This window comes from Perognathus longimembris, chromosome 11 (genome assembly GCF_023159225.1).
Source record: "Perognathus longimembris pacificus isolate PPM17 chromosome 11, ASM2315922v1, whole genome shotgun sequence".
NCBI classification, from domain to species: domain Eukaryota; kingdom Metazoa; phylum Chordata; class Mammalia; order Rodentia; family Heteromyidae; genus Perognathus; species Perognathus longimembris.
In genome coordinates this window covers 35,516,404-35,802,002 of record NC_063171.1, presented here as the reverse complement: position 1 = coordinate 35,802,002, position 285,599 = coordinate 35,516,404, and the positions used below count along the sequence as shown (strand labels likewise).

General features: G+C 41.1%; 7 protein-coding genes and 16 non-coding genes across 32 annotated transcripts; 15 read left to right on the top strand and 8 right to left on the bottom strand.

The window, feature by feature from the left end:
* Positions 1-3,078: 3,078 nt before the first annotated feature.
* On the bottom strand, positions 3,079-3,149 carry Trnag-gcc. Its single transcript has one exon. It is a non-coding gene; the product is annotated as a tRNA-Gly (tRNA).
* A 1,655-nt stretch (positions 3,150-4,804) lies between these two features.
* On the bottom strand, positions 4,805-4,875 carry Trnag-gcc. The gene has a single exon. It is a non-coding gene; the product is annotated as a tRNA-Gly (tRNA).
* Positions 4,876-6,346: 1,471 nt separating this feature from the next.
* Positions 6,347-6,429, bottom strand: Trnal-cag. The gene has a single exon. It is a non-coding gene; the product is annotated as a tRNA-Leu (tRNA).
* A 554-nt stretch (positions 6,430-6,983) lies between these two features.
* On the top strand, positions 6,984-7,055 carry Trnad-guc. The gene has a single exon. It is a non-coding gene; the product is annotated as a tRNA-Asp (tRNA).
* Positions 7,056-7,657: 602 nt separating this feature from the next.
* Trnag-ucc lies at positions 7,658-7,729 on the top strand. The gene has a single exon. It is a non-coding gene; the product is annotated as a tRNA-Gly (tRNA).
* Positions 7,730-8,065: 336 nt separating this feature from the next.
* Trnae-cuc lies at positions 8,066-8,137 on the top strand. Its single transcript has one exon. It is a non-coding gene; the product is annotated as a tRNA-Glu (tRNA).
* Positions 8,138-11,582: 3,445 nt separating this feature from the next.
* Positions 11,583-11,653, bottom strand: Trnag-gcc. Its single transcript has one exon. It is a non-coding gene; the product is annotated as a tRNA-Gly (tRNA).
* A 1,617-nt stretch (positions 11,654-13,270) lies between these two features.
* On the bottom strand, positions 13,271-13,341 carry Trnag-gcc. The gene has a single exon. It is a non-coding gene; the product is annotated as a tRNA-Gly (tRNA).
* A 1,449-nt stretch (positions 13,342-14,790) lies between these two features.
* Trnal-cag lies at positions 14,791-14,873 on the bottom strand. Its single transcript has one exon. It is a non-coding gene; the product is annotated as a tRNA-Leu (tRNA).
* A 554-nt stretch (positions 14,874-15,427) lies between these two features.
* On the top strand, positions 15,428-15,499 carry Trnad-guc. Its single transcript has one exon. It is a non-coding gene; the product is annotated as a tRNA-Asp (tRNA).
* A 588-nt stretch (positions 15,500-16,087) lies between these two features.
* On the top strand, positions 16,088-16,159 carry Trnag-ucc. Its single transcript has one exon. It is a non-coding gene; the product is annotated as a tRNA-Gly (tRNA).
* A 333-nt stretch (positions 16,160-16,492) lies between these two features.
* Positions 16,493-16,564, top strand: Trnae-cuc. Its single transcript has one exon. It is a non-coding gene; the product is annotated as a tRNA-Glu (tRNA).
* A 4,388-nt stretch (positions 16,565-20,952) lies between these two features.
* Positions 20,953-26,461, top strand: LOC125359222 (low affinity immunoglobulin gamma Fc region receptor III-like). The gene is made up of 5 exons (XM_048356834.1): positions 20,953-21,045; positions 21,466-21,486; positions 22,374-22,631; positions 24,316-24,570; positions 26,123-26,461. Exons 1-5 carry the CDS (start codon positions 20,970-20,972, stop codon positions 26,233-26,235), a joined length of 723 nt encoding a protein of 240 aa, XP_048212791.1. The 5' UTR covers positions 20,953-20,969; the 3' UTR covers positions 26,236-26,461.
* A 5,565-nt stretch (positions 26,462-32,026) lies between these two features.
* Trnal-cag lies at positions 32,027-32,109 on the bottom strand. The gene has a single exon. It is a non-coding gene; the product is annotated as a tRNA-Leu (tRNA).
* A 401-nt stretch (positions 32,110-32,510) lies between these two features.
* On the top strand, positions 32,511-32,582 carry Trnag-ucc. Its single transcript has one exon. It is a non-coding gene; the product is annotated as a tRNA-Gly (tRNA).
* Positions 32,583-33,475: 893 nt separating this feature from the next.
* On the top strand, positions 33,476-33,547 carry Trnad-guc. Its single transcript has one exon. It is a non-coding gene; the product is annotated as a tRNA-Asp (tRNA).
* A 1,224-nt stretch (positions 33,548-34,771) lies between these two features.
* On the top strand, positions 34,772-34,845 carry Trnan-guu. Its single transcript has one exon. It is a non-coding gene; the product is annotated as a tRNA-Asn (tRNA).
* Positions 34,846-37,044: 2,199 nt separating this feature from the next.
* On the bottom strand, positions 37,045-42,173 carry LOC125359220 (low affinity immunoglobulin gamma Fc region receptor III-A-like). Of its 4 annotated transcripts, none has more exons than XM_048356830.1 (5): positions 42,088-42,173; positions 41,185-41,205; positions 40,619-40,876; positions 39,465-39,719; positions 37,045-37,754 (listed from the first exon to the last, which is right to left on the bottom strand). In XM_048356830.1, exons 1-5 carry the CDS (start codon positions 42,146-42,148, stop codon positions 37,570-37,572), a joined length of 780 nt encoding a protein of 259 aa, XP_048212787.1. In that variant the 5' UTR covers positions 42,149-42,173; the 3' UTR covers positions 37,045-37,569. The 4 variants fall into 4 exon arrangements, with proteins under 4 accessions (XP_048212787.1, XP_048212788.1, XP_048212790.1 ...); XM_048356831.1 differs by having other exon boundaries at positions 40,619-40,873; XM_048356833.1 differs by lacking the exon at positions 41,185-41,205 and having other exon boundaries at positions 40,619-40,873; positions 42,088-42,169.
* Positions 42,174-57,442: 15,269 nt separating this feature from the next.
* On the top strand, positions 57,443-75,479 carry Fcgr2b (Fc gamma receptor IIb). 2 transcript variants are annotated; one of them, XM_048356828.1, is made up of 8 exons: positions 57,443-57,627; positions 66,213-66,233; positions 67,333-67,587; positions 69,240-69,494; positions 69,961-70,083; positions 72,390-72,446; positions 74,855-74,892; positions 74,998-75,479. In XM_048356828.1, the coding sequence occupies exons 1-8, from the start codon at positions 57,597-57,599 to the stop codon at positions 75,082-75,084; spliced, it is 867 nt and encodes a 288-aa protein (XP_048212785.1). In that variant the 5' UTR covers positions 57,443-57,596; the 3' UTR covers positions 75,085-75,479. The 2 variants fall into 2 exon arrangements, with proteins under 2 accessions (XP_048212785.1, XP_048212786.1); XM_048356829.1 differs by lacking the exon at positions 72,390-72,446.
* Positions 75,480-81,892: 6,413 nt separating this feature from the next.
* On the top strand, positions 81,893-87,429 carry Fcrla (Fc receptor like A). Its single transcript, XM_048356827.1, has 5 exons — positions 81,893-82,013; positions 84,403-84,543; positions 85,403-85,669; positions 86,024-86,311; positions 87,144-87,429. The coding sequence occupies exons 1-5, from the start codon at positions 81,935-81,937 to the stop codon at positions 87,425-87,427; spliced, it is 1,059 nt and encodes a 352-aa protein (XP_048212784.1). The 5' UTR covers positions 81,893-81,934; the 3' UTR covers positions 87,428-87,429.
* Positions 87,430-92,273: 4,844 nt separating this feature from the next.
* Positions 92,274-97,399, top strand: Fcrlb (Fc receptor like B). Of its 2 annotated transcripts, XM_048356953.1 has the most exons (7): positions 92,274-92,353; positions 92,629-92,649; positions 92,999-93,253; positions 95,245-95,511; positions 96,143-96,433; positions 96,685-97,126; positions 97,182-97,399. In XM_048356953.1, the coding sequence occupies exons 1-6, from the start codon at positions 92,275-92,277 to the stop codon at positions 97,089-97,091; spliced, it is 1,320 nt and encodes a 439-aa protein (XP_048212910.1). In that variant the 5' UTR covers position 92,274; the 3' UTR covers positions 97,092-97,126; positions 97,182-97,399. The 2 variants fall into 2 exon arrangements, with proteins under 2 accessions (XP_048212910.1, XP_048212911.1); XM_048356954.1 differs by lacking the exon at positions 97,182-97,399 and having other exon boundaries at positions 96,288-96,433; positions 96,685-97,046.
* A 12,965-nt stretch (positions 97,400-110,364) lies between these two features.
* Dusp12 (dual specificity phosphatase 12) lies at positions 110,365-117,522 on the top strand. 4 transcript variants are annotated; one of them, XM_048357732.1, is made up of 6 exons: positions 110,365-110,729; positions 112,000-112,113; positions 112,443-112,561; positions 113,331-113,427; positions 114,173-114,359; positions 117,123-117,522. In XM_048357732.1, the coding sequence occupies exons 1-6, from the start codon at positions 110,389-110,391 to the stop codon at positions 117,282-117,284; spliced, it is 1,020 nt and encodes a 339-aa protein (XP_048213689.1). In that variant the 5' UTR covers positions 110,365-110,388; the 3' UTR covers positions 117,285-117,522. The 4 variants fall into 4 exon arrangements, with proteins under 4 accessions (XP_048213689.1, XP_048213692.1, XP_048213691.1 ...); XM_048357734.1 differs by having other exon boundaries at positions 110,439-110,475; positions 111,987-112,113; XM_048357733.1 differs by having other exon boundaries at positions 110,602-110,729; positions 111,987-112,113.
* A 3,057-nt stretch (positions 117,523-120,579) lies between these two features.
* Positions 120,580-285,245, top strand: Atf6 (activating transcription factor 6). 2 transcript variants are annotated; one of them, XM_048357850.1, is made up of 16 exons: positions 120,580-120,732; positions 136,076-136,152; positions 137,853-137,940; positions 140,247-140,353; positions 146,081-146,207; positions 147,315-147,518; positions 156,317-156,537; positions 170,541-170,726; positions 172,203-172,294; positions 188,094-188,225; positions 194,197-194,310; positions 195,402-195,501; positions 200,322-200,389; positions 203,608-203,722; positions 254,521-254,605; positions 284,469-285,245. In XM_048357850.1, the coding sequence occupies exons 1-16, from the start codon at positions 120,681-120,683 to the stop codon at positions 284,675-284,677; spliced, it is 1,977 nt and encodes a 658-aa protein (XP_048213807.1). In that variant the 5' UTR covers positions 120,580-120,680; the 3' UTR covers positions 284,678-285,245. The 2 variants fall into 2 exon arrangements, with proteins under 2 accessions (XP_048213807.1, XP_048213806.1); XM_048357849.1 differs by having other exon boundaries at positions 146,078-146,207.
* The last annotated feature ends 354 nt before the right edge of the window (positions 285,246-285,599 follow it).

Here is a 285,599-nt window from a genome sequence, read left to right as displayed (position 1 = left end):
CTTAACTCCCTCATGCCCTATAAAGTCCCCCATCTGCCCACTCATTTCTTCCATCACCTGCTCTCTCCGTGTTCCTTTACTCACCCAAATATCTACTCCCTTGTTCTCCACTTTGCACACACACTTACCCAGCCAGCGACACACTCACCCCCTCACTCAGCGAGTCACTCTGCACACACATTCCTTCACCAAGCCACCCAGTCACAACCCCCTTCACCCTCCTCTTCACCCAAACACTCTCTAGGTCAGCTTCATCTACCCAGCCCCTCGCCCACTCAAAATCTGCTTCACTCCCACAGCCACCCACCGACCCTTCCACGACATCTCTCTGTCACTACCCACGCATCTTGTTTACTCACTACCAGCCTTCCTACTCTCTCACTGTCTCTCTGGGCCTTTCTCACTCTCTCTCTCTCTCTCTCTCTCTCTCTCTCTCTGTCTGTCTCTCTCACACACACACACACATATACACACACACCTACTCCCACAAAGTTTCACCCAGCACTTGCACAGGGGCTCACATGCCCCATCCCAATCAATCACCTGTTCACTGACTCACCAACCCATCTCCCACATCCAAACTCAACCCGTTGTGTACTCACCAGCTCCCTCCCTCAGAAATTCGTGGGTCCTCCCTTTCCTCCTTCCCACCCTCCCTCCCTCCCTCCCTCTCTCCCTCCCTTTCTCCCTTCCTCCCTCTCCTCCCTCCTTCCCTCCATCTCCTCCGTCCATCGCTCCCTCCCTCTCATCCCTCTTCTCCTTAGGCCTCCCCTTCACTCCTGGGAGGGCTCCAGGACTCTTTCACAGAGCTGCTCTGGGCACACTTCCCATGGCTGCAGACAAATCCTACTTCTTTTTTTTTTCTTCAAATTTTTATTATCAAACTTATGTACAGAGAGGTTAAAGTTTCATACGTTAGGCATGGGATACATTTCTTGTACTGTTTGTTACCTTGTCCCTCATAGCCCCCTCCCTCCTCCCCCTTTCCCTTTCCCCCCATGGGGTGTTGAGCTCACTTGACACATCCTACTTCTATCACCAAGGCCGAGAGGGGCCTATGCCCTCCAGTTCGACCCCTGCCGTGTCTAGTAGGGTAGCTGGCACCAGTCACCAAACTGGTGCCTCCTCCGGCCAGGCATGGAATCCTGAACTGGGGTTTGAATCCACCGTGGCAGTGGGTTTGATGGTCACCGAAGCTGAGCCAGTGTGGATGGAGATCTCTCCCTCCATGCAGGACAACTTCCCCCAAAGAGAGAGGCAGAAGTGTGAAGAGGCAGCAGCAGGCGCTAGGTGACTGCCAAGTAGACAAGGGGCGGCTAGCTGGAGGCAAAGGCAGGGAGCTCAGCTTGTGTGTCAGTGGGAGGAATAAGCACCTGCCCAGCTGATGCCTACAGGTGTGGTGAGTGGAGCGTGGGCTGCAGGACACTGGATGGTAATCGCCCAACCCTCGCTCCTGCCTTCAAATTGCCAGATGGGAACAGAGGAGGTTGTGTTGTGTTGGATGGACCTGGACTGGTTTCCCACCTGCTTCCCTCTTTCATCCCCACCCCCTTTGACTCCCTCATTCCCTATATACCAGCCCCTGCCCACTCACTCATTCAGTCACCCGCTCGTTCCCTGTTCCTTTACTGACCCAAACATCTACTCCACCTCACGTCCCGGATCCATCTTGTGCGGCCGCCTTCCAATCAAGTGCAGAGCCCAAGCGGCTTGCCACCCAACTCCCTTTAGCGGGAAGCTGAGGCACAGCCAGGCTAGTGGGGAACCAACTGTGGTTGGGCGTGGACACCGTGCTTCTTGCCACCCGTGCCGAGGAGCCCCTGTGCGGTAGACGTGACTGCTCTGAGCCAGGGTGGTTCTCTTGGAGGGAGGTGTGTCATGAGGATGAGCTCTGGATGGGGGAAAGTCTCTGTTCTCCTGGGTGACGGGCCTCCCACAAAGGCCAGGGCAAAGGCGAGGCAGCTTAAAGGGCTGGATGGACAGGAAGGGTCTGAGGTGTGGGAGGTGGGAGAATGCATGTGGGAAGTTGGGCGAGAGGACTGGGGGTGGCTTCACATACAGCTGGGGATCTGCACAAGCTCAGAGCATTTGAGCATGGGACCCATGGCCCCGAGTGCCTGTGCTGGGTGGCTTGAGTGTGGCGAGTAAGCTGGCAGGGCTCGAAGGAGGTGGGAGGAGGCCTGGGCGAGGAGACCGAGCCATCGTGAGTGGGCAGCAAAGCAAGGGAGAGAAAGCCAGTGGCGGGGGGGTTGGGGTTGGAGGTGGGGGAGTGGTGTGTAGGGCTGGCCCTATGGTGGCCACTGGGTGTGCCAAGGGCTGAGAGGGCCTGTCAGGGAGAAAGGAGAGGAGTAGCAACCGGGAGGAACTGGCTGTGGTTCCAGCAAGATCAAGCCCCTCTGAGCACAGAGGTCCAATGAGAGAGTGACATGCGAGGTGAGGGAGGGGGAGGAGGGAGGGAGGGAGGTGACACACATCCACACTAGTGAGTGTGTGCAGCCTTAGACTAGCGTTGTCAAGGCTGGTGGACTGGAGAGTGGAATGTCCTCTCTATTGGAGACCCAACCTGCAAGGGGTGAGTATAGAGGTCTGAGAAGGTGATGCCAGAGGAGGTCCGTGGTGAGCCTTGAGCCAAGTTGTGGGTTGTGGGAGATGAGGGTTTGGGGTGGAGCGAGGGTGGAGACAGTCGGTGTCAGCTGAGCTGTGGTGCTGTGGGTGGCATAGGGGAAGAGCCGCCGTGTGCACGGGGCAGGAGAGTGATGGAAGTCCTGGGAGGCCCGTGGTAAGCACAGTGGAGTTGTGGGGCTTGTTAGAGATCTGGAGGAGGAAGGGTGTTTGTAATCAGCCATAGGAGATGGAAGGAGGTGGGTGGCTTGGGTGGCAAGCCAGCATGCGCGTGGAGTGTGGTGTGCTCCGCTGTGTGGAATGGTAACAGGTGAAGGAGTGGCGAGCAGGGATGAGGGAAGCAAGAGTCCTCTCTCTTTCGCTCTCTCTCTTTCTCCCCAAGGGTGCTTGTGCGAGTGTTTGTGGTTGTGTGTGTAGGTAGGTAGGGTGAGGACCAAAATGTGAATGGCAATGTGCTGCATGGGCCGGGAATCGAACCCGGGCCTCCCGCGTGGCAGGCGAGAATTCTACCACTGAACCACCCATGCACAGACAACCGTCAGGTCCTGACGATGGATGGCACAGATGTGCTCCCAGGCCGACCAAGGACAGCGGTTGGTTCCCTGCCATTTGCCAGCAGCTCAGGGCTTCAAGTGTGGGCAGGATCCCAGGTGGCTCCAGATCCACCATGGCACAGGGAGCCAGGCGATGGGCAAGTAGGAGGAAAGGCTGGCTCCCACATGGTGGTTTTGTGGCGAGCCTTGGGGCGCCTGGTGCTGCAAGGAGGGAGTGGGGTGAGTGAGAAGTGGACCCGCCTCCACCCTGACTGTCCCTCTTGTGCCGCCGATTGGGTCCAGCATCGCCCTCTAGTCGGTCGGCCGTGCCCTGCCGTGCCCTGCCGTGCCCTGCGGAGAGCCATAGGTTCCCTCGGCCATCGCATGGTCCAAAGTGCAGATGCGCTCCCTTGACGAAGCCCACTTGGCAGGAGCTGTCCGACGGGCAGGTCAGGGGCATCCCTTCTGGCGATGAGGGCCTGCCCTGATAGGCTCCCATGGCCCAGGCCAGGCGCTTTCGCCCTGCCTTGCCCCCAACCTCACTCTTCATCCCGTGGCGGGGGTCTGGCTATCACTGGGGAGCTAGCGCCTGCTCCTGCCTTGTTGTGAGATGTGTTGGCTGGTCTGCGAAGAGAAAGACCCCCTGCTGTCCTAATTCCAAGCTAATCAGTGTCCAGGGGAAGAGGAGCACAGCTTTCTAGCAAGACACAGTTAGCATCATCCTCGTCAGGGCGCTGAGAAAACGGGAGAAAGAGAGAGAGAGAGAGGGAGAGAGGAGAGAGAGAGAGAGAGAAGAGAGAGAGAGAGGAGAGAGAGACAGAGACAGAGACAGAGACAGAGACAGAGAGAGACAGCAGAGAGAACAGAGAGGGTATGGGAGGATTGGGACAATGAAGAACACGGAGACCCCTGCCCCCACGCCTCACACCCTGCATGGTGTGTGCAGTGGTTGAGTAGTGGTAGGCAAGGCTAGTGCACAAGACAGTGTTGGCATCACTTCTCCATTGAGACTGAACCTGCAAGGAGTGAGCATGTGTCATTCCGTATCGGGAGGGGCAATTAAGCATGGGTATAGGTAATTCAGGGATGCCAAAGGAGCGGACCCAAAGCCAGTGTTGAGCCTTGAGCCAAGTTGTGGGAGATGAGGAGTTGTGGGTGAGGTGAGGGTGGAGATGGGTGATGTCGGCTGTGGTGCTGTGGGGATTGGATGACGTGCTGTGGCTGTGGGCGGCATAGGGGAGGCAGCAGGGTGCACGTGGGTGATTCTATTGGAAGTCCTGGGAGTCCATGGATGACGGCGGGGCATTGTAGGAGAAGAGGGAGCCGGTGTGGTGGCCATTGGGAAAGTGTATTTTGTGAGCTAGATAGATGTTTGGAGAGAGGCTGGTAATGTCCAGGGGTTGGAGATGTCAGAGGCTGGGTAGATTGGATGCCAGGCCAGGAAGCAGGTGCAGTGTGTTGGGCTGTTTGTGTGAAAAGGGCCGGAGTGAAGGAGTGGTGGGCAAGGAGGGAAAAGGCATTGCCGTATGTGTGTGTGCGCGTATAGGTGTGCGTGCATGTGTGTGAGTGTGAGCATGCGTGCCCACTCAGCAAACGAGGAAGGTAGGGAGCAGAGACCTACAGGAGCAAAATGCAGCGTAGCAGTGGAGTGCATGGGCCGGGAATCGAACCCAGGCCTCCCGCGTGGCAGGCGAGAATTCTACCACTGAACCACCCATGCATAAGTGCCGCCCGGGTCCCGCTCTCGTCTCAGATGTCCTCGCGGGTCGGCCAGCGACAGGGGTGGCCTCCCTGCTCTCCATGAGCACCCGCTGGCTTCAAGTGTGTGTGTCGGGATCCCGGAGGCACCGGAAGCCAGCCCCTGGGCAGGTAGAAAGTCAGGCTGGCTGCCACGAGGGGGAGGTTGGGCCGCCTGAGGAGTGGACTCGCTGCGATGGGGCCCGGCGTTGCCATCGGGGTCGGGACGGGTCCTGCCCTGCCTCCCTGCCGCACGCCACGGGTGACTGAGCGTGGCCACGGGAATCATAGCCAGCGGTCCTCTCCAAAGCGCCGATGCCCTCTCTGGACGAAGCTTGAGCGGCCCTGCCTGGCCCGTCTGGTCGAGGGCCCGCGGTGGTCAGGAGCGTGGCTCTAGGGGCCGAGGGGCCACCCCGAGTTGGGCTCAGGCCAGGCGCTTGGTGCTTGGCGCTTGGCGCTTGGCGGTGGGGGCGGGGTGGAGTCCACGGGATCGACGGGATCGACGCCGGGCCGGGGTCTGCCCTCCGCGGGCAGCCCTTGTTCCGCCCTGCCCTCCTCTGCTCCACTCGGCTCCGCTCTGCTCTACCGCGTCCCTTGCAGGGGTCTGGCCATCACCGGCGAGCCGTCGCTGGGTGCGCCACGTCGTGAGAGGTGTGGGCCCTGTGTGGGCAGAGAAAGCAATCCCCCGCCCCGTGCCCACCCAGGCCGAGCAGGGCCGAGAGGGGGAGGACGTGGAGACCGTGCCGCCATCCTCGGCTGGACGCTGGCCCGGGACACGTGAGCGCGACCGCAAGACGCCCGCGGTGGGCCTCCAGAGTCCGTGGGTGCGGAAACGCGAGGCTCTGGGGCGCGCGGATGCCCTGACCCGCTCGGTTGGTCGTCGGGCGTCTGTGTGGGGTGGGTGGAGCGCTTTCGCAGTCACACAGGTGTGTGCGGGGCGCGGGGCTCCGGGCAGGCGGGAGTTCCTGGGTGTCTGTGTGTGGCTGCGTGGGCTTGTTGGTCAGGGGTGTGCGTTGGAGGGAAAGCCCGGGCTTGAGAGTATGGGTGTTGGGGGTGGGGGGCATAGGACGATGAGGGTAAGGGGTGATGGAAGGTCGAGGGGCAGCAAAGAACGGAGAGGGATGGGGTGAAGTGTCCACCTGAGCTGGTGGGTAGTGGGTGGGTCGGGCGTGTGTGCGTGTGTGCGTGTGTGGGATTGGACTTCGGCAGTGGGCTGCAGGCCCCGTGGGGATGGGGGCGAGGGCGAGCCCCAAGATGGAAGGGTCGGGTGGCAGCATGTGGGTTGCAGGGTGTGGGAAGCGGGCAAGACAGAGAGCGCAAGGCAAGGCAAGGCAAGGCAAGGCAAAGCAGGTAGCTAGAAGGCTAGGTGGGTAGCAATGAGTCCCGGGAGTGTTGGTTTGGGTGGGCGGGCCGCGGGCAGGTTTCCTGGAATGTTTGTGTCCAAAAGAGGAGGTTGTCAGGAGTGGGATTCGAACCCACGCCTCCAGGGGAGACTGCGACCTGAACGCAGCGCCTTAGACCGCTCGGCCATCCTGACGGCGCGGCGCGCCTGGCAGCTTGGCGGCTCGCCTGGCTGGGCTCGGGCCGTGCGCCCTGGCCCGGTGCCGCGCTCCCTCGGGGTGCGCTGGGCGCGGCGTGCGGCCGGCCCGACGGGCGGATGGCAAGCAGGGTCAGCGTCGAGTCTCGGGGACTCCGGCCCGCGCGGTCCACCCCCCGAACGGCCCCGCGATCGAGCGGCGTCGCCGCGGCCATGGTTGCGCCTGGTGTGCGAGCTGGAGGCGAGCTCAAGCACCTGCTCCTGCCCGCGTCGGTGCCAGCCGTCCGTCGCGCGGGGAAGCGAGGCGACAGCGACGGCGGGCAGCTGGGCCCGTGCGGTTCCCCGGCAGGCGGGTGGGGCCGGGCTTGTGGGGAGAGTGCGGCGAGTGCTGCGGCTCCGGGTCAGAGGACGGACAGGGCAGGTGCGGGCTCCAGGCCCAGGCTGGCGTGGGGGTCGGAGGAGGGGACCAGGAAAGGCGGGCAGCGGGGCAGCGGGGCAGCGGGGCCGGGCGTGTCGGGGAGAGGGTGGTGTGTCCCAGACGGCCGGCCGCGTCGTCCTCGTTAGTATAGTGGTGAGTATCCCCGCCTGTCACGCGGGAGACCGGGGTTCGATTCCCCGACGGGGAGACTGCTTTCCTTTTGGGCCCACCGCGGCCGTCGGCTCCTGGCGGACCGCGCGCATGCACGCACGCACGCACGCACGCACGCACGTGTGCCCGCCTCGGCCCCAAACCCTCTTGAGCGCCCGAGCCCTCGCCTTCCACGTCTCCCTCCTCCTGGCCGTCGGCCTGGGCGTGGGCAGCCGTGTCTCCCGCGCAGTCTCGGGACAGGACTCACCGACGAGTGGGGGAGCCGTCCCCAGGAGTGGGTGTCTGGCCTGGATCGGGACGAAGCCACACGCTGTGGCTGCCGCCGTGGCGTGGCTGCGCCCTCTCCCAGGCCTGGAGGCGTGGAGCCCCGGGCTCGGGAGCGGGCAGGCGAGGGAAGCTCGGAGGGCGCCCCGGGGGACCCGGGAGGGAGGCGAGGCTGGGCCCAGCCCGTCCCATTCTGCGTGTGCAGCCGTCAGCAGCTTCGGGCAGCGCGCAGGACGGGCCGGGAGCGGCTCTGGCTGGCGGGGCAGCGCCGCGTCCCCGCCCACAGCGCAGCGAGGCCCGGGCACGTCGCGGGAGCTGTGGCGCGCGCCCCCGCGCCAGTCCCTGGCGGCCAGTGTGCGCTGACCGAGCCGTGAGGCGTTGGTGGTATAGTGGTGAGCATAGCTGCCTTCCAAGCAGTTGACCCGGGTTCGATTCCCGGCCAACGCAACGGCTTTGTGCCCATCTTTTAGCCAGCTCCAGCTGTTGCTCGGCCTTTGGGGGGAGGAGGGGGGTGAAGGCGAATGTTGGAGACCCACGCGGGCGCCCAGGATTCCGAGGTTGCGAGCCGGAGGAGAGCTGTGGCGCGGCTCAGGCGCAAGGGGAGCTCAGCCAGGCCGGCGTTCTTTCTTTCTGCCTTCCTTCCCCTTCTTTCTTCCTAATTCTTTGGCCAGCCATGCCCCAAACCCAAGGTGCCGGTTGGTGCCCCGAGTGTTGGGCTGCAGTGAGCGCCCAGCAGCGCTGCTGGGCTGCAGGAGGCGCGTGCCTGTAGCGGGCCCGACATGCTCCCTGGTGGTCTAGTGGTTAGGATTCGGCGCTCTCACCGCCGCGGCCCGGGTTCGATTCCCGGTCAGGGAAGCTTCTCTTTCTTCCTTTCCCACTGCACTTCTCCCCTTGGCTGCCCTTTAGCTTTGCTGCAACCTTCCCCCACCCTCTTTTGGAACACTTCTTGCCTTGCTAGCTCATTTCTCAAGGACCCCAACCCACACTCCCTGTCTACCATCACTCACCCTTCTTCCTGCACCACTGCTTGACTGCTTTGTCCCCCTGTCAGGCGCTCCACCCCGCCACCTTCGCTGCAATGTCTACCAGGACTGTCTCCCCGGATATCTTCCTTCCTGCATCACCCTCCTGCCCTCACTCAGCCTGTCACTGAGGCAACCACTCCTTCCCTCCTTCCCTTCCTGCTTCCCTCATTCATTCCCCCCCCCCACCCCCTGCCCCTTAACTCCCTCATGCCCTATAAAGTCCCCCCTCTGCCCACTCATTTCTTCCATCACCTGCTCTCTCCGTGTTCCTTTACTCACCCAAATATCTACTCCCTTGTTCTCCACTTTGCACACACACTTACCCAGCCAGCGACACACTCACCCCCTCACTCAGCGAGTCACTCTGCACACACATTCCTTCACCAAGCCACCCAGTCACAACCCCCTTCACCCTCCTCTTCACCCAAACACTCTCTAGGTCAGCTTCATCTACCCAGCCCCTCGCCCACTCAAAATCTGCTTCACTCCCACAGCCACCCACCGACCCTTCCACGACATCTCTCTGTCACTACCCACGCATCTTGTTTACTCACTACCAGCCTTCCTACTCTCTCACTGTCTCTCTGGGCCTTTCTCACTCTCTCTCTCTCTCTCTCTCTCTCTCTCTCTCTCTGTCTGTCTCACACACACACACACACATATACACACACACCTACTCCCACAAAGTTTCACCCAGCACTTGCACAGGGGCTCACATGCCCCATCCCAATCAATCACCTGTTCACTGACTCACCAACCCATCTCCCACATCCAAACTCAACCCCTTGTGTACTCACCTGCTCCCTCCCTCAGAAATTCGTGGGTCCTCCCTTTCCTCCTTCCCACCCTCCCTCCCTCCCTCCCTCTCTCCCTCCCTTTCTCCCTTCCTCCCTCTCCTCCCTCCTTCCCTCCATCTCCTCCGTCCATCGCTCCCTCCCTCTCATCCCTCTTCTCCTTAGGCCTCCCCTTCACTCCTGGGAGGGCTCCAGGACTCTTTCACAGAGCTGCTCTGGGCACACTTCCCATGGCTGCAGACAAATCCTACTTCTTTTTTTTTTCTTCAAATTTTTATTATCAAACTTATGTACAGAGAGGTTAAAGTTTCATACGTTAGGCATGGGATACATTTCTTGTACTGTTTGTTACCTTGTCCCTCATAGCCCCCTCCCTCCTCCCCCTTTCCCTTTCCCCCCATGGGGTGTTGAGCTCACTTGACACATCCTACTTCTATCACCAAGGCCGAGAGGGGCCTATGCCCTCCAGTTCGACCCCTGCCGTGTCTAGTAGGGTAGCTGGCACCAGTCACCAAACTGGTGCCTCCTCCGGCCAGGCATGGAATCCTGAACTGGGGTTTGAATCCACCGTGGCAGTGGGTTTGATGGTCACCGAAGCTGAGCCAGTGTGGATGGAGATCTCTCCCTCCATGCAGGACAACTTCCCCCAAAGAGAGAGGCAGAAGTGTGAAGAGGCAGCAGCAGGAGCTAGGTGACTGCCAAGTAGACAAGGGGCGGCTAGCTGGAGGCAAAGGCAGGGAGCTCAGCTTGTGTGTCAGTGGGAGGAATAAGCACCTGCCCAGCTGATGCCTACAGGTGTGGTGAGTGGAGCGTGGGCTGCAGGACACTGGATGGTAATCGCCCAACCCTCGCTCCTGCCTTCAAATTGCCAGATGGGAACAGAGGAGGTTGTGTTGTGTTGGATGGACCTGGACTGGTTTCCCACCTGCTTCCCTCTTTCATCCCCACCCCCTTTGACTCCCTCATTCCCTATATACCAGCCCCTGCCCACTCACTCATTCAGTCACCCGCTCGTTCCCTGTTCCTTTACTGACCCAAACATCTACTCCACCTCACGTCCCGGATCCATCTTGTGCGGCCGCCTTCCAATCAAGTGCAGAGCCCAAGCGGCTTGCCACGCCAACTCCCTTTAGCGGGAAGCTGAGGCACAGCCAGGCTAGTGGGGAACCAACCGTGGTTGGGCGTGGACACCGTGCTTCTTGCCACCCGTGCCGAGGAGCCCCTGTGCGGTAGACGTGACTGCTCTGAGCCAGGGTGGTTCTCTTGGAGGGAGGTGTGTCATGAGGATGAGCTCTGGATGGGGGAAAGTCTCTGTTCTCCTGGGTGACGGGCCTCCCACAAAGGCCAGGGCAAAGGCGAGGCAGCTTAAAGGGCTGGATGGACAGGAAGGGTCTGAGGTGTGGGAGGTGGGAGAATGCATGTGGGAAGTTGGGCGAGAGGACTGGGGGTGGCTTCACATACAGCTGGGGATCTGCACAAGCTCAGAGCATTTGAGCATGGGACCCATGGCCCCGAGTGCCTGTGCTGGGTGGCTTGAGTGTGGCGAGTAAGCTGGCAGGGCTCGAAGGAGGTCGGAGGAGGCCTGGGCGAGGAGACCGAGCCATCGTGACTGGGCAGCAAAGCAAGGGAGAGAAAGCCAGTGGCGGGGGGGTTTGGGGTTGGAGGTGGGGGAGTGGTGTGTAGGGCTGGCCCTATGGTGGCCACTGGGTGTGCCAAGGGCTGAGAGGGCCTGTCAGGGAGAAAGGAGAGGAGTAGCAACCGGGAGGAACTGGCTGTGGTTCCAGCAAGATCAAGCCCCTCTGAGCACAGAGGTCCAATGAGAGAGTGACATGCGAGGTGAGGGAGGGGGAGGAGGGAGGGAGGGAGGTGACACACATCCACACTAGTAAGTGTGTGCAGCCTTAGACTAGCGTTGTCAAGGCTGGTGGACTGGAGAGTGGAATGTCCTCTCTATTGGAGACCCAACCTGCAAGGGGTGAGTATAGAGGTCTGAGAAGGTGATGCCAGAGGAGGTCCGTGGTGAGCCTTGAGCCAAGTTGTGGGTTGTGGGAGATGAGGGTTTGGGGTGGAGCGAGGGTGGAGACAGTGGGTGTCAGCTGAGCTGTGGTGCTGTGGGTGGCATAGGGGAAGAGCCGCCGTGTGCACGGGGCAGGAGAGTGATGGAAGTCCTGGGAGGCCCGTGGTAAGCACAGTGGAGTTGTGGGGCTTGTTAGAGATCTGGAGGAGGAAGGGTGTTTGTAATCAGCCATAGGAGATGGAAGGAGGTGGGTGGCTTGGGTGGCAAGCCAGCATGCGCGTGGAGTGTGGTGTGCTCCGCTGTGTGGAATGGTAACAGGTGAAGGAGTGGCGAGCAGGGATGAGGGAAGCAAGAGTCCTCTCTCTTTCGCTCTCTCTCTTTCTCCCCAAGGGTGCTTGTGCGAGTGTTTGTGGTTGTGTGTGTAGGTAGGTAGGGTGAGGACCAAAATATGAATGGTAATGTGCTGCATGGGCCGGGAATCGAACCCGGGCCTCCCGCGTGGCAGGCGAGAATTCTACCACTGAACCACCCATGCACAGACAACCGGCAAGTCCTGACGATGGATGTCACAGATGTGCTCCCAGGCCGACCAAGGACAGCGGTTGGTTCCTTGCCATTTGCCAGCAGCTCAGGGCTTCAAGTGTGGGCAGGATCCCAGGTGGCTCCAGATCCACCATGGCACAGGGAGCCAGGCGATGGGCAAGTAGGAGGAAAGGCTGGCTCCCACATGGTGGTTTCGTGGCGAGCCTTGGGGCGCCTGGTGCTGCAAGGAGGGAGTGGGGTGAGTGAGAAGTGGACCCACCTCCACCCTGACTGTCCCTCTTGTGCCGCCGATTGGGTCCAGCATCGCCCTCTAGTCGGTCGGCCGTGCCCTGCCGTGCCCTGCGGAGAGCCATAGGTTCCCTCGGCCATCGCATGGTCCAAAGTGCAGATGCGCTCCCTTGACGAAGCCCGCTTGGCAGGAGCTGTCCAACGGGCAGGTCAAGGGCATCCCTTCTGGCGATGAGGGCCCGCCCTGATAGGCTCCCATGGCCCAGGCCAGGCGCTTTCGCCCTGCCTTGCCCCCAACTCCACTCTTAGTCCCGTGGCGGGGGTCTGGCTATCACTGGGGAGCTAGCGCCTGCTCCTGCCTTGTTGTGAGATGTGTTGGCTGGTCTGCGAAGAGAAAGACCCCCTGCTGTCCTAATTTCAAGCTAATCAGTGTCCAGGGGAAGAGGAGCACAGCTTTCTAGCAAGACACAGTTAGCATCATCCTCGTCAGGGCGCTGAGAAAATGGGAGAAAGAGAGAGAGAGAGAGAGAGAGAGAGAGAGAGAGAGAGAGAGACAGAGACAGAAACAGAGACAGAGACAGAGACAGAGACAGAGAGAGACAGCAGAGAGAACAGAGAGGGTATGGGAGGATTGGGAAAATGAAGAACACGGAGACCCCTGCCCCCACGCCTCACACCCTGCATGGTGTGTGCAGTGGTTGAGTAGTGGTAGGCAAGGCTAGTGCACAAGACAGTGTTGGCATCACTTCTCCATTGAGACTGAACCTGCAAGGAGTGAGCATGTGTCATTCCGTATCGGGAGGGGCAATTAAGCATGGGTATAGGTAATACAGTGATGCCAAAGGAGCGGACCCAAAGCCAGTGGTGAGCCTTGAGCCAAGTCGTGGGAGATGAGGAGTTGTGGGTGAGGTGAGGGTGGAGATGGGTGATGTCGGCTGTGGTGCTGTGGGGATTGGATGACGTGCTGTGGCTGTGGGCGGCATAGGGGAGGCAGCAGGGTGCACGTGGGTGATTCTATTGGATGGGAGTCCATGGATATGTAGGAGAAGAGGGAGCCGGTGTGGTGGCCATTGGGAAAGTGTATTTTGTGAGCTAGATAGATGTTTGGAGAGAGGCTGGTAATGTCCAGGGGTTGGAGATGTCAGAGGCTGGGTAGATTGGATGCCAGGCCAGGAAGCAGGTGCAGTGTGTTGGGCTGTTTGTGTGAAAAGGGCCGGAGTGAAGGAATGGTGGGCAAGGAGGGAAAAGGCATTGCCGTATGTGTGTGTGCGCGTATACGTGTGCGTGCATGTGTGTGAGTGTGAGCATGCGTGCCCACTCAGCAAATGAGGAAGGTAGGGAGCAGAGACCTACAGGAGCAAAATGTAGTGTAGCAGTGGAGTGCATGGGCCGGGAATCGAACCCGGGCCTCCCGCGTGGCAGGCGAGAATTCTACCACTGAACCACCCATGCATAAGTGCCGCCCGGGTCCCGCTCTCGTCTCAGATGTCCTCGCGGGTCGGCCAGCGACAGGGGTGGCCTCCCTGCTCTCCATGAGCACCCGCTGGCTTCAAGTGTGTGTGTCGGGATCCCGGAGGCACCGGAAGCCAGCCCCTGGGCAGGTAGAAAGTCAGGCTGGCTGCCACGAGGGGGAGGTTGGGCCGCCTGAGGAGTGGACTCGCTGCGATGGGGCCCGGCGTTGCCATCGGGGTCGGGACGGGTCCTGCCCTGCCTCCCTGCCGCACGCCACGGGTGACTGAGCGTGGCCACGGGAATCACAGCCAGCGGTCCTCTCCAAAGCGCCGATGCCCTCTCTGGACGAAGCTTGAGCGGCCCTGCCTGGCCCGTCTGGTCGAGGGCCCGCGGTGGTCAGGAGCGTGGCTCTAGGGGCCGAGGGGCTCAGGCCAGGCACTTGGTGCTTGGCGCTTGGCGGTGGGGGCGGTGTGGAGTCCACGGGATCGACGGGATCGACGCCGGGCCGGGGTCTGCCCTCCGCGGGCAGCCCTTGTTCCGCCCTGCCCTCCTCTGCTCCGCTCGGCTCCGCTCTGCTCTACCGCGTCCCTTGCAGGGGTCTGGCCATCACCGGCGAGCCGTCGCTGGGTGCGCCACGTCGTGAGAGGTGTGGGCCCTGTGTGGGCAGAGAAAGCAATCCCCCGCCCCGTGCCCACCCAGGCCGAGCAGGGCCGAGAGGGGGAGGACGTGGAGGCCGTGCCGCCATCCTCGGCTGGACGCTGGCCCGGGACACGTGAGCGCGACCGCAAGACGCCCGCGGTGGGCCTCCAGAGTCCGTGGGTGCGGAAACGCGAGGCTCTGGGGCGCGCGGATGCCCTGACCCGCTCGGTCGGTCGTCGGGCGTCGGTGTGGGGTGGGTGGAGCGCTTTCCCAGTCGCACAGGTGTGTGCGGGGCGCGGGGCTCGGGGCAGGCGGGAGTTCCTGGGTGTCTGTGTGTGGCTGCGTGGGCTTGTTGGTCAGGGGTGTGCGTTGGAGGGAAAGCCCGGGCTTGAGAGTATGGGTGTTGGGGGTGGGGGGCATAGGACGATGAGGGTAAGGGGTGATGGAAGGTCGAGGGGCAGCAAAGAACGGAGAGGGATGGGGTGAAGTGTCCACCTGAGCTGGTGGGTAGTGGGTGGGTCGGGCGTGTGTGCGTGTGTGCGTGTGTGGGATTGGACTTCGGCAGTGGGCTGCAGGCCCCGTGGGGATGGGGGCGAGGGCGAGCCCCAAGATGGAAGGGTCGGGTGGCAGCATGTGGGTTGCAGGGTGTGGGAAGCGGGCAAGACAGAGAGCGCAAGGCAAGGCAAGGCAAGGCAAGGCAAAGCAGGTAGCTAGAAGGCTAGGTGGGTAGCAATGAGTCCCGGGAGTGTTGGTTTGGGTGGGCGGGCCGCGGGCAGGTTTCCTGGAATGTTTGTGTCCAAAAGAGGAGGTTGTCAGGAGTGGGATTCGAACCCACGCCTCCAGGGGAGACTGCGACCTGAACGCAGCGCCTTAGACCGCTCGGCCATCCTGACGGCGCGGCGCGCCTGGCAGCTTGGCGGCTCGCCTGGCTGGGCTCGGGCCGTGCGCCCTGGCCCGGTGCCGCGCTCCCTCGGGGTGCGCTGGGCGCGGCGTGCGGCCGGCCCGACGGGCGGATGGCAAGCAGGGTCAGCGTCGAGTCTCGGGGACTCCGGCCCGCGCGGTCCACCCCCCGAACGGCCCCGCGATCGAGCGGCGTCGCCGCGGCCATGGTTGCGCCTGGTGTGCGAGCTGGAGGCGAGCTCAAGCACCTGCTCCTGCCCGCGTCGGTGCCAGCCGCCCGTCGCGCGGGGAAGCGAGGCGACAGCGACGGCGGGCAGCTGGGCCCGTGCGGTTCCCCGGCAGGCGGGTGGGGCCGGGCTTGTGGGGAGAGTGCGGCGAGTGCTGCGGCTCCGGGTCAGAGGACGGACAGGGCAGGTGCGGGCTCCAGGCCCAGGCTGGCGCGGGGGTCGGAGGAGGGGACCAGGAAAGGCGGGCAGCGGGGCAGTGGGGCAGCGGGGCCGGGCGTGTCGGGGAGAGGGTGGTGTGTCCCAGACGGCCGGCCGCGTCGTCCTCGTTAGTATAGTGGTGAGTATCCCCGCCTGTCACGCGGGAGACCGGGGTTCGATTCCCCGACGGGGAGACTGCTTTCCTTTTTGGCCCACCGCGGCCGTCTGCTCCTGGCGGACCGCGCGCATGCACGCACGCACGCACGCACGCACGTGTGCCCGCCTCGGCCCCAAACCCTCTTGAGCGCCCGAGCCCTCGCCTTCCACGTCTCCCTCCTCCTGGCCGTCGGCCTGGGCAGCCGTGTCTCCCGCGCAGTCTCGGGACAGGACTCACCGACGAGTGGGGGAGCCGTCCCCAGGAGTGGGTGTCTGGCCTGGATCGGGACGAAGCCACACGCTGTGGCTGCCGCCGTGGCGTGGCTGCGCCCTCTCCCAGCCCTGGAGGCGTGGAGCCCCGGGATCGGGAGCGGGCAGGCGAGGGAAGCTCGGAGGGCGCCCCGGGAGACCCGGGAGGGAGGCGAGGCTGGGCCCAGCCCGTCCCATTCTGCGTGTGCAGCCGTCAGCAGCTTCGGGCAGCGCGCAGGACGGGCCGGGAGCAGCTCTGGCTGGCGGGGCAGCGCCGCGTCCCCGCCCACAGCGCAGCGAGGCCCGGGCACGTCGCGGGAGCTGTGGCGCGCGCGCGCCAGTCCCTGGCGGCCAGTGTGCGCTGACCGAGCCGCGAGGCGTTGGTGGTATAGTGGTGAGCATAGCTGCCTTCCAAGCAGTTGACCCGGGTTCGATTCCCGGCCAACGCAACGGCTTTGTGCCCATCTTTTAGCCAGCTCCAGCTGTTGCTCGGCCTTTGGGGGGAGGAGGGGGGTGAAGGCGAATGTTGGAGACCCACGCGGGCGCCCAGGATTCCGAGGTTGCGAGCCGGAGAGCTGTGGCGCGGCTCAAGCGCAAGGGGAGCTCAGCCAGGCCGGCGTTCTTTCTTTCTGCCTTCCTTCCCCTTCTTTCTTCCTAATTCTTTGGCCAGCCATGCCCCAAACCCAAGGTGCCGGTTGGTGCCCCGAGTGTTGGGCTGCAGTGAGCGCCCAGCAGCGCTGCTGGGCTGCAGGAGGCGCGTGCCTGTAGCGGGCCCGACATGCTCCCTGGTGGTCTAGTGGTTAGGATTCGGCGCTCTCACCGCCGCGGCTCGGGTTCGATTCCCGGTCAGGGAAGCTTCTCTTTCTTCCTTTCCCACTGCACTTCTCCCCTTGGCTGCCCTTTAGCTTTGCTGCAACCTTCCCCCACCCTCTTTTGGAACACTTCTTGCCTTGCTAGCTCATTTCTCAAGGACCCCAACCCACACTCCCTCTCCCTGTCTTCATTCAAAGTTATTCCTGCACCTTTGCTTCTCCGCATTGTAACTCTGTGTGGCATAATATCTTGCTAAAATTATCTTCTGCCCCCTGTTTATTTTATTTAGCCAACAATCCCCTTTTTTCATCCTATTCCCCCTGTGCATGACTTGTGAATGGAGAGCGGAATGCTCACACTGCACCAATACCACCAATGTATTGAGATATATACAAAGCAGGCAATCTCAACCTTGTGTGCACATGTGCACACTCAAACGATATCCACATCTGAATCAACCACCTCCCTACCTTCTTCAATCTTACTGAGTCTCTCCTCACTTTTCTGCAGCCTCAGCCCTTCCCAATCTCCAAACCCAACTCTCCAATCCATCACTGAATCTCCTGCTTAATCCCCCACATACAATCACGCACTGATCTGCTGTCTTTCTTCCTCTTTCCCTCCCTTCCTCCTTCCCTCCTCACTTCCTCTGTTCTATCATTTTCTCAGTCCTCCATTCCCTCACTAGCTTCCTTCCTGTGCCTCTCTGTCCCTGTCTCTCCCCTTCCCCACCATCGTCACTCTCTTGCTCACCTCCCTTACCCACTTGTTCATTTTCACCTTTCCTACCCCCCATTTTACCCCTCCATGACTAAATTCACTCATTTTTACCTCTCACCCATTTGGTCACCTGCTCACTTCATCAGATTCCATGACTCACTGTCTGATTCCCTTACTCCTCTGTCTTGCTTCCTGCACATCCACCTTACGCTGTCTCATGTCGTCACATGTCCAACCACTGGCTGGCCTGCTCACTCACTCACTCAAGTCAGTCACTGCCTGCTTCTCTCATTCCTTCCCCATCTTCTCCCTCAGGCTTCATCCACTCACCTCTTCTAAGCCTCCACTCTTCTTTCACCAGCATTGGCCCACCACCATCTCCAAACTTAACCCCCCAATCCACCACTCACTCACCTGCTTCCTCACCCCTCTACTCCTTATCCTCTACTCCTCCACTCACTCCTACTTCCATTGGTTCACTCACCTGCCCCCTCCCTGTCATACTCTCCTGCACAGCAGTCTTTCACTGAATTGATCACTCTTTCAGTTATAACCCTGCACACCCACTCAGTCACTTCCTCCATCCTCTCTCACCCTCTCCAAGAATCTCAGCCCCATCCATGGAGCCTCTCACCCACCCACTCACTCTCCCGTTAACTCCTTCATATCCCATTCCCTCTCCCAACCTCAACTTTACCTGATTGCCCACATACCCATGAGTAAATCTTATGTGTTTTTTTTTTTTTACCAATAAAGTGTGGGTCATTAATAGAAGAATCTGTGTCATCATGTTTGAGTAGTCTTTCAGGCCATATATGTATTCACCAATCCTCATTTTCCCAAATTCTACCTAGTAGTTTCTATAGTCTCCATCCTCTAACATGGCTCCATCATGGGTTGTGACTGGTTAGTAATTCTTCTGGCCTTTTCTTTTCCCACTAATGGGAGATGATGCTGCCATTGCTAAGCTAAGTGCAGTGAGATCTTTTTGGTGAGTTCTTTCCATCCTTAAGCATTCCTGGAGTTTATCAACAGTCACTTCATTAGCACCTAATATACAAACACCCAAAAGATTCCAAAGGATGTAGCAACTGGAGCAAAAAATCAATTATTAGAGAAAAAGACTTTAGTTAATCAAGCTGATATAGCCCATTGTAGAGTAATGTCATTCATTAAAATGAGTTTTGCAGAAGATAAAGCCTATTCAGGTAGCAGCCTTGTGTAGAGGCATGAAACTCAAGTCTTAACTCTGCCTGAGGATAGGGTTCAGGGATATTGTCCAAATCTGCATGGCAAAGCATAAGGCTCTGTACTCTGCTTCCATGTAGAAGTGGGCATTTCCTTTCACTTACATAATGCCTTAGTGTTCTCTGGGGGTCACAGAGTTAAAACATCTTCAGGATATTAACTTTCCCTAGGCCATCTACTTTGCCTCATCTTCTCAAAAGTCAGTCATATCTGTTCATGTCCTTTCATTAACAAGGTCTGTCCTTAAGATGAGTGGAGCAGGAGTATTGCCAGTCACATAGAATTGATAATGCCAAGCCATCCCAAGAATGAGTTGTGCTTTTCATTAGTTGCAATTCCTTCCTCAGTGAAGTTTAGGATTTTGTTAAATAACTTCATATTGATTCAGTGATAGGAGGAAAGATTGATGTGTTAGGAAGATTTACCACTGAACCAGAGCTAAGGAGAAGATGTAGGATTGTAAAAAAGGGAATGTGATCTATATAATTAACCTAAATTGAAAATTGTGGAATTGACAAGAAATGTATTCACTGCCTTATTATGTAACTGTGCCCCCTTTACACAATACCTTGTCAATAAAATTTAATTTAAAAATTGTAGATTTGGATACTCTGCCCTCTACTACCAATGGTGGTTGTATTAAGAGATTGGGAGCCAGGTGTTAATGGCTCTCCCTGGTAATCTTAGCTATTCAGGAGGCTGAGATCTGAGGAGAAATTCTGGGAGACTTTTTTTTTTTTGGTCAATCTTGGGGCCTTCAAGTTCCTAAAAGGCAACCTAGGCAATTGTTGCCATATGACCCACACATATGTACAGTGAAACTGGTGGCAATCAAGTATATATTGCTTAGATTTATGATCTCAAAATTAGTGATTTTTAAAGTCAACTAAAAGTAACCCAAAGCAAATAGAGCTATAGAATGTATTTAGGTTTTCCCTTCCAGACCTTGCCCTACATACCTTTTTATTTGGCTGTTTATCTGTTTTCTTTATTATTAATTGGGAAACGTTAACTGTTTCCTTGAGTTCTGTGAAACATTCCAGCAATTAGTAGAACCTAAGGAGGATTTCAGGAATTCCTGGTTTATAACTATTAGAAGTTCAGGAGGCCCTTATTTGCCATTAGTAACTGAGGTGGGGGCAAGTTGTGGGCTGAGAGCTCAATCTGTGGGATATTGATAACTCCAGATAGATAGTGTTGGCATTGAATTGGGTTGTATGACCCACTTCTGGTGTTGAATGGTTGCTTGGCTTAGGGAATCCCCTGCACTTCCATATATTTTCTGTCCAAAGTATGTAGACTATATAGACAATCTTCTCTTTCCCTCTTTTCCTCCCTCTCTCGCTCTCTCCCTCATCCCTCCTTCCCACTCCAGGTCTGGACAATGTCCCTGAGCTCTTCAGCTCAAGGATAGCACTCTACCACTTGAGCCACAGTGCCCAGTGCCACTTCCAGTTTTCTGGTGGTTAATTGGAGATAAGAGTCTGATGGACTTTCCTGCCTGAGCTGGCTTTGAACCACAATCCTCAGATCTCAACCTCCTGAGTTGGCTAGGACTATCGGAGTGAGCCGCAATTGCCCAACTCAGTCTGGAGTTTGAACTCAGGGCTTTCTTTGCTTGTACCAACGAGGCACACTCTACCTCTTGACCTAGTCACCCGACCTTTTAGATTTTGTTATTTTTCTAATAGTGTTTCACTTTGTGTCTGGCTGGCCTGAACTATAATTCTGTTTATACTGCTTCCTGAGTGTCTAGGAATGACACGGGCACACATCCCTGCATCCAGCTTTCTATTGGTTGAGACTGAATTTCATGAACTTTATTTTGGCCTGTGCTTGTCTACATACTTTGGTCTTGAACTGTGATTCTTTAGATCTCAGCCTCTGGAATAGCTAGAATTACAAGCATAACACCTGGCTCAAAATTTGTTTCTTGGACTTAAAAACTTTGTTGTGCATGTAGAGGGCAGAAGTAGAAAAAAATTATCTTGTTTGTAGTATATTTAGAGACTTTCTTGGGTAGATTCTCTTCCGCAGCTAACTACTCATTGTTTAATATTGTTTCTTTTGGTAGCATATTTAGAAGGGTATTTTTATTTTCCTGGCTGGGTTAAAGCTCCTTGGGGACTTTCTGAACTAGCTCGTGACATAGCACTGAGGGTGTTGTGGAAGCCACAGTGACATGAGATCTGAGATATGGACTTCCTCTCAGCCATCCTCCTGTTGATGGCTCCCCACCCATCAGTTTCTTCACCAGCAAACAATAACTCAGGGTTTTCACGAGAGGCACAGCAAGGGAAGACAGATTCATCTGTAAAGCGGACTCTATAGAGAGCTTGGTTTGTTAGAGATTAGTTAGCAGAAATAGAGTCTCCTGACTGATGACTGTTTCATAGAAAATGAAATAATTTCCTTCCTCTTTTCGAAGTTCATCGACTATACCCCACTGGACTTGGGTACAGTCTTAGGACAACTTTGATGTCCCAAATGTTTCAGAATGTACAACCTTGGAGTCAATGGCTGCTTCAACCACTGACAATTTTACTGGTGTTTGGTAAGTGAGGGTCATTCTGGAATAGGGTAATTTCAACCAACTTTTTTGCTCAGGCTCCAGGGTATAGTACTGTGAAGCGCAGAACTAGCCCTAAAATCTGGGGAAGGATCCAGAGGGAAAGGGGACTCTGAATTTTTACTGTTCAGGTCAGAATTCAGAGATATGTTCACAGTCCCTGGGAACTCCATTCTGCACCACACAGTCAAGCTTATTTTGCAGCCATGCTAAGGGGGCAGGGATAAGAAAGGAAGATATAAGGGATGAATATTCTGATGAAAGATGATCAGAAAGAAGCTCTTGGGGAAAACAGTTCTGGGTGGGAGAGGATAAAAGAACCCCAAATCACTTCTCTTTATATGTACAACTAATTTGTATCCTTTTCTGCTGCTCTACATTGACCTATTCTATTCTTCCTTACAGCTTCTGTAGATAGGCAAACTGGTAAGTTTATTTCTTGTTTTGTTTGTTTGTGTGTGAGTGTGTGTGTGCTGGTCCTGGGGCTTGAACTCAGAGTCTGGGTGTTGTTCCTGAGATTTTGTGCTCAAAGCTAGTGGCTAGCTCTCTACCACTTTGAGCCACAGCTCCATTTTCAGCTTTTTTGGTAGTTTAGTCTTTACAGACTAAAGTCTTACAGACTTCCTTGCTGGGGCTGGCTTTGAACTGTGATCCTCACATCAGTCTCTGGAGTAGCTAGGATTACAGGCCTGAGCCACTGGTACCTGGTTTGTTTTGCTTCCTTTTGTGTGTGTGTGTGTGTGTGTGTGTGTGTGTGTGTGTGTGTGTGTGTGTGTGTGTGTGCTTGAACTCAGGGCCTCCCTACTCTGCTCATGGCTGGAGCACTCTACCACATCCTTCAACTTCTGGTTCTCTGTTGATAAATTGGAGACAAGAATCTCCAGATTTGCCTGTCCAGGCTGCCTAGGAACCTAATCTTAGATCTCAGTCTCCTAAGTAGCTAGGAGTAGCTCTTTGGAGTAGCTAGGATTATAGGTGTAAGCTACTAGAATCCAGATTCTTGTTTGTTCTGATGATGTTATTTCCTCAGAATGAGATGCTGTATTTGTAGGGACATGTCTGTTCTACCAAGAATCAGACTTGGGTTCATCCTGGGCAGGTCATTCATTTCAGTAGGGGTTAGGATATGATTCTTGGTAAGATTTTATTGGGATTCATCAAAGACCCAAGGGAAAGAGACTGCCATGTGTGCACAGATCTTTAGCTGGGTCTACACGAGGACTTTGTGGTCTCTGTCCTCTGAGCTCTTCTTGTGAATCCACAGTTCCTCCCCAGTTATTTATTCATTACCTCTCCTGCTTTCTGGTCCTCAGCAAATCTCCCCAAGGCTGTGGTGAAACTTGAGCCCCCATGGATCCAGGTGCTCCAGGAAGACAACGTGACACTCACCTGCCAGGGGCCCCACAGCCCTGGGAACCACTCCACACAGTGGCTCCACAACGGGCAAGCCATCTCAGGCCAGGTCCAGCCCAGCTACAACTTTCAGGCCAAGAAAAATGACAGCGGGGAGTACAGGTGCCAGATGAGCCAGACCAGCCCAAGTGACCCTGTGCATCTGGATGTGATAGCCGGTCAGCGGAGGAAGGCCCCGGGCAGGGGCTGGGAGGCCAGCTGGGGGCAAATGCGCTTACAGGGCACAAGTTTGCCTGCTCTTGGAAAGCCTGTCCTGAGCTGCTGGAAGTGCTTGTCCTCGCACATTTCCCCTTTTCACTCATCCCTTTGCTTAGTATGTGTGTTGGTGATGGGGTGGGTGTGTCTGTGCAAATTCCTAGGAAATTTCTCAGTACATGTGAATGCTTATTCTTGCCTCAGCCCTGATTGAGCAAGAGGTTCTAAGGCAACAGACAGGCAGCTGAGTGTGAGAGAAAAGGAAGTCCCCGCTTCACAGGAACCATTCCACAGAAACCATTCCATGCTCATATAGAGCCAAAATACAGCTCAGCCCCATAAGCAGCCAGCCATCTAAATAGGATGAATTCATTTACTCCTTCACTTTTGGTTACCCCCTCTGCTTCAGGGATATTAATGCCTTCCCTGTTGAGTTCTGGGAAGAACTGACGCTTCTCTAACCTTTATACCCCTTTTATGCTGGGTGTCCTGCTCTGTCTTTCTCTTCCATGACCCTGTAGGCAATTTGAGTTGAAAATTGTGTCTCTTCCATTTCTGAATTGGCAGCACCTGAGATAAGGCAGCGCTTTATAAATGTTTGATGAATACATCAATGGTTTTACAAAGTTCCTGGCATAAAGAAGAGCCATGGCATGCCTGTAAGGTTTTAGGTGTGAAGAGAGCATGCAGAGAGAAGTAGAGGTGATTAAAAGAGTGTTTATTGGGGTACGGTCCCGGGCGGGCCCTCCGGTTGGGATCAGAGAGGTCTTGCGTGGACCTGGCTCAGGCAGGGTTTACATGGCCTGGGCAAAAAACGGTAGAGTTAGTTAGTGGGTACTTTCAGTCAGTGGTGGTAGTTAGCACATAGCTTGTTCTGCAAGTCTGGGTGGTTTCAGTTAGTTTCAGGCTAGTGCTTCTGAGGAATGACTGATGCAGATGGTGTCTCGCTATAGGGAGGTGGTTTATTCTCGGCGCCTGTGAGCCCTCCAGTGGCCTGACAGTGCCTATGATGACTACTGTTGTAGCAGCTTACTTACTCCCCTCAGAGGTATTCAGCAAGCTCATGGCTTACTTCTGACTACCACTTGTCATTAAGATTTATCTCCTCAGACAGATTGAGTTTCTCCCTCCCCACCTCCAGGAAGGGACTGTATCTCAGGATCTCATGTATCCTTCCTGACAGGACAGGGCTGCAGTACCTTCTCCCAGGAGAGGAAAGAGAAGATGAGCATATCTTGAACACCTCCCATGTGCCGGGGACTATTGCAGATGCACGGTCTTATCCTGCTTTGAATCTACAAGAGGACTCTGTGGTGGTCCCTGACCTCCTCTGAGATCTTGTAATTCTAGTTCTTCCCAGCTATTTATTCACATTCACATTCTTTCTTGCTCTTAGGCCTTCAAGGGTGAAGGCTGTAATAAAATTGGGGCACCCTCACAGATGAAGCAGTTGAGGCCTAGACAGAATTAACTTACTCTCCCAAGGTTTCAGAGCTTCTAAATGAGTAGAGTCAGAATTAGAGATCAAAACTGTTTGATTCCAAACTTAAGTTCATCTCTCTGCACATTAAGTTCCACCAATAAGGATAGTCGGGGTCTCAGAGTTGAGCCAAGACTTGGGTTCTGGGATCCTTTCTTGTCTTTCAGATTGGCTGCTGCTTCAGACCCCTCAACTGGTGTTCCAGGAGGGGGATACCATTGTGCTGAGGTGCCACAGCTGGAGGAACAAATTGCTGAGCAGGATCACATTCTACCAGAATGGAATATCCAAGAAATTTTCCCATTCCGTTAGCAACTTCTCCCTCCCCAATGCCAATCTTAATCACAGTGGTGATTACTACTGCACAGGAAATATAGGAAGGGCATCCCACTCATCCAAGTCTGTGGCCATCACTGTCCAAAGTAAGAACCAGGACCACTGAAAGAGCTTCAGCCCTTGGAAGGCTGGGTGATGAGGGCATTATGGATCTTTTTCACACTTTAGTACTTGAATTCTCATAAGCGGTCCTCTCAGTGTCAATGGGACACTAAAAGTTTTGGTTGGCCTGACAGCTGTGTGGATGTATGCTGTCTTCTGATTTGCATCTCAGGAATTATGGGGATGGGCATCATTCACTTGGGATTTTAATGAAATCATCTTTTTTTCATAAATACATCTACCAGCCATAATCACCCTCCTTCATTCCTACCTCAGCTAAACCCTCCATTTTGTCTCCCTCTATCTCAAGGATTGTGAGGTTAGTGGTTCTTACTGCCTCTCAGCTTAGGTTTATGCTGGGTAATTCTCTCCATATACTGCTCTGTTCATTCATTCATTCATTTATTTTCCCTTGTTAGTTTTGGGGCTTCAAATCAGGGCCCAGGTGTTGTCTGGGAGCCTCTTTGTGCTCAAGCTAACACTCTACCACTTGAGCCACAGCACCATTTCTGGTTCTGGTTTATGAGTAGTTAACTGGAGAGAAGAGTCTCACTGGGACTTTTCTGCCCAGGCTGGCTTCGAACTGCTATCCTCAGATCTCAGCCTCCTGATTAGCTAGGATTACAGGCGTGAGTCACTGGCACCTGGCTACAGCTCTGTCCTTAGGGAGTGTTGCATTGTGGAGTCCTCAGCATGCTTTTTTAGAAAGGAGGTATTATATGCTCCTGTGACAGATTAGCACTTGTCAATGAACACCTCCCTGTTGATGTAGTTTGTAGATTTTCTAATTCAAGGTGCCCCAAAGATCATTCTCTAGTCATGTAACTCCTTAAGAAGCTCTTTAGAATGAAGCGTTCTGTGATTAAATTGATGTAGAACATGCTACATACTCTGTTCTTTTATATTAATAATGCACATTAAACAGATGGCTGGGCACTGGTGGCTCACACCTATAATCCTAGTTATTCAGGAGGCTGAGATCTGAGGACTACATTTCAAAGCTAGCCCAGGCAGGGAAGTCTGTGAGACTCTTATCTTCAATTAACCACCAGAAAACAGGAAGTGGCAAAGTGGTATAGCACTAGCCTTGAGCAAAAGAGCTCAGGGACAGTGTCCAGGCATGTCAGTATAAACCCAGTGTGGTGGCACACTACAGTGTTTGGGAGGCTGAAGCAGGAGAATATCAAGTTGGAAGCTAGTCTGAGCTGCAAAGCAAAATCCTGTCTTAAAACCTGTTAGAAAGACATTTGCCAAATCTAGATGACCACAAAATCTTTGTCCTTTATAACTTCAGACAGTTGTACTCAGGGCACCTTTTGGGACAATAAAGGCTAAAGTCTTTATTGAGGAAGGTAGAAAGATGAAGGCATCTTTTGAAGACTTCCTGACCTACCTATCTACTCCTGGCCTTGTGGTGTTAAGTTCCTGGTTTGGGGGACATTTACAAAGGCTAATCTGCTGGGGACTTCACAGTTTGTTCCAAATTTCTGCCTTAATAACTCTCAGTTCCCCCCATTTCTCCACCTCTCCCACCAGGTCCAGCAAGTCCATCCATCTCTCTATGGTACCAGGTTCCTTTCTTCCTGATGATGGTAATCATATTCGCAGTGGACACTGGGATATACTTCTCTGTGCACAGAGACCTTTGAAGCTCAATGGGGCTAGAGGACTCACAAAGGCAGATGGTACCAGGGCCCTCAGGACAAATGGCAGCTAATCTTATGGCTAAAAAGCAGTAGCAGCAACATCTGTCCATACTATACCTTTCCTTCTCCCATAGTCCCTCCTTGAAAGCAATCTGGACTCCACAGCTTGTTTTGTCACCTGTTGGGTCAAAACGATGTCCTAACATACCTGGAAAATGCTAAAGCTTAAATAAGTAATTATTATTTAAAAAAAGAAGAAAAATGCTAAAGCTTTACAAGACATTACCCAATCTTGTTCTTCTTTGTGTCTCTGATCTCATTTCCTTCTGTTCTTTCTTATTTACTCTTAATCATTTTTGCTTTTCCTTGAACTCACCCAGTCAATTAAACTTCTTCACACAGCCTATGTTAATTCACAAATGTTCTTTCTGGTCTGGTAGTGTGGCTCAGTAGTACAGTGCCTACCTAGCAAGCTGCCCCACCCTCCAAAAAAGCTTTTTCTTGTAGCCATACAAGGCCCTCATCAGAAGCTAAGAAAATGTTTTTTAACTTTCAGTGTCCACAACTGTGAACTAAATAAATCTCTTTTATTTATAAATTACCCTGTCTCAGATATTTTGTTACAGCAATAGAAAGCAGACAAAGACCATGTCCTTTAGGTCTTCATTCAAATGTTGCCTTTTCAAGAAGGGGCCCTTGGTCATTTGGCACAACCTCACTTACCATACTCTGAACTCCCCTCCTGCTTTTTTCTCCATCGTGCTTATGGTCAACTAATGTGTTATATGTTTACTTGTTTATTGTCTAACTCTCCCATTAGAATATTGTCTGTTTTCACACAGTGTATGCGCTCCAGGAGAAGTCTATTAGTCTGTTTACTATTACGTTCTCAGAGGCTAGTTCAATGTCTGGCACATGATAAAGCAGCAGTTCCGTGTCTGGCAATGATAAAGCACTCAATACGTATTTGTGGAATGAGTACATTCTTTAACAGTTGAAATCAGAGACCTTGAAACCTGGAAAATTCCTACAAACAGTCCAATATCATTCAATTTAAAAATGAGGAAGCTGCAGCTCAGATAGGTGAAATAACTCAATTAAGAACATAGAAGTAGGAAGTAGAGATGTGGTTCAAGTGGTAAAGCTCCAGCCTTGAGGGCTGGGGATATGGCCTAGTGGCAAGAGTACTTGCCTCGTATACATGAGGCCCTGGGTTCAATTCCCCAGCACCACATAGAAGTAGCACTGTGGCTCAAGTGACAGAGTGCTAGCCTTGAGTGAAAAGAGTCCAAGCCCCAGGACTGGCCCAAAACAAACAAACAAACAAACAAAACCCAAAGCTCCAGCCTTGAGCAAACAAGAGTGTGAGTCCCTGAATTCAAATCCCAGTACACACACACACACACACACACACACACACACACACACACACACACACAACCATGCAGGTAGTTGTTGCTGATAGACCTTTGTATATACTTCAGATCATCCATAAATTTGATTATATAGTGTTGGTTTTATTTTGTACTGGGCTATGAGGGTCCCTTTATTATGTCTAAGGTATTACTTATGTCTGTTCTACTCTAAATGATACCCAAATTTAGCATTAATGAATATGTTTAAATATATTTATAAATTTTAGTGCGTATCATAAATTACCCATGCCTGGTCAAATAATAATAATAATCAATTAATAATAGAGAATTGGCTGGATGTCAGTGACTCAGGCCTGTAATCCTAGCTACTCATGAGGCTGAGATCTGAGGATCACAGTTCAAAGCCAGACTGGGAAGGAAAAATCAGTAAGACTCTTATCTCCAATAAACTACCAAAAAGCCAGGAGTGGTACTGTAGTTCAAGTGGTAGAGTGCTAGCCTTGAGGAAGAAAAACTTAGGGATATTGCTCAGGCCCTGGGTTTGAGCCCCAGTTTGGCACAAAAACAAACAAACAAAAACCCAAACAAAAAGAGAGTTGATAGATGGGAATGGGGATATGGCTCTGTGGTGGAATACTTGTGTAGCATTTGTGAGACCCTGGGTTTGATGTGTAGTATGCAATGTGCATAGCATGGGAACCAATGTCCATGTCCATAGCCTGTTTTAGTGCTACATTTGCAGCTCTTTAAATTTAGCTAGTTTTTTAGTGTGTGTGTGTGTGTGTGTGTGTGTGTGTGTGTGTGTGTTGTTAGAACCAAACCCAGGTCCTTGCCCATGCTAGCCATGAATTTCACTCCCAAGTATTATTTCTAGTGGAGTAGGTATGGTTTTAAGACTGCTCTGCTCTAGGAAGGATGTTTCAGAGCAGCCCATATAAGGTAGTGCTTCTATAGGCCAGGGTATAGTCCCCCAAGCCAGGAAAGTAAAGTCCCTTCCCTTTTAGGATCTCTTTCTTGGTTAAAATATCTTGACACTGGCTCTCAAGTTTAATCTATTTGGACTTTTCTCTCCCTTCTGGAGTCACCTCTGTTTGAGGATAGTGTGGGTTTTCATTTCAAAGCATTCCTTTCTTTCCTATAGTGATCACCTTTCCAGAGCAGCTGATTTCTATAGTAGCAAACTCTGCCAGCTCTTTCTGGGAGGATTGCCCAAGAAACAAGTGGATTGACCTCTGTGGGTTGCTTTCCTCCTCCCCTTCAAAGGCTCCACCAACTTCCCAGTAGGTTCTAATCGATCCCAGAAGAAAACAGCCTCCTAGTGGAACAGGAGTTTTCATATTACTCTTTAATAATTAAAGATTTCCTTTGAATCAGATAACAACACCAATAATATAGCCATACAAATGGGTTTTAATTCCATACGCTAGGTTATGAATATAGTGCATCTTAATTCATGTCACCCCTTCTATCCTCTTACCCCATCTTTCCCCTCAACAACGTATTTTAAAATCAACTTAAAAAAATACGATAGGTTGACTAGCTGTGTTCTGAGTCACTGTCCCTGTTATTACAGTGATGAGTACCTTGGCTTTGTGACATGGGAGGCCTGTGTTTGGTTCTCAGAGGGGCCTTGTGGGCTTGTTTTATTGTTCCCCCTTCTTTTAAAAAGTATTTTCACATGTCTATTTGAAAGATAGCGTCTTTTATTTCTTTCAGTGTAAGTCCAGCACCAGAAAGTCCAAACACAATGTTAGTAAAGGCATTGGAATATGATAAAGGCCCGATTCATAAGTCCTCAGACTTGTGGGAACGAGTGTGACTTTACTGCCTGGTGAGCTCACCTGGTTACTGTACTATGGGTATGGATGGACCAGACTGCAGCAATTTCTGGGCACTGGTTCTGATCCTGCCTAGGTCACACAGGAAAAAAAAAAAAAGCATAGTGTCTTTCTAACAGGTTTGAAAGCCAGTCCCGAGAGTAGAATCGACCTTTCAGCTACTTTGCACTCCAACCTTGTGTGCTGGGTTCTTGTGTGGGCACTCCGAGCCTCAGCACCAGTGCAAGGTGCAAGGGGCAGGTCTTTGTGAGTGAAGCCGGTGGAAAAGCAAGAACTAAACTGAAAGATCACACAGGACTTGGCCAACTGGCTTATTTTAGTGAAGTGTTAAAAAACAAACAAACCCTAGATTAGGAAAAGATGGGATCAAATTTAGGGTCTGGAAAGCGAAGTTTCAGTCTTGCATCAACTGGAATTGAAATCAAACTGGGGTCTCCTGCATGGCAGGCAAAAAAAGCTGCTATTAAGCCACCAATGCTAACCAGTGAGTAGGGAGGCTACTTTGCAGTAAAACATATTCACCCAGTCTCTTATCTCTGCTTTGAGCCACAGAATAATATTGCCTTCATGGCTCCAGAGGAAATTTTTGGTAATACTTAGAAAGTGGCCATTTCAATACCTGGCTCTGAGGCTGCGCTTCTGTATATGCCTTTGGATTCAACATCAGGGAGAACTAACCACAACTGGGAACCTTTAGAATGATCCAGGAAGACTTGGAACTTTCTCTGTGTTTCCTTTCAGGCCCCACCACCCCCCATCACCTATAAAATTCCTTTTCTCTAATCCTACCCTGTAACTTTAGGGATTAGGTGAGTAATCTTGCCGCCAAAGGTAGGGACTTGCTTCTCAGTATGTTATATAACTAAAGTATTTTTCATGGATTAAAATAAGTAATAACCTCTCCTATTTAAAAAAAAGTAGTACTCATTCATTTATTGTTAACATATGCATAGCACTTTAACAGTGGGTTTTCACCTACATTTTGTTTGTATGTATGGGTTCTGTTATGCACATATAGATCCAAATAAACTTTAAAAGAAGAAATCTTGATTTTCAGATTTTCATTTCAACTAATAAGATATACAATGGGACTTGGCTTTCGGAAGTTGAAAATGTTGGAGTGGGTTCTGGAGGAGAGACGTGAAGAAAATTCACAAGGCCTTGTATTTGATTTCTATGTGGGAAAATAGAATAAAAGGAAGAGGTAAGGCAGAAACATACAGAGTACTGAAGTAGGAGGACTGATGGAACATTTCCTTATGGTGCAGGTAAAGGGAGGGGAGAAGTGGAGATAAGCAAAGAATGGAGAGTTTAACACTGATCCACCAACCTAAAATAAAAATGACTGGGAATGGCAGCTCTAGGGTGGTTCACACCTGTAATCCTAGCTCCTCAGGAAGCTGAGACCTGAGGATCTCCTGCGCTTCACAGGCAACTATTTTCAAGTTTTAAAAAAGGGTAATAATTTTAGATACCAGATATACTACTTAAAATTACTGTGTATCTGTTATAATGTTAAAATCCTATATAACCACAACATACTTATCAAACCTAAGAAGTTGACAATGGAAAAATACTACTTACTAAACTCTAGATTTATTCAGATTTCAGATTTTTTCACTAATGTCCTCCTGTTTGAGAAGTCCTTCCAAAAATGCCACGTTGATTTTGGTTATTGTATCTCATAAATTCCCTACATACCAGGGGTACATGATATCAAATGACCAGTCACTATCCTTATGCTATCCTTAAATACTTGTTTAAGATTCAGTTTCATTTAAGAACTATTTTTTCTTATTTCTCTTATGAATGCACTATCATTTTCCTTAGACAAAGCATTTAACTTCATATTTTCTGTTCTAAGTACTTCCTCTAAAACATTGTGAATGTGTTCCTGAGAAAGGGTAGCCTTGTGTAAAGCAAGGGGAAGGACATTCCAGATTAAAGATCAACCTGTAGATTAATTAGATAGACTAGATCTTCAGAAACTTTAATACACATTTGCATCACCTGGGAATCTCCAAAAGGCAGATGCAGTAGATTTGAGGTGGGACCAGAAATTAGAAATATTTTCCAGTATTTATAATGGTTATAATGAAGCACAAATAATCTTCATATAGGTAGATCCATGAGATTTTAAAAATTGGGAGGGAGGAGGGAGAGTGATATATAGGAATACACTGTAAACAAATATAAACAAACAACAACAAAAAAAAGGGAGTGGGGAGAAACCATGATGTATTTGCTTGTATATCTTGGGGAGGGGAAGGGTAGAAACTGGAGGGATAAAAGGCGAAAAAGGACAGCAGTGGAACTCACTGGACACTGATGAAAGTGAACTATGTAACTGGTGGGGGGAGATGGGAAGAATGAAGAAAGGGAAGACATTGTATGAAAAGAAATGTACTCATCACCTAACTCATGTTAATTGTAATTTCTAACACATTTTTAAAAATGTGTGTTAGTAGTTCTTTTTCTAAGAATTTTAACCATGTTTATTAGGTGCTGTAGTCTAGAGGATGGTACAATCCAGAAGGGGAAAAAAAAAAAAAGACCGAAAATGGAGAAAATAAAGCACCTTGTCAGAAGTGGGATTCGAACCCACGCCTCCAGGGGAGACTGCGACCTGAACGCAGCGCCTTAGACCGCTCGGCCATCCTGACATGCCTACAGAGGCGCCTTTTTTTTAGTATACTTTTAAGTTCTCACATTGGCGCTTTCTGCCGCGAGGTGGAGGCAAACCTCGGAGAACTAGCGCCAGCCATTTTCCCTCGCACCTTTAACCCAAACCGCAGTTACCCGAAACCGTCACTCGGCAGATCCAGTTCAGCGTTTGGTGGAGCTGAGAGCTGTGAGAATTGGGCTGCGAAGCGCGCTGTAGTGAGAAGAGGGGGAGGGAAGCTCCGATTTCCTCACCAAACTCCTCGCGGTTTGTGATCCGCGACTCAAGTGCAGGGTGGCTTTTGAGTTCCTGGTCATAAACATCCAACACACTTGCACGCTAACGACAAACGAATGACCGCTCTTTTCTTAAATAAGGAATCCGAACCGCCCCAGCAGGCGAGCGTTGGTGGTATAGTGGTGAGCATAGCTGCCTTCCAAGCAGTTGACCCGGGTTCGATTCCCGGCCAACGCATCCGCTTCTTTTCTTCACCTTTGGAGGGAGCTATAATGTAAACTTTGTACAACCCCTTCTCCCCCTTTTTAAAAAATTCCTGAACTGAACTACAAACCGCACCTCCACCGTCCTGACACTCCTGCACACTTTCAGTTTCGCCGCCCACAGTCATCCGCTCCCCTGGCATGTTTTCTTGGGATTAGATTCTCCCCCTTTTCCTTTTTGAACTTCGAACTGCTGAGGAACCTTCGGGATCGTCGGCATCCTGGCTTAATCTCGTTCGAACGTCAGTCTTGGAAAAAAGGTCTTTGCGTCTTTTTCTGCGAGGTTCAGATGGGAGCCATGACGGGAGCCTCCCACATTGCACTTTCTAGTTTGAATTTCGGAGTGAACTGAGATAAGGACATGAAGTGAAATGATTAAGCAAGTGGAGGATATTAGATTGGATTCTCAATTCAGTTATTACAGAACATTTCAGTACGCCTGGGGAAGCTTGGCTATGAGCTTTGTTCAACTGCGTATTTTGTACATTCTAGGTTCTGTGAAAATTTGACGTCCCAGTTGAATTATATTGTAGGAATAAAAACACATCTCATATTGTGAAGACATTAAAGAAAAAAAAAAACAACTATGGCTTATCAATCATATGCTCATACTTGATTACATGTTGAAAGACTATTTTAATGTATTAGGTACATAAATATTAAGATTGTAAAAATAATGTTTGTGTTAAATTGGGCTATTATAAAATTAAAACTTATTTGTGGCTTCGCATTCGATTTCGACGGCGTTGTACAACAAAAGTGCGATGTTGCCAGCCTCTAGCCACTTCCATTTCTCCGGTTTAGGAATAACTTTCCTACGGAGACGTTTTCTAGGTATCAACTTGGAGGAGCCACTGACCCAAGTTGTCCTCGTTAGTATAGTGGTGAGTATCCCCGCCTGTCACGCGGGAGACCGGGGTTCGATTCCCCGACGGGGAGGCTGCACTTCTTTTGCCACTATCTCTTCGATTTTTATTTTTATTTTTTTAAACTAATGTAAGTAACTAAAAGTACCAAGATAATTGGCAAGGGAACGATTGAGTGCATTACCTTAACCCTGGTTGCATCTTTAAACATTTTTATTGTTATTATAAAGGCTACAGCTACCTAAGCCAGGCAAAGAGTACAGTTCTTTCTGGACAGACAAAGTCACCCCTTCGCTAGCTAGCTAGCTCTCCCCTAGTTTTTCCCTCCCTCCCTGGTCTGGTTGTTTCTTAACCGTGATGATTAATCCAGCAAGGGAGTTTCTACCCGATGTTGCATTGAATGGGTCTGAGGCTGGTTTAGCGCCTTCCACAAGCAGGACCCCTTGCTCACAGGAGTGCAGAAAGGAGATTCTGTATGGAGGGTCCAGAGGGCCCTGGGGACTTGAACAATATGGAAAATGGCACGTTAGGCCCAGGACTGATGAGGACCTCCTAATGTGAAAACGATAGAGTTGGTAATATCTCCGCCTGGAGGTATTTGGGTCCAGATATGTGTGAAAGTCTTTAAATTTTACAGCATTTAAGATTGAACTCCATGTTCTGGAAGGGTGAACAAATGCGCTCGTGCTACTCAGTACACCCTATGTGGAAAATGACCTATGTATCTATCTCCTGGGCAGGGATGGGAGGGGGACACTAGGGGGAAAGCAAAAGAAGGGGTGTGACTTGTCAAAAAAAAAAAAAAGAGAGAGAGAAAATGAAGTCATTATTTGGCTTATGAAATGGTAACCTCTCTGTACAACACCTTACTGATATCAATACAATTATATTAAAAATTGTTCTGTCTGGGTACCTAAAATGCTAGTAGAAACTCAGAACAGCTCGAATGGCAGGTTCATTGGGCTATATGAAGAGCCCTTACTTAGATATTCCATTTGGCGGGGCACGATGGGCCATTTTTAGTTTTCCAGGGGCCCTGGTCTCTCTCTTTGATCTTCTGCTGTCCTTCTCTCCGTTTCCAAATCCTAGCCAGCGCCCGGGCGGGAGGGGGTGGGGTGGGGGTGGGGTGGGGGAGTGGGGGTGGGGGGAAACGCTCGCCGGGGCGGCGCCCGGCTGTTGGGAAAGTTGAGACTTTCGCGGGTTTCCACTGCAGTTTCCGCCGCAGAGTTGAGACACGGCAAATGTCACGAATTTGTTCTCCAGTGAACTGACTCGTGAGCGAGCAGCCTCACTGTCCGTCTCTGTGGCGCAATCGGTTAGCGCGTTCGGCTGTTAACCGAAAGGTTGGTGGTTCGAGCCCACCCAGGGACGGAGGGCGTACATTTTGTGAACTTTCGTGCATCGCTCAACCGGCCGCAGGAAGCTTGGTTGGTGTCCCCGAGCCTTCTCAGGTTAGGCGTTTTGCTCGCAGGTGTGTAGCCGTTGGTCTGACGGTTGCTGCGTCTGGTTTAGCTGCTTAAGCCCGGTAATTGCGTCACGAAACCCACACCTCACGAAGATGTAGACACTGAAGGAAGTTACAGTTCGCATGTCCCAAGGCTGAAGTCTATCCTTTCCCCTGTCTGGTCTGTCTGGTACAAAAAGGGACTATCTTTTTTTTTTTTTTTTAAATTAAATTTTATTGACAAGATGATGTGCAGAGGGGGTGCAGTTACATAATAAGGTAGTGAGTACATTTCTTGTCATGTTTGTTATACCCTTCCTCATTTTTCTTTCCCTTCCCTAGTTCAGGTAAGCATATATACAATATCCAAGGTACCAAAATCATATATAGTAACCACATGGGGTACGCCAAAGGAAATTCACCTAGAACATTAAACATAACGACAACAATAAAGTCCTCCTGTGTCCTTCTCTTGGAGTTCCTTTTGCTTATCCTCATCTTATATAATCATGTGTACATAGCTGTTGAGCTATTGCGATCCTCTGATAGGTCTATCCTAGACCAAAAAGGGACCATCTTGAACCTGGGTCCTGAGTCACCGACTGCCAACTCTTGTTGCCTCCTGCTTGTTTAGACTAGGCACCTGCTCTCAGCCACTGATTTCCTCTTCTTTCCTGTTGGATTACTGCAATGCCCATCAGCACTGCCTAGAGGGTCTCTTCCAACTCTCTTCCAGACTGCTGAGGTCCCTCAGAACAACAAACCTGATGGGCCTACATTTTCCCAGCGGCTTTCATTAGCTGATTCAATCTCCTTAATTTGAGCAGCAGTGCCCGTCAGAATCTGGCCCCAGAACTCCCTGTCTCCCTCTTCGGGTGTTTTAACTCTGACAGAACCAAATTTAACTTTTAAATCTTTGCTCCCCGACCTTCGCCCCTTCTCTTCTTCTTCGGCAAAATCCTGCACATCCCAAACGAAGCCTCTTTTTGGCTTTTCCTAAGATGAAAGTTTCTGGGAAGAATGCCTCTTGAGTTGTCCATTTGATCTCAGCATCTACATTTAATTTGGGCACACTAAATGAATGGGAGCCAAATGGCTAAGGCTTCCAAGTGTTCATTCCTCATCTCCAAATCTCCTCTCCTAGCCATACATGTTTGAATGTCCTTGGCTCTATGGGCTTGGAATTCACACCAGCTGAGTCTACCCGCAGGCTTCTGCCTCCTGCCCAGCTGTGACTTCTCCTACCAGCAATAGTGCATCTAATGCACCATCCTATTCCATGCCACCCACAAAGCCCCATCCCCCTCACCGACTCACTTGCTAGTGACTTGTAACGCAAGCTCCACAACTCATGTGAGCTTGGGTAAGAGGTTACTGCCAAGAGGGGCATCTCACGAATACAAACAAATCTCAGACAGAATTTTGACAAAAGGAGGGGAAAAAAAGAGACTTTGTCATTCATATTTTATTGCTACATCTTTTCCATCTTCTGAGAGTAGCATCCAAGATCTTATGCTTTACTGAAAGCAAGGCATGTTCTGTTAAAAATATCCAAAGAAGAAAAGAATGAAAGCTTTCTTTAAGAAAGCACCAGTTACCTTGTCCATACCCAGTATTCCATTGCTACTGACATGCTGAAAGGATTTCAGAGTTTCCTAATTCAACTCAGTGCAATTCAGAACATTTCTCCCCCAGCTTTGGTTTAATGAATGATATGAACAGAGTTCTACCTGAGTTTGACACTGAAGTAGAAAAGCTGGTTTTTATAGTGTCTGCCCTGTGCTCTCTAATTTTTACTACTTTGGGGAACAAAACTTCCTCCCCCCACTCCCAGGCCCTTCCTTCCTGTGAACTTGTGGGTGACTTTTTCATGACATGCATTCTCAGTTCAGATGCTGAGCTATCTCTGTGTACACAGCACAATGCAGGATTTCTTCTGTGCTTTCTTTTAAACACTTGCAGTCCTTCCTACATTTATTTTCTACTCATAGCATTACAACAATTCATCATTCACAAATCATCCCACTTTCCCATAGGGAAAAATACTCTCATCTCTCCCAGTTAACAGTGTTACTTCTGGCAATTGGGCCATAGCCCTTGCTGTGGGAAGGCGGCCTTATCTCTGGGCCCAGATGGGGGAGCCTCGCTTCCTGTCATGGGTCTTCAGTTCATCCTCAGGCACCACCTTCATCCGTTCTACTGCACTGCCTAGATCCCCAGCAGTTCTCACTCTCAAGTCTGGAAGGAATTCCAGGGTCCCCTGAAGGCAGTCAGTCCTGAGGCACACAGAGGCAGAGCCTACTTCAACTTTTAACTCATTCATCTTCTTGTCCATTTATTTATGGACAGTTATTTTACTTTTAAAGGGTCAACATCCAGAGCCTGTATTGTTGCTTTGCTGTGAGGAACTGGAGGGGATTTCAACTCTTGGAGTGGAGGTACAGCCCAGGGATTCTTTGTGGGTTCTTGAGGGTTGTAGGCCTGTCCTTTTTATTGGAGACCAAGAGAAAATAGAGAATTGGAGGAGGGCCCCCAAGCCCAGGTTCTCAGTTGCATTCCCCCTGCTGCCCCAAATGTCTAATGTATCAGATGATCAGAGAAAGGCACATAGATTCCGCGGCCACTGCTCCTTTGCCCTGTGAGATAAGGGGTCATTGCTCCTGAACATCTAGGCTCCACTGAAATTTGTATTTCCTCCTGTCTTCCATGGAGTTTCGAAGGTTTTTCCACACAGAGAAATACAGTCCCGTGTTTATTGCAAACAAGACTCCCATCACCAGGCAGAAAGTGATTTGGTGCCACAGCAGCATTCGTGAGACCGTTGCAGATGCTGGACCTGGGAGGAGGAGGCAGGATTTGGACTGAACAGTGAGGTCACTTGTGGACATGCTTCCCAACACCTGTTAGGATCCAGCTTCTAGGGAATGAATGGTGGGGGAGCCTGAAAGGATATTTGCTGCATCCCATTTCCTCCCAATCTCAGCTGCTCAAGCTGAGCCCAGCTCATCAAATTCTCAGCCCCAACTTCTGCTTATTGGTGGAGATAAGCAGCAGAGAGTGCTCAGTAAGTTAGATTGTTAATAGGTGTTGTGTGATCAGTAAGTAATCCTGGCTATTCAAGAGGCTGAGATCTGAGGATTGTGGATCAAAGCCAGCCTAGGTAAACAAATCTGAGACTTGTCTTCTTCAATTAACCACCGAAAACCCAGGCATGGAGCTGTGGCTCAAGTAGGAGAGCCTCAGCCTTGAGAAAAAAAGCTAAGGGGCGGCTGGGTGTCAATGGCTCACACCTGTAATCCTAGCGAGGTTGAGATCTGAAGATTGTGGTTCAAGCCAACCCAGGCAGGACAGTCCATGAGACTCTTATCTCCAAGTAAGTACCAAAAAACTAGAAGTTCAAGTAGTAGAAAGCTAGCCTTGAGTAAAATAGTTCAAGGACAGCATTCAAGCCCTGATTTCAAGACCCAGGATTGGTAAAATAAAATAAAATAAAAAATTAAAAGGTGTATTGCTGTCTTTAAATTTCAACAATTTACAACACCAAATAGCTTGTTATTTAGATTTTGGCCCAGTTATAGACAGAAGGCCTGTGAAATCACAAAGTCTAGGGACATTGTATTGGTACTGGGGCTTGAACTTAGGGCATGGGTGCTATTCCTTAGCTTTTTCACTCAAGACTGGTATTCTATTCCTTAAGACACAACTTCACCTCCAGTTTTTTTGTTTTGTTTGTTTTTTTGTTTTTTTGCTGGTTAATTGGAGATGAGTTTCACAGACTTTCTACCCAGGCTGGCTTTGAACTGTGATCCTTAGATCTCAGCCTCCTGAGTAGCTAGGGTTATAGGCATGTGTCACCAGCAACCAGCTTGGTTCATTTTACTACTGGTTACATATTCAGGTTTTGAAATCTTTGATGTACTCTTGTAACAATAATTGATTTATTGTACCTTATTTTGTCCATAAAATGGAGTCAATGTAAGCTCTCTCATTATGTCATGAAGGTTCATTACTATGGTAAAGCCAGGCGTGTGTAAAGACCCTAGCAATGTGAAAGTGCTGGGTCAGCAGCAGCTTGTCTTTGTTACACAGAAGAAACTGAGGGCCAGAGAGATGGAACGACTCACCCATAGCCACTGTTAAATTAGCCAAGGAGACAGAACCTGGTTCTGAGCCTTTTCTGTGAGAAACTGAGGGGCACCTGTCAGTTTGGTTCTTGGCTGAGAATTGTTGCTTATATGGGAATGAGTGCAGGAAAAAGTGGGCCAGCATATGTGGGCACGTGGCATTGCAGGTGCCTGGGGGTAAAGACAGCAGTATTTATGGGGCAGCAATGCAACTTCTGCTGCTGCTCTCCTGCTACTGAATGTTACTCTTGGCTACTCTTTGGGAGCAGACTGGAACAGAACTGTAAACCTCTCAGCAACCAGAGATGTTCAGGATCTCTGCTAGTCACCAGGAGGGAACCCCATTTAAAGAACTTGGTGCTGCTGGGAATGTCCTTCCACATAAATGGGCCATGGGTCACCTAGGGCTAGGTAGCTCTCACCTTGAACGATGATGTTCACAGCCTCTGAAGACGTGTTTCTGTGTCCGATAAGACCCCTGCAGAAGTAGGAGCCGCTGTGATTGTGTGTGGCGTCTGGGATGTAGAAGTCAGAATTCCAGTGGAAATACTTCATGCCTTTACCATTCCGTAAATATGTGACCTTTTGCACAGGCTTATTTTTCCAGCTGTGACATTTAAGCCAAATGGTCTCTCCTTCCTGGAACACCTGCTGAGTGGTCTGGAGCAGCAGCCAACCTGAAAGACAGGAAGAGACCTCGGGGCAAGAGGTTGTCAGTGCCGAGCTCCCAGACCCTGGAGTGCAATGGAGAGTCAGCCACAATGGGAGCTAGCCTACAGAACTGACTAGGTCCTGTAAGATGGATGACTCAGGTGTTAGGTCACATTAAGTGTGTGTGTGTGTGTGTGTGTGTGTGTGTGTGTGTGTGTGTGTGTGCTGGTATTGGGCCTTCAACCCAGGGCCTAGGTACTATCCATTAACTGATTTTTGCTCAAAGCTAGCACTCTACCACTTGAGCCATAGTTCCACTTCTGGCTTTTTGCTAGTTTAACTGGAGATAATAGTGTCATAGACCTTCCTACCCAGGCTAGCTTTGAACAGCTATTCCCAAGATATCAGCCTCCTGAGTAGCTAGGATTAGAGGCATGTGACACCAGCACCCAGCACATTAAGACTTTTAGTCTCATGGAGTATACAGAATGATCAAAATACCAAGTTAGGCCTCGGAGACTTGAGTGGTAGAGTATCTGCCTGGCCTTCTCAAGGTCCTCATTTCAAATCCCAGTACTGCCAACACAAAACAACAAAACCCGTAAGACATAGTACTGAGCAGTAGTGTTGTACTCTGACTCTTAGAGGACACAATCACCTTGTATGTGTTCTCTACTAGAGGAAATGGCTGGGTTTGTTAAGGGCAGCAGTTCTGTATCTAATAGTATAGGACAGGCTTTAATGTTTTTCCCTCACTTACAAATAGCTAGAACTACAACTCTGATATCATTTAGTGGAACTGCATGTTATCTCATTTTAGTTTCAGTTCCCAAATATGTCATATTCCCAAGTACATCAGCATTGTAGGCCTAGCACTTTAGGGCTGTTTAACTGGTGATTTCCCTCCATCCCAAGACCCACTCACCAATGTGGACTTCCAGCTGCACAGGATCACTGAGTGTGGAGAGGCCTGTTTGGCACCTGTACTCTCCACTGTCCTCAACCCTGGCAGACTCAATGAAGTAGCTGAAGGTCTGCTCTGAGATGCGGCTTCCATTGTGTAGCCACTGGGTAGCATTGTCCCCAGGAGGGTAGGTGCCCTGGCACTTTAGAGTCACACTGTCTTCCTGGAGTACTCTATCCCATGGAGGATCGAGGAGCACCACAGCCTTTGGGAGATCTGCTAAGGAGTCAAGAGAATGTGGGCAGGACAGTCGGGTGAGCATTACACTGGTATTTTCAGGGAGTTGGGCCCATTGCAAACGCTGCGTGGTGTGGGTGACACAGCCTGACTCTGTGACTCATCTTAACTGTGCATCTTAACTGGGAGGCACTTGGTTCCATTTTGAGCTTGTCCTACAGCTTGAGAGAAAGTGGTCAGAGAAGCCTAGGGTTGAATCCCACTGTGTTCCTGTCCATTCCACACCAGCTGTTTCCCAACATCATTTGACCTTGACAATCCATGAATCCAAGACCATGAAGCAAACTCACCAACTGTCATGCCAGCTGAAACTGAAAACAAAACAAAACAAAACAAAACAGTGTGGGTCAGATACTGAGTATAGAGTGATCTAACACTCCTCACCCCTGCCCTCAAAGCCCAATGTACCCCAGAATCAAGATATTTAGAGTGAATACTTTTATTGTTGCTTGCCTTATATGTAGTATCTATGCCTTTTTCTCTACGGAACACCCCAATTCCTGTTTTTAACAGGGTTCTTTTACTCCTTCTTCCCTGTTCAACGTCACAGGGTAAAGATTGAACTTCCCCCTGGCCTCTCCTGGATCAAACCTGTAATCCTAGCTACTCAGGTAGCTGAGGTCTGAGGATGGAGGATGTGAAGCCAGCTTGGGCAGAAAAGTCTGTGAGACTCTTGTCTCCAATTAACCAGCAAAGAGCTGGAAGTGGAGCTGTGGCTCAAGTGACAGAGTACGAACCTTTACCTAAAAAGCTAAGCAAAAGGGTGAAGTCCTGAGTACATGCTCCCATGTGTACACACACACACACACACACACACACACACACACACACACGCACAGATTGACTTTTCCTGAACCAAGCCACAGTCACAATCTTAATCCAAGACCCCCAGAAAGAGTAGAAATGAAAAGGTTTAGACAAGAGAGCTGGCATGTCAGACTAGAAGAAACAAAACCTTTGTGACCAACTAGCTCACAGTCTTCAATTTACATATAAGAAAACAGAGGCAGAGGAGTGAATTGACAGACTGCCCACATCCCTTTTACTTCCCAGTGAAGCCCACCCACATCAGAACCACTCTCTCTCTCCCGGACTCTGGTGGGGAAGTTGAACCATCTTTGCCCTGAAAAGCTGTCTCTGATGAACTCAGAGCCATCTGGAGCTTCTCCTTCAGCTAGGAGACTCCGACTTACCTAGAAGTAGCAGAACTGTTAGTGGCAGTAGCTGCTTCATGCTGCTGCATCCAGTAAACATTCACCACAGCAATCTGGGCCATCAAAGGAACCTGGCTAGTCAGAAGAGAGGAAGTAAACGGCTTTTCCCCACACCCACCCACCCTACACAGTCCATCCTTCACCAGGTTCCTTTTCCGGAAACTAGGAACATGGTGTGTGTGTGTGTGTGTGTGTGTGTGTGTGTGTGTGTGTGTGTGTGTGTGTGTGTGTGGCTTTAAACTCAGGGCTTGGGCACTGTTCTTAAGCTTTTGGGCTCAAGGCTAACGCTCTACCATTTGAGCTAGAGCTCCACTTCTGGCTTTTTGGTGATTAATTAGAAATAGAATCTCATGGAGTTTCCTGCCCAGGCTGACTTTACAGCACAGTCCTCAGATCTTAGCCTCTAGAGTAGCTAGGATTATAGGTATGAACCATTGCTTCCAGGCCTAGCCAACATGATCTGGTTCCCAAATGGAAACTCCATTAAGTGAGGAGAGAAAGATATTCATCTAACACCATGGTGATCACAAAATGGAATTCATTCACTTTTATCTCCTTCAGCCACAGGTCAAAATTGTGGATCTTAGTACTAGGAATGCCTTTGGGTACAGCTGGTTCTGACAAAACCTGTAACTCCAGCAGGGAATGGTCTCTGCTGACAATGGGATCATTGGTGGCACTCCAAAAGAATTAATTTTATTTTTTAACAGATGCCTGAAAACAGAAACATTATGCATTTATGAGGTTTCCATACCTGTACATTGTGATGTTAGATCAAGTAGAATTCAACCATCTCCTGATTCATCATTTCTTCTAAGAGAAGAATTTTAAAGAAGTGTGGTGGTTGTGTGTTATAGGAAGGATATGGTCTAAGAGGAAGGAAATCTGGATTTTAGTTTCAGTCTGACAGGGGCTGGTCATCAAACCACATCTCTTTCCTAATCCTATTTATTCATCTGTGAAGGGCAGTCATTGGGTTAGGTTGAATCCAGCTCTTTCCATTTTGAATAGTATATGGTTCTGACTTTCAATAATTTGTAGATATTGCAGAACAGTCTGCTTTATAAAAATCCTAAGGAATTTAGAATAACTTCAGAGACTCAAAAGGATTTCTTTCAAAGCATATCTAGGAAATTTTACATATATATATTTATTTATTTTTGCCAGTCCTGGGCCTTGGACTCGGGCCTGAGCACTGTCTCTGGCTTCTTTTTTTTTGCTCAAGGCTAGCACTCTGCCACTTGAGCCACAGTGCCACTTATGGCCATTTTCTATATATGTGGTGCTGGGAAATCAAACCCAGGGCTTCATGTATACGAAGCAAGCACTCTTGCCACTAGGCCATATTCCCAGCCCTACATGTATAATTTAAAAATTAGTTATAAACAGTGAACTAATGTTTTGACTTATGTTTGGACATTTTGTAAAATATTCAGAATCTATTAGGACAAAAAGAAATGTACGGGCTGAGAATGTGGCTTAGCGGTAGAGTGCTTGCCTGGCATGCATGAGCCTTGGGTTTGATTCCTCAACACCACATAAACAGAAAAAGCCCAAAGTGGCCCTGTGGCCCAAGAGGTGAGCAAAAGGAAAACAGAGACAGTGCTCAGGCCCTGAGTTCAAGACCCAGGACTGGCATAAAAAAAGGCTGGAGGCCTGGCTTAAGTTGGTAGAACACTAGTTGCCTAGCAAGCAGTACAAAAAAAAAAAGTAGGGCTGGGGTATGGCTCAGGTGGTAGTGAGCCTGCCTAACAAACATAAGGCCTCTGAATTCAAATCTCAGTATTGAAAAAGAAATGAAAATACTGTTTGTTTTGTTTATCAGTGCCTTTCTTTTAGATTAGAAGGAAAGGTTGGGTAGATTATTAGAATGTATGAACATAGACTAATGAAACCTGTTGATATTATTTAGGAAGCAAGAAGAGGATAAGGAAGAGTCATGGAGAGAGGGTTGATTAGAATACATGCATGGAAGTGTCAGAAGGAAATCCTCTCTTGGATAGCTAATGTGTGCCAATGCGGGGTGGTGGGGGGGGCGGAGAGGGAGAGAAAGAGAGGAGGGAGGGAGAAGGAGAGGGAGATGGTGAAGGAGATAAAAAGGGAATAGAGAAGAGGGGGAGGAGGGGGATAGGAGGAGGAAGAAAGGGGGAAAGGAAAGGTGGGAAAGAGGGGAGAGGAGGTGTTAGGGACTCGTCAATGCAGAGTATAGCCAGTCTCAGAACTATCCCAAGAGATTCAGTCCTTGTTCCTGTCATCATTATTTTCTTTTGTTGCCTTAAACAGCTTTTGTTTGAAAACACACAAAATAACCTATGGTATATTCCTGTTTTTAAAAAAGTAAAGTAATTCAGATGTAAATAAAGTGAAAGGGTCAATTACATTTCTCAACCAATTTCATATCCTTCTCCAGGGGGTAACATCTGGAAAATTTGTGTATCTCACTCCAGAACTTTCTGAATTCAATCATATTCATGCAAATATATGTCTACCCCTACATATTTATCATGCTTATTTTCTCATGTAATATTTTTGTTATTCTTTATGTATTACATAATATAATTATCAATATATTTACAACTTTCTTTTCATAATAACTCTACATAGGCATATACCACTCAACATTTTCCTTTAAAAATTTTTTTAATTAAGTGGGGTGCTGGTGGCTCATGCCTGTAGTCCTAGCTACTCAGGAGGATAAGATCTGAGGATCACGGTTCAAAGTCTGCCTGAGCATGAAAGTTCTTGAGACCCTTATTTCCAATAAACCACCAGAAAACTGGAAGTGACGCTGTGGCTCAAAGTGGTAGAGTACTAGCCTTGAGCAAAAAAGCTCAGGGGACAGTGCCCAGGCCCTTGTTAAATTGACTTTGGTTCTTACCTTTGATGAGAGAATTCAGGCAAAACACAAGCCTAGGTAAATGCAATAGGAAAATTTATTAGGAAAATGAAATGATGGAGAAAGAGAGTATGTTACAAACAACACTTTGGCCTCTCTTGGCCATCTTGCCGTCTTGCTCCTTACACAGCTTGGCCTTGAGTTAAACAGGGAGAATAGGAGACCTTGAAGATACCTTTCTGATTACTGGGTTGATGTTTTGCTTAATGTAAGGTTGTGATGCCAAAGATAAAAGATTTAGCATCTCCACTTTATTTCCTCATTCTAGTGTTCTTACTTTCCGCTTGTTTTGTAGCCCCTTACCTTTATTTCATTGTCAGGCAGAGTTTTTTGGTTTAGTTTTTTTTTTTTTTCTGCCAGTCCTGGGGCTTGAACTCAGGGCCTAAGCACTGTCCCTGGCTTCTTTTTGCTCAAGGCTAGCACTCTACCACTTGAGCCACAGCACCACTTTTGGCTTTTCTGTATATGTGGCACTGAGGAACCAAACCCAAGGCTCCATGCATGCTAGGCAAGCAGTCTACCACTAGGCCACATTCTCAGCCTCAGAGTTTGGTTTATCAGCTTATCCTGCCATCTCAGGTTATGTAGGTGGACAGTCCCTGCCTGCTTTTCTAACCTGTATCATCATTAGTCTTGCAAAATCACTCTTCTCAGCATTCATTTGACCCCATGACATCTTTGAAAACCATATATGAGGACAAAAAAAGGGGGGGGTAGTAAATGCTTTTCAAGGAAAATAGTGATCCATTCATTGGAATTCCCTCCCTGGTTTAACTTGTGAAAAATTTTCCTACATTATAGATTGCCCATGAGATTCTATCCAAACTTTGGGGGATGAGACTCCACTCAAATCCCATATTCACCCCCTAAGGGTGTGCTGTAATATAACCTTCCTTCCAGTTCCTTACTTCATCTGTCTTTCCAGTCCCTGTATCTGTGAGACGCCCTACAGCCACTGATAACAACATTATTATAGATTAACCAACCCTGGGACTACCTTGAACTATCTTCAAGAAAATTGGTAGATAAAATAATAAAATCTTTCTTATTATTTAAGCCATTTGAGTAGAATTTCTGGTACATGAAGCCGAAAAACCACCTGACTGATAGGTTCATCTCTCTTTCAGGACTTGAGGACATGCCCACTGATGTAGTGACAGAGTAAATTTCCCTTCCCTTCCCTTCCCATCCCTTCCCTTTTCCTTTCCCTTTCTTCTTTCCTTCTTTCTTCTTCTTTCCTTATTTCTTATATTTGTACTGGGGCTTGAATCTCAGAGCCTCTTGCTTGACCAGATGTTTCTTTAGTGTTTTTGAAAACTTGGTTCCCTTTTCTTAAAGAATAGACTCACACTACCCCTTTGTTTCAGCAGAGGGCAGTAGACAGCAGTAAACAGCCTACATTTCTAAACCCAGAATGAAGTCCATATCCATCCTCTATTATGCTCCAGAGTACAAAATATACTGCATCATGTGTTGTATGTTCATCAATGTAGGTACAGGATGGGTCTCAGAGATCATCAACTCTTAGATGACCTTTCCTCTTACAAGTGACAGTTTAGATGTATGTGACACGGGGAGTAGTTTGATCTAGAAAAATAAGTTTGAGTTAGCAGGACAGCTTTGCAGAGCATATATTGCCACAGTATTGCAAGCTTGAGGAACAGCAAGAAGTCTAAGTTTGATATAAGATGCTATGTATCATCTTGAAGGACATAAATGTTACCTTTAAAGGTTGAATATCAGCTAGGCATTGGTGGCTCATGCCTGTAATCCTAGCAACTGAGAAGGCTGAGTTCTGAGTTCTGCGGAACTCAGAACTCATGGTTTGAAGTCAGCCTTGGCAGGAAAGTTTATCTTCAATAAACTACTAAAGAGCTGGAAGTGGAGCTGCGGCTCAAGTGGTAGAGCACTAATTTTGAGCAAAAAAAGCCCAAGGACAGTGCCTAAGGCCTGAGTTTAAGCTCCAGGACTGGCACATTGTATGTGTGCACAGGTACGCACACAGACACACACAGACACACACAGATACACAGGTTGAATATGATTCTGAAAACAATGGGGACTCTTAGAAGGAATTTGCCCAGGGTAGTCATCTGCTCTGTCAGGCTTTTTTTGTTTTGTTTTATTGGTCATGGAGCCTGAACTTGGGGCCTAGGTACTGTCCCTGAGCTCTTTTGTTCAAGGCGAGCACTCTAGTACTTTGAGCCACAGCACCACTTCCAGTTTTCTGGTGGTTAATTGGAGACAAGAGTCTCACCGGGACATTCCTGCCCCACTGGCTTCAAATTATGATCCTCAAATCACAGTCTCCTGAGTGCTAGGATTGTAGGCCTGGGCCACCAGTGCCAGCGTGTGTGTGTGTGTGTGTGTGTGTGTGTGTGTGTGTGTGTGTGTGCTAGCGCATGTATTACTATGTAGCCCAGGCTAGCCTTGAACTCATCATTCTCTTGCCTCTATCTCCTGAGTTCTGGGATTACAGATATATACCACCACACCTGGCACTGTTATTGTTTTAATATGGAGTATATCTTGATTAGGTCAATCTCCTTAGCCAGTTGAAGTGTGCAGTGGTTTTATGCTTTTAGTGTATCATTTCTTGATAAGTAATTACTTATTGAGTATCTTTTTATGTGCTTATTTGACTATTGAATATCTTTTTTGGGGTGAAGAATCTAAGTCTTTTGCATACTTATTAGTTGAGTTACTTGTGTTTGTATTGATTTTAAATAGTTATATATTTCAGATATGAGTCCCTTGTAAATATACCTGTTACAAATATGTTGTTAGTCTTTAGCTTGCCTTCTTACTTTTAAAATGATGTCTTCTTTTATATAAAAGCTTACTATGTCTTTTGAAAACAATATGGAATATGAAACATAATGAAATGGAACAAAACCAAGTCAGAAAGTCTAGTTAAGAGTTTGAGCCAGGGATGGTGATACACAGCTATAATCATAGCAGAGACAAGAGGATCTGGAACGCAAGAGTAGCCTGGGCTACCTACCAAGACATTCTTTTTTTGTTAAAGAAGTTTTTTTTGTTTCTTCTTTCTTTTCTCTTTCCTCCTCCTCCTCCTCCTCCTCCTCCTCCTCCTCCTCCTCCTCCTCCTCCTCCTCCTCCTCCTCCTCCTCCCCCCCTCCTCCCCTCCTCCCCCTCCTCCCCCTCCTCCCCCTCCTCCCCCTCCTCCCCCTCCTCCCCCTCCTCCTCCTTCTCCCCCTCCTCCTCCTCCTTCTTTTACCATTTTTGTATATGAGAATACGTAGAAGGTATCATCTAAGAAATATTTTTCTGTTGTTTATAAGAAAAAAAGAAACAAAAGCAAAGCTTTTTCAGTAATTTAACCAGGAATGACTAGGCCATGAAATAATAATGATATTAGTGCTTGTTAGGACTTACACAGTACTCACTATGCATAGGCCCCAATCTAGCACATTCATTCATCTTCTTCTAACATTATTTTTATTTTATTATTTTATTATTTTTTATTATTTATTATACTTTTATTATTTTTATTTTACAAACAAGGAAACCAATACATGGAGAGACTGACTTACTCCACATTTTATACTGCTACTCTTTGGCAGGAGAAGGAATTTGAAAGAACTTGAGCACTGATTGATGAAGGGCCCAGGAGAAGTTGAAGCATTCAGACTTAGTAGGTCATACAGAATACAAGTTTGGCAGGAATAAGTTGATTTATTTTTCTTTCTTTTTAAAAAAAATTTTTGGTGCCAATCCTGGGGCTTGAACTCAAGGACTAAGAGCTATCTTTTAACTTTTTCACTCAAGGCTAGTGGTCTGCCACAGTTCCATGTCCAGCTTTTTGCTAGCTAATTGGAGAGACTCACCAACTTTTTTTCCCAGGTTGGGTTTAGACCCCAATCCTTAGATCTCCACCTCTTGAGTAGTTAGCATTATAGGTATGAGCCACAGTCACCTGGCTAAGTTGGTTTAACTTTAGAGGATTTTTTGAAAAGTGGAAATGCTAGAATGCCTTTGTAGAATTCAGGAGTTACCAGCATCTGGGAAATGGAGCAGGTTTCTCATCAAAGTGCAGCTGACATTGAAGGCCAGATCAGTCTTTGTGGAGGGACCCCTCTGTCCACTCTGAACATAGCTACATGTTGGCCTCTACCCAATTGATGCCAGGGGCAGCCTTCTCCCTCTCCCTCTGTAGCAATCTCAAATGCTTCCAGGCACGGGTAAAACCACACCTAATGAGAACCACCATGTTGGTCATTTAGAAGGATAGAGAAAGGGTCAGGTCTCTCAACCTTCTGAAGTGCATTCAAACATAAGCTGTCTTTATCTTTCTTCTTTCACTTTAAATTTATCTTAAAATTTTAATCTTTAAATTTATCTTAAATTTCAAAACTGATTTGTCAAGTTTGTAAGTCTAAAACTGTAATATAGTGGGCTGGGAATATGGCCTAGTGGTAGAGTGCTTGCTTACATACATGAAGCCCTGGGTTTGATTCCTCAGCACCATATAAACAGAAAAAGCTGGAAGTGACACTGTGGCTTAAATGGTAAAGTGCTAGCCTTGAGCAACAAGAAGCCAGAGACAGTGCTCAGGCCCTGACTTCAAGCCCAGGACTGGCCAAAAAAATTTGTAATATAGTGATTTATTCAACCCATAGCACCTTTTCTCTCTCTTCCTGGGCTGATACACTCCACATATAAACAATCATTGCTAGCGAGGGAGGTACACAGAAAACAGGAAGCTGAGAAAACATCAGTATTTGGTGGGTGAAGAAGACAGAGAAGGGAGTAACAGTCTCAGAGTGGCAGCAAGAGGGAACCCTGAAAGGTCTTGATGAGACAGATGATAGAAAACATGTGCTATTTGTCTCTTCCCGCTTGGCTTATCTCATTTAGGATGATTCATTCTAGGTCCATCTATTTCCCTGAAAATTACACAATATTATTCTTTCTAATGGATGAGTAAAATTCCACTGTATAAAGTACCACATTTTATTAATCCATTCACCCATTGTAGGCCATATGGACTTGGCTATTGTGAACAGTGCAGCAATGAACATGGATGTGCAAGTGTTTTTACTGTTTCCTGAGTTGTAATGTACTGGGTAGATGCCCTGGAGTGGTATGGCTGGGTCACAGGAAAGTTTCAGTTTTTTAAAGAAACCTCCAGACTGCTATCTAGAGTGGTTGCAGTAGTTTACATTCCTACCAACAGTGCAATAGAGTTCATTTCCCTCCACATTTCTACCAGCATTTGTTGTTGTTCCATTTCTCACTGTTGGCCAATCAAACTGGGGTGAGATAGAATCTCAGAGTTGCTTTGATTTGCATTTCCTTATGACTAGGGATGTAGAACATTTCCTCAAGTGTTTATTTGCCATTCTGACTTATGAGAAGTCTTTCTTTAAGCTTCTTTGCCCATTTATTGATTAGTTTATTAATTTTAGAGGGGGATTAATTTCTTGATCTCCTTGCACATTTTGGATATTAGACCTTTGTCAGATGTATTACTGGTGAAGATCTTCTCCTAGTCCATTGACTGTCTTTCTAGTTTAGTAATTATGTTCTTTGCTGTGCAGAAACTTTTAATTTTGATGTAACCCATTTGTCAAATACCTCTACTATTTGCTGTGTCCCTGTGACTCTTTTCAAAAAGTTCCTGCCTATGTCTATAATTTATAATGTTTCTCCTACTCCCTCTTGCAGTTGTTTCAGGCCTGATGTTGAGATCTTTCATCTACTTTGAGTTGATATTCATGCATGGCAACAAACAGGGATCCACTTTTAATTTTCTACATGTGGATACCCAGTTTTCTCGACACCAATTATTGAAGAGGTTATCTTTTCCCATCACCTATTTTTGGCTCCCTTGTCAAATATCAGATAACTGTAAGTATATGGCTTCATTTCTTGGTCTTCTAGTCTGTTCCATTGATCTTCAGGCCTGTATTTGTGCCAATACTAAGCTGTTTTTGTTATTTCAGCTCTGTAGTAGAGTTTGAGCTCTGGGATTGTGATATCACCAGCACTCCTTTCTATTTTCCTTGGAATTAAAAAAAATCTCCAAAATTCTTTTCAAGTTAATTATCTGGGCTATTTTGTTACAGTAATGGAAAGCTGACTGGCATGCATCCCTCCAGTGATCCAGAGGACCTAGCTTTACTTCTGTAATGGTGGCCCACAAATTCATTCTAGTATGCCCTCCTATGCTGGATCTTTGTCAATAAACTCTTTCCCCGGGGCCTCTACTGAGAGATGGGGGAAGGGGAAGGAATGGATGCTGACCAGGGAGGGAGTCCTTCTGTTCTCTTGCATAAAATAACTTTTTTCAGTGTCTAGACTGTTAATCTGAGGCCCCCATAGAGGAACTTTTCATACGGTGAACCACCAGCAACATTAACTTCATATGTTCAACTTACTCAGCTGCTGTGGTCAGAGGAGAGTCCCTTACTTATATCCTAGTCACTTTTAGGATCTGTCGTACCCTAAGAATCTGCCAATCAATGCGCAAGGAGAAATGAGTGGGAACTTAAAAATGAACGAATGGCAAATTGTTGACAAGATTTATTTCATACAGACCCTAGATTTTTCCATATGTTTTAGGATCCTTGCTGTCAGCCCTTCTGCTCTGAAGATATGGTTAATGAATCTCTGGCTCTTGATCCTTTTTTTCCTCCCATTGATGGCACGCCTTTCCCTTCCTGCTCAGCTCAGCATCTGTTTATGGTGGCACTCATGGCTAGGATTCTCCATGGCCCCACCTTTCTGTGTGTCCTCTAAAGAGCAATTTGCCCAGGTATGGCCCAAGATCTTAGCTCCCTGTATTTCAATGAGATCTCAGCTCCCTCTGTTCCCAACAGATTGTGAAAGACTGGGCACTCTCATTTTAGGAATTGTCACAGAAGAGAAAGTAGAATCTTCAGTCATTCCCTGAGTAAACTGGAAATGAGATAAATCTTTAGACATGTAACAACTTGGTGGTTAGAGACAGGAAGAATCCTTTTATGGGGGTTGTTGTCTTTTTGAGTCATGCATGTGCCACCACACCCAGCTCTCTCTCTAGTATTGTGGTGCTGAGGACATAACCTAGGGCCTTTCATATTGTTAGGCAAATGTTCTACCACTGAGCTATCTCCTCGGCCTTCCAGGAAGAATTCTTAAATATTACACAATTGTTGGCAGAACAAAAAATATATATCTAGTGAAGAGAAGAGAGAGTCCAGAAATAACTCACGTAGCTATTGTCAACTGATTTTTGACAGAGAATAAAATAATACAATGGAGAGAAGATAGAAAACATTAGAAATAACAAAAGAAGAGCCAGCACCAGTGTTTTAGGCTTGTAATCCCAGCTATCTACCTAGGGGGCTGAGATACAAGGTTCATGGTTGGAAGCCAGCCCAGGCAGGGAAGTGTGAGACTTTTATCTCCAATTAAACACCAAAAAACTAGAAGTGGAGCTGTGGTTCAAGTGGTAGAGCTCTAGCCTTGAACATTAAAGCTCAGGAGAGTACCCAGGCCCCTAGTTCAAGCCCCAGAATTAGCACCAAAGGAAATAAAAAACAGAAAACAAAAGCATAAAAAAAAGCATCCCTAGTAGGGCAACTGGACATCCATATGTAGAAAAATGAATCAGGCACTTTGGTTATATCCTTTACAAAATTTATCAAATTATATCATAGATTAGATATCAAAATGCAAAGCTATACGACTCCTAGGAGATAACATAGGAAAACAGGCATAATGATACCTTTTCAGACGTAACACTAGAGGTATAATCTAGGAAAGAAATAATTGATAAGCTACAGTTCATTAAAACTAAAACCTTTTTACTTTTGTGTTCCAGTCCTGGGGCTTGAACTCAGGACCTGGGTACTTAGTCTCTGAGCCTTTGTGATCTAGGCTAGCATTCTACCACTTGAGTCTCAACTCCAGTTCCAGCTTTTTAGTGGTTCATTGGAGATACGATTATCATGGGTATCCAGGCTGGCTTCCAAAACCATGATCCTCAGATTTCAGCCTCCTGAAGTAGCTAAGGTTGCAGGCAGAAGCCACTGGCATCAGGCCCATCATTCCTTTTATAACTTGAATCTTTAGGGGTAAATGTCCCTTTGTTGTCTCTCACTCATGTGAAGGGTCTTGGCTTCCTCAGGCCATCCCTCCCTCCTTCACTATGCTGCTGTTCTGAAGAAAAACGACTAACAAATTTACATTCTGAGGCTAATGATCCATAAAGCATGAGGCATTTGCATTTCTAAAAGGTAGAGATGACAACTCTAACCCAAACAATTGAGTTCCTTGAAGAACTTTCCAGGCTAGCCTGGTGAAGGCTGTAGCTTCCTAAACCCAAACTACATGAATGCAACCATTTTTCCTCCTTTCTTCCCTGTGGGTAGTTACCTTCCTTCCTAGACTTCTTCTTCCCCGGGAATCAGCAGCTGCTTGTAATGTCTGCTGTGGTTCAGGTCACAGGGAAGTGGCTACCTCAGGAAATTCTGGAGAGGACAGAGAAAGTGATCACAATGATCTACCAAAAGGGTAGCCAGAATATTAAGAGGAAGAGAAACAAATCCAGCCAAGCAAAGTATAGGGGAAAAAACTGTACCCCCAAATCAAGTGGGTGCAATCTGAGAGTGTCCATAGTTTGAATCATGTAAGTTTATTTGCCATTGCCCTAAAGTGTCTATAAACACCAGTCCCTCTAGAAGCCTCAAAGTAGACTTTTCTAGTCAATCACCACCACCACCACCACCATCATCATCATCTGGGTGTTGGTGGCCAGCCCAGTCAGGAAAGTCTGTGAGACTCTTATTTCCAATTAACTACCAGAAAACCAGAAGTGGCACTATGGCTCAAAGTGGTAGCCTTGAGCTGAAGAGGTCAGGGACAGGCCCTAGGTCCAGAGTTCAAGCCCCATGACTGACAAAAACAAAACAACAAAAACAAAAACAATTTAGCAGGTTCTGAATAAAATTTTATTTAAGGATTTTTACATTTAATCTTTACAACAACTTTATAAAGGTAACTACCAATGCAATCTGCATTTGATAGCCAAGGTAACAGCTTAGAAAGGGACTCATATTTGTAATCCTAGCTACTCAGAAGGCTGAGATCTAAGGATTATGGTTTGAAGCCAGCAAGATGATATTGTCTTAGGCCCTTCATTTTTCTTTACCAAATAAAGTATTATGATGCAGGAAAAGTAGGCACAGAGTCAAAATTTATTGGAAAGTAAGAGTAAGGTGCCAGAGATACTGAGGAAAGATTCTTAGCTATTGGCACGTTGGTACAAGGGCACATCCAGGACTCCTGACTGGGAGGGATGGATGCCTTATGCCATCAGAGGTTTGGTTCCCTCTTTTCCCAGGCAAGGAAAAGAGGAGAAAGAAGAGAAGGAGAGTACAGACTTCTTGGTGTAAGACAACAAGAAGTGGGACCCAGAAATTGATAGCCCAATGTAGGCTTGTTGGGATTCTCTTTTATTGCCCATTTGGTGAGTCTCAGCTGCTCTGGTATCTGGTTGGGTTACTATCCACCTCACCCCAAAGGACAGGGTGCCTGTCCCCTGAGCTGTGATAACTAAATGAAAGCAGAGCTTTGTCCATTTTTTTTTCCAGAGCTGGGGACTGAACTCAGGGCCTTGCGCTCACCAGGCAGGCGCTCTTCCACTGAGCCAGATCCCCAGTCCCGCCCTGTCCATTTTTCATATACAAATCTCTCACTACTGCAAATAGTTCCATTCCTGAAGTACCCACAATTTCAAGCCTACCCTGTTGTGCATCTACTTCAACTTACTTTCTAGAAGAGTCTTCTATTGTACAACCTGTATTTTCAACAGAGATTCCTTGAACAAACTGTACAGTTAGAGCAGACTTTCCAACACCTCCTGAATGGAGAACAATCAGCTTATACTCATGTGTGATACAAATGTCAAAACCTAGTATCTCTCATGCTGTCACTAGAGTCTTGCAGACAGCATTGCTCTGTGCTTCTCCAGGTCTCTGCTCTCATTCATTATTATTGTTGTTGTTGTTGTTATTTGTAATCAAGCTGTTCCTTTCAAAGAATCTTCCTTCCTGGTTAGCATAGTTCAATTTTCAATCATATATCTCCATATTGGTAATCATTTTGTTTCAGAAACATCTCCTTGTGTTTTGTGCCCTCCCAGCTGTGAGGAGATATTGTCTGGTTCTTTCACCTCAGTGCAATGATTAATAATGGTGTCTGAGCCTGAGATGATTCAGGAAAGTAACAAGTGCAGTGTGCACTGCTTCCTGACCATTTTCCCACTGGGGCCGTCAGAGAAAACCACGGGTGATACTGTAAACAAATGAGACTGCCCACAGCTGGCACAACTGGCACCATCAAGCCATTCCCAGGCCTGAAGACCACTCAATGGTTCAGTGCATTTGTAACTTGAACAGGTGCACAGCTGGTTCCCACACAGCTTGGGTAGCCACACTAATATAGAAAACATGAAATCTAACATCAGACAGAGATGGTTTCATATTCTGACTCAATCACTTACTAACCATCTAGCTTTGGACAAAACATTTTAACCTCTCAGAAGCTTAATTTTTTATATGTAAATAAGGCTGATGATATTTATCTGCTGGGATTGTGACAAATATTAAAAGATCAGTCCAGGGCATCCTCCATTCATGTACTGACACTTTTACTAGTAATTTGACTTCTTAGTGTATTAAATATATTGTCCTTATGCTTTCATTTCTAATGATACTGTGTGTGTGTGTGTGTGTGTGTGTGTGTGTGTGTGTGTGTGTGTGTGCTGGCACTTGGGCTTGAACTCAGGACCCGGGCGTTGTCCTTGATTACTTTTTACCACTCAAGGCTGGCTAGTATTCTACCACTAGAGCCATAGCTCCACCTGCAGACCACAGAATGTAAAAAGGTTTCACAGTGTCATTTCCTTGAGTATTATAGCTTGCTTCCTGAAAGGGCACTTGGGAAAGGATGTAAGACAGATTCCAGAGTATCTTCTGCTCTGGGAATGTTGAGGTTGAACAGAAGTTGACGAGGATGATGACAGAGGGTAAGCAAAAAAAAAAAAAAAATGTAACCCTAGCATTTATTGGATGTCTGTGTTATAGCAAGCACTTTGTTAGCACTCACAGTCTTTTTTTTTTTTTTTCCTTTTTAACTCAGGGCTTCTAGCTCTCTCATTTGACTGGTGCTTTACCACTTGAACCACACCTCTACTTTCATCTATTTTATTTTGGAAAAAATCCCCAACTTTTGTGTACCATGGTTCTCAACTTGGGTCAATCCTTCCTTCCCCTTTGGGGTAACATTTGCCAATACCTGCAGATATTTTGTGTTTTCTGCAATGAAGGACATCACTGACATTTAAAGGATCAAGGCAAAGGATGCCCTAGAGCCCAGGCTTTTCAGCATGCTATGGTGGTAAGAACAGTAATGCGAAAATAAAGAAGCAGGATACAATAAACACTTATTGAGATACTCATTAAATTAATGAATAAATAATAACAATAAATAGAGGGAACTAATGAGGATGAATGTGTTTACTTTATTGCTGTCCTGACACATAGGTCCTTGCTTTTGCTCCACATGTGTGTTGGAGATTGTGATAATAGGAAATCACATGACAGTGGGTAGTTTCAAACTCCTTTGCTCAATTTCAGGAGGAGTTAGATTCCACTGACTATGTCTCCAAATGAAAGAAGTAGTAGCCAGGCACTTGTGGCTCACACTTGTAATCCTGGCAACTCCTGGCTAGGATCCGAGAATCTGTGAGACTATTATTTCCAATTAACCACCAAGAAAAAAACAGAAGTAGAGCTGTGGGTCAGGTGGTGGCCCACCAGCCTTGAGTGAAAAAGTTAAGGGATCGTGCCCAAGCCCTGAGTTCAGGCTCTAGCACCTACATGAGAGAGAGACAGAGAAAAAGACAGGGAGAGGGAGAGAATAAGAGAGGCCTGAGTTCAAGCCCTAGTTTCTGCATGTGGGAGAGGCAGAGGGAGGGACAGAAGGAGGACACACACACACACACACACACACACACACACACACACAGAGTGAGCAAGAGAGCGAGAGCGAGAGAGCGAGAGGGAGACAGCGAGAGAGGGAGAGAGGGAGGGAGGTACCAAAAGATTGCTTGTCTGTCTACCTTCCTCCATCATCTTTTGTTTCCCCCAGGGGGATGGAGATGGTAATCAGAATTACTGAGCTGAGTTTAGCTGACCATCCCCTCTTTCTCCCATAAGTTTGGGCCAGCTATGATGCCAAAAGAAGAAGAAGGTTGCTTCCCAGTGTCTAAAATTTTTATGACTTGAGCTGACCCTGATAGATTCTGGGAAGCCCTGAATTTTCTAGGTAAGAATGCAATGAAAGGAAAAAGGGTAGAAAGGGAGGAGCCTATGATTAAACAGACCTTTTCTTTTCACTTCCTCATTTGGACTCCAGAATTTGTTTGTCCTCTGGGTAGTAGAATCTGCCAAATCTGGACAGAAGCCTGCGCCTGCGAGCATCCGGAGCCAGCTCACTTCAAGGGTGAATCCCAGCATTTCTATCTCAACTTGCCATCAAGAGTGACTGGGCTGTTTGCAAGCCCTTGCAGATTTGGGGCCACATGCTACTGTGGACAGCTGTGTTATTCCTGGGTGAGTTAGGGCCCCCAGGAGGGAAGTAACCCAACCTGGGTTGGGGCTCAACTTGGGTGGGGGGTCATTTGGGAAGCCTGTTAGGAATGTTGAGGCAGGCTGATGGTTAGACTGACAGCTCTGCTGGCTTTCAAAACTCAAGGTTGGTAGAATGTGTTGGTTTTACTTTCTTTGGCTGGGTATTCTGGCACTCAATACTCTGCCACTCTGCATCTCTATTCTTTGCTCAGAGAAATGCTAGTGATCTAGATTAGAGTGACAAACAAGTGGCTAGAATGTTTCCCTTGGACTTTATGATTCATGTGGGCATAATTTTAGGCAAGATAGCTACTTCTCCCTCAGACAAAGATGCACTTAAGGGGGTGGCATTTGCCATTCTCTGCACCCCTCAAGCCACCCTCTGCGGCAGAAGCCTGTTCTCTTCATAAAGAGATTTGTCTGGGTAGAAGCACAGAAAGGTCTGGATCATCTAGGGACCTGAGGCTAAGAGAACTCACATACTTAGACAAATCTGTAGCTGTCAATTATGGGACTATAGAAATCACTCCTTACTCCTAAACCCATTCATTGCAGAGTCAATGGGGGTTGGGTCACGGGTCTGACTAGTGACAAAGACAGGATCTTTAGACCAAGATGGAGAATAATTTTCTAGTTAGGTTCCCAGCTGAATGGTTTGAAGAGGCTGGGGTAACTCAATAGGAGATCCCTACTGCTAGGATTGTCTCCTCAAGCTCAATTCCTGGGACTTTCAGCTTGCCTCTCAGAGCAAGGGATACAAGCTCTTGGTGATATCTTTCCTTAATGCTGGATTGACATGGTGCTACTAGAGGCAGAGATACGGAGCAGGAGGATTTCCCTATGCGTGGGTGGAAGCAGACTCAATTGTAAGGTGGATTGGACTGCCTCAGTTTTCATGTGGAGACACTCAGCCCTAGAGAGGTGATGTGCTTTTCTGTGGATGCCACATTACCAATCCTGTGGGCAAGGCTCTAACACATTGCCAATCATCTGGGCAAGGCTCTGGAGTAAGACTTTGCTTTTTGCTAAATCTCCAGGAATCTCCCCCATCTCTCCCCCAGGGTCCTGCCCTGCTTCTATGTATTTAGGTTTTCACCGCCTTACCAATTGACTTAATTTTACCACACCTGTTATGGGGTTTTGTTTTTTTTGCTGATGCTGCTGTTGTTTAGTTGGAGATGGAGTCTCATGGACTTTTCTGGTGGGTAGGCTTTGAACTAAGAGCTTCAGATCTTTGCTTCCTGAGTAGCTAGGATTACAAGCATGAGCCACCAGTGCCTGCTCTGAATGTCTTGATTGCTCCTCACTCCCATCCTCTGTGTTCTCTAAGTACATCAAAGCCAGGGTGTTTTCAAGTAGAGCTATGACTGCACTTCATAAATGCTTCTGGGATGAGTCCACTGCCTACTGAAGAAACTTCAGTTCTATCCTTCTAACCACATTCTCATCACATCTCCAATGGATGTTTCTCTATAATCAGGCAGGGCATATACCATGCTTCATTTTCAGCATCTTTGCTTCTGTTTATCCTAAAGACGTTTTAGCAGAGCGTCTTTACTTCTGTATATTCTGCCATGTCTTGAACCTTATATAAGATCTATATGCTAGGCACTGTTTTAGAACTTGAGGATTTATCAGTGAACACAATAGACAGTTTCTTCAACTGAAAACACAAGATCTTTGTTTCCTTCACAGTGAGAACACTGGGTGTGAAATAATTAGTTCTTACTACTATTTGTTAAATGTGATAAGAGTACATGATTGGCAATGTCTCTCCTTTCCTCATCTCTTTCTTGTTTTTTTCTTTGTCTTCCTCTCTATTCTCTTCTTTTTCACCCACTTTCCCACTGAGCTGTCCCCCTTACCATTCATATATACTCATGTCATTTGCTATTATTATGTCTATGCCAATAACCCCAAACCATTTACTTGCTCACTCTATATACTTACATCTTTCAGCCTGCTGGTTGGACAGCTCAGGTTGCCAGCTCTGAAGCAAAGTACATTAAAAATCCAACTTATTACCTTTCTCTTACAAATGTTCTTTTCCTTATAATATTTATATTTTCATGGATGCAGCTACCATTTTCCTATTAATATAGATAACTGAGAAAAGGCATGGAGAAAACAGATGCATTTGGTATATAGAGAGAAGGGCAAAGAAGTTAAGGGGATTTGTGATGAGGTGGTTTTAATGGATCATTTAATCTAAGCTAGATGGGGAGATTAAGGAGAATAAATGTGAGTTTAGGGATATACAGTGCCAAGAGTGTCCAAAGATGGCAAGCCGATGAAATGGACGAAGTAGAAGCTGTGATTGAAGAATGAGATGTTTGATTTTTGTGACTTTAGTAAATATGGTTTTGGTGATGACAAACATGAAAATGTGTGACTTAAGTTGTATAAAAGAAAATTCATTGAAACTGGGCTCATGGGGCTCACATCTATAATCTTTACTCAGAAGGCCAAGGTCTGAGGATCATGGTTTGAAGCCAACCCTGGCAGGAAAATTGATGAGATTCTCATATCCAATTAACCACCAAAAAGCTGGAAATAGAGCTGTGGCTCAAGTGTTAGAGTTTTAGTCTTGAGCACAAAAAGCTCAGGGACAGCACCCAAGCCCTGAGTTTAAGCCCCAGGACTAGCACAGAAAACAAGAATGCAAGAAGGAAGGAAGGAAGGAAGGGAGGGAGGGAGGGAGGGAGGGAGGGAGGGAGGGAAAGAAAAGAGGGAGAGATGAGGGAGGGAGGAAGGAAGGAAGGAGGGAAGGAAGGAAGGAAGGAAGGAAGGAGGGAAGGAAGGAGGAAGGAAGAAAGGAGGAAAGGAAGAGAAATAAAGGAAGAAAGGGAAGAAGAAAGAGAGAAAGGAAGGAAGGAAAGAAAGAAGGAAGGAAGAGGGAAAGAAAGAAAGAAGAAAAGAAGGGAGAAAGGAAGGGAGGGAGGGAGGGAGGGAGGGAAAGAAAGGAGGGAGAGACGAGGGAGGGAGGGAGGAAGGAAGGAAGGAAGGAAGGAGGGAAGGAAGGAAGGAAGGAAGGAGGGAAGGAAGGAGGAAGGAAGAAAGGAGGAAAGGAAGAGAAATAAAGGAAGAAAGAGAAGAAGAAAGAGAGAAAGGAAGGAAGGAAAGAAAGAAGGAAGGAAGAGGGAAAGAAAGAAAGAAGAAAAGAAGGGAGAAAGGAAGGAAGGAAGGAAGGAAGGAAGGAAGGAAGGAAGGAAGGAAAGAAGCAAGGTCACTGGAGATGAGCAGGTAAATGAAGGAAGCAGCTTGATACTGGACAGATCATTCACATATATTCCAGATCACTGTAGTCATCTTTTTCCTAACTAATCTACGACACTTCCCCTGCTCCAAATTATTCTGATGCAGCATTTTGAGTCCAATTTGAACATCCTAAGTGACTTCCCACTATTCTTGAAAAAAAATTTTTTTTTTGTCCATTGTGGGGCTTGAACTCAGGGCTTGGGCACTGTCCCTGAAGCTCTTTTGTTTAAGGCTAGTGTCCTAACACATTGAGCCACAGTTCCACCTCTAGTTTTGGAGTGGTTAATTGGAGATGAGGATCTCAGGGGGACTTTCTTGTCCTGGGCTGGCTTTGAACTGCGATCCTCAGATCTCAGACTCCTGAGTAGCTAGGATTACAAGCATGAGCCACTGGCTCCCAGCTCATATCCCCATATTCACTGGACAAAAGAGCAAACATAAAATTTACATTTATTTAAAATTTGTCATGTGTCATGTAGAACAAAAGTGCCTGTGTAGAGTATTTATTTCACTTATTCCTTCCTCCAACCACATGGAATGGGCATTGCTGTCATCTTATTTACAAGCAAGGAAACTGAAGCAGAGAAGTTAAGCAGCTTCTGCGAGATTTCTTAACAATGGAGAATCAACATTTAATTAAATTCTGTTCTCTTACCCACATTCCCATTATTTGGCCTTAGGAACCTTTCCATTTTCTGCTTTGTCCTTAATTATCGGAGATACTTTAGCAAAAGTCAGCAATCAGCAGAAAGAAGTTGGGCTGTCGTTTGCTGGAAATATTGAGTACCTGCCAGCCCTTCCCTTGGACTATCTCTTGCAACTCTGTCAAAGTCTCACCAGACCTTGAAATGCTATGATGAGCACTTTCTCCATGGGGTTTTCCTCTTTACCACCCTAAGTCTTGCCAGACACAAAACCCTAGGATCTTTTTCTCCTCTGAACTTCCAAGATTGTCTCTTTTATGTAAGATGGTGTGTTTATCTATATTGTTAAACTGTTGGCTTCAATGCAGGGACTTACGGCTTTTGCTTTAGGGCTGCCAATAGGAAGTTGATGCCGTTTTTGATTAAAGTTGGATTGCAAAAGGACGGAGTGATTTGCCTAAGTGTACTATTGAGATGTGGTGGTATCAGGACTACAGTCTTGCTGTCTAAACTTCCAGACCTACATTCTTCACAACAGTGTGTCCTTAGCGTGCTTTGTTCCTGTTCAGATTTTAGTTCTGTTTTTTTTTTTTTGTTTTGTTTTTTAGTTAGTCCTGGGGCTTGAACTCAGAGCCTATCCCTGAGCTTTTTTGATCAATGCTAGTGCTCTACTATGTGAGGTACAGCTCCTCTTCTGGTTTTGTTTTTGTTTTTCCCCTGGTGGCTATTTAGAGATAAGAGTTTCACAGTCTTTCCTGCCTGGGCCTCATGAATAGCTAAGATTACAGGCATGAGCCACCAGCATCTGGCCCTGCCATACTTTTTTTTTTTTTTTTGGCCAGTCCTGGGCCTTGGACTCAGGGCCTGAGCACTGTCCCTGGCTTCTTCCCGCTCAAGGCTAGCACTCTGCCACTTGAGCCACAGCGCCGCTTCTGGCCGTTTTCTGTATATGTGGTGCTGGGGAATCGAACCTAGGGCCTCGTGTATCCGAGGCAGGCACTCTTGCCACTAGGCTATATCCCCAGCCCCCTGCCATACTTTTGTCCCAGAAAATATACACAGATTTGAGAGACTTTTGACACTTTCTCTGCCCTAATATAAGAGAAAATCCACCAATAGATAGACACAACATCTATTGTGAACACACACATTGGACTCTAATTCATCTAAGGAGCTGCTGTGATTCTTTGTCCAAAGGTATCCATACACCTTTGCCCTTCCAATTAGCTTCCCTGGGTCTTCCTGCCCTCACTTTGCCTCTGCGTGGGCAGCCCTTTTTCTTACTCATTATTTTTCTGCCCACCCCTACAGAGAATCTCAGATTTGGTGTCCTTTTGCAGTCCCCTGTTCCTATCAGATCTGCCTTTATAACAAAAATCTGGGAGACCTAAATGTTAAGAAATAGAGATGTGAAGTAAACCACAAGAGAACCAAATAGTAGGATAGAATGTAGGTGTTAAACTGACAATATAGGCTGGAGGTGTGGCTCAAGTTGTAGAGCTCCTGCCTAGTAAGTATGAGGCCCTGAGTTCAATCCTGAGTACTACCCCCCCCCAAAAGACATAGAAAAACAAATTAATATGCTGAAAAATGTTTATATTGCTCAAAAAATTCTTCATCCTGATTAACTTGTTACGATATAGACTCATTTGCCACTTGTATATGTCTGTATTTAAACATTATATGAATATATTTTCATGGAGAAAATCCAACAGAACATATGCCAAGGTGATATTATTTTGTCACAAGTATTTTCTATAAGGATCTCTCATGTATCTTGTCCTCCCAAAAGACAAAATCTTGTTCTCAGGATTGACATAAGAAAAATCTAGAGTTCTAATAGGGAACTTTCCAGAAGTATTTTAATTTTAATAAGTCAAAGGTGTTAAACCCAATGAAAGTGCCATAACACAGATGGAAGAGAGTTGTTTTTTGTTTTGTTTTATTTTTATTTTAATGGTTGGCCATGGGGCTTGAACTCAGGGCCTGGGCGCTGTCCCTGAGCTCTTCAGCTTAAGTCTAGTGCTCTACCACTTTGAGCCATAGTTCCACTTCTGTTTTCCTGGTGGTTTATTGGAGATAAGAATTTCATAGATTTTCCTGTCTCGGGCTGACTTTTTTTTTTTTCAAATTTTTATTATCAAACTGTTGTACAGAGAGGTTACAGTTTCATATGTTAGGCATTGGATACATTACTTGTACTGTTTGTTACCTTGTCCCTCGTACCCCCCCCACCCCCCTCCCCCTTTCCCTTTCCACCCATGAGGTGTTCAGTTCACTTACACCAAACAGTTTTGCAAGTATTGCTTTTGTAGTTGTTTTTCTTTTTTTTTACCCTGTGTCTCTCAATTGTGGTATTCCCTTTCAATTTCCTAGTTCTAATACCAGTATACATGGTTTCCAATATACTCAGATAAGATTACAGAGATAGTGTAGGTACAACCACGGGAAGGTGATACAAGAACATCGTCAATAATAGTAGCTACAGATACACATGGGATGTTGAAAGTAGTTACAACTGTGATATAACAATCGTTTCCATAACATGGAGTTCATTTCACTTATCATCATCTTAGGTGTTCATAAGGGTAGAGCATTGGGCTCTTGTGATCCTCTGCTGTGACTTGCCTATACCTGTACTAATTATACCCAAAAAGGGAGACCATAGAGTCCATGTTTCTTTGGGTCTGGCTCACTTTACTTAGTATAATTTTTTCCAAGTCCTTCCATTTCCTTACAAATGGGCAATGCCATTCTTTCTGATAGAGGCATAAAATTCCATTGTGTATATGTACCACATTTTCCTGATCCATTTGTCTACTGAGGGGCATCTGGGTTGGTTCCAGATTCTAGCTATGACAAATTGCACTGTGATTAACATAGTTGTGCTAGTGGCATTACTGTGATTTTGTTTGTGGTCTTTTGGATAGATACCCAAAAGTGGGGCTGCTGGGTCATAGGGGAGTTCTATATTTAGCTTTCTGAGGAATCTCCATACTGCTTGCCAGAGTGGCTGAACCAGTTTACATTCCCACCAACAATGAAGTAGGGTTCCCTTTTGGCCACATCCCCTCCAACAGTTGTTATTGTTAGTTTTCTTGATATATGACATTCTTACTGGGGTGAGATGGAATCTCAATGTTGTTTTGATTTGCATTTCTTTTATGGCCAGTGATGTAGAGCACTTTTTCATATGTCTCTTGGCCATTCTCATTTCCTCATCAGAGAATTCTTTTTGTAAGTCTTTAGCCCACTTGATAAGGAGCTATTGGTTCTTTGCGGTTTTGTTTTGGAGGAAGGTACTTTTTTTAGTTCTGCATACATTTTAGATATGAGGCCTTTGTCCGTTGAATGTCCGGTAAAGATCTTCTCCCAGTCTGTGGGCTTTCTGTTTATCTTGCGAGCTATGTCCTTTGCCGTGCAGAAGCTCTGCTGTTTGATGCAGTCCCATTTGTCCAACCTTTCTTTGATTTGTAGCCTTTCTGGGTCTTTGTTAAGGAAGTTCCGTCCTGCACCAAGGAGCCCAAGTGTTTCTCCTACGCCTTCCTTTAGTGTTTTCAGGGTGTTTGTTTTGATTTCGAGGTCTTTAATCCATTTGGAATTGATTTTGGTGCAGGGTGATATATAAGGATCTAGTTTTAGTTTGTTGCATGTGTTGGACCAGCTTTGCCAGTACCATTTATTAAAGAGGCTATCTTTCTTCCAAACTATTGTTTTAGCTCCTTTATCAAAGATTAAGTAGGCATAGTTCTGTGGGTTCATTTCCGGGTCTTCAATTCTGTTCCATTGGTCTTCAGGTCTGTTCCGGTGCCAATACCAAGCTGTTTTTATTACTATAGCTTTATAATACAGCTTGAAGTTGGGTATTGTGATTCCTCCAGCACTGTTCTTTCTGCTTAGGATTGTTTTTGCTATTCTAGGTCTTTTATTGTTCCATATGAATTTCTGAATTGCTTCCTCTATTTCCTTAAAAAATGGTGTTGGGATATTAATGGGTATTGCATTGAATTTGTAGATAGCCTTTGGCAATATTGCCATTTTGATTATATTAATCCTCCCAATCCAGGAGCATGGGAGGTTTTTTCCATTTCCTTAGTTCTGACTTAATTTTGTTTTTCAAGCTTTTAAAGTTCTCATCAAAGAGGTCTTTCACTTCTTTGGTTAAGGTTATTCCTAGGTATTTTATGTTTTGGGGGCTATTGCAAAAGGAGTTGCTTTCCTGATTTCCGCCTCACTCTTCGGGTCGTTAGCATAGAGAAAGGCCGTTGATTTTTGGAGGTTTATTTTATATCCTGCAACTTTGCCAAAGTTTTGGATCAGCTCTAGTAGCTTGGGGGTAGAGTCTATGGGATTCTTTAGGTATAGGATCATGTCATCTGCTCGGGCTGACTTTCAACTGTGATCCTCAGATCTCAGCCTCCTGAGAAGTTAGGCTTACAGGGGTGAGCCAACAGTGCCTGGCTGGAAGAGAGTTTTATATAATTTTATTTTCTTCCATTAGTGTGAAGGAATTCTGAGCACATTTGAAAATGGTCTCATGCAGGTAGTCCCAGGGAATGGATGAGAGCTGGGGTATGAGTAAGGGGACGGTGGGAATGGGCAAGTGTATCTTAGTTTGAGGATCAGGCCCACGTTAATCTTTGCTTTTTTTCCCTTTTCTTTCAGATCTGGTGACTGGCACACCTGGTAAGTAAGCACTCTACCCACACCCTCTTCTTCCCCCATCTCCCACCTCCCCCTTCTCCCAGTGTCCTCTCTGGAGACACTATGAACACACCAGTATCAAAGCTTAGTACTAGCAAGGAGTTATTGCTCCCACAAGATGCCCTGTCCCTTTCCTCCTTCCCAGGAAGGCAGGTGGAGAACAGTCATGGTGCACAGGTGCTTCTACCCCTCTGGTTCTGTTATGGTGAGATGTTACTAGCCTTGACACACACACACACACACACACAACACAGAACACACACAAAAGTGAGCATTCTGTCTTTTCTCTCAACCACCTTTCACTCTAGATAAAATCAAGAGCTTTAAAAAAAAGAAGGACTTCCTGTATACGAAGAAGAACTTCCAAGCATGTACAAAATCACATGGTCTGGATAGCTCAATAAATCCTCCAGTTTTGCATGGGTCTGAGGGCTTCAAGGCCTGCTGTCCTGACAGAAAGAGCTAGCTAGCCCCATGCCTCTACTGCAGCTTTGGTAGAATGAGGCTTACCAGCACTTCTGGGCCCATTCATTCTTCCTCCACCCCTAAGACAGGCTCATCAGCTCTTTTCCATCATTTGTTATCCTTCTGAGGCCACAGAGGCTCAGAGGCTTGGGTGTAAGGACAGGCACCTGACCTCCTTTGTAAGGGATAAAGAATGATATTAGACCTGAACAGAGACCTGATGTCTAACTCCCATGCCTAACATTTCCACCATATGCCCCCACTTATCTTCAGCTAGCTCTGGAGAGAGCTTATCCACTAGTGACCAAATGCTTAAGATTACAAATGAGTCTAGAGAGATAGACAATGAGAAGAGAAGAGAGAAAGATACTGAGAGAATGAACTGTTAGGATATGCTTTTTTTGGTCAATCTAGACATATATTCCCATGAGTTTCCTGTTTTGGGATGTATAAGGTGAAGAAATCTACTTCACTTGAAAAAGTTTTCTGGACCTGGTTCCACTTTTAGTGCCCCAACAAAGAACATAGATGCTTCTTTGTCAGAAATTCTTAGCCTTCTTCAGCTTTTGAGTTTCTCTTTCCTCACGTAGTCTTCTCTTTCTAACCCTTTCAACAGATCTCCCCAAGGCTGTGGTGAAACTTGAGCCTCCATGGATCCAGGTGCTCCAGGAAGACAACGTGACACTCACCTGCCAGGGGCCCCACAGCCCTGGGAACCACTCCACACAGTGGCTCCACAACGGGCAAGCCATCTCAGCCCTGGTCCAGCCCAGCTACAACTTTCAGGCCAAGAAAAATGACAGCGGGGAGTACAGGTGCCAGATGAGCCAGACCAGCCCAAGTGACCCTGTGCATCTGGATGTGATAGCCGGTCAGCGGAGGAAGGCCCGGGCAGGGGCTGGGAGGCCAGCTGGGGGCAAATGCGCTTACAGGGCACAAGTTTGCCTGCTCTTGGAAAGCCTGTCCTGAGCTGCTGGAAGTGCTTGTCCTCGCACATTTCCCCTTTTCACTCATCCCTTTGCTTAGTATGTGTGTTGGTGATGGGGTGGGTGTGTCTGTGCAAATTCCTAGGAAATTTCTCAGTACATGTGAATGCTTATTCTTGCCTCAGCCCTGATTGAGCAAGAGGTTCTAAGGCAACAGACAGGCAGCTGAGTGTGAGAGAAAAGGAAGTCCCCGCTTCACAGGAACCATTCCACAGAAACCATTCCATGCTCATGTAGAGCCAAAATACAGCTCAGCCCCATAAGCAGCCAGCCATCTAAATATGATGAATTCATTTACTCCTCCCTTGGTTCCCTCAGGTGCTTCACAAGGATATTAATTCCTTCCTTGCTGAGTTCTGGGAAGAGGTGATACTTCCCTAACCTTTACACCCCTTCTCCATAATCAGTGCTGGCATCCTGCTCTGTCATTCTCTTCTGTTGCAAACGGTCATGATCTACTTGTCCCACTGCAGCTGGGAGCAAAGCTGGGAGCAAAGCAATGATGGAGACCGGACCGTGGAATTGCTTTTCGGGGTGCCAGGGGACCTGATGCCTCTCTCCAGCAACAGATGCCCTAGGGTCCCATGGACAGGGCTTTTATTTATTATCAAACAAAGAGTACATGCTGGGGGCTGGGAATATGGCCTAGTGGCAAGAGTGCTTGCCTCACATACATGAAGCCCTGGGTTCGACTCCCCAGCACCACATATATAGAAAAAGCCGGAAGTGGTGCTTTGGCTCAAGTGGCAGAGGTGGCAGAGTGCTAGCCTTGAGCAAAAAGAAGCCAGGGACAGTGCTCAGGCCCTGAGTCCAAGGCCCAGGACTGGCCAAAAAAAAAGAAAGAGTACATGCAGGAAGGTCCCTACATCAAAGGGACTACTTCAAAGAGATAAGGATGTCAGTTGGGGGTGGGGAGGGATAATTCTAGGATTGGCAATTTCCCTTAAACAAGAAAATAACCAACTTGCATAGGCCACAGGCTCCAAGGTCCTGAGGTGTTTTATTAACAGGAGGGTAGAAACTGTGGCCATTGTAATGCTAAGCACAGTAGGTCTTGACTGGGCTGCCCTCAGCATTCCCAGGGCCAGAGAATGGATGTCTAATTCTCCAAGGCCAACCTTATAGCTCTGCATTTGCGTATGAGGGTTTCCCACACTCTTGAGTTGAAAATTGTGTGTCTTCCAACTCTATATAAAGGCTGGGCTGGGCTTTATAAATGTATGCTCAACATGGAAATGATTTTACAAAGATCCTGGCAAAAAGTAGACTATCCATAAAGAAGAGCTATCATGTGACTATTGTAGATGAATGGTCTTAACTTGCCCATTTTCACAGATGAGTCAGCTAAAGATCAGATATGTTATATTCCTTCCCCATGATTTCAGAGCTCATAAATGAGCAGAGCCAGAATTAGATATCAAAACTATCTGATTCCAAAGTTAAGCTCTTTCTCTGCACATCAGATGCCACCAATAAGGATAGTTGGGGTCTCAGAGTTAAGACTTTGAGGGTTCTGGTATCCTTTCTTGTCTTTCAGATTGGCTGCTGCTTCAGACCCCTCAACTGGTGTTCCAGGAGGGGGATACCATTGTGCTGAGGTGCCACAGCTGGAGGAACAAATTGCTGAGCGGGATCACATTCTACCAGAATGGAATATCCAAGAAATTTTCCCATTCCGTTAGCAACTTCTCCATCCCCAATGCCAATCTTAATCACAGTGGTGATTACTACTGCAAAGGAAATATAGGAAGGGCATCCCACTCATCCAAGTCTGTGGCCATCACTGTCCAAAGTATGTAAATTGTGTCAAGATGTAAGAGGGAAAAAGCACGAATGAGAAATGGGATATGAAAAATACCACCACAGCAATAGTGATCACTGTGGCAAAGAAGAGAGTTTTGGAGGCTTTAGCAAGTATCCATCGGTGGGCAGGAGTAGGGACCAAAGCTCAGATCATTCAGTTTTCAGGTGGTGGATATACAAGGCTGTTGTTCACTAAGAAATGTAGGCCTCAAGCTAAACACAATAACACAGAGCTTCCTCATTAGTACACAGGGTTCCCTCAGGTCTTGGACAGTCCAAAGAGTTGAGGTTTGCCTTGTATTTCTCATGTCTTGTGTTTACTCAGTAAGGCCTACCATATTCTGGACAGTACCAATGCCTTCAACTATAGGAGGTTTTAGTCCTACTCTTTCCACTAAAGCACTACCCCTCTGCCCCTACTGAGTATTACCCATCCTTAATTATGTCTTCCCTAGGGCCTGAGTCAAGTGACTCTTCTTCGTTGATGACAACTGTGGCTGTGGTCACTGCGATTGTTGTAGTGGCCATAGTTGTTGCCATAGCAATCTTGAACTACCTCAAGCGAAGGCAGAAAGCAGGTTCGTGGCTCATTTTGATCTCTCTTGTTATCAATTCCTATATGGCTGAGGCCCTAGCCTCAGATTTTCTAGAAGCCATATCTTTGGGCTGCAGAATACTTAACATTTGATATAGCTCCACCCCTCATCAATGGACTCATTTATTAACCAATCCATTCAATAAGGCTTGAACTAACTTGCTTATGTGTCAAGCACTGTGCTAGATACTGTAGGTGATAGCAAGATAAATGAGTCTAGTTTCTGCCCTCCTAGAGTTCTCAGCATTGTTAGAAAGAGAGAGGTTTAAAAAAAGAAAAAAAGAAAAAAAAAAAAGAAAAAAAGAAATAACCAACACTTAAGTGGTTGAAGGTAATGCTCCATTGGTAGAGTGCCAGTGAGGAAAGTGTCAGGTACCAAGTCTCAGTCCCTGTCTCACAAAAAAGAAAAGAAAGGCAGAAGTAAAATCAGATTATTATAATATGGGATACAAGCATTGATAGAGAAATGAAAGACTATGATAGTATAACTAAGAGGCTTTATAACCCAGTTGTATTAGTCAGTTTTCCTTTTTTTTTTTTTTTGCCAGTCTTGGGGCTGAGCACTGTCCCTGGCTTCTTCTTTTTTTTTGCTCAAGGCTAGCACTCTACCACTTGAGCCACAGCACCACTTCTGGCTTTTTCTATATATGTGTTGCTGAGGAATCGAACCCAAGCACTTTACCACTAGGCCATATTCCCAGCCCGTCAGTTTTTTATTACTATAACAAAATACCTCAGATAATCAGCTTGTAAAGAGAAAAGGCTTGTGGAGGTTTTGTTTATGATTGGTTGCCCCTGTTGCTATGGACTTATGACAATGCAGCAAATAATGGTCGGAGTAGAGAACTAGGCAAAATTGCTCATCTTATGGCCAAGAACGCAAGAGAACAAGGAAGTAACAGGAGGTCTCAAAGTTCCCTTCAAGAACAAACCTCAGCTGGACCCTGCCACCTAAGATTGAACAACCTTCTGATACTATCACTCTGGTGGCCCACTTTCTCACACATGGACGGGGGATACCCAAGAGCCAAACTATGGCATCCAGCCTGGCCTGGGCCAGATAGAGAAAGTTACATGGAGAAGGCATATAGTGCAGTGATTGAAACACACATGGAGCCAGGCTTCCTAGATTCAAATCTCAGCTCCTGTCTCACCAGCTATATGACCTTGGTGAGTTCCTCAACCTCTCTGTGCCAGTCTCCTCACCTGGAAAATGGTGATACTTTCCAGGGTTGTTATGATAATGAATGAGGCTGAAGTTCTTATACAGTCCCTAGGAAATAGTAAACAGCCCACAAATATGAATGTGGTCACTGTGAAGGAGGTAGCCATTAACTAGGCAAAGAAGTCTGACAGAACATTCCAGGTGCAAGAGTCAAGGCATGGAAATGAGAAATGTTATGGATAGGATAGGGATCAAGGAAGAGAAAAGAGATTGCTGTGGGCCACTGAGAAAGAGAAAATAATACTCATCTCCTCCCTCCCTCCTTCCCTCCCTCCCTCCCTCCCTCCCTCCCTCCCTCCCTCCCTCCCTCCCCTCCTTCCTTCCTTCCTTCCTTCCTTCCTTCCTTCCTTCCTTCCTTCCTTCCTTCCTTCTTTCCTTCCCTCCCTCCTTCCCTTCCCTTCCTTCCTTCCTTCCTTCCTTCCTTCCTTCCTTCCTTCCTTCCTTCCATCCTTCCTTCTCTCTTTCTCTCTTTGTTTTGGATGCTGGAACTTAAACTCAGGGCCTGGGTGCTCTCTCTGAGCTTCTTTTTTTGCTCAAAACAAGCACTCTACTACTTGAGCCATAGCTCCACTTTCTGGCTTTTAGTTGGTTGATTAAAGATAAGAGTCACCAAATTTCCTGCTTAGGATGGCTTTGAATCATGACCCTCATGTCTCAGCCTCCTGATTAGCTAGGATTTATAGTCATGAGCCACTGGCATCTGGCACATAATAGTGTTAATATCTCAAAAAGCATACCATAATTGGTCCAGAGGGAGGAGCTTAGTTATTGATAATAAATAAATACTGAAATATTGGTATACCAAGAAAAAGAGATTCACTTTCAGAAGGCAGAGCAGCCTAAGAAATGGAGTGTCCTAGAAGTGACTGTCCTAGAAGTCCCATGGGTCTCTCTGGACCAGCCCTTTTATAGGCTATAGTGGTTTCTGGACTAGGGAGTTGGGAAATGGAGAGGAGAGGAGTGGAGGATCTGCTGGTTGGACTTCAATCCTGCCCCTCCACCCTTAGTCCCCAGGAGTCAGGCCCAAGCCATAATCCTATTAACCTCCTATGTGCCCCTCCCAGTTATATCAGGAAATCCTGAGCACAGGCAAATGGGAGAGAGCCTCCCTGAGGAACCAGGTAAGTACAGTATATCTTCTGGGGGCTTTGTGCTGCCCCACCTATGGCTGCTGATGGATTAGAGCCAGCAAGAAGCAGCTTGTGTGCATTCTGCTGCAGCACAGAAGAGGGAGGGGGCAGAGGGAGGAAGGCAGGGGCTCAAAGCGCTTGGTCAGTTCTGAGTCTAACTCCTGGGCCTGAAGACATGAGAAAATGGAACATTGGTTCCAGATAGAGAGGGGCAGGCTGCATCCAAGTTTCTGAGATAGACATTTCTAGGAATCTGGGATAGTTCCAGAGAAGAAAATCAGAGGCATTTGGATCTTTCTGTAGAGATTTAGCAGAACTGGCAAAGGATAGAGGTTAGAAATCAGGAGATGAAGGTTAATAAGATTAAGGAGGTTGGAGCCTGAGAAGAAAGGAGGAGGAAGCCTGGGAAAACCTGATAGATTTGTTGAGGAATATGTTCCTGTGGAGGGGCAGATGTAGGTGTGAAACAGCTCAGCTGTGTGTGTGTGTGTGTGTGTGTGTGTGTGAGAGAGAGAGAGAGAGAGAGAGAGAGAGAGAGAGAGAGAGATAGAGAGAGAGTTATCAGATTTGAGCTTAGGACCTGGGGCTCAAGGCTTTTGCTTTATCACTTTTGCAGTTTCAGCTTTTTTGCCAGTTAATTGGAGAAAAGAGTCTCTTGGATTTGGATTTGTCTGCTCCAGAATCCTCAGATCTAAGCCTCCTGAGTAGTTAGGATCATAAGCATGAGCTACCAGTACGCACGTCTATAAGGCTTCTGAGCCATTATAAGTCTGACCTTTTGAGAGCCAGTGCCACTTAAATCTCTGCCACTTAATGATTTCACTATCTCCGAATACTACCAGTACTTACAAGTGGCATTATATAAAAGGGACAATAGTGGTCCAGGTAACTTCCTGATTGTAGTTAAAGTCAGCACAAAGGAAACTGAAGTTTTCTCTGGAGGGTTCTACGGCAGCAGATACAGGCAGTAAGTACAGTAAGTACAGTAAAGTAAGGTCCTTAAGATTCTGTCTCATGGGGCTGGGAATATGGCCCTAGGTTCAATTCCTCAGCACCACATATACAGAAAATGGCCAGAAGTGGTGCTGTGGCTCAAGTGGCAGAGTGCTAGCCTTGAGCAAAGAGAAGCCAGGGACAGTGCTCAGGCCCTGAGTTCAAGGCCCAGGACTGGGAAAAAAAAAAAAGATTCTGTCTCAGATATCTGGAGTATGACTCAGAACCAGGCCAACAGATTTGAGAGCTTTGGCAAAAATATATTACTCACCTAGCTGCACTTTGAGCAAGGTCTGTAGACCTTGGCCAGGCCATATGGGGATATGGAGGTGGGTCTGCAGCTTGAATCAAACCAGATGTAGAAAAAGTCCAAACACAACTGGACTTAGCACAGAACCACACTGGTTCTGTCCTTACTGGCATAAATGAATTATTTCACAAGGCATTTATGCAACTAGGCACAAGAACCAATGGTTTTCCCGAAAGGCATAAAGAAATGCTAGGATTGTTGAGGGGCGTAATAGAAGGGAAATTCTGAGCATGATGTATTGAAGACTTTGGAACATGGTAAATAGAGGCTCTTTGTGTCCAGGAAAAGGGAATACACCAGAGGTATTGTCTCAGATTTCCCCCTAACTTTTGAAGAAATGCTGATTTACTGATACTGAGACTGCTTTTCATACTGGCCAAATGAAGTAATGGCAAAAACATGAAGAAATTGGGTATGGTTTGGATTTTTACAAGAGAAAATACTGCCTCCATCTTTTCTCCTCTCTTCTCCCCCCGACCTTCCTCCCCTCCTTCTCTCCTCTTTCCTCTACTCTTCCCCCTTTTCTTCTCCTCCTTTTTTCTTCTTTTCTCTTTCCCTTTCCCTTCTTTTTTCTTTCCTTCCTGACTTTCCCTTCCATCCTCTGTTCCACATTCTCCTCTTTCCTCATCATTTCTTCCATTTTAATACCATGGAATAGTTGATTCTACAGAGTTCTGAGAATTTACATTTGGTCCATATGAAAATGACTATTGGTCTTGGCTCCCTGGTATCTGTGGCACAAATCTGGAGTTTATTTCATTCTGGCACAGAACATCTCCCACCTGGTTCCCCATATCGCACATCCCCAAATCTGCCTGGTTTGCTTCTAGGAATGCTTAGCATTTGTCTAAAAAGATTGTGGCACAAATGACCATCTGTTTTTTTGCCAATGTGTCCAATGTGTCTAGGTCTGAGATGGCTAGGTTAGAGGATGGAGGCCATATTGCCTTAGCTCTTAGCCTGCAGGCCTAAGTTGGGCTGCAGGTATGGTGTGAGCTTTGCTTTTACAGCCTCCACAGCAGCACAAGCAAGCCCTCTTCTCCAGCAATGCTCTGGCGATGCTCATTCTTTTTTTTTTTTTTTTTTTTGTCCCCAGTCGATCCCATTGATTATGAGGAAGCTGCCCAACCTCAGGTGAGTAATTCTACCTAGCACCTTTCCCCTCTCTTCTTCCTTCCCTGTGATAGTATTTCCCAAGGCCTCTCCATGGATCTCACTGCACATCTCTGCTCTTTCTAGAGTGAGAATACCATCACCTATTCACTCCTCAAGCACCCGGAAGCTCCAGAGGAAGGAACAGAGCCTGATTATGAGAACCGCAATTAGTCTTTCTCTTTCTGTCTCTAAGAGAATCACTCAGTTGAGGGTCAAATACCTTCTGCCATCAACTGTCCTGGGAGCTGTCAAGTGGATGCTATAGTTCCAAAGGAAAAGAACTTGCAGAGTTGCCTATGGGAATCCTGAAACCAAGAGACTCTATAGTGTCTGACAGTTGATTGTACAGATCCCATCAGCCTTTGCCTACATTGCCATCAAGGCTTTTTGGTTACAAACCCACACCACTAATAAAACTAATAAAATCACCATTATTAAGAGGTTTTAGCAACATGGGGAATATTTCTGTCACAAGTTACCTGAGAACCATTATTTAAGTAAATATTATTGCAGAAACAATAAAATATACTAGCAATAAACCAACATGGTCAAAGTGATTATGTCAGGATGAGGGGCTTATCAGTGATGTTTTGTTTTCTTTCTTGTTTTTTTTTTTTTTTTTTTTTTTTTTTGGCCAGTCCTGGGCCTTGGACTCAGGGCCTGAGCACTGTCCCTGGCTTCTTCCCGCTCAAGGCTAGCACTCTGCCACTTGAGCCACAGCGCCGTTTCTGGCCGTTTTCTGTATATGTGGTGCTGGGGAATCGAACCTAGGGCCTCGTGTATCCGAGGCAGGCACTCTTGCCACTAGGCCATATCCCCAGCCCTCTTTCTTGTTTTTTTGATGAAGCTCGTACATGACTTTTATCATAAAATACTATGAAAACAACTTTATCAGGTGAGGACTGCATTGGTTGGGCTGGATGTAATCCGGAGTCTCTGGGGTCTATGTTTGGTCAGTAATAACTACCTTGAGAAAGTAGTAATGGATAGGAGATGGGGAAGAGGAGAGATAGAGATTTGGAGTGTCAGGTGAGTGTTCTTTCTTTCCTTTCCTTCTTTTTTTTTTAAAGTGCAGATCCTGGGACTTGCACTCAGCCTGAGTGTTGTCCCTGAGCTTTTGTGCTCAAGGCTAGTGCTCTATCACTTGAGCCACAGCTTGACTTCTAGTTTTTTAGGTGATTAATTGGAGATAAGATTTTTCACAAACTTTTCTTCCTCAAGCTGAACTACTATCCTCAGATCTCAGCCTCCTGAGTAGCTAGGATTACAAATGTGAGTCACTGGTGCCTAGCTGAACCGGTATTATTATTTCCATGGCTTCTTTTCTTTCCCTCCTATGCTAAACAAATGATTGTTTTGTTTTATGATGACAAACTTTAGATGAGTGTCTGTGAGGAATGCTGACTTTCTGCTCTGCTATTCTCCTGGAGGAGTCACCACAAGGATATGACCTTAGAAAAGCCATTCAAGACAAGTTAAACCAGAACTTCTGGCTTGGTTGGGAATATAGTGAATACCCTTGAGTTGGCTTCAGTTTTTTCTGTGACTCATCTCACAATCATTGTGAAACATTCATTTGCACTCAGGGTTTTTTGGCTTCTTTTGTTGGGATGTACCCATAGATTTCTATGATACTTTTTACATCCCTACCATCAGATATGCATCTATACTTGTAATTGCAATTATTGAATTATCAAAGGCTTTCATCATCATACTTTAGATTTGGAGTATTTGAGACTATTAGCCAATTTATACTTGTCCTTTTTTATTTCCTGTTCATATATTTTCTTAGCCTATTCTATAGTTACAGTATATACCTCTTAATTTGGAAATTGTGCAGTGGCAACTTTCTCTCCTTTAAATGTAGGTCATTTTACTGCAGTAACCAAATACTGTTTTATAAAGCTACAATATAGGTTAGCAGAGAAGAAAAAATTAGATAACCCATGATGCACAAACCAGAAATAATGAATGCTGACATTTATCAATCCACATTCCTGTGTATGATGACTCACATTATATACTTTTATGTGCTCATAAAACACTGGGCAGGCAGGTGCTGGTACCTCGTGCCTATAATCCTAGCCACTCAGTAGGTTTAGATCTGAGGATGAGGGTTTGAAGCCAACCTAGGCAGGAAAATCCATGAAACTCTTATCTCCCACTAACCATCTGAAAACCGGAAGTGGAGCTGTAACTCAAAGTGGTAGAATGCTAGCTTTGAGCAAAAAGGCTCAGGAACAGCACCTAGGCCCCATGATTGACAAAAACAACAACAACAAAACCACACAGGAAAAAATCCACACAAATTGTAACCTTATTGGTTGAATTACTTTGTGTTTTTTTGGTAAGGTTTGGCATATGGGTTATATTGAATTTTCCAGAGTTAGAGCTCTTCATTTGTTTAGATAATAGAAATATTTATAATATATGAACTTGGTGCCTTTTTTGCAATAGATCTTTGACAAACTTATTTTTCCTTCCTGTTGTTATTGATATGATTAGGACTGGTGTGTGTGTGTGTGTGTGTGTGTGTGCACTAGTGCCAGAACTTGAACTCAGGGCCTTAAGCTTACTCTCTGTGACTTTCTTGCTCACAGATAGCTCTCTACTACTGGAACCACATCTCCAGCCTGGTTTTTGCTAGTTAACTGAAGACTTTTCTGCCAAGGGCTGACTTTGAACTTTGATCTTCCAGGTCTCAGCCTTTTGAGTAGCTAGGATTACAGGCATAAGCCACTAGTGCCCATCTTGTCTATTCTGTTTGAATTTAATTTTGAAAGTTTTTACTGAGAAGTTACACATTTTATTTGTATGGCATTGCTGAATTTTCTTTTCTTTTCTCTTTTCTTGGTATATATGTGCTCATGGTTACCTTCTCCCTTTTATTTTTAGTTTTGGGGGTTTGTTTGTTTTACCAGGATGATTTTAGTTGGCAATAACAGGAAACTCTGATTCAAATTGGCTTAAACAACAAGGAAATATATTATCTCAGATAACAAAAGTACAGAGACACAGTGTCTCATCGTATTATAATATTGAGCCCATTTTTCTTCAATTCTCTAGGCTCTTGGGCTAGCAAGATTATGGTAGCAACTTTTTTTTTTTTTTTTTTTTTTTTTTTTGGCCAGTCCTGGGGCTTGGACTCAGGGCCTGAGCACTGTCCCTGGCTTCTTTTTGCTCAAGGTTAGCACTCTGCCACTTGAGCCACAGCGCCCCTTCTGGCCATTTTCTGTATATGTGGTGCTGGGGAATTGAACCCAGGGCCTCATGTATATGAGGCAAGCACTCTTGCCACTAGGCCATATCCCCAGCCCCTGGTAGCAACTTTTTTGAAGTCACTTTTTATTGTTATAAAGGTGATGTACAGAGGGGTTACTGTTACATAAGTCAGGTCAAGAGTACATTTCTTTTTGGATAATGTCACCCCTTCCTTCCCACTTAGTGATAGCAATTCTAAGAATCCTATCAAAATAGCTAGTAAAAGAGGGGGCTAGTTATTTTGTGTACCTGTCTCTTGAGAATAAGGAAATTTTTCTTAGTATCCTTTCCATTTCTGAATCACTCACTGAAAAGGAGACTTAGATGATCATAACTTACTCAGGTTAGTCATGTCAGGGTGAGATGACTATTGAGAACCAACCACTGTTCATTTTAATCAGACTTGCTAAAGGTTTGCTTATTTTATTGGCCTTTTCATGAGCTTTTGGTTTATTGATCAAGTACTCTGCCTTTTGTTTGTTTTCAGACAAATATATTTTAAAGATGTATTTGTCTTTGGCCCAGATCTGTTTTGTGTTTCTACCTTATTAACTTTCTGTTTTCAAATAAATTTACAAAAGGCTTGAACCTTTTCCTTCTACTGCTGTTTTGGCCACATGAGTTAGATTTTGTTGATTTAAGTCTCTTTTTTCTTTTCTTTCTTTGTCAGATTAGCTAGGAATTTAACAATCTTACTTTTTTTTTATGAAGAATCGGCTTTTTTTAATTGAATGTTTTTTTTTTGCCTCTATTAGACTAATTTCTGTCATGATTTATTACCAATTCTCTCAGTCTCCTAGTTTTGGGTTTGATTTGTTCTTTTTCTAGAAGTTTTAGCTGCACTAACCTCATTTATTTGAGTACTTTAAAAAATGTAGACACATAGTTCTAGACTTTCCTCTCAACTCTGCTTTTGCTCTATTCTAGAATTCTGGTAGGAATGTCTCATTCACTAGATTTTGATTTGTACTCCAATCCATGTTATTTTTAAACAATTTATGAATTTAGTTTTATTTTCTTCTTAATCCAATATTTACTTACAAGGATTTTTTGTTGCATTTGTTTTGTCTTCAAGGAGCATGGGCACTATGTGGTTTTCCACTTTTTATTGCACAGTAGTTAGTAAATATGGTCTGTATGATGTGTGTGTGTGCGTGTGCCTGTGTGTGAATGTAAATATATGTGTATTTGTGAGTATGTACATGTATGTTCCATATCTGTCTGTCCCATGGGGACTTAAAAACAATGTGTACTCTTACCTGGGGCTTGAACTCAGGGCCTGGGTGCCATCCCTAGGCATTTTTGGTCAAGGCTAGCTAGCACTTTATCAGTTGAACTACAGCTCTACTTCTGACTTTTTGGTGGTTAATTGGAAGCAAGAGTCTCATGGACTTTTCTGTACAGGATGGCTTTGAACCACAACCCTCAGATCTCAGCCTCCCGAGTAGCTAGGTTTACAGGTGTGAGTCACAAGTGCTCAGTGTTTTCTTTCTAGTCATTCTATCAGTTGTCGAGTGTGGCTTTGAGTCCTCCAACTGTAATTGTGGACTAGTCAACATCTCTCTTATATAATTTTTTCTCCACATATTTTGCAGCTCTGTTGTTTGATGATTTAAAAAATAGTGATGGGTTGTTTTTTTGGTGGATTGACATTTTTTTATCATTACAAAAATTCTGTCTTTATCTCAGGCACTTGTGTGGGCTGTGGCTGCCTACTTTATTTATGCTTCTGTAGGTGGTAGTATCTCAGTATTTTCCGGTGCTATTGCTGATATAGGAGTGTTCATTATCTGAGTGTGTCCAGTCATACTAGGCTGCATCCTTCTTGTTTTTTTGGCTAGAAAGAGCTGGCTTTTGCTGGGACTTGTTTTTTGTTTTGTTTTGTTTTGTTTTTATCTGTACCTTTGGCATTTTTTGGTTGCTCTGTGTGTGTGTGTGTGTGTGTGTGTGTGTCTGTCTGTCTGTCTGTCTGTCTTGGGGCTGGAACTCAGGGCATGGGTACTGTCTCTGAGCTCCTTTCCCGCCACCCCCCACCCCCCACCCAAGGAAGGTACTCTTCCACTTGAGCCACAGTTCCATTTCCAGCTTTTTTTTTTTTTTTGTGGTTAACTGGAGATAAGATTCTCATGAACTTTCCTGCCCTGGATGGCTTGGAACTGCAATCCTCAGCCTCTTGAGTTGTTAGGATTACAGGTATGAGCCACTTGAGCCTGGCCTTAAATTTAATTTTTATTATGGTGACCTAGGCTTGTTTTCCTCTTCTGAAGCTTTGGAGTCTATCACACTGCTTCAGCTGCAATACTTCTCCCTGGGGCCATTTGCACTGAACATATGCTTCTCAGATAATGGAAATTTTATTTGAAATGCTTATTTTTAGATTGAGGAAGATCTACCACTTATGCCCACGATGCTGAAGCAGCTGCTCTGATCTGTGGGTTTGCACAGATGAATGGTAATCCAATCCCTCCCTCTGCTTGCCCCCATTTCTGATGGCTTGTCTCATCTTCTATCCTCCTAAGGGCCTGCTGGGTGTTATGACAGGAGATGGGGTAGAGTGAGGCCCCTGTGAGAAGAGTCACAGGACCTGAGTATGCCTCAATCAAATAGCAAACATTTGGGGACAGGAACAATGGTTCCTCTAAGGCCCCTAGAGCTGAAGACTGCTTCTGTAGTCTTCCCATTGCTCTTATTCCCAGGTCTCCTCCAGTTTCTCAAGCTATCGGATGTCTCCTGTCTCTAATTTCTTTAGGATAGTTGGCTTGAGCTTTGATCATGAGCCTGTACCTTGGCCTTGCTGCTGGGGCCTCTGGAAATTGATTCCTCCCCCCCCCCCCCACTTTGGTCTTTTCCAGGGGATTCTTTCTGATCTGTATTCATATTCCCACTGAGATTGAATAACTTTTGTTGTGCTATGTTATGCATAAACAGAGCTGAAATATAGTCTTGAGGAATTAGTGTACAAATATAATTGAAGTTTGCATGGTAAGGACTAAGCTGGTATTTACTTTTTTTTATTTTCTTGTTCTTTCTTTTCTTCCCTCATCCCCTTTCACCCCTGGTCCTGAGGCCTGAACTCAGCGCCTTGGCACTGTCCCTGAGATTCTTTTGCTCAAGGCTAGCACTCTACCACTTGAGCCACAGAGCCACTTCTGGCTTTTTTTCTGGGAAGTTTACTGGAGATAAACAGCTCACAGACTTTCCTGCCCTGGCTGGCTTTAAACCATGATCCCCAGATCTCAGCCTCCTGAGTAGCTAGGATTATAAGCATGAGCCACCAGCACCTGGCTTTTTCTCTTCTTTTTAAATTCTGGTACTGTACTGGGACCTGAACTCAGGGCTTCCAGCTCTTGCTTGGCTTTTTTGTTCAGTGTTGGTGCTGTACCATTTTGGTCTTTTTTCTGTTTGTTTATTTTTCCCCTCGATGGGGATCTCACTATGTAGCCCAAGTTGGGCTATAACTTTTGATCCTCCTGTCTCCATCTTCCAAGTGCTAGGATTACAGGTGTTCACCACCACACCCAGCTCCCTGAGGGAATTTTTGAATAGCTGAGAATACTAGCCTTTCATCCCTCAACCATAAGGATACAGATGGCACTAGAACCAACCTGGCCCAATCTGATTGATAAAAGCCAATCACAAACCCGATGCCAGGTGCACGGAGATAAAACAGTTAGATTTACTTCCTCTTTTCTAATTTGAGAGGTTTCATATTGAAGAAAATCAGTGTGTTGGGGTTGCAAGAGACACAAATGCAGCTGCCATGAAGGTGATTTGTGTCCTTACATCCTGGGCCTTCTACATTTTGCTGGCTATACTCTGGGCATCCCAGATGTTGCCATGTAAGTAATGTTTGAATGTTGGCATGTGAATGGAGCTGTCTGACTTTTGGAAAAGACCTAAAGGACTAACTTTGACCTTATCCTATCTGAGGTAGGATAAGAAAGACATGTATAAGAGAGACTGGTATAGGACTGAGTGGCTCTTTCTGAATATAAAAATCTTCAGGTCTTTTCTATCCTAAAAGTACTCTTAGCTAACATCTCTACTCTTTCATGCTACAATTTCTTCCTTTCCTTTCTTTTCCTTTCCTTTCCTTTCCTTTCCTTTCCTTTCCTTTCCTTTCCTTTCCTGCTCTTCCATTCCCTTTCTTGTCCTTTCCTTTCCCATCAAAACTCTTCAGCCCTGCTACCTCTTTCTAAGCCCCCAAACTGTGCTAAGGAATCTCTATAACTTACAGCTACACGTCAGTTTCTTACCTGTGTACAAGGTTTTTCTTATACTGCTACTTCCACGTGAAATGCTACCTCTCTCTATGGCCTGGTAGACCCTTTTTCCTAGATGAGCTTCTGAGAGCCCCTAAAGACTCAGCCTCCATAGCATCTTCTCCCACAAGCCTCGTTTGAACTCTCATTTCTGCCCCAATTATTACCTCTTATTTTTATGTTACCTCTTATTTTTATGTTCTTTCTCATGTTGAAATAATCTCTTCATATACTTCAATCTTGCACTGAACTGAGAGATATCTGTGGGCAGAGACAATGTTTTGGGGTTTTGTTTTGTGGTGAGTCTGCAGACTTGAAATCAGATGCTGTTTTTTTGTTTTTGTTTTTGTGGGTTGGAGGGCTTTGAACTCAAGGCCTGGATGATGTCCCTGAGCCTCTTTCCTGCTCAAAGGTAGAGCCTTGCGTGTGTCACTTCCGGTTTTTGAGTGGTTAATTGGAGATAAAAGTCTCATGGGGCCTTTCCTTCCCCAGGCTGGCTTTGAACCATGATCCTCAGATCTTAGCCTCCTGAGTAGCTAGGATTATAGGTGTGAGCCACTGGCGCCCAGCTGCTCTGATTTAAGCCCCTCTTAGCTACTAACTCTACCTCACTTTGACAAAGTCACTTTTAATATCTCTAAATTTAGTTTTTCCACTTGCAAAATGAGAATGATAATACCACATAAGGCTTATTGAGTGAAAATGCTTGTAGTCCAACAAAGTTGTGTTTATGTATATGTGTGTTGGTGTCTACATGTATATATGAATGTATGTGTGTGTGCTGATTTATTTTTTGTTTATGGTGCTGAGAATTGAACCTGTGGTCGGTATTGAACATGCTAGGCAAGAGCTCTGCCACTTGATCTATGCCTCCAGCTCTATTTTTATTTATTTATATTGTTATTATTATATTTATTATGGGACCTGGGCACTGTCCCATAGCTTTGGTGCTTAAGGCCAGTGCTCTGCGACTTGAGCCACAGTTCCACTTCCAGCTTTTTTAAAATTTTTTGATGGTGGTTAATTAGAGGTAAGAGTCTTATGGACTTTCCTGCTCTCGTTGCCTTCAAACCAGGATCCTGAGATCTCAGCCTCCTATGTACTAGAATCACAAGTATGAGCCATCAGCCCCCACCTCCCTAGCTGTGTTTTTAAAAAGCAAAGACAGAGAGGAGACTGAGTCTAGTTGAGTGACAGTACAGGAACTGAAAGTATTAGCAGACTAGTGAAGGGGAATATGAGAGAATTTTAAGAAAGCACTTGGTACTGGTATGGTGAGAACTGGGAAGTAGAGGTAAGAACAGGAAGTTACCAAATCAAAGAGGCCACTGGAAATGGGAAAAAAAAAACAACAAAGGTAAGTGGGACAGAAGAGGATGGAGTAAAAATGTGAGTGTACATGGATGGTCATATGGCTGCAAGAGGGAGAGTGGGACAAAAAGGGACAAGAAGCAGTCACAGAGATGCCATAAGCAGTATTTACTCTGCTTAGGTCAATTATAGACACTCTGATCTCCAACTAGCTAGCAAAATGCTGGAGTGGAGGGGTGGCTCTAGTGATACGGTGCCAACTAGGACCAGAAAAGCTCAGTCTTAAGTTTCTTGGGACTACACATACACACAAAGAAATCAAATAAGGTAGAGAGCATACCAGAAATTGTTATCTGGGCTCATGGCTGTCTTTGGCCTCTGATTTCCTGCAACAACAGATGGATGTCATTCTCTGTCCTACCTCTTCCCTCAACCATATTCCTTACACAGCATCTGGAAACAATGCACCAAAGTCAAGACCATCCTTCTGAAGACCCTTAGGGATCTCCTGGCAAGGACTCTTTGATATCTTATTCTCACTCTGAAAAATATGGTTCCCCTGGGAGAGGGGAGGAACCTTGTAGAAGGCCATTTCCTGTCATCTTTCTCTGTTTCAACATTACTCTCTGGTTCTTCTTGGGCCATGCCTCTTCAGCTGCCAGTTTTGAGACCACTATGAGATGTGAAGAAACTATCAGTACCAGAGGGAGCAGCTGTCACACTGATGATGAGACGACCCATCCAAGGAAAGCTGGCTACACTTTCAGTGAACCCTTTCATCTGATTGTGTCCTATGGTGAGGTTTTGGGAAGACCTGACTAGTATCTAAAATCCCTCCTTTTAGCCCCACTGTCCACTAGGAAAGTGCTCTCCAGGAAGCTGGCCATGAGTTGAGTTAATTTCTTCCCCATCATCAGGCCCCAGAAGTCAAGATGCCCTGAGTTCTAGGCTCTAGAGAATTCATTCCACACTCTTCACTGAGATAGTCATGAAGGTAAGAAACAGGCTGAGGAAATGTGCTGAGAAAATCATGACTCTTCAAGCTGGAAGCAAAGAATCATTTTACAGTTATAGATAGAGACAGGGAGTAGAAGAAGAGATAGAAAAAGGGCTTTGCCATTGCTTGGCAAAGTTCAAGGGACCATTGAAGTAGGTCATTTATAGGTGGGAATTATCAGGGTTTTGGTGGCTCATTCCTGTAATCCTAGTTACTCAAAAGGCTTAGATCTGAGGCTCATGATTCCTAGCCATCCCTGGCAGAAAAGTCCATGAGACTCTCATCTCTAGTTAACCAGCCAAAAGCTAGAAGTAGAGATATGGCTCAAGTGGTAAAGCATTAGCCTTGAGTAAAAATGTGCAGCAAGAATAAGAGGCCCTGAGTTCAGAATAAGAGCCCCAGTACAGACAGATAGACACAGACACACTCACATACATACATACATACATACATACTCTCTCTCTCTCTCTCTCTCTCTCTCTCTCTCTCTCTCTCTCTCTCTCTCTCTCTCTCTCTCACACACACACATACACACACATACCCCAATTGGAAATTATCTGTACCTCTCAAAGTTTAGGGGAATCTGTTGTGTATGTAACTGGAGGGGCTTCTAAAGGAGAGCACATGGATGACACTCAGCTCTTGCTCTGGACTACAGACTGGCTGATCCTTCAAGTTCCAGTTGCACCCATATTTGAAGGAGATCCACTGGTTCTTCACTGCCGGGCCTGGCAAAACTGGCCACTGACTGAGGTCACCTTCTACCGAGATGGCACAGCCCTGGGTCCACCTGGACCTAACAAGGAATTCTCCATCACTTTGGCACAAGAGGCAGACAGTGGGCACTACCACTGTAGTGGCATCTTCAGGAGTCCAGGTCCAGGGAGTCCAGAAACAGCATCCACTGTGGCTATCACAGTCCAAGGTGAGAGCTAGAAGCAGCGTGTTACTGCTGAATTGGTGGATGAGGGAACCAAAAATTGTCCTTCCTTGACCTAGAGGTGGAAAAATCATTAAAGCCTAGAGGAGCAGGGTGCTGGTAAATGCCCAGGTTGGGTTTCAGGAGGGATAGAGTCTCAGCAAGTCCTTTCTGGGCCATTCAGCTCCACCCAGAGTTCAGTGTGCTTTCTACCACCCAGCTTTCTACTGCCTGCCTAGTTACACATTTCTGATGAAAATGGAAAAGGTTATGTGACAGGGTATGTGACCCTGCCTTTCTTTCATGGATCTACCTAAGTCTAGAATGACTGACCTCTTCTTCCCTGCTTCCTTCCCATAGAACTGTTTTCAGCCCCAGTTCTCACAGCCTTGCCCTCTGCTGAGCCCCAAGAGGGAGGCCCAGTGACCCTGAGCTGTCAGACAAAGCTGTCCCCGCAGCGGTCAGCTGCCCATCATCTCTTGTTCTCCTTCTACAAGGATGGAAGGACACTTCACAGCAGAGGCCTTTCCTCAGAATTCCAGATCCCCACCACTTCAGTAGAGCACTCTGGGTCCTACTGGTGTGAGGCAGCCACTGGCGATGGCCAAGTCTGGAAACACAGCCCACCACTGGAGATAGCGGTACAGGGTAAGTTAGTGTGTGTATGTGTGTGTGTGTGTGTGTGTGTGTGTGTAAATGAGGAGAGGGAACAGGTTAACTAGGTCTATCAGCTGGAGTTCAGAGTAAGTAGATAAAGAAGAGACAGGAGAAGCAGGAACAGTAAGCCAGAGTCCCTGATGATGGAAGAGATCACAGAAAACTTCTCCCTTAGGCTATGGTACATACTTCACCAAACCAAGACCGGAACCAAACCCACGCTTGCTGACCCATAGAACTTAGAATGCCCCTATCATCTCTAAGTATAGGATTGTAATACCTAAAATGAGGGTAGTATCTAGAAGAAGGAATGGAATCTATGTTAAATTCTAGAAGCTACCATTAAGAAGGATGTGGTTGACTTGAGCTATATCCAGAGGGGTATGTATTTTTCATCTGCCATGTAAGATGAAAAAATAATGCAAGAGGCAGGCAATGCTATCCTGAAGAGGAGGTGATTCAAGGAATCAGCACAGATTCTTCGCAAAAACTCAAGGCTGGTACAAGAATGAGGAATTAGACTAATAAGGAGGTTGACCTAGGACAAGGTACCACATCCATACTTCATAGAATTAGAGTCTACCTTAGAAGGAAAGACAGTGGTTAATAGTAATTGCTGTCTAATGATGAAGCCTCCTCTCTACAGATTTTTGAGCACAGATAGTCAGTCAGGTTTCAGATTAAAATTTAGATTAGGAGGAACTGTCCTCAAATCCCTGAACCCTACATTGAACCCTACATTCGCTTCCAGATTATAGGCAAGAGTGATGCGAACAGGTGTTTGAGCAAAACTTTACTTTTACATGTGCCTCCTATAATCTAGGGCCCTCCAGCTCTATGACATCCTCTGCCTGGAATCCATCTCCTCAGAGATCAGCAACTCCAGAAACATCTCCAAAGAAGCCCTCTGAGCCTTTACCTCCACCGCCCACCTCCTCTTCTGAGCACGCAGGCTTCTCCTCTCTAGACCCCCATCTGCATCACCAAATGCGCATTCTTCTCAAAAACATGCAGGATGTAAGGGTTCTCCTGGGTCACGTGGTCATGGAGCTGAGGGACTTGTCTAGCTTCCTGAAGTCTGGGATCACAAAGGCTCCTGATAAATGAAAGCACACTATTCACTCACCATGTGGCTCAACCATTCCCAACACCAGCTGTTGTCCTGAGCTTAAACACAGTTTTACAGGTCCCAGTGTTTTGTTAGAATAATAGAGATAGGTGAATATAAATAAATAGATATAGAGTGATCATGGAAGTTCAGCTGTAATTGTGCATTCTTTTTAACTTGACAATGTAAATCTGCTCTCTCTAGATAAGGAGATTCCTTCTGTCTCCCAGACTAGAATTTAAAAAGAAGCGATGGAGGTGGATTTAGTATGGTAGTATCTAGAGTAGGCAATTTCTCCCTAAAAGACATTTAGTATTGTCCCCTGGACATTTGGATCCTCACACAGGGTGAGGGGGTTGTGTGCTATTAGCATTCAGTAAGTCAAGCCAAGGATGCTGTTGTCTGTCCTATATGCACAGGGCAGCCCTTTCCTACAACAGAAGCTTTTTCTGTCCAAAAATGTCCGTGGCGCTAAAATTGGAGCAACCTCAGCCTAGTGGAAGCCATGTGTACCACTGGGAGTTCCCGCTCCTTTAAATTAGTCTTCCCTCCCTGTATTCTTTAGTTATTCATTAGATGGTATCATTTTGTTGGTCATATGATCTGAATGTTTTTGTCTCCCCCAAATTCATATGTTGGATTCCTAATCCTGGATGATGGTATTAGGAAGTGGAGATCATTAGGCATGAGGACAGTGTTCTTCCGATTGGTAATAGTGTTCTTATGAAAGAAACACCACAAAGATGGCTTGTTCTTCTGCCATGTAAGGATACAGCTAGGGAGTCCTCTGGATGAATCAGAAACGGAGCCCTCACCAGATGCAGAATCTGTTGGATCATCTTAATGTTAGACATCCCAAGCTCTAGATCTGCGAAAATAAATTTCTGTTCTGCTATTAATAAATTACATAGTTTATGGTATCCTTTTTGTTTTGCAGCATAGGCATTTGAATGAAGGGCTTTGTGCTTGCCAGGCAGGCATTCTACCACTTGAACCATGCCTCCAGTGCTTTTTGCTCGGCTCCTGTTGAGATAAGGTTTCACTTTTCATCTGGACTACAATCCTCCTACTTAAACTTTGTGCCTTAGCTTATATGACAAGCTCATGTCACCACACCCAGCTTCTTCCATTTTGAACTCTCTGCCTGAGCTGTCCAGGAACCACCATTCTCCCAATCTCTGACTTCCTGGGAGCTGATGACAGAGTTGAGCGTCCTACTAGTTTATAGTATTTTTTTTTTTAATAGCAGCTACAAAAGAATAGAGCCGTTGGCCTCTGCTACATGATTAAATTTAGGCCAACTGTGCTGGTGACAGCCTGTAGTTCTAGCACTCAGAAGACTGAAGAAGGAGGATCATTTGAACCTAGGAATTTGAGATTAATTTGGCAATATAGTAAAACTCCATGTCAAAATGAACAACGCAATTAACAGTTCAATTAACAATAATTGCTGAATTTCTTTACATAGTAAAGAAATGAAGAATTAAAATTCTGGTGTGTCTGGAGGAATTTTGGAAGGAGAAAAAGATCCATGTCGAGAAATTTTAAAGGAGAGCCTAGATTAAAGAATTGGGCAGGACTTGATGCAGCATAATGGAATATATCAGTGTGCTCTCTGACTTTAGAAAGTTTCTTTCTTCTTCTTATTCATTTACTTCATTGTTACTATAGAGGTGATATAAGAAGGGATTACAATTATATGAGTCAGGTAATAAATATATTTCATTTCACATAGTGTCTCTGTTCCCTCATTCTCTCCCAGTTCCTACCCTCCCATCTGCACCCACAAGTTGTATAGTTCACTTTCATCAGTGTCCAGTGAGTTCTATGGCTGCACTTTTTCACCCTTTTTCCCCTAAAGTTCTGTACCCTTCCCCCAACCGCTCCGAAGATAAACATGTGAATACATCATACAGAAAGTGAAGAATCATCAAAAAATAAAAACTAAAAATTAAAAAAAAGAAAATAAAAGAGAGGTCTCTTGTTTCTGTATCTTGGAGTTCATTTTGATCTGTATATTCTTTTATATAAATATGAAGAGGCACTTTGGCATTTCGCCTTTGTGTTTCTTTCCTGAGTATCCTCTTCTAATTTTACTGTGTGTATCTAGTATCCTGTATAATTTATGTTCCAGTGTGTTTTAGATGTAACTTCTGAAGCATATTAGAGAGAACATGTGCTGTTTATCTGAGCTTGGCTTACCTCACTTCACCTGATTTGTTCTAGTGCAAAGACATTGCAAATGACATTGTTTTATTCTTTCTAATGGCTGTGTAAAATTCTATTGTGTATAGGTACCATCCTTTTTGTTTGTTTTTGGATCGACTCATTTATTGTGGGGCATTTGGTCTGTTTCCATATCTTGGCTATTGTGAATAGTGTGGCAATCTTTAGAAACTTTATTATTGTGTTGTATGAACAAATTCTGAATCCTAATAGTGAACTTTGAGGTGAATTCTTAAGATTTCTAAAGGATGACAACTGCATAGCACATGAGTTTTTGATGTAACCAGATATCTGCTGGGACCTGGTAGAAGACTGAAATCTGTGCTCTTGTTGAAAAGAAATCAAAATAGAGTCCATTTATTCAGACTAAAGGGAAGCTAACAGCTGTTTTGCATTCTTTTTTTTTTTCTTGAAATTTGAGATCATGTTTATTTGGGATGTCACTTGATGCACATTATGACCATCTAGTGGCTGGGAACTGAATTAGAAAGGTAGTTTGATCTCATGGTGTTATTTGAAGACTGTTTTGAGATTTCAGTTTTGCAGTGCCTTGCCTAGAATAAGTGCTTATCTAGACTGCAGGATGTTGTCTAGAGTAGGTGCCCATCTAGACTGCAGTGTGTCATCTAGATTAGGTGCTCATCTACACTGCAGGGTGCTCATCTAGACTGCAGAGTGTCTATAGAGTAGGTACTGCTCTAGACTGCTGGTGATGAGTGATGGGAAGCTAACTTAAACTACAGCAGTAAAACAAGGATGTTGGTTATTGGTCCCACTGAGTGATGCATAGTGATAGCATGCTTCAGGCCTTGTGGGACCCAGGGGCTCAGGCACCATCATGGCCCTGTTTTGCATTCTTATCATGGCCTGGTACAGAAGTTAGAGCAGGAGCAGGTCATGGCTGGGGTGGGGAGCTTTACACTGATCTGAAGTTACAGAGTCTGGCACAGGAGCAGTTCCCGGTGTGGGCACCACTAAAATAGGCTGTTGGTTTTCTCTGCTCCCACATCTACTTCTTCTTTCTACCCAACTCTTGGATATCTTGTCTAATACTTCCCTACTTTTTTTTTTTAGACCTACTTGATTTCCTCATTTACTTATTTACTTGTTTATCAAAATCTGCTTCTGGGCATTAGAGATATAGTTTAATGGTAGAGTACTTGCCTAACATATTTAAGATACTGAGTTTGATTCTGATCACCAGAGGTGGGAGAACTCCCAATATAAGATCTGAAATGGTCAGTATAGTATAAATGACCTGTCCTATTTCTCTGGGAGATATTTACATTTGCAACAGGAAATAGCACAGTAAGCTAAACTATGCAAGGGAATTAATACCCAGAGTAGAACTTTGGCCATCAACAAAAGGAGAGAATGGGATCTTGATAAGAGTTGACCATGTCTGATAATTGATCTCCTTCCTACCAGAGTTTCAAGGGAAAGAGGTGTCCTGGTTTTCTAAACAGCCACAGGTGAGGACAGGAGAGAGCCCAAGGAGACATAGTATCTTCTTGGAAAATTCATTAACTATTTACATTGAAATTCAGGCTCCTTATTGCTCAGGAGCGGTCACATGGCTTAGAGAGTGCACAGGAGCCAGAACTGAGGGGTAGGATTGGAGAAGCTTCTGAAGCACTGAGGGACCAAGGTCTCTGCCAGGTCAGGAGTCCTGGGGACTGGGGTATGGTTGCAGGGGTGAGCTTCAGGGACCCAGGGAAGGAAAAAAGCGAGAAACAAGCAAGGAGATGGGCTACGTGGTGAAATCACTGGGGTGAATAGAAAGAACTTTTCTAATTTCTGAAGGTTTAAGGGTTTAGGGAGAGAAGATAGGGAAACACATTGTACTTCTGTCTTTGACTGAACAGCAGGATATGGAAGGGTGATTGGTGAATCATGCCTTTCTGTCTACTCATTTTGGGAAGATATGCAGGACCCTCAATATTGACCTCTCTAGGCCATGCACTAAAGTTTGTCAACAGGGAGTGAGCAGAAATAAGGCCTCAGGCTGACCTTTTTGTCTACCATTGAGATTGATTGCCAGGCACTGGTGGCTCTTGCCTGTAATTCTAGCTACTCAGGAAGCTGAGATCTGAGAGACATGGTTCAAAGCCAGCCTGCACAGGAAAATCTGTGAGACCTTTATCTCCAGTTAACCAGCAAAAAGCTGAAAGTGAAGGCTCAAGTAGTAGAGCACTAGCCTTGAGTGAAAAAGCCAATTGAAATTAAGAGGCCCTAAGATCAAGCCTCAGTAATGGAGGAAGGGGAAAAAAAAGGATCTATTGGCTGATGGGGAAGGGATTGTATAGAAATGGAATGCTCTTGGGAGCCTGAAGGTGCCAGGGTCACCAGCAGGAATCTGGGGTTCTCAGTGGGTCTCCTACCCTTTAGGGGTACAATCTCTGCAGCCTTCTCCTAGGAATCAGGACTAGCAAGAGTCGATTGGATGGTTTCTGATGCCTGGGCTACCTTAGGGCAAAACACATTTATCCCATCTCCTGCATTCTCTAGTCCACCTTCTTTAGGAACTAGGAATGGATGGGAGATGCAGCAATGTCTTTTAGTAACCAGTGGTCAGCCACTCACTCCTTTTTTTTTTTTTTTTTTTTTTTTTTGCTATACCATGCCAGTGCATTTCCATCCTTCTGCAGCTACTGCAGGCAGATCCGTCATGTGGATACTTGCAGCCCTTGTGCTCCTGGGTAAGTTCCCTATGAGGTGTTGGAAGCATTGGTGGTGGCAGCAGCAGCAGTAGGATGTGGGTAGTAGAGAGAAGGGTAAGGCAGGTATGGGGGGGTGGTCAGAGAGGTAGGCACCAAATAGCTTATTATTTATTTTAGCGGATGAAGAGAAGGGGGCTTTCTCAGAGCTGGGTAACTGGATGGGGCAGAAAGAAAAGGAGCTTTGAGACCATTCTGTCTTTCTTGTGTTCAAAGAGCCTCTTTGTCCTCCATCTTCCTTTTTTCTTGCTTTGCAGTTCCAAGCAGTGGGCAAGCTGGTAAGTTTTATGTGTCCCTCATGCCAATTTTCTATAACTCTCATTGCAACATCCCTTCCACTGATCTGCTTGTGTAACTGCTCATTTCTGGGCTGTTCTGAGATGGTATCTCTTCCCTTCTTGCTCAATCTCCGAGTCTAGGGTTGCTCATGGGCACTCAGAAATGGGTGCTGACTGAGGGTTTGTAGGCCAACAATTGTGGTCTTCCCTCCTGCAGGGATGGGTCAATAAATGGGCTGATCCCAGGAAATGAGTTTCCTAAGATTTGCCAATCTCAGGCCACATCTTTGAGCACCTCATCTTCCTCTTTCTTGCACTTGTCCTCCCTCCCCACCGTGCCCACCCTCAGCTACTCTGGAGAAGCCCATACTGTCTCTACACCCCCCTTGGACCACAATCTTCAAGGGAGAGCGTGTAACTTTGCGGTGTGACGGATACCACCCTCTGCTGCTGGAGCTCCGGCCCATCAGCACGCTCTGGTATTTGGGCCATGCCCTCCTGCCCTCTCACAAGAAGAGTATCGAGGTGCAGACGCCAGGGGTATATCGATGCCAGACACGGGGAGCACCTGTCAGCGACCCTATCCATCTCTCTGTATCTAATGGTAAGTGGTCTGGGCATGGAGTAAGGGAAAGCATGCAGGTTTTCTGGTGTAGTGGCCCTCCTATGGGGGAGGACACTGGACCATTTTATAGGAGCAGGAAATGATGGCCATGTGGGGGGACTATCTTGTGTCTCTGGAGTAGGCAGGGGCCTACATGGCACTATGGGAAAGATGTAATAAGGCTTACCTAGACTCTAAGGTCCCTCTTGCCTTGCTGCAGTTGTGTGAGACAAATAAACATTCCAGCTTCTCAAATCAGCTCAGAAGAAGTGACTTGGGATGCTGGATAGAGAACTTGGGGGTGGGGTGGCAGTGGGGGAATAAGAGCAAAGCAAAGCAGAAAGAGCACGGTTCCTAGGTAGGTTGAACAAGAGAAATCACTATTCCTCCTCCTTCTCCTCCTCCTCCTCCTCCTCATCATCATCATTCTTACCATCTTCATCATCATCACCACTGTCATCAATGGTACTGAAGTTTGAATTCAGGGCATATGTTTGCTAGGCCAGGGTCCTACTACTTGAGCCATAACCCCAGTCCCCACCCTTCCTTTTTGAAACAGGGTATGTAGCCCATGATGGCCTCAAACTTCCTGTCATCCTGCCCAAGCCTTCCCAGTGCTGGTATTACAAATGTGTACCACCATATTGGCTATGAGTTATTCTTGGTTGACAGTGTGATACCGCTTTACCCATCAGGGTCTATATCAGGGAAGTAGGGACAATAATACTACCTATCTCGTTGACTATTGTTAGGATTCAAAATGAATTATGATGCTATTAATGACAAAAGCCTGACTGAGCCAGGTGTTTAATCAATGTTTATTATAGGCATGTAAATAAATATAAGCACATTGGAGTTGATTGAGAAACTGACTCTTGAGAAATTTCAGGACAGGAAAAAAAAAGAAAAATACAGAGTTAACTCGTGAAAGTATAGGATTGGCTACTTCACTACTTCACAGGGCACATTATATAATTGTAGCCTGGTAGGCTGCAATTTATAACAGAATTAAGGGATATTACCCACCCAGTGTTCAGATTGGCACTTACATTTCTTGATTGTATTCATACTCAGAGGTTTCCTTTTTGAGAATTGTTGTTGACAGCAATAATATAGACTGAATGTCTATATCATCAGTTGTGACTTGTTTCTCACAGAGGTATTTTTCATTGTATGATACCTAAAAGGCACGTCCTATGTGCTTGGATTCTTACATGTTAGTTATAGTGATGATAATGACTGGGTAAACCTGAGGTGCCATGGGGGCTACCTAAGGCTGTCCTAAGGATGTCAGGCTAGTATTTGCTCAGAAGTTAAAGTTTAATCCAGGTGCTGGGATCATGCCTGTAATCCTAGTTACTCAGGAGGATGAGCTGAGGATTTTAGTTCAAAGGCAGCTGAAAGTCCTTGCCACTCTTGCCTCCAATTAACCACCCAAAAAGCTAAACGTGGTAGAATGCCAGCCTCGAATGAAATTGCTGAGGGGAAGCGCCCATGCCCAGACTTCAAGCTTCAGTACACACACACACACACACACTTAAAGTCTGAATTTAGACATGCAGGACAAAGACTCCTCAGTTGGTGAAGGAAGGTCTTGGCTGAGAAAATAGGTACAAAGGCCCTGGGCTCAGAGCAGCTCCGCTCCGCCCCCCCCCCCCAAGCAGTTCAGAGCCAGAGGTAAATGAAGGTTAAGTGGGGCAGAAAGGAATATCAAGCGGTTGCTGGAGTGATAAGCAAGGTCGGGGGTCAACCGGCCCTGTAGTCTTAATTAGGAACGAGACTGGAACCAAGTCAGGAGTTATCTTTGTTTCTCCATTGCCTAAGGAAAGAATGGCCTTTCTCCCATTTTCAGGCTTACTCTAATGAGGTGAGGCTCTGGAATGCCAACCACTCCTGGTGGGGAGGGGAGGGAGAGCAGCAGTGCAGGGCAGAGGTGGGGGGCGTTGGGAGGAAGCAGGCTGGGAGATCAAGTCTGCTCCTGTCTGTTGCAGACTGGCTGATCCTGCAGGTGCCCTATGCTGCGGTGTTCGAGGGCGAACCGCTGATCATGAGGTGCCGGGGCTGGTACGACAAGGTCGTCTACAAACTTCACTACTACCACGACGGCCAAGCCGTACGCTACTTCCATTCTAGTACCAATTACACGGTGTTGCAGGCCCGCGCCAGCGACAGTGGGCGTTACCAGTGCTCCGGCACCATGCGCATCCCCGTGGAGAGCGCGCCCATGTTCTCCGCCAAGGTGGCAGTGACCGTGCAAGGTGGGGGAACACGGGGCGGGGTGGGGGGGGGCGCACAAATGAGCACTGGGGAATTCTTATAGAGGAGTCGGACAGAAAAAGGAGTGGGATTTCAAGGGGCTGCCACTTGGTCGATCCTCTACTAGGCCATGGACACTTAAACACAGCCTGCTTGCTTGTAGACTGATGTCCTTTACACACACTCCAAACACACACACACACACACACACACACACACACACACACACACACACACACACACACCACGGATTTCTTTCTGAGGGGCTGAGGACTCCCTCTAGGAGTAAGTTCTGGCCACAGCCCCAGACAGAAGGGCAGCTGCGGTGGCAGGGGGTGGCTATGCCACTGGGACGAAGGACCTGCCCCCCAAAGTGTCCCAGGTGTATCATTCTCCTTTCAAGACGGGGCGTCCGGGGCGTCCGTTGGGAGGTAACATGAAGCCTCGAGACTGTCCACTCGAGTCTCCTTCTCCAATCCCTTACTTGGTCTCCGGGTCAGCGAGGAGACCTGGGTGGGGAAAGCAAAGGGAGGAGTCTCGGGAGCGGTGGGCGCCGCGGACAGGAGGACTCTAGTTCCTCCCCACTCGTGGACTCAATATGTACCCGGGGCCTGTGGGCCACCCTCTCCGCAGAGCTCTTCCGGACGCCCGTGCTGCGGGTGCTGGGTGCGCAAGAGGCGCGCGGTGCGCCCCACCGCGCGGTGGTCCTGCGCTGCGAGACGCGCCTGCACCCGCAGAAGCGCGACACCCCATTACACTTCGCCTTCTACAAGTACAGCCGCCCCGTGCGTCGCTTCGACTGGGCCGCGGAGTACACAGTCCCCGAGCCCGAGGTCGAAGAGCTCGAATCGTACTGGTGCGAGGCATCTACCGTCTCCCGCAGCGTCCGGAAACGCAGCCCGTGGCTGCAGCTCCCGGGGCGGGGTGAGTGGCCCCACGTGCCCCAAGATGCCCCTGACTCCCTGCGGGCACCTCTCCAGTGTCCCACCGCTGGCCCTTTGGATCGCTCCCACCCCAGTCTTTTTCTCGGGTTCCTCCTCTCCCCCATCCTCTCACCACCCACATCACTCCAACTGGCCATCCCCACTTTCTCCCCCACCGCCCCAGCCTCTCCGCCAATCCCAGCGTGGGGGCGATGATCTTAGCCACGCCTCACTCCCGGGTTGCATCTACAGGCAACCTGGATGAAGCGTTCACCACCACCCCGGGCCCACAGGCTGCAGTCCTGGCACCGGGTAACAAGCCACTCTCCTTCAGAAAGCCTCCGGTGTCCAGATCGGTCCCGTCCCTCACCTCGGTCCCGAACACCACCTCCTCAGGGCTGCAGTTCCCGGCCCCCGGCGTCCCCACCTCGGGGCCCGCCGCCTGCGCCCCGCCCTTGGAGCAATCCGGGGACGCGCTGAGACCCAACTTGGACCTTCTGCTCCAAGAAATGCAGCTGCTCAAGAGGCTTCTGAGCCGGGTGGTCCTAGAATTAAAGGAGCCCCAGGGTCTCCCAGAGCTCAGAAGAACACCTGGGACCCTCAACCCCCACTATTCAGAGAGCCTAGCAACCCCAGGGACCACGCTCGTGGAGAGCTGAGGGGGAAGGTTTCTGGACCTTTCTTTTGGCTTTGTTTCTTTCCGGTCTGCCCTCGTGCACACGGCAGAGCTTTCACGGTGATCACTGCTGCTGCCCCCCACACCCCGGTGGTTTTTAAAGGAGCGTTCATAAAGTGTGGTAATCCATGGAGTGTGCTAACCATCACTTCCGACCGTACACAGCAGTTTGTAACCACAAGCATTCTTTTTAAAAAAAAATGTATTCCTTCCCCAAGATTCTGTAGGGAAGTAGAAACCTATTTGCTACTTGGCGGTTTACCTTTGGAAATGAATTTAGTCACCTTTCACTCTTCGTAGCAGCCTAGCAAGTACTTATTTCAAGACAGGTGCTGTTTATGTAATTAAACTCATTGACACCACTGCACACTAGAAGATTTGAGGGTGAAGTTTTAATCATTCATAGTAAGTTTACTCTCTGTTAACATGAAAGAGATTTTCTTCCTAATACTGATGAGTTTATATAGCCTCACAATCTTGGATTCTATTTAGTTTTAGGCAGGGGAAGAGTTGGGTCTCCCAACACTCTAGAGGCTCAGGTGCATCGCCTGCCCCTAGGTCACCAGACACATGCGCTTCAGGACCAGTGGGCAGGCTGGCCAAACTAACCTCAAAAAACAAAAACAAAAACAAAAAAAACCCCAACAACTTAAACAAGCAGTTTGCACTGAGAAATCCTTTTGAGTTGTTTAAGACAAATTCTCCAAAGTTTTACAATTTTCTTTCTTTTTCTGTTACTGAGGTTTGAACTCAGTGCCTTGCTTTTCTAGGATGGCACTCTACCACTTGAACCATATCTACAGCCCTGCTTTTTGCTGGGCCCACACAGGCTGCCCTCAGACCAGAGGATATTCCAGATCTCAGCCTCCTAAATAGCTAGTATTACAGGTGTGAGTCACCAGCACCTCCCACTGAATTCTTAATTTTTAGCAGCTTCTCTTCCTTTTCTTCTTCCTTCTCTTCCTCCTCCTTTTTCTTTTCAGAGCTGAGGACCAAGCTTAGGATCTGTCTTAAGCTCAAGTCCCCAAACCCAGCTTTAAAGTCATTCTAGCACTAATCCAGATAATCACCTGTTACAGATTAATGTCCCATCCTGCATGGAGACTTTATTGGCATGTGATGACAGAAAAATGAGAGGCCAGTTTTAACTCCAATTTCAGGAATTACCCCCTGGAAGTCCAATTTTCTTGGGTCTTCCATTTGCCTACTGGAGCCATAGGCTCTAAACAGAGTTGGTATGACCTATTTTTCAGAAGTTCTCATTGTCCATAAGGCCATGCTCTTCTTAAGTTTTGCTATTAAAACTTAAAACTAATAGCAACTATGCCCTCCCAACCTTTTATTTCCACTTGACATTCAGGCTTGATTTTTCATGACCAGAATAACATCAACATTCTTCACAAGTATTGTTCTTCCTCTTATTGTTACATAGTGGCTGTAGTTATAGAGAAGAGGCAGATGCATGTATGAACTACAGTGTAATGTGGCACGTACTCTATGAAACACCACAGGAGTTCCGAAAGAGAAGCTGAACCTTGAAGGAAGAGCAAGACTGTAGAAAGTGGAGATGTAAGAAGTATGGAGGCATAGGACAAGGATGCTGGGAAGGCATCCCCAGGCAGAAAAATGAAAGACTATAGTGTAAGTGTGGAGCTGCAAATCATTGGGGAATTATGTGGGGTGGGGGAGGGGGTGGCAGAAAAGAATATGGGGAAGTAGAAAGGGATCAGAACATCAACTTCTTAAATACTTCAGCTTGCTGGAGATTTTGAGTGGAGAGTTGGAAGCATTTTTGAGATGAGAGCATCAATAAATCTTACTAGAGAAGTTGCAAGTGTAAAAATAGGAAGATGGATCAAATAATCTGATTCAGTAGATACTTAACTTGGAGATGTTAATTCTAGGGTGATAGGCTAGGACCTGGTCTAAAAGTGTCTTTGTCTTTGGTTTCCAGTTCTCGAATGCAGGCTCATCTTACTGTCAGAACTGTCTTCTAACCTTTCCTGGCCAACCACACTCTATTCCAGTGCCCAGACTCTTTCTCCTTTCTGATTTGGTCTCCTTAAGGTTTCTGTCATCTCTGATCTAGATAGAAAGTGACTAGCATTAATGCCAAGAGGTTTAATAATTAGAGTACCTCAAACCACTTAAAAATTAGTTGACTATTTTTACTTTATGTGGGTGTGTGTGTGTGTGTGTGTGTGTGTGTGTGTGTGTGTGTTGCTAGTAGGGTTTAATCTCAGGTCCTCAGACTATTGTTTAGTTTTTTCACTTGAGGCTGGTGCTCTACCACTTGAACCATACCTCCAGTTCCAATGTTTTGCTAGTTAATTGGAGATAAGAGTCTCTAGGATTTATCTGCCCAGTCTGGCTTTGAACAGTGATCCTCAGATCTCAGCTTCCTGAGTGGCTAGAATTACAGGCATGAACAGGCATGGTATGGCTTGAATCAATTCTTAAGATTCTAGATTCCCATACCTCAACCGCTCTAAGCAGTTGAAACCAGATTTTGGATGCTCAGGAGTGTCACTGCCCTGAACATTTGTTTACTGAAAATTGTCAGACACTTGCAGAATAAAAATGACCATTATCTTAGCTTTTATCTTGGAGATATCTGGAGTTTCCAGCTATGTTGATACTACTTCATCACTTAGTGCTGGGAGAACAAGTTAGTCTCTGTAGGGTGGAGGTCCTTAGCTTTTGACGGTTCTCTTCCTTTGGGGCAGTTTTGCTTTTTGCCATAGATGATAAGAAAGAATTGTCCATCTGAAAGACAATTGGCCCTCTGACATAGGTAAATCCTGTCCTTCCGGGAAGTGATAACAAAATGACTCCAAGCAAGTAGGGCTCAGATCAAAGGGCACAGATTTCAAGTCTGTGTGAGGAGAGGGGGGCTGGGTGTCCAGCTTTTATTAAATTCATGGGCCCAGCAGAAGAAGCTTTTAGTTACTTGCTACAAAGCCAGAGGGCAGTTTCAAAGAAGCCCTACCACTCTGCTTGGCTCATGCCTAGTTTTTCTTAAAGATGCACCTCTTTAATTCAACTTTTTTCCCTCTCCCAGGGTTTTCAACTCTTTTCTAATCAGTCATTCCTTTTCTATCTTGTCTTTTCCAAACATACTCTCAGTTGCTCTGGATTTGATTTAAAATATAAGATCTAGAACTGACTACCATTCATCAGATGGTGTGCCCGGAGAGATTAAAGCAGGAAGGCAGGGTTTTTTGTTTTTGTTTTTGTTGCCAGTCCTGGGGCATGAGCACTGTCCCTGACTTCCTTTTACTCAAGGTTAGCACTCTACCTCTTGAGCCACAGCACCAATTCCAGCTTTTTTCCATATATGTGGTGCTGAGGAATCAAACCCAGGGCTTCATGTATATGAGGCGAGCACTTTACCACTAGGCCATATTCCCAGTCCCATGGGTTTTATTTTATTCTGTACAATTAAGCAATTATACTTGTGACCGGATGTCAAAAGTGATATTTCAAGATATTATAGACACAAAATTCTGAAGACAGCTCATCACATGCAGAATTTACAGAGGAAATGCTTGAAGATCTGTTCCTTGGCTTTTAGATTCTCAAATCACAAGGAGATAAAAAGAGGAGGGAGGGGGGAGGATATGAAGAGCAAAGAGGATGTGTGAAGTGATCTCTTTGCCACGATTCTCCCTCACAGTGGGGAAGTGTGGGAAGTGTACTAATGAATAATGAAGAAAATGCCCATAGATTCACTCAGAGAGCTCAGAAATGTGCCCCCTGAAGCTAGAAGAAATAAAAGGAATGGAATTTAGGCTTGAGAGAACTAAAGTAAGATGTGATGGTGGGATAAAAGAGCCTATCTGGGGATCAGCTAGCACCATAGAATATACTGAAGCCATGAGTCAAGAAAGATAGCAAGCTGTCTTGGTTCCTGTACAATTAAATCACTAAGAGGGCTAAACAAAGGCACCAAAAAGCTGGATTTGCATCTGGATACCCAGGGGCTGAGAGAAGATGTGCAAAGCAACACCTAGAAAATAGACCTGCCCTGATCTGCCTCAAGCGTGGTACCATTAGAAAGCAATTTCCAGAAGCAAACATCTTCACAAAATCCACAAGTATCCATGGGAAAAGAGGGCTGGGAATGTGGCCTAGTGGCAAGAGTGCTTGCCTATTATACATGAAGCCCTGGGTTCGATTCCCAAGCACCATGTATACAGAAAATGGCCAGAAGTGGCACTGTGGCTCAAGTGGCAGAGTGCTAGCCTTGAGCAAAAAGAAGCCAGGGACGGTGCTCAGGCCTTGAGTCCAAGCCCCAGGACTGACAAAAAAACAAAAATCCATGAGAAAAGAGTTGGTGTTAGCTACTGGCCTACTTCAGAGAAGAGAGACCTGCTTAACCAAATGTGAACTTTCTTTTCCCTTGTTATCTTCCCTCTCTGCCATCTCTTACTTTGGCCTAGGTGAAAACAAAGGAAATAGATGCCAGTGAAAGGAGAGGAGGAGATGGGAAAGTGAATAGAGGAATAAATTGAACCTATTTTAAATGGATTAGGAGAGGAAAAAGGTGTGTTTTGATTATGCCATAAATTATACTTCCAAACTACAAGTTACTCACTTAAGTTGATTTGTGTGTATTTGTGTTTCCTGGGCCTTGAAATCAAGGCAAGGGCATGTCTCTGAGCTTTTGTGCTCAAGTCTAGTAGTCTATCTTGAGCCATAGATCCACTTCTGGCTTTTTTGGTAGTTCACTGGAGATAAGAGTCTCATGGGCTTTCCTGCCAGGGCTGGTTTAAAACCACAATCCTCAGATTTCAGCCTCCCAAGTAGCTAGGATTACATGCATAAGCCTCCTGCACCTGGTTTTGGTTGATATTTTAAACAGAGCTTCTTTAACATGTATAGACTTTATTTGAACGAAAGTCATATTGTGCTGAAAAATGTTAAACTCTGCTTTCAGATGATACCTCACAGCTAGTCTCTTAGTTGTTATAAAGCTAGCCACCATTTAACAATTTGCTATAGACCCCTTCCTGATCTTTTTTTTTTAAATTATTACTACATTAATCAAGATTCAGTCTCAGAGAACATAATTCACTGTAGCTGGATTAAGTAGGAAGGAACATCTTACACATTATTCAATCATTCACAGAAGGATTCAATGGAAGGAAGAAACAGACTCTAATTCGAATTTTCAGCCAAGCCCTTAATATCAGTCCACTGAGGGAGTTGTCTCTTCTTTTGTGATCAGAAACAGACTGGAATCACATAGTCACTATCATCATCAGAAAACAGACGTTGTATAAAAGTGCTGCTATTGCTGCACACCAGGACCAGGCCCTATCTGCTATAGTCCAAGAAGTGAAAGGTTATACCCTGCCTCTAATACTACTAGAGAGCGAGAACCTGGATACTAGGCCTCAGTCATTGTTGAGATTTGCAAAAGCAATACAAGCTGCAGAAATATGCCTTCTATTTGTTTGGCCAGGACTTCTGAATGGGCAGACTTAAGTTATACTTAGTGTAAGTGCCTTTTACCTTTCTTGGCCTGCAGCTCAGAAAGGCACTTGAGGAGGAATGAGTGGATGTTGACAATAAAGGGACAATAAAGGGTCAAGTTCTAGAAATTTACTGCTGGGAAGGACTTAGAGATATAGTTCAGCTTATTAAATTTAGAGAAATGGAAACAGACTTTGATAGATTAAATGACTTGTTAGTGATGGGATAAAAGGAAAACTCAAGTCTTCTACATAGAGTTTAGTGTGCCTAAAAAATACTACAGAAGTTAATAATATTGCCCAGCCTGTCATTGAGTTTACAACCTTGGGAAAGATTGTTTTTCAGGTAAGGAACATCTACCTCTTTGCTTTCCAACTTACATTTATAGAATTCCTTTTGAGGATCAAAATGTAGAGTCATGTATTTATCTCTTGAATTATGTCTTTGTTAATAAGATAATATTGTATTCTAATGTAGTCTCTCTGAGGTGTAACATATACAAAATAGATAAGCTTATCTTACTGTTCTAATCCAAAACACTCAAAAGGAAAAAGTTCACTGTGCACTAGTGGCTCTCACCTGTAATTCTAGCTGTTCAAAGGCCGAGATACGAGGACCATGGTTTGAAGCCAGCCTGGGAAGTAAGGTCTGTGAGACTCCTATCTCCAATTAAACACCAAAAAGCTGGAAGTGGAGCTGTGGCTCAAGTGGTAGAGCCCTACTTGTGGGCAGAAAAGCTCAGAGACAGTGCTTGAGTTCAAGCTCCAGAACTGGCGTGCGTGCGCCACACACACACACACACACACACACACACACTTCAATGAAAGAGAAAGAAAAGAAATTGAGGAGCCAAGTGCTAGTGACTCAGGCCTATCTACTCAGAAGGCCGAGATCTGAGGATCATGGCTCAAAGCCAGCCCTAGTAGAGAAATCTGAGAGACCCTTTTCTACAATTAGCCACAAAAAGCCAGAAGTGGAGGTGTGGCTCAAGTGATAGAGAACCAGTTTTACTGAAAAAAGCAAGTAAGGACCCCAAAGCTCTGAGTTCAAGCCCCAGTACCTGCATACATAAGAAAAAAAAAAGGAAAGCATAAAAGAAAAAGAATTTAGGGCTCTGTTAACTAGAAAAGGCTTCTTGATCACCATTGATCCATGTTACACCTTTGGGTGCAATTTTTGAATAAATTACCAACCCTTTTATTTTCCTAATATTCAGCTCATAATTTTCTTTCTTGTCCACAAAGATAACTGTCCAAAAGCCCAGGGAAATAGCCCCAGGAGCACTCTAGAGAAATGTATGAATATTCTTCCATGCTGTCTTGTCTACTAACCCTGACAAATAAAACCCCCAAACAAAAAGCTATAGGGCAGGACTTCCTGGTAAGCTGATGCTGGTGCCTAGTCGACACTGCTTCTTTACACGAGCCATTCCTGTGTTCATCTATGTTCTAGAGCATTATCTTACAAATTCAGAAGTACATGGGGCTTAGTCCTGGAGCCCTAGTAAGGTCCTCTTTTGGAAAGCTGTGGAGGGCTGTGGAGACCTATGAGGGACACATAGAAGCTTCTTCCTTTGATAGGAACTGCAGCTTTGAGCACACACTGTGTGGGCTGATATAGCCAGTGTAGCTGAATTTTGGAGGTCATACCTGGTTAATATACTATTAGTGTTGATGCAGACAATACCTCTGACTTGTGGGTTATGATAACAGCTGCTGGGAGGACCTTTAGATAACTGACTTTTCACCTGGGCCTGTGGATGTCTGGTGGGTGACTAGAGTAAGACCAAAAGGCATGACATCTCCATCTTAATATTGTGCCTGTCCCCCTTGTTAGTATAACCTTTGAAGCAATATCTACTCAATTCTTCATGCTGATCATTGAGAATAAAACTATAATCTAGGGTTAACTTGACATAGATTTTTCTAGAATCTCTCCTTTTCCTTCCAAGGTAAAAATGCCTACCAGCTACTATGGTCATGGAAAGAGTAAAGAGAGGGGCCACAAGAGCCTGGGACAAGTAGATTACTCAACTGAGCCATGTCTTTCTTGCATAAAAATCAAAACATCTTTTGAGACCAAGCCCATAGCCAATAAAATTAGTAGTCTTTCACCCACTCCAACAAACCAATAGAAGCTTGTCTTTCTTCACTCAGACCACATTCTGACCTCTCTCTTGATCAGGGCTGACTTTCTTTAGTTCAAGCTGGTGTTCCAATAAGGCCTTGTCTGTATATCACATTTGAGTTAGTCTCATGATCATCTTTTATGCTAAAATGTCCCCAATTTGCTAACAATTGGAATGCAAAAGAAGCTCCAAGGGTTGAGATATTGGGTCAGGAAGCCTGTGCTGCTTTCTGCATTTTGTTTGCTTGAGGAAGAGAGGAGCTCTGCAAAATGCAACACAGCAAATCTAGACACAGAACAGAACAGAATAGCTGTAGCCTCTCGTGTCCCACTCATCTGATTTTCTGTTTACCAGTTTCTCTTTGAGCCAGAAAAGGAACTGAGAGCATGACCTAAGTATCACGAACCAGTTCCTGCTCCAGAATTTCTCAGAAGGACAACAGCTAGATGTGATGACTTTGCAACTACTGGATGGTGGTTGGGAATGTCATGAGTTAAGGCAAGGAGAGATATCACTGCACAATGCGGTGCTTCTACTCTGAACAGTTATCTCTTGTCTCTAGGTTCTGTGGAAGTAATTATTTCCACAGAATCTTGACAGTAAGTGCCTTTCTAGGAAGGATGATACAACTTCTCAAAGATACTGACCTTAAATGACTAAGTGAAATTGGAGATGCGATTATAGTAAGATAGATGGTTAAGATCCCTCATTCTTAATTTTCATGGCCACCAAGTTTTTTGTTTGTTTTGTGGACTGGTTGCACGATGTGATTCATCCTTTTATCAATTTATCCACATCATTAGTCATTTCTTCCAGCTTCTCCTGCATCTTGGTGCCAGCCATTCTTGCTCCACATCCTTTCTGAATTCCCTCTGCTGCTATGGAATAGTGTGGGGTTTCTTTCTCCCCTAACAAGATGTGTTGATAAGTTAATTCTTACTACAATCTTGCAATGGAGTTATTCTTATTTTGTAAATGAAGGAACTGAGACTTAGAGAAATCAAATGACTAAGAACATGTGATCTCAACTGGACCCGGCATGGTTAGATGCAGCCTGGGATTTTTTTTTTCTGACTTTAGATCATGCCTCTTGAAGAACAGTGCTAAATCTGAACTCCTCACTTTCTAGGTACCCACCTTCTACTCACAACAAGGAGCAAACAATAGTTGTGTTTCTATTACCTATTTATATTTTTGTTCATCATTGTTATTGTGGAACCTCAAAGTTCATACCATGTATATCTAATATAATTGTCCTACATCTTACATGCTAATAAGAACATAACTGCAAAAATCAATACTTATTTACTGATACCATATTGAGTGCTAACAATGATAGAAATAGAACAAGGAACTTCTTTTTGGAGCATGACAGAGAGGTGAAGGGACATAAAGGGAAATTTCCCTGTCCATTACTCAGCAGAGATGTACACTTAAGGTAAGTGATTTCTTTCCCTCTCTTTTTAAAAACTCAGTCATGAGCTTTGAGCTCAGGGCCTGGGTGCTGTCCCTGAGCTCTTTTGCTCAGGGCTAATGCTTTACCACTTTGGGCCACAGCTCCACTTATGATTTTTGAGTGGTTGATTGGCAATAAGAGTCTTATGGACTTTTCTGTCTGGAATGGCATAGAACCTTGATCCTCAGATCTTACCCTCCTGAGTAGCTAGGATTACAGGTATGAGCCACTGGCACCTGGCTTTATGGAAAATATTCCTAAAGATGATCATCATAAGTCACACATGTGAACAAATAAACCCAAGGCTAAGAAACACCCAAAGAGTGAGAATGCCATGGTAGAATGATAAAGGCTTCCCTTAGCTTCCCAATTTTTATGCAAACTCACAGGTCTTGAGATCTACTCATAAAAGGCATTTCAGGGTGTTTCATAAAAAAGAGAGTCTCATAAGGTGACGGCTTTAGAAAAAATATATTTTAGCATGACAGGGTTCCAGTAAGGAGAAACAGAAACAGAAAGAAACATCCTGCTCCCCAGGCAGGATATGGGAATTAAAGACTCAAGGTGGCAGATTGTCTGTAGCTCTTACACTTTCTGAATTGTGAGAATATGGTGGTCATCATCAGCTAATAGCTCTGATTTCTTAGACAATAATTTTGGGAAGGAAAGATGTATTAGATCCACTCAAATGGAAGTCACTTTCAGTACTTCCTTTTGCCAGTCTACTCATTCTTGAGGGCATCCCATTTTATTATTTACTTAGTTGCTAGGATTACAGATATGACCTCTGACATCTCCTAATCTTTTAATTTAACTTTAAAAAGGAGATATAAGCGGAGGGAGCTGACCTGCATTTTCAGTTTCATTCTTGTCTTTACCTTCTGATTCTGGCCCTTTTAAATTAACTTAATTTCCAAGTCAGAATGGTCATAGCTAGGAGATCTGTAGTGTCAAGGCTCAGTGTCAGCCTGTGCAGAAAAGTCATAAAAACTTAATCTCCAATTAACCAACAAATCCCAACCATGCACAATAAAGCTAGAAAGTTGAGTGAGAGGTCCTGACTTTGAGCTCTGTCTCCTCATTTATCTATCTATCTTGTCTCAAGAAAGCTGAATGATGGATATAATCATGCGGCCAGTTGTATTACATAAACTCAAAGCATACTTGATAATTTATTGACATGAAGCTGTGAAGATCCCACTTTAATAACATCACATTCTTCCTCAAGCCTACAGTTTGCTATTCTTGCAGGCTGCCATATTTTCATTTTCCCTAATTCCCAAGCTATGTGGGGTCCGGTGGCAGTGGGGAGATATAGTTTTAAAACAGCAAATGGCTCCATCTAGTGGTCAAAAGCACAAATCAACCAGTGTTTAATTTTCTTTAGATAAGGAATTGATGCCTGCTAATATTTAGCCACATTCTGGGAGTGTTCAACAATCATCTAGATGATGTCTCCTTTCCCTATCCTTGAAACATTACAATCACTTTATGGAATTGAAGAAAGTAAGCTCAACCAGGCACCTATACCTCACGCCTGTCTGTAATCCTAGCTACTTAAGAGACAGATCTGAGGATCAAGGTTCAAAGTGAGCTGGGGGCAGATAAATCAGAGAAACTCTCATCAACAATTAACTAAGCAAAAAGCTGGAACTGGAGGCATGATTCAAGTGGTAGAGCTCAAACTATGAGCAAAAAAGCCAAGACCTTGATGTTAAGTCCCATCACTGGTACAAATAAAAGAAAGAGGTGTATCATGTCTATCATATAAACATGGCCCATACCAGCTCACAGAAATAATCACTATTAACAGTTTTATGTAAATCTCAATATTTTCATTTAATGTGCATATATGTATTCATTAGAATAAATGGATCCAGATTTTTTTTTTTTTATTGTGCCAGTTCTGGGGTTTGAACTTAGGGTCTGGGCACAAGCCTGAGCTTTTCTTTCTTTCTTTTTTTTTTTTTTCCTACCACTTGAGCTACAGCTCCACTTCTGGCTTCTTGGTGGTTAATTGGAGATAAGAGTTGTAGAATTTTCTGCCTGGGCTAGCTTGGAACCATGATCCTTAGAACTCAGCTTCCTGACTAGCTATGGTTGCAGGTGTGAGCCTATTTATTTTTTTTTAAAGAAAGATCATGTATGGTTGCCTAAAAATCATTGGATGGATAAAACTACTCTTTCAATCAATCTATTACTAGTGATTGTGGTGTTTTAGTTTTCACAAAAGCTTAATTGATGATCACCAGGACCATCCTTAGGCTTCCTCAGGTTCACAGATTCACTAGGAGTCACTGAACTCAGAAGAACAGTTATACAAAGTTATGGTTAATTACAACAAAATGACTCAGATTTAAAATCTGCCAAGGGGAAAAGGCACATTGGTGAAGTTGAGGAGAAAGCAAGTACATGCTTTTACATGAGTCCTTCCAGAAGAGTCATATAGGAGTGTGTGTAATTCTCCCAGCAACAATGTGTGACATGTGAAATATTGCTCAAAAAGAAGCCTCCCTAAGCCTTGGTGTCTATACTGTTTATTGGGAGCTAGTCAGATGGACATGTGTAACTACCCTTAACTGCCCAGTGTTCACTCACTCTGAGGTCAAACTAATACAACATGGCCTAGGCCTTCTGGCACATAACATCTGCCTTTATCCCATAGTCAAACTGATATAGTACAGCCCAAGGAGATGGCCCAGGGCCAGTTGCTGAGACCACAGGCTTGAGAAACCAGAGTCTTCAGAGCTAATCTTTTAACTGATTTATGTTTATGTTTTTATATATGTATGTATGTGTGTATGCATTATGTATGTATTTTGGTGCCAACACTAGGGTTTGATTTCAGGGCCTCTAGCTCTTGCTTAGCTTTTTTACTTAAGATATATACTTGACTCACACTTCTACTTCCAGATTTTTGCTGTTTTTTTGGAAATAATAGTCTGGGGATTTTTCTACCAGGCTGGCTTCAAACTACCATCTGTGATCCTGAGCTCAGCTTCCTGAGTAGCTACGGTTACATGTCTGAGCCACCAGTGCCCAGCTATTACTTCTTACCAATTACAGATTTAGTATTTCTCTATCTTTCTCTTCCAATAGATAAGCTTTATTAAGATACTTTTGGACTGGAGGCAGGGTTCAAGTGGTAGAATGCCTGGCTAGCAAGCTCAAGTTCTGAGTTCAAATCTTAGTGCTGACAAAAAAGATACCCTATTCATTTATAGAATTAACCTCCCCTCACTTCTTGACTGCATCCATCCTAAAGCAATGGCAAGCTTCCCTAAATACTGTTCAAAACAGCCACCTAGTAAGAAAGCCCGATCCTCCTAACAAGTCTTATTGTGATGCCCTGAAATTCTCCTTTGTTTTCAGGGTTGAGAAATAAAACTAGCCCGTTTTAGTACAGGTCAGAATTCAGGTGATCTTTGGCTGGAGGACATTGACATTCAATAGGGATTAACACTTTCAAAATAAGTCCCAATAGTCAGGTGCTAGTGGCTCATGTCTGTAATTGTAGCTACTCAGGAGGCTGAGATTTTAGGGTCACGGTTCAAAGCCAGCCTGGTCAGATCAAAGTCAGATCAAAGTCCGTGAGACTCTTATCTCCAATTAACCACCAGAAAACCGGAAGTGAAACCGTGGCTCAAAGTGGTAGAATGCTAGCCTTGAGCTCAGGGAGAGCGCCCAGGTCCTAAATTCAAGCCCTAATGAAAAGCTGGGTGGTCAAAAGAGGAAATATTCAAATGTAAGCACTGAAGAAGTTCTACTTCAGATCCATGGAATAATGCCACTGACTTGGTGGGAACCTCATTTCAAATTTGAATTCAGTTGTTCCTGAGGCCTTTCCCTGAAACTTGTGGGGGTCTTGGGAGCTTCAACTCAGGGCCTGGGTGCTGTTCCTGAGCTTCTCTTTTGCTTAAGGTTAGTGCTTTACCACTTGAGCCTGGCCACTGAAAAGTCTTGTTGACACTAAACGCCGTGTGTGTGTGTGTGTGTGTGTGTGTGTGTGTGTGTGTGTGTGTGTGTGTGTGTTGAAGTGGCTCCAATGTGGCTTAGGTGCCACCTTTGTCAGCACTGTCATTATTCCCATTGTCCACTTGGTGCTCCCGTGGCGCTGCTGAGTCGCCGAGAGGAGGTGGGCGGGGCCCAGAGAGGGATGCTCTAGCCCACTTCCACTCGGTAGTAGAAGCTCGCAGCCTCCTGGTCTTCTGCACTGCCATGTTGGAGGCTCCGGGACCAGGTGATGGCTTCGAGCGTGGGACCCCGGGCACCAGCGGGGCCGACTGCGCTGGGCCAATGCTCCAGGTGCGGCCCGGGCTGTATCTGGGCGGGGCAGCGGCCGTCGCGGAGCCCGGTCGCCTGCGGGAGGCCGGCATCACCGCCGTGCTGACCGTGGACGCGGAGCCCGGTTTCCCAGCGGGGGCTGGGTTCGAGGGTTTCCGCCGCCTCTTCGTACCGGCGCTGGATAAGCCTGAGACCGACCTGCTCAGCCACCTGGATCGGTGCGTGGCCTTCATCGGCCAGGCTCGCGCCGAGGGCCGTGCGGTGTTGGTGCACTGGTGAGTGGTCATCCTGTCTCCCCCCGGCCTGCCCCGGTTCACCCCCTGCAGCCGAGGCCTCAGGGAGCAGGCAGGGGGGCCGGCCCAACTCGGGACCCGCTTGTGTCTCAGAGACCAGGGGTCTGGAGACGCAACCCTGACTCATGCTTTGACTCTACTGTAGCAACCGATTTTTCTTTAAAAATTTACTAAAACACACACTTGTAATCCTAGCTACCCTGGCGGCTGAGATCTTGAGGATCACAGATGGTAGCCAAGAAGTTCGAGACTCCTTCCTATCTGCAGTTAACCCCTGGGCGTGGGGCGGGGGGGAGGGCAGGGGGGGAGAGGGGACGAAGCCTGAAGTGGACGTGTGGCTTAAGTGGTAGGTAGAGTGCAAGGCTTGAGTTTAGGGATAACATCCAGGGCTTGAGTTCAATCCCCAGGACTAACATACACACACACACACACACACACACACACACACACGAGTTCACCAAAGTCTCTTCATTCTAAAGGGTCTATAGAGACACTCCAATGATTGTCTGCTGGAGCCATTACCAAAATTTAAATATTTTAAAAATGATTTTTTTGGGGGGGCCAAATAGTTATATTTAAACCATTCCAGTATTATTTTTTCCTTTTATGAAAGGGTTCAGTATTCTGCACTTGCTAGTTAAGTAACACCTGGACAATTTCATATCCTTCAGAATTTTTGAGGTTTTTCAAAATCAAGATTATCTGATTTGCTAGACTAAATTGTCTTTTCATAGCTCTACTTTCAGAAAAAAATAAGCATATATATGCTTTTCTGAAAGAAGACATAGACTAGAAGACAGAGAAATGATTTTTTTCATGCATTTTTTGTTATTATAAAGGTAAAAGACAGGTAAATGAAAGAAAACAAAAACAGCAACAAAGAAAATGACCTCGTTTCCATTTCCTGGCGTTTATTCCTTAAAAATTATTTCATATCAGATACATATCAGATCAGATCAGATACATCTAAGTATTGTGCCTTTGTGTTTGCCTCCAAAGAATATCGTGTGTGAATTTACAGTGATTATTTTTGAGCAGGTCATACATTCACATTGTTCAGAATTGAAAAGAAATAAGGAAATAAAAGGAATAATTCTTGTGTACATTGGTGGTATTTCAGATGCAATGGATTTATTGGAGTAGAACGTAGAGATGGAGTAGGCCTGAGCTTTACCATAAATCAAGGGCTGGATTTTGTCTTTTATTTTAATTATTGCTATTTGCTATTTTATTTTGAAGGTCTGTTTTTCAGTCATGCAGGAGTCAGTCGAAGTGTAGCTGTCATGACTGCGTTTATGATGAAGACTGACCAACTTACCTTTGAAAAAGCCTATGAAAACCTCCAGACTATTAAACCAGAAGCTAAGTGAGTACTCTGTTCTAGTAAACCCATCTTTTGTAATGTGGTTTTAAGAAATTTAGTGAACATTGATGGCTGATGCCAGTAATCCTAGCTATTTAGAAGGTTGAGATCTGAGGATGGTGGTTTGAAGCCAGCCCTGGCAGGAAAGTCCATGAGATTCTAATTGCAGTTAACCATCAAAAAGCAATAAATGGGGCGGTGGTTCAAGAGATAGAGCACTAGCCTTGAGCAAAAATGCTTTGGAACAGCGTTGAGGCCCTGAATAAACCACAGGGCTGGCATGAAAAAAAAAAAAAGAGAAACTTAACCTTTATATTTGTTTGTTATTGCAGGATGAATGAGGGGTTTGAGTGGCAGCTGAAATTATACCAGGCTATGGGATATGAAGTGGATACCTCTAGTGCAATTTATAAGCAATATCGTTTACAAAAGGTTACAGAGAAGTATCCAGGTAAGTAATAATAATTGCTGGTATATATTGGATTCTTTTTTTAGATAACTATTTTTTTTTTTTGGCCAGTCCTGGGGCTTGGTCTCAGGGCCTGAGCACTGTCCCTGGCTTCTTTTTGCTCAAGGCTAGCACTCTACTACCTCTGCCACTTGAGCCACAGTGCCACTTCTGGCCATTTTGTATATATGTGGTGCTGGGGAATTGAACCCAGGACTTCATGTATGGGAGGCAAGCACTCTTACCACCAGGCCATATTCCCAGCCCAGATAACTAATTTTTTAACCTTCCAATGGTTGTACAATTTAATATCATTTGTTGTACAATTTAATATTCATTTATGTATCCAGCCCTTCCTGACCACAGTCACCCCTTCCATCATGCTTTCCACTCCCTAGAGCATTCTCTTTTTAGATATCATTTACTTGGATACTAAATATGTCATCTCACTTTTCCAGCAATCTTGTGAGACAGGTCTATCGTTGTTGTTGTTTTGTTGGTACTGTTTTTTACTGGTTTAGGCAGAAATAACTTATTTAATGTCATATGCATTATAAAAGGCAAGGCTGGGATTTGAATTTAGGCAGTCTGGCCTAGAACTCAGGAGTTATTATTATTTTCCTACTTCATCTTCATTTTCCAACACAGTCTTTTTGTTTGCTTCTTAATTTCTGAGTTTAGCATTTGTTACCTCAGTTTGGCATTTGAATTTTGTCTGAAAATGCAGAATGCTGGTTCTGGCAAATGGATACATTTTGATTATGTCTTGTAGAATTGCAGAATTTACCTCAAGAACTTTTTGCTGTTGACCCAACCACCATTTCACAAGGATTAAAAGATGAAGTTCTCTATAAATGTAGAAAGTGCAGGTAAAATATTTATTTCCTTTGAAGAACTTGTTTCAGTAGCTGAAAAGCACTTCAAGTTTTTTTTTCTTATTTTTGTAGGAAGAATTAAATTGAATACTATAGAAATTTCAAAATAAAATTTGTATTTGAGACAGTTCAACTTCTTAAAGTAAAAGTAGCTGGGTACTGGTGGCTCATGCTAGTAATCCTAGCTACTCAGGAGGTTGAGCTCTGAGGATTGTGGTTTGAACCCAGCCCAGGGTGTATGACTTTTATCTCCAATTAACCACCAGAAAACTGAAAGTGGAGCTGTGGCTTAAAGTGGTAGAGCGCTAGCTTTGAGCAAAAAAGTGGCTCAAGGTCAGCACCCAGGCCCTGAGTCAAAGTCCCATTACAGTCCCCCCCCCCCCCCCCCAATAATAGTAAAAGTAGCTAGGCATGGTTGGCTCATTCCCATAATCCTACTTACTCAGGAGGCTGAGATCTGAGGATTGCAATTCTGATGCCAGCTTGGGCTGGAGAGTCCATGAGATTTATCCCTAACTAACTGCCAAAAGGCCAGAAGTGGAGCTGTGACTCAAGAGGCAGAGTGCCTTGAGTGGAAAAAGCTCAGAGACAGTGCTGAGGCCCAGCTCAAGCTCCAAGAACAGTACAAAGAAAAAAAAAAGTAATCATTATTTTGTCTCTTAAGAAAAAAATGCAGATTTCATGTTTAAAAAATCTTGTTTGGAAGTTTTAAGTGTTTTTATTTGTTTGGGGGTTGTAGGCGATCTTTATTTCGAAGTTCAAGTATTCTGGATCATAATGAAGGAAGTGGACCTATAGCCTTTGCCCATAAGAGAATGACACCATCTTTCGTGCTTACCACAGGGAGTCAGGCTCAGTGTACATCTTATTTCATTGAACCTGTACAGTGGATGGAATCTACTTTGTTGGGAGTATTAGATGGACAGGTGAGAGCATATTTTATTTTCTAGAATTACATTGTATCATGTATATTTAGTTCTTTTTTTGCATTTTGAAACAATTTCAACAGTAGTTTAGTGCATTTTAACTCCTTTCTTTCTGAAAATTATTCTTTTCCAGTACAGGTTAGGTCACAACAAATAAAATTTGGGGGACTGGGAATGTGGTTTAGTGGTAGAGTGCTTGCCTAGCATGCATGAAGCCCTAGGTTCAATTTCTCAGCACCACATAAACAGAAAAAGCCAGAAGTGGCGCTGTGACCCAAGTGGCAGAGTGCTAGCTAGCCTTGAGCAAAAAGAAGCCAGGGATAGTGCTCAGGCCCTGAGTCCAAGGCCCAGGACTGCAAAAAAAAAGCTTTCACTTTTGGATGTTGGGGATGGAACCTAGGGCTTTGCCCACACTAAGTAAGCATCCAGTCCACCACGGAACTCTGCTCCTATCCCCCAAGTAAAGTAGATTTTTTTGCTGGTCCTGAGGCTTGAACTCAGGGCTTGGGTACTGTCCCTGTTCCTCTCTGTGCTACAGCAGTACTTTGGGCTTTTTCCGAGTATTTTATTGGAGATAAGAGGCTCATGGACTTTCCTGCCCCAGGCTGGCTTCGAACCATGATCCTCAGATCTCAGTCTCCTGAGTAGCTAAGATTATAGGTGTGAGTCACCACCGCCCAGCTAAAAGTATTTTTTTAAAGACCAGCTAATTCACTAGGCATTGGTGGCTTATGTCTATAATATTACTCAGGAGTATGAGACCTGAAGATGGAGATTTGAAGCCAATCTGGGCAGAAAACTCTTTGAGACTTACTGCTTACCTCCAATTAACTAGCAAAAAGCTGACAGTGAAGGTACTTGGTAGGTTAGTGCTTTGGCCCTTGTGCTTTGCCAAGCTGTGTTTATTATTTTATGCCTCTTGTGCTTTGCCCAGCTGTGTTTATTATTTTATTTACTATTTTTTTCTAACCTTTGAGTACCAGGGTTGCATCATGGCCTTGTATTTGCTCTGCTTGCTTATTAGCTGGTGCTCTACTATTTGAGCTATACCTCCAGTTCACCTTAATTTTTGGTTATTTTAGAGATAGAGTCTCAAGGGCTTTTCTGTCTGGGCTGGCTTTGAGTCTCAATTCTCTGTATCTCAGACTCCTGAGTAGCTAGGATTAGAGCTATGACCCACTGCTGCCTGGCTTGTATGCTTTTTATACACTTTAAATTTTCTATAGAAAATGTACTTAGAAATAAAATTCATGGCTTGAAGACACTGTCACTTCCAGGTAGACATTCAAAATGTTCTTACAAATTTGTGTTCACTAAACAAATGCATTTACTTCTTTCCCCATACCCTTGGTACGATAGAATTAGAAAACCGGTAAACATCTTACCAGACTGTGGGGTGATAAAATGTTAATCTTTGTATATTGTTTTTGTATCCTTTGCCCAATTTTCTTTGTTTTTTTTTCTCTTATTGATTTGTACAAGTTCTCTATATATTGTAGTCCTTCTTCATCTAATCATCATCTGTAGATTTTTAATCCAGTTTCAAATTATTGGTGTATCTTGTCATAATACATTTAAGACATGTAATCGAATGTGTTAGTTTTGTTGTTAATTGTTTCTGTGTGGTAGGGCCTTATAGCTCAGGCTAGTCTTGAGCTCAGTATGTAGTTGAAGCTAGCCTTGAATTCAAATCTTACTGCCTCAGCCTCCCAAATAGCACTAGGATTAAGGTTTGAACTATCATACCTGCCCTGAATTTCTGTAGCTCAAGATTTAATGTAAAGTGGGCTGGGGATATGGCCTAGTGGCAAGAGAGCTTGCCTTGTGTACATGAGGCCCTGGGTTTGATTCCCCAGCACCACATATACAGAAAACGGCCAGGAGTGGCGCTGTGGCTCAAGTGGCAGAGTGCTAGCCTTGAGCAAAAGGAAGCCAGGGACAGTGCTCAGGCCCTGAGTCCAAGGCCCAGGACTGGCCAAAAAAAAAAAAAAAAAAGATTTAATGTAAAGATTACCTATTTCATACCATGTATAAAGGCTAGCCATAAAAATAATGCTATTGCTACACTAGAGAAAATGCTGTTGACATAGTTTTTTAATTTTCCTGTTTCTCTGGAGTATTGATTTGTATGCTATCACTATCAACTAGTAATAGGACATAAGAATTCTAATTTGATTAAAAAAATACTTCAGCTGAGATGATTTGATTTGAGATCGTATGTCACATTCATAAAGCTTTTTTTGCTGGGGGTGGAGGGCGGTGTTTGTTTTTCCTGGGGCTTGAACTCAGGATCTGGGCACTATGCCTGAGTTCCTTTTACTCAAGGCTAGTGGCTCTACCACTTGAGCTACAGCTACACTGGGGTTTTTGGTGGTTCATTGGAGTTAAGAGTCTCAAGGATGTTCCTGCCCAGGCTCGCTTTGAATTGTGATCCTCAGATCTCAGCCTCCTGAATAGATAGGATTACAGGCATGAGCTACCAGCTCCTGACTCATAAAGATTTCTTTAACTGACTCTTAAGCTTCAGCTTTTTCCCTTCAAACTGGGGTTTATTTGTTCCTCCTGAGTACAAAAATCTCTCTTGTGTAGTAGTTGTAGTTTATGATATATTTCAGCAAATTTCCAGTACATTGTCTCACTGCTTAGATTACAAATTCTTTGAAGATAGGAGCCATGTAGCCTTTTTTTTTTAATGTTTCATAAAAAAGCTGTTTATTTTGAATGAAACTGAATGGATGAAGTAACACCTTTGCTTTATTTCAGCTTCTTTGCCCAAAATGCAGTGCTAAATTGGGTTCCTTCAACTGGTATGGTGAACAGTGCTCATGCGGCAGATGGATAACTCCTGCATTCCAAATACACAAGAACAGAGTGGATGAAATGAAAACGCTGCCAGTTTTGGGATCACAAATAAGAAAAGTTTGAACTGTGACATTTGGTGACTTGGAAAGAAACTTGTTGATTTGTTTATTATTCATGGCAGACAATCTAGTTTTTAGGCCAGCATTTCATTTGGAATGTGAGAAGACAAAAATCTCTTGATGTGGAATGGAATCTATGCTTTATTTAGCTTATTACAATGTTGGTAGAACACTTCACATGGCAGTCAAAGCTTTGGATCATGTTTTGTTTGACTTGATATTAAAGTCTTTTATAATCCAGATATTCTCTGTGATTCATTTATTTTAACTAAAAAACTCTTGTGTGTGTGGTGTTGGAGACAATTGAGCCTCATGGCTGTGAGCATGCCAGACAAACATTTTACCACTGAACTACCTCATCTGCCCCTCATAACATATAACGTGTGTGTGTGTGTGTGTGTGTGTGTGTGTGTGTGTGTTGGTGCTGGTCCTGAGGTTTGAATTCCAGGGCCTGGTTGCTGTTCCTGAGCTTTTTTTCCATAAAGCTAGTGTTCTACCACTTGAGCTACAGTACCACTTGTAGCTTTTTGGTGGTTAATTGGAGATAAAGAATGTCATGGACTTTGTTGGCTGACTTTGAACCATAACAGATCTCAGCCTTCTGAGTAGTCTGGATAACAGGTGTGAGCCATTGGCACCTGGCTAGCTGGTTATATTTTGAAAATTGTTTCTTTAAAAAAAATTCCTGTACCAGGGTTTGAATTTAGGGCTCACACTTGCTAGGCTGGTGTTCCACCATGAGCCACACTTCCTACTCTCTTTTTTCAAGGACATTGCTATACCTACCTATATCTGGATCTTTCTCTGCAAGGTGAAGGAAAAACTATTAGTAAAATACTGATTAAAATGTGGTTTTTCCAGTTACTGTTGGAATCCCAGTTTTATCTATGTATTTAGAAAAATGTTTGAGATAGGTCTTGAAGTAATCTACATAGGTAGATGGTAGGTGTTTATAATGAAGCAAGTACATGTGGAGGTATCATGTGTTGGAAAAGGTAGTATGTCCAGATTATGTCTTATCTCTAGAAATGAAAATTTACTTAATTTTCAGAATTGGACCTGCTATTTGAACATTTACACGAAACCAGAATTAGCTAATAAAGATGGTCTTTGTCATGAAGACATTTTGCTTTTTTACATGTCTTTATACTAAATACCAAAATGGGAGTAATTTTTATATAAATGAAAAATCTGAAAATGCCTATTTAAATTTTCTGACCTGTATGGGTGTGTTAGGGTTCTTGAGAAAAATGTTAGCATTTGGAGACTTACACATAGCACATTTTTCTTATGATAAGTTCCTTCTTTTAAATCTTAGCTTTCAAAAAAATCTGTGCTGCCTTTCTTCATTCTGTTATTCTTTAACATCATTAGAGAAATTAAAAAACTGCCAAAATGGTGGTATTTTAAATAAATATGATTGTTAAAAGATGGATAGATGCTCAAAAAGTAATGTTAGGTGAACATTATTTTACATAAAACTAAGAAAAAATATCCAAAAAGAAATAGACTCACTACCTGATTTATGAAATGGTAACTCCTCTGTACAATACCTTAATAATAATGAATTATATTAAAACTAGAACTCCATAATAGTGCTAAATCTATGTATATACAAACATCCTAATGTAAAAAAAAAATGGACTAGAATGATTACTGTAGAATTCAAATTGGAAGTTGCCTATGTGGAGGAAGGGAAATGAAGTAGGGGAAAACAAGAGGTCAGTTTTATCTGTATTTTATTTATTTATTTTGTTTGCCAGTCCTGGGCCTTGAACTCAGGGCCTGAGCACTGTCCCTGGCTGTTTCTTTGCTCAAGGCTAGCACTCTGCCTTGAACCACAGTGCCACTTCTGGCCTTTTTTCTATATATGTGGTGCTGGGGAATGGAACCCAGGGCTTCATGTAAACGAGGTAAGCACTCTTTGCCACTAGGCCATATTCCCAGCCCCTCTGTAATTTTTTTATACCAAGAAAAAAATCATAGATGAAAGTGAAAAATGTATCCGTTCTTGATGATGGACACCCAAATGTCTCATAATTACTTTATTTGATTTAAAAAAATCTTAAAATCCAACCAATAACTTTGAAAACTTGCTGACATTCAATCGTGATTTTCTTTTAAAAATTCTTTTTTTATGACCTTTAAGAAGTTGTACAAAGAAGTGAGCATCCAACAAATCAGTTTGTGAATTACTATGCATGGCGATCGATGTGTCACCCCTTTCATAATCCTCCCTACCCCTCAGATTTTCTTAAGTTTTGTAGGATATAAATGGAATATTATGTGTTGTTGTTTTTTTGGCCAGTCCTGGGGCTTGGACTCAGGGCCTGAGCACTGTCCCTGGCTTCCTTTTGCTCAAGGCTAGCACTCTGCCACTTGAGCCACAGCACCACTTCTGGCCATTTTCTGCATATGTGGTGCTGGGGAATTGAACCCAGGGCCTCATGTATATGAGGCAGGCACTCTTGCCAGTAGGCCATATCCCCAGGCCCAAATGGAATATTATGATTGCACTGTTTAGTCATGGTTTTCTTAAAAAGGCTTGCTGATTTTTACCTGAGTTTTTTATGTCTATTTTGAATTTGCGGCTGGGCCCGAATGGAAGTGTTTCCATCCTGGTTATTCTGATGACAGAAGGAGTCACACGCAATGACTATTTACCTGGCTTTGGTCTCCTCCTTTTTACTTTTTTGGTATTGTGCAATCGGTTGTAATCTCCGGGCACGAGGTGCTCCGGGAAACTCGTCTGTTTTGTTTGTAACCATGGGGAAGGTTTCCCGGGTCCTAGAGCGCTCCGCGTTCCTCTCCGGGGAGCTGACACCGAGAACCAAAGAGAAAATGTACACGTAGTTCTTACAGCTGTTTCATCACACTTGGGTTGCACATTACCAGTGTGGAGGAACGAGTGTGCATTAAAGTTCGAGCCCTAATTTTCATAAGTACAAAAGACAGGGCAGGCTTGCTTGGGCGTTTGCTAGTGTGGGTTTCGATAATTCATCTCCCGGAGACGTGGAGGGCACGGAGGGTAGAAGAACTTTTATGAATTTATTTTTAATAAACATTACCGATATGTTGTTTAATCGAAGCGGCAGCCGTGTGCCTCTCCCTTCTTCCTTCCCTGAAACCATCGGGGCGGAGAGTGAGGTGATCGCTCCCCAGGAAGCGTTGACTCAGCGGTGCACTCAGCCGGATCGCTGACGAGTCCCTCTCGCTCCGGCGGCAGCCACTGGGTTTCACCGGGCCCGCGCGCGCGCGCGTCGGAATAATTCTGTCCACCGTCGGCCACCGTCGCCCCGGCGTTGCGCACTGTTTTGTCCGCCGGCCGCCACCGTCCTAGTCATTACGGAGTTCCACTGCCGAGGAACTTGGGCACGGCGGGGCTGGTGTGGCCGGCACCATGGAGTCGCCTTTCAGCCCCGGACTTCCTCACCGACCCGATGAAGACTGGGGTGAGTGGTCTCCGCGAAGGTTCCCGGGGGGGGGGGGCGGTTCGGGCCCGCGTCTGTCCGCGGGTTTTCTCTCCCCTTCCCGCTGGTGGTGCCCACTGGTGGCGACAGGTGTTTGGCGAGCCCTGCGCCGGGAGCCAGCGGGGGCCACGGGTTCGCGGATCCGTGGTCCTGTGGGGGAAGAGCGGGGCCTCCCGCCTGGCCTCTGCCGCAGCCAAGTGCTGTCTCAACTGGAATGACTGTCGTATGTCACTGGTTTCCTCTGGGAAAGTACCTGGTGATCTCCTGTGTGGTGTGGTGGTGTGGGGTGGTGGTGGTGGTGGTGGTGGTGGTGGTGGTGGTGGTGGTGTGTGTGTGAGAGAGTAATAGAGACACACCGACCCAGAGATAATGTGGATGACATTAAAAACAACAACAACAACAACAAAAGCTCTCCTCATCTCGCAGCTCTCTCTGAAGTGTGATGTCCATATTGGCAGAGAAGGAAAGCATCCAAGCACCTGAACACCTACATGTAGCACTTGTAAACGGATAGAATCCTGAACAGCTCTGAATTTTCCTGTTAGGGATGCTCTGGTTTGGTTTGGTGGTCACGAAGGATGGAATGACATTCATTGGGAAGGCGAGGAAGCTTTGTCACCTCGGTGTTTTTAAAGGACACTTTTATTCTACTCTTGGGTGTAAGGCATTCTAGTACCTTGTTGGGTTGTGGTATGACTTTGGAATACTGTAAGTCCCCCCTTCTGCCCCCCAGTGGGGCTCTGTTTAACAGAAGCAGCATCCATGTGCTCCAAAATTCCCTAAAGAAAATGTTACTTTCTTTAGCTCAGTGGCTGAAGCTCAGTTTACTCAGATCTGTTTAGCTCTGTTGCCTACTAAGTTCAGTAGCTTTGGAATTTGGGAGGGGAAGGACTCAGAATGATATTTATTTTTCGTTCTGAGATCATTCTCAGTAGCACGAGTGGAATCGCAACTGAACCAAAGTTCTCATTTAATTTTCCAAAGGCAGGTGTTCTCTCAATTTGCAGAGATTTATTTTAGTATTTGGGTAGATTTTCTAAGAGTTTCTTGAAAAACTTCAGATTGTCAATGACCAACTACATCTTCCCTAGTTAATTATTCGCAGTAGTACCATGTATTTAGTACTTAATTTTTGTTAGGCATCTTGCCAAGCTCTCTACATGCATTATTTTACCTGATCATCACAAAAATTTAATGAGGTCCTGTTATTTCATGGATGAGGAAACAGAGGCTGAGAGAGTTTGGACTCAGTCTCAGAACTAGTGAGTGGCAGAAGCAGGATCAGAACCAGTTTTACCTGCCTCTAAACCTGTCTGCTTAGCCTCTTTTCTAGAGTGTTTTCCTAAAATATTTCAAGTTGGGTTTTTTGTAAGATGCCTCAAGTATTTATCAGTTTACTTCAGTATGTTGAGTAGATATTATTTGTTTTGTCAGCTAATAAATGATTACATTTTCATGACATTTCTTGTTTTTAAATTAAATTTTATTGACAAGGTGATGTACAGAGGCGGTGCAGTTACTTAATAAAGTAGTGAGTACATTTCTTGTCTTATTTGTTACACCCTCCCTCATTTTTCTTTCCCTTCCCTAGTTCAGATACGCATATATACAATATCCAGTGTTATGACATTTCTTAAACTGTAACTGTGTCACTTCTGAGTTGCATTATTCTATTTTGTCTTCTGATGCCAAGGCTACATTGTCCTGATCTGGAGTCTTAATGTTCTTTAACCTATTATCCAACTCTTTGTAGTAGATTGACTGACTCCCTTCTCAGGTATCCTGCTCTGCCTGTCCCTGAATGTGTCTCTTTCTCTTTGTTTCCCAGATGTCCTCATTCAAATTTTTAACCTTCTACTCTTACTTGAATGACTTCCTTAGGTGTTCAGTAGGTAGGATAGAATTTTGCACACATCAGAGTATAAGACAGTGTTTCTCACTGAAATAGGGATTGTTTATTTTGGGGAGTTGCTGTTTGGGGTGTTCAAGTATTTTACTGTTTATATTTTGAAAATGATATTAGAAACTACTCAGTTAAATTTGAAAAATCAAATTATGTAATTGGTATAATGACTAACAGCTTTAATTTTTTTTTTTTTTTTTTTGGTCACCATGGGGCTTAAACTCTGTGCCTGGGTGTCATCCCTGAGCTCCGTCCCTGAGCTCTTCAGCTCAAGGCTAGTGCTCTACCACTTGAACCACAGCACTACTTCCGGTTTTCTGATGGTTAATTGGAGATAAGCGTCTGACAGACTTTCCTGCCCTGGCTTGGCTTTGGACCACTATCCAGACTCCTGAGTAGCTAGGGTTACAGATGTAAGCCACTGGCAGCCTGCTAGCTTTAAATAATTTAAATGATTAACTCAGAACAGCTATGATGAGACATATTTTGTTTTTGTTTTGCTCTGTTTTAAACCTGGGCAATGTAACTTAGAGAAAAGGTCTGTAAACATTTACATTTTTACACATTGTGATCATTTATTTTTGTTGTCAGTTACTCTGTTGTTAACTGTTAAGAGTAACAAAGCAGCCATAGAAGATGTAAATGAATGAGGAGGGCTATTCTATATAATAGTTTAGATAAATGGAAATTTGAATTTCACAGTTATTTTTAGTTTAGTTTTAACTCTTATTTATTCACACACATACACACATATTCTGAACTTCAAAAGGTTGTACAAGAGGGTTACAATTTAACATGTACATCTAAGTTTCCAGTGCTGCTTGATTAGTCATTCCTTCCTTTAAATTTTTTTTAAATTAATTAATTAATTTATTATGGTCCCTAAGCTTTTGCTCAAGGCTAGCACTCTACCACTTTAGCCACAGCTTCACTTCTGGCTCTTTTGGTGGCTAATTGGAGATAAGAGTCTTATGAACTTTACTGCCCAGGTTCAAACCAGGCGATCCTCAGATCTCAGTCTCAGATCTGAGATCTCAGTCTCCTAGGATTACAGTATGAGTCACTGGCTCCTGACGTTTTTATTTTTATTTTAGACAGACCCTTATTCTAGCCTAAACTGGGCCTAAATTTGTAATCCTCTTGTCTTAGCCTTCTACATGCTGTGAGTATAAGTGTGACGCACCATACCTAGCCCACATAATTATTTTAAATATAGTACTTAATAATTTTATTTTTGTGGATTTTAATTGTTCTAATTATATATGCAATATACATATACACATTACATATATACATATTTATTTGCAAGGTGGATTTTATTGTGACATTTCAAACATATATACTGTATATACTGATTAAATTAATCCCCTTTAACGTTCTCCACCATTTTACCTTTCTAAAACTATTTCAACAAGTCTCATCCTATTGTTTTTGTACCAGGGCCTAGTAGTTGCTCAGGTTTGCTTGTTTCACTTTCATTCTGCCACTTGGAGCATGCCTCTAGTCTGGCTTTTTGCTGATTATTTTGGTGATGGAGTCTGGTAGCATTTTCTTCTTGAGCTGGCTATGGACCTCAGCAATTTGGATCTCGGGGATTGAACTTGGGTTTTCATATATACAAAACAAAACAAAATATCCCCAACCCCACGGCAACTATATTCATCCCCACTGACCCTCTCCCACAGTTACCCTGCACACCAATGAAGTCTAACCTTACTTTAAAAAGTACGCTTTTAGATCTGCAGAATAATTGAGCAGATAATACACAATGGTTCCTGTACTACTTCTCATATGGGTCAATGTGCTTCTTCCTATTTCTCACAATTTGCCCTATTGTACCATCTTGAATTAGTGCATTGGTGTGATATTTGTGTTACAGTTGATGAGCTAGAATTGATACATTATTATTAACTGAAGGATGAACTTTAAAAAATTAGTATGAAGGTTTTGGTGAATGTAAAATTTGATGATTTTTTGACAAATGTATATTGACATGTGTATCATTCTAGTATCATAGAAAACTTTCACTGCCCTAAAATTTCCTTATGCTCCATCTGTTCATCCTTCCTTTCCTCTAAGTGCTGTTCCTCCTGACATACGTTTGTTTGCCTTTTGCAGAATGCCATATTGTTGGAATCTCTCTATATCTTGTTTTGACAGGGTAGTTTATTTATTTTTACTTTTTTGTTTCCAGAACTGGAACTTGGTACCGATGCCTTTGCTCATTGGCTAGCACTTTACCAACTGAGCCATGCCTCCAACCCCTTGATAATTTTTTGACATTGAATAGTATTACACTGTGCGGATATTCCATAGTACTTTAGTCTGCTCAGGCTATCATAACGAAATGGCTCATACAATTGCAATTTAGTTCCTCAGTCAGGATGTCAGTCAGCATACTGGTATTTTGGTGATGACTGTGTCTTACTGGTTTGCAGATCACTGTCTTCTTCCTGTGTCCTCGCATGGCATTGACTGAAAAGGAATTACCCGCTTCTTATAAGGCATTGACTGAAAAGTAATTATCCTCTTCTTATAAGTCCTATCAGATTAGGGTCCTACCCTTTTGATGCCACTTAATCTTAATCATCCCCTAAATACCTTATCTTTGAATACAGTTATGGCCTCAATATGTGTGTTTGGCAATATGGGGCAACAGTTCAGTCCATAACACATCATTTGCTTATGTTTGCCTAGTGTCTAAATTTTGGCAATGATACATAAGGCTGCTACATTTATGTACAGGTTTTTGTGTGGACATAAACTATCAAATCATTTGAGTAAATACCAACCTGTATGATTGCTGGATAACACAGTAAGACTAGTTGTGTAAGAAACTGCTGAATTGTCTTCCAAATTGGCTGTTCCATTTTGCAGTCCCATCAATAACGAGTGAATGCTACTGTCGCTTCCTCATTTGGCATCTTTACTAGCATTGGATGTTGCCAGTGTGTTGCAGTTTAGCTGTTCTAATGGTTGTATAGTGATATCTTATTTGTTTTTATTTTGCAGTTTAACGACATCTGGGTTTGAGCATCTTTCTTATGCTTAATTTCTATCTCTACCTTCCTTCTCTTTTCTTCCTTCTTGCTTGCATTTGTGCAAAACCACTTTAAATTTTTTGATCTACATAAGATATATGCACCAAGATCAGAGGCATCTTGCTACTGTGGTTTCTTTTCTGTCTGCATTCTTTTCCACGAAGGTTCTTATGGTCTTTCACTAAAAGCCTGGCATTGCAGGTACAGGTTTCCCTCAAGCCCTCACAAGAGGTGCCTTTAAAATTTTTCAAACCTTTTTTCTATTATGCTTCTCAAAGGTATCTTCTGTCTGCTACTTCTTTTTATTCACTTTTTATTTTATTTTTTCACTTACTTTAAAAAATAGTTTACTGTTACTTTCTCAATCGTTTCTTCTATTATGATTCTTAAGTATTTCAGTATCCTCAAATCTTCAGAATCTTCAAATATTCCCATTTACTGGACCGAACTTTACTTTTAGGTATCCTACTTTGACCATAATCTCCCATCTTATTAGTTTATTCCTTCCCCCCTTTTTTCCCCTTGAGTTTGGGGGCCTAACTATGTCCCAGGAGATCTTGCTTCAGCCTCCAAGTGCTGAGGTTACAGGTTTATACCCCTATGTCTGGTAGCTCACTCCTTTTACTTTAGTATTTCAATTCTGGAATCTATCCATCCTCCAGAGATTTCCACCCGCCCCCGCCCCCCCCCATCTTTTCACTGCCCCTATACCCTTCATGTTATTGACTTTCCCTTTGCCTGGTCTAAATAATATAGACAATCATTGTGATAATTTTCTTGCTTATTAGACCTTGTACATTTTTTATTTTGGAGGCTTCTTTTGGATGAACTACCATCTTAATTGTTGGGGTTTCGACAACCCCTTTCTCCCCCCACGGGGAGAATGGTAACCACAAACTCTATGAAAGAGCACTCAGCCTGGCCCTCCGCCAGCGGAAGGCCAAAGGCGTGCTCACATGGGCAAGCGCTAAGTTGAGGAAGGGTTGCTGAAGCCTCCCCTCCCCCCTGTCCCCCCACATGTTACCAAGGGCGGAGGCGAAAAGGAAGGCATCAGGGACACGCTGCGGTGGTGGGAAGCGTCTCAAAGACTTTAATATGGAAGGGCACTTATATAGAAGTAATGGCGGGAAAGAAAGGGGGCTGGCCAAAGGGCCAGTCATAGGCTAGGGACCACGTTCATCAAGTGACATCACGAAACTTCCCTTTGTGGGCGGGACAACCCCATCATGGTGGCACGCACGTGTTCACCTCCCAAGGGGTGGAGGCCAGAAGGTGGGAGGGACTTCCATTGTCCCAAGGCTGGTGGAAGGGCAGCCTTCCCCAGGCCATAATAATCCCCAACATTGATTAAATCCAACTGCCCACTCCATGCCTGTACCAGAAGCTAAATGTAGCTGAAAAAAAAGCAACTATGCTGACTGGTCTGACTTCAAATTTATAATACTAACCAGAAGCAATCTAGGCCAACTGTATTCCCTTGTCTTGTCACTCTCCACTCTCATGATTGTTTTATATAATTTCTTCTGTCCTCAAACTTCTAGCACCTTCTCTTCCATCCTTTGAATCAGAATCACAGTCTCTCTCTGCCTCACTTACTCATCTATCAGCATGGTTGTCTTCTCTTTGGATGATGAGAATGACATCTTATATGTGTTATTTCCCTCCTGCTTTCTTCAAGAATATTACTCAAGTAGTGTTCCTTCTGTTTCCTGTAGCATCATTTCCCCATCTCTGTCAGGATTCAGACATGCAGTTACTTCTCTATTTAAAAGTAAAATAAATTAATAAACAAGACCCCCCCCTTTTTAGATGTTACTTCCCCGCTTGATGCTACCACAGTTCTCATTTTTTTTTCAGCAGAATTCCTTAGAAGCTTATGTTTAGTCATTCTGATTCTTCTTTCCTTATGTCTCTTAGATCACTTGGCCATCCTGACTGCTAATCAGCTCTCATGTTTCATTAACCCATTCTAGTCAGTTTCTACCATTCCACTGTTTCTGTGCTCTAAACCTACTAAACCTGGTGGCTGCCACACCTGATTAAATAAATGCTCAAGGTAGAGGTAAAATGGAAAAACTTACTTCTCTGAGAGTAAGGGAAGTCTTAATTCTGGAATTCTGATTCAAAGGATGGAAGAGGAGGTGCTAGAAGTTTGAAGACAGAAGAAATTGTATAAAACAATTGTCAGAATGGAAAGTGACAAGATCAGGACTTATCCAGTAGATTTTAGAAATGTTGGAGACCATCAGTGCTACCAGTTCCTCATGGATTCTTTGGGATTTTTCCCCCCCAGTGCTGGGGCTTGAACTCAGGGCCTGGGTGCTGTCCCTGAGCTGCTTTTGCTCAAGGCTCGCACTCTACTACTTGAACCACAGTGCCACTTTTGACTTTTTTTTTTTTTTTTGGCCAGTCCTGGGCCTTGGACTCAGGGCCTGAGCACTGTCCCTGGCTTCTTCCCGCTCAAGGCTAGCACTCTGCCACCTGAGCCACAGCGCCCCTTCTGGCCGTTTTCCATATATGTGGTGCTGGGGAATCCAACCGAGAGCTTCATGTGTAGGAGGCAAGCGCTCTTGCCACTAGGCCATATTCCCAGCCCCACTTTTGACTTTTTGTGAATGTGATACTGAGGAATCAAACCCAAGGCTTCATGCATGCTAGGCAAGTACTCTACCACCGAGCCACATTCCTAGCCCTCTTCTGGAATATTTTATAAATATGAAAGATATTTATCAACACACTCCCAGTTTTCTTTCTTTTTTTTTTTTTTTTTGGCCAGTCCTGGGCCTTGGACTCACAGCCTGAGTACTGTCCCTGGCTTCCTTTTTGCTCAAGGCTAGCACTCTGCCACTTGAGCCACAGCGCCACTTCTGGCCATTTTCTGTATATGTGGTGCTGGGGAATCAAACCCAGGGCCTCATGTATACAAGGCAAGCTCTCTTGCCACTAGGCCATATCCCCAGCCCCCCAGTTTTCTTTAACCACAGAAAAGATCAGTATGTGGATACCTATCTTTCTTTATCTAAATGTGTCAACTGTTAACATCCTGTGGTATTCACTTAGTCTTTCAGTATCACCCACACTTCCCTTTCTTTTTGCCACTGGAAACTTCTAAATAGGTAATATGAAACTCCTAAACACTTCACCATATATTTCCTAAGAACAAGGGAATATTTACTTTTAAAAAGCATGAATTCTCACATACATACTAAGTCAAATCAGAGTTCTCTCTCATCTTCTTGTATTAAATAATCTTGTATCATTTAACAGGTCTCATTTTGAAAAGTGTGTCATGCAAACATCATAGAGTATACTTACAAAACCTAGATTGCATAGTCTATTACTCACTTAAATTACATATTGCTCCTAGGGCCATGAGGAGCAAATAACATGAGATTAAATCAGGCACAAGAGAAAATTGTGCAATTGAGATACAATAAATGTGAGATGGAATGTGTGTCTGTCTGTGTAACATGGCATATTATTTTGCTTTCAACTTCTTGTATAAGTAGAAGCAGCACTCTATTAAAAAGTATGGTATAACAAGTTCTAACCTGGTAGCAGTTGTTATCAAGAATGATGTATAGGCTATACATAATTGCATACTTTGATAGGATTAGCAACACAATAAATTTGCTTACATGAATATAAGTACCCGAGTAATTTATCATTCTAAGACATTATGATGCCACTAGGTAAACAGGGTTGCTTTTTTATAATCTTATGGTGCTACTTTTGTACATGCTATATATTTAATGGAACATCCTTACATGGTACAAGATTGTACTTGTTTTTCTCTTCTGTTACTAATAATCCTGATGCCTTAGAATATTCTTCCCCCCTCCAGTGGTACCAGAGTTTGAACTCAGGACCTTGAGTTTGCTTTGCTTGTTTAGTGGGCTAGCACACTATCATTTGAGCCATGCCTCTTGCCATGTTTCTGGTATGGTGTTTTAAAAGTGGAGTCAGTCGGGGCTGGGAATATGGCCTAGTGGCAAGAGTGCTTGCCTCATATACATGAAGCCCTGGGTTTGATTCCCCAGCACCACATATGTAGAAAATGGCCAGAAGTGGCGCTGTGGCTCAAGTGTCAGAGTGCTAGTCTTGAGCAAAAAGAAGCCAGGGACAGTGCTCAGGCTGTGAGTCCAAGGCCCAGGACTGGCAAAAAAAAAGTGGAGTCAGTCTTATGGACTCTGCCCAGGATGGCTTTATACCATGATCTTTTGGATCTCAGACTCCTGAGTATCTAGGATTTGTGCCACTGAAACTGGCACCTAAGTTTTTTTTGTTTTGTTTTTTAAATGAAGGACATGGTGTATTTAGTTCAAGATGGTCTCAAACTCTAGAGCTTTCTGCTTATGGCTCTTTAGTGCTGAGATTACAGGCAGACACACCTGTATGGCCTTTGTTTCTTATAGTGCTTTTTAAACTGCTCCAGTGAACATAGATTGAAAAAGGATAAGACAGAGCAGGGAGACTAGAGACTCCTGTAAAGATCCCTTGAGTTATAATAATAGCAGATATTAGCTAGGCGCTAGTGACTTATGCCTATAATCTTAGCTACTTAGGAGGCTGAGACCTAAGGATTGCAGTTCAAAGCCAGCCTGGGCAGGAAAGTCTGTGTGGCTCTTAATCTCTAATAAACTACTCAGAAAAAGCTGGAAGTGATGCTGTGGCTCAAGTGGTATAGTGCTAGTCTTGAGCAGAAGAAGCTCAGGGACAGCTCCCAGGCCCTGAGTTCAAACCTCAGGAACAGAAAAAAAAACCCAAACAAACAGCGCACATGTATGCGTATGTGCACATACACATGCACACATATATAATGCATGTGTATATGCACACCTATATATGTGTATATGTGAGTATATAAGCATATATATCTATATAGCTATATAAATATTGTCAGCAAGGTCTTGGACTCATGAGCTCAATTGCTCCTTAGCCTTTTTTTTTTTAAATTAAATTTTATTGACAAGGTATTGTGCAAAGGAGGTATAGTTACATAATAAGGTAGTGAGTACATTTCTTGTCATATCTGTTACACCCTCATTTTTCTTTCCCTTCCCTAGTTCAGGTAGGCATATATACAATACCTAGTGTACCAAAATCATATACAGTAACCATGTAGGGTACGCCAAAGGAAATTCACCTAGAACATTAAACGTAACGACAACAATAGAATCTTCCTGTGTCCTTCTCTTGGAGTTGTTTTTGCTTATCCTCGTCTTATATAATCATGTATAAATAGCTGTTGAGCTATTGTGATCCGCTGATAGGTCTTATTCTAGACCTTTTTATGTTTGTTTAGTAGTTGTTTGGTTTTAGATACATAATGTAAACTCGCTTACCCAAACATGTAGAAATACCGTTTGAAAAGAAGTTTGTTATTTTGCAGACCTGGTCTCTACTGTTCCCCCAACTCCCAACAGTCATATATCAAGGAGACCATGCCCCTTTGTTCTCTATGTTCTGGGCTTGTCTCGCTCAACATTATTTGTTCAAGCTCTGACCATTTCCCTGCGAATACCAATATTATCATTTCTAATCGCTATATAGTATTCCATTGTGTAAAGGTACCACATTTTTTGGATCCATTCATCTGTAGTGGGGCATCTGGGTTGTTTGCATATATTGGCTATTGTGAATTGTGCAGCGATAAACATGGATGTGCAGATGTCTTTATGGTATCTTGAGACCTGTTGTTCAGGATAGATGCCTAGGAGTGGTATGGCTGGGTCATAGGGTATGTATATGCTGAGCTTTTTGAGGAACCACCATACTGTTCTCCAAAGTGGTTGTACTAATTTGCACTCCCACCAATAGTGGAGAAGGGTTCCTCTTTCCCTGCATCCCCTCCAGCATTTGTTGTTGCCTGAGTAGTTCATAGTATAGGCCATTCTAACTGGAGTGAGGTGGTATCTCAGGGTTGTTTTTATTGGCTTTTCCCTTACTGCCAGGGATGTTGAATATTTCCTCATGTGTTTCTTTGCCATTTTTATTTATTCTCCTGTGAAGTCTCTCTTTAGCTCCTTAGCCCATTTAATAATTGGTTTACTAGGCTTGGAGGGGGTTAGTTTCTTGAGCTCTCTGTAGATGATGGATATTAGGCCTTTGTCTGTTGCTGTGCTGGTGAAGATCCTTTCCCATATTGTTGACTGTCTTTCTAGTTTAGTGGCTATGTCTTTAGCTGTGCAGAAACTTTTTATTTTGTAGTAGTCCCATTTCCTTAGCTTTCTGCTAAGGAAGAAGGATAATTTTTTATGGTTTAAAAAAATTGAAATAGTTTCAGACCTATTGTAAGAATTGTAAGAATCTTTGCATGCCTTTTCTTCAGATTCCTCAATTTTAAATTATATTTTTTTTTGGCAGGGAGGGAAGGGGGGTGTACATTGAGCTATTATTTAAAAATTTATTTTTATTTTTAAAGGGTATAGTCTCATAAGTTAGGTAATAGGTACATTTCTTTGTTTTGTTTTTTGCCAGTCCTGGGACTTGAACTCAGGACCTAAGCACTGTCCCTGGCTTCTTTTTGCTCAAGGCTAGTACTCTACCACTTGAGCCACAGCATCACTTCTGGCTTTTTCTATATATGTGGTGCTGAGGATTTGAACCCAGGGCTTCATGTATACGAGGTGAGCACTTTACCACTAGGCCATATTCCCAGCCTAATAGGTACATTTCTTTTTGAACCTTATCACCCCTTTGCTCTGTCCCATCAATTATTCTTAAATACTGAAGTGTATATACTGCCCCTTCCAGACCCAAAACAAAAAAACCAAAAACCAAAAAGAACCCCACACACACACACACACACACACACACACACACACACACACGCACACGCACACACCCACCCTCAAAGGGTACTTTACAGTACTTGCATAATAAATTTTACCACCCAGATTCACCTTTTTTTTTTTTTTTTTTTTTGGTTAGTTGGGGGGCTTGAACTCTGGGCCTAGATGCTGTCCCTGAGTTCTTCAGCTCAAGGCTAGTGCTGTACAGCTTTGAGCCACAGTACCACTCCTGGTTTTCTGGTGGTTAATTGAAGATAAGATTGTCATTTTCCTGCCCTGGTTGGCTTTGAACCTCAATCCTCAGATCTCAGCCTCCTGAGTAGCTAGGATTACAGGTGTGAGCCACTGGTGCCCGGCCAGATTCACATTTTGTTGTCTGTCTGAGTGATGACTCTTTTTCCTTTCTAGTGTAGAATCCTTCCTGTAAATACACATTGCTTTAACTTATCATATCTTATCAGTGTCCTTCGATCTGGAATAGCTCCTTGATGGTCTTAAAGAGTACAAGTCCTTTGCTGTAGAAGATGATCCTAAATGTAGATTTATCTGCTGTTTCCTTATAACCAGATTGTTTTTGTCATGTGAGGATGCTGTGCTCTTCTCTACCTTATGTTTGAAGTTAAACTGTGCTGACTTATCCCCAGGTGACCTATACTTTGATCACATGGCTATGGTTAAGTTGCCATCTGCCAGATTTTTTTCCACTGTGAAGTCAGTTTCTCCCATTTTTATTAATATTTGAGGGGAGTTCATGACAAATGACAATACCTTGTTCTTTTTAAACCTCCATTCACTCCCCTCTCTCAGCTTTAGCCTCATTAATTATTCCATCCTCTATCAACTACTTCTGTAAAGGTTACCATATGGGAATTCTTCCATTTATATTTATTACTTTTCTAGTGATACTTGTACAGTATGAAAGAGATACCCACTTTCTTCTTTTCTTCCTCTCACCTTTCCTTCCTATCATTGCGAACTCATTGATTTGTTTTTTTGTCTAATGAATTGTAATCTGATACTCTTTTTTATGCTCATATTTGAACCACTGGAAAGTCATTTAAATTAGTGTCATTGGTCTTTTGACATGTTTTGCTGTGAATTTCTATTTGCTGTGAATTTCTTTATTTTTTAACACAATGAGGTTTTCTAGGCTATTTTGGGCTTTCTCTGCTTCAGTTCTGAGACCATCTCTCTCTCTCTCTCTCTCTCTCTCTCTCTCTCTCTCTCTCTCTCTCTCTCTCTCTCTCTCTTTGCCAGTCCTGGGCCTTGAACTCAGGGCCTGCACACTGTCCCTGGCTTCTTTTTGCTCAAGGCTAGCACTCTGCCACTTCTGGTGGTAAGGAATCGAACCCAGTGCTTCAAGTATACGAGGCAAGCACTCTTGCCACTAGGCAATATTCCCAGCTCCAACCAGCTGTTTCTCCAGGGAGCTCTTTAGTGGACTTCCATTTATCAGAGGATGATATTTGGATCCGGGCACACTGTTTTCATTGCTGCTTGGATATCATTATAGGTAAAACCTCTCAGCAAACAGAACTAGAAAATGTTTGTGTATGAATATATACAAACATCTGTAGCTGTTTTTCTGTTGTGTGTATATATAACATATACTATATAATTATATACATTTTGTTTGCATTACTGCACACAAAACCCTGTTATCCTCATTACTATGCTACTCAGAAGTTATCTTTGTGTTGGTAGGGATAAGGAAGGAAAAGATAGACAGAAAAAAAAAGAAGACTGGGTGGAAAGGTAGGAAGTCATATACATACTTTAGGTGAAGAAATGACAGGATTTACTGGCAGATAAAACTTTTGGGTGCATAAATGTCAGGATTTGCTGGCATATGGACAATAGAGAGTAAGGAAGAAAAGTAAACAGAGCTGTCAAGGTTTTTGGCCTGAGCAATGGCGATAATTGAATTGTCATTAACTGACATGACAAAATAACAGAAGGTTTGGAACAAGTGAAGAACTCAGTTTGGGATGTGCTAAGTTTGAGGTACCCTATAAACATTCCAGAAGAGAGGCTTGTGTTCATTGTATTTTGCTGTTAATGACTTGAGGTGTATATTTAGGAATATCTGGCATATGGATGCTATTTAAATCCATGTAGGCAATAAGACTACCACGGGAGTAAAACAGACAGAAAGTTGATGCTGAGCCTGAAACAATTTCATGTTAGGGAGAGGAGGAATCATCTTCATTTTTGATGAGGAGGGAAGTTGAGTGAAGAAAATTCACAACTAATATGAAAGAATCAAACTATTCATTTGAAAAGAATTAATGTTCTTAGGTCAAGTAGGACGAGTGTGAATTTACCATTGAATTTAGCAGTCACTGGTGACATTAATAATTCTGTGTGTGTGTATGTGTTTTTGTGTGTATGTAGGCGAGAGCTTGATTTGGGGAGATACAAGAAAGAATGGGAGATACAAAAGAGAGATGGCAGATGTACAAAACTCTTTTTTTTTTTTTTTTGGCCAGTCCTGGGGCTTGGACTCAGGGCCTGAGCACTGTCCCTGGCTTCTTCCCGCTCAAGGCTAGCACTCTGCCACTTGAGCCACAGCGCCGCTTCTGGCCGTTTTCTGTATATGTGGTGCTGGGGAATCGAACCTAGGGCCTCGTGTATCCGAGGCAGGCACTCTTGCCACTAGGCTATATCCCCAGCCCCCTACAAAACTCTTAAGTAGTTCCCAATATATAGTCTGAAGTTTCATGTTTCATAGCCACAACCATCTATTTATGTTTTTTGACTCTGTAGCTGAGTTTACTAAATGTACAGTTTTTCAGTGTGCACTATTTTATTTTATGTTGGTAGAAGTTTTCTGTCATTGGCCAAGTTTATGATAGAAGCTGATGATTGTTTAAGTGAGGAAGTCACTGAGCAGTGCAGAGTGTACAAAGGACTACACAGATTGTAAGAACTTCAAAGCAGTGAAGTTCTGAATATGTTAATGAAAACAGAAAATTTACAGATGGTGTGAAAATCAGTCTTTTGTGGCTATGACCTTTCTCAGCAAGTTAGTAATCTTTAGGAATCTAGATTATCGAAGAGTCTTTACTTGTCTGTATTTTTTCTTGATTTGTAAGAAAACGTCAGTAGGAAAGCTTAATATATGTTTCACTTGTTGAAATGAATTTAATAGTTTAGATGAGTCTTTTTTTTTCTTTTTTAAATGAATGAGTCCTGTATTGTTTGCATGGAAGTTCTTTGTACTCTTAGGCCTGGATGGCAAACACAGTACACGTGTATTTTCTATTTTCCTCTCTTGTCATCATTGCTGATCAACCACATTTCTTTTGTTGATGCTGAACTATCATCAGAATTGTTGTTAGTAATGTTTCAGAATGTTACCAGCAATTATTCCAACATGACATATTATATAAAACTAAAAAATCTCTAGTGTAACGACTTACTTTAATAAAAGTTGTGTGGAAAACAACAGGCAAATTAGGAAGCAAATTTGAATTGATTGGTCACATTGCTCAAGTTTAGCAATAATCGTAATGGCTACTGAGAAGCCCTAATGGACATTTCTTGTCAAATCATTAAATTGACAGTTGATTTTCTTCTGCTTAAAGATTCTGTGCTGTTTGCTGAACTTGGTTATTTCACAGACACTGAGGAGCTGCAACTGGATGGAGCAAATGAGACTTATGTAAGTATTTACTTGCAAAGCAATACTGAATAAAATGATAATCAGACTTTACCCTAATTACTGCAGGAAGCTTTCAGAATAACAGGTTTTATTTTTTTTCATTCTTTTTTTTATTATCAAACTGATGTACAGAGAGGTTACAGTTTCATACATTAGGCATTGGATACATTTCTTGTGCTGTTTGTTACCTTGTCCCTCATATCCCCTCCCCCTCCCCCTTACCCTTCCCCCCCCCCCCCGCCCCCCGAGGTGTTCAGTTCACTTACATCAAACAGTTTTGCAAGTATTGCTTTTGTAGTTGTTTGTCTTTTTTTACCCTGTGTCTCTCAATTTTGGTATTTAAGCTTAACTTACCAATAATTATGAAAGTTAGTGGCCATTTTGTGGTCAATAAATGTAGGGCAATAGAATTCTGTTGGTCTTAGTGTGAAAGTGTCTTTGGCCCCAAGGAAAAGTCACTTAGTGAGGGGCGACATTGATCAAAATGCATTGTATTCATAAACTGCTTTGTTGAATGGCAACTCCTTTGTATAACTACTTAAAGATAATTTTTATTTTTTTTTATTTTATTTTATTTTTTTGGCCAGTCCTGGGCCTTGGACTCAGGGCCTGAGCACTGTCCCTGGCTTCTTCCCGCTCTTGAGCCACAGCGCCGCTTCTGGCCGTTTTCTGTATATGTGGTGCTGGGGAATCTAACCTAGGGCCTCGTGTATCTGAGGCAGGCACTCTTGCCACTAGGCTATATCCCCAGCCCTTGTTTTTTTTTTTTTTTGGAAAGATAATTTTTAAAAAGTCATCCTGTTTTTTTTTTTCTTTGCCAGTTCTGGGGCTTGAACTCAGGGCCTGAGCACTGTCCCTGGCTTCTTTTTGCTCAAGTCTAGCACTCTACTACTAGAGCCATAGCACCACTTCTGGCTTTTTCTATATATGTGGTACTGAGGAATTGAACCCAGGGCTTCATGTATATGAAGCAAGCACTCTACCACTAAGCCATATTCCCAGACCATGAATCCTGGTTTTTATTAGTTATTTTGCTGTATATGGGAAATGCGGTGATATTATAGGGTGAATATGAGCCTTGGGCCCAGTCAAGTAGAATTTACCAACTTCCTTTTGAAAAGTTTTGCAAAGAACTCTGAAAATTAGATATATACTTATTTGTCTTTGATTGGTTAGAGGTTTGTGTAAAGCTATTACTGTTGAATCCTTATTATTGAATCCTCAAAAGATGGCTTAGGTTTTTTGGTTCTTTTTTGGTCAGTCCTGGGGCTTGGACTCAGGGCCTGAGCATTGTCCTTGGCTTCTTTTTGCTCAAGGCTAACACTCTACCACTTGAGCCACAGCACCGTTCTGTTTATGTGGTGCTGAGGAATTGAACCCAGGGCTTCATGCATACAAGGCCAGCACTTTACCACTAAGCCATATTCCCAGCCCTTTTTGTCCTTTTTAAAATTAGTGCATATGAGACTGATTGCTCGGGAGTACAGTTGTATGCCACCATGACTGGTCTGCTCTGCTTTAAATAACTGAACTGATTTACCTCTAGGCTTTTCAAAATGGTTTCTCAAAGCAGTTGACTTAGAAAGTTCTTTTTTATTGGGTTGGGAAATATCAGTTATTTATGCCATATTATGTTTGATAGTTTGATTCCAAGATGTTTTATTTATTTTAATATGTTTTTGCTATTTTGAAACCTACAGGAAAATAATTTTGATCATCTTGATTTTGATTTTGATTTGATGCCTTGGGAATCAGATATTTGGGACATCAAAAACCAGCTCTGTACAGGTAATGACATACTTCACTGATAAAAATTTTAACCAAATCTATTTTATTTGATATTTTAGACACACTCCAAATTCCATGTGGTTATTGTTCTATTTTGGTGTGCTCTAAGACTCCAGGGCCTATATATCCTACTTTTGTCATGGCATTATATAAATAAACTTCTTGAAAAAATGAATATAAAACATTTCACAGTTATTTTTAGTAGTATAATGAGTAAATAATTCATTTTGAAAATGAAGTATTGATTTTGAGCCAGGCACCAGTGGCTTATACCTGTAATCCTGGCTACTCAGGAGGCTGAGATATGATGATTGTGGTTCAAAACCAGTCCAGGCATGAAAATCCATGAGACTCTTACCTCCAGTCAATCACCAGAAAACTGGAATTGGCTCAGTGGCTCAATGGTAGCTATGCTAGCTTTGAGCACTCAGGCCCTGAGTTCAAGCCCCAAAACTGACCAAAAGAAAGAAAGAAATGTGAATTTTGAATTAGGAATAGTATCTGTGACAGATTAGGCCATCTGGAAACCCAACAGAGCTTAAGGATCCAAGGGATGAAGCAGGGGTGGGTGGGGGGTTAGCAGAACCTAGGGACTTGGTGGGGCGGTCCCATGAATTTGGTGTTTCATGAGTTTGGTCTTGTTTGAGGAGGAGGCAAGGCTCTAGTTGGCTAGTGTTAATGTGTTTATTGGAGTTTGCATAGGCTCTATTATGGAGGCTGGTTATGCTGATAGGACCTGGAGCAGATTGCCTCTGATGGATGAAGCTGACAGAATAATAAAGATATCTTTTCTTCTACCACCTAGCATCCTGCCAGTATTCCCCATTGATAGCACCTAAGAGAAAGCTAGCTTGGAAATTCATTAATAATTTGTATTGCAGAGTATAGTAGGCTTCTTGGCTGAGAGACAGTGGATGAATAACCTGCACATTTCCCACTCTGAATTTCTTCCTACTCTCCTTTGTGTTCTATATTTATTTTGCTTGATTCCCTTATAGAATAAGGATGCACAAGATTAGTGTTATAATGTGATTTGTATCTGAGCCACTGAAAACAACTATCATTTTTATAAGTTCTCATGATCAGTGGGTCAGGAATGTGAACTAGGTGTTCCAGGAATGGCTAGTTATCATAGAATGGCTCCATGATGTCTAAACTTCAGTGATGGGAGGTTTGAGAGCTGGAGTAGTTCAACATTTGGGACTGGAAGCTGGAATAGCTCAACATTTGGGGGCTGGAATCACCTTGAAGTTTCTTTACATAGATGTGTTATACCTGGCCTCAGAAGGTTTGAGGGCTTGTGCTAGGAGGGGTGTGCACCTTGCTTTTCTCTGTGGCTTGACTTCCTCACCATGTGTTAGTTTCATGTAGGGAGATGTCAAAGGCTCCAAGTGTGAGTGTTCCAGATACAAAGCAGAGTCTGCATTTCTAGCCTTAGGTTTTACATAGCTTACTGTCATACTGTATTGATTGAAGGAGTCATAAGCCCATCTAAATTCAGACTGAAGAGAAATAGTCTCTACTTGGTAGAGAAGTGGCAAAATCACATTATAGAAAATAATTGGGGTTGGTGGTTATCAGAATATTGTGAGTTTGAAAACCAAGAGTTTACTACTCGTGGATTATTATATCTTGGAAATACTACCTGGGTTATAGTTGCTTAGTACCTTAAACCAATTTTTTATTAGTGTATATTAATTGTAAGAGGCAAGCACTCTACAACTAGGCCATATTCCCAGCTCAGTGTATATTAATTGTACATAGTGGTTTCACTGTGCTATTTCCATAATGCATGTATTTGGTACTTGGACCAAATTTATCCCCTCCATTTCTCTTTCTCATCACTTCTGGGCAATAAATTTTTATAGAATCAGTTAGTAGTTCAGAAGATAGTAAAACTTTGTGAGTTCTAAATTTAATTATAAAAATACTTTCTAAAATAATTCTTCTAAAATTTCTTTGGAGTGTATATTTTTTTATATGATACAAAACTTTTATATAATAGAAAAATGTCCCCTTCTACTCTTATTTCTCAGCCAATAAGTTTTGTTCTTATAATTTCTTTTGTTTATTTTTTCAGAGAATGAGTACAGATGCAAGTTGTACCTATACACACAGCTTGTTCTACAATTAGAAATGCACTGTTTTGTGCATCTTGTATTTTTCATTTAGTTATATATTTTGGGCTTGTTAACTTCTGAATCTGATTGAATTTCCAGAAAAAATTTTATCTTCTTTTCCTCATTATTTTATTCTGATTTATACTATCTGGTAAGGAAAATCATGTTTTACTCAATGTTTTTTAGTTAAAGATATTAAGACAGAACCTCAGCCACTTTCACCAGCATCCTCAAGTTGTTCCGTCTCATCTCCTGGGTCAGTGGAATCCTCCTCTTCAACTCAGCATGTTCCTGTAAGTAGATGGTTTTTTACAGTGATTTGGGTTCTAATGCTATCTGAAAAATAAGTATATGAAGAGGAGTTTTGATTTATGAGGAGTTTTATTTCTTGAGGAAAATGAATCTTGATAAAAGGATTTTTGAGAACTTGAAAGTTGTCAGTGTTTTTGGTTTTGCCCTTCTTCCTTATGTTTGTTCTTGCCTCCATAAATCCATTATTGCATTGCATTTACCAATATCTAGGTTTTATTTTTGTTTGTTGCTTGTCTTTTTGTGTGGGTATGCCAGTCCTGAGGCTTGAACTCAGGGCCTAGGCACTGTTCCTGAGCTTTTGTGCTCAAGGCTAGTTCTCTACCACTTGACCCACAGCTCCACTTCCAGATTTATAGTGGTTAATTGGGGAGAAGAGTCTCATGGACTTGCATGCTTGGGTTGGCTTTGAACTGTGATCTTCAGGGCTCATTTTCCTGAGTTTAGATTGTAGGTATGAGCCACTAATGCTTGGTACCCTGCTTTGGCTGATTTTTGCCTTTGAATACCCCCCTCCGCAAGTGCTGGCATTGGGGCCTCCATCTCAGGGCCTCCAACTCTCACTTAGCTTTTTCTCTTAAGGTTGGCACTGTAAAGTTGAGCTATAACTTCTGGCTTTTTGCTGGAAAATTGGAGATGAGAGTGTTTGGGATTTGTTTCTAGGCTGGCATCAAACCATGATCCTCAGTTGTCAGCTTCTAGCATAGCTAGGATTATAGGCATGAGCTACTTGTACTCAGCTTACCTTTCTCCTTCTTATTAGAATATACATTCTTTTTCAGAAAAAGAATATATACACTTTTTAACGACGCAAAATTTTAAAGTCCTCAGGTTTGTTTTATTTTTAACTCCTGAGCTATATAACATAGAATGATTTCCCCATTCCCCTACCATTCCCCTGCCTCTTTTGGCAGTAATGGCAGAACTTGGCCTGGGCTAGCTAGGCAAATGTTCTATCACTTGAGCTACACACAAATTAGAATGACTTCTTTTATTCAAGAATGCCTATCATCTTTTGAATGACCTAAGATTAAAAAAAAATTAAATAGAAGTCTGGTAGCTTCTTCCTTAAGCATGCTTCTGCTCTCCACTGAAACTAAAGCACTGTAATAGTAACGGGGAGAAGTAGAACACGAAAAGAAAAGTTGGAGCAACAATTAAGTATGTTATTCAGCATACTGGGCCTCCTGAAATTGAGGCTTTTAAAATTCTGTTTATTATCTTTTCCTCACTAGGTTTGTATAATTACACAGGTTTTTTAAGTTAAGAAAGTACCCTTCTATTCCTTGTTTTCTAGGACTTTTGTGAGGAATGCTTAATGACTTATCAAATACCTTTTACCCCTAAGGCCATGAAAATCATAGTCCCTGTGTTATCTTAATCTTTGATTTCTTTATTTTTAATTTTTAAAATTTTATTGTAAAGATGATGTACAGAGAGGTTATAGTTTCATAAATCAGGTCATGAGAACATCTTCTTTTGAACAGTGTTACCCCCTCCCTCATTGTTTCCCAGTTTTTCCCTCATGACTTCCTTCTCCCCCAAGTTGTATAGTTCATTTCAACATAGTGTCTACTGAGTATCACTGCTGACTTGGTTCACCCTTTGTCCCACTGTTTCTCCCCCTGTGCTCCCCCTTCACCTCCCCAAATAAGATAAACGTAAGTGCCGCGGGCCAGCCGCAACACGAACAAGTATTCCGAGGGGCAAGGGGATTGATGATGAAGGAGACGGAGAGAAGGCTGAATGGCACAACTCTGTTTATTTCAGCAAAATCCTTTAGTTATATACACCTTCCATATTTGTCACAAAGGTGTTGTGCAAAGAGGGTGCAGTTACATAGTAAGGCAGTGTGTACATTTCTTGTGATATCTTACAACCTGTTTTTCCATCCCTTGTCTAGGTCAGGTAGACACATATGCAATATACAATGTATCAGGCACATATACAGTGTTCACAGACTTGGTCTCTACTGTCTCTCCGTCTCCCTTTGTTAACAGTCATATATCAGGGAGATCATGCCCCTTTGTTTTCTGTGTTCTAGGCTTGTCTCACTCAACATTATTTGTTCGAGTTCTGACCATTTCCCTGCGAATAACAATATTTCACCATTCCTAATCGCTATGTAGTATTCCATTGTGTATAAGTACCATATTTTTTGGATCCATTCGTCTGTGGAGGGGCATCTGGGTTGTTTCCATATTTTGGCTATTGTGAATTGTGCCACGATAAACATGGAAGTACAAATGTCTTTTTGATATCTTGGGTTTTGCTGTTTAGGATAGATGCCTAGGAGTGGTATGGCTGGGTCATAGGGTAGGTCTATATTGAGCTTTTTGAGAAACCTCCATACTGTTCTCCAAAGTGGTTGTACTAATTTGCACTCCCACCAACAATGGAGAAGGGTTCCTCTTTCCCCACAGCCCCTCCAGCATTTGTTGTTTCCTGAGTTCAGAGTATAGGCCATTCTAACTGGGGTGAGGTGGTATCTCAGGGTTGTTTTTATTTGCATTTCCTTTACTAGCAGGGATGTTGAGCATTTCCTCATGTGTTTCTTTGCCATTTTTATATCATCTCTTGTGAAGTCTCTCTTTAGCTCTTTTGCCCATTTCCTAATAGGTTTATTGGGCTTGGAGGGGCTTAGTTTTTTGAGTTCTCTGTAGATGACAGATATCAGGCCTTTGTCTGTTGCTGTGCTGGTAAATATCCTTTCCCATATCGTTGGCTGTCTTTCTATTTTGGTGGCTATGACCTTAGCTGTGCAGAAACTTTTTAATTTGTAGTAGTCCCATTTGTTGAGTCTTTCCCCTATTTGTTGTGCCCCTGGGACTCTATTCAGGAAGTTTCTTCCTGTGCTTATAAGTTCTAGTGTCTTTCCTACTCTGTCCTTCAGTAGTTTCAAGGATTCAGGTCTGATATTGAGGTCCTTGATCCATTTTGAGTTGATCTTGGTGCATGGTGATAGGCTTGGGTCTACTTTGAGTTTTCTGCATATGGCTGCCCAGTTCTCCCAGCACCAGTAGTTGAAGAGGCTATATTTATTCCATTGTATGTCTTCAGCTCCTTTGTCGAATATCAGTTGGCTGTAAGAGTGTGGTTTTATTTCTGGGTCTTCAATTCTAATCCACTGGTCTTCCGATCTGTTTTTATACCAATACCATGCTGTTTTTGTTATGATGGCCTTGTAGTAGAGCTTGAAGTCTGGTATGGTGATAGCTCCTGCACTATTTTTTTTTGCCTAGAATTGCTTTGGCTATTCTAGGTTTTTGCTGTTCCATATCAATTTATGGATTGGTTTCTCTATTTCAGTGAAGAATGTGGCTGGGATTTTGATAGGTATTGCATTGAATTTGTATAACAATTTGGGCAATATGGCCATTTTCACTATTGATTCTGCCTACCCATGAGCACGGGAGGAGGTCTTTCCATCTCCTTGTGTCTTCTTTGATTTCCCTTATTAGATTTTTGTAGTTTTCATTGAATAGGTCCGTCACGTCCTTGGTTAAGTTGATCCCTAGGTACTTTATTCTTTTTTTGGCTACTGTAAATGGAATTGTTTCCATAATTTCCTTTTCTGTTTGTCTATTGCTGGTGTACAGAAAAGCTGCTGACTTTTGTGGATTGATTTTGTATCCTGCTACTTTGCCAAATTGGTTTATTAGGTGTAGGAGTTTGGGGACTGAGTTTTTTGGGTCCTTCAGATATAAGATCATGTCGTCTGCGAATAGGGATAACTTGATTTCTTCCTTGCCGATGTGGATCCCTTTGATGTCCTCCTCTTGCCTTATTGCTATGGCTAGGGATTCCAGCACTATGTTGAACAGAAGTGGGGAGAGTGGGCATCCTTGTCTTGTTCCTGAGTTTAGGGGGAATGATTTAAGTTTCTCTCCATTTAATCTGATATTAGCAGTTGGTCTGTTGTATATGGCTTTTATTGTTTTGAGGAATGTTCCATCTATTCCTGTTTTCTCCAAAGCTTTTAATAGGTATGGATGTTGTATTTTGTCAAAGGCTTTTTGGGCATCGACTGAGATAACAATGTGATTCTTGATTTTAGTTCTGTTTATGTGGTGAATTACGTTGATTGATTTACGGATGTTGAACCATCCTTGTGACTGAGGGATGAAGCCTACTTGGTCATGATGTATGATATTCTTGATCAGTTTCTGGATCCTGTTAGCTAATATTTTATTGAGGAGCTTTGCATCTGTGTTCATTAGTGATATTGGTCTGTAGTTCTCTTTTTTTGTTGGATCTTTGCCTGGTTTGGGAATGAGTATGATATTAGCTTCGTAGAATGAGTTTGGGATTTCTCCCTCTGTTTCTATTTCGCGGAAGAGTTTGAGGAGTATTGGAATTAGCTCCTCACTAAAGGTTTTGTAGAATTCGTTGGTGAATCCATCTGGGCCTGGGCTTTTCTTAGTAGGGAGGTTCTTGATTACCTCCTGTATCTCACCGTAAGTTATTGGTTTATTTCTTCATTCTATTTCCATCAATCCTTGTCTACCATGCCTCCCCAGATAAGCCCCCAGGCCCAGAAGCTGAAAGAAGCACTTCCCCAAAATGAAAGGGCAAACCTATGCAGCCCTGAGGGTTGGAGACAATGGGGTGGAGCCTTTGCTCACACCTTGCCAGCTCCTGGCACCTCAGGATCTGCAACATATAAGACAAAGGGTACAAATATTAAAACAATGACAAAAGGGAATAAACCAAGGAAAAAAGGAAAGAGAGAAAGAAAGAATGAAAGGAAGGAAGGAAGGAAGGAAGGAAGGAAGGAAGGAAGGAAGGAAGGAAGGAAAAGAACCAGGTGCTGTTGGCTTTTGCTTGTAATCTTAGCTATTCAGGAGGACCATGGATTGAAGCCAGCTGGGCTGGAAAGTTATGAGATTCTTATCTCCAATTAACTGCCAGGATACTGGAAGTGGTGCTGTGGCCAAAGTGGTAGAGTGCTATCCTTGAGCAAAAAGGCAAAGGGACAGTGCCCAGGCCCTGAGTTCAAGCCCCATGATGGACAAAAAAAAAAAAAAAAAAGTGTATCTCACAGTGTTTATTTAGCTCAGTTAATTTTCTTGTACTAATCATAGATTATTTAAAGATGGTATGAAGTAGAGATTATGCTTAGTCCATTATCATATATATATATTTTTTTCTCTGAATGCTGCTTTTCTTCTATATTTGACTACTGTATTCCAACAAAATGAGACAGATCCATTGACTATTAAAAGAGATTTGGAAAATGTTAATGTTGTCTTCATATATCGTTATGTTATCAAATTCACCTATTAAATTAAATAGCCCAATTTCTTTTAGTGTATTTCTTTCCAACATTTGTGACAAAGGTAATGTTAATAAATAGAAAAGAATAAAAATAATAAGTTATTTTGCTTCTGAGATTCTTTTAAGACTTAATAAAAGACATTATGTAAAAAGGATAATGCTTTAACTGTACCTTATAATGAAACTAAATGCTTATGACTATAAATTAAGTTTTAATGTAAATGGATGGATTAGAGATACTTTGCATTTTCCTTTGGGTTGATGGGTAATGATGATATTTTTCCATAGTCAGTAGTTAAAATATACAGTTTTTCATATCTTATCTTAGCCTTCAAGCATTTTTCTATATATATTTAGCTCTTGTCTTCTAAGTGATTTTCTGTTCATGATTGTACTTCATTGTATTAATTTATTTGTGTTATTTGCTATAGGAGGAGTTGGATTTGTCTTCTAGTTCCCAGATGTCTCCACTTTCCTTATATGGTGAAAGCTGTAATAGTCCTTCCTCAGTAGAGCCACTGAAGGAAGAAAAGCCCATCATTGGTCCTAGGAACAAAATTGGTATTTATCTCCTAGTTCTTCCCTCTCTCCTACCCTTTCTTTCCCCCCTGTCTTCCTTTCTTCTCTTCCTCCCTCCCTCCCACCCTTCCTTTCCTCCATCCCTCCCTTTCTTTGTTTTATGCTAGGGCTTGAACTCAGGACTTCACACTCACTTGGCTTACTTGTTTATGACTGGTACTCTACCATTTGAGCCACACCTCAAGCCTGGCTGTTATTTTGGAGATAGAGTCTTTAAGACTTTTCTTCCTGGTTTGGCTTTGAACTCCAGTCTTCTAGATCTCAGTCTTCTAAATAGCTAAGACTCTAAACATGAGCTACCAGCACCTCTGTTATTTCTGTTTTAGTCTTGGGTTCATTTCTTCAAATAAAGCATTGATCTGGCTCATTTTTAAATTAGTGATCCTTCGTTTTTTTTTTTTTGTTATGGTTACTGTGTAGATGGAAGGGAAAAAATCGCCCTATCATTTGTGTGTGTGTGTGTGTGTGTGTGTGTGTGTGTGTGTGTGTGTGTGTGTTGGTACTAGGGCTTGAACTCTGAGTTCTGGGCACTGTCCCTTAGCTTTTTCTGCTCAAGGCTGGTATTCTACCACTTGAGCAACAGCTCTACTTCCAGCTTTTTGGTGGTTAATTAGATAAAAGAGTCTCACAAACTTTCTTGCCCCACAGGCTTTGAATAGAAATCTCAGTCTCCTGAGTAGCTAAGATTACAGGTGTGAATCACCAGTGCTTGACATTTTGTCTCTTACCTGCACAAAGTGAAAATACTTTAATTTCAGACTCCTTCATGTTCAGGATCAATTCCAAGGCTTCAAATAAGGTCTTGAATGTGCAAGCCATTTGACTATGATATTTGTTACCTTATTAAACTCTAGGCTTTCTTCTGGGGCTTTAACTGTCACTTTCCCAAACTGCAGCTTGTTCAAAAAGGAAGATCTCAGATTAAGGACTTGTCTTTAGTTCATTCAAGTAGAATAGCTATTCTTAAACTCTAGCTGAAGATAGTTTCTTAGAAATCAAGATTATGTGTGTAGGAAAGTGTAATATCTGTTTTCTAGGGCATGCTTAATTGCTTTCAGATTGATTTGTAAGTTTGTTTTATTTCTTCAGAAAATGGATCAACTCCAAAGAAAAAAGTTCTGATGAGTTCAAAACCTTCAATTCAGCCCAAGCCTTTATTACTTCCAGCAGCACCCAAGACTCAAACTAACTGCAGTGTTCCAGCAAAAGCCATCATTATTCAGACTCTGCCAACGCTTATGCCTCTAGCAAAGCAGCACCCAATTATCAGTATACAGCCTGCACCCAACAAAGGTACCCATGTAGAATTTGAGACTGTATATATTTATTTGGAAGACTGTAAGGCTTGTGTCACATGGTTTATTTGGATTCAGCTTATCACTTCTGCACAGGTACTATGTGTCAGGAATTGTCTTTGGTTCTCAGGCTATAGCAGAGATGATTAATATATGCCTCCTGTCCTAAGTAAATTGATCTGTCCTAAGCAGTTTATCTACAGATCAATTTTATCTGATAATTCTTTTTTCTTAAGTTTAATCATTCTAACACCTGTCTGCAAGATTTTTGGTTTTATCTAACCATTTGTAATGAAGAAGAAAATAAGGGAAACTTTCTTGGTGCCATGTGGCTTCATAACTTTTTAAAAGAATGGCCAGGATTTAAAATAGTATGATCTCTTTCAGTTCTGATAGGTGTGTTATAGCAATAGAATTTGACTCTAAATTTCTGAGGAGACTGCATGTTTTATCTAGTAAGCAGGGCTTTGAACTGGAATTGTGGTATTAGGAGACCTAAACTTTACTGATTTACTAAGAATTTGTGTGTTTTCCTATTTTATCCACAAGATGGCCTCACATACTTGTGATTCTACAAGAAGTTTAAGTTGGGATTGTATAAAGTTTTAAGTTTCAGAATTTAGTATGATGCAGATATGGGAGTCATTTGCTCCTGGAGATCTCTTAAGCAACTTAGTTATTGTTGTACTAATACTAACATGTGTACACATGTATGAGAAAGATTATACAGCATTTATCTTGTTGGTACCAAGTAGTACTAGGTAGCAATGGGGTATGGGATGTCAGTGCAACATTAGCTTTTATCGATATATACATATATACATATATTTGCAAATAGCTAGCTTTTAATCTTTGGAGCATAGTTTTAATGAAGGCAAGGTCTTAAATTTCATTATCCTCTATTAGCTTTGTTCTGTTCCATAGTCATAGACAATAGGACTAAATAAATAGAACTAAATTCAAGGATGATGGCTCAGGGAAAAATCCATCACTCAATCCCTCCTGAAACAAGCCAAGTAAAACAAGTAAAATAAGCCAAATGAAAGCCAAAACAGGCCAAATAAAAAATTAAAACATTTGAAATACTTTTTTTTTCTCCCTCAGCTACAAAAAAATTAGCAGTTAGCTGTAAAAAAATAATTAGCAATTCTGTAAAATAGGTACTCTATTTGTAAATAGTTGTTAAGGTTTCACAAAATCCTTGAAGGAAAGGTTTAGTAAATGTTCATATGTAAATGTTTGTAGGGATAATCTCCAAAATTTTCATTAGGATCTTTCTAAAAGCTAACAATTTAAATTCATGAAGAACCCCATTATAATTTCCATAATCTGTTAAAATTATTCTGTGAAAAGTAAAAGCCTGAAATAAATATGGAAATGTTTAAAGAAGGGATATTCCTAAAAGTTTGTTCTTAGACCATTGATTCTGAGTGCTAGAAGATCATTACCTATAGCAAGTGTAGCAAGTGACAAATTGTTCTTTTCTGGTTAGTTTATTAATTAAAAAAACCTGAATTCCACTTTATTCCCAATTTGAATGATTTTACATGATCTGAAGACTATATTTTTTTGTGAGCATGTGCTAATATGAGGCAGTGAAAGTTTTTTTTATTATAGTATAATTTAAGCAAGAGATATTATTACACATATTTAAATGTGTGTGTATGTGTGTAGTTTCGGAATGGGGAAAGAGGAAGAAGGCGAGGTATTTATACTTAATGTCATTATTCATAGTATTTTACCATTGGTGGATTAGATACAATCCTGCAGGATTAAATTCAAATTATCTAGTATGCAATGTAGAACCCTTTATAATGTGGCTCCAGTTTACTTTTCTAACTTTACATAATGAAACATTCATTTCTCTGAGTTCTATCCCAACTGACATGGGATTGTCCCTTGAATCTTCTTGTTTGCCTTAGTTTCTTGGTTTGTGTTACTTTACACTGGAACATTTTCTGCCTATTTCTGCTTCTAAGTCCTATATGTCTTTTAGGACTGTTAAGAAGTAGCCCAGATGAGAGATGATGAAAGCTGGCAATGTCAGTAACTAGAGAACAGATTGAGAGTGGAAATATTAGTAGAAATATTAATTGGATAGTGTGAAAGGGAGAAGAAGGGTAGAAGAGAAGGCATCTCAATTTATTTCTATATTTCTGTCTTGGCTTGTTAGACTATAGTGCATATCATTGAAATAGGTGGTAGAAGTAAAGTAACTTCTCTTTGTAAGAAGTAGAACCAGAACTTGAGCATGGACAGTCTGGCTGAGTCTTTATAATTATGAGATGTAGTTGTGTTTCAAAGAATTCTACCTTTTAATTGGACAGATTTTTATAATTTGTATGAACAACTAAGTAACATCTCACCATGAGAACTAAAAAATAATACATGCATTACCTTTCTGGAAGCTGTTATTTTTGAGAAAGGTATTAATAATAAAATTTTCTCTTCTGAGTGCTTTAAATTTATTCTCTTCCTTCCTCCCTCCCTTTCTTCCATATTGCATAGGCTAGCTCCAAATTTATGATCCTTATCCTTCAGCCTCCTGCTGCAATTACCATAACTGACTTAGTGTATTATTTAATCCATATACCTCTGGGAGGAGATGTACCAACAGTTTCATTTTATAGATGAGCAAACTAGGCACAAAGAAATTATTTGCCTAAAGTCACACAGGTATGCTATTTTAGACAAAGTAAGGATTTAATAAATGTTTGATACATAGCTTGAAAGCTTTGAAAAGTTGAAAAGAAAGAATTGACCACCAAAACGAGTGAGTTATACAGTCGTAAGTATCCAGTGTGGAGTCCAGCTGCCTTCCATTATGGGGATTTGCATATAATACCAAAGAGGATTTTGAGCATGCTGAAATGAATAAACAGCCTTTTGGTATGTTCCGTTTTATCTGTTTCCACACTAGGAACAGTAGTAACTGTTCAGCTGCTAACTATTAAGTCTCCAAACAGTCCTTTTCATTGTAGCTTGTGGTCTGGAGAGCATTTAGCAAAGCACCATGGAAGGTTTTTTGTTCTTGGACACATTGTAGTAAAAATTTAGTTGTTTCCCTCCATTCTGTCTTAAACCTGAATATGCGTAGAATATTTAGAGGATCTTGATTAGATGCTGGGTAATTTGAGGATAGTTGAGCACTTTGGGATGAAAAGGCATGATTCATGGGAAAGAAGGAAATTGTGGCCCGGTAGGACTTCAGCCACATTTGGTGCACAGACCCTGCCTTGGTGATCCTCCATTGCCTTCTCTCCATGATGCAGTTCTCTTGAGTGAGGAGATGGTGATAACTAGACAGTGGAGGAAAGTACAGATTTGGATTATGTATCTTAATTAGTTTCAAGAAATATTACAGTGACATCTTTATGCTTTATCAGCCAGTGCTTTAAATGTATGGCTTTAATTCTACCTAAATCTGGGGCTACAAGTCTGATCCTTCCTTTGAACTGACTTAATTCTGTATGTTTACCAACTTCTCTGTTCTTTGGAATAGATTCAAAATTTTGAGCAATGATTAATTTGAAGGAAGGTCTTTATATTGTAACTTTTAAAATGAGAGAATATGGAACAGATCTTCTCAAAGTATTGCTATAGGTCAGTGGTTCTCAACCTATAGACCTTGGAATGTAGATGAGGAGAGTGATAGCTTTATGGCTCTTTTGTATAGCATCCTCCAATCTGTACTTGTAGCAAGTATTTTACAGAGAATAAATAGTTTCATTCATCTTAAATCACTCCAAAATTCTTAGCTTTTTCTCATGTATTTTCTCAGTCTGTAGAAACAAAAGGATAACCATAGTCATTTGGAAACATGAAGTTTTTAAGAAAAAAAAATGTTTTGTTTTTTGAGTCAGTCTCGATATGCAACTTAGGCTGGCCTTGAACTTACTGTGTAGACCATGCTTTGCAAAACTTGTGATCCTTCAGCTTCTGTCTCCTAAGTGATCAGGTATGTGCCACCACTTGTGGCACTGTAATATTTTTTACTCTTAAACAACACTGGGCTTGGTGGGATGTTGCACACTATAATCCTAATTACTTGGGAAATGAAGGTAGGAGTGCCACAGTCTGAAGCTGGCCCTGGGAGCACAGCTCAAGTAGTAGAGCACTTGCCAAATATGAAGCCCTGTACTTAAACCCAGCTACTGTCAGCCCCCCCCTCCCCCCCTTCCCCCCCACCAATAAAGAAAAATACTTATATTCAGGGTTGGGAATTCTTGGTTTAAATTTTACATTATAATTAGCAGCTCCACCTGCCTCCCCCGCCCCCCTCTCTCCGCCGCCCCCCTCCCGTCCTGGGCCTTCTCTGAGCTCTTTCTCAGGGCTAGCACTCTACCACTTGAGCCAGTATACCACTTCCAAGTGCTTTTTGTGATTAATTGGAGATAAGATACTTTCCTGTCCAAGCTGGCTTCAAACTGAGATCTGAGGATCTCAGTTCTGGCACCCAGCTAGTATGTCTTTTTATAGTACCAAATAAACTGTTATTTCTTATTACTTAACCCATTGACATGGGCTGTTTACTTTGTATATTAATTGCTTTTATTTGCATAGTTGATTCAAGTATATTTATACCTTCCTCTGAACCCTTTTTATTTGTGTTTATTTCATAATGGTTAGTACAAGGGAAAATAAGAAGATCAAAATGTCTAGTCCTTATTTATGCTCAGGTAATCTGCATGCGCTCAAGTCTATAAAACTATTTTTGTCTTTAAATTTTAATTGATTGAGGGGCTGGGAACATGGCCTAGTGGCAAGAGTGCTTGCGTCGTATACATGAAGCCCTGGGTTCAATTCCCCAGCACCACATAAATAGAAAATGGCCAGAAGTGGCGCTGTGGCTCAAGTGGCAGAGTACTAGCCTTGAGCAAAAAGAAGCCAGGGACAGTGCTCAGGCCCTGAGTCCAAGGCCCAGGACTGGCAAAAAAAAAAAAAAAATTTGATTGATTGATTAATATTGACTCAGCCTTGAATTTGCTAGGCAGGTATGCTATTACTTGAGGTATGATTCTGAGCATACATATATGTACATATATTATGTATAATGTATTAAAATATATAATAGCAATATAGTAATATATATGATGTACAACATCACACACACACACACACACACACACACACACACACACACACACACACGGCCTCAAGCTAGGGCAGTGCTCTATCACTTGAGCCATGCCCTCAGCGCTTTTATTAAGCTTTTTTTAAAAGAATAAATTAATTGCACAGAGGGGTTCATCTAATATACTTTAATCATATTCACCTCTATTACTCTTTTGTCCACTGTTTCTTATTGCTCCTTCCCTCCAATAGTCCCCTTTTTGTAATAATGTCATATTATTATTGTTGTTATTTTTCGATCTAGATACCACATATGACTGATAATATACAGTGTTTGTTTTTCTGAGGTAGCTTATCTTGCTCAACATGATGATTTCTTGTTCCATCCATTGTTTATATGTACCACATATGTCATGTACTCATACATCATTTCTTGGGCAGTTAGGCTGATTCTATGTGTTGCTTTTATGAAAAGTTGTATATAAGCATGGGTATACAGGTATAAGTATTGTATGTTCACTTACATTTCCTTTTGTCATTTCTTCTTATTAATGTACTAATTTTGAATGCTGTTAATTAAATTGGGATAAAATGTTGTTAATTGATTTCTAATTGACTGAAGCAAAACTTTGATCTTGTAAAAGTGGCCTGCTTGCTCTTTCTTTTCTTTTCTTTCTTTTTAGCAAAGACAGATGTTCCTAACAGGTGTTCTGAAGCTTTATTTTGATTTTAACTTTGTTCTGATCCTTTGAAATACTGTTCTGAGTTTTATAAGAGTCCTATTAGGCCGCTGGAAATATATTGCTCTTTTTTTCTCAAAGAATTCCAAGTTTATATGGAACTTTCATTTCAGCACCTTTATTTGTTAGACAGGGCTAATAGGCTGTTGTGGATATTAGGTGAGGCTTTCAATACCTAATAAAATTGGTCATATCTAAAAGGAAACACTAGGCAAGTAAAGTTTTTAATAGATCAGTATTATGAGTTATCATTTCTTTAGGGAAATGATGCTAGTTCCCAGATGAGCATGAAATATAAAGACTAAGAAAAGATTTGAAAGCCTTTTTTTTTGACAGAGCTTAGAAGTGTTATTATCTATAGACTATTTAAAATTAATAGATTTAGGTTTTCTGTGCTTATTAGCTAATAATTCATCTCAAATGGTTTTGTGATTTTTGGTATTTGTAGTGCCTAGTCTCCTATTATTACTTACTTTGTTCATGTATTTGTGTATATATATGTAAATATTGTTTATTAATTAATTATTATTTTTTGTGTTTGTACTGTGGCTTGAATTCAGGGCTTGGATGCTATACCTTATTCTTTTGCTCAAAGCTGGCCCTCTACCACCAAGTCACAGTTCTTTCTGGCTTTTTGGTGGTTAATTGGAGATAAGAGCTTCAGAGACTTTTCTGCCCAGGCTAGCATCCAGACTTGATTCTTAGATCTTTTATTTTAAAACCGAACTATATTTTTATTATCTTTAAGTAGTTCCACAAAGGATTCAAGAAATAATTTTATAAGTACAATATATCTTAATCAATGTCACCTCCTACATCATTTTCCCTTATCCTCCCCCTCTCAATTTTCTTCTTCTTCTTCTTTTTTTTTTTTTTTTACCAGTGCTGGGCCTTGGACTCAGGGCCTGAGCACTGTCCTTGGCTTCTTTTTGCTCAAGGCTAGCACTCTGCCACTTGAGCCACAGCACCACTTCTGGCTTTTTCTTTTTTTTTAAATATATATATTTTTTATTATCAAACTGAATTACAGAGAGGTTACAGTTTCATACATTAGGCAGTGGATACATTTCTTATACTGTTTGTTACCTCGTCCCTCATTCTCCCCTCTCCCTCCCCCTTTCCCTTCCCCCTCCCCCCCATGAGTTGTTCAGTTGTTCAGTTCATTTTCACCAAACAGTTTGTAAGTATTGCTTTTGTAGTTGTTTGTCTTTTTTTACCCTGTGTCTCTCGATTTTGGTATTCCCTTCCAATTTCCTGGTTCTAATACCAGTATACCCGGTTTCCAGTATACTCAGATAAGATACAGAGATAGTGTAGGTACAACCACAGGAAGGTGATACAGGAATATCATCAATAATAGAGGCTACAGTTACATATGGCACGTTGAAAGTAGTTACCACTGTGATATAACAATCGTTTCCATAACATGGAGTTCATTTCACTTAGCATTATCTTATGTGTTCATAAGGGTATAGCTATTGGGTACTTCTGGCTTTTTCTATATATGTGGTCCTGGGGAATTGAACCCAGGGCTTCATGTATACAAGGCAAGCACTTTTTGCCTCCAGGCCATATTCCCAGCCCCTCAGTTTTCTTAGTTTCATAAGTTATGCATTAAATATTATGACTGCATTCTCCCTTCCCTTTCTTCATTTGTCTATCCACTCTCTTTTATCTCCTCTTTATACCTTTCAAGGGCCAGTTTCCTGGTATTCATTTTGTTGGACTATGAGTTTTTATAAGAAATTACACCAATTAAATTCTTCCTCTGTAAATACCATACTTCATTTAATACATCTGTGTTTACTTGTATACTGCCCTGTATGCTTTATTTGTACATTTATAAATTAGTCCTAGCTTCCACATGTGGAGAGAACATGTCCTTTGTCTCTCTGGGCCTGACTTCCAGGTTCATCCGTTTCTTTGCAGATGACTTACTTCACTTCCAGGTCTGACAATTTCTTTGCAAATGAGGTAATATTCTTCCTAATAAATGAGTAAAGTTCTATTGTGTATATATACCCTGTTGTCTTAATCCATTTGTCCATTGAGGGACATCTGGGCTGTTTTCCTACCTTGACTGTGGTGAATAGTGCAACAATGAACATGGTTGTACAAGTAGCTTTACTGTATCCTGATTTGTAAATACTCCCGAGTGGTATTACTGGATAATAGTGTAGTTCTATGTTTAAGTTTTTTGAGGAATCTCCAGACTGCTTTCCAGAATGGCTGAACAAGTTTATATTTCCACAACATTATATTAGGGTTCCTTCTCCCCTTCATCTGCTCTAACATCTGTTGTTTTTTGTATTCTTGATGACAACCATTCTAACCAGGCTGAAATGGAATCTCAGTGTTGTTTTGGTTTTTATTTCCTTTAAGATCTTAGCCTCTTAAGTAGCTAGGATTATAGCTGTGAGCCACTGGTACCTGACTATAAATCCTATTAATTTAAAAAATTTGTTATTTATAACATGAAGAATTCTTTTGCACCAATAAATTTCATAGGTTAACACTTGGAGAAATCACACAAAACAGAAAATTGGATACATGTGTAGTTGAAAAAGACAAATATGGAAATATATTGATATGTGCATATATCTATAAATAACAGATGTATATATTTAGATGGGGGTCTTGCTATGTTGCAAAGGCTGACCTTGTACTTCTGGGCTCAGGTGATACCTTGTGCCTCAGTTTCTAGAGTGCTAGGACTACAGGGGCATGCTACTATGACTGGTTTTGAAATATACTCAAAGAGGTCAGGAACTTAGTTCTACTAGACATATTAGCAGAGTTCCCATGAACATACAGAGTATATGGGCTGTTGGTCATGTTGTATTTGACGGTAGGGAAATCCCTTTGGGTTGATCTACTTATTGTATCTGCAGAAGAGACCTAGATGTTGGACTGCTTCTTTACCACAGTAGTTCTGCACCTTCTGATTCATTTTCTTTCTTTTTTTTTTTTTTTCTAAATGTAGGTCAGACGGTTTTGCTCTCTCAGCCCACTGTGGTACAACTCCAGCCCCCAGGAGTTCTGCCCTCTGCTCAGCCTGTCCTTGCTGTCACTGGAGGAGCCACACAACTACCTAATCATGTGGTGAATGTCGTACCGGCCCCTGTGGTGAATAGCCCAGTGAATGGAAAACTCTCTGTGACCAAACCTGCCTTCCAGGGTCCCACAAAGAGTGTGGGTTCAGATGTAAGTTTGAAACGTGGTGCTTACTAATTGCGTAATTAAAAATCGACAAAACAAATACACTATTCTCTTATTGCCTGTTTGTTTTATAAGTTTGTTTAGTTGCATGTGCTAAAATTGGGTATCTTATGTGGCAGAAAATTACAACAAGGTTTATGTCTGAATCTAGGTGGAAATGTTATTGAAACGCTGAAGTGTTGATGAAAAGTGAAGTATGCATACCTCCCTCTTTTACTCTTCTCTTAAAACCTTTTCATCACACTTTTCAACCCCTGCAACTCAATTAAGTCATCCACCAAAATATTTTAGATTCTTCATATTTCCTGACTGAAAGATTTTTAACAACTTCTCAGATAAGGCTCTGTAGTCTTTTTAGGTGGGTTTTATATTTGCTTCTCACTTGGCTTTCTGCAAGTTTTCAGCTTGTGTAATGATTACTTGCTACTCTTAGGAATCCTGTCTTGTAATGATTGTTTGGAACTATCCTACCTTTGCAAACCTTCACATTTTCTAGCATAGTGTGGATATTTTTTGTAACTTATAAATCACATAGAATTGCCTTAGATCTGTCTAAAGCCAGTTATGGCATTTGATAGCTAACTATTGCTTTCTTTCAAAGTGATTAGAAATATTTCATTTTACATATTTGATATTAAACTACAGGTCCTAAAATTTAAAGTAAAACCATCCTAATAGTAGATTCTATAAATTTATGTTTGGGGAACTACAGCCTATGTTGAAGTAAAAGTGAATATTACTAGTTTTTAGTTTTATTATTGCATCTTTTTATGGGTAAAGAGTGTGTGACTGTGTTTGTGTGCGCGCGCACGCACATGTGGTGTGCAGGTTCGTGCGCTTGTCCTGGGACTTGAATTCAGGGCCTGGGCACTGTCCCTGAGCTTTTTTTTTTTTTTGGCCAGTCCTGGGCCTTGGACTCAGGGCCTGAGCACTGTCCCTGGCTTCTTCCCGCTCAAGGCTAGCACTCTGCCACTTGAGCCACAGCGCTGCTTCTGGCCGTTTTCTGTATATGTGGTGCTGGGGAATCGAACCTAGGGCCTCGTGTATCCGAGGCAGGCACTCTTGCCACTAGGCTATATCCCCAGCCCCCAGAGTCCCTGAGCTTTTTTGCTCAAGGCTAGCGCTCTACCACTTGAGCCACTACTCCATTTCTGGCTTTTTTGGTGCTTAAATGGAGACAAGAGTCTCATTGACTTTCCTGCCTGGCTGGCTTCCACCTCCTGAGTAGCTAGGGTGACAGGTGTGAGCCATCAGCACCCAGCAGGTGAAGTATTTTTGCAAAGTATTTCCCAAGTTCAGTGAGTTATTTGAAGTTGTTCATCAGACAGCTTATTAAATATGCTTACCTAGAATTTATTAGCTGGCGTATCAGTAACTGACACATTTATTTGTAAATTTGTTCCATTGCATAAACACACTAAACAATGTCAATCCCAAATTATGTAAAAGCTGGTGACAAAGAAATATTATCTAGCAAGAGTAGAGCATCCAGGTTCTATAATAAACGTGTGGAAACAGTTAAAGCATGGACTAGGAAAACTAGTGTCGTCTGAGAATACAGAGCCTAGAGAGGACAGAATTAGGCTTGACATTGTTAGTTTATATTGAAGACTAGAAAAAGTAAGCATGGTGCTTATGGCACATGAAGCCCTGTGTTAGTGTTAGTTTTCATTGCTGTGACAAATGCCTAATGGAAACAGCTTAAAGAAGGAAATATTCATTTTGGCTTTTAAAAAAAAAAAGTGTTTTTAGCCCATCATGGCAAGGGCATGGCAGAACTAAGCATCTCACATCATTGTGGTCAGGAGCTTAAGAGAGAGAAAGTATAAGCCAACAAGCCTCTCCCTTCCTCTTGCTTCTCCTTCTCTTCTTCCTTTTTCCTCCTTCTTTCTTCATTCTATCCTCTTATACCTCTTCCTCCTCCTCTTCCTTCTTTCTCCTTTCTTCCTTCTTCCCTCTTCTTCCTCCTCCTCCTCCTTGTTCTTTTTGGGGCCTGAAGATAAGAATCTTGGCAATTTTTCTGCCTGGACTGTTTCCAAAACATGGTCCTCAGCCTCCTGAGTAGCTAGGATTCCAAGCATGAGTTACCATTATCTGGCAGGCATTTCTCTTTTTCTTCTATTCCATCTGGGCTTACAGCCATAGGGATGGTGCTGCCGATGTTCAAGGTAGGACTTTCTCCCTTAGTTAATTCTCTATGCTAATGCCCTCACAGATGCAATCAGAAATATGTCTTTCTAATCTAGGTGGTTCTAGGTCCCCTCAAATTGACTGTCAAGATTAGCCACAATAGGCATGAGTACCTGGTGTATTTCAGTTGAAGACAAAATAGTGTGATGCTGGGATTTGTTTTGAAATAATTCTGTAGACACATGATGAGAACAACGTAAAGAAAGCAATACTCAAAAGATCTTATTAGTTATAGAAACTCAGTGTTTATTCTTTTTCTCTTTTTGGTGCATAAGAAAACTTCTCTAGTAAGTAAAATAATGCCTAATAAAAATCTAATACCATTTTTTGATATTTTCATTAAAAAGTTGTAAAACCAGTAAGAAAATAGTATGCTTTTCATAGGATACTGAAAAGAATATCTCTTAAATTTTTCTTCGTATATTCTAAATTATAAATTAAAAAATTTTTATATAGTATTCTTAAAAGGAATCTAACATGAGTTTGATTTTATGTAATATGTTAGGACATTGAAAATACTTTCATGGAGTATTTTCGACATGAAGAAAGATAAATACTAGTTAGAATTTTAAAGGTATACAGGTGAACAGTGTGTCAGGGTTAAAATGTTAACATAATCTAAGTCTGTCCCATATGTCCCAGTCTCAGGGAGGTCTAGGGAAATATGACTAGGATGGGGAGGGTGTTTTAAAAAAATATGTGTCATAGGTATACTGCTGGTTTAATTGATTTAGTAAATTGAAGAAGACTGAAAGGAGGCCTGGCTGCTGTCTTTTGGGAAATGAGGTTTGTCATGTGGAAATTAGAATTGTTTTATGCTATTCCAGAAGATTATCTAACACAGGTGTGGATAAGTTGTAGAAAGGCTCTGTTTAATCCTAAATTTTTGTTTTTGTTTTGTAGGGCCTGTCCTAGGGCTTGAACTCCAGGCCTGGGTGTTGTCCATGAGATTTTTTTCTTGCTCAAGGGTAGGATCATACTGCTTGAGCCTCTACCTCTGCCTTTTTGGTGGCTAGTTGGAGTTAGGAGTCTCATGGATTTTCTTGCAGGGGCTGGCTTCAAACTGTGATCCTCAGATCTCAGCCTCCCGGATGGCTGGGATTACAGGCCTGAGCCACTGGTACCCAGCTTCTTCAGTCTTTTTTTCCCCCTTAATATAGTCTTTTAGACTCTCAGTATCTGAATAATGATCATCTGAATCTTGACAGTTATCATTGTGTTCTACTGACCCATTTTGTAATCTTAAAACTTATTTCAATTAATTTCATGTTGATCCACTAGCCAAACATCTTTTATTAGCTTTTTGATGTGAAAAAACATGTGGGTTCTGCTTTTGCATGAGCTGAAAATTGTAATTTTCTAACAAAGCCTGAGTTTCCACTGAGGAATCGGAGAATAAGTGAAATGAGAAAGTATATACTAATAGGTATTAAGTTTTGATTTTAGCAATATTTATTGGCTAACCTTCATTCCTTTTTACAATTTGGGGCTGATAGCATCATAAAAGAAAGATTCAGGTACTGTGTGTTTAATGCAAGAAATCTAAAGATTATTAGAAAAATTTCTAGTCAACCTGCATTGAAGTTTTGGTGCTTATTTTTACTTGGCCAGCACAGCAGGAAATGAATCAAGCCTTTTTAGTATGAATTTTTGGTGGAGGTTTTGACTGAATATTTATTTCAAGTAAAGAAGCACCAGTCTGTCCTTTCAGCTAGCCAACCCACTGAGGAACTCAAAGGAAATCTGTTCCAGAAGGAGCTATTGAGGAGAACTCTGAGCCTCTCATGTAGTTCTATGTTAGTAACTTGGTTGACCTCAGCATTGCTTGTGTTTGTTTGATCCATTAAATTAGGGTAAATTTCGAATTAGCATTCATTCCTAACTCAAAATGGTTCAAATTTTTATCATGTACTTTTTGTGCTTTTAAACTAAAGCAGAAAAGTTGTAATTCAGAAAAGCAAATTATATCAATCTTTTGTGGCATTGTAGTGCTGACATGGCTCCTTTTCCCTACCTTTTCTTTAAAGCTCTTTTGTTTGGCTGGTTTCACTCTCTAGAGGCCTGCTATTGCCATAAGGAGCGTTTTTAGCATACCATATTCTGCAAAGTGCATTAAGTACCACATTATCTGTTATGAAAACAGTTTGCCTGGTTCAAATTATAATTTTACTCTTCCTGCCTTTTGCTGCTAAATCTGTTTTGTTTAACTCTTAGAAACCTCACCTAAGTTTTCAAGAAATATGCTTTGTTTTTGGCTCTGTTCCTGGTGGAAAAAAATGAACAGTCATTTCAGAAAGTGTAGACGTTTCTGTGCAGTTTGTTAATAAATGGCAATCTCAGAACTATGAAATTGACCTCATAGGAGAGCATGCTTATCTTTTGGAATTACTTTGTTTGGATGGCCAAGTATAGCAAAGGCTCTTAATGGGTAGCAGCAGGGTGGAACAATGATGATAAAAATGATTAGGAGTCAGCATTAAAGTAGGAATAAGAGCAATTTCATATAGGAAGTTGGTTAAGAGGTATAGACTAGGGATAGAGACATGGATCAAGTGGTAGAACATTTGTCTGGCAAGTACAGACCCTGAGTTCAAGCTCCAATACTGACAAAAAAAAGGTGTACTATGTGCCAATAATATAAAAAGCATACACATTAAGTGAGGGGATGTGTGTATGCCTATAGTCTCAGCAGTCTACAGTCTGAGGCAGGAGGACTGAGTGTTCAAAGCCTTATTTCCAGAGAGAGTGAGAGCAAGAGAGAGAGTGAGCACGAGAGAGAGAGAAAGAGAGAGATATGAATAACATATACACAGACAGACAATACTGCCACTAGAGAAAACCTCCGATATTTCCTCATGTACTCATTCATTCCATTGAAATTTCCAACCCCTTTTATCACCTTCTACTTAATCTCTGGTTAGAGACCTTGACCCCCTTAAGCATTCCTTAGAGTACTACCCTTTAGCAGTTTCTTCCTGGGTCCCTAGAGCCATCATGGAAAGAGAGTTGCTAGGTGGTAGAGGGAGATTGCTTTCTGCTAGCCTGAGAGTATTAGAAGTGCTATGAAGGACATTCTTCTGGCATGCCAAATCAGAGCTTTGTTAATATAGAGATTTCAGATGTTGTTAGTATTGTTCACATGGGACTGATGTCCCATGAACCCAAAAGGATGCTCTGCCCTGCACATAGTCCTCCCCTTTCCTCCCTCCCTCCCCTTTCCTCTCCCTCCCTCCCCTTTCCTCCCTCCCTCCTTCCCTCCCTCCCTCCCTCCCTCCCTCCCTCCCTCCCTCTTTTTCTCTCTTTCTTCTTTCCTTCCTTTCTCACTCTCCCTTCCTCTCCCCTTCCTTGCCCTGGCTCTCCCCTCCCCTTCTTTTTTTTCAGTGTAAGAATGTGAACTTGGGGCATCTACTGTTTTTATAGCAAGCAGGAGGCAAGCCTCCTTATTTTCCAGATGGAGATTTTACCTCACTTTTAAAGTTCCTTGCTGAAAACCCAACCCTAAGAAATGGCCTTGGTACTTTAAAAAAAAATGGTCATGGCCTTGCATTCTTAGCATATCCAGTAGGACACCCCCATCCATGGGTCAGAGGGTCACTAAATCTATTTGTAATTCAAAATAACTCCAAAAAAAAAAAAAGAAAAGAAAAAAGGGGAGAGTGCTTGTTCTATTTAAGAAAAAAAAGCAAACATTTTTCAGACACTTTTAAGCTACTTGTTTTGTTGGTAATACCCAGTAGCAGAGGTGTTAATTGTAAATGTAAGATGAATCTCCTTAAATTATATGGCTAGTTTAGATCTAAGAAGATAAACAATGAATAGATACTTTTTACTAACTAAATTCTTTAAACAATAAAGGCATTCAAATCATGGTATTTCTTTAGCTGCAAAGTAGAGGAATCTGTCAGAACAAATTCAATAGGAAAGATTTGGAAATCCAAAGAGCTGTCCAGATTTTTAGAAAAAAATTTCTTCTGTGTTAACTATGTTTTGGCTTTGCTGCTACCAGAGACTGTAAGTAGAAGAAAAACATGCCTCATTAAAATATTGATGTTTCTTTGAGGGTTATAGTAGTTTGGGGAAGGAAAATGAACATTTTCCCTCCTCCCCTCTTGATTTTTCCTGTTTGATATGCTGCATCAGAACAGATTTATTCTGTGGCAATATTAGCATTCTATATATTTTTAAATTTGGCATCATGATAAAACTAATAAGTAATTAAAGGATGCTAACATATCTTTACTAAATAATTTTCTTTCCTTTCCCAGATTGCCTTTTGTAAAACTTTAGTTTAGGAAGTAGGCATAGAATTCTTAGCCAATCCATTCTGGTGGCCAGAAGAAACCTTTTTTTTTTTTTTTTTTGCTGGTCCTGTGCCTGGAAGTCTGCACCCGGGTGCTGTCCCTAAGATCATGGCTAGTACTCTACTACTTGAGTTATAATCCACTTCCAGCTTTTTATTTGAATAATTGGAGGTAAGAGGTTCTAGACTTTCTTGCCCTCTCTAGCTTATAACCGTGATCTTCAGATCTCAACCTCCTGAGTAGCTGGGATTACAGACGTGAGCCACCAGCTAGCAATCACTTTTAATAGCATTGTATATATCTTTTCTGAGACTTCTTTAGTGTATAAATACACTTTTTGCCTATTGACTTGTTTTATAGAAATGGTAGCATACTGTGATTGCTGTCCTGCAATCCACTTTTTTCTCTTAGTATATCTTAGAAATCTTTCCATATTAATGTACATATGTCTTCATATTCTTTTAACAGTTGTATGGTAGTCTGTTTCATAGAGGTACCATAGTTGAAATTTTTGTATATTTTTTCTTATACACATTCTTTACTTGAATAACTTTTATTTTGTTCATGTGAAAGTATACCTATGGGAGATAGTTCTAAAATTGGAATGTAGTCAGAACTTAGGTACTTTAAAAATTTTGATAGTTTTACCAACCGAATTTCCACTGGGGTAGTTTATTTTAGTGTGTGTTGCTATTTGGGATTTGAACTGAGGGCTTTGTGCTCTTGCTTGACTTTTTTGCTCAAGGCTAGCACTTTAGCCACATTTCCCCTTCTCACTTTCTGCTGGTTAACTGGAGATAAGAGTCTCCTTTATTTTTCTGCTTGGGCTGAGTTAGAACTGAGATTTCTAGATCCCAGTCTCTTGAGTATCTGGGATTAATGGTATGAGCCACTGACACTCAGCATGAAATACTCCACTTAATATCTTTAGGCTGAAGCTGACTTCAGATTACTGGAACCATGGAAAGGGAAGCCATGAATAAAAGGGAGCTGCTATACTCTCTCTCTCTCTCTCTCTCTCTCTCTTTGGAAACAGTATTTCAGTCTATAGCTCAGAAGCTTGACTTCTCAAGTCTCCTGCCTCAGCTTCACAAGTGTATGTAATACCATGCTCAACAAGGCCTCCTGCACTTTTATACAGCTATGCCAGGAACACATGAAACAAAAATCATTTACTGAAGACACATGAACCTGCTCTGAGAATCCTTTCAAGTTCTCAGTTCCCAGAATGACATTCTTTCACATTGTGCACAGTGTATCTGTCTTGAGCATCTGGTGCACACCCCTGCCTTTGCCTCTATCAGCTCTTTCCCGTCATTCAGGGGTGAGATTGGATAGGGAAGTCTGGATTTAGCAGAGACTTTATTTTTTTTTTTTCATCCTAGGAATTAAGCTGTATATTAGAAGGTATTTTTCATTCAAAAATGGAACAAAGGAAGGGGTTTGCAGGATGAAGTTTAGTTCTTAGATTTGATAAAGTGAATGAGTTCAGGTTGCGGGTAATGAAACTTTTACATTTTTGGTGAATGGGAACTGGTTATATGACACACTCACCCAAAAACAATAGAAAGAGGGAAATAAAATTTCATCATGAAATTGAGAAGAGGCACAGGTCTACCTTTTTTTTTTCTGCTTTAAATAATTTTTTGAGGTCTGGGAATATGGCCTAGTGGTAGAGTGCTTGCCTCGTATGCATGAGACCATGGATTCAATTCCTTAGCAGCACATATATAGAAAAAGCCAGAAGTGGCGCAGTGGCTCAAGTGGTAGAGTGCTAGCCTTGAGCAAAAAGAAGCCAGGGACAGTGCTCAGGCCCTGACTTCAAGTCCCAGGACTGGCAAAAAATAATTTTTTTTTTGAGAAAAATATGCTTAAGATTTTAAGAGAAATAAAATTCAGACATTTATTTGAACATTTAAAATAATTAAAAAATAAATTTGCCAGTGTCTTTTAGCTATACATATATCTAAAAATGTATCTGTGAATGTTTACTATTTGCAGTAATATATAAATGTGCAAGGAAGTGTATATCTTTGGTTTCTAAATCAATTTCAAATACACTTGTGGTTTATTTTTTAATGTTGTCTGATGTGATGAAGAGGTTCAGAGAGTGTCTGCTTTCTGCATTCACCACTCCTTTGGAGGGGAAGATTCTGCTAAATGAGAATTAGGAGGGATAGCTTGTAATTACTATGTGATTTGCCCATAGGATATTAACACTTTGTCTGACTTGAGTTTACATGAGATGTTGGAGTGTATTTTGTAGTATACAAATGTCCTATTTGCCAGGTGCTGGTAGCTCACACCTGTAATCTTATACTCAGGAGGTTGAGATCCAGAGGATTATAGTTTGAAGCTAGCCTGGGCAAAAATATCCATGAGACTCTGCCTTCAAAATAACCAGCAAAAAGCCTGACTGGAGCAGTGGCTTAAAGTTTGCTACCTGAGTATGCAAGTTGAGTGAGTGTGAATCCCTGAGTTCACACCTCAGTACTGTCAAAAAATTATCTATCCATCTACCTACCTATTTATCTTATTTGAATATTACTTTAATGTGTAGTCACTCAGGTCTTTGAAACTCATTTCTTAAATAACAGCAAAGAGTCATGTCTCTAAATGGTCTTATTCTATTTACAAAACAGGGAATTATAATGCAGTGTTTATAGACTGGTAAAGCTTTTAAAATGTAAAGAAAAATGTGAGCACTTTTGGATCTTTGACTTCTAAATTGACCCAACCCTTAAAAGGAACTTACCCATTTGTGAAAATTTTCCTTTTAGGTAAGTCTTTCATGCATTCAAATGAATGTTTGCCTAATACGTGGAACAGCCCAGTGCAATGGCACTAACAGGAGAGTATTTTGCAGTGGAGTTTTTTCTTCTGTTCTTTTTTCTTGCTCCAAGATATAGCTTTATGGGAGAGATGTCAGAAGGCAGGATGATCAGAAGCAGGAACTGGCCAGCTGTTGGCTCATTTTAGTCTATGTTAAATCATCTGCTAGGCCTGTAAGGGAGATGGTTTAGTTGATTAATGGGCCAGAGTATTGATTTTATGTTTACATATTGCTAACAGGATATTCAGCTTCCAAATACAAGCAGTTCTACAGGACTCTGTTTTCAGACAGACACATAATTAAAGTAATCCCATGGTTCGCAAGGTTAGAGTTTTACAGTGTGTTGCAGGACTATTTGGTATAAAAAGCTGTTTGGAGCTGGGTACTGGTGGCTCACACCTGGAGTCCTAGCTACTCAGGACGGCGAGCTCTGAGGACTGACACTTGAAGCAAGCCCAACAGAAAAGTCAGTGAGCTAGTATCTCTAATTATTCGCCCCCAGACTCCCCCCCCCAAAAAAAAACCTAGAAGTGGAGGTATGACTCAAGTAGTATAGCAGTAGCCTTGAGCAAATTGTGTGGAGATATTGTGTTAATAACCCCTGGATTTGAGTCAACATTGGCCTCTCTTTTTGACAGTAGATTCAGTGATGAAGTTTACTTTAAGTTATCTTGAAGACTATAGTAACTTCAACAAGCTTTGACTAATGAAATATACTATGAAATATCAAGATAATGAAAATAATATGCTGCTGTTTTATTGCACATTAGGTATTATTTATCAAACAATTATAGATTAATCCCCCAACACCAAATACCATACAGTGTATGTATTTATGTAGCCTAGGAAGTACAGACTATTTTAACTATTTCATATTTAGCTGGAGCTAGCTTGCTGAGATATAAAGTCGGAGCCCTTCCCCCATTTTTTGACTCTTGAGGCTTTCATATATTTATATTCTTTACCTTCTGTTTTATTGGTAATACTGAGTATTTTCAGAACTGTTATAATGGATTTTTCATATGGAAAAATAAAGAATATTTGACCACAGGTGGTTTTCATTTTTTTGGTATGAGGCATGTGTATTGACAGCCTTTGAAACTTTAATGCTGTATAATGTGCAGGTGCTTTTATTGTTTATAGAAATGGCTAATCCTTGTTTGAAATTTATTAAATGGTGTGCCATCTGTAAGCCTCCTCCAATTCTGTAGATTAATTATCCTTTAAAGTTAGGTTGCCTTTTATCTAACTTTTAGTACGAACTCTTCCATCTGGGAACTTTCTCTTTTATTTTTTTTCAGTACTCTGTGTACTTCCACCAGCTACTATTAAATATTAATTATGGACACTGGCATTCTTAATAACAATGAAGGTAGGGCTGGGAATGTTGCTTAGGGGGAGACTGCTTGCTTAGCATGCATGAAGCCCTGGGTTCAGTTCCTCAGTACCACATAAACAAAAGATAAATAAAATTTAAAAAAGAAAAATATTATTTAAAAAAGACAATGAAAGTAATCAAAATTAACAAAGTGGCATTGTCTAGAGAATCGGTGGACAATCACTTGTTATGGCTTTGCCATTGTGTGTGTGTGTGTGTGTGTGTGTTTGTTTAGCATCACAGAAGAAAGACAAGGATGGTTTTTCTATAGAAAAGTTTGATAGATGGTATGAACTTTCAGTTTAAGAAAAAAACCTACTTTTTGGACATATATAATGTTTGTATGGTTACAATTGAAAGATTGTTAGCAGTATTGGATGCTAGGAGATTACTTATTGTATTTCGACATTCCTCTTTTTCTAGGTAATATAGTGTTTACATGGAATTATATTGTTATTTTAAAAGAAATCTCTATGAAAAACTTCTTTTAGTGATGGAGTTATGGAATACCCCATAGTGGAAAGTCTGTTTTACAAAGTCCATTGTAAAACAGACAGAGTTCAGCAACTCAACCATCTGTGTACTTACACAAATGAATTTAACATTGTTCCATGCTTTTTGTAGCCTCAGGTTTGCTCCCCCTACCCCTGCCAATTAGACTAATAGACTAACAATAGGCTCCATAATTTCCTTTAGAACACTACAAAAATAATTTTGCTCAGTAGGTTTTGAATATGGAAGATACTTTTATTATTAAGCAAACAAACAAACAAACCCATAGTGCTGGGTATATTTTGGTGTTCCAAGGTCCAAATCCAGATATTGAGAAGTAATGTTCTTTAAACATTTGAGATCACTAGAGTTTTCTGGTTTATTTTCCAAAACATAAATGCATAAGATGTTCAGAGAAAGTAGAGTCGAGTGAGACCAATTGAAGTTTGATAGGCTAGTGAATATGGTGATCCAAATGATCCATTCGTCTACTGAGGGGCATCTGGGTTGGTTCCATATTTTAGCAATGGCAGATTGTGCTGCAATGAACATTGTTGTGCTGGTGGCTTTAGTGTGTCCTTGTTTGTTGTCTTTTGGGTAGATGCCCAAAAGTGGGGCTGCTGGGTCATAGGGGACCTCCATATTTAGACTTCTGATGAATCTCCATACTGTTTTCCAGAGTGGCTGAACCAGTTTACATTCCCACCAACAATGAAGTAGGGTTCCCTTTTGGCCACATCCCTCCAACATTTATTATTGTTAGTTTTTTTGATAAAGGACATTCTTACTGGGGTGAGGTGGAATCTCAATGTTGTTTTGATTTGCATTTCTTTTATGGCCAGTGATGTAGAGCACTTTTTCATATGTCTCTTGGCCATTCTCATTTCCTTATCAGAGAAGTCTCTTTTTAAGTCTTTAGCCCACTCGTTGAGGGGGCTTTTGGTTCTTTGCGGTTTTGTTTTGGAGGAATTTAATTTTTTTAGTTCTGCATATATTGTAGATATGAGGCATTTGTCCGTTGTATGGCCGGTAAAGATCTTTTTCCAATCTGTGGGCTTTCTGTTTATCTTGTGAGCTATGTCCTTTGCCCTGCAGAAGCTCTGAGAATAAGCAGTGTTAGTGTGAATGATGTGAGTTAGAAGTGTATGGATAGTATGGTGGGAGCATCCTTAACTGAGGAAGATGGAGGATGTGGTGGAGGGTTTGGTAGGTAGGAGGTTTAAAGAAGGCTTTGAAAGTAAAAAAGGGTACCTGGAATGTATGGGTAGCTTATTGTTGCAGTGGAGTAGTAAGGCAAAACTTTTTTGGGGGTGGGGTGGAGAGTTATTTTAGGAATGGCAGATAGGATAAGAAGAAAGACAACTTAGATAGTTAGGATTCTATCTCAGTAGTCTGTAAATGAGTTAGTGAGTACCTGTATGGTGAGAGTGACTATGGGGATAGAGAAAAAAACAATAACTTAGGGCATATTACCACTGAAAGAAACTTGGTCATTAGCATATATACTCAACATGGATTTAGTGAGTACGTGAGGTATTGAGAGATGAAGTTAATGTAGGTATAAAAGGAAAACAATGATCACATCTTTTATATTTTGAGAGATTCTTATTGATGAAAGATGGGTAGATTTGTAAAGATCTAGATAGAGGGAGACGTGTTTGGTTTGCACATACTGGATCTGCTATGAATTGTGGTATGTGTGGTTCTGGAGCATAGTCAGGTAATTTAGGGCCACAGATACTGATTATATAGGTGCCCATATAGTTGGTCCTCTGAATCCATGGGTTTTGCATTTATGGATTCAACCAGCTGAGACAGAAGTATTAGAAAAAAATTACATTTGTATGGTATATGTATATCAGTTTTCCCTTGCTGTCATTCCCTAAACCATATAGTATATATAATTATTTACATAGCATTTATTTTATTTTTATTTTATTTTTTTCCCCTGAGTCATGGTCTTGCTGTGTAGCCCAGGCTGATTTCAAACAAACAACTCTTCTACCTCTGCCCTCCCGCCCCATCCCCCAGTACTGGGATTACAGGCATGTACCACCAGGCCCAGATTACATTATATTAGATAGTATAACTAGTTTAGAGATGACTTACAGTATATGGAAGGAGGTGAGTAGATAGCAATTTGTAGAAGCCAATTTATAGAAGAGACTTGAACGTTTTCAAAGTTTGGCATCTGTGGGGAGTCTCATATATATATATAAATATACATATGTATATATCGTATACATATTTATGTACATTGTATGTATATATGTATGTGTATGTATAAAGGCACTTTCTGAGGGAGTATCTAATGGGAATATTAGATGATCAATAAATAAGCCTCTGCTGGATACCAGTGGCTTTTATTAGTAATCCTAGCTATATAGCATGCTGAGACTAGAGAGATCACAGTTCAAAGCTAGCCTGGGCAGAGTCTGTGAGACTCAGTCTCCAATTAACTAGCAAAAGTTAGGACTAACGGTGTGCTTAAGTGGTAGAGTGTTGGCCATGAGCAAGCAAACCAAACCTGAATGCAGATCCTGAGTTCAAGCCCCAATAATGGCAGTAAATAAATAAGTAAACAAATAGGCTAGTGTTAGAAAACACCACAAGAAATTAAATATTTAAGTTTTAGAAAATCTTATTTAATCATTTTTTTCTTAGTAGGAGTAGTATATTCTAATTTTTAAAAAATTAGAACAAAGTGAACAAAGAATAATTGTAGAAATCATTCTAATCTACTTTGATGAAACTCTAAAGCCAGAATATTCAAATTCGCTGTAAATTTTTCTAGATTGCCGTACTAAGGAGGCAGCAACGGATGATAAAAAACCGAGAGTCTGCTTGTCAATCTCGCAAGAAGAAGAAGGAATACATGCTGGGGTTAGAGGCAAGGTTAAAGGCTGCCCTCTCAGAGAACGAGCAACTCAAGAAGGAGAATGGGTCACTGAAGCGGCAGCTGGATGAAGTTGTGTTGGAGGTGAGTGGTAGAGCTTGATTTGGCAGAGATAGGTTCAAAATGTTTTTTGATTTTATTTTCCCTTGATAGAAAAATCGATAAACGTATAAGGTTATAAATCATGTAAAACACTAGTGGTAAGAAGATGAGAGTAGCATTACTTCAAAAACATTTGCAGTGAAGGAAAAAAGTTTGAAAAATTACCTTCTGAGGATTTTTTTTTTCTCCCGTGGTACTGGGCCTCATACATGCTAGGCAAGTGCTCTGCATTTAGCTGTGTCCCCAGCTGAAAGATGACCATTTTGGATTGTACCTCCCAGTCTATGAACAAAAGTTGTCCCCTTTTCTTGGATTTCTTTTCTTCATTTTTCTCCTTTCTTTCCTTTTCCCTTTCTGCTTCTTCCTCTTTTCCTTTCCCCTTCCCCTCCCCTTTCTTTCTCCTTTCTCTTTGGTACCATGTTTTAAACTCAGGCCTGTTTGCTTGCTCAGAAGGTATTCTGTCATATGAGCCATGCATCCAGCCTGGCTTTTTGCTGGATAATTGGAGATGGTGTCTCTCAGACTATTCTGCCCCTTGGCTGGCCTTCAACTAAGATCCTCTAGATTTCAGCATCCTAAGAAGTTAGAATTATAAGCTATTTTGCTTTTTTCCTGACTTATTACATTAGTAGTCTCTTCTGACTGAGTGACTTTAAAGAAAAAGACAATAATACAAAATGAAAATGTGGGTTAAAAATTCTTTTTTCTGTCCATTGGCAACTATGTTGTGTGTGTGTGTGTGTGTGTGTGTGTGTATGTGTGCACGCGCGCACATGCGCACGCGCTACACCATTCTGTCCCAATTTAGATCTCCTTAATTCTGACCTTGAGATCTTCTGCCTTCAGGATTCCACTGCAGTCTAGTTCTGAACCAAATAGATGTCTATTGGATGGTTTCTTTCCATCTTGCCACTGAGCACATGGAAACATTCCATTGTGTTGATGAAAATAATAACTTAAAAGACAGGGGAGCAAACCACAAAAGTGTCTGATGAAACTGATGAAAAACTCTTTGATGAAATCCATAAAGAATATAAAACTATTTACTATATACTTTCTTTTCTATTTCTTTCCTTTTCTCCCTCTGTTGGAAAATAGAAAGCTCTAGTCTTTTTAAAAGTACAAACTAACCATATAACTCATGTTGGGGGAGAGGATCTGGGGAGGGAGGAGATAGGGAAAAATGAGGGAGGAGGTAACAGTTGGATAAATAATGTACTTGCCTTACATACGAAACTGTAACCCCTCTGTACTTCACTTTGACAATAAAGAAAAAAAATAAAGTAGGCAATAAATGATCAAAAAAAGTACTATTTCCTCAGCTTTGAGTTTTTGTTGTTTTAGAAAATGCATTTGTAAAACTAGTAAAGAAAAAATAAATCTGTCGTTTAAGTGTTGCTTTTTGTAAAGTTGATGTGTTATTTAATGGAATTTCTTATGGCCATTTCCTTTGTCTAGAACCAGAGACTTAAAGTTCCTAGTCCAAAGCGAAGAGCTGTGTGTGTGATGATTGTATTGGCATTTATAATACTGAACTATGGGCCCATGAGGTAAGTGGATAGCTATTTGGTTTGGATACTAATGGTAAAACTTTAAGTATTCTTAGCTCTAGTTACAAACAAGAGGAAAACTGACTTGTTTTAAACAAAGTGAGCATCCTAGACATATAAAGTATAATTGGCCTTGCTTTCAGAGATTTTTTTCCTTCAGCAAGGAAGAGAGATGTGTGAAAGGATGACTGTGGTATAGTATGATGAGTGTAGTTATGGCAATCTGAACAGAACACTGAAAGACTGTAAAGCAGAGTATTAATTTCTTAGTGTGATGATTCATGTCAGATTGGTAGGTTTGAAATACAGTTTTTTGATGAATGATTGATATGGGAAATCCCCAAGAAGGAAATGGAAGCTTAAAGTGGTTGCCAGGTGGGAAGAATAGGAACAGTGTTTCAAATAGAGAGAATAGTATATTTAGAAACACTATTATAAAATAGCATGGTATTTTCAGAAAAAAAAACTGGAAAAATTTAGTGTATCTTATACATAAAAGTATCTGTCCAAGGCTAGAATATAGAGTCCAGGGTATATGTTGGGCCAAATAATAAAGAAGCTATGCTATTTTGTACACGGAGGAATCCCTGTGTTTTTAGGCAATGGGTAACAAAACCAGCTTTGTGAGGGTTATGTGGAGAATAAACTAGACTGGGGAGAAACCATTGACAGAGACATTTGAAGATCCTTGATGCTTTTCAGGTAATAGATGACAGTCCTATTTGGATTGTGGTGTCAAGGATCAGCTATCTCAGGGTACATCTCTGGGATAACCTCTGGGATTTGTTATTAGTATGATATGGGATAGGAGGAAGATAAGAGAGAAATTAGAAAACAATTCCAAAATTTCTATCTTGAAGAACTCAGTTGTGATGGTGTTACCTGAGGTAGCAAACAGAAACATGACTAATTGTACAATGAAAGGCAGTGGTATTTATTTTGAGTTTGCGAAGTTTATGACACTGATTAGATAACTGAGATTACCATTGCAGAGAGACAAATGGACAGACTGACAGTTATAGGGGAGAACAAGTAGAGAAAGGAGAGTACTAAGAATCCGGAAACATTAGCATCATCAGTAAATACTCACAAAGAGATTTTGTCCCTGTTCAGGAAAATGATTTCCTGAAGCCAAGGTGAAGAAGATTTGCAGAAGTTCTTGGGAAATAGTATCATGTGCTCTTGTCTGAGAGCTAGGGAGAGGCCGGTGATATGACTTATGGATGCCTACCAATCCTGGGTTCAAACCCCAGTACCACTACTACTGACTGTGGGATTTCAGTACATGTGTGCAATATGTAATGATTGGGTTAAAGTAAGTAGTGTAGCAAAATCTCTGTCATATGGTAACTTAATAAACATTTGTAGTGTGAATGAAGTTAAAGGGTGGAAAAAGCGAGTAATAGCTAAAAGAAAGCTGGAATTGCCCTATATAGTGATTATATGTTGATTAGAAAGCTTAGTATATTGGGAAGGTATCAAATCAGTTGATGCCTAATAGAAACAATTAACAGAGCTGTAGTGGAAAATTTTCTCAGTAATTGTAGACTACAGTCACAAGAAAATCCACAAACATTTAAATATTGGCATTATTAAGTTTGGTCCAATGGTCATATATAAACACTGCATCTATTTACACAAAGTTTTCAACCATAGAAGGAAATGTTAACACATGAATCTTATACTAGGACACCTCAACAAATTTTGAAGACCAACATGTGAACTACATTCATTATTAGTTTAGCTAAGAGAAATTAGTAGCAAAAATGTTCAGGCATTGCTCCACATCTAATCACTATAGAATCTGTAAAAAAAACCAAAACAATACCAGCTGACACCTATGGACTCTGACAGTATGGATCTGAGGCTTTGTTGTGTGTGTATGTGTGCTGGTCCTGGTACTATCACTGAGCTTCTTTTACTCAAGGCTAGTGCTCTATGACTTGAGCCGTATCTCTACTTCTAGCTTTTTTGGGGTGGTTTATTGGAGTAAGAGTCACACAGACTTTTCTGCCTTGTCTAGCTTTGAACCATGATTGTCAGATCTTAGCCTCCTGAGTAGCTAGGATCAAGGGCATGAACCACCTGGTAGCTGGCTAAGAAATTCGTTTTTAAACAAACTTTTTCCTCATGTATTTAGGGTTGAAAGCTACTCTGTGTGATTTTGTTTTTCTTTCTGAATATTAGCCTCTATAGAAATTGTAAAAATCCATTAAGTCAGAAGATAATGTAAAGAAGGGAAGTTGTATATCTATAGACAGATACCTCTAGGTCTGGAGTCTGTGTACAGTTGGAGACATCAGACACGGATGAGGAAGAATGAACCATACCACTAAAAGGCCAGCTATGTGGTTTTCTTATGAGACTATGCTTTAAGGAAGAGGTAACCACAGAGCATATGGCATTGAGTTTGAGTTGTCTGGAAGTGGTTAGACATAAAATGTCTCTATCCCAGAATTCTCTAAGTTTGTTAGCTTTTTTTTTTTAGTTTACAGGAAGAATTCTAGCTTCTTATTCTAAGATGAGATTGTCCTTAAATCTGGTTCCAATTTTTTTCTCCATTCACTTGTGCTCATTTCACTGTATGATATCATTATTGGCTGGAGGTTAAAAGTTACTGTATCACTTACATGTCAGAATTCAAACCACCAAATATACAAGGTTTTTGTCCAGCCAGACTTTTAAAGGAAATCTAATTCTAATTCCTGGCTAAAAGTACTTTCCACATTTATCAAAGTGACACATAAGCTGAAGAAATACATCTAAGTACCAGGTGTTAGTGAAACAGGGATTGCAGGGAGGTAGCAGAGCCAGGGCCAGACCTTTACCCAGATAGTTTAATTTATTCATGTTCGTCAAAAATGTCTAAGTAAAGTAATTGGTTCTCTCTTACAGCCTCTGTAAATGTAAGTGTTCTAAACAATAGCTCCTTAAAGGAGTACAGCCAAATGCAGAGCTGGGTTTTGAGAGCATGGAAAACTACTGAAGATTTGCTCTGGTTTGAGCTGCTATGTGAGTTGTGTACAGAGAGGTTTCAAAAAGCTTCACGATGACTTTGTCACATGTTACTTGCTTACCTGTCCCCTCACCCCCAAATTCATTTATTATAGCGAAATGAAAGGCATTTGAAATTAGAAACCTACATCTCTTGCCAAATTTCTTATCATGAGTAAGTAAGTCGCTGGTGTCCTTTTCAAAGCCAGAAGCAGATATGGTGGAGGTAACTCTGTTTTCTATCTTGTAAGAGAGGATTAGTCCAAATGAGAAAGCTACCCTCAGAGTTGAGTTCCTTCAGACCACACATCTTAGTCAGCATAAAGCAACGACCAGTTGGTGTTTTGTCTAAAAATAGATGTCTCAATTGCCACTTGTAGTATTTAGTGGATCTATGTGGAATCATTGCCTTGAAAACTCTCCAACACATACATAATAAGGAATAACAGCTCAACTTTGTAGAAAGTGAAGGTTAACATAATATTAAGGAAGTATAGGGGAAGGGGGGTATGAGGGACAAGGTAACAAACAGTACAAGAAATGTATCCAATGCCTAACGTGTGAAACTGTAACATCTCTGTACATCAGTTTTATAATAAAAACTTAAAACAAAAGGAAGTATAGGACAATTTTGAGGCTCTCAAATGTCTGAATACACTTCTCCCCACATTGTTTATTGATTTGGTAGTTTTGTGTTATTTTGTCTCCAGATTTGAGTTGAATTGTCATCTCAGTAAGTAAGCATTTGAAGCTTTTATTTTAGGAGTCATCCTACAGATAGTTCCTGAGTTTTAGCTAATGTCAGTGTGATTAGAGGTATGTGCTGTAACATTTTTATTCAGTTTTCTGAATATAAATGAGCATTAATATGCCCCAAATCAATTTATCATAATCTATTACTTTTAAGATTCTAGAATTAGAAAGTGCACAGATAATCTGAATGTTTTACATGGCTTTCTGTCTTAGCCCTTCTACTAGAATTCTCATTAAAGCAGCATTACTTTCATTTTTCCTTCCTTCCTAATTTTTCTTTGTAAGGTCGGAAGTGAGAGAAATGGTAATAAGCAGTTGTAAGAAAAGAAGATACATAAAAACTTGAAGATTAATTTTGGAATAAACTAGGCTAACCATATGTTCATATCACCTGTGACTGATTGTAAAGGTAGCTATTGTTCTCTGCTTATTGTATTATTTATTACGCACTTATGCACCAAGTACTAGTCTGATTACCCTATGTGAATTCACTGATTCCTCTCAGTGCTATAAGGTGGGTACTGTTATCCTCATCTTCTAGAGGAAAAGGAAGGCTTAGCTAATATGTAGAAAAACTAGCATTCATAGTTTGCCTTTGGAACCTGGCTTTAATCATTAAAAGAACAACAGCCATTCCAGGAGAGAAAAAGAAATGGATATTTATAGAGATATTAGGACTATATCTTGTAACTCTGCCCATTTTTAAAAATATTTTTATTGTCAAACTGATGTACAGAGAGGATACATTTACACATATTAGGCATTGGATACATTTCATGTGCTGTCTAATAATCCAAAACCCAGTTGGGGCAGGAAAAGATATGAACTCACAACTCCAATTTACCACCAAAATGCCTGAAGTAGATATTTGGTTAAAGTAGCAGAGAACCAGGATTGAGTGAAAAATCTAAAGCCAGTGCCCAGGTCTCTGCCCATTTTTTTTTTTTTAAAGTTTAAGATTGTTCAGTCTTGGAGCTATAACTCCACTCCTGGGTGTTGTCCTTGAGCTCTTTTGCCCAAGGCTAGGGCTAGGGCTCAACCACTTTGAGCCACAGCTCCACTTCTGGTTTTTCTGGTGGCTAATTGGAGATTAGAGTCTCATGGACTTTCCTGCTGGCTTTGTTTTTTGTTTTGCCAGTCCTAGGGCTTGAACTCTGGGCCTGAGCACTGTCCTTGGCTGCACTCTACCACTTGAGCCACAATGCCACTTCTGGCTTTTTCAATATATGTGGTACTGAGGAATCAAACCCAGCGCTTCATGTATATGAGGCGAGCGCTTTACTACTAAGCCATATTCCCAGCTCTTCTTGCTGGCTTTGAACCACAATCCTCAGATCTCAGGCTCCTGAGCAGTTAGGATTATGGGTATAAGCCACTGGCACCCAGTGAAAATATTTATTTATGAATTGACTGTGATTTAAGTTTAGCAGAAAAAGAGATTGCAATCAAATTTGTGGTTCTATTTTTTGACATTTAGAATCAGAAAGTACTTATCTCAGAAGAGCGATACAAGAGTTGTTCATATACAAACGTTTTGTATTAAACGTTACCACATTGATGCTGGCATCCTAGTAAGTGTAGTGGTTATCATTTACCCTAGCATCCCAAAGCTTAAAGTCTTAAAACAGCAACAATAATCATTATGTTGCCTTAAAAAAAAATCTGTGAACCTGTGAATTGGGCAAGGCTCACTAGCGGCAGCTCATTTTTACTTTCACAGAGTGAATTAACTGGGGTGCCTTGGGTTGGAGGACTGCACGCTTATACACCAGAGCCAAGTTTATAGACTAGAGTTCTTGATTTATCTTCATTTGGGCCTCTCCACAACTGCTTGGGCTTCTTCACTGTGTAGTGGCTGAGTTCCAAAATTGAACATCACTTATTAGAATATTGCTTGCTTTTTGAATGAATGAAAGAATCCTGGGTCCTTTTCTTGCTCATATTGGTTCATTTGGCAAATTGCCCCAGTAAAGTGCTGAAGGTTTTCCTTCCCAGGGTGGTAATCCTTGGCTCTGAGAATTACCATTTAGAGTTCTTTCATCTTTTTCTTGCAAACCCGTTTAATCATTCAGCCACATTCCTGTTTCTAGTAAATTACTCTCTGTTACTACTAGCTTTTAAGTATCATCTGTGAGCCACTCAATAACAGAGAGAAGAAAACCTATTAAATTTTAGAGAGTTCTCTTGAGAACTTTTTGTCTTTTCCTCCCCAGCCTCGGTTGCAATAAAAACTAATGTAATTTCCTGTTCCTGGATCTGGAAATGGTGTAGTAATGAATCTACCACCTACCGTTCTTGAATTATGGGGTTAAGCTTCCTTAAAGTGAAGATAAGAATTTTTCTCTCAGCAAGAGGCAGCATGGTACAGAAAGTTCATTTTATTTATTTATTTAATTGTTTATTTATAAAAAGAATGCCTCATGTGAATCAGGCACCATCTTAGACAAATTAAAGATTAGGGGTCCCTTAGTTTGTATTCTCACCAGAGAGACAAATTGACGGTATAAGTCAGTAATAAAACTCAGAAATTCTTGATCAAGGGAATAAAGTATATTTGAGTAAATGGTCCTTCAAATGGTTTGTAGGTATGTAAAATTTAAGTTTTTATTAGTGTGTATTAACACAAGGTAAGAGGTTTCATTATGACATTTCCATACATATATATAATATACTTTGATCAACTCCCTATTACTCTTTCTTATTCTCCCTGTCCCCTACTCCCCTTTCTTCTTCCTCTTACACATCTTTAGTAGGTTCCTTTTTTTTGACAGTCCTGGAACTTGAACTCAGGACCTGAGAACTATCCCTGGCTTTTTTTTTGCTCAAGGCTAGCACTCTACCACTTGAGCCACAGCGCCACTTCTGACTTTTTCTATATATGTGGTGCTAAGGAATCCAGCCCAGGGCTTCATGCATACGAGGCAAGCATTCTACCACTAGACCATATTCCCAGCCCCTCTAGTAGGTTCATTTTTAGTTTTGTTTTCTCTCTTCCTCCTTCCCTCTCCATTTCTCATAAGAGAAAAAAAAAAAAACATGGAATACATGTTATTGGAGGATTGGCTTATTTCACTTAACATGATTGTCTTCAGTTCCTTCCATTCTATTGCAAATGCCATTGTTCCATTTTTCTTAATATTGAGTAAAACTCCATAGTTCATATGTACCATGATTGTTGTTGTTTTTTATCCATTCCTCTGTTGATGGGTAACTAGGCTGATTTTATACTTCGGCTATTGTGAGTACTGCCATGAGAAATGTGAGTGTGCAGGTATCTGATTTTGTGTTTTGATTTTGTTTTCAATATACTATTTAGTTCAGGGCCTTGTGCCCTATAGTTGAACCATACCTCCAGTCTGATTTTTGCAGTTATATACCAGAGGTGATATGACTGGATCACATGGAAGTTCTATCCTTAATTTTTTTTTTTTTTTTTTTTTTTTTTGGCCAGTCCTGGGCCTTGGACTCCGGGCCTGAGCACTGTCCCTGGCTTCTTCCCGCTCAAGGCTAGCACTCTGCCACTTGAGCCACAGCGCCGCTTCTGGCCGTTCTCTGTATATGTGGTGCTGGGGAATCGAACCTAGGGCCTTGTGTATCCGAGGCAGGCACTCTTGCCACTAGGCTATATCCCCAGCCCCTATCCTTAATTTTTTGAGGAACCTTCATAGTTATTTCCATGGTGGTTGTTTTAATTTATATTTCTTCCAGCAATGAATAAAAGTTTCCCCCCACCCCACCCTCATCTTCACGAACATTGGTTGTTTTATGTTTTTTTGGAGGGGGGGGCAGTCCTGGGGCTTGAACTCAGGGCCTAGGCACTGTCCCTGAGCTTCCTTTGCTCAAGGCTAATGCTCTACCACTTGAGCCACAGCCCCACTTCTGGCTTTTTCTGTTTATGTGGTACTGAGGAATCAAACCCAGGGCTTCATGCATGCTAGGCAAGCACTCTACCACTAAGCCACATTCCCAGCCTGTTCGATGATCGTTTTCTTGATGTTTGTGGTTTTGCCTTGGTTGAGATAATATCTCAACATAGTTTGGATTTGCAAACTGGAGGTTAATATGTTGACTTTTTCACATAGTTATTGTCCTCTTGTACTTCGTCATTTGAAAAATTCTGTTCAGTTAATTGCTCACTTTATTGATTGGACTATATGCTCTTTTTGTTAAATTTTTTAGTTCTTTTTTTTTTTGGCCAGTCCTGGGCCTTGGACTCAGGGCCTAAGCACTGTCCCTGGCTTCTTCCCGCTCAAGGCTAGCACTCTGCCACTTGAGCCACAGCGCCGCTTCTGGCCGTTTTCTGTATATGTGGTGCTGGGGAATCGAACCTAGGGCCTCGTGTATCCGAGGCAGGCACTCTTGCCACTAGGCTATATCCCCAGCCCCAATTTTTTAGTTCTTTATATAATCTAGATATTAATGCCCTGTCAGATGTGTAGCTGGCAAAGATTATTTTTTCCCATTGTGTAGACCATTTCTTTGCCTTGTTGATTTGTTTTTCTGTGTAGAACCTTTAAATTTGATATAATCCTATTTGTCAATTCCTGCTCTTATTTCCTGAGCTATTGAGATCCTCCTCAGAAATTTTTTGCCCATGCGTGTACCTTAGAGTGTTGTTTCCCCTATGTAGTAAAAACTGGTAGTTTTTTTTTTTTTATTGTGATCATGTTTCATAGATGTTTGAGACAAGACTTGAAGGAGATATGAGGGGTTAGCAATCTGGGGAAAAGAATTACTGGCTAATATAACAATCAAGGGACCTAGGATGAATTGTGCCATTTATTTTCAGGGAATAGCAAGGAGATTGGTTTGGCTGCACTAACATGAACAAAAAGAGAGATGATGTCAGAGGAGCAGAATGAAGTGAGGGTCAAATGAAGGAAAGTTCTTAAAGATTTGGGACTTATACCATGAGAGAAATGAGGAACCATTGTAGGATTGGAGCCATGGAATGACATAATAACCTGACTTAGATTTAAAAGGATCACTGCAGTTGCTATGTTGTGAATAACTTGAACTGGACAAGTAAGAAGACAGCAGTGTCAGTGCTTTGTGCCCTCTATGAGCTTTTCAAAGCATGTTCATGTCTGTTATCTTACTTAAGTTTGAGAAAAACCTTGTGAGATATTTATTTTTTCATATTTTACATGTGAAGAATTAGAAGCTTAGAGATGTTAACCAACTTTCCCAAGGGAAATAGTTTCTCCATCCTTCCTTCCTTTCTTCCTTCCTTCCTTCCTTCCTTCCTTCCTTCCTTCCTTCCTTCCTTTTTTCTTTCCGTCGAGACTGGGTCTTGATATGCAACCAAGGCTGACCTCTGACCTCAAATTCAGGACAGGCTGGCCTTAAACTTAACAGTACTTTTGCCTTTGCCTCTCAAGTCCTAAGATTATAAGCACATACCTCCGTGCTCAGTTCGGAGTCATATGTTGAATACAGATTTTCTATTTGCAAATTTTGTTTTTCTAATGTTTTCCCATGTTAAAGCTTGAAGGTTTTCATGCTCTTTTTAGCCTAAAGTAATTTTAGTTTTTCATGTGTGGTTCTCAGAGCAACAGGGGCTTATGTTTTGGGCAGTGGGGAGTGAGAATGAAAGTATGACTCTTACCCAGTACGATGACTTAAATTTAAAACCTATCTTTACCTTAAGAAGGCAGGTTGCAAGAGGCAGCCTTGGAGATGTGCCATTTTATGTTTAGCTACTTGATAGGAAGTTTGAATATCTGAAATCATATCTTAAGGATTCATTGACTTCATAAATGATCTAAAACAGTTGTTAGCTTTTAGGATTTACTAAGTGAAAAAGTAAAGTGACAATTCCTATAATATTACTTCCAGACTTTGAAATTGAAATCATTTGTGTTTTATTATTCCAGGCTTTCCTGGCTCATTGGCCCATGACATGAGCAGGTTTTTGCTATAATGATTTTGTGGCTTAAAACTGTTGTGACACTTGTAGAGTAGCATGTTTCTGATCATAGAGTCACAGAGGCTTCTGTTTTCTTAATTTTTTTTAGTTTATGTACATTTATCATAACCCAATTTAAGTATATTATAAAGAGTTTAATTAGATTGTCTTGTTAATATTCTGAACTAGAAAGCCACTGCTTGTACAACCATTTTACTGTCTCTGGTGACCAAGTAATCTCTTCATGCTTTTTCCAAAATTAACAACAACAAAAACATTCATATGGCACAAAAATTTCAGGCTAAGAATCTAAAGTTCATATCAACCATAATTTTCTCACACCCTTTTGTACATTTGGCTCTTACAAGGACTGCCAAATTCCTCTCTTCATATTTGTGGTGTTACAACTATACTTAGATAACTGAATCCTGGCAGTGAAATGAAGTTCTTATAAGACTTTCAAATATCATTAAAAATAAAGGAAATGTTCATCTGCATTTATTTATGTGGTTAAATTAATTCCTGTAGTTTTTTTTTTTTACAGAATTCAACTATTTATAGTGTTTGAAAGGTAGCTGAAATTGATTAACAGCTTGTCTAGACAAAATCTACAGGGAATAGAGGCCAAACAACAACCAAAAAGCATACAAGTGAGAAACTTCAAGATTTTAAACTAAATTTCTTATCATTCTCATCATATTTTCAAAATGGATTCTGAGCCAATAATACAATTTTATCTGGGTAGATAATACAATTAAAACTGAAGACTAGGGCTGGGGATATGGCCTAGTGGCAAGAGTGCTCGCCTCGTATACAGGAGGTCCGGGGTTCAATTCCCCAGCACCACATATACAGAAAATGGCCAGAAGTGGCGCTGTGGCTCAAGTGGCAGAGTGCTAGCCTTGAGCAAAAACAAGCCAGGGACAGTGCTCAGGCCCTGAGTCCAAAGCCCAGGACTGGCCAAAACAAAACAAGAAAAAAAAAAACAAAAAACTGAAGACTATATAGATTCTGAGTTTTTACCTATAACTGATTCTTGTGCTCAAAATGTTTTGTCAATTATGTATAATGTACATGATGCAGGGGTGACATTTGTGATGTCCATTGAATGAAGTCTGAGCTTTGGCTCAAAGAAGATAAATGTTGCTAAAGTAGCAATGGCTAAGGAGATGTTGTCATTACAGTGCGAAAATAACTTCCAATGTAGACAGTGGAAAAATAGTGGCCATTATAAGTCAACATCAAAACCGCATTTAAAAGGGATAGCGAAGGGGCTAGGAATATGGCCTAGTGGTGGAGTACTTGCCTCACATACATGAAGCCCTGGGTTCAATTTCTCAGCAACACATATATAGAAAAAGCCAAAAGTGGCGCTGTGGCTCAAGTGGTAGAGTGCTAGCTAGACTTGAGCAAAAAGAAGCCAGGGACAGTGCTCAGACCCTGAGTTCAAGGCCCACGACTGGCAAAAGAAAAAAAAGTATGGCTAAGTGTTTATATGTATAGCACAGTCTAGTTACAGATGAAATAGATTAAAAAGATCATCAACTTACCCATACATTGTGAAGGGAAACACAAGTTTGATGGCAAAATCTGAAAGAACAATGATCAGAAACATTAAAAAAAAACTTTAAATCACCAATCATTCTATGGTACTTTAATTTGTAAATCATCTGCAAACTACATAATCACCCCTTTTGGGACCTCTGTGTTCCTCCTTTTTAACTGTCCAAGACTGTTTCCAGACTACCTACTTCTGTTGAATCTCTTGTGAAAAAGTGAGTCTTTACAGGAATCGGGGCAGAAAGATGTTATGAGAAATTGGAATAGTGATTCTCAGTCATTGGTAGCATCACCTAGACTGCTATTGAAACATGGACTCCTAGGCAAACACCCCAGAGCTTCCTGTTCACCAGTTCTGGTATGAGGTCCAAGTGTGCATTTCTAACATCATAGGTGAGGTTGATGCTTCTGGGCAAGGTGTCACATTTTGGAGCCACTGTACATTATGTTACAGAAGATCTAGCAAAGAGCCAGATATGGCGGCAGATCCTGTAATCCCAGCACATCCAAGGCTGAGGCAGGAAGAATCAAGAGTTAAAGGTCAGTCTGGGCTACATAATGAGTTCAAGTCAGTGTGAGCTACATTGCAAGAACCTATCTCAAATATAACAAACAACAGAAAGATAAAAAATGAGAAAGAGGAACTAACAAACTAAATTATTCATAGAAACCACATGGCCACTTTGATTTGGCAGTTAAAATTTTAAGAGTAGCTAGTTTTTTGTTTGTTTGTTTGTTTTATGGCCAGTCCTGGTTTTTGGACTCAGGGCCTGAGCACTGTCCCTGGCTTCTTTTTGCTCAAGGCTAGCACTCTGCCGCTTGAGCCACAGCGCCACTTCTGGCCATTTTCTGTACATGTGGTGCTGGGGAATTGAACCCAGGGCCTCATGTATATGAGGAAGGCACTCTTGCCACTAGGCCATATCCCCAGCCCCGAGTAGCTAGTTTTTGTGGCACATGTCTATAATTCCAGTTACTTAAGGGTGGAGATAGAAGGGTTGTGATCTGAGGCTAGCCTAGGATTAGCCTCTTTTAAACTCTGTCTAAAAAGAAAACTTAAGCATAAAAGTCCAGGGACATGGTTCAAGAACATTTGCAAAGTAGAGGCCTTGAGTTTAAACCCTAGTACTGCAAAACAGCACCAACAAAACTAATGTGTTGTCTAAGATGACCTCAGATGGATTTATGAAACCTAGGAGATCAGTGGAATATACTTCTAATAATCTGCTTTTTTGACAGTAGTAATTATCTGGCAGCACTTAACACTTAACACTTCTATTTATATGAAATACCTTTCCTCACTAACTGCTTGGCATTTAAGATTATCTCATGATCCTCTTGGTAGAGATCACATGCTCTAATCTGTATCATTCCATAGCATTCTTCACATCTCTGTTGTGCACTAATCATTCTACTAGCTTTTATATGTTAGTATACATAAACATGCACACACAGTAACTCATTCTTTTACATTTGAGTTTTTAGCACTACATATAGTTCTTGGAATGTAAAAGGTATTTAGTACATGTTTGTTAAACAAGTTAATCAGTCATTTTGGGAAATGTGGTCCACAGCAGTGCTGTGATGATCGAGTTCTGAATACAAGTCCTGACTGTTAGGTGCAGAGCATAGCTCTGGGCAGATTGTTTCAGCTCTGTGAGCCTCAACTACCTTCCAGCCTTCATTCCTTAGTACATGGTAAATCCTCAAATATGGGATCTACTGTTTTAATATTCACCATTTGCAGCTTGGATAAGCACTAACAATCTTCTCATATCCTGTGGTCAAGATGGGACATTTTGAATGAAGTGATACTGCAACTAATTTATAGGTAGTAAAACTTGAAAAGCAACTCTATTTTGAGGACAGCTCAGCTGAGCATATTGATGGCACTCTTTCTGATTCTTGCTAGAATTTCTCTCATTAAGTAGGATCCTCCAAGTTATTGATTAGTGAGCAAAATGATACTTAAAAATGAATATATTCAGTTGAATCCAGAAGTTCAAATACATGAGTTCAGAATTGAAGGTGAGAGAGGAAGGGGAAGGATGGAAATGGTTCAGAATCAGCTTGTAGGCAAAGGCTATTTAATTGAGGTCCTATGTAATTAGAGTGTGATGTAGCTGCCACAAAAGTCTTCATGACATCAGACTGTATCAGTAGAAGAACAGCACTTTTAACTGGGGATGGAGTACTCTGCCCTATCTTGTGGTGGTCATATCACTTGAGAAGCATTGTGACCAATTCTAGACACGGCTTCTACACAGCATGCTTCCAAGACAGTGAGTGAATATGCTGAAGGGACCCAAGACTGCAGCTAGAGGGCCAAAACTGGAGTGAAGGGAATGTCTTTGAATATGGAAAGAGTCCTGCTTAGACTTGTTTTGAATAGCCAGAACATCTCATTAGGCCAAAATGTAAAAGTGGTGCAGAAATTCATTTCTGGTTAAATAGGGTAAATTCTTAGTAAAATAGGGTAATAGATTTCCTTCTAGCCATTGGATGGGTCAGGGAGTACTTCCATACATAGCCAGCATGTGTGTGTATTGAGATCTTACTAATAGAATGGAGGGACTGGTAGGTGTTATTAAATGAACTGAGGTCTATTAACTTAAGGGAAAGTTTTTAACTAGGCTGGGGATATGGCCTAGTGGCAAAGAGTGCTTGCCTCCTATACATGAAGCCCTGGGTTCAATTCCCCAGCACCACATATATAGAAAACGACCAGAAGTGGTGCTGTGGCTCAAGTGGCAGAGTGCTAGCCTTGAGCAAAAAGAAGCCAGGGGCAGTGCTCAGGTCCTGAGTCCAAGCCCCAGGACTGGCAAAAAAAGAAAAGAAAAAGTTTTTAACTTTGCTGTTGTTTACAGCATAAGTAGAATTCATAAGTAGAATTTTTGGCAGCATACACAGGAAAGAATTAGAAAGTAAATATTTTATAAAGTCTCAAGGTGAAAAACAAAATTATAGTTAGCACAATTCACTTGGCTTTCTTCTAAAGTTGCTATTGTTCACGTTTTCTTAAACCCATTGGTCTGCGGCTTCCTAAGCTCTGTTAGATATTCCATTAGGCCTCTTAAACTAATTTGTAGCAAGGCTTATATTGTTGTGAGGCCAACCAAGTAAGAATTCTGTTTGAAATATACAGTTGTAATGAAGATGTAGCTTGAAGTGTAGCAAAATTGGATTTTATACAATGGTTATAATTTAGTGGTACACCTGTGAAGAGTTCAGTGTATGTCAAATATCAGGATATATCATGTCATGTGAGATTCATTTGGGTAAGATCAGGAAAAGATATCAGAGTGATATATCTGCTTCATTGTTTTTCCAAATTTAAACTACTATACCCTAAAAGAGCTCCTGTCCTTCTAGAACCTTAACTTCCCTTTTTGTCTGCCTTGCTTTCCTCTTTCACTTCATCCACTAAAGAGAATCTTTTAGCTTCCCAGGATTGTCCCTATTTTAAAATTTTGACTAGTGTAAATTATGTGTGTTGCTTTGTAAAATAAAGCATAAACAAAAATGTTTTTGATGAGGCAAGGTTCTGAGCACACACTAATGAATTTACAGTGATAAATACTATTGCAGTATTATCTCTCTCTCTCTCTCTCTCTCTCTCTCTCTCTCTCTCTCTCTCTCTCTCTCTCTCTCTCTCTGTTTAACTGTGTTGTTTATCCCAACTACCTGTCAAGATATTAGGGAGGATGGGGAGAATTTTTTGCATGCAAATAAAAATGGAGTAATCTAAAAAAACTTTTAAAGCCTTATTTGATAGCCTGCCTCCTGCAATTGTGACAGGCTAATAATGAATTTGGATGTTGAAAGAAAATAATTCCCATTTCATTTGAATAGGTAAAAATATCAAATTTCAGCATCCAGGAATCTGAGTATAAATATTTTAATATGCATATTGTATATATTTCTTCTTTGCATATATGTGTTAGTCACCTTTCTGTTACTGTAACAAATGCCTGAGATAAATTAACTTAAAAAGAAGAATGGCTCATGATTTAAGAGGTTTCAGTCATGTTGTACAGTACATAATCATAGAAGCAGGTGGTAGAAGAAACCTGTTTACTTTGTGGTGAGTGGAACGTGAAAGAGAGAGGAAGAGAAGGGGTGGAAGTCCCCAAATCCCCTTTGTAGACATGGCCCAATGACCGAACATCCTTCTACTAGGTCATTCTTCTACTTGCTCCTATCTCCTGAAGCTTTTGCCACCTCACAATAGTACCACAGGCGGGGATCAAGCTTTCCACTTGCAGCCTTTGGAGGATGTTTAGGAGTCAAACTGTAGTAACTTATGTAACTTAAGTATAAGATTTTAAAAACATGTAGTATATACTGCTTTTGTCTAAACAGATTATAAATATGGTATTTTTATGTTCGTAAAGATTATTTTTAAAATTGCTTTTGATATGTACAGAATACCAGACCTGGAGTATTTATACACATTGCTTCTGTGCCTGCTATTTTTGGTATATGTATGAACTGACAGAGGGAGTCTGGTTTGTTTTAAGTCTACATGTAGCCTGAATACATGTGATTTCTTTCCTCAATGATTACTTCATTTTTTTCTTCCAGCATGCTAGAACAGGATTCTAGGAGGATGAAACCTAGTGTGAACCCTGCAAATCAAAGGAGGCATCTTTTAGGATTTTCTGCTAAAGAAGCCCAAGACACATCAGATGGTATCATCCAGAAAAGCAGCTACAGGTTGGATGGCATATTGGTTGTACTGACTTAATGAAACAAATAGACTTCTATGTAATTAATAACTTTACAGCTAAATTGTTGATATACAGTTTTGCCTACTAGAACAAATGAATTCTGAGGCCATTAATAAATTTGGTTTTTGAGATTAACTCTAAAGTAAGTTTACTTTTGAAATCTTTTCCAGTTTTAATTGATATGTGATCATGAAAATCTTAGTTTGTATGCATTAATATATACACATATAGCATCTTTAGCTATTTCAGTTATCATTTGTGTTTACATTTATCTAATATTTATTTATTTATTTTGGCCAGTCCTGGGCCTTGGACTCAGGGCCTGAGCACTGTCCCTGGCTTCTTCCCGCTCAAGGCTAGCACTCTGCCACCTGAGCCACAGCACCCCTTCTGGCCGTTTTCCATATATGTGGTGCTGGGGAATCCAACTGAGAGCTTCATGTGTAGGAGGCAAGCACTCTTGCCACTAGGCCATATTCCCAGCCTTATCTAATATTTAATAGTGGAAAATTTGTGGCTACATATGTTAGAGTGGAATAAAATGGCTAAATCTTTAGTCACTGGGTAAAATTATTTGTACTGATTTGTCGTGGGTTTTTTTTTTCTGGATTCCTTTTTTAATATAACTTAAAAACTGACTTGGTAAATTCCCATTTACATATTGATAACAAAATAGATATGATAATACAGCTTTTATATTGTGCTAGCTAGAAGAAAGTAATAGTGGACATTTAGATCTGTATACTTTTTTTTTTGTGCCAGTCTGTCCCTGATTTCTTTTTGCTCAAGGCTAGCACTCTACCACTTAGTGAGCCACAATGCCACTTCTGGCTTTTTCTTTATATGTGGTGCTGAGGAATGAAACCCAGGGCTTCGTGCATATGAGGCAAGCACTCTATCACTAGGCCATATTCCCAGCCTCTGGATCTGTATACTTTTTGATAAACATTTCTCTCTACATATTCTCCATATAAGTTGTCTAGGCCTTGAATTCGTGATCATCCTACCCCAGCTTGTTTGCATTAATTAATGCAGGCTTTATTAGTTTTTTAAAGGTTAGATAAAATTCAGCAGTGAAACTGTCTAATCCTGGTTTTTCTTCTTTGAAGAGACTTTCCCCCTAGTGATACTGGAATTTTCTTGACTCCAGTCTTCACTGTTTGCTAGTAGGTGCTCTAACTATTGACCCATACCTCTAGCCCTCTGTTTCGCTGGTTATTTTTGAGATAGGTCTAGCCTCGTTGTGGCAATTCACCTATGTTAGGCTTCCTAACACTTTACCTATCTTAGTAACTAGGATGACAAGTGTGTACCACTACATCCAGTTCTTCATTGAAAAGTTGTCTCATGAACTTTTTCTACCCAGGCTGGCTTCAGTAATCTTGCTCTCAACAATCTCAGCCTTCAGGCATGAGTCCACACTTTTAAGAGGAAAAAGTAGTGCTAGCCACAATTACATCAGGACAACAGGTATAAATCAGGACTGTCTTCGATAAATAGGAAAAAACTTTCACTTTCCTTATAAGGAACAAATAATGACTTGCAAGCTTACTAGACTGGGTTAATGTGGGCATGATTGTCTTCAGATTGTATTTTGACTAAGACTTTTCCTTTCCTTCTTTAACTCCATGCCCAGTCTCTATCCTTATATTTTTCCTCTCAAACATTTTTTTCTTTTTCCTCAAAATATTTCTGGCTATCAGAACAAAGCCAGTTAGCACAAGGGTAGAGAAAGCACTATTAGAGTTTATCACATGGAAAAAATGATAAATCAGGAATATATTTTCAAAAGCAGTTTGGGATTTTTCTGACGGACTATTGTGTTTGTATTTCTGTAAGTATACGAGCATGATGTGTGTGTGTGTGCGCATGTGTGCGTGCGCGCGTGCGTGCTGCTTCTGGGGTTTTGAACTCAGGGCCTAGGCACAGTGCTTGAGGCAAGTGTTCTACAGAGCCATTTCTGGCTTTTTGATGGTTAATTGGAGATTAAAGTCTCATAGACTTTCCTGCTTCACTGACTTTGAACCACAATCCTCAGATCTCAGCCTCCTGAGTAGATAGGATTACAGATGTGAAACACCAGTGCCCAGCTTATAGGCATGGTTTTTAGTTTGATCTTTTTCTATGTGTGTGGTTATTAACTTGTTATTACCAACATCTCTGTTATTCCAAACAACTCTGTTAATCCTAACAACTAAATGAGAGAACATTGAGAATGGTGAATGTTCCTAGCACAAGTTGCAGGGAAGAATGTTCTATATATGTTCAGCTGCTGCTTTTTTTCCTTGTGTGTGGCATATACAGAAGTTTTTTACTTTTTAATCTGAAATTAATTTTCCATTCTGCCAAAATTACTTGGGTCAGGGAGCCAGTGGGTTTTTGTTATTGTTGTTGCTCATGGGGCTTGAACTCAGGGCCTGAGTCTGTCCCATGTTCTTTTTCATTAAAGCTAGCGCTCTACCACTTTGAGCTACTGCATGCCACTTCCAGTTTTCTAGTGGTTAATTGGAGATAGTCTCACGGGGACTTTTCAGCCTAGGCTAGCTTTGAACTGTGATTCTCAGATTTCAGCCTCCTGAGTAGCTAGGATTAGAGGCGTGAACCACTGGTGTACAAAGGAGCCAGTGCTTTAAGTGTCACAAAATTCAATGTAAACTTCTGTCTTCATCTTTCTTGGCCTCTCCTTAGCATGAGACTGTGTGAATCATTTTTCTCTGGAAGACTTTTCTTTTTGTTGTTATAGTTTTAGTATTCCTTCTTTTATTAATGGCTACTATTTTATAGTTTTTCATTTTTTCCCTTTTTTTCTTTCTTTTTATGGTATAAGAGATCAGACTTGTGGTTTTATGCATGGTAGGCAATCCTTCTATGACTGAGCTACATCCCCAACCTTGTTTTGAAACAAAGTTTTGTTGTTTTAGGCTGGCCTTGAACTTGGATATCTCCTTGAGATGCCTCAGACTCTCCATTTTAGAATTATAGATTTGCACTACCAAGCTTGGTCATGGTCTTTTTTTTTTTTTTTTTTTCTCTTTTCTTTAGTTTTTTTTTTTTTTTTTTGTAGGCTACTTTTCTTGTTGAAATCTCGTTTAGAAGCTGAACTTTTTTGTTCTTATTCTACCTAGATGGTACTAAGGACAGAATCTGTATTTGTACATAATGATGCTTTTTAAATTTATAGTTCTGGTCTATACTTCTAGTCTGAATCCTAAGACTTTTGAATCTAATAGTCTCTTTGGCCTCTTTATTTAAGCATTTCAAATTTAACATATGCACAGTAGAACTCTCTTCCTGTCCTTGTTTTATCTCTCAACTAGTTTTCTGCAACTGCCTTCCTCATTTCATAGCTTGGGGTAGAAGCCTGGCAATGTGTAGTCTTCCTGTGTGTTTAGGAAATAATACAGGCTTGTGGCTAGTAACATTCATAGCAGAAGACTTTTAGAAAACCTTTCTTTCAACAAGTGCAGTTTATTTGTCCAAAAATTGCCTTGAATTGGCCCACTTTTCTCCATCTCCCCTGCCACAGACCTAGTCCATATAGTTAGTTCTTACCTGTATCTTTCCAGTTCTCCTGACTGCTCTGTTTCCTGCTCTTGCCTCCATCAAACCCATTTTTGGTACAATGTCAAGGTATACATGTAAATTAGAATATTTCACATTTCAATCTAAACCACTTTTGTGCTTCTCATTACACTTAGTTCCAGCTTTGTATGCCTGCTTTTCTTACACTTGTTCACAACTCCTAATTGGTCTTTTACATTTCTGGTTTTTTTTTGGCCAGTCCTGGGCCTTGGACTCAGGGCCTGAGCACTGTCCCTGGCTTCTTTTTGCTAGCACTCTGCCACTTGAGCCACAGCGCCACTTCTGGCTGTTTTCTATACATGTGGTGCTGAGGAATCAAACCTAGGGCTTCATGTATACGAGGCAAGCACTCTTGCCACTAGGCCATATTCCCAGCCCCGATCTTTTACATTTCTTAGGCCTACCTTTCCCCTTCCTTCTTGTCCTAAATATGTTTCCCATAGTTTCTCTGTGGATGTTTTCTCCTTATCATTTAAACCTTGACTTAAATACCATCATCTCAGACCATTTATCTAAAATAGATACTGTGTTGCTTTGCTTGCATCTTTCATAGCACTTATCAGAGTTTGGATTTATTTTATTTATTTATTTATTTACTTACTTATTTATTTTGCTCTGGCCCATCTTACTTGTTAGATCTTTGAAGGTGGAAACTTTTGTTTCTTGGTTCCTTGTTAGATTTGTAGAACCTAGTAGGGTACTGGCCCCAGAGATGTTATATAGCAAATGTATACATATATGGGGGTACTGAGGTTTAAACATAGACCTTCATGCTTACTAGGTAAGTGCCATGTCACTTAAGCCATGCCTCTAACCCTTTTTGTGCTGATTTTTTTTTCAAATTTTTATTATCAAACTGATGTACAGAGAGGTTACAGTTTCATACATTAGGCATTGGATACATTTCTTTTTTTTTTTTTTTTTTTTTGGCCAGTCCTGGGGCTTGGACTCAGGGCCTGAGCACTGTCCCTGGCTTCTTCCCGCTCAAGGCTAGCACTCTGCCACTTGAGCCACAGCGCCTCATCTGGCCGTTTTCTGTATATGTGGTGCTGGGGAATCGAACCCAGGGCCTCGTGTATCCGAGGCAGGCACTCTTGCCACTAGGCTATATCCCCAGCCCCTGGATACATTTCTTGTACTGTTTGTTACCTTGTCCCTCATACCCCCCACCCTCCTCCCCCTTTCCCTTCCCCCCCCAGGTGTTCAGTTCACTTACACCAAACAGTTTTGCGAGTATTGCTTTTGTAGTTGTTTGTCTTTTTTTTACCCTGTGTCTCTCAAATTTGGTATTCCCTTTCAATTTCCTACTTCCAATACCAGTATACACGGTTTCCAATATACTCAGATAAGATTACAGAGATAGTGTAGGTACAACCACAGGAATGTGATACAAGAACATCATCAATAATAGAAGCTACAGATACACATGGGACGTTGAAAGTAGTTACAACTGTGATATAACAATTGTTTCCATAACATGGAGTTCATTTCACTTAGCATGATGGTATGTGTTCATAAGGGTATAGCTATTGGGCGTTGTGATGCTCTGCTATGACTTGCCTAAACCTGTATTAATTATTCCCAATAAGGGAGACCATAGAGTCCATGTTTCTTTGGGTCTGGCTCACTTCACTTAGTATAATTTTTTCCAAGTCCTTCCATTTCCTTACAAATGGGACAATGTCATTCTTTCTGATAGAGGCATAAAATTCCATTGTGTATATGTACCACATTTTCCTGATCCATTCGTCTACTGAGGGGCATCTGGGTTGGTTCCAGATTCTCGCTATGACAAATTGTGCTGCGATGAACATTGTTGTGCTGGTGGCATTACTGTGATTTTGTTTGTGGTCTTTTGGATAGATACCCAAAAGTGGGGCTGCTGGGTCATAGGGGAGTTCTATAATTAGCCTTCTGAGGAATCTCCATACTGCTTGCCAGAGTGGCTGAACCAGTTTACATTCCCACCAACAATGAAGTAGGGTTTCCTTTTCGCCACATCCCCTCCAACAATTGTTATTGTTAGGTTTCTTGATATATGACATTCTTACTGGGGTGAGATGGAATCTCAATGTTGTGCTGATTATTTTTTAGATAGTTTTGCTTTTTTGCTGAGCTGACCTGGATGTCAATCCTCCTGTTTATGTTTCTAGTCATGGCTGGGCTGACAAGCACATGCCACCACATATAGTTTTTCTGTTGCTATAGCATCTGGCAAACTTTTTTCCCTGGCTGGCCTCAAATCACAGTCCTTTTAATCTCAGTTTTCTGAGTAGCTAGGATTATAGGGATAAGCTTAGTAAGGAGTTTCTTAAAGTAAATTTCCTAGGAATTTAAGATGCAAAAAAATAAAATTTTGTCTATATATGTTTCAGTTATGATCATTCTGTTTCAAATGACAAAGCCCTAATGGTGCTCACTGAAGAACCACTACTTTATATTCCTCCACCTCCTTGTCAACCCCTGATTAACACGACAGAGTCTCTCAGGTGAGTGCTGTGGGTGGTTGCAGAAATATGTGGTTGGGCCCCCTGATTAATTTTGAAACTCAAAAGTATCTGTTTAGATTTACTAAGAGACTCAGTTATTAGTTGCATAACCATAGGTGTATCAGTTTTTGTCTAGTTTCCCTACCAACCTGATAGAGATGGTGATAAGTCTATTTCATGTGTGCTTGTATACTTAAGTCTTGAGAACTATAGAATACAATTGGTGTTAAAATTCAGGATAAATGTTAGGCTGGTGGGTCATAACATTTACCGCCAAAGGTACTTTTTTTCCTCCAGATTAGTAAGATAGTAACTTGAGGATATGTGGTTCTGGACGCCTTTATTATTCATCCTATCTTGTTAGCTTTTCTTTTGAAATTTTTTTCCAGTGCCTTTTGAATCCATTTGTTGAACTTCAAAACTTGCCTCATTTTTGTTTTTTTTTTTTTTTGTGTGTGTGTGTGTGTGTGATAATTAAGCATAACGTAACATCTGACAATTTCTTTAGAAAGTAAGCAAAATAAAAAGAAGTTGTATTTAATCTTTTAAATTTTTACTGTTGAAAAACAAATTATTTTCCCCTCAGCCAGTTGAGTTTACTGTTTTCTTTCTCTCAAGATAACATATTTTCAAAGGCCATTTTGTTAGGCCCTGTGAGTTTTTGTCCAATGTTCCAGATGTTTGTATATTCATAGTTCAAGTGGAGAAAGAGTATATTTGTGGAAAGGCATTTACATCCAGTCTTTAGCAGATATTTAGCTACTTTGGTTTTCTTTGAATTTTTAACTTCTGATTGAGGAGATTTGTATATAAAAGTGCATGTCCTATTAAAAACAATTTAATCTTTGTCTTAGCTTTTAAAAACTTTAACATGAATTTATTTTAGTATGAGAGTTAAAGTAGGGAGAAACAGAAAAGAGAAAATATCCTAAGCTCTGTGCAGGATATGGGAGATTCTTAGCTTCTTCGAGTTAATAATAATCAAGTTCTTCAGTACTCTTTAGAACCAACAGAATGATAAAATTCATTTCTAACCAAGTGGTAAGACATTTATTTCTATGAAACATTGAATCAATTAAGCTGTTTTATAGGTTGAATCATGAACTTCGAGGCTGGGTTCATAGACATGAAGTAGAAAGGACCAAGTCCAGGAGAATGACGAATAATCAACAGAAAACCCGTATTCTTCAGGTTTGTTTCTGCTTGTCTTTGAACAATGGCTGGCATGGCTGTTGGGAGGCATTCCCTAGGGGCGTTGCTTTTCTTCCCTTGAAGATTTGGGAAACTTTAGTTTGCCTACTTGTACTGCCTCCTGCTGCTTCTGATGCCACTGTCTTTGTTAATGGAGCCCTCCTCCAAGTTCATGGCATGGTGTAGGTTTCATAGGCCCAGCATTTCCTGTTCAGGCATGGTGCTGTTTCTGTTCTCTTTTAAATTTGCTTCAAGCCAGGAGTTTCTGTGTATGGCTATCTTTATCAAATATTTGCTGTACACATGGTAATACGGTTTATCGTCCCTCAAAGCTTTGCAAAAAGAGAGTGTTGAAACATTAGACAGCTTGAAAATGAAGGTGTATTTGTGGTGGGCTTTGTGAACTTAGACATGTCTCACTATGGGTTAATGACTATACTTAGAACTTTTCAGTGGAGCTTTTGTATTAATGGTGCTTGTCTCAAAGTACCATTCATTTATAGTCATTCCATCATTTGTCAGAAGTTTTTTTGTTTTTTTTTGTTTTGTTTTTACTATATTTGAAGCACTGGCCTAGCAAATAGCACACTGTGATTCCATTACCTATGGCAGTGATAATGAGCCAGGCACTGTTCTAGACTTGGAGTATGGTAGTGAACATGGTAAACTCCCTCCCTTCAGCAGATTATCTTCTAGTGGGAGAGTTAAACAGTAAGCAAGTAAATAAATACATACACAAACTTAAAATTAGAGATAAAGTAAATAAGTGCACTCATATACTCAGAATTAGAGATAAAGTAAATAAGTACATGTATACATTCAAATTTAGAGAGCTCTAAAGACAAATTTAGAGATTTCTCTAAAGCAAGGGAAAGGGTTAGAATCTGAATCGAGAAATGAGTTGTTATTTAGATTATTTTTAAAGAAGGCTTTCCTGAAGAAATTCCACATTAATGAGGTATTGTCCAAGGTAACTAATGCTGGCTGTTACAACAGCCTCAAATTCTCCATAGCTGAATGGAAACAAAACTTGTCCTTATACACATAAAATCTAACATAACTCTGTATAGAATGTTTTTCCTCTCATTAGTGCCTAAGGATCCATGTTTCTTCTTCTGTTTCTTCTACTGTATAGTTCCAGCAACTTGAAATCTTTTACTTTTAACCTTAAGTACTAGGGAAGAGAGACCTAGGAAGATCAGGCAAAGTATTTTAGGGATCAGGTGTGAACATTAACCATTGTTTGGTTGACTACAACTGTCACTTTACTTGTCTATTTCAGATTGGGAACATACAGTTTTTTGTATGTGCTTAGGAAATAAAAGTGGTTTGGTGAGAGCATTGCTTTTGTCTTAGAGAGTGACAGTAAACAATGTGAAGATTTAGAGCAAAATCTAGTAAAAAAAACTTCCAGACCAAGAGAATAACAAACATAAAGACCCTCAGGAAGGACAGTTTACATATTTGAGGATGGTCAGGAAGCTGAGTGAGGCTGAATGCAGTGATTGAGGAGAGTGGTAGACACTGAGTTAGAGAGGCTGCAGAAGTGAGAGGCTGCAAACTTCCTAGGCTATGGTGAGGACTTTCAGTTTCATCCTAGGCATAAAGAGACACTACTGAAATGTTTGAGCAGAGAAGTGACTTAATCTGATTGATATTTTCAAGATACTATTCTAGTGTTACACAAAATAGACTGTGATGTAAGGACATGTGCATTCCAGTAGTCTAGGTGAGATTGTGTAATAGATGCAAACAAAGATGGAGGGAAGGAAGCACTTGGGTACTAAATGTGTCTCAAAAGAAGAACAGTTAGAAATTGTTGTTATAAAAAGGAATTAATGATTATTCCTCTGCTTTAAGTACTAAAAGAGTAGTGATTCAATTTACTGAGAGCAAGACTGGGGAAGGAGGTGTGAAGAGATTGAGTCAGGAATCTTAGTTATGTCAGATTTGATATGAATATTGGACACTCAGGTGGAGCGGTCTAGTGGACAATCAATATGCAGAAAGTTTAGGAGAGGTATTGAGACTATAATTTCTACAGAAGAAAGAAAAGTGAGTAAAAATCTGAGTTCTGTGCTAAGTTCAACATTATAAGCCGAAAGAGAAAGAACCAGTGCTTGGAGGAAAGTAAGTGACTCCAGTAAGATAGGAGAAAATGTAGGACGTTGGTGCCCCAAACCCCAAGCAAAGAGACTTTTTTTTTTTTTTAAGAAAGATTATTTGTCACAGAGGCCAAGAAGTATTAAGGTGAGGCCGAAAAATGCCACTGAAATTGACCACTGGAACTCGTTGGAGACTGACACTGCTTTCATTGTAGTTATGATGACAAAGCCTATTTGAAGTGGACTCAGAAAAGCAATATGAGAAAGTGGAGAAAATTATTTCAGGGGATTCCCACAAATAGGAATAGAAAAATGGAGTAGCCATAGGAACCAACAAAGAGGTTTTTATTTTTGGATGGAAAAGATTTTTACCTGGTTTATTTATAAATTAATAGAAACGTTCTATTTATTTAGAGGCTAGTTAGAAGCAGCATGTGATTTTTTCAAAAGCATGTTAAGCTGGGCATGGTGGCACATACCTGTAATCGAAGCACTTGGGAGGTTGAGGCAAGAAAACGTTAAAATAGTCTACCTGAGCTACATAGAAAGTTTCAGGGCAATCTTGACTGTAGTTAGACTGATTCTCAAAACACACAAGCAGCTTATCAAGAGACATGGGCCTTTACCATTATGAAGCTGTTTTCATTTTTAAGATAGAACAGGTGGGACAGGTGTTGATGGCTCATTCCTATAATCTTAACTGCTCAGGAGGCTGAGACCTGAGGATTGCAATTGGAAGTCAGCCCAGGCAGATAAATCTGAGAGATTCTTACCCCCAGTTAATGAAAAAAAAAAAAAAACACCTAGAAGTGATGGTATGGCTCAAGTAGTAGAGCACCAGCCTTGAATGGAAAAAGCATAGGCTACAAGTTCAAGCCCCAGTATTGGTACCCTCTCTGCCCCGCTCCCCCCCCCCCCCTCCGCAAAAAAAAGAGTAGGTATAGAGGTATAGGTGAATTCAAGCTTTGACCTTCTAATATCCTATGATTATCTACTATGTGCTTTTCTGGGTCTCTCCATGACCTTTTATTTACCTACTAGAGTAACTTCATTGGTGTTTGTACTCCTAGAAGCTGTATATAGTCATTAACAATGGCCTGGGCACCTTGCAGTCCCACTGAGGCTGCTGCCTGGCATTGGAAAGCAGCATCTGATACTTCAAAAACTCTTGTCTGCTATGTAATGTGTCAGCTGCCACCATGACTGGAGGAATAATAGACTCTTCTCCCTTGTGCTTTTTAAATCTGGAGCAAATGTATCAGGCTGGAAGAACTTAAATTATATGCAGGACCCTGGTGATAAAAAGTATAGGTTATATAGTATGAGGAAGAGTTCAGGGGGCAGGAATAGACTATTGGAAGGAGATAGTCTGGTCCAGCTGCTCTAATGCTCATTATGAAAAATCAGATTGAAATTCTTGGCCTACATGAGTTTTCTTCTTGTTTCTGTTGGGCCTACCTTTAGATATAATTTGTCTTGTTATTCTTTCCCATTCACTGGCTATTTACCCTGGAAGAGGTATTATTTAATCTTGAAGGAATTCTAGTAAAAGGAAAATAATTTTATTTTAATTCCATAGTCTTTGTTCATTTAGAGAAGATTTGTTTAGGCTAAAGTCTCTTTTTCTGCTATTTTGGGTGCATATCTCTGTAGGGAGCTTAGATAATTTTCAGAAATGTAAGAATCTCAGCTGTTACTGAAAAAAGGAATGACAAGGATGAATCTGTATTTGTCCAAGTTAAAGAAGTTCTTGGCAAGTTAAGGGATGGAGAAGGCTCATTGTGCTGTAACAGTTATAAAAATTCTCTTGGTTTTCTTTCTTATGTAGAGAGCCAGTAACTTCACTTTGCCACTTTTTTTTCATTTCTACCTTCTTTGTCCTCCAGGTAACCTCTTTCAGATGCTAACAGGATTCAAAAGTTTTATAAAATCTTATGGAAATTTGGGAAATTAGTACTTAAACATTTTTTTATTGATCCTAAGTATTTTGAGTTGGAGTCTTTCATAAACTCACCTTCTTCCTAAATTATGAATTTAGGAAAAGGCAAATTAGTGAAAACATGACATTGGGGTTTTGATGGATAATGCATGGACTCTTTATGTTGATTTGGGTAGTATTGCCATTTTCACAATATTAGGATGAAAGCAACTTGATCATTAGAAATGTTAATATTGAGAGATGTTCTGTATTTCCCATCATTTTGTTGTTTTTGTGGTGAATGCTTGCTTGTTTTCTCTTCCTGATTTGCTAATCTATTCTTCTAATAGGGTTTATTCTTTCCTGAATCAGAAATAACATTTGAAACACAAGATATAGAGGGAAAGTTAAAGAGTAAAACAATTTATACCATGAAAACACTAAGCAGTAGAAAACTACCATGGTCTATGACCCCATTTATTTTATGGCATAGGTAGGAAGATCATGGTCAAGGCCAGCCCCAGGCAAAAATGTGAAAAAAAATAGCATTACTATATCATTACATAAAGTAGGTTTCCAAAGGATATTATAAGAGACAAAGAAGGAAATGCCATGTTGTTAAAAGGAGCATATAATAAAAAAAGAGATACCGATTCTAAATATATAGGCTCCTAATAACAGAGCTTCAAAATAAAACAGAAAGGGTTTAACACGTATAAATATAGAATGACTCAGTTTAGGGAAATCTTCATATAATTTTACTAAGTAATGTTAAACCTCTTCCCTTTTTCTTCCAGGGTGCCCTGGAACAGGGCTCAAATTCTCAGCTGATGGCAGTCCAATACACAGAAACCACTAGTATCAGGTAAGAATTCATGGAGGTTCCTGGCAGGGTATTTAAAGTAGCTTTTATTTTAGTAAGGTTGAAATTCATGCTTCCTTTTAACCTTAAGTTTGTCCTCATCTATAATGTTTTTATGTTAGTTCGTATATTACTTGTGAGTAGTTGGAGAAAAGCTAGATAACTTCAAGATCTCCTCTCCCAAATTCCTTAAATACAGATTTCGTCAGAATGTTTTTTAGTCATAATTTTGTTGAATATCTTCAGCACATAGCTCTTCTGTCTTTGATTTGCATCTATTTCATAAGTTCAGGGAGGGAAAAGTTAATTTTGATTGTTCTGTGCCAAGTGTCCTCCTGGGTGTTTTCTTTCTTTCTTTGCCAGTCCTTTCTTTCCTGCCAGTCCTAGGGCTTGAACTCAGGGCCTGAGCACTGTCCCTGGCTTCTTTTTGTTCAAGGCTAGCACTGTACTACTTGAGCCACAGCATCCATTTCTGCCTTTTTCTGTGTATGTGGTGCTGAGGAATTGAACACAGGGCTTCATGCATGTTAAGCAAGTACTCTACCACTAAGCCACATTCCCAGCCCCTTCCTGGGTGTTTTTTTTTTACTTTTCTCTTTTTTTCTTGGCCAGTCCTGGGGCTTGGACTGAGGGCCTGAGTGCTATCCTTGAGCTTCTTTTTGCTCAAGGCTCGCACTCTACCTCTTGAGCCACAGCGCTACTTTTGACTTTTTCTGTTTATGTGGTACTGAGGAATCAAACCCAAGGCTTCGTGCATGCTAGGCAAGCACTCTACCACTAAGCCACCCTCCCAACCCTACTGGGTGTTTTATATGCATTTTTTCCTTTAAATCCATAGGGTTATTAGAAGTATATATTTTTTGGTAATAGAATCAAATGGCATAGTCAGAATTCCAAGCTGTTTGTTTTAAAATTCATTTTTCATTATACAACACTACTTAAGATTTTGAAAGATTCAAAAGAGAATGTTGACCCTAAAAGTTTAAAATATTTTCAACAAGACACACCTAATTAAAAGGAAGGGTAGCATGGGAGGTGATATAGCATCATGTGAAAGGCTAGCTCTATAGCTAGGTAGAAGTCAGATTACTAACCCTGCCTCTTGCTCTGTGGTTCAAGCAGATTAATGTAATTTGAGTTTATTTATCTACAAAGTCCTGGCTGCATAGAGTTAATGTAACAATATAATTAAAACAGTTTAAATGGCATTTGGCACATATTAAATGCTCTTACAAATAGTGATTGTTATAATATTGACAACTGTGTAGTTAAAGTCAAAGTAAAGAGTCTGAGGTTCTAACTGTAGCTCTACCACAGATTTTATAGTTTACTACTTACTAATAATATTTACTAAGGACTGGCTATGTGTCAGACAATATTCCTGGGATAAATATATATGTCTAGTAAAAATGTAATTTGAAAGTGGTTTTATTTATTTGTTTGAAACACAGTCTTGCTATATATCTCAGTCAGGCCGGGAATTCCAGGTTGCCCTCAAACTTACCATCCTCCTAGTTCAGCCTCCAAAGTACTCTCGGGTTACACTGGTCTGTTCATTATCTCATTAGTCAAGAATTTCTGGGACTCCTTTTTGGACCCTTCTCTGGACGGGGAGTCTTACTACTTTCCTTTCATAGCTTTCCTTCCCTTCCTTTTTTTTTTTTTTTTTTTGCCAGTTCTGGGACTTGAACGCAGGGCCTGGGTACTGTCCCTGAGCTTCTTTTGTTCAAGGCTAACACTATCACTTGAGCCACAGTGCCACTTCTGGCTTTTTCTGTTTATGTGGTGCTGAGGAGTCGAACGCAGGGCGTCGTGCATGCTAGGCAAGCACTCTACCACTAAGCTACACTTCTAGCTCCTTTCCTATCCTTTCATATTAATATACTCTCTTACCATTTTAAAAAGTCCTGAGGGCTGGGAATGTGGCTTAACGGTAGAGTGCTTGCCTAGCATGCACGGAACCCTGGGTTCGATTCCTCAGCACCACATAAACAGAAAAAGCTGGAAGTGGTGTTGTGGCTCAAGTGGTAGAGTACTAGCCTTGAGCAAAAAGCCAGGGACAATGCTCAGGCCCTGAGTCCAGTCCCCTGAACTGGCAGAAAACAAACAAACAAACAAAATCCTGCTAAGTGGTAATGAGCAGCATGCTAAGCAGCAATCATGACTGCTTAAAATCTTGACATTGTATTATCCTGTTGGAATGAAGTAATTCAAACATATTTATACATTAATTATTCTGTTAATCAGAATTCACTCAATTGCTAAATACTTGTTTTAACATGTGTCAGTGTTTTGGCACATGATTGTCATAGCATAGTATTTCTTCTTTCCTCTTTTTTTCTTTATTTGCTTGACCTGGGCCTTGGACTCAGGGCCTGAGCACTGTCCCTGGTTTCTTTTTGCTCAAGGCTAGCACTCTGCCGCTTGAGCCACAGCACCGCTTCTGGCCGTTTTCTGTATATGTGGTGCTGAGGAATCGAACCCAGGGCTGCATGTATGCGAGGCAAGCATTCTTGCCACTAGGCCATATTCCCAGCCCTTATTTCTTCTTTATTTAAAATGTATTTAATAAATGTGTGTGTATATATATATATATATATATACACACTTTTTTGTGTGCTAGTACTAGGGCTTGAACTTGACCTACATGCTGTTCCTCAGCTCTTTTTCTCAAGACTAGTGCCCTTTCATTTGAACCACAACTCCACTTTTGGCTTTTTGGTGGTTAATTACAGAGTCTGGTGGTTAATTAATAAGACTCTCATGAACTTTACTTCCCCGGCTGGCTTCAATCCCTGATCCTTAGACCTCAGCCTCTTGGGTAGCTAGGATTATATACTTGAGCCACTGGCACCTGGCTAATGAAAATATATTGTATATTTCAAAAAATCTTAGTGATAGAATACTTGTCTAGTATAGAATAGACCCTGGGCTTGATTCCCTATCCCTAAATAAATAAATAAATAGATGAGTCTTTGAGATTAGTATGCTTATTCTGAGCACTCTACATTATATGCATATAGCAAAATATCTGATCAATATATACACATTTTGTGTGCCATGAAATAATTTTAAGAGTATAAAAGTTACTTCCAAACTCCTAGGAATATTTGCTTGAAAGCCATTCTTACAGTACATGTGTAGCCTTACCCTGGGAAGCATTTTGAGAGAACCTGAAATGTTTAGCATGTTAATAACATGTTATTTATCTCTAAATTCAGTAGGAACTCGGGGAATGAACTACAAGTGTATTATGCTTCACCCAGAAGTTATCAAGATTTCTTTGAAGCCATCCGCAGGAGGGGAGACACTTTTTATGTTGTATCATTTCGAAGGGTAAGTTCATTTTGAAAGCATAAAACAAGTACATTTGAGTGGCCGCTGTGTAGAAGACAGTGGGCTGAGTTTTGTGGAAGATATAACAGTTTAAGAGATAGGAAGCAATATATAACAAAGTGAGGGAAATAAGTGCTCTTTGAGTTCTTGGGCATTTGATAAAGTTGAACATGGAACTGATACCACATTATAATATGTGTATATAATTAGAAGATACTGATTACTGATATTTATGTTCTATTCTTCATCTTCCCTGTGTCCATATTGGTTTATACTTTTGTGTGGTTATGATGAAATGTCTGACAAACAGCTTATGAGGAGAAGGATTTTTTGTTGTTCTTGTTGTTTTGCTCATGGTGTCAGAGGGTTCCATCCATCCATCATGGCTGGATCCTTTATTTCTGGGTCGGTAGTGAGACAGAGCATCATGGTGATGGGAGCATGTGGCACATGGGAACTAGAGAGCAGTACAGGAACCTGGGGCCAATTATAACTTTCAAAGATCTACCATCTTCTCCCTCCAGCTAGGTTCTCCTTCCCAAAGTTTCTGCATCTTCCCAAGTATTCAACACTTTCCATATCCAAACCATACACAAAGGAAAAGTAAAACCCTAAAATTTCTATTTAGGCACTGAAAATCAGTTGCCATTTGGTTATTGGGAAGTAGATTTCTGAAATGTAGACATAAGATGAATTATAGGCCATTTCATATGTATCACTTGTGGAATGTTTATATTTCTTAGATTCATGTGCCTATTTCCTCTCTTCTTCATAAAATGTTTACCCTCATTACTGAATAATATATTGGATACTGTCAGTCAGGTTTTACAAATTGGGCCTGTACTCTTGCTGTTTGTTTTGTTGTTCATAGCTGGCACTCCACTACTTGAGACACACCTCACTTCCAGTGTTTTGCGGGTAAAGTAGATAAGCGTGATAAAGTAGATAAGAGAGATAAGTGGTGTCCGTGGCTCAGTCTGTAATCTTAGCTAGTCAGGAGGCTGAGATTTGAGGATCACAGTTCATAGCTAGCCTGGGCAGGAAAGTCTGTGAGACTCATCTCTAATTAATTGCCAGAAAACCAAAAGGGGTGCTGTGGCTCAAAGTGGTAGAGCACTAGCCTTGAGCAGAAGAGACAGTGCCCAGGGCCTGAGTTCAAGCCCCACCACCAACAATAACAACAACTAAGTAGAATCTCAGGGCCTTTCCTGCCTGAGAAGACTTCAAATCTTGATCTTTAGATATCAGCCTTCTGAGTAATTGGGATTCTAAACATGAATCACTTGGTGCCCAGGTGTTTTTTAAATAAAGAAAATGAATTACATTTCTTGTATGTGTACAGTGCTATTTCTCATTAATTTGCTGTGAAAAGGGCTGTTGGAAAATTATTGATACCCACTCTCCCCCTTTGATGCTTAGTCTATTGAGACTGTCACATTTTGTTTGGGTCTCTTATTTCCTAGTTTATCACTGATATATCACTTTTTGGTATTTTGTATCAAAAAGTAAGTTTACATTTGAATTAGATAACAGCAATAGTAGAGAACATCCTTTTTCATTTTTTCTTGTTTTAACAATATAGCAAAAGAAGTTAATTTTCTTGCAGTGACTGTAAACCATGTTATGAGACAGGAATGTAGTTCTCAAATACCTAGATTATTATTTTTGCCATTGGTAAAACGAAACTACATGAACTAATAAGTTACATCAGGCTTGTTAAGAATAATTTCCTAGCAATTTCATCCAAAAAGCATGTAACATGACTTCTTATTCAGGATGATGTAGACTTTTCTTGCACTTATTAATTTCATTGACAGAAAGTATTACATTGGAAACTAAGGAATATTTCTGCTTAGCGTAAGCCAGACGGAGCAAAGCATATTAAAAAATAAATGGATATGTATTTTATAAAATGTCTTAATATCTAAAGAAGTACAAGTAGTCATTGACTGTACAGTGTACCATTACTTAATAAATCAACTGTCCTGAACTTAGATTCTCTTACCTTCCACAATCCTGTACCTTTAATCTCATTACATCCAAACAGCTGACATTACTTTCTCTAAAGCAGACACAATCTTGGGTAACTACTAAGTTCCTGTTACAGATCAGCAAGAAAGAATGCTTATGATCCCAGAAGTCTTGACAAAAGCTCAAAAGATTTTCTGTTCTTTTAACTCTTCTTCAAAAATTTTTACGTCCAGCACAGTGGCCTACTCTTTTTGTTGAATTCCAGGTGTTCATAACTTAATTTCTCACAGGTTATTTCAGTATAATTTTGAGAGTGAGTGATGGAAAATAACTTTCCTCAAATTTTCAAGTCACTGTGAATGTTATTACTGATATATGAATAAGAAAAACAATCAAAGTTTCATATTTGCTTTTTCTTAATGCGTCTGTATTATATATAGTATACATTAGAAAGGAAGCGGGTAGATTGATAAATAGAGCAAAATGAATTCGATATCATGGGACAGAAACAAATACTCTGGAAAGCTCAAATAAAGTTTAATTGCAAAGTGATTCCAGATGGGGGGGAAATGAGAAGAAAGATAGAGAAGTAGTATTAGGTTATCATTCTACTGAACATTGGAATATCGTCCTTAGATGCTTCTTTTTCAATAATGTCTAAAGAAAAGGATTAAAAATTTGTAGTGGGGCAGTTTCTATTTAGGACAGGTTCTCAGCTGGGTGCTGGTAGTTCATATCCGTAATCCTAGCTACTTAGGAAGCTGACAGCTAGAAGATTTGTGGTTTGAAGCCAGTCCAAGCAAAAAAGGCTTTGAGACTCCATCTCCAAAATAGCCAGCAAAAAGGTGAGTTGGAAGCATGGCTCAACTGGTAGAGTACCAGCTGAGAAAGTATAAGACCTTGAGTTCAAACCCTGTTCTGGCAAAAAAAAAAAAAAAAAGTTTTTAAAGTCAGGAATGTTGGTGTACTCCTGTAATTCTAGCACTTTAGAGGCTGAATTTGAGTCCAACCTGTGGTACATAGCAAGAACCTGACTCAAAAACAAAAGGCTAAGGATGTTGATCAGTGGTAGAGCTGTTATTTGCATGACCTTGGATTCATTCTCAGCATGGTACAAAAAAACATAATCAAAACTAGATTCTCCTTAACTCAGTGGGCTATGAATGTCAGTTTGTCATATTATCTCCACTCACTTGGTATTTCTTTTTCAAATAAGAAGTATGGTTCTATGGGGAATACTTTTATTTCTTTTATAGTTTCTGTTTTCCTTGCCTGTCTCTCAGATCAAAAGCAAACACTTTAAAGAGTCTTTTATCTCTTTTAAATACATGTTTTATGTAAGCAGAAAGCCTGCTTCTGAGATGTTCCCTCCTCCCTCAGGAATTTAGTGTTCTAGCTATAGGGCCATATTTGGGTGTCACTCTGTGGTTGCTTATAAAACATTTATGAGCATATACCACATATGGATGTGGGGAGGATTGTAAGAGTATCTCTTAAGCAATAGGGACTTGCTGTAAGTTTCATAGGAATTGAAGAAGCACAGGAAACTGGCTCAGCAACCAAGCTGTCTGTGCTTGTGCTCGACAGGCTGGAATGTACATTGCTTTTCACAGAGCGTTGAAATAATAAGCTGTTGACACTCCTGATTAACAGAAGATCCAGTGATTTCATTCTCGACTTTTTCACACACTGCTGAATCAACTTCCCAAATACTATCTCACTGTCTCATATGAAGGACTATTGGAACAATCTTGCCTCATGATCTACAGTGCATTCATTTGTGACCAGGGATATAAAGTTGGTTTCATTAAATGTGTTCTCTGACTTTATAAGCCAACAAGTTCCTGCAGAAGGATGAGTCTGGGGCCATACTTTCGAGTAAAGGCTTGCGATGAGTCCTTTGAGCCTTCATCAACTTTATTAAACCACACAAAACATCCTGTTGTATTTTTTAAATTCTTCTATTGGTCCTTATTCATTTGAATGGAAAGACTCATTTTCCTATCTTTATTATTCGCTTCTTAAAGACAGCAAGTATCATATGCTTTTTAATCTCCACTTCCACTCGGCACAAAGCCTGCCATCAGTGCTTGTTGAACAGAATCCTTTCAGGTATGTTTTACTGAGAGAAATCAGTGATGGAAGCGCATTCTTTTTGATGATTATTTCAAGTCTCTCCCCATCCCTTCCCCCACATATTATTCTGATTAAATAAATTTGAATGTTTTACTGTCAAAAAGCAACATAAGGGCTAGGAATATGGCCTAGTGGCAAGAGTGCTTGCCTCATATACATGAAGCCCTGGGTTCAATTCCTCAGCGCCACATATATAGAAAAGGCCAAAAGTGGCACTGTGGCTCAAGTGGCAGAGTGTTAGTCTTGAGCAAAAAGAAGCCAGGGACAGTGCTCAGGCCCTGAGTCCAAGCCCCAGAACTGGCAAATAAAAAATAAAAAAAAAAGAAAGAAAAAAACAAAATAGCATAAGCAGTGCTGGAGCCATCAGAAAGCTTAGTTAGCAATAGTCACTTGTTTGCCCATTTCAAGTTGTTCTGGTCAGAAATACAACAGCAGCTTTACCTTTTTGTCTCTGATTCTAAGCTTTAGAACTAAAGCAATCACATTGGTGAAAACTTCAATAGCTTTCTATTCAATAAGGTAAAACTTAGAGGTATTCTTCCTCCATCCTTCCCTCTCCTTCCTTTTTTTCTTTGTTCCTTTCATTGTATTGGTTTGTATTCAGTGTGTCTTGTTTACTAGACAGGCTCTATTACTGCTAAGCCAGACTCCAATCCTATTCCTCATGGTTTATTTTAAGGATAGGTCTCTCGCTCCACGTGCAGGTGCCTTAGCCATGGCCTACGTACTTTTTTTTTTTTTTCTTTTTTCTTTTTGCCAGTCCTGGGCCTTGGACTCAGGGCCTGAGCACTGTCCCTGGCTTCTTCCCGCTCAAGGCTAGCACTCTGCCACTTGAGCCACAGCGCCGCTTCTGGCCGTTTTCTGTATATGTGGTGCTGGGGAATCGAACCTAGGGCCTCGTGTATCCGAGGCAGGCACTCTTGCCGCTAGGCTATATCCCCAGCCCAATGGCCTACGTACTTTAGGCATCTTGTAGTTCCTGGGATTTTTAGAGCTAGCCACTAAGTCCAGCCTTCCTCCATGTAGATGGAATCTCATGGACTTTTCTGGAACTATGATCCTCTTTACCAGCCTCCCAATCAGAAGCCAGTGGTGTCTAGATCTCATTTAAAAAAATATTTGGTAGAAGCATTTTGGAATTGATTGTTAGAGCCCTCTGCTTTCTTTTTCTTTTTTTGAGAAGGAATAGAATCTAGTATCAAGCAATGTGAATCAGAAAATTGAAATTTTGACAAATATTGGAAATGCTTTGATTGTTGTACGAAGATTAGGCTATTTATTCCAAGTATTTGCCAAAGTTTATGCCCATGGATAGCCATAAAAAGTTTACAAAATAGTAATGGTTCTTTAGTTAATGCCTAATATGCAAAGCAATGGCATATTTCATATATGTAGGTGTATATACACACATATAATTAAAAAAATTATCTTCAAGTAGTTGTTCAGTTTATGGGTACAATGCATCTTGATCAATGTCACCCCTTCTATCATTCTCGCCTATCTCTCCCAACCCTACCTGTCACATATTTTCTAGATGCATGTAACTTTTTCTTAGAAATTTAAGTTTATGCTATACATGTCTAAGTTGTATGTAAATAATTTATATACATATGTGATCACATACACTAAAATTACATATATATTTTTATGTACGTCTAAACAATCTTTAGGGAATGGAGGAATTTTCTTAGTAATGAAAGGAAATACTGTTTGGTTTATAACATCTGCTTCAGAAGAAGACAGTTCCTTCTTTTGTTCCTGAGGCTTTATCACTTGAGCATACACATGGATTTTGGAATGTGGCCATTTTCTTGTCTTCAATTTCATGACCTTTCAGCCAAATTCTAGTTAGAGAAAATGAGAATAAATGAGTTTGGAAAGATACTTGCATTTTTTTTAGAGTCTTTTCTCAGAAGAGGGACTTAAAAAAAAATTTAAAAAGCCTTTTTAGAAGGCTATTTGTAATTATTTTTTAGCTTTCCTTAAAATACATTCACATTTAGGACTAAACACAAAAATTAGAGCAGAGTTTTTTAAGTATCTACTTAATCTATGTTTATTTAATATTATACTAGCAACTATGTCTCTTTTCCTATTTCATTTTATTGTATACATTAACATCTTTAATATATACCAACTTTATAGTTCACAAAACTCTTTGCCATACATAATCGCATTGGTTCTTTACATATAATCATGTAATTATCTCTAGCTCTATTTTACACATGAAAAAACAGGCAGAGAGGTTAAGTAGCTGAACAACAAAAACTAGCATTAGAACCAGGGCAAAGGCAGACTCAGTAATGCATCCTATGATTCCAGAATTGGGAGGCTAAGGTAGGAAATTGTTAATCCAAGGTCAGTTGTGTAACAAGACCTTGTCTTATAAAACCAAAAACCAAAACCAAAATTACTCTAGCTCTCCAAAACTAAACATATTTTGTTGTGAAATCTGCTAGATGGTTTTAGTGGAGTTATATATTACTTCACTATTTTTTGTTTGTTAAAATTGCCTGATTATATACCAAAATATATTGTGTCTGTATATGAAGATGTAATCCACTGAAAGTTGTTGAAAAATAAGGGGAGGAGGGCCAGGGAAAAGAGAGGGCAATAAAGGGGCTAATCTGACATTATATGCATTATATGCATATGAAATACACAGTGAAACCCCTTTGTGCAGTTAGTATACATAAATAATATTAAAAAGTAATAGAGGCTCAAACTAGAACCATTTGGAACACAATTATTCTTAAGAAGTAATACACAATGGAATTTTACAGTCATCAGAAAGAATAAAATAATGTCCTTTGCAGGGAATGGATGGACCTAGAACAAATACATGAAGTGAGGTTAGCCAACCTCAGAGAGACAAATGGCACATCTTCTGTCTGATATGTATGTTAGATGTAAAATGGGATATGACAAATTATATAGGATTCTAGATACAATGAGGATAGTCTTAAGAGAGAAACACAAAGGTACAATGCCTAAGTGCCTCTTCATATTTATATAAAATAATATATATGCTGAAACAAACTCCAAGATATGAAAACAAAGGACTTTAAAAAAAGTTTTTGATGATTCTGTTTTCTTTACCTTATGTATGGTATATTCGTGTGTATATCTTTGGAGGAGAGGAGGGTATAGAACTCGAGGGGAAAAGGGTGAAAAAGTACAGAGTGGAGCTCACTGGACATTGAAGAAAGTGAACTATACTGTACAACTCGTGGGTGGAGACAGGAGGGAGGGACTAGAAGAGAATGAAGGAACAGAAGATACTGTGCAAAAGGAAATATACTCATTACCTGACTCATGTAATGATAATATCTCAGTATATCACCTCTATAACAACAATAAAGTAAATTAATTTTTAAAAAGGGGGGAAATGGGGCTGGGAATATGGCCTAGTGGCAAGAGTGCTTGCCTCATATACATGAAGCCCTGGTTCGATTCCCCAACACCACATATACAGAAGACAGTCAGAAGTGGCACTGTAGCTCAAGTGGCAGAGTGCTAGCCTTGAGCAAAAAGAAGCCAGGGATGGTGCTCAGGCCCTGAGTCCAAGGCCCAGGACTGGCAGAAAAAAAAAAGGGCAGGGGGAGATGAACAAATTTAAGATACTAGTGTCATTTGTTTCTGAACTGACATAAAAGGTGAACTTTGTTAATACAGCAAATAGTAGAATCATATGCATACTTTTAATATATGGTATGCCTAGAGAGTATAGTAAGATAATGTTAGAGAAGAGAAAATAAAAGCAATATTTATCCCAAAAAAAGAAAAAGTAAGACACAAAGCTAGAAGCCAGTAGCACATGCCTGTAATTTTAGCTACTTGTGAGGCTGAGATGAAGAGGATCAAGATTAGAGGCCAGTCTAGGCAGAAAAGTTCTTGAGACCAGAGCTGGGTGCATTGGTATTCAACCTTTCATCCCAAGCAGCATAGGAGGCTGTGATCAGAAGGATTGCCATTCCAGGCCACCCTGGACAGAAAATTCTGTGAGACTCCATTTCCATAAAGGAAAGCTAGACATGGTACCACACACCTGTGATCCCAGCAGCAACTTAGGGTAGTGGTTCAGGTGCTATCTAAAAAATAACCATATCAAGAAGGGCTAGTGATGTGGTTCAAGTGGTAGAGCACTAGCCAAGCAATTGTGAGGCCTCGAGTTCTAACCCCAGTACTACAAAAGAAAACAGAAGTGGTACACAATTTTTAAGGAATATGTGTCTCTGGGGAGCTGAAATCCATGCTGTGATGAACCTGGAGCTTTATTATTAATAGAGTAGAATTACTTTCTTTCTTACCCTTGCCTGATAAAGTCTATTCACTTTGTCTTGTCTTTTACAAGATCTATTATAGACAATGAAGAGCAAGTCCTAAGTACGTTGACTACTCAGACTGCTGTTTATTGGTAGCCCTTGACCCTTTTAAAAAATTTATTACTTTTCAAAATATTATTGGAGGTCTGTTTTTCAGGAACAATAGATGACATGTTTCTCAATATTTAAAATTACTTTTATAATTTGGATATGAGGCAAAGTATTTTAAATATATTGCCTATTCCATCTGCATAGACTTTCAGCTGTGGATTGGAATCATTCCTACAAGAGACTTGAAGTTATACCAAGAGCTGAGCATGGTAGGATGCACCTATAATCTCAGCACTCAAGAAGGCTAAATTAAAAGGATTAAGAGTCAGCTTAGTTGGGGCTGGGGATATGGCCTAGTGGCAAGAGTGCTTGCCTTGTATACATGAGGCCCTGGGTTCAATTCCCCAGCACCACATATACAGAAAATGGCCAGAAGTGGCGCTGTGGCTCAAGTGGCCGAGTGCTAGCCTTGAGCAAAAAAAAAAAAAAAAGAAGCCAGGGACAGTGCTCAGGCCCTGAGTCCAAGTCCCAGGACTGGCAAAAAAAAAAAAGAGTCAGCGTGGGCTATGTAACAAGACTTTGACTTATAATAATAAAATGCACTAAATTAAGTTGGAGGTAATAGTTCATATTTTCTTCATCTTCTAATATTTTCTTCATCATCAAATTTTAGACTTTTCATGAGGGAGAATATTATCTCCAAAATTGAAATGCATGCTTATGTGTGTTTGTTCACATTCATGAATTTATGAGGGAAAAATGAATGTATTTTAAACAACTCCTAAGGGCAAACCTCAGTGACTTGCATTTTAACTTCAAACTTTCTACTCTCTGACATTTGTTATGTGACTTTGGGCAAATCACTTAGTTCCTCTCATCTTTACTTTCCTTATAAGTAAACAGACAAAGTTAGAGTAGATTTGTATTTTCTTTCTAGCGCCAGAAATTCACAGCTTTTTCTACTTGTGCTTGCGTGTGTGCGTGTGTGCATGCATTGTGTGTGTGTGTGTGTGTGTGTGTGTGGTGGGGGTGAGTGTGTACATGTGCATATCCGCCTAGAAATCTGTAGTTTGCTTTAAACCCTTTGATATCATTCAGTCTAGTAAGAGTCAATACATTTTAAGAATTTTTAAAAACAACCATAAGAAAACCAACAAAATGTCAATTTACAAGGTGGGTCTATAAATTAATGAATTTTATTTCCTAATAGCTGGCAGTTTTTTAAAATTTTACATCACTTATACAGTGCACAATACCTTCATTTTTAATCCTTATGTCTGTGAGGTAAATACAATTATTATCCTCATTTTATAGACGGGAAAAACTATGGCCCACATAGATGGGTTCTTTTTACTACATAATAATAAACTCAGATTGGAGTTTTAATTGTAATACTTGCACACTTAAAACATGTATTGGGTTGCTTTCAATTTGTTTTTCAAAGAGAAAAAGACAACCCTTTGGAAAACCAAGCCATGCGCTACTTAAGATAATAGGAAAACAAAAGTCAACAGGGAGATACAGAGAAAATTATTGGATAGATAGAATGAGAATTTAAAGCACAGAATATAGCACAGATGAGGGGGAAAATCAAGTTGTTTATTTTGTTTTAAAACATGTAAGTCAAAGAAGAGCTCAAAAAAGAGATTGTCAGCATAATCAGATGTTACAAAGCTCCCTGAGAATAAGAAATGAATAACCCACCAGGCTTGTATAAATATAGAAATTACATTTCTTGTAGAATAATCAGAAACAGGAGAGATGTAAAAGAAATTAAACAGAGTTTTGTAAATTTGACACTGAAGGAAAGAAGGAGAGGAAATGACCTGAAAGGAAAGAATCTGTCTCTGTCTCTCCCTCCTTCTCTCTTTGTCTGTCACTCTCTCTTTTCCCTCTCTGTCTGTTCTCTTTCCCTCTCTTGCTCTTGTTTAGTGTTCCCAGAGCTTTGGATGTGCTCAGCAAGTGCAGTACTCCTGAGCTACATTCCCTGTCCTATGTATGCATATAAAAGGAAGGAGAGATATAAAGGTAGAATAGAGATCAATAGAGAAGAGACTATTGTGGCTTTATATATTATACATATATAAATGTAAGAATAGGGCTATGTTTTATGCTTGACAGATGTTCTAAAGAAAAATAAACAAGCTAGTTTGTTCCTCATTTGTATTAATGTTTTTATGTTTAAAGCAAAGCATAAAGTTGAAAAACAAATTTTGTTTTTTATAGTAAGAGTACTAAGAAAAATAAAAGAGCAAACGGAATTTAAACCAGATTTTGTTTAAGTTTTTTGTTTTTGTTTTTCTAGTCCTGGAGCTTGATTAAGTCAGGGTCTGGGCACTATTCCTGAGCTCCTTTTTGCTTAAGGCTACCTCTCTACCACTTGAGCCACAGCACTATTTCTGGCTTTTTGTGTTTATGTGGTACTGAGGAATCAAACCCAGGGTTTCATGCATGCTAGGCCAGCACTGTACCACTAAGCCACTTTCTCAGTCCTATCTTACAAATCTTGAACAAGATGTTTTTGATGATAGTTTTAAAAATATAAAAGTTGATAAAACTGCCTCTAATTAAACGTTTACGTAGAAAGTCTTAGATTTTTTTCCCTCATAAAAACAGTTAGAAAACTAGAAAGTAGCCTGTTAACATTTTACATCTAAATAGAATTTGGTGCAAGCATTTTGATGATGTCACAAAACTTAATTATGTAGGAAGCAATTATTATAGTTGGGAAAAGTTGATGATTTATGATCTGACTCAGAATTAGGTCTGAAACACTCATGTCATTTCCTCTCATTCCCCCATATGCAGTGACTTGTTCATTTTGGACTCTAAATTACTTAACTTTTAACACTTTCAAAAGTCTGAATACTGACACTTAGTTTTTTCCTGCAAAATCTTCAGGCTAATAGTGTATAGTTATTTATTTCAACACATTGCTACTAATCTACTATAAACATCCTGTTACATTATCCTGTTTGAGGAGTTGTTTATCCATGATATGGAAGTACATAACATGGATGTCAACAAGATGGATGATTAGCCAAGAGTGAAAATATAGTATCTAAACAATTATGTGATTGTTTGCTTAGGGGCTGTGGCCCCTATCAGGCTATTAGTACCTCTGAGGACAAGTACCCTCTCTGTCTTAATCATCTGTCTGTTATGAGTACACAGCACATGCCTGACATGTAGTACATATTCAGGAAGTAATATGAATGAGTGAAGTGGGTGCCAAGCCCATCAATTTGATACCATATTCTAAATTAACTGACACCATTACCATAATGTGATAAACCAGCTTTTTTTAGTGTACTTTTAAAACCAGGACGATCTAAGTCTCATGATCAATCTTGAAATTAGTCTTTGAAAATGAATGAATTCAAATGCAGTTTAAGAGTGTATGAAGGAAAATGTACACTTAGATATTCTGCTTCTTAGAGTTAATATATGGGCTTTGGTAATAACTTGGATAGAGACGATTATATATTACTTAGAGTGCTAAACAAGCTGTGGTATCATTTTAAGCTCCTGCATGAATAAATTCCAGATTGAACAAGACTATTTGTGATGTGTGTTTGTGATGTCCTAACATGGTTGAACTGTGCTAGCACTTTATCTATTGGGCTGGGAATATGGCCTAGTAGTAAAGTGCTCGCCTCGCACTTTATCTATTGTATTTCACTTAGCATCATCTTTTGTGTTCATAAGGGCATAGCTATTGGGCTCTTGTGATTTTCTGCTGTGACTAGCCTAAACCTGTGCTAATTATTCCCTGTGAGGGAAACCATAGAGTCCATGTTTCTTTGGGTCTGGCTCACTTCACTTAGTATAATTTTTTCCAAGTTCTTCCATTTCCTTACGAATGGGGCAATGTCATTCTTTCTGACAGTCATAAAATTCCATTGTGTTTATGTACCACATTTTCCTGATCCATTAGTCTACTGAGGGGCATCTGGGTTGGTTCCACATTTTAGCAATGGCAAATTGTGCTGCAATGAACTTTGTTGTGCTGGTGGCTTTAGTGTGTTCTTGTTTGTGGTCTTTTGGGTAGATGCCCAAAAGTGGGGCTGCTGGGTCATAGAGGAGCTCTATGTTTAGCCTTCTGAGGAATCTCCATACCGCTTTCCAGAGTGGCTGAACCAGTTAACATTCCCACCAACAATGAAGTAGGGTTCCCTTTTGGCCACATCCCTCCAACATTTGTTATTGTTAGTTTTCCTGATAATGGGCATTCTTACTGGGGTGAGGTGGAATTTCATTGTTGTTTTGATTTGCATTTCTTTTATGGCCAGTGATGTAGAGCACTTTTTCATAATGTCTCTTGGCCATTCTTATTTCCTCATCAGAGAAGTCTCTTTTTAAATCTTTAGCCCACTTGTTGAGGGGGTTGTTGGTTCTCTGAGGCTTTGTTTTGGAGGAATTTAAATTTTTTAGTTCTGCATATATTTTAGATATGAGGCCTTTGTCCGTTGAATGGCCGGTAAAGATCTTTTCCCAATCTGTGGGCTTTCTGTTTATCTTGCAAGCTATGTCCTTTGCCCTGCAGAAGCTCTGTAGTTTGATGCAGTCCCATTTGTCCAACCTTTCTTTGATTTGTTGCAATTCTGGGTCTTTATTAAGGAAGTTTCTTCCTGTGCCAAGGAGCCCAAGTGTTTCTCCTACTCCTTCTTGTAGTGTTTTCAGGGTATCTGTTTTAATTTTGAGGTCTTTGATCCATTTGGAATTAATTTTGGTGCAGGGTGATATATAAGGATGTAGTTTTAGTTTGTTGCAGGTGTTGAACCAGTTTTGCCAGCACCATTTGTTAAAGAGGCTATCTTTCTTGCATCCTATTTTTTTTAGCTCCTTTATCAAAGATTAAGTAGGCATAGTTCTGCGGGTTCATTTCTGGGTCTTCCGTTTTGTTCCATCGGTCTTCAGGCCTCTTCTGGTGCCAATTCCAAGCTGTTTTTAGTACTATAGCTTTATAATACAGCTTGAAGTTGGGTATTGTAATTCCTCCAGCACTGTTCTTTCTGCTTAGGATTGTTTTTGCTATTTGGGGATCTTTTATTGTTCCATATGAATTTCTGGATTGCTTCCTCTATTTCATTAAAAAATGGTGTTGGGACATTAATGGGTATTGCATTGAATTTGTAGATAGCCTTTGGCAATATTACTGTTTTGACGATATTAATCCTCCCAATACAGGAGCATGGGAGGTTTTTCTATTTCCTTAGTTCTGCCTTAATTTCATTTTTTATGTTTTTAAAGTTCTCATCATAGAGATCTTTCACTGCTTTGGTTAAGGTTATTCCTAGGTATTTTACATTATTTGAGGCTATTGCAAAAGGGGTTACTTTCCTGATTTCGGCCACGGCCTTTGGGTCATTGGCATGTAGAAATGCCACTGATTTTTGAGGGTTTTTTTTTTTTTTTTGGCCAGTCCTGGGCCTTGGACTCATGGCCTGAGCACTGTCCCTGGCTTCCTTTTGCTCAAGGCTAGCACTCTGCCACTTGAGCCACAGCGCCACTTCTGGCTGTTTTCTGTATATGTGGTGCTGGGGAATTGAACCCAGGGCCTCATGTTATATGAGGCAAGCTCTCTTGCCACTAGGCCATATCCACAGCGCCAATTTTTGAGGGTTTATTTTATAACGTGCTACTTTGCCAAAGTTTTGGATCAGCTCTAGTAGCTAGTAGCTTGGGAATAGAGTCTATGTGGTTCTTTAGGTATAGGATCATGTCATCTGCGAAGAGAGAAAGTTTAACTTCATCTTTTCCTATTTGGATCCCCTTTATGTTTTATTCTTGCCTAATTGCTCTGGCTAGGAATTCTAGTACTATGTTGAAGAGAAGAGGAGAGAGCGGACATCCCTGTCTTGCTCCTGATTTTAAAGGGAATGGCTTTAGCTTTTCACCTTTTAGAATTATGCTTGCTGTTGGTTTGTCATAGACTGCCTTTATTATATTCAGGAGTGTTTCCTGGAATCCCGGTTTTTCCAGGGCTTTTATCATAAATGGGTGCTGGATTTTATTGAATTTTCGCTTCTAGGGTTATAACCATGTGATAGAGAATGGAGAGTCAACAGAAAAGAGTAAAGGTGTTAGTCAAAGGAAAATAATTTAAAAAAAAGAAAATGTGAAAAGAGAAACAAAGAAAAATACAGGAAAACAAACACACTAAACAAAAAAATTACCAAAAAAATCCCAATAAAACAAAAAACAAATGACAACTCAGAAATGAAAAATAAAAAAGTTTAAAAAATGTGAAAAAAAATGGAGTCTTCCTTGTTTGGGTGGGCTCTTTCTAGTTTCTGGTTTCCTTGAGATGGTCTACAGTCTATTTTCCTGCTGCTTGGCTGGTTTGATGTGCTTTCAGCTTGCAGGGGATGGATCTACTCTAACCCTTCTCCCCTGTTAGTTAAATCCTGGGGCTCTGTGGTTTGCACAGCTTGCAGGTAGGATTTGGGTGTCCTCTGTAGTTGGGGGACACTGAACAGTCTGGGGAACTGTGGCTCCTCTCATCTGCTGTGGGGCTGCTGCCTTTGCTGGCTCTGAATAGGCTGTGGACTCAGCAGGGTGGGGAGCCTGGGGCCTGGTTTACCTGGCTGAGAGTTGCTTGCCCCAGGGGAGATTCCTCCAACCTGGGCGGAGCAACCTTTTCCTGGGTGGAGCTGGCTGTGGAATTCAGCTTGGTTTGCTGGTGGGAATTGGGCATCCACTGTAAAGTGGCCATTTACCTGTCTGGGGAACTGTTTACTCTCCCTTCTGATTGTTCCATGCTTGCCGCTTTTGGTTTGATTTTATTAATTCTAGCTGCTGGAGAGTTGGCAGCTGCAGAATTAGCGGGGCAGTGCAGGGCACCTCTGGCTGAGTTTACCTGAGTTGGTGAGCCTTTGCCCGGAATGAGCCTCCCACCTGGGCAGTGGGACGTTCTCCTGGGCGGAGCTGGCTCTCACCGTTCAGTTACTCTTGCCCTTTTCAAAGATGGCCCCTTCGTCCTCGCTTTTCCCTGGCCTGCTTTAGTTCCAGTCTAGTCTGACCGGTCTTTGCCAGAGTCAAAGATCGCACTTCGCTCTGGTGGTGGGGGAAGGGCTACCTTCCAGATGCCGCTCTGTGGGTGCAAGTGAGAATGTCTTTTGTGGGGTACTCATACTTTCTCTGCGATTTCGGCCTGTCTGTGCTCAGCCTGCGATCCACGTCTGTCTGCTGCCGTCTGGAGGATTTCTTCCTGGTCACTACTGTGTGCTTTAGGTGCGCAGAGTGCCAGGCACTGTGCCTGTGCCGGTGCCAGCACCGGCGGGATGCCGCCTGGAGCTCAAATCTGTGTTTTCAGGCCAGCAAAGTCGATTTTTCCTTTCTGGCCAGAATCCCTGTACTGTTATAACTTACTTGGGCTGTCTTTCTATGAGTAAAAGTTTCTCTGGAGTGGTGAAACTGGGATGTCGGAGGGAGCTTAGCTAGGGCTCTGCTGCTCCTCTGCTGTCTTCCCCTCATTTAAGTTTTATAGGCATTTCTTTCCAGATACTATTTTTGTTGTTGAATGTAGATTCAATAACCTTTATTCTGCTAAGAATGAATCTGTTAACTGGATGCTGGTAGCTCATGCCTGTAATCCTAGCTACTCAGGTTGCTGAGATTTAAGGATTGTAGTTGGAAGCCTGCACTGTCAGGAATGTCTGTGTGACTTTATTGCCAGAAGTGGATCTGTGAATGAATTGATAGAGCACTGGCTTTGAGCAAAAAAAAAGCTTAGGGGCAGCTCAGACCATGCACACACATGCGTGTGCACGTGTGCACACACACACATGAATGACTCTCCCTTAGAGGGGACAGCATCACATGTTACTTTGAAGTCAGAATAATTAATAATTTGAAGTTAGAATAATTATCATGCTTTATTATTTCCCCCAACTATGAATTTCCTTTAGCTTTTCCTGAAAACTATGTCCTCTGTTACCTGGCAACTACTCATCTTGCTGTTATTATAAAGTGGTTCACAGTATTTGAAATTTTATGTAAAAGAATTATATATTTTTCTTCCAGAATCATTAGTCTTTTGAGATTCATTTGTACAAATCTCAAAATCAGTATCAGTAATTCATTCCTCCATTTGAGTATTCTAGTTTTTACATGCATATTTTCTATCTATAAGACTTTTGTGAAATATTTCTTCAAATGCCTTGAACAGATATTTTATTAGGTTTTCTTGTAATTAATTTGGGTATTGTTTTTGTTTCTTTTTTGTTTTTAGCAGCTTCAAACAATACCCACTTACTATCTCACTCTCTCTGTTGGATCCTCTATTCCAGGGTTTTACCTAGAAGCTACAGTTAGTCTTAACTATGGCTGCTATGTCATTTCAGAATTTGGCTGGGGACAGATCCATTTACAAGCTCACATGATTGCTGGCAGAATTCAGCTCCTGTGGAATTTTGAACTGAGGGTTTCAGTTTCTTGCTATTGGTTAGAGAAGCTTGGAAAACTGTTTCATTAATGCTAGCAAGGAAGAGTTTGTGTTTAGAAGTTTATGATTTTACAACGGATACAGATGAACAGTCAGATTGAAGAGATGCTTTGAGTTACATGTGTGGGAAGGGCATGGGGAGGGGTCCTCCATGCCTCCTCCATGTGTACCATGCTCCAGAAACTTCCCAAGTTTTTAGCATATGCCCTTTACCAAATGTAGGATTTGCAAAAATGTCTCCCAGTGTGTTGCTTTTAATCTTCTTATCAGTGTTTTCAGAGTATACACTTTTAATTTTGATGAAGATAATTTGCCAGCCTTTTATATATATTGGTTGATTGTCCTAAGAAATATTGCCAGGCTGCAAAGACTTCTTCATGTACCTTTTCTTCTAAAGCATGTATAGTTTTATGTTTTACATTTAGTCCTGTGGTATACTTTAAGTTAAATTTTGTATTTGGCACAAGATATGGATCAGATTTCACTTTTTGCCTATCAATATCCAGTATTGTATGGAAGTGCTATTTCCATCCCATATCTTTTAAAAGAAGAATTAAAACAAAGTCAAGTTAAAAGGTTATATTTGGCTATCAGTTTTCTTTGTGCTATTTTTTCTTTCATAAGGTTTTAGGTTTTGCTGGAACTTCATAAAAGGGCATCCTGTGATTGAACTTTCTCAACCTTAAATTTCCAGTTTTTATACTTAACCAGTGAAATGTTCTTTGGAAACATAACATACACTGTAGATAATTATAGCAGACATGTACAGGGTAGCAGAAGATTTTTGCCAAACCAAAATTCTGGAGACCAGGCAAGGAAACACACATCCCTGTGTAGATCTTAGTTCTAGGAAGTAGAAAATAAGTGAAAGAGCTTATTATAGGAGCTGTCTGCTACTTTCTATTTAACCTACTAGCGTATTTTTCCCTTTAATTAAGTGAAAACAAGCAAAAAAAAACAAACCCCAACCCAGAGGATTTTCATAATCAGATCCTAGAGTGAGTCTAGAAATATATGTATGCATATATACATTTACTTAAAAAGTGGAAAAGCAGTTTGCTTAAAAGAAGAAAAAAGTTTGTTTTTTAATTTGGCTATGAGCCATTACTTTTTAGTGTAGTGAGAAAATAACTTTTCCAGTGTTTACTGATGAAACTTTTTTACTTTAGTTTTTGTGCACAATCATGTAACATGGACTATTTTGTGTCAAACAAACCCTGGCTTTAACCAGCATTACAAAACAAAAGGCTCTTGGGAGCTACTGCTTAGAGCCTCAGTGTCTTTCTTTCTTTCTTTCTTTTTTTGGCCAGTCCTGGGCCTTGGACTCAGGGCCTGAGCACTGTCCCTGGCTTCTTCCAGCTCAAGGCTAGCACTCTGCCACTTGAGCCACAGCGCCGCTTCTGGCCGTTTTTCTGTATATGTGGTGCTGGGGAATCGAACCTAGGGCCTCGTGTATCCGAGGCAGGCACTCTTGCCACTAGGCTATATCCCCAGCCCCAATGTGTCTTTCTTTCTAATGTAGAAATATTAATAGTTAACTCTGTATTGTGGAGAACACTAAATGAAATAATAAATCAGGTTTGGGCACAGTTCTTAACACATACTGTGTGTTCCATACATGTTTATTTCTCCATCTTCAAAGGATTTAGTGTATGAAAAAACCTCAAGAGATAATAAGACAAGGCAGATGAGTTTATTTTCATTAAATTTAGCAAAACAATGCCTCCTCCCCCATCATGTCAATGTGTTAGGAGCTCACCCAGATGTAATAAACACTATTTTTTATTTCTAGGACAATGTCAGCCTTGATTGTTTTTGAGAGGTATTAATAACAGATACATAAACCATGCATAGGTTTAAAATAGTTCCATTACATTTAACTTCTATAACAATTGTTATAGTTGTAATTGCATAAAGTTGTGATTCTGCTTCTCATTTTTAGATGAACCTGTTACTATGACATCTTTATATGTAAATTCACATATAAAGGTTTATAGGATCATTTGTCAGATTATAAAATAGTTCAAGTCATTTCTGATGAAATAACTTTACTTAGGCTTCAGGCGTTAGAGTCTGATCTTTGTTATAGAGTTTATTTTCTAGTAAGATATGTAAGTATATATAATGCCTGTTGTCATTTCTTCAATGAGCTGTTTACTGAACAGCCATCAGGTTCCTGGCTGTTCTGTTGACAAAGAATACAGCAGTGGACAAAAAAAATTCCTTGTTTTTGTTTTTTTTTGCCAGTCCTGGGGCTTGAATTCAGGTCCTGAGCACTGTCCCTGGCTTCTTTTTGCTTCAAGGCTAGAGCACTCTGCCACTTGAGCCACAGCGCCACTTCTGGCCTTTTTGTATATATGTGGTGCTGAGGAATCGAACTCAGGGCTTCATGTATATGAGGTAAGCACTCTTGCCACTAGGCCATGTTCCCAGCTCCAATTCCTTGTTCTTCCAGAGCTTACATTCTAGAGGCAACACTAACAAATGTACAAATAAATTTGTAATAAAATATCAGTTTGTGATAGGCATTGTAAAGAAAAATCAGTAAGAGGCCAGAGGTTAATTTTAAATGAATATGTATATGTCTATATCTATCTGTCTGTCTCTCTCTGTTTATTTATCTGTCTATCTATCTATAACCATATACATTTTTTGGCTCCTGTCTTTTAAAAATTTGCTTTTGACTATTTTTGTTGTTGATGAAAAGCTTTAAAAGAAATAAAGTGTTCATTGTAAACATAAACCTTGCTCCAACAAGTGCATTTAGCATTATAGAAGAATAAAATCTTCGGTCAATTGCCACATTAGCAGTAGTCTGCAGCTCATGAAGTTTGTAATTCTGGAGTGTTTCAGCTTGCATTAGCCCCTGGGGAGCCTGTTGATGTAGCACCCAGTTAGAGATTATTATTTAGCTGTAGAGGGTTTATATATACACATTTTTTAAAAATCTTCTTCTGTTATTTAGTGGAAAGTTTTTTTTTTGCCAAGTAAAACAAATCTCATACTAATAAGCTATAAATAAATAGTAGAAGCATGAGTCAGAGCCAGTATCAGCCTCACTTTTTATGTGCACTTCTCCAGCCCTCCCTAATATGTTCCCTTTGCACAACAAGTAGTTCTGCGTAACTACTGTTCTACAGACCAACTCCTGTTATGTGACTTTTTTTTTTTTTTTTTGGTGGCAGTCTTGGAGTTGAACTCAAGGCCTGGGTACTATCTCTGTGATTTTTTTTTGCTCAAAGCTAGTGCTCTACTACTTGGCTCATAACCCTTCTGGCTTTTGGTAGTTAACTGGAGATAAGACTTTCATGGACTTTTCTGTCTAGGCTGGTTTTGAATCATGATCCTCAGATGTCCGCCTCCTGAGTAGCTAGGATTATAAGAATGAGCTACTGGTGCCTGGCTGATGATTAGTATAATTTTTTTTAAGAACAAAGTAATGTTTATTAGTAAGTAGAAAGCCCTAGTGTTCAACCCAGAAGACTGCTGCTAAATCTCTAAAATGGATTTTTATACGATATAGGATAATTCAGCAATTTCAGAGGAAATAATAAAAAAAATTCTTGAAAGTTATATCTCTTTTGCCATTCGAGTCCTGTCTCATACAATTTTATCCTGTTTTTTTTCCTTGTTTATATACTCAGTAATAAATTTTCACCCCAATGCTTGGTATTATCAGACAGTGTGCTACCATAGAAAATGTAAAAAATACATTAAAATCTTTATTCAAAAGGAATTTATAATACTGAGGAAAAATGACTTGTACATCTAAAATTACAGCATTGTGATAGGAACTATAAACAGCCACAGTGCATAGATTTATATGTAAAACCACTATTATATATGTAGTATTTACTGTCTTAGCTGTTTTATATAAGTTTTCATATAATTTTTAACAGGTTTATGAAGTAGATAATATTGCACTATTTAGCTTTCTCCAGGAGTACAAACTTCCATTGAAGAAGAGGAGATCGTATCAGGGAAGTTTTATTTTGAAATACAGTGACAGTTCTTGTTTGATTATAGCAGATGAATAAAGAGGTGGAAGAGGAGGCAATGTGACCTTTTACAGTACATGGGTGAATGTGTAGGGCTCTCAAAACATGGCAGGATGAGAAAGGAACCTGTGGGTCATGTTTAAGGTATTTTATACCCTGTAGAACACAGAACTATGATCAGACTTGCATTTTAGTAAGAAATTATATAATTGTTTGTACAAGGCATTTAAAAGGAAGTTTTCACTTATAAAGGGAGGAATCCTTCCTTACACTGCTGGGTCTAGAGGAGAGGTGCTCTACCACTTAGCCACAACCTCAGGCCTGTTTTGTTTGTTTTGAAATGAGGTCTTCCTGGCTTTGCCTGGCTGCCCTGGGCTCCAATCCATGATCCTCCTGTCTCTATGCCCAGATATAGCTAGGATTATAGGCCTGTACCACTATGCCTAGCTCCTTTCAAAGGAATAAATTCTCCTTTATCACTGACTTATATGAATTAAACATATACACAGTACACCTAAACCTAAATTATAGAAACACTTTATGCTTCTAGTTTTATAGCTATAAAATAAAATAATTATAAATTAAATATAAATAAAATTATAAAGATAAAATTGGAGTGATCCTAGCTACTCAGGAGGCTGAGGTCTAAGGACTGCAGTTCAAAGCCAGCCTGCACAGGAAAGCCCATGAAATTCTTATCTCCAATTAACTACTTTAAAAAAAAAGCCAGAAGTGGAGCCATCAAGTGATAGAGTGCGAGGCTTGAACAAAAAGGCTCAGGAACAGAACCCAGGACTGGCACACGCAAAAAAGTTGAGTCAATATTAATTTATGTAATGGATCATGTTTTTATGAAATTGTCATTACAAGTAAAGGTGACACTATTACATCATTATTATTGTTGTTATTTACTAGTACTTGGGCTTGAACACAGGGCCTCATGCTCTCACTCTTGGCTTTTTGGCTCATGGCTGGTACTCTACCACTTGTGCCACAGTGCTGCTTCCTGTATATTGCTTTATAAGGATGGTAAAAATCCAAATGATGACCAAGGAGTCTTTGGGTCTCTCAAAGACCTTAACTATTTAATAAGGAATGATTCAGGCTAGTCATGGTAGAAGACCAAAATACCCCAATAGCTACATCCATATGACCACATAAGAAGATGCCAAGTGAAATGAACTCCACGTTACGGAAAAAAGAGTTATACCACTGTTGTAATTATTCTCAACATGCCATGTGAACTCATACTACTTTTTTTCTCTTTTTCCTTTTCTGTTTGTTTGACTGAGTGGTTTGTTTAGTTTTGTTTCTCTCTTGTACTCCCTTCCTGTGGCTATACCCTCGCTACCACTGTACTACATCTGAGTACCCTGGATACTGTTTATATGGGTAATAGAACTGGGAAAGGGAGAGGGAATACCAAAATCGAGAGACAAAGAACAAAAAGACAAACCATTCAAAAAGCAACACTTAGAAACCATTTGGTATAAACCAACTGCACAACTCTTAGGGGGAGAGAAGAAGGGGGAGGGGGACGGGGGAAATGAGGGAGGAGGTAATAAGTAGAACAAGAAATGTACTCACTGCCTTTCATATGAATCTGTAGCCTCTCTGTATCGCACTTTGACAGTAAAAACAATGGGAAAAAAAAAACTTAAAAAAAAGAAATTCAATGCAATGCCATACCTATAAGCTTCTTTCTCTTCGATCAAATAAATTATTTTATATATGAAATATATACAAAGGACAGGGACTCCAATTTGAGTAGTATAGAACTAAAGAATTCATTGCCAGGGATTCTATACACAAGGAATGCATTATTGCTTCAAGTGAAGAATTATCAGCTAAAGCTCTTAAAATTCAAGGACCCGAAGATGTTCAAGTTAGTGATCTTAACTACTCTTGGGAGACATCATTGCTTTCAAACCATACCAATTATGTAATTTATTAGGTAAAATAATGTGAATTTGATGCATGTCTGACTGTTGTTCCCCCCCCAATATACTTTTTATCTAAAGAAGCCAGTAAACTTTATGCTTCCTTCACCTATGTCTTCTGAGATATGACATCTAAATACTAATTTTCTCAGAAATTCAATCTAGTTTTTAAAAATTTGCCTAAAGAACATTCAACTAGTAAAATTAGCTGTCACTTCTAGTAGCAAGGTAGTGAACAATGAAATTATATCCTGGTTATTTTGTATAATTCCCAGTTTTCCATTTCCCAGGGTGAAGAGAGAGTTTGAAGTGCTGATATAGGGAGGTAGAACAATAGTTAACATTTAGTAAGCAATTACTGTGCTCAGTGTACTACTGTGGCAGGTTATTTACAGGTATTAACTTATGAAAGCAATTTTATGAGATAATCTTTTTTTTTTTTTTTTTTTTGCCAGTCCTGGGGCTTGACCTCAAGGCCTGGGCACTGTTCCTGAGCTTCTTTTACTCAAGGCTAACACTCTACCACTTGAGTTACAGTACCACTTCAGGCTTTTTCTGTTTATGTGGTACTGAAGAATTGAACCCAGGGCTTCATGCATGCTAGGCAAGCACTCTACCACTAAGCCACATTCCCAGCCCTGAGATAACCATTTTTATGCTTATTTTATAGAGAAAGAAAGTGAAGTCGAGAGCCAGGGTGACACAGCTAGTAGGTAGCAAAGCCAGGCTGGAACATGGGAAGCTAACCTCATAGCCTTAACCAGCTTTATTTGACTCCTTACTTAAAGGCATTCATGTACACATTAGATAAAATGAGTCCTGGAACACTCAAACAAACTATATTTGACAAAACAGTGCAGTAAGTACCTCTGCGATGTTTATGTACTCCTGCTTGCTGTAGCCTGTGAGAAAAAAACTGAAGGAAGAAAAAATATATTTGTAAGCCCTAGAATTGGCTCTGGCAGGGCCCTCAGTGATGACAGTGTGAAACTTAACATTTTTACTTGGGCTAGATTGACAGCAGCCCAAAGTTGAGAGATAAATACTACTGCTTACTACTGCTTACCGAAGTCTAACGTTATCTTTTTTTTTTTTTTTTTTTTTTTTTTTGGCCAGTCCTGGGCCTTGGACTCAGGGCCTGAGCACTGTCCCTGGCTTCTTTTTGCTCAAGGCTAGCACTCTGCCACTTGAGCCACAGCGCCACTTCTGGCCGTTTTCTATATATGTGGTGCTGGGGAATTGAACCCAGGGCCTCATGTATACTAGGCAAGCACTCTTGCCACTAGGCCATATCCCCAGCCCCCTAACGTTATTTTGATTGAGTCCTGCTGATTATATTTTTCCTATCTTTTATACACTAAAACCAATGAAAAGAAATTAAATCCCAGTCTGTATCTCAAGCTTACATGTATGTTTGTAGTTAACACAATAGTTGCTCAACATCTTAGGACACCCCTCCCCCCCACTTTTTCCCTTTTATACTAATACAAAGGCTTGGACTCAGGGCTTCACATTCTTGTTTGGCTTGCTTGCTCCAAGCTGGTGCTCTACCTACCACTTGAACTATACCTCCAATCCATCTTTTTGATGGCTAATTGGAGGTCTCTAGGACTTCTTTGACCAGGCTGGCTTCAAACTTTTGCTCTCTGATCTTGAGTAACTGGATTTACAGGCATGAGCCACCAGTGCACAGCACAATACCTCTTCTTTTACAGGGTATGGTTTCAGAGTTGGAAGATATTTTATAAGGGTAAATCAATCCATAAATTTCTAGGTATTCCAAGGAATTGCATGCTAGTTATTGGCACCAGTACAAAATGAAACTTACTGGTTGTGGAGGAAGGAAAAACTGATCTAAATAAAACCACAGTTACATATCTGTCTTTGTTAGCCTTCAGTGTTAATTTCATGAGTCAAATCCAGGCACAAAACTTAATTACATAATTTTAAAAAATCTGCCTGGTTGATGGAGGAAGAAAAATTGGAAGATGTTATTTTTCTGTCAGCCATTACTCTTGCTAACAAAGACAAAAAGTATTATAAATAAATAAAACTGTTACACCACACCAGATAGAAAAATATCTTAGTCCCCTAAGGGCTCATATTCTGTCATCAGGCATCCAAAAGAAAACAAGTCCATGTAAGTGCTACATTAGTCAGTCATAATGCAAATAAAGAGAATTTAGTCACCTCTTTAAGAGCAACTAGAAATGTTGGGTTGTTTTTTTTTTTTTTTGAAAATAGAATAACCATTGGTTAAACCCGGTATACCAGTCAGGATGTTTTATATATAAAATAGGATTTCCATAAGAATTCTGTTGTAAACTAACCAAAATATGGAGAAGGGAAAACTAATGGTCTTATTTCAAGATTTGGTTTTCCTTTTCTGTTAGTCTTATATGAGTTCCCCTAGTTTTAATGTAAATATATGTGTCTAATAATGTGCTGTGTATTTAATTTACAAAATATTTAATTCAATGTAAGAATAAGTAGAAATCCTTTTCTTAAGCAGAAAGAGCTACATAGTATTGACTTTTACCTTTTCTCATCTCTCTATTTGAAGACTATCACCAAGCACTGTTAATTTTACATTTTAAAGCTCTGATGACTCTCTTATCATTATTAAATTAGGCCTACTTTCTCATTTGAGTTATGGCAGTAGTCTTTCTTTAATCTCTTCTGCAAATCCCCTACACCCTTCATTAGCATCCATTTGTTTGTGTTTTCCCTGAATAAATGTCTTGATTGGCTTTTATTAAATTGAAGTTGTAAGCATGGTAAACATAGGCAAACTTCCAAGATCTGGTCCTTGCTTCTCTTACCTCATTTCCTGTCCCTTTCAATTGGGATCCAACTTAGCCAGCAGTTCCCCAGGACTTTATCTACACACAGTAATCCACACTTAGCTTCAGTTCACTTTCTATGATTTCATTTACCTAAGATCAATCATTGTCATTTCACCAGGCAAGTATTGAACACTGCTTCATGCCAGGCATTGTGTCAGACACATTGTAAACAGATTAAGACCTGACCCTTACCCTGAACAAGTTGACAGGCTAACTGAGGTCCAGCCACATGTGAAACAAGTCACACTATTCCATCTTTATAATAACCTTTTTGAAGTAAATTTAAACATTTTATTGTAAAAGTCAAAGTCATAAACTTCACTTTGCAGTGTTGCAAAGACCAAGAGAAAAATATTCAACAAAGGGAAAATAAATTTTGGAAGGCTATAGATTTTATCTTTATAATTCTGGAAGCCTTTAGGGAAAAAAGACAGTTTTTTCAATATGTATTTTGAAATAATTTCAGGCTGACAGTAAAATTACAAGGATTGTACTGATGTCATATATATACCCTTTGTTCAGATTCATTAGTTTTCAAGTATTTCTCTCTCTCTCCCCCTTTCTCTCTCACACACATTCTCTGTCATACACACACACACACACACACACACACACACACACACACACTTTATCTTCCTGAGCCATCTGAAAATAGGCTGAATATATAATCTCATTTTATTTTCAAGTACAGTAGTATGTGATTCCAAAAAAAAAAAAAACCACAAATATATTCATTGTGGAAACAGAATACAGTTAGGAAATTTGACCTGGAAACTTTAGCGTTCAAATTCAAATCTAAAAGCAAGATGATAGGTGAAGAAGCAAGAGCCTCTCTCCAGACTCCAGAGCCCGGTTTCTAGTGGGAGGACTGGGGAAAAGGGTAGGAACCTGAGTACAGCCTACCCCCTGTTGCTGAGGGAGCAACTTCCATCAAGAACTCCTCTGCTTCTCATAGCCACCAAAAAGGAGGAGATATATCAGTTAGGAAGCAGACATGACTAAGAGAGTGAGGAAGTACAAATGTAGAAGAACCAGGAAGCCTTGTGAAAAGTACCAGAGCCATTGCCATCAGCTGCTAGCACCATGGAAGGAGCAAAGCTGATATTCTAGATAGTGCAGTCATTTTATTATGACCCAGATCCCAGTGGGAAGGAGTGTACCTTGTTTGGTCTTGAGGCTTGGCTTTTCTATTCTGAAATGTGTTGCTAATATAAGTTTTAGCTTCTGTCTCTGACACTGAGATGACCCCTTCAGAATCCATCCTGGATTGCAGTGGGTAGCACCTGGCATCTGTGGCTAGAAAGTGCTATGGAATGTTTGTGCATGGGAGATTTCTGACCAGTTGTTATGCACATCTCTGACAGTACATCAAATCATGCTATTTTATTGCACAGACCAGGGAATTGAAGATGCAGACCTCATTTTATGAGTTCTTCACAGACTCTCATCTCTTCTTGTGATTTATTGCTAACCCATATCCTAAAATTTGAAAGACACATCTCCTGCCATTGTAATACAGCTGGCTTTAGGAATGGCAAACCTTGCTTTACTGATGCCTTCCTGAATGGGATGAATACAAACATCAGAGGAAAAATATAGCAATGATGTCAGTTCTCTTCCTTTTATTTTTTTTAAAAAAGATCCTACAGTATTATCTGAAGAACAATTTGGGAGTTTCTTATAAACTAGAGCCAACCAGCCCACAAAAGTGTTAGAAGATGTAGTCCGCTGCTCTGTTGCAATAGTATCTCTATTAGTGGGGTGTGTGAGAAAATTAAGAGCAGAGTGTTGATCTGGAGAATAATCCTGTACTTGTGGAGGTTCTAGAAGGAATTGCCTGCCTCCCAGAGACTGTCCAGATAGCTGTGCAGTATACCATCATTGAGTTGGTTGACGAAATTAGCAAAGTGGTTGACTAAAATCCTCAGTTCCTGTGTTGGGCGGTTTGATGAAAGGCCCATGGTGTGAAAGGTCTCTGACCTCTGCTGCAGCCAAAGTCTTTTGTAACATTTCCATAGTCTGCTGGGATCCTATGGCTTTGTCCTTTAATAGACTCCTGGCAATTGTGTGTTCTCTTGATTCTTTCATGTTGTCTCCAGAAGCTGCTGTGTGTTTGTTGAAAAGGACAGTGCTTAACCTAGCATGATTACTTTTGGATAACATTGCTGAATGTTCTAGTAAATATCTCAGGTTATGACATCTAAAGAATAAGTACCAGATTGACAATTCAATTGTAGAATGTGGTTGTCCTTGACCTCTCAATTCACTGTATAGGTAATAGATGGGTAGCAGGCTGTAGCCATGGTCACACAGGTAATTGAATGTGTACCATGTTGTCAGCATTCCTGCTTCCTGTATCTTGGCACTATCCTTATTGATAAGTATAGTATACAATAAGGCTGTGAGCAGAAACTATTAGACATGTCCAGACATTGCTCATCCCCACATTTCAGCTCCTGAGAAGCAGAATGATCTTTAGAATCACCTATGCAGCATAGCCCTGTCACCTACTAAGCCAAATGGTCATCTTGGTCTTCAGTAGGCCATTGCTTCTATTACCCTGGACTGCCTAGCTACCAACTGTAGTCTCATGAGGTTCTTATGACACCTCATCCCATACATGAGTGGCCAGTGATCATGAAGATTTTGAGTTATAGAAAGTACTGAATGAACAGGTAATGAATCTACTTGGAGTTCTTTCTGCTCTTGTGGGTCTGAGCTTCAATCCTCTTACTTGTGCTTCCCCACATTGCTGGGAATGACAGGTATTCTCCACTGCAACTACATCCATTGTGCTTCCCTGGTAGCTGAAATGGCAGATGTGTACCACTGCATTTAGTCATTGGTTGAGCTGGAATCTCACAAACTTTTAATGCCCGATGGGTGAGTCTCAAACCACAATCTCCTGATCTTCACCTCCCAGATAGATAATAATACAGATAATAATACACCCATGTGCCTAGCTCATGGGTGTTTCTTTTTTTAATGTTTCTTAATTTGAAGTCACTTCTTGGTGGATAGATTATGTTTTTCTACGGTAGTAGTCAAACCTGTGAATTTTGTCTGAGGAGGTATCAGGATCTATCCAGAAAATATCTGCTTCCTAGCATTTCATTTTCTTTTATGTTTTATCTAAAGGATTAAAAAGAGTATATTTTTCCATAAATAAAATGACTTAATTTGAGAGGAAAAAATTTGTTTTAGGCACCATTTAAAAGTTTTATCTCTATTTACATCTGGGAAATAAAAGTATGTATGTATGTTATACTTTGAATCTGTCCTTACTAAAATAGATATGAGTATTTGACTATTGTAACCTTTTTATAGTAGAAAGATTTGTAAACTGGTTTAGTGGAAATTTTATTTTCAAAGTAAACTGAAGTAGGATAGCAAAGCAAAACAGAAAAACTTTAATATATACTCAGGCTCAAAATGCATTCCTAAAAAGCACCACCAACAAAAGATATTGCCTAATAGACATCAGTTTGTGTTTCTCAAATCCCCATGTCCTTCAACAGTTCTGTTTATTCCCTTGTAAGGTATTGTATGTGATTCAGAAAAGTGCCAGGAACCCTACATCAGTTCATACCACTTGGCAGACATTTAAATACATGTAAGTGTGTAATTGACAATATAAAGGAAGTCTAAATGTTGCTTAATTTTCTAACCAACATTAATTGTCTAAAGTTTAAAATATCTGCTCTTTACATAATATAACTGTCATCTTTGTTTGTCCCTTTTACTCTATAAGCTGCCAAACCCTAAACTTGCCTGAAATAAATCATCTCTAATCCCCTGCATGCCTTTCACTAAGAAAATATGTAAGTCTTTTATAGTTCAAGATTTCTGGTGTTTGCATTTTGTTCCCTGTTCTAACATTATATGTAAATTGATGATGGAATGCTTTTACAAAGTCCCTACTTGGGCAAAAATTAATCCCTTTGTGATTTTTTCCCCTCCTTGTACATGGTTATAAAAGCTTCTATAGTAATAATCCTATGTTAGGAATTAGTGTTAAAACATGATATTCAATATGAACCATTTGTCTATAATTAGTACTAGAGACTTACAACCCTTTTATGTCCCTTTAAAAGAGATATCTGAATTGAGGACAGGGGAGGGAGAGAACCTTAGTTTTGTTTTTAAGAAGTGGTTTTAAAAAACTCATTTGGGGTTAGATAATTGTACTTAAAAATTAATTCATGAAAGCTGCTAACTAAAACTTAAATGGAAATTCCATTACTAGCCTATCTGGTTTTTGGGAACTCAGTGAAATATTTTCTTACACTTGATCTTAGCCAAAAGACTAAGAAATGATGAAACAACGTCCCTAAACTCTAAATCAAATAAATATAGTAGAAAAGTTATAGTGTTAAACTTCTTAAAGTTCTGAGCTTAGAGGGCTGGCAGAGTGACTCAAGTGGTAGAGAACACCTGTCCAACAAGTGTAAGAACCTGATTTTAATTTCTAGTACTGCCAAAAAATTGCTCAAATGTTTATAAATTCATCTTTGGTTGTAAAGGAGCCATTGTATATAGTCTTTATGAGGTTACCTTTTTCCATAGAATTCTTACCAAGTGATCTGAGCCACTAACAGGTTAACTATGTGATCATTTATTGCTCAACTTTGAGCTGAAATTATCTGTGAGAAGCAGAAACTTATTTTTTTGTCAACAATAAGTACTTAATATTAGGTAATTATGCATTTTTTTCTGTGGTTTATTTTCATGAGAATTTTAAGGTCAGTAGCAGTGTTTTATCCAGAGGTTTAGGGATCCCAGCTAATCAAATTTAAATCATTTCACTACTAAGTGGATTTAATAAATTCTTTCATATAGAGACTTTCAAGTATTATTTTGAGGGGCTGAGAATGTGACTTAGTGGTTGAGTACTTGCCTAGCATGCACGAAACCCTGGGTTCGGTTCCTCAGTACCGCATAAACAGAAAAAAGCTAGAAGTGGTGCTGTGGCTCAAGAGGTAGAGTGCTAACCTTGAGCAAAAGAAGCTCAGGGACAGTGCTCAGGCCCTGAGTCCAGTCCCCAGTACTGGCAAAAAAAAAAAGTATTATTTTGAGAGAAGAGTTGAAAGTGCTAATGAACAGGAATTGAATCTACAATCAGGAGAATTAGATTCTTTTCACAATTTGGTCATTTATTTTAGCTTTATTATTTGATCTCTTTTTTTTTTTTTTTTTTTACAAAGTTGTGGGTTTTTTGTTGGTTTTTGTTTTGCTTTTTTTTTGGGGGGGGGAGGGGTTAATCTTGGGGCTTCAACTCATTGCCTGGGCTTTGTCCCTGAGCTCTGTTTGTTCAATGCTTCAAGGCTAGAACTGCTTTGAGCCACAGGGCCACTTAAAGTTTTTTTAGTGGGTAGAGATAAGTGTTTCACAGACTTTCTTGCCTGGACTGGCTTTGAACCATGAGCCTCAGATCTCAGCCTCCTGAGTAGCTAGGATTACAGGCATGAGCCCCCAGTATCCAGTTAAAAGTTTTAAAACAATCACATTGAAGAAAACATTTAAATAATACTGCTTCTTGCCGCCCCCCCCCTCTCTCATACACACACACACACACACATACACACACACACACACACACACACACACACACACACTATTAAGGCTTAGAATCACAGCCTGGGTGCTGTCCCTTTTTTGCTCAAGACTGGTACTCTACTACTTGAACCACAGCTCCACTTCTTACAAACTTTCTTTTTTTTTTTCTTTAATTTTTATTATCAAACTGATGTACAGAGAGGTTACAGTTTCATACGTTAGGCATTGGATACATTTCTTGCACTGTTTGTTACCTTGTCCTTCATACCCCCACCGTCCTCCCCCTTTCCCTCCCCCCCCAGGTGTTCAGTTCACTTACACCAAACAGTTTTGCAAGTATTGCTTTTGTAGTTGTCTTTTTTTACCCTGTGTCTCTCAAATTTGGTATTCCCTTTGCTATAGGCTTTGAACTGTAATCCTCGGATCTCAACCTCCTGAGTACCTAGGAGGTACCTGGCAATAGTAATGCTTTCAAAGCATAAAATGTTTAGAAATTCTTGAGTAGATATTGTTTTTACCTTAGATTTTTGAATGTTAGCGATCTAGTTTCACCCTCTTTTCCTAGTGATAAAGAAATTTAGTCCCAGAAAGTCCTACAGCATCCCACAGCTCATTTGTTTATAAGACATGGTCTGAAAGGAATCATTTTCCATTTAAGGCTAGTGTTCTTTTTCTTTTTAACTGTACTCTACTACTTTCCTATTTTCAGTAAATGAAATTCTGTTTGAAACAAATTTCAGAAATTCAGGTTATGTAGAATTGAACAGATAAACATAACACATTAAATTTTATTCCATAAAATTTGGGAAGAGTTGAAAAATTTTTAAGTGGACTGTAATAGTTTTATTTAATTAACAATAATGTCAGGAACCTATTACATAGCCTCTAAGCTTATATGTAAGATTCAATTTTATTCTGTTCATAGACATGCTCTTTATTAAACAAAGCCTAGGAATTCCAGTAAACTCTAGTTCCTTATCCATCTGTAGAGGAGTTCCACGGCATGCACCATGCCCTTTGTGTTAGAGGGTGGAGGTTAGCATTTGGAGATAGAGCAGACATGTAGAATAAGCATCTGTTTATTTCACTTCTAACACATGGGTTAAAAATGCTCTGCTGACTCCCGGGTCCCCAGCCTTTATCACCAGAAACCTGATGGGTAGAGTTTGTCCAGGCCACTGCTTCTCAGTAACTTTCAAAATAAAGGGGGAAACTGAAGACCTGTAGTTTTCTGCTCAGAAAGAAGCATGAAAGGGCCATTTCCCCAAAGAAGTTTATCTTCTAGGCTTGTTCTGTTCAGTACAGTATTCATTCATCTTGAAGCCTAGCTAGTTCTAGCTAGTTGAGATGTGTTATAAATGCAAAGTACACACTAGATTCTCAAGACAATGTGGGAAAAGGAAAATATTTTAATGTTGATTACATATTGAATGATAGTATTTTGAATATATTGGGTGAACGTAGATAATTAAATTAGTTTCTGCTGTTTCTTTTGGCTTTTCACACTAGAAATTTTAAGGTTACTCATGTGGCTTACACATATGGCTCACAATATATTTTTATTAGGCAACACTGCTGTAGAGCTAAGAATCTAGGGTAACTGAGAGGTGCCCTGTTGAGCCAAAACTTCCTGCAGTGGTGTGTTATGGGGAAACAGTATTCTATTAAGTGTCGATTTTTCTTTCTTTAGTTAACTTTTAAAAATTAATTTGTTACATTTTTCCTAATGTATGACTCAGTAAGGACCATTCAAAAAGAGTTTAATTTTGGGGCTGGGGATATAGCCTAGTGGCAAGAGTGCCTGCCTCGGATACACGAGGCCCTAGGTTCAATTCCCCAGCACCACATATACAGAAAACGGCCAGAAGTGGCGCTGTGACTCAAGTGGCAGAGTGCTAGCCTTGAGCGGGAAGAAGCCAGGGACAGTGCTCAGGCGCTGAGTCCAAGGCCCAGGACTGGCCAAAAAAAAAAAAAGAGTTTAATTTTGTGAGCCAAGCCTTATCAGAGTCAATCTTGGTCTTGGAACTGAGGATGCCTAAAGGAGTAGTTAGCTGGGTACCACTTAAGCATGCCTTTCAAATATGTATCTTTTCTGGGCTTTGGAGAAGAACCTTTAGTGTTAGTAATCTGTACTGTTAGTTCAGGGCTGCTCCACATTTTTCATTTAACTTCAACTGTTTGGCTGTACTGGGACTTGAACTCAAGACTTCATGCTTGTTGGTCTGAGCCATACCTCCAGCTCTGTTTTTCATTGGTCATAGTGTCTTGCTTCCTGCCTTTGCACGTATCTGGACTGCTATCTACCTACCCTACCTTCTCTTTGCTGCTGGACTTACAGAAGCAGGGTACTACATCCTGTTTTCCCCTGCTGAGATGGAGTCTGGTGAACTTTTCTGCCTGAGCTGGCCTGGAGCCACAGTCCTCCCAATCTCAAGCCTCCCAAACAGCTAGGATTGTAAACAGGAGCCCGTGGCTCCCAGAATATACCTTGGGTTTTTGTTTGTTTGTTTGGGCGCGGAGGGGCTGGGCACTAGCCTTGAGCTCTTTTGTGCAAGGCTAGCACTCTGCCACTTTGAGCTACAGAACCACTTGGGGTTTTTCTGGTGGTGAATTGGAGATAAGAGTCTCATGGACTTTCCTGCCTGGGCTTTGAACTGTAATCCTCAAATCTCAGCCTCCTGAATATCTAGGATTATAGGTGTGAACCACCAACATCTGGCATACTTCGTTTTTTTATTAGCATAAGTTAATTGTTTAAAGAGGTTCATTGTACTAATTACAAACATGCATACAGTGTATATTATTAACATTTGATTAAATTCATCCTGTTCTTTTAAATCTCCCTTTGTTATCACCAGTGCCCCATATACTATAGAGACCAAATAGATAGTAGGTCTAAAATCTTATAAAAATTGAGACAATTACCTAGTGTTTATAATCTGCATGCAGCAACAGTGTACCCATTCTACCTAAGAGTACCTGCAGGCAGTTAGGCTTTTCCTCATGAACAGTGTTGAACTGTTCAAATTTGAACACTCTATAAACTCTTCACTATTTCATTGCATTCCTTTAATATTGATATTCTTACTGTTTTTTTTCAACTTTAGGTATTATACTTTTAATATCAGGAATAATTGGAATGTTGCTAGTAATAAAAAAAATCTTCAAACTTTAAATTTAGCATCTTAATGTACCTTTGTCATGGAAAACTTACCTTATTTTAACTAGAGGTTTAAGTTACTTTTATCTTAATTTAAACAAGATTTTAAGATACTGGCTCAGATCATTTGGTTAATTTCTTATGTAGAAGTTGTATTTTACTTGTATGTTAAAACATTCAAAGATAGATTTCAATACATTCTTTGTGTTATTGTACACACACACATACACACACACACACAGACGTGCATGCACTCACGCGCCTATGTGTATATCTTCACCAGATGAGTTTCTTGAGAATGATGAGGGTTTTTAACTTACTCTCTTATCCCTTCTAGAGTATTCTATATACTATATTTGTAAAGTTTTTTGAACAAAATTGAACTAAACCAAAACTGGATTAAACAGAAGACAATTGTTCTCTTTTCCTCTAAGATATATGGTAAGTGAGATGCTTTTTTACAAAACTGAGCATATCCACATGTGGATATGTGTAATCAGGAATATGTAATGATGTTGAGAGATATTTGAAAACGTAATTGAGAATTAAGGAGCAATTAAGTCTTTAGACTATTTTCTGGCTCCCTATTAAACTTTTTTTTCTATCAACTCATGTAACTACCTTTTAAAACACTCCAGGGAATTCTCCTTCAATATTCCCAGTGAGTGCAGTAAGCCTGTTCACCCTGCAACAGCTGCAAGTTATTCCCAACATCTGCCCCTCATGTTCTACATGCCTATTTGAAAACAACTCTCACCCCATTAACAACCTGAGCAATTCTCTATTATTTTGCTAACCAAGAGTTGGGGAGAAATTAAGTCTATGATATCAAATTGTGAGGAATCCTACAACTTGATTTTCACAGCTTAATTCTCCATAGTCCTAAGCATGATGTGTTTTTCGAACTTCCAGCTTTCTGTATTTAAAAAGTTAGGTTTTGTTTTTCCTTGACATTGTTTTTTTTCCTCTTATACTTTTTTATTAACATCAATTAGTTGTTTAAAAAAACTTGCAAACATCAAGGATAATGTAAAGAAAACTAATGGCTTCTTATAACCTTTTCAATTTGATTTTAAGTCTTCCTTTAAAAGGCATTGGATTGAAACAGCATTGATATGTCTGTATATACATACAATGTACCTTGGTTGGACTAACTTCCTCTGTCCCTTTCCCTCTCCCCCTACCCATGTCTCCTGTTCTAAACCAGTTTCAACAAACTTCTTTGTTCAGTTTTAACATATGTACATAAAGTATTTTGACCATATTCACCCTTTCCATTCACCCTCCACTAGTACCCACATTAAATACTTAAAAGTTACAGTTTAATATAGTTATGAAGAAATTCCTTTAGGCTTATTATATCTTATTTAGTAATAAAGATAAAATGTTTGGGGTAAAACATAAATTCTAAACAGAGTAAGCAGGGTGAATTCAGTACTCTACTATCTTATTTCTCTTTTTCTTGCATATTGGTAAAGAATTTTCTCTGCAATTTTTCTAAATTCATGTTGTAAAGTAGAACCCATTACCTTAATATTTTACAACTTACTCCATCAGCCAAATACTCCATTTAGGCATTCAGATAGTTACCCTTTTGTAATAGAAAACAGTTTTCTCTCCTGTCACTCAAACACCTCTAGTCATTCAAAGGTATAGAGATTGTCACTACAGACCAACCAAGCAGTTCCCTCCAGCAGGCACTTCTAGATTGTATTACAATTTAATTTAGCTCTTATAACCATGTACCTAGAATTCCTCAGTTATATCCCACTGATTAAAGTCTCTAGTCTTAACAAAACTACCTGCTTGGTTCAGATGCTAGTCACAAGCCCCATATTGTGACCTGTAATTTCTGATGTAAGTCAGGAGTTTCTTTTGACCACATGAGGCTTGGCAGTGTGCTTGCTAGACAGCACTCTTTGATCTGAACCATGCCTCCTGCTGAATCAAGGGGTTCTATAACCCCTAATTTGAGTTGAAATTAATTTGCTAAAGTGGGGACAGGGAAGTACTTTCATTTTCTCAACTATTTTAAAGGATATTACAAAGAATACAGATGACCAGCTAGATGGGCAAAGTATATGGGAAAGGGTATATATTCTACATCTGTGGATGTGCTACTCATCATGCACCTCTATGCGTTCAACAGTCTGGAAGCTCTCCAAACCCCTTTCGGGTTTTTCTTTTTTTAATTTTTATTTATTTATTTATTTATTTACTTACTTACTTACTTACTTACTTATTTGCCAGTCCTGGGGCTTGAACTCAGGGCCTGAGCACTGTCCCTAGCTTCTTTTTGCTCAAGGCTAGCACTCTACCACTTGAGTCACAGCGCCACTTCTGGTTTTTTATATACATGTGGTGCTGAGGAATTGAACCCAGGGCTTCATGTATAAAGAGGCGAGCACTTTACCACTAGGCCATATTCCCAGCCCCGTTTTGTTTTTTTTTTTAATGGAAACTTCAATATAGATGCATGACTTATTATTAACTCCATTTCGAGTCCCTTTTCTCTATTCAGAGAATGGGAGGTAAGGCTGAAAACTCTAAGCTTATAATGGTTTGATCTTTCTGGTGACTAGCTCCAGTCCTGGAGCCCACCAACCATTGGTTCCATCCATGAAATTCCAAGGGTTTTAGCTTTTCTTCATACAGTAGGGAATTAACAATCATTTGCTAATTCCTTTTTTTCAAGAAAAGTAGTAATTGTTAATAATAACACTAACTTGTTGTATCATCACTGCCACTCTCCAGAGAGATGATTTCAGAATAGGAAGGAGTGGTATCTTGAAAGGGGAGCTGTATGTGATCAACTATTACCAGAAAAAGTGGCATAACATAATAGAGTTGGCAAGGATAACAGTACATCTATGCATAAACATTTTGAAGCCATATTCTTTCCTGTGTTCTTGATTTTTCAGAAGAAAAATTCACCTTTAATTAATACTTACATGGGAGGAATTCTCTGATATACCTTCCATCACTGTTAGGAACCTAAAGAAACTAACCTCATAAAAGGCAGGGTGAATGGTATGTCTAGAATGGCCAGATTATTAGAAATAAGGAGACTCAGTGTCAAATTTAGAAAGTTATAACAGAAAAAGAACAACTCAGAGGTCACTGGTTGGGTGAAAATAGGAATGTGGTAGGGAAATACTGGTCACAATGTGATTGAGGAAATATCCCCAAGTTAATTCTAAAGAACCTATCGATAACCATATTTCTAATAAAAGATTTAACTTTCTGTAAGAGCTGAAATCCAAAACTTGGAGCAAGTTTCACTCCTCTCCAAAAAAGGAAAAGAAAAAAGTTCACCCTAGAACAGTATTGCCTTTGTATAATACCTTGCTAAGAGCTTTCTTTCTCTTTAGTCTTTGTTGATGAAGAATACTTTATGTGAGAGAGAGGCAGGGCAGGGGAGAGAGAAACGCACCTGGCATACCAGTACAGGACTTAATACATCTAAAGGAAGACCAGAATGTAATGTAATGTTTATAAAGAAGTTTCAGAATAGTAGGGGTAGAGCCATTTTTCATTACTAAATGATTTGAGGGATTCATTGTATTGTGGCTCTGGCAGTCTCTTATATTTTACTTACCTAAAATACCATGATTAATAAAAGATCATTTGAAGAAGTTGTCAGGTTAGACATTAACCAGTAATATGAAGTATGTGAGAAATGAAATTCCAGTACTGTGCCTGACAGCCCTGCTTTTAGTTATAAACAATGGAAGCCTGCTGTGACTTTAGTTAAAGCAGAAACTTAAATGCTAATGTTCAGCAGAAAAGGAATTTACTAAAAGGCTATCTGTCCACAGATTTTATGGAAGAAGTGCTTTCAGAATGTGATGGGAAGCAAAGAATTTTCCCACCAATAAACACCAGTCATTGTCTCACCTCAGAAAGTTGGGTTAAGGCAGCACTCATGGATACCCAACTGCTGCTTAGCATGGTTACCAGCCATTCTCAGCTTGGCTGTGCTGTGAATAATCTAAATCTCTCCCTTTGTTCAATGTCATCCAAGTCATTTATGTTTATTTATTTATTATTTGTGCTGATCCTGGGGCTTGAACTCAGAGCCTGAGTGCTGTTCCTGAGCTTCTGTGTTCAAGGCTAATGCCCTACCACTTGAGCCACAGTTCCACTCTGGCTTTTTGTGTTAATTGGAGATAAGAGTCTCATAGACTTTCTTGCTGGCTGCCTTTGAACCACAATCCTAAGATCTCAGCCTTCAAAGTAGCGAGGATTACAGGAGTTGTCCTCAATGCCCCACCAAGTCTTTGATTTTTTTTTCCCTTCCTTCCTTCCTTCCTTCCTTCCTTCCTTCCTTCCTTCCTTCCTTCCTTCCTTCCTTCCTTCCTTCCTTCCTTCCTTCCTTCCTCCCTCTCTCCCTCTCCCTCTTTGTTTTTTCTTTTTTGCCAGTCCTGGGGCTTGAACTTAGGACCTGGACACTATCCCTGAGCCTCTTTGTGCTAGTGCTCTACCATTTGGGCCACAGCTCCACTTCTGGCTTTTCCTGAGTAGTTTGTTGGAGATAAGAGTATCGTGGACTTTACTGCCCCATCTGGCTTCAAACCATGATCCTCAGATCTCAGCCTCCTGACCAGCTAGGATTACAGGCATGAGCTACACCAGTACCTGGCTCAAGCCTGTCATCTTTTTAAGAGTATCTGAATAGCCAATCTTAAGTCATATATCTGTGTCTTAGTTGCCAGACAGCTGGGAGAGAAATTATGTCTTCCTCCTTCAGCAACACAGGCCTCATCAGTTGGAGTTATTTCCCTCATAAAAACCCACTTAGCAACAGTACCTACAAGTAGACAACAAAACACTTGAAGTAGGCAAGGTACTTTGATGGCTAGATAGCCCAAATCAAGAAGAATACTATAAAGACTTCCAAATTTTCAAGAAACTAATTTTTATTTCACATAGCCAAACAAAAAATTATTTAGTGAGCACAAGATCAAGAGCATCAAATTAAAAATTTAGCTCAGAGATCTCCCAATTTATATCAGAGCCTTTCAAACATTCTCCTTTTGCCCCAAATATTCCCCAGGACCCTGTAACCCACAATAACATTCCTGACAGCCTCATGGTCAAATAGAGAGGCAAATGGAGGCATTGGTCCTGAACCTTACTTACATTAGGGGCACATTGCTAGGGATAAGTTTGGTCTTAGCTGGACCTGAATGGACATTAGGAGTAATGCTGACCATTCTGAGGAGAAAGCAAAACACTATAGGCCGGAGAGTAAACTTATCTATGGCTAAAGCAAGTGTTACAGGCCACAGCAGGAGCATACTGAATGGTCAGGATGAGGAGGGACACTTCTGTATTATACACATCTTTCCTGCTCTTCTTCTTTCCTGCTCTCTGAGAGCAGAGGACAGAAATGGCTGCCCAAATTCTTCAAATAACTAGTTCTATGAAAACATGGCTTAAAAAATCTAATTTGATTCTTAAAAATACTTCTCAGCCACAGAAGACCATTATAAAGTCTCCACAAATAGGGAGAAAAAAATCCTTTACTAATTCAAATACAAGTGACTTTTTTGCATTCTCTTTCTGAAGGCTGCTTTTTGGCAAGGTGACACTTTCTAAAAGAAACACAAATACCACCTCTCAAAAGCGTGATAAGTAATGTAGGCCAGTAATGAAGTCTGTTGAAGATATTCTGAGGCTAGAGCAGTGAAACTTTTTGAACTTTTTTTGGGGGGAGGGGAAGGAGTGGCATAGGGGAGGTTATAGAGAAGGTGTGGTTGATACACATGGGTGGAAATGTTACCATGGACCCCTTCTACAATTAATGTATGTCAATAAAAAAGGGAATCCATTTTTTAAAAAAGCTCCTTAGAAAGGGCGCAGGGATAGGTTGGAGGTTTTGAATTCTGGAACTTCAATTATGTTTTCCTTGTTAAATCTTTTAAATTCAGGGAAATGGGGGAGACACTTTGTCTCTTCCTAGTTGAATTCATAAAATATCTGTGACAGCTGGCATTGGTGTTTATTAAAAGTAGTGAAAGGTCATGATGGGAAGAGGCCAAATTACAAAGAGTGTTCCTTTCTAGGCTAAAGAGTTTGGATGGTTCATGAGTGCCTGCCACCTCTTCATGCAGCAGTGTTTAGCACGGTGGCTCTCACTGTTGAAGGGAATAATATAGACAAATCTGCATGTCTTCTGTTAGTGTGCATACTTGTACTCCCCAATACATATCTCCAGGACTTCCCTGACCTCAAACTGCCTGGTGCTTTCTCTGGAAAAAGAAATAGGAAGGGAGGAAGGAAGGAAACGATCAAACACTTACATTAATAGTACTTTCAACCCACCAGTCACTGTTGCAAGTGCTTTGAAATATTAACTTGTGGGCTGGGAATGTGGCTTAGCTGTTGAGTGCTTGCCTAGCATGCATGAAGCCCTGGGTTTGATTCCTCAGCACCACATAAACAGAAAATGCTGGAAGTGGTGCCTGTGACTCAAGTGGTAGAGTGCTAGCCTTGAGCAAAAGGAAGCCAGGCACAGTGCTCAGGCCCTGAATTCAAGCCTCAGGACTAGAAAAAAAAATTAACTTGCTTGATCTTCATCAACAGTCCATGCAATTGTTTTGTTGTCGCAGAGAGACTGAGGACTCTTAAGTAAGAGAGGAAGAATTCGAACTCTGGTAGTCTAGCTCCTGAATCTACATTCTTAACCTGTGTTTGTGCCATGCTGGACAGTGCTTATAAAAGGATTGTGAGCATGGGAATCATGAGGTGTGCTTGTTAAAAATGCAAAATTGTATCACATCTCGCCAGAGCTTTTCCTAGGGTACCTGTGTATTTGAATTATAGAGTTCTGCAAATGTTTCTGATGTGGATCCTTGCTAAGGATTTGTGTTTTACAAGAACTCACTACTGTTACTACATTTATTCTTTTGTGTAGTTCCTCTCACAATCAGATTAAATTGTTTTCTGAAGGGCACTTAATTAGTACAGAACTTAAATGTAATACTGTCATATCTTAGTTTGGCTTTGCTACCTAAAATTTAGATGAAGTATTTTCTAGAGCAGAACAGCAAAACACAAAGATTACTTATTCCTTATTCATGCATCCTGTCCCAAAAGTGGGCTTTAAAACCAACTAGAATCTGAAAGCTTCCTTTTCTATTTATGGTCGAAATGAAGAAAACTGTGCTAAGTCTGGAAAGCATACCTGTGTGATATGAAAAGAATTCTTCTGGATTGCAAAACTGTTATGCGCAGTACTGTCCCCCTGTCCTTGACTAGGATTGCAGATGGCCATAAAGATCAGCTTCCAAGGGGAGCAAGGATTCTGTTTGGCTCTTTTGCTAACCCAAGGCGCACTGTGATAAAAATTGCCCACTAAAGTGGGTATATCAGGTCATTGCAGATTATGGCTAAAATTTTAAGGGTATTAAAAAAAATTGAAGGAGTGTACCTCCCCCCCCTTTCTGTTTTTTGGGGTTTTTTTTTTTTGCCAGTCTTGGGGCTTGGACTCAGGGTCTGAGCACTGTCCCTGGCCTCTTTGCTCAAGGCTAGCACTCTGCCACTTGAGCCACAGTGCCACTTCTGGCCGTTTTCTATATAGGTGGAGCTGAGGAATTGAACCCAGGGCTTCATATATACAAGGCAAACACTCTTGCCACTAGGCCATATTCTCAGCCCCCCTTTTCTGTTTTTTAAACTGTAGTGTACCCTAGGGGTGTTTTGTAGTCCTCCCCATTTCTTTCTTGGAAGTCAAGATCAAAACTGCTTTGCTAAGCAAAGAATTGCAATCTATAGAGAAATTTGGAGCATATTACACAAAGGAGAGATAACTTTAAAAATAGAGATCAAGTGGGATTCCTTTTTTTCTCTCCTTTTCCAGAAAGCTGTAGAATGACCAGTATGAGTCAGCTAGTGCTCTGAACCCACACAACCATACTATACATATACAACCATATAGCATTTGGACTGCTCTGAGTCTCTGCCTGGACCATCAAAATTATTTTTTTGTCTTAAACCACATTTCTTCCCTTTTTGCCAACAAAAAGTAGCATTATTTTCTTCTGTAGCTATGTTTAATATCTTTCTTGAAGTTGTTTTAAAGATAGTTCTTTTCTCTGGAAACTGTTCACTTTTTGGCAACTTCCTTCACTCTGCTGTAGGAGCACACCTTCCTCCCTGACCTCCTGTGGTTTACTCTGGTCGAAATCTGTAGAAAGCCACTTAATCTCCGGGAAATTCAGTTCCTGCCAGTAGTGCTGGGTAAAGTGAATTTTTCTAAAATGAAACATCTTGTAAACATTATATCTGACAAACTTTCAAGTGGTTAAATTCTTTGTATGTTTAGTCTTTGATCTTTGCCTTGCTAAGACATTTTTAAAAGGTTGCCATACTATTGACACTCAACAATGATGATTGATAACCAGTTTTAGGAGCCCTAACTTATTTCATAAATCACACTGCCTGGTCTTTGGAAAAACTTTCTACTACTATAGTGGAATTTTAAACTTTGATTAGCTTACGTTGTTGAATAAAGTAGTATAAAATACTGGATTAAAGATTTCCTGATTCTAGGCCTGTTCTAAGCATGTAAACAACACTTTGCCTAACAGTTTCCTCCAGGGAAAATAATCTTGAACTGGTTTGGAAACACTTTTTCCCTTGCAACTCTCATCAAAAGGGAAGGTTGATTTGGAAACTACTATCTTATTCTTAGGAGAATATTTACAAGAAACTATTTTGACTAAGAAGCTAAAAATTAATTCTAGTTCTTAAGAAAAAGAAATGGGTATAACCATCAGGTTAAGGCTTTCCAAAATACTGATTAAAATGTGCCTGCAAAAATGTTGATGTCTGTAGTTTGACCTCATACTTGTTTCAAGGTCAGCTGGGCAGGTTTGAGGAGCTTTCTGCAGAATGTGAAAAAATAATCATGTCTTAAAGCAAAAGTTGAATTTTCCCTTATTTTGAGTCCTTCTGGTGACCTTGCCTCCATTACCAGGTTTACATTAAGTGTCAGGACTTTTCTTCTTGTCAGAGTGTAAATTTTGGCTCATTCTTGGGCCATCTGTTGTACACTGATAGTTCTGATTTATTCTTCCTCTGCCTAACGCACATATTAATAGTACAGAGACAAATTTTACATTTCCTTTTATTGGTCTGTAGTTTTATTGCACACATTAGTGGCACAAATTTTGCATTCATATTAGCTGTTTATATTAACTGTTTTGAGTTTGGGAATGAGTAATATACTTAATGTTTTTAATGTGATGAGAAATTTTACATCAGCAGCAGTTTAGTAGAGTTTATATGATTACATTCCACTTAATTTTACTACCTCTAATTTTGCCTTGCACTTATTTCCAGGATATTTTACTATGTGTGTCTGCATGTTTTGATGATTTTAAATTTCCTAATTGACATGAGTTTTTCTAATCAGCAATTTGTATAACTATGAGAAACCACATTAGTTCCAACTACTTTGAATTTGGATTACTAATTTTGAAAGGCCTACTTATAGTTGCTGTTCTAACCATCTTATTTTTGAGATTTGACATACTCTTCAACTTGGCAGTTTGAAAGATAGTTGGTAAGGTAGATGAGGTAGAGTGATAATAGAAAACAAAATAGAAAATACAAAGTAGATAATAGAAAACAAAAGCTGTGAAAGGCAAGAATGGGTTAGAGAAACTTAAATAAAAATGATTTTCTAAATAAGCCTATTTTAATTTTTGATTTGCTTTTAATAGTTTTATATATTTGAAAGCCAACCCCATCTCAGGAATCCAGTAGATAATTGGCCAAATATAAAATGTTAAGAAGCTAGTGCTGTTAGTATTGGTCAAGAATATAAACCTTTTTGACTAATAAAGAACTTGTTGATCCTAGTGAAAACTGTGTAGTGTCACAGTTGCAATTGCAGACAGTTACCTACATCCTTAGTGTACATCATCAGAATTTTTTTTTTTTTTTTTGGCCAGTCCTGGGCCTAGGACTCAGGGCCTGAGCACTGTCCCTGGCTTCTTCCCGCTCAAGGCTAGCACTCTGCCACTTGAGCCACAGCGCCACTTCTGGCCATTTTCTGTATATGTGGTGCTGGGGAATCGAACCTAGGGCCTCGTGTATCTGAGGCAGGCACTCTTGCCACTAGGCTATATCCCCAGCCCCCCATCATCAGATATTAAATGCATTCCTTTCTAACAAAGATGTTGGGCTCCAACCCTGAGCCAGAGTTTCCTACATACATCTTATCTAGTATAACTGAGACAATTAGACAGTCTGCTCATTAGTAAGATGGTTGAAAAAGGATCTTAAAAACGTGTCTTTATTTTATTTGGTTATATAAACACGCATTTTGTTTTGATTTTTATGTAGGATTAATGACTTAATCTACTGCTTAGAGCTCCGTGTTACTTTTCTTTTATAATTTCAACCATAATCTCCATAATTTGCTTTTCAACCATAATTTCCACTTTTGATCAAGCTTTCCGATCTTTTCACTGACTTTAATAGTAGATAAATTTATACTAACACACAGACTTAGGAAAATTAATTTGGGAAAAAGCACAACACAAGTAGTCATGAAGATTTAGTATATTTTGTAAGGTGAGTGTGAGTCAGTGAGTTTTATAAGGGGAGTATGGGCAGAATTGTTTAGTAAGTCTATGTCTACTCTGCACAAGTATGTAGAATCAGCTTTAATAACTTTCAGTAATTTTATTTATTTTTAAATTTTACTGTGAATCATTTTAACCCTCAGCTAGGCAAATCACTGTCTCATTCTTTTGAAAGTCAGTTTCCAGTGCCTTTGTTTCCTTAAAAAGAGAAGAAGCAACTTGGATGTTGTATAGTACACTAGCTGTTTCTAACAAGATGCTTGGTAGATGGAATTGGAGAACTATGTGAAAATAGCATATTTTTTCATGAACCATTGCATAATATTGGAAAACTGATGCTTTCTTCACACAATACAGTGTTTTGGTATTTCCATTCCCCTTGTTTCTCTAACTTCTTCTGGGAATATGAGTAACAAAGCACTGATTATCATTTTTGTCCATGTAGTATTCCTGATGATATCCTAGTGTACTTCAGCCATACAAATTTTTTTTTTCCAGCAGCTCATTTAAATGTGAATTGCTGAGATAGTGTTGAATGACAACCCTGACATATCTTTATCTGTATGGTAATATACTTTTCTACATTTCCTTTTATTTTTAATTAGTTTCGTTTTTGTTGCAGTTGCATCATTTTAACTGACTTAATAGGAAGGAAACAGCTTTATTCAAATTCATAAAATTGTACCTCTGCATTTCCAAGATTGAATTCCGCCATTAATTCATTCTTTAGGACTTAAGTAAATTTCTTACAAGTGAAGAGGGAGGGTATTATTCAAGATATATTCATAAACAGTTTTGTTAAATGATAACTCCTATGTACAACTACTTAAAGATAATTTCTCTAATATAAAGAGAAGTGGTTTATAAAGAAAATGTGATTTTTCTATGCTGTCAAAAAACAACAAGGAGGCTGGGGATATAGCCTAGTGGCAAGAGTGCCTGCCTCGGATACACGAGGCCCTAGGTTCGATTCCCCAGCACCACATATACAGAAAAAAAAAAAAAAAAAAAAAACGGCCAGAAGCAGCGCTGTGGCTCAAGTGGCAGAGTGCTAGCCTTGAGCGGGAAGAAGCCAGGGACAGTGCTCAGGCCCTGAGTCCAAGGCCCAGGACTGGCCAAAAAAAAAAAAAACAACAACAAGGAGCTGGGCACTGGTGGCTCACGCCTGTAATCCTAGCTACTCAGAAGCTGAGATCTGAGCATTGTGCTTTGAAGCCAGCCCAGGCAGGAAACTGTGAGACGCTCTTTCTCTCTCTCTCTCTCTCTCTCTCTCTCTCTCTCTCTATATATATATATATATATATATATATTATAATATATTATAATATATATAATATATATATAATCAAACTGAATTACAGAGAGGTTACAGTTTCATACATTAGGCATTGGATACATTTCTTGTTTGTTACCTCGTCCCTCATTCCCCCCCTCCCCTCTCCCTTTCCCTCCCTGCCCCCATGAGTTGTTCAGTTGTTCAGTTCATTTTCACCAAACACTTTGTAAGTATTGCTTTTGTAGTTGTTTGTCTTTTTTTACCCTGTGTTTCTCGATTTTGGTATTCCCTTCCAATTTCCTGGTTCTAATACCAGTATACCCGGCTTCCATTATACTCAGATAAGATACAGAGATAGTGTAGGTACACCACAGGAAGGTGATACAGTAAGATCATCAATAATAGAGGCTACAGTTACATATGGCACGTTGAAAGTAGTTACAACTGTGATATAACAGTTGTTTCCATAACATGGAGTTCATTTCACTTAGCATTATCTTATGTGTTCATAGCTATTGGGCTCCTGTGATCCTCTGCTGTGACTTGCCTAAACCTGTGCTAATTATTCCCTATAAGGGAGACCATATAGTCCATGTTTCTTTGGGTCTGGCTCACTTCACTTAGTATAACTTTTTCCAAGTCCTTCCATTTCCTTACAAATGGGGTAATGTCGTTCTTTCTGATAGAGGCATACAATTCCATTGTGTGTATGTACCACATTTTCCTGATCCACTCATCTACTGAGGGGCATCTGGGTTGGTTCCAGATTCTAGTTATGACAAATTGTGCTACGATGAACATTGTTGTGCTGGTGGCTTTAGTGTGATTATGTTTGTGGTCTTTTGGATAGATACCCCAGTAAGAATGTCCTATATCAAGAAAACTAACAATAACAACTGTTGGAGGGGATGTAGCCAGAAGGGAACCCTACTTCATTGTTGGTGAGAATGTAAACTGGTTCAGCCACTCTGGCAAGCGGTATGGAGATTCCTCAGAAGGCTAAACATAGAGCTCCCCTATGACCCAGCAGCCCCACTTTTGGGCATCTGTGAGACTCTTATCCTCGATAAACTACTCAACAAAGCTGGAAGTGGCTCTAGTGGTAGAGCACTCGCCTTGAACAAAAGGAAGCTTAGGGACAGCACCCAGGCCCAGAGTTTAAACCCCAGGCCCAGCCTCCCCCCCCCCACTCCCCCCCAAAAAAACCCACCAAGGCCATCCCAGATTACTTTGAGATTCCTTTGAGATTTCTTTGGACCAAATACCTTTAATACTATTCATAGATATATCATATCTTAGCTAGTAATTAGACATTGGGTTCGCATTTGAGGACAAGTTAGAATTTTATTTTTCTCTTATGTATAAGTTCTAGAGAACTTAATGTAGCTTTTTGATCACCAAGATTTCTCTCGTCTAAATACAGCTTTCTCATCTAAGACAGCTCATCTAAGACCTCATCTAAGACAACTTCCTCTATCAGTCTTCTCTGTCCTCTAGCTAGCAGGAAGGACCAAAGGGAAGGGGGAAGATGGTCTCCTGCCCATTGCTACCTTGAATAAGTTTCAAATGCTACTATTTTGAGCTCATTGACTAGAGTATGAGGCTGGAGAGTATAGTTTATTCTGTGTGACTTTGTGTCCAATTAACTATCACTATTCTGTTTCAGTTCTAAACTAGATCAGCAAGAGCATCTGTTGGGGACAAATGGCTATTTTTGTCATAATTCACATTGTTTCTCTCAACAAAATAAAAACCCGGATTTATATTCTTTAAAAGCAAACATCTTCTGAGGCATAGTGCAGGGTAATATGCTGAGTGAAAACTTTCTGTAATAGTGAGAGGTCTATAAAGATTTGCTGATTGATTAAGGTTCCAACGTATCTACACTTGTGACTAATGGGATGAAGGATCCCTTAAAAAAGAATACAGGATACTTGGTTCTCATAGTTCATTCTTGTAATCCTAGCCATTCTCAGGAGGCTGAGATCTGAGGATTATGGTGCAAAGCCAGTCCCGGCAGGAAAGTCCATGAGACTCTTTATTTCTAGTTAACTCGGGGGAGGAAAGGGGAATGCCAGAAGTGGAACTATGGCTCAAGTGGTAGAGCACCAGCCTTAAGCAAAAAAAGCTAAGGGAAAGCACTGAAGCCCAAACTCCAGTACCAGCACCAAAAATAAATAAATTCACTAAACAAAATCACATTAAAATGAACATGATGAACACAAAGAGTAGTGATTCAAAGTTTGTTGTTGTAAAAACAGAGGTACATTTATCTTGAGGAAATGAAGGCATTGTTAAATGAAGCAACCTCACTGTGTTAGCTATCTATGTACATGCAATTACTTTTTAATATAAGTAGTGTTAGAGTTTGTAGTAGACTAGCTTTAGTTCCCTGCATTTCTGTACTTTGTGCTTTTTGTTAAACGTGCACTTTAAGTTGTAGGCTATGTCATGTGTGAGACCTGGGTTCAATGCTCAGCACTGCCAAATTATAATAGTAGTAAAATAACCAGTAGGCTGTTCTCTCAGTTTTCAATCCTTTAATGATTAGAGGCAATACACATTAACTGTAATAATTTATATACATGTAAGATATAGTTATTTTTTCACAAATAATAGCATAATTTTGGGCTTTTGGTACAAACAAATACTTTCCCTTTTTTTTTTTTTGCCAGTCCTGGGGCATGGACTCAGGTCCTGAGCACTGTCCCTGGCTTCTTTTTGCTCAAGGCTAGCACTCTACCACTTGAGCCACAGCACCACTTCTGGCTTTTTCTATATATGTGGTGCTGAGGAATCGAACCCTGGGCCTCATGTACACAAGGCAAGCACTCTACCACTAGGCCATATTCCCAGTCCCCCAAACAAATACTTTCTTTGAAGTTTAGTGCAGAGTTTAATGTAGGAGACATTGTATTCAGAAAATCATATTTAAAAACAGCATTTAGTATGACTTCTAGATCTTAGCAGGAAGCTCAGAATTAAGTCTGAGCCTGACCTTAACCCATGACCAAAGGAATCTAAGAGTGCTTGTTTTACAATAGCTTTAATTTGGGGTTTGCAAGTTTGGAAGGTTATTCAATTCAGAGACCCTGAACCAGTATTTTAATTATAGGAATTGAGCTATTTATAATTTTCATAGCAAGAAGATCAACAAATTGTGCTGTTTTCTTGGTTATAGTATGTTATCTTACTCTCAAAAATGTGTGATTTTTGGGTCTAACAATGCAGCTTAAAAAAAAAAAAAAGCAATGCTGGACTTCTAGCGGTCTTTTGCTCTTCTCCCTCCCCAGCCTAAAAAAAAAAGTCTTCCCATGGAAATGTTGCCCTGAGTTGTATAAAGTATAAGCAGTTACTGGAAATGTTTTCCACAGTTTTATTCATGCCCATCAATTTCAATTTGTCTTTCACAATCCAGGTTTTTTTTTCTTTGTTTTGCTGGTAACTGTATTTCACAGTCACATTGACTTTGAACTCAGTTGCATTGAATTTTTATCTATCTCAATTATATCACATTGGATATTTTGAGGAGTTTGTTTATATACCAAGTTTGTTGCATGAATGATGAAACAAGAGAACAAAGCAAAACAGGTTCAGCTTACAATAACTATCTCCGTTTAACCTCGCTCTCTTAATGCTATCATGCTTTCTTGTAGGTGACAGTTCCATGTTTTTGCCAGAAAGCAGGGCTTTGAAAATAGTAAATATCATAGTTATATGTCATTTGTGATTAGTTTTAGAATACTTAAAAGCCAAACTCCACTTTGCTCATTCTTAACTTTTAGTAATTGTGTTTCTCAGAGACCAGAAACCTCAGATGCTCTGATTCATTTAAAATCATCAAACGTTGGCTAGATTATTTTTAGAACTATATAATTGTGCTAGTTCCCCTTTCTAATTCCTAAACTCTTCTAATTTGTATTTTAAAAGTAAGAGCTACATGTTTTCTTTAGAATGTATCTGTCACAGACAAATTCTTAATGTTGTAGCCACCTCAAAAGAAGAAACTGTGAACAGGCAAGGCTTCTGGATCCAGGCCCTGCTTTAATCACAATCTGTCTTTTATACATTGGTGGATAGTTGGGGAGTTGGAAACTACTTTGGTATCTTGTAATATTATCTAGTCTAGCCCTCATCCTTTTACAGGACTGGAAACTGAGACCTAGAAAGGATATGTAGTTTTTTTCTAGCCCATGCAGCTATTTAATGTAGAACTAGAATTAACTTCTCTTATCCTGGTGGCTTGAACAATACTCTATAGTGTACTGTACCATATGTGTGACAAGAACGTGCATACTGCATAGTGGTAATGGAAGACACTAAGATGGCATTTATGAATGAATGATCATAGGTAATTTGTAGTCAATTGCTTCTAAACCAAGTTCAAATAACTTACTTTTCATGGCTGCTTAGAAATTCTAAATCTGGCCTATTAAAGGGCTAAGCCTGATTTTATATATATAAATAACAGATTGTTCTTTGTAAATTTTAGGATCACCTATTGTTACCAGCTACCACCCATAACAAGACCACAAGACCAAAAATGTCTATTGTATTGCCAGCAATAAACATAAATGGTAAGTTGAAATTTTGATTTATGAAAAATGCTCTTCCTTTGCCTTAACCAAGATTCTGGGGATTAATGAAAAGACACTTCAGATGTTCAGTCAGGCAAGTATATATTCATTGTGTTATATTTGAAATATGTTCCCACTGTTCTTCAACCTTATTTTAAAATTCCATTATCCTTTTCTTAAAACTTACTATACTTTCAACGAAAGAAGTAGTTCTGCTTTATTTACAAAATAGGGAAGCTAGCAGGCTTCATTACAGTTGGGGACTTTCTAATTATACATGCAGTTAAATAAGTCCCTGCTTGTTCTGACAGTGACTTTGTAAATTAGATTTTTGGAACTCAAAGTGGTTTCTTGTGTTTTCTAAATACTGATATAATTCTAGGTCAAGCTACAGAAGCTTATAATTTTGATGAGTGTGATATTGGTAGTATCTCTTTTTCATTTTTGTTATATTTTCTATTACTGGGTATTAAACAAAATACAAATAATAGTTTAACACTTTGGGGCTATCCAAAAATGTTAAAAAAACAGAGTGTGCCTACTTATAATCTGGAAACAAAACACAGGAATCACTGTAATTCAGAGAGAAATTTACCATAATTGTAAAAGTACTAAAGAAATTTAATGAAGGAGACTTTTTTCTTTCAGCCGGTCCTTCATGAAGAAGACAACTAATTTGCTCCCTGCTCTGTGTAGTAAATGAACATTATATATGCTAGTGACATCACTTTCTCTAATGTATATTAGACTTAATAAAATGGGCAAATTTACCTTCTATCTTTAGTTCATTTATGTGGCATAGTAGAACTCCTGGTAAATTTTCCACCTAGGGCTAAGAACATCAGAGTTATGAGGAAGATAGAAATGCAAAGTCATTTGAACTCACTGAACTAACCTACAGCTGAATCAGTCTACATCCTGATGTGATGGTCATATTTAATCATCATATACTTCTATCAAACAAGACACTGAATTGTGTGGAGGGGATTCTAGGTAAATTTCAATAAAATTAGCATTTAAGGAACAGGCATTTTAATTATATACTTAAGACCATAAAAATCTATAGAGTTTCATGAGCTGCATACAGGCAGCTTAATAGAAATGCCGAGAAGGCAACCTATGGGAAAAGTTGGATAAGAAATACTCACTGCCTTATGTATGAAACTGTAACCCCTCTGTACATCACTTTGACAATAAATAAAAATTTTAAAATACAAATTATTTTCTTAAGGCATACAATCATATTAGTCATAGATAACTGAAACAAATTTAAGAAAAAAAAACTATGACATTAGGAAGATCATCTCTTTCAGTAAAGGCATACCTCTACAATTATCTATGGTATTGATGGAACAACATGTTCCAGAGTGTATTATATTATATACTAAAGAATATATGTAAAGAGTCTCATTTATTCTCATCCCAGAGGTACTTAGGTTTCTCTGCTTGAACAATAACAGAGTTAACTTTTGTCAGCTTATGGTCTGTAAAAGTACTTTCTAAATTCATCAAGGCAGAATTAACTAATTTTTTTCTGACATTGAGTTCTTATGCAAGAGAATTCCTGGTTTTATTTTTATAATGGTGAGTTGTCCATTTCTGTTAAGCCAAAAACAGTGCAATGCTGTTTAACTATTTGTCTTGGCCAGTGGACTAATTTTTGAAGATGAGTCTCTCATGGATTTGGAAAATGCAATCATTTCTTTTTTAATGTGTTCCAGATTCTTTGTAAATATGCCTTTTTCTTTTATAAGATACAGTAGGAAATTAGAAAAGTTAAAATTCAAATTTAAGAAATACAGAGAATGTATTATATATCAAGTACTATCTTACATCCTCAGTCACTTCTTTGTACAGTTGTTTCATCCTCTTGTTCTGAAGATGTCCAAATTAGAGCCTTTTTTCTTCCTAAAGGAGGTCAATAATATCCTTGTTAACCACTATTACTTCCAAATTACCTCTTCTTTCTCATTTAGTTTCCCTGACATCTTTCAAATATATAATGGTGGGCTTTCCTCCTGTAATCATTCTGTTTCTGTCATCTGCCTCACTCTCACCAGTGACTCTCTACCACTGCTCTGTCAATATCCACATAGAGGATTCAGCCAGAGCTCTATTTTGATCCAGTCCTCTTTTATTTTGTACCACCTTAGCCTCCTCTATAGTCCACATGGTAATCTAGACCTTATCATCATCGTTAATGGAACTCCCTTTGAAGTCTCTCACTCATCCCATTTGTATTCCTTAAGGCTCTTACTTTAATATCCATACTCCAGCTATTCTCTTTCCTCACAAATCTCTAATGCTTTGACCCTATCACCTTTTCTGTACCTAACCCATTAATGAGCCTGTGTTCCTCCTTACCTAGCTTACATTCTATGTTTCTTTATTATCACTACTCTTGTAAATGTTCCTTGCCTTCATCATAGGTCCCACTTAACTGGAAAAAAATCCTACCATAATTAAATCCAACTATTGTTTTCATGCCCCCTCTCAAGTGTCTGAAAATAGTTAGGGATATCATCCAATTAAATCAAGCAGATATACTTCAGTTTATGACCACTGATTTTAAAGGGGCATCCAACATTTCTAGTCTTGCTGATAAATTCACTTTCCTTCTTTCTGAAACAAGAATTTTGATTTAAAAAAAACTCATTTTATTTCTCTAACTCTTGTTAAATAATTCAGTAAGATAGAATATACAAGTTTTTTTTTTAATGATAGTTACTTTGTAGAAATCTGGGAATGAACCTGACATCATCAGATACGTTCTTTAATTTGACCAGCACTTTCACTGACTTTACTATTTTCCTTCCCTTTAGTTTCTGATGTACAGTGGTTAATGCTGGCACATAAAAACTAAAAATAAGCAGTATTGTTGGTCTGATTCTCCCCTGTTATTAGTAAAGGCACACACACACACACACACACACACATATATGTGTGTATGTAGATATATATATCTATATATCTCTCTATATATATCTCCATATAGATATCTATATCTATATATAGATATATATGTGTGTGTGTATGTGGATAGATAGATATGAACAAATGACCACTAGACTAACTCTTATTCTGTTTAATCTCATAGTACTTTCCATGTCATGAAAATCTAGATAAGCTTGCTAGCGATGGTATTCAAATGCCAGTGCCAGTTAGTGTAACAGAAGGTCAGGAAGCAAACCAACTAAATAAATGGTGTCGGTTTTAGTGATGAGAGAATGTTGATACAACTGCTTTTGATGATCACAGCTTTATGCTAGTGGCCATCCCAAAGCAAACATATTTGGAAACTGTCCTGTTTGTTCTGCTTCAGCAGGCTTGGATGCCTTGAAGGCTGAGAGTTGTATCTCTTACTCTTATAAATTCATGTCTCCTTAGATGCCTACATGTTGTCTATTTTTTTTAATATATTTGCAGTCTAGCATTTTTATTTCAGTTTCTTTCATTTCAGTTGTATTCAAAAAAACAAAGTGACTGATTAACTCTTGTTTTTAATTTTTTAATGAATAACCATAGTTCCCAGACTTGGGACTTGTGATTAAAACCAACAGTAAAAATCCCACATTGAGAATTTCTACTAAAAAAAAAAGATTTTTCTCTCAAAATAGATGTAGATCAGCCAGGCACCGGTGGCTTGTGCCTATAACTCTAGTTACTTAGGAGGGTGCAACCTGAAGATCATGGTTCAAAGCCAGCCTAGGCAGAAAAGTCTGGAAGACTTTTGTTTTTTGTTTTGTTCTTTTGCTAGACCTGCCTGGGGCTTGAACTCAGGGCCTGAGCACTGTCCCTGGCTTCTTTTTGCTCAAGGCTAGCACTCTACCACTTGAGCCACAGCTCCACTTCTGGCTTTTTCTATATATATGTGGTGCTGAGGAATCAAACCCAGGGCTTCATGTATACGAGGCGAGCACTCTACCACTAGGCCATATTCCTAGCCCCTGGGCGACTTTTATCTCCAGTAAACTACTTGAAAAAAGCAAGAAGGAGTTCAGTGGCTCAAGTGGTAGAGCTCTAGCCTTGAGCACAAAGAGGCTCAGGGACAGTGCCCAGGCCCTGAGTTCAAGCCCCAGAACTTGCAAACACAACAACAAGATGTAGATTTATTAATTATGTATAATTGGCAAATAAGGTAATGAGAGTTAACATTTAATATATTAATTATAGTAGGAAGTACCTTTTTAAAGACCTAAATTTTCAGCCATTGGACTGATTGTACAATTTTCTACTGAGAAGGCAGTCACCAAAGACAGGCAGAATATGACACAACTTATCTTTAGAATTTGAGTACAATTTGCCTCCATTCTTAACATATTTTTATAGCACACTCCAACTCTGTTGATGTTAAAGTACCAGTAAGGCCTAAAAAAACAGTGATAATTTAGATCACTTCTGACTCAAAAATAATATGTTGATTACTTGTTTTGTCAGTATTGGGATTTGAAATCACCACTCAAACTTGGTAGGCTGGTGTTCTACCACTTGAACTGTACCTCTAGCCCTATATTTTGCTAGTTGTTTTGGAGATAGGGTCTCACTTCTTGCTTGGGCATATGCTAGAGCCATAGTCACTTACTTTTAGCTTTCTGTTGTCACTAGGATCTTAGGAACACACCACAGCATCCAGCTTCCCTCTGGAGGAGTTTTGTGGACATTTTTGCTCAGACTGGCCTGGATTTGAAATCCTCTCATGTAGCTTGGGTGAAAGGCACATGTCATTGTGCCCATCTCTGAGTTTCTGGAAATTTTCTGCCCAGGCTAGCCTCAAACTTTGATCCTTCCATTTATTTTCAGCCTCCCAAGTAGCTAGGATTATAGGTATAAGCCACAAGCACTCAGCTTCTGAATACTTTTTTAAAAGTAAGACCAGTTTAGGTACCATGGAGTATAAATTCCCAATGCCTATGGTATAGAATAAAAAATAAAATTAGAAGAATATGATATAATAGAATTTGGGATAGAGGCATATCTCAAGTGGTAGAATGCTTGCCTAGTCAGTGCAAGGACCTGAGTTCAAACTCCAGTTATCACTACCATCACCCCCCCAAAAGAGAGAAGGTCAGTATGCAGAAAAATTTGATATCTAATATCAGTTGGTACCTTGGGAGATAAAACTTGCCTATAAAGGAAACTTAGAATTTGAGCATAGGTATTTATTTATGCAAGGATTGCACCCAGCTAACCAAGCTTTAACTTAAATTGAGGTGTTTTTTTCCCTGTATTGAGAAATTATAACAAACACCATAAAGAACCAACCCAGTCACTACTGTTCATTCAACAACTTAAGGATAAGGCCAAGATCGATGACATTCTCTTCACCCTTCTTAAATGATTACAACACGCTGCAGCTCAATTCATCAAATCTGTTCTCCATAAGGAGGAAAGCTTAGATGCCTATCAAGAAAAGACACATTTCATAAATTCCTAGTAAACTTTTTGCCTGTCTCACTGAATATAAACTATGTCATATGTTTAGACCTAACTTCAGGTTAGGCTCAGAAATGTAAGTTTAAGTAGGTATATTGTGATTGGAAAAAACAAAAACCATTTTACAATAACAACAGGATTCTTTCAGTAAGGACATCTTGGATATTGGGGACATCTACCTCTCTGGTACAGTAGTCCCTTCACAGAGTCTTCATCTTGTTCTTCATCATCACGTCCTCCATTTACCAATGACGTAAATCATATGGTTACATCTCATGCAATAAACATTTATTTGTCTTCTCTTTCCAACATTAATCCTCTCTTTACTGTCTCCACCCAGGCACCTCACTCATCTTAGCACATGGTAGAGTGCTATAGTAAGCAACAGCTGGAACTTTGTTTGCCCAATACAATAATCTTCCTCCACAAAACATCCATGTCACCAACTCAAGTTTACAATGTTAGCTTACGCTTCACTAAGGTAATCCTGAATGTGTTGTATTAGTCAAATTTATATCTGTATCCTAGCCATCCCCAAAGAAATGCTATTTTACTTAATTTTCAATATATTCTTATTTTAGTTTTGGAAATTTTTCTGTTTTAAGATTTACATGAAATAGCTATCCTGTTACTATATCCTGCCTCATTCAGTTTTCCCTTTTGTTCCTTGAAATCATAAGCATATTTTAACTCCTTAAAATTTCCTCAGCTAGCACAGTATTTTCTGAATTCTCTTCTATAAATTAAACCTGAAAGTAAATATATTATTAAATGGAGGAAAAACACTAGAATCACTGGTAGAGCTCTCTTTCTGGACTTGGGATATCATAACCTTGTTGATAATTGGTTGATAATTGGCTGTTGTATAGGAAATATTTTTCATGACTAGTGTGTATTCTTGTTTTTGATTTACTAATTAACCATTCTATCTATAGGAACTTTCATAAGAAGTCTCCTAGATGTTTAAAACAGCTTACATTTTTTCAGAATATTAGTACAAACCATAGGAACGAGTCACTGAGCCACTGGACCTAGCTGACCTTCTGTCTCCTTTGCTTGCAGGAAGATCACTCTCACTCTCTCCTTTGTGGCAAAAATCTGTTTCCACTCAAGAAGATGGTTTTGCTTTCAACAATAAAAACTAAATAGCAGCATTCTACTTAATAAATAGTGGGTTTCAGCCTCCTACTGTCAAAAGTCTAAATTAGTTCTTTATTTTATCCCTGTAAAGGAAACTTAAAATTTGAGTATAGGTATTTATTTATACAAGGGGACTGATGTTTGTATTGGAAAATTAAGAACCTTGTACGTTATCAGAATATTAACCATTTCACATAATTTCTAATATCTGTTTTTCAGAACGAAATAACCACAGGTTCAGCTCCTCTGTATGTTCTCTCTTTTGAGTGATAACCAGGGGACGTACTAGGGATAATAACTTTCTGTGGATATTACATAGGTCTTTTGGCATATCTTTAGATGGTTACTTCCTTGTAACATCTGGAAGCTGGGGATGGGGTGAGCCAGAGTCACCTCACAGATGTACATATGTCAAATATGTTGTAATTTTTGTCTGTGTTAGGAAGTATCTTTCCACTGAACCTTTTACAATAATGGTTCAGAGTCCCTAGAAATCTATATTTTAGGCTTTTAAAAATCATAATTGGATATGTAGATTCATATTTTTAATTTGATGTTCATGTGTTGAAAGAACTGAGGAGATAACAGTATATCAGGCAAGAGTTGCCTTTGGATTCATCCAAATATCCACAAAGACACTTCCCTCCATATTTATTACAGATTTAACAAAGAAATGTGTGCCTTAGATTAAATAATGAGAAATATGTGAACAGTAAAGTGGTTTGTTGTTAAGAAAGGTGTTATTAGGAAGGCCACCTAAGAATGAGATGGGCCATAGCTAAAGCCCAGATCATTTTTTTTATTCGATATAGGCTAGAACCTGATGGGAAATGTGCTTGGCATAACTCAGAGTAGATTAACACATGGATTTACCAAATTCATGTGTTCAAGCTGTAATATATCAGGATTAAAAAGACTTTAATACAAAGTCATCCATGCAACTCCCTTCCAGGATTTGGATTTCCTTCTGTAACATTTTGCTCAGTGGCCAGCTAGTTAGACATAATCAGCTTCAGGGGTAGAGACTGCTTGCCTTGTTGTTGGTTTTGGTTTTTTTTGCCAGTCCTGGGGCTTGAACTCAAGGCCTGAGCACTGTCCCTGGCTTCTTTTTGCTCAAGGCTAGCTCTTTGCCACTTGAGCCACAGCGCCACTTCTGGCCGTTTTCTATATATGTGGTGCTGAGGAATCGAACCCAGGGCTTCATGTATACGAGGCAAGCACTCTTGCCACTAGGCCATATTCCCAGCGAGACTGCTTGCCTTAAATAGCTCTGACAATTTGTAAATTCTTCCTTTATTGTCTCCTTAATCCCTAGGATTATATATGTACATAATCTTTCTTCTACATGATAGACTTTAACTATTCATTGTAAACCTCTGAATTTTTGTATGCCAAACAAGACCTTCCAGTCATTAGGAGCCATTTTTTTAAACCCATGACCTGGTTTCATAGTGCCTCAATTATGGTCATTCTTTTCTGAATAGACTGTGGCTTATCATATGTTTTGAGAGAGTTGAGAGAGCTGATGTATCTATAGCTCATTTTTGTTGGAATCCACAGCACTTAAAAATCTCCAAAGTCACCATTTTTTATTTCCCTAGCACACTTTTGATTACATAGACCAAGCTGGAGAATTATAGGACGGTATGAATACTAGGAAAGAATGGTCATTTGAAGGTATCTTAGATGCTGCCGGCCATACTGGCTTGTCACAGTAAGTGCATACATCTAAAATATTTTGTTGGTTTAAGGAGCTAAGAAGACAGATTACTTAAAAACTGCTCAATTAGTCATTCTTCCCAGCTTCCTCTTACCTAGAACCATTTGCTTCACTGAAAAGTAACATGTAAATGTTAAGTAATAGTTTCTTTGTAGTCATTGCTTAGTTTTGTACTGTACTATAATTGGTTCCATTTGTGTGTGTGTGTGTGTGTGTGTGTGTGTGTGTGTGTGTTTGTGTTTGTATGCTTGTCCTAGGGTTTGAACTCAGGGCCTGTGCTCTGTCCCTGTACTTTTGTGTTCAAGGCTAGTGCTCTACCACTTGCCACAGTGCCATTTCTAGCTTTTTGGAGGTTAATTGGAGATAAGAGTCTCACAGACTTTCCTGCCCTGGTTGGCTTTGAGCTGAGATCTTCAGATCTCAGCCTCCTGAGTAGCTAGGGTTACAGGCATGAGCCAACAGCACCCAGCTCCATATTTGTTTTTATAGTGTAATAAGTTATAGTTGAGTTTTACAAATATTTAATACATATCACTATGCCAAGCAATAGACAGATTTCTAAAAAAGACTAAGATGTGATTCATGCCTTCAGAGTTACTAGCCTTGCTTGGGAGCAGGACATACTTAGATCACAGAGAACCTTAGAGATAGAAGAAAACCTTGAGGCAATTTAGCACAATGGTTTCACAATACAGACAAGAAAAATAGTTGAGAGCGGAATGGCTGATTCATGTCAGCTACTAATAGAGCTGAGATCAGAACACAAACCTCTCTGCCTCCAGATAGATTATTTGAAAGATTATTTGATTATTCCAAAAACATTCTTTAAACCATAAACCATCTTTACATTTGAAAACAAATTTAGGATTTCTCGTGGGGAAAGGTGAGACATAAAGGTATTAGAAAATATTTCTACCACCTGTTGATAGACCTGTTGGTTACTGTGTAACTTTGAGCTAAATTGCAATACATAAATAAATATTGGACTAGTGAGCAATTTCATATCCTTTACAGTTTCTTAAAGCAAGGATCATGCTAATTGGCAGTGAAATATATAATGTATTTTCATATTTTAAAATGATAATTAATATATAGGGTTTCATGAAATAAGAATTTTTGAGTAAATTATGAGAATAGTATATGAGCGTGAGTTACACTGTTGGGACAATGAGAGAATAGAAGGAAATAAAGTTATCATTTAATTAGTACCTACCATGTGTATTAAGTTTTTAACTGTTTTTTTAACATGTGATTTGCATTTGGTCCTCCTGATGCCTCTATGAGATTTACATTATCTTTACTGTGAAGATGACTGAAAAAAATGAAGAGAACACTAACTGAATTTTCTGCACAGTCAGTTGCAGTTTTCTGTAGGCCAGGTGCTAACTTTGAATAACTTTTAGTCTTTCCCTTAATTACCTCATGTGACTGAAGACAGCAGAACTACATGTCGGTTTATATTGTCATAATTTCAGAGTGTTTGTATTCTGGTCATTTATAAATATTTAATATTAAGTCCATAATTTGTCATGATGGTCAACAATAAGATAAAGTATCTCTGTCAATAATAAGATAGACTTCCATACAAACTAGTTCCCAAGAGTTCCATGACATACCACAAAGACTTTTTCACCACTGTATTAAAATATAAACACCCAAAATAGAAAACAGCTTTCTTGGCATTTTTACATTCATCTAATTAAAGAACCTTCTTATAAATTCATTCCATTCAAAATTAGCAGACATTAGTTTCAAAATTTGCTTACTTTTTCCTTGGCTTTTCAATACACAGAAGTCTTTTTTTTTTTTTTTAACATTTTCTAATAAGTAAATGTCAGTCACTTCCATAAACTAGCCTATCCCAGGTCAATAGACCAGTTATATATTCAAAATAAAACATGTCATTTAATAATAAAAGAGAAAACAGTTTACCCTCTCGTTGGTAAATTACTGTCTCTGTTTCTACGGATGTGACCATGTGTTTCCCCCAGGAAAAGTGGCTGACACTGAGACTAAGGTAGCTGGTAGGAACCTTTAAGAGAATCGGGCTGTAAGCATCGAGAACCTACTGCCCACCAGGATTGTTAATCTTGATGTTTAAAACATTCTAGCTGGGGCTGGGGATATGGCCTAGTGGCAAGAGAGCTTGCCTAGTATACGTGAGGCCCTGGGTTCAATTCCCCAGCACCACATATACAGAAAATGGCCAGGAATGGCGCTGTGGCTCAAGTGGCAGAGTGCTATCCTTGAGCAAAAGGAAGCCAGGGACAGTGCTCAGGACCTGAGTCCAAGGCCCAGGACTGGCCAAAAAAAAAAAAAAAAAAAAAATTCTAGCTGATGTGCCATTCTGATGGCATGTGCCTTATCTATTTTACTCCAAGGAGCCTCCATTGGCATATATAGCTAGTCTGCTTTATCTTCAGACTTATTCTGTGCAGTTTTAATGAAGCAGTCTAAATAGATGGGAGGAAGGGAGAGAGGGGAAAAAGAGAATGTAATTCAGAAATGAATTTTAGAGTAACAGAGAAGTGAGTCAGTGCACATTTTTTGCATTTATAAACACATCAAAATGTAACCCCTTTGTAAAACTGATGTTAATAAAACTGTAAAAAATGTTTTTTTAATTCTCATATCTCAGTTGATCAGGTGAAATATACAAGCTCTTCATCGGTCTTCTATTATCATCAGTTATGTTTAGATACATTGTGTAATCTGCTGTTTTCCTGCTCTGCTTGTGTGACCTGTAGAAAGTTGAAATGGGTGATATTCTCTCTGTCTCTGTCTTTCTGTCTCTCTGTCTCTCTCTCTCTCTCTCCCATCCTCTCTTTTTCCCTTTTTCCCTCCCTCTCTGTCTGTCTGTCTGTCTGTCTGTCTCTATCTCCTTTCTTATCTTTTGTGCTATTCCTCCTCAGGCTTTAACTCAGAGCTTAGGCACTTTGCCTGAGCTTTTTTTGCTCAAGGCTAGAACTCTGTCACTTGAGCCACACCTTCACTTCTGGTTTTTTTGGTGGTTATTTGGGAGTAAGGGTCTCACAGACTTTCTTGCCTGGACTGGCTTTGAACTGTTCTTTTCAGCTATCAGTCTCCTGAGTAACCACTGACTGCTGCTTGGGTTTTTGTTGTTGTTGTTGTTGTTTTTATTTTGAGATAAAATCTCATTGTATAATTTTTTTTGTTTTGTTTTGTTTTTTGGCCAGTCCTGGGCCTTGGACTCAGGGTCTGAGCACTGTCCCTGGCTTCCTTTTGCTCAAGGCTAGCACTCTGCCACTTGAGCCACAGCGCCACTTCTGGCCGTTTTCTGTATATGTGGTGCTGGGGAATTGAACCCAGAGCCTCATGTATAGGAGGCAAGCTCTCTTGCCACTAGGCCATATCCCCAGCCCCTCATTGTATAGTTTTGACTGGCCTTGAACTTCTAATCCTCCTGCCTCAGCCTCCTGAGGCAAGGGTGAGGTCAATGACTTGTGAAGTATCCTTTTGGCCCTCAAATTCTATAATTTTTACATGATAAACTACTGTCAGTTTCTGTTTTTACTAATTGGCCATATGTTTTAGAAATCAAATAAGTAATGAGCTTTATAATGACAGTAAGTTTCCATGAACTTGAAAATCCGAATCTTCACCTCCTGTTCAGTTTGGTTGGATTTTTTTGTTTATTTGCTTTTTGAAGAATTGTGTTTTCCTACAGAGTAGGTTTGGCATCCAAGCTGCAGCAGGGGAAATGCTCATTGAATTTGTCATCATTATTTTTGACTTTTCTTTTTATGAGAGCCTTTTTCATTCCTAGTTTCAATCTCTCAGATTTTAAGCCCAGTACATTGTTTTAAACTTTTGAGGATTGCCTTTATGATAAGGGATTCTAATATTACTTTTAAAAATAATTTTATTTTGGGACTGGGAATGTGGCTTAGTGGTAGAGTGCTTGCCTAGCATGCATGAAGCCCTGGCTTCAATTCTTTAGCACTACATAAACAGAAAAAGTGGCACATAAACAGAAGTGGCACTGTGGCTCAAGTGGTAGGGTGCTAGCCTTGAGCACAGAGAAGCTGAGAAACAGTTCTCAGGTTCTGAGCTCAAGCCCCAGTATGAAATAGATTTCTCATATTTATTGTAAAGAATTTTTATAGATATTCTGTGTCCACTGGTGAGCTGGAATTATTCAGTTGGTTCAATGTTGGAAATTGATAATAAACTATATACTTAAAATGAGTTTTATCACATCAGTTTCATAAAATAAAACATCAGGTGTGTGGCCAAAGTCTGTAATCCCAGCACTTCCATCTTTTTACCTTTTCTTTTTAAGGTACTGACTGTGGTTTTAAGTTAGGGCTTTGTGCTTGTTAGGCAGGCACTCTACTACTTGCGTCACACACATCTCGCCCTTTTTGCTTTGTTATTTTTCTAATAGAACAATAAATCCTATAGAATCATACAGTATGTATCCTTTTCTGTCTAGCTTGATCCACTTACAGTGCTTTTAAGGTTCGTATACGTTGTAGTATGTATTAGTGCTTTTTTGTTTGAATAATATTCTATGGTATTGCTAGATTACATGCTCATTTTATGATGAGTTTTTAAAAAATAACTACTTGACTGTTTAACACAGCCACTTTAGTATTTTGTATCCTACCAGATATGTGAGGATTCCACTTTTTTCCACATCCTAGATGACACTTGCTATTATCTGTCATTTTTTATAGTCACATTAATGAATGCAAGGTGATATTTCACTGTGACTTAGATTTGCATTTTACCATGACATAATGTTGAACAATCTATTTGTGCATTTATTGGCTAGTTGCATACCTTCTTCTATATATTACTTGTCTCTTTTTAATCAGATATTTTATTTTTTATTATTAAGTTGTAAGGGTTCTTTATAAATTCTAGACAGAAATTCCTCATCAGATATATGACTTTTATTCATTCATTCTATAGACTTGTCTTTGCATTTTCTTGAGCAAGGCTTATTCTTAACTCTGTTAAATTTGGCTCCCAGAATCTTCTGCTAAGTTTTCTAAATAGTTCCCTTTATCAAGTTGTCTGAAATGATACTTTTTCTTTGAAAGTGTAATTGCTCTTTAAGACTGTCATAGAAAATGTCAATTTTGCAGGAGAAACATTTTTGGTTGTTTTTGCCTTGTGCCAAGCACTGTGCTATGTGTACCCTAAAATATAAGCATGATTATTCCTGCTCTGTAGATGAAGAAACAGATGCTTGGAGTTTAGTGAGCAAAAGCACTAAGAAGTAGTGGAATTGGATTGCCTGTGAAGTTTCTTGATTATTACTCATATTTCATTTTGTGTTCTAATATTTCATTTAAAAACACTATTTCTGCTTTTTTTTTTCCTCCAGGGGCATGCTATTCATTAAAGGGGCCAGAAATTGACTCACTCTCATAATCTGTGCTTTTGGGGGTGGGGGGGGGTTTGAGGGAGTCAGTTGTGGGGCTTGAACTCGGGGCCTGGGCACAGCCTCTAAGCTCTTTTTGAAAAGCTCAAGACTAGCACTCTACCACTTGAGCCATAGCGCCCCTCTGGCCTTATTCTATATATGTGGTGCTGAGGAATTGAACCCAGGGCTTCAGATGTACGAGGTAAGCACTCTTGCCACTAGGCCATATTCCCAGCGCTGCCTAGAGTTTCTTACTACTACTTTTGATTATTTTAATCCACTACAATCCCTAGATTTTTTCAGACATATTAGAATCCAATCATTTGCTTTCTGTTCTTCCTATTCCTTCGTCTCTAAAACTGAAATTTCTAAGTTTCTGACCAAGTATTTTTATTAGTATAACCATTTTTACTGTCCTTTACAAATTAGCACTTTCAAATAAATTCTAGTTTTAGTCAAAGCAAACAATTATAAATGTAAACTTGTTAATTCAAAATTATTAAATGTATATGTTAGGCTATCTTAAATATCTTTTTATTTATTTTTTACTGTTAAGATTTAACTGGGGGCTGGGGATATGGCCTAGTGGCAAGAGTGCTTGCCTCATATACATGAGGCCCTGGGTTCGATTCCCCAGCACCACATATACAGAAAATGGCCAGAAGTGGCGCTGTGGCTCAAGTTGCAGAGTGCTAGCCTTGAGCAAAAAGAAGTCAGGGACAGTGCTCAGGCCCTGAGTCCATATCCCAGGACTGGCCAGAAAAAAAAAAAGATTTAACTGATCTACTTCATTAAAATGTACATAGTTCAATGTTTTATATGTTGCCATGCAACAAATCTGCCCAGAGAATAATGGCTATAAAACTTTTGTATCTTACAGTTTCTCTTATCTAGAAATCCACAAATGGCTTAGCAGAGTGGCTCTGCTTCCTGGTCTCTCTTAAGACTGTAGTTGAACTGTTGTTAGCTAGTGCTTCAGCCTCCTTCTGAAGGCTCAGCTTTCAGGAGGAGCCATGTGCAAGCTCACCCATAGAAGAGTAGGAAGGATTCGATCTTGGGATGTTGGGCTGAGAGCTACAGCTTCAAACTGATTGCCAGAGACCTGTCACATTTCCCTGTCATGTGAACCTTTCTAGGGCAGCTTACAACATGGCTTCTCTCAGAACAGCAAACAATACCCACCATGATAGAAGTCTCTTTGTAACCTAATTTCAGAGTTGATGTGCTATCACTTTAGTATTCTACTCAATAGGAGCATATATTTAGATCCAGCCCACATTGAATAATAAGGAAATACCAGGTGTATGAATGTGGGACTCCAGGAATTAGAGACTGCCTTTCAAACTCAGGGAATCTGTTATTTAATTATGAGGATCCAAAAGTCTCCATCTATTTATTCTCAGATGGGACATTGACTTACTGTAGATAATTCTATCATAGAAGCAAGTGAATTTTATAAGTCATATAAGCAGGTTTCTCTAGCCTTAAATGTATGTGTATGATTTCTAAAGCATCTTAGTTTTAAATATTTAATATGTATTAATCCATTTCATTAAGAAATTGCATTAACGTTCTATGACATCTTTAGAAGAGAATTTTTATTTGTAGTTTCATTTTTTCCCTTACCTTAGGGAAATTGTTATTGAATTTTAATAGTGAAAACATTTGGCCATAATAAAGATTGTTATAAATAAGTGAAACATACAGAAGAATGTTTTTCTTCCTCTTAAATCATACACTAAATTTCAGTCCTAATTTAGCAAAAGAAGCAATCCTAAATGGACTTTATTATGATTCATTTCTTCAGCAAGAATTATTGTGATACTCTGTACTCATCATGAGTTACTTTCAAAATAAAACCCTCTTCCTAACCTTGGCCTCCCATAGCTCAGCAGATCTCTGTGTTTCTCCAATTTGGTTTCCTAAATCACTCTCTTTAATCTTTTTACTCCAGTACTCTGTTCTTGCTCCTCATTCAGACCTCAGGGCTTTCTATCTTCTTGGAAAACTGTTACCACAGGTTATTACAAACCTTATTCCTTTACTTCATTTATTTCTCAGCTTCATCAGCACTACCATAAAGTGGCATTCACAATATATCAGGGACCACCAAAAGCAAGGAACATAATAAAAATGATCACTGCATATTGTGTACAAGATGACTGTGCATAAACCAAGTATGTTAGGCAGCTTCCTATTGCTGTGACAAAATACCTGAGAGAACCAACTTAAAAGAAAGGTTTATTTTGGCTCATGGATTCTGAGGATTCAGCCTTTTTGGGCCTGTGGCAAGGCAGTACACCATGATCGGGAGCATGGTGGAAGAAGGTGCTCATCTTGTGGCAGCCAGTAAGTAGAGACAGGAAGAGGCAAGGGTCTCTATAGGACCTTCAAGAGCACATCTTCTAGCACTCTAACTCCTTTCAGAAGGCTCTGCCTCCTAAAGATTCTAGTACCTCCCAGTAGCACCCCAATAGGCTGGGGACAAAAACTTCAACAAATGAGCCTGGGGGGGGGCATTTCAGGTTAAAACTATATTGTGGAGATTAGATTAGATATGAGTAAGCAGTACCCACAATTAGGAACTTTTACATTTATTCACATATGAATTGATAATGTTCTGACCCTAGAAGAAATATCAGAATTGATGCTCCCTAAGCTCAACTCAATATACTAGCAGAAGGTAGCAAGTAATCTGCCAAAACTGCATGACTTTTTTTTATCATTGAATCGAACTCATTTTAAAATTATTTGTTCAACTCTTTGTATATAATCTCATCTGTTTTATTGCTTTTCCCTGCGAGACTTATTCTTGAGAAATGCTCCCATCATGAGAACAACTCAAATTTCATGTTGATGAAGGACAGTTGGGTCTCCATGGTTACTCTGTGCTCATCCCTATTTAAACAGGAAAATCTCTCTCTCTCTCTCTCTCTCTCTCTCTCTCTCTCTCTCTCTCTCTCTCTCTCTCTCTCTCTCTGAACTTAAATGGAAAACATCTGCTATCAGCCTTTCTGTTTACCTAACTATTATAAGGAATATACAGGGTCAGGCTTCCCTGAACTGGCAATGCAATTGCCTTTATATTTTTAGTGAGACATAGAAGCTGCTTTTTTTATTTACACTTTTCAGGTCCTTGTCAGCATTTTGTGCATGTCCCCTGCTTGTCCCTACTGTCCACTCAAAGCCTAGGCATTCTTTTGGAGACATATTCCTTGCAGTCACTCTGGTTTCTTTGTTTTCTGAAATGTATATAAGGTCTTCTTCATATGTATTTTTTTCTTTACCTGTTTGTACTGAGAACATTTCAGAGACCATAGAGATATTATTATGTTTAAGAAAGTCAGTCTGGTAAAGAATCTTCCAGCCTTGGAAACTAAAAAGGGAACTTAATGAAAACTAGATTCAGGGCATTTTTTTTTAAAGACTTCCTGACAGGCTCTCAATAATCTGTGTAAAATCTATAAGATTATGTGTTGTCATTACATGGAAAAGCAGAGTTCATCTCTAATGGAGTCCACTATGTTGAGGAGTAGCTTGGATGCTAATACAAAACATAACGGGCTAAAAGAGCTACCTGCAAACTACAGGAAGCAAAGGACAGAGTGATAGCTGGAAGCTAAGCACAGATGAACTCAGTGGCTCATTATTCATCTTGTAGCTACTGTGAGAATAACACGTGTTGCTCTGTGAAAAAGGTTTCATCCAAGTCAGTTCTGTTTCACATGGGGTGTCCTTCGGAGCTGGGTCAGCTCTGGTAAGCCAGCCAGCAGTGGGACCACCAAGGGCATGAGTAAACTGTACTAATGGCTCCCCCAAACCAGATTCCTCCTCTTGGTTTATAATGTCAGTAAATTATTGGTGCTTTTCTCCATATTCCTTTGCAACCTCATACTCAATTCAGAGTTTGATAAAAAATAGGAAGTGCCAAAGAAGCAGCAAGGAATTCCTCACCAGGAACAAAGCCCACTGAGGTAATAGAGTCTCTTTTTGCTTTCCAGAATCCTTTGGTTCAGATTTTGCCTAGCTGTGTTGGCAAAGCTTCTTTTGGCTGCCCCACATACCTTCCAAAAGCCTTTAATATGGCCAGTGCCCTTTATATTAAGTCCCATAATTCTCAGGAGAGAAGATTCAACTCTTACATTTTTTTCCAGAGTAGTTATAATTCTTTTATTTCTGCTTCCTCTAAGCTGTCTCCTAATGGTTGTTCCTCTTATTCTTAAGTTCAATGTCTATCCCCAGCCTATATTCCTCTCATGCATGTGGGAAGGGCAGATACATCTCTATGGCACTTAGCGTGTTGTTTTTCCCCATTGTTTTCCAAGAAGTAAGGCCATTCTGCCACTGTGGGCCCTAAATTTTTTTTTCCTGTGGTAATCCATGTTTTCTTAGGGAAGAGTTATGACCAGCTTTTACATTCTCTGCTTTATGAGAAGGCCATTGTACATTGGACTGCCTACGTCTTTTTTTAAAATAATTACTGATTTATTGTCAAAATGATGTACAGAGGGGTTACAGTTTCATATGTTAGGCCATGGGTACATTTCTTGTACTATTTGTTACCTCCTCCCTCAATCCTCCCTCCCCCCTCCCCCTTTCCCTCTCCCCCCCCCCCATTCCCGAGTTGTTCAATTGGTTTACACAAAATGGTTTGGCAGGTATTGCTTTTGGAGTTGTTTGTCTTTTTATCTATTGTCTCTCAATTTTGATAATCCCTTTCATTTTCCTAGTTCTAATACCAGTATATACAGTATCCAGGGTACTCAGATGAGATACAGTGATAGCGTGGAGACAACCACAGGAAGGGGATACAAGAGGATCATCGACAAAAGAAGCTACGGTTTCACATGGCATGTTGAAAGTAATTACAACAGTGATATAACAGTTGTTTCCATAACATGGAGTTCATTTCACTTAGCATCATCTTATGTGTTCAGAAGGACATAGCTAATGGACTCTTGTGATTTTCTGCTGTGACTAGCCTAAACCTGTGCTAATTATTCCCTGTGAGGGAAACCATAGAGTCCATGTTTCTTTGGGTCTGGCTCACTTCACTTAGTATGGTTTTTCCCAAGTCCTTCCATTTCCTTACGAATGGGGCAATGTCATTCTTTCTGATAGAGTCATAAAATTCCATTGTGTGTATGTACCACATTTTCCTGATCCATTCATCTACTGAGGGGCATCTGGGTTGGTTCCATATTTTAGCAATGGCAAATTGTTCTGCAATGAACTTCATTGTGCTGGTGGCTTTAGTGTATTCGTGTTTGTAATCTTTTAGGTAGATGCCCAAAAGTGGGGCTGCTGGGTCATAGGGGAGCTCTATGTTTAGCCTTCTGAGGAATCTCCATACCGCTTTCCAGAGTGGCTGAACAAGTTTACATTCCCACAACAATGAAGTAGGGCTCCCTTTTGGCCACATCCCCTCCAACATTTGTTATTGTTAGTTTTCCTGATAATGGACATTCTTACTGGGGTGAGGTGGAATCTCAATGTTGTTTTGATTTGCATTTCTTTTATGGCCAGTGCTGTAGAGTACTTTTTCATATGTCTCTTGGCCATTCTCATTTCCTCTTCAGAGAAGTCTCTTTTTAAGTGTTTAGCCCACTTGTTGAGGGGGCTGTTGGTTCTTTGAGGTTTTGTTTTGGAGGAATTTAAATTTTTTAGTTCTGCATATATTTTAGATATGAGGCCTTTGTCCATTGTATGGCTGGTAAAGATCTTTTCCCAATCTGTGGGCTTTCTGTTTATCTTGCACGCTATGTCCTTTGCCTTGCAGAAGCTCTGCAGTTTGATGCAGTCCCATTTTGGACTGCCTACTTCTATGATGTTTCCCCTCTGAAATTTTATTATTTCCCTACCTCCATTCAAGTGTCCTTCTGTTATAGGTAAAGAGAATCATACCCTTTTTTATTGCATCTGCTTATTATGTGTTCAATTTGGTATGAATTTGTCACAAACCTCTCAAGGAAGAAGTCCCTCATGGGACTTGAACTCAGAGCCTGGGCACTGTTCCAGAGTGCTGTTGCTTAAGGCTAGCACTCTACCACTGTAAGCCACAATGCCACTTCTGGTTTTTGTTTTTTTTTTCCTGGTGTTTAATTGGAAATAAGAGTCTCATTTTTCCTGCCTAGGCTGGCCTTGAACCACGATCCTAAACTCTCAGCCACCTGAGTAGGTAGGTTTATAGACATGAACCACCAGTGCCCAACTAGAAAGAATATTTTTTAAAATATATTTGTTTAGTTAGGTGGTGCTGGAATTTCAACTCAGGTCCACACACTGCATTTCCATCCCAGACAATTTTTATGTTTATTTTTTATTTATTTTTGCTGGCCCTGGGACATGAACTCTGGGCCTGGGCACTGTCCCTGAGCTCCTTTTACTTAAGGCTAGTGCTCTACCACTTGAGCCACAGCACTACTTCTTGCTTTTTCTGTGATTAATTGGGGATCAAAATCTCATGGGGATTATCCTCCCCTGGCTGGCTTTGAAATGCAATCCTCAGATTTCACCCTCTTGAGTAGCTAGGATAACAGGTGTGAGCAACTCGCACCTGGCTAGAATATTTTTTATATCATGTTACTCATAAGAATATTCTGACCTCCTGTACATACTCAAAAATATGTAGAGTCAGAGATAGGCATATAAGCATCTTTTCAAATAGGTAGACATAGATGTTTCTATGGTCTGAATGTTTGTTTGTGCTCTCTTGATATAGATAGAAGACAATCCAGACTCTAGAATCAGACTTGAGTTCATATTTGGTTCTGCTCCTTCACTAGCTGTGTGCTTTGAGGCAATTTATGGAAATCTTTGATTTCTTATATATTAATATGGGAGATATACTAGACACTTCAGAACTGTTTTTAATAACTAAATAAAAGAGTATATGCCAGTTCCCCTCTCCTACAACTTTTCTCATTACTGAAAACTACTTTACTCCTTTCTCATAAAAACATTTTACTATGGTTGTATGGCTTAATTGTGTTATTTTCTGAGCAGACAGAGCCACAGAAGTATGTATGTCTGGTCTTTAATAGTGTAACCAAATTAATTTAAGTAGGAAGCAGTATAAAAGTTGAAAGCAATGTCGGAAATGTAGCAAATTCTCCAGTAATCCCTTAATAATCCTTTATTTCTCTAGATCTTTTTCAAATAGCCTGTTCCTGAAAAAGTCTACTTAAGAAAATGCTGTAGTAGATTTTTGTGTCTGTGTTACCAAAAGGGACAGGGTTTCTCTGTGGACTTAAGAGGCACATGGTACTTTTTGAGAATGTCCTTTTACATTGGACTTATGAAAGACAAACCAAACCTAATCATGACAGTGTGACTCATACATCAAGTGGGATATGCTGTAGTATGTTGGACATGTGTCAAAAATATCTTTTCTATATTTTTTTCTATACTTTTAACTGGTGGATATGAACAAAACTGAGAAACTTCTTAGGTCCTGAGAAAATAAGTCAGGCTATATAAAATTGAAGATTGAGTTGACCGTTTCTTGTTGTCTCCATCTTCTGCCAGATCTTTCTTGCACACAACTACCAGAGTGACCTATTTCAATAAAAATATATCCTTTCTGATCCTTTCTTAAGGTCCTTCACTGCCTTCCCACTGCCCCAGGGATATATTCTAAGCTCTGTGAACTGCCCTTCTCACCTCTCTAGCCTCATTTTCCTCCTTTATACCCCACACTGTTCTTAAGCAACACCTTATATTGAACATTGCCTCATGGCATGATGCATTTACTAATAGTTGTGTCTTTCTAGATTTTCCCCTGCTCAGCTCTTGCTGAAGAGTCCTCGGGTTTAGAGCTCAAGTAAACTTCTTTAGAAAGCCTTTCTTGTTACCTCTCCACCACCCTGCCCCTAGACAGGATAGGTACCCCAACTCTCACTATACTATGCCCACTTCACACTTATGCTTGCTATATGGGTTTACATGGCTGCCATTTTTACAAGATGGCAAATGCTTTGATTAGGAGCCAGATCTTACTCATCTCTGTTTCTCCAGCTCCCCACACACTGCCCAACACATAACAGCTGTTAAGAAAATATTTGTGTAATTGAATCATCTTGATCATAGGAACCAACTCCCATTGGGAGAACATCAATCATAGCTTATGGATCTGAAAAAAATCCTTGCTTATAATGCCCTGTTCATTGCATCTGCTGTTAAGGTTACATAATGCCTATGAGGGCAAAAAGCATACGTGATGACTGCACTTTACAGTTTAGGGGAGTTTGTAAGGCTCAGCTGCAGTCTGAAGTAGCTTTGTGTGTTTGGAGGTTTTTTCACTAGGTGAACTAATAGTGTGAAAATAAAGTCACTGTTTGTCGATGGAAGAAGTTAGGTACACTTGGACCCACCTTCTCTGCTTTATGGCCTGAATTTTCTAAGTTATAAGCCAAGCTAATTTTCAGCCCTGAGCTTGGCTTCTGTGGAGACTAAGGTTAACCCAAATAAACTGTGTGGTGATTCCAGTTCCTTAATGGGAAGGCCTCAAGGTTTTCATGCAAGAAGCTTAGAAAGAAGAAATGGCAAGATTTCTGGTAAGAAGTAGTAAGTGACAAGAAGCTGTTGGAAGAACTTGTCTTAAAAATAAGCTAGGAAACTTGCTACATTGTCCATTGCTTTCTTAACTCTAAATGAAGGCTTAAGAAGAATTTGTCTTTTGCCAGATATTCTTCTGTGAAACTGTCTAGTATGTGATAGAGATCTGTTGCTACAACTCTGTTTCCTGCTGTTCCTCCTCCTCTTCCTCCTCTTCTTTATACTATCCATAGAACTATTTTCAGGATAAACAGATAAATTCCAAGTTGTTTCCAATACAGCAACTTCCTCTGGATTTTTTCACTGTCTCCTATCATCATTCTTAGTCACACTTGTATTAACAGTAGAAAAACTCTGTAGTATTTCCCTTTGTACAGTGGGATTTCAAGTATTAAATCTTTAACTCTTATACCACCAAAGCACAGAAACAGCAGTCATTGTGACTTTCATCCATTAGATGGAGAAAATAAATGAAGTATGGATTGTGAATTCATTTATTTTTCAGAATGCCATGAAGCAGGGCCAAGGATGCAGCTCAGTGACAGAGCATGGCAAAGCCCCGGGTTGATTCCTTGCACTGTAAAGGACGCACGCGCGCACGCACGCACGCACGCACACACGCACACACACAACAATGGAAGGAGGTACCAGGGCTGGTAATTCTAAAGGTTCCTCCCTGTGCTCCACAATGAAGTGACACATAATACCTTTCAGTGCTTGCTGTATTAAAAGGTGTATGTTGTATACTGTGATAAATACTTGACATAATTAAGTTTAACTCTTGCTAAATCCCTCTAGTTTCCCTAAACTACAGATGAAGTTACAACCAAATTGAAAGAGATGACTTTCACACCTATGACTGATTTTAAAGCCTGACATCTCTCTGCTGTGACACACCTCTTTGCAATAGCAGTTCTCACATTTTATATCATTTGACATCCTGAAAACTCTCCACAAACATCATCACACTTAATCCTTAAGTGTGAGTGGGAATATGAGGGGGTTTTATATCTTTGGAAATAAATAGCAATCCACTAGTCAGAGTTTAATAAAACATAGGTCAGCTCATGGTGCTCCTCCTCAAACCCTCCCATTTCTTTGCATCTCTCTAGAGTAAAGACTGGAATCAGTATGACCTCTAAAAAACCTGGTCCTGTGGTTCCACTCTGACCGCATCTCCTTTTACTCCTCCCCTAGTCTTTCTGCCCAGCACACTGGCCTCCTCCCTGTACCTCGGGTACTATGTGCACGCCAGCCTCAGGGCGTTCTTACTGCATGTAATGCCCTTTCCCCCAGACAGCTCTCTCAGTTCTATCAGGTTGGGTTTTAGTTTTGTTTTGTTTTGTTTTGTTTTGTTGTCCTGGGGCTTGAACTTAGGTCCTGGGCTCTGTCCCTAAATTTCTTTGTGCTCAAGGGTAGCACCCTACCACTTGAGCCATAGCATCACTTCCAGCTTTTTCTCAGTAGTTTATTGGAGATAAATCTTACAGACTTTCCTGCCCCAGCTGGCTTCAAACTGTGAGCCGCAGATCTCAGCCCCCTGAGTACCTAGGATTACAGGCATGAGCCACCAGCGCCCAGCATCTATCAGGTTTAACAACAAAAACTCAACTCTCTCTCTCTCTCTCTCACACACACACACACGTGTGCTTGCTCACATATACACACAATTAACTTGCTGTTCAGTGCATGCAGATCAGTCTAAATTTCCAGTCTAACCCATATACGTTTTATATCTGCTTTCCATGCCTTCATTTTTTTCTTTCTTCTCATTTTCAAACACACTGTATATTTACTTACTTCTCTAGTTTCTTGTCAGCCCTGCCCTCCCTATTAGAATGTAAATACTGGGAGGATGTAGTTACCTGTTTTGTCCCCTTCTCAAATCCAACACCTTAGACCAGGCTTGGCACATGTGACTCAGAAAATATGTGGCAAATGAATAGTCTAGAAAATAGGAGATCAAAAAAGGCTAAGTGCTTTTCCTCACAATGATGTGCCCTGGAAATGTCAGGGCCAAAAGTGACTCTGGCCTCCAGCCCACATTCCAAGCTGCTTCAGTGGACCTCACTAGGCTAAAATACAGGGAAAGTTTGTGGTAATTTTATAAATACACTACAGTTCATTGTGAATACCTTTTATGCACTTCACATTTTTAAAACAATTATTTAATCAGTTACTATATCATAGAGGCTGCAGACCAGCCTTCTTTTGGACTATCTCCAAGAAGTAAGAATAATGAAAATGAATTATATAACTTGAAGTAAACCTAGTTATTTCTGGGCTTTTGATCCCTAAGGTCTAAAATGAGAGACTATGCCATTTCAAAACCTGCTCAGCTCTAATTTATCTCACAAAAATGGATAAAATGGCCATTTTCTTTGATATTTGTTTGTCAGTATAAGGTATACAGTTTGTTCTGGTAATGAACCCATGAGAGGGTACTTCTGTAATTTTCCTCTCCTAGAGATTATCATGTTTGATTCTTTCCCCTATAGTTGTACAATTGTAGGCTTTCATCTCACTGTATTATACTGCAGGATCTCTGGGCTCACCCCGTCTGTGCTGCAGGGAGGCTCCAGCCACTGAGCTGTCCAAGCTGTGCCATGGCCAGGAAAGCCAGAAGGCATGTACACTCCAGGCCAGGAAATAAAGTCAGTAAGAGTGGCATTTGGGTCAGGAAAGAAGTCTGTCTACAATATAGAGCTGCCCTCTGAGGCCATTAGCTGGCCATCTATGCAGGTTTTGGCAGTAAGGTTATATGCAATGTTTGGCATTGAAACTGGAGTTTTAGACCCTAGGTCCAAAGCTCCTGGAGTTCTATGTGTCAGGTCCTGCCATCTTCCCCTGTGTGTCAAATAAAGAGACATGGTGATGGGCAGCCAGGGAAAGAGAGCATTTCTGCCCATCTTTAGCCATCTTCTCAGGTACAGATATGAGTTCTTTCACTCTTTCTCTGCCTTAAATATTCCTCATACTAAATCCTCCCCAACTTTATCAAGAAAACTTTAATTTCTTTCAGCAAAGTGAGTATGTGGCCATTGCTAGAAGCTTTTTGCATGTGTTCTTATGTCTCCAGATTTTTCCATATGCTGAAAGACAAGTACTTACTTGCTCAGTATTCGTTCCAGCTGATGAGTAAGAAGTTGTATTTTTATTCTCTTTACCCCTTCATTTTCACCCTACCCCAGTTTTTGCCAGACATTCCTTAAGGAAGTTAAGCCTCTTTTCTATTATTTTAACACTGTTCAATTAAACAGGATAATTATGTATTAGTTATAAGGTGAAATAAGAATTGTGGAGTTCTCATGGAAGATTTCTGAGAAGTGAGACTTGAAATGAGTCTTAAAGGATGAAGAGAATTGGACTGGATAGAGAATGTGGGTAGAAAAGAGCAGAAAAGTGTTTTGGTTCTTCTTGTTTTCTTTCCACATACTAGCCTGCATGGCATGTTGAAATGGTCAAAATCAGGACTCAGGTTGAAAATTAAAGATTGCTAAAGTAGAATTAGCTTATGGAAGTTCTTGGAAGCCATAGTAGAAATGTGACATTTACCTACTTAATGAATGATCATATTCCTATCTCCCTTATTTTTCTGCTTTTTTTAGTTGTGGTTATATGTTGTTGCCCACCAATGGGTGTATTTTATCCCTATATGTGCATTCCGATTCTAAAACAGATACAGGCTGGCCTGTCACCAGCCAAACTGGCATAAGACAAATGACTTTGTTAGGATTGGTATCTAAGTCTGAATAGAAATCTGTTTTAGGGCTGGGAATATGGCCTAGTGGCAAGAGTGCGAGCCTCGTGTACATGAAGCCCTGGGTTTGATTCCTCAGCACCACATATATAGAAAATAGCCAGAAGTGGTGCTGTGGCTCAAGTGGCAGAGTGTTAGCCTTGAGCAAAAAGAAGCCAGGGACAGTGCTCAGGCCCTGAGTTCAAGGCTCAGGACTGGCAAAAAAAAAAAATCTGTGTTATTATATGTGCTTCCTGGAAAAACACTGGTGAAATTTTGTCACTTTTTACAATTAAACTTTATGAAAAAAATGGATATTTACTACTCTTTATGGTCAGGGCTCTGGTTTTTAGTGTTAGTCATCCATCAACTAACAGTCAGTTGGCAGATTGTGCTTAATTCAGTTATGGGCTGTTCATAATTTTACATTGCCTAGACATTTTCTGCCTCTAATGACCAGACACTTTTTCTGGCTTCCGCAGTGCTTCTGCACTCAAAAACACGTTTATTTCATTGCTTATGTTTAAAGCCATTCTTCCCTGACTAATATTGAAGTTAAAGTATGCATAATTAACTATACTTTTTTTCTGACTCAGATTAGTGTTTTAACTCATTCTGTCCACTTCAGAAGGCCCAAAGCATAAAAGATAGACTTTTATCCATCTTTTCAGGTAACTTGACTCTCAGTTTCTTTTGTCACAAAACCCTTGACTTAACTTTAACTAACATGGAGACCATGTCCTCAAGCCCTCACAGTCATGCCTGAGTTTCCCTTCATGGGCTTTTTCTCTCCTGATCCTCTTAAGCCACCAGAGTCCTCAGATTCTAAATCCCTAATTAGAACCCACTGTGATATTTTAAATTTATACTGAGGAACAAATCATGGCAAAAGTTGGAGGAGTCCTTTCCATGGGTGCCCACCTACTAAAACACAAAGCCTTCAAGTAAAGGATAACTGGGATCTCATCTGCTGCTAGGAAGAGTTTTAGGGTCCATATGCTGTTTCAGGATGCCCCTCAGCCCAGGGCCAAAGAGGCTTACAAAGATCAGGAGCTACCATGAGCCATTTTGCAGTTTGTCTTCTTTTATTACAGTAATTCAGACTTGATTGTTATGGTGAGACTATCTCACTGGCCATCCCAAACCCCTTTATAAGGTCCCCCAGAGCATACCTCAACAGTTGTTGTAGTCACTTTAACTAGCCTGTAGGGGTAGTGGGTTACTCTAAACATTAAAGTAGTCCCATCAGAGGTTGTATATCAGAAGATATAGTAGACCACTTCCCTAGCATGTGTGAGGCCCTGGATTCCATCCCAAACATAGTAGATAAAGTATCCAAGTTGTCTTTCAGAAGGAGTTTTCTATATTCAGCCTTGGGCATTCACTTATTTGTACAGTTGGCTTCTAGAAATCCTGACAGTTTTCTTGGTCCAGACTATATCACCTTCAGAAGAATGAAATACACAGAGTCCACTGTAAAACCACTTGGACTTAATACTACCATGAGTCTCCTGGTTGGGCTTAAATGGCTATTTCAACCATTGCTAGGAACTCCCCCCAAAGTTTAGAATCATATTGCAGCTTTACCTTCAAAGTATCTGAGCTTATATTTCCAGATTTTCCATTTCTTCTTGATATTTAGGGTATTAAAAATCTACAGTTATCAGTTGCAACTATACCAGGCTCATGGCCTCTAACGACTTCTGCAGGTGGTTTGGGCTATATTAAAGAACTAGTCTTGATCTTAAACTGTCATCTGGATTCTGAGTTAATCCAGGAAAGCAGTAAAAATTACCAATGTGTATTGCAAGTCTCTGACATGTGTTTTCCATTATTTGGTCTTCTGTGATGCAGTGGGTGTATGAACATGTGTGTATATGTGCGCATACACACACATACACACACAAATGACTATGGTTCCAAAAGGAAATGACTAGATTAATGTCTTGAAATCTGAACTTGGTCTTGGGTCTGAATAAAATGACTCCAAATACATTAGCAGGATGTCTTTCTTTCATCCCCTACTTTTTGGAAAAACTCTTTGATGAGAAATATTAGCTAATTTATAGGCATTGAAATGTAATTCCCTAAAGATAAGCAAATGATCTGATAGCCATTACTAAGAGCACAGATTGTAAAAATTGGGACTAACCTACCATAACAGTGGTCTTAAAGAATAGGCTGAGTACTCCGCAGCAGCCAGCTGTTCTTCATCTCTGGTGAGACTGGGAAACAAGCAAATTACTCATTTGCAATGGGAGAGACTTATAATAGCTTAATAGGAGCTTTATCATCATTAGATACTGTTTAAATATTGGAACAGATAACCAATAGATTTAATGGATTTAAAACAGAATATATTATCTACTCAGGGTACTAAAAATGGGTAGGCTATTAGATCTGCATAGTAATGTTTAACTTTTTGGTCTAATTGAAAATCTGATGGACTTTGTTTCCAAGACCATACACACAATACTTGATACAGTTTTGGTGACCTTAAAATCTCCCTGAACCCTTTGAATTTGCCCCTAATTCAAGACATCCCCAACTAGATGATCTCCAGAAGTGTTTCCTAGCTTCCTCAGTGATAAGCTTTATGGCTTACTTTTTCCAAACATAACAGTGGAATCTGGAGATCAAATGTCAAACTTTGGATTTCTTCCTCCAGATTTTATAATACTTGATGTGCACAGTGTCATAGGGAACAGAAAGGACCATGGAATTTTACTTTTAAATCCAGTTCTTTGCCATAGAGAAGCCAAATGCTTAATTTAAAAAAGCTCTGGTTGACTTTGTATCAGCTTCGTGGAAAGGCAGCAGTACAGGGCTGAGCTGTCCCAGCCCCCAACTCCACAGTTCACAGATGGAAATAGAAAAATGGGACGCCACGTTAGCTACTAAGCAGTCTTCCAAATTCACACAGCTTCTAACACTACTGCCGTGATTGTTCAGCTGGGATTTTATAATTCTCTCATCAGCTTAATGCCCATGTTTCACTAACTACAAGTTAGAACAGGACCACCCAGGATTACAAATTAGGGAGTTATTTGGCCCTGTCCCTAAACTATAAAGAGCTTTCATTCAGGAAGAAGGGAATGTAGTATCTATCTGTGTGTTTTAAACTCATGATAATGAAGTAAGCCCATATGTTAAGCATGATTCTACATGGTTTTCCCCTTCCCTCCTACAATACTCCCTACTGTGCCTGCAAGTCTATACAGCACTCAGTCCCATCTCATATTGTAAATCTAATGTCTCCATATATGGAATCAGGAACTCTGGAATATAGATTGCCACAATAAGGAGGTGTTATGATAATGATCGCTGGAAAATCATAATTATCAGATGACTGCGGTTTCTTATCAGTCTCCACTGTGTCTTTTGTTTCTAAGATAAACCTTTAAATTCACAGTTGGGAGAATCTTAAATGAAACTGGAAATTGTATTGATGAATAGAGGGTAAGCAGCCTTGACCCCATTCACATGTCTGACTCCTTTGACAATTGTTTCCATTGGAAGGAGGAGGGCCTAAGTATTCTTACCTCCATTCTACACTAAAATATGTTTTAGTTGCTCTAATCATGGTAATTCACTTCATAGAAATCATATAAAAGATATGTCTGTGGACAGGTACACTCTGTACAGTTAACTCTGATAGCGGCCCAGCCCTTATTGAGCCAACGAAGACTCTGAGAACTAGAATTGCAGAGATGGCAGGCTAGCTGTAGCTCTGCTGACTGACCATCAAAGTTCCTCTGCACCTTTGAAAGTATATTCACAGTTCACACCCTTAAAGCTCACCCATGTCTTCAGAATGAAGGTCATGGCAGAGACACGTATTCTGTTGAATTCTAAGCCCTGTGTCTATTCTTCTCTGCAGAGAATGTGATCAACGGGCAGGACTATGAAGTGATGATGCAGATTGACTGCCAGGTGATGGACACCAGGATCCTTCACATCAAAAGCTCCTCAGTTCCTCCTTACCTTCGAGATCAACAGAGAAATCAAACCAACACCTTCTTTGGTTCCCCTTCAGCAGCCACAGAGGCAACCCAGGTGGTCAGCACCATCCCTGAATCACTGCAGTAGTGACCTGGAGCTGTGCCGGAAAACTAAGACTGCAGCCCTGGCAGCCAAGAGCAGGAGAGAGAAATGTTGCTTTCTGCTGCCTGAGTGGCACGCAGAGACTTCCCTCTTACAACAATTGAAGGAGAAGAGAGAGAACACGAAGCTGCTGTTTTTCACCATCTACCCATCTACTTGGAAAGCGCTGGCCTTCACATGTGAGAGAACATTGCTCCAGAAGCAAATGTAGCCTGCAGCTTCCAATGTTACTGGGTGTAGATCACGTCTCCGTAGCTTTCTCGGTTTTTCTAGTTCTATTTTTTTTGTGTTTAAATAGTCACCTTCTTTCAAATAGGATCCACTCCCCTTTTCTGCCATCTCACTTATGGATACAGTAAAGAGATTTTTATTTAACATTGTAGCACATGGGTGCTCAGGTGATTTCCATTGCTTTGGCTTTTTTGTTCCTTTAAAGCAGACTGTGTGCTTGAAAAAATAAATTTCAAAACCAGAATGGCCAACAACACCCCACAAAGAGGAAAAACAATTTAAGGCTTTGGTAAAAGAGAATATACTCAGTTGGTAAAGCTTATTTTTACTGTTGATTTGTGGTTCACCTATGAATCAGAATCTGTTGGGAGTCAGCAGACACACGGTTGAGAGAATGGAAAAGGAGAGGAGGGTCCGTGCGCGACAGCTGAGACAGAAGGTAGCTCCATTAATATGTGTGTCTAAAACATTGAAAGTTGAATGCAATTACAATTGAAGATTAAAGCCATAGCTGCTGTTTGTTTCAGAGCTCCAGGCCACAATGTTAACTTGCAGATTGTGTCTTCTCTTTACTCATCAGGTGTGGGTTCTCCACAACCACAGACAAATCCTTCATTTTCATTGTGAATCTCTACCCTGTTACATACCTCTATTAAATCTGATACCAAATTCAGCT

Excerpts from the sequence above, each read along its gene's own strand:
- LOC125359222 (XM_048356834.1), top strand. The coding sequence starts at position 20,970 with ATGTCCCAAATGTTTCAGAATGTACAACCTTGGAGTCAATGGCTGCTT. Across the intron at positions 21,487-22,373 it reads TTCTGTAGATAGGCAAACTG|CAAATCTCCCCAAGGCTGTG; the intron begins GTAAGTTTATTT and ends TCTGGTCCTCAG. Across the intron at positions 24,571-26,122 it reads TGTGGCCATCACTGTCCAAA|GTCCAGCAAGTCCATCCATC; the intron begins GTAAGAACCAGG and ends CTCTCCCACCAG.
- LOC125359220 (XM_048356830.1), bottom strand. The coding sequence starts at position 42,148 with ATGTTTACTGGATGCAGCAGCATGAAGCAGCTACTGCCACTAACAGTT. Across the intron at positions 41,206-42,087 it reads AACAGTTCTGCTACTTCTAG|TTTCAGCTGGCATGACAGTT; the intron begins GTAAGTCGGAGT and ends TTTTGTTTTCAG. Across the intron at positions 40,877-41,184 it reads TTCAGCTGGCATGACAGTTG|CAGATCTCCCAAAGGCTGTG; the intron begins GTGAGTTTGCTT and ends TTGACTCCTTAG.
- Fcgr2b (XM_048356828.1), top strand. The coding sequence starts at position 57,597 with ATGCTACTGTGGACAGCTGTGTTATTCCTGG. Across the intron at positions 57,628-66,212 it reads GACAGCTGTGTTATTCCTGG|ATCTGGTGACTGGCACACCT; the intron begins GTGAGTTAGGGC and ends CTTTTCTTTCAG. Across the intron at positions 69,495-69,960 it reads TGTGGCCATCACTGTCCAAA|GGCCTGAGTCAAGTGACTCT; the intron begins GTATGTAAATTG and ends TGTCTTCCCTAG.
- Fcrla (XM_048356827.1), top strand. The coding sequence starts at position 81,935 with ATGAAGGTGATTTGTGTCCTTACATCCTGGGCCTTCTACATTTTGCTG. Across the intron at positions 84,544-85,402 it reads TCATCTGATTGTGTCCTATG|ACTGGCTGATCCTTCAAGTT; the intron begins GTGAGGTTTTGG and ends TCTGGACTACAG. Across the intron at positions 85,670-86,023 it reads TGTGGCTATCACAGTCCAAG|AACTGTTTTCAGCCCCAGTT; the intron begins GTGAGAGCTAGA and ends TCCTTCCCATAG.
- Fcrlb (XM_048356953.1), top strand. The coding sequence starts at position 92,275 with ATGCCAGTGCATTTCCATCCTTCTGCAGCTACTGCAGGCAGATCCGTC. Across the intron at positions 93,254-95,244 it reads CCATCTCTCTGTATCTAATG|ACTGGCTGATCCTGCAGGTG; the intron begins GTAAGTGGTCTG and ends TGTCTGTTGCAG. Across the intron at positions 95,512-96,142 it reads GGTGGCAGTGACCGTGCAAG|AGCTCTTCCGGACGCCCGTG; the intron begins GTGGGGGAACAC and ends CCCTCTCCGCAG.
- Dusp12 (XM_048357732.1), top strand. The coding sequence starts at position 110,389 with ATGTTGGAGGCTCCGGGACCAGGTGATGGCTTCGAGCGTGGGACCCCG. Across the intron at positions 110,730-111,999 it reads CGTGCGGTGTTGGTGCACTG|TCATGCAGGAGTCAGTCGAA; the intron begins GTGAGTGGTCAT and ends TCTGTTTTTCAG. Across the intron at positions 112,562-113,330 it reads GGTTACAGAGAAGTATCCAG|AATTGCAGAATTTACCTCAA; the intron begins GTAAGTAATAAT and ends TATGTCTTGTAG.
- Atf6 (XM_048357849.1), top strand. The coding sequence starts at position 120,681 with ATGGAGTCGCCTTTCAGCCCCGGACTTCCTCACCGACCCGATGAAGAC. Across the intron at positions 188,226-194,196 it reads ATCCAGAAAAGCAGCTACAG|TTATGATCATTCTGTTTCAA; the intron begins GTTGGATGGCAT and ends TATATGTTTCAG. Across the intron at positions 194,311-195,401 it reads AACACGACAGAGTCTCTCAG|GTTGAATCATGAACTTCGAG; the intron begins GTGAGTGCTGTG and ends GCTGTTTTATAG.